Below are 288,358 nucleotides of genomic sequence, written 5' to 3'. Positions count from 1 at the left end.
CAGCCAAGGTTTGAGTCAAACAATAGGTGGTTACGGGTGTCTCTTCAATGGAAGTGTCAAACGCTAATTATGCCACCGTCTTTGAACTAATTGATAAGCGTTTCAATAACAATTTCTTATTTTCCAGGCCCCCATCGCTGACATTCTGGTCTTAAGAAAGGTGGTTAGAGGTGCGACGATAGAACGATGTGAATTTTCGGATAAGGAAAACTGTTATCGACGTATCTATGTGCGCTTAAACCGATGGACAGATCGCCGTTGGACGTTATTGGATTCTATAAGAAGCTTACAGCCCTTACCGAGAAGCTTTGAAAAAACACGCTACACAATGTACGCGCCTAGCTCCCAGGTGGGCCATAAGAACAGTCCTAGCAGAAAATTTGTAGTCACTACAGTAGATCGTGTGCATGTGTATTTTGTGATGTCGCAGGCCATTCTGTTTTCAATTATGCTCTGTGTCTAAGTTGCTTACAGTCTGTGGCTTCAATACTTGCAGACCCGAGCACACACAGCAAATTTCTTCATCGTCCCAAAACATATTAGCGGCAATTTTTCTTCGCCGACCCCCTCCGGCCAGCATCTCAAGCACGATGTTGTCCTACTTGCCACTGCAGTCATCAATGTAAATAACCGCACTGATTGCTTCATGCTCTGCCATGCGCTCCTCGACGCGAAGCAAATTTAAATGAACAACAGTAGTTTCTGTCATTGGTGATGCAGCATTTGAATACGATATTTTTCGGTCAACATTAATGTCCAGTCTCGAGTGTCGGAGTACTCCACATGCATACTCATCATAGAGCATTCCATCATTTATATAAATAGTTAAAAGTGAATTCTTCAAATCATAACCAATCGACATGTTGATTGGAGCTAGTTTGTATTTCAGATTAAACTTTCTGCTGAATTGTCGATGGTGCATAAAACTCGTCTTGCTTTGGTTCCAACTGGGACCAATCATCTCTCGTGAAATTCTCGACCGAAACTAATTTCGTACCAAATAAGGAAGAGTGAAGTAGCAGTGGCGTAGGTTAAGATATTAAGGCTGATCTCGGAATCTTAGTCTGATCCAGACCGCAACTGGAGTCATACGCAGAGGCGTACGAGAGCCGCCCTTGCTACCAAATATAATAATGTTAACAGCCGTTTTAATAAGGGAGAATGTTTGCCTTTGTAAAAAAGATAGACAACACTTACCACCCAGCCGATGGGTGTGCGCAGAAGCCTACAGCAGAATAGCATTATCGAAGTTATAGCCTAAGATCTAATAATGTTTGCGTATATACTGCACTTTCTGCCCACTCTCAATAAGTAAAAAATCTGGTTCCCATAAAGCTATTGCAAATTTTAAATTCTCTAAGCCTTTTCTTACTATACGGTTTTTGATAAAAGACTTGAGTCCACACTGTCTGCTTTCGGACTGGCATATAGTAAGTTTTAGTTCTCGTTCAACTCACCTTGCACTTAAACATTTAAATCCATTTCATCGTTTATTAATTAATTAAATTTGTTTTGCTCCCAAGCATTGGGATTTCCTGCTGTTAGCTTTAGTGTAGTGTATTAATGTATTAATATTACGGTGATAAACTCCTAAAGTCAATGATATGTTCTAATGTTGCTGGTAAAGCTCTATGAACTATTAGCGCATTTCAAGTCGCCAAGGACAATTATTTAAAAGCATTAGACAGCCTAAGGGCAGTATACGACAATGATGTAATACTTAATGCAAATATTTCGGCTCTCTTAAACTTGCCGAAAAAAGACCAACCTTCCGCTGAATCGTTAAGAATAATGATTGGCACTATCTACACCATATATAGCTTGTTCCTGTCAATAGATGATAACCAAACAAACTCAATTCTTATTCAGCTTTTTATGAACAAAGGAAAGGAAAATGGGAGGATTCACGCGATGGCTCCAAATAAGAGTCAAAAGCTGTTTTCAAAAATAATAATCGAGGCTCGTGTACCTGTTTGTGGCTTATTTGAAAATCGATTAGTTGACCCCAAAGTGTTTATATTCCCGAAAACCATTCCTTAGTGTCAAAACGAGAAGACGTGATTTTTTTGTCTAGAGCTTTACTCGATACTTGTTCACAAATTAATGATTTAACAGACGAGCTAGCACAACTATTGCAGCTTTGTAGAGAACAAGCTATTATCAGCTTACTTTGTAAGCATTTAAGTCAGATAATAATCAACTTGATAGATCCTTCGAGGTTGCTAATCGGTGGCTTACGTTGCCTAAACGACGCTTATCTTAAGATCCAGAGCTTAGTCGTATGTGTTTGGAATTCATTGAAGAATATCTTACATTAGGTCACAAGTCTGAAATAGATAATCAGATTCTAAGACAAAAATTCTCCACACTATTTCATTTTGCCTCAGTGTGTCTTAAGGCCACAAAACGTCCTGACGGACTTCGTCTTAAATTGCGTTAAATGACCTTCTTATGTTTGGACCGGCCAACCAAAAAGACTATTCAACTCTGCTTCAATTTAGTATCCATAAAAAGACATACATGCAAAGTCTACGTATATATCGTATATATATATAATCGTATCTTGCCAGCCGTAGACTACTGTTACAGATCATTCACTGCGACGATACGAAGATTGTCGTCGCTAGTTATGGGAGTTGCGAGCTCGAATCAATGAAGAGGTGGACGTAATTTGCGATTTCGTATCAAAAAACGGCAGTCTGTTTGAAGCAGGCGTCTGCAAGGCACCTACGGGCGGTAGACGGCCTGCTGTTAACGACCAAAGAGCTGCACTCGACTCTAGTTGCAGTGAAAGTCGTGTTCAATTCCTGGCCCTTGGTAGCGCTCAGCAAGGACCCAAGCTACGGCAAGGCTCTAGAGGGACGCGATATTAGGGTGGCAGAAGTTAGAACGGCCAATGGACGATAATTAAAAAGAAAGGTCCACAATCTGGCAAGGCTCCCTATTTAATGAAACCCATAGTTGCTTCATGGTGGGTGTTGTTGGCGCAGATCTGAACCTTCATCAATAGAATTTACTTAAATTGCAGCCTAATGTTAGTTGGGCTTAGCGCGGAGCAAATTCGGTCTTAGATTAAGGAAATTTTGAAAGTCCGATGTCGAAATAATACGAAAGTTATAAGCAGGATGCGCATACGAATTGTATTCATAAATAAGTACCTTACAAGCCATAGATTACAGATTATTCTTTTTTTTTGTAGACTCATATAATTATTAAACGATGAAGACGGTGACTGCTATTATAACTTTGTTAATAAAAAATTGATAGAGCTGATCTAAAGTGCTGGGACAGGCGATTAATGGCCTTGCCTAAACGCTCGCGAACAAAACCTAGTCAGAAATGCTAGCTTAAAATATTTTTGGATGAGGTGCATTATTTGATACATAACAATTTTTTTTTAGAGAAGTAAGCCAGTACGATAATGTAATGATTTTCTTAACAATTGTTCAGAATTTCTGTGAAATTTATGAATATCTGGTGACTAATCTCGAACCTTCTTATGTCCTGGGTCCACAACTGCAATATTAAAAGAAAAATAGTGACGGACTGTATGCTGTGAAAATAAAGGTACGCTGTCATTTTATTCTCCGTTATTTATTGTAATTATACAACAGAATTATAGATACATTAAGTTAATAGGGATTATTATTATTATTTGGCGCCTGGTTGGGGAGCTGGTTACTCACAACTCACTTATAACATGTGTTTTAAATACCTTTCTTACATTGACAGAACACACAATGTGCAAATTAAGTAAAGAAACAAGAGAAATTTAGATGGTCTTATTATACCCTGAACCCATCTAAAACGGCCAAAAAGGGTATTATTTGTGCAAATATATGTAACAGGCAGAAGAAAGTATTTCCGACTTAATAAAGTATATATATTCCTGATCAGCATCAAAACCCGAGTCTATCAAGCCATGTCTGTCGGTCTGTCCGTCCGTCTGTTCATATGTATGAACGCAAGAATATCAGAACAAATAAAAGCTGGAGACTTGTAATTTAACTGTAGGTCCTCCTAGTGCCTGCGCAGATCGAGTTTTTCTCCGATAATCGATAACATACTCCGTTTCCAAGTAATCGGTAAAAATCGAATATCGACATCCTGTTTTTTGAGCAACAACATTGTGATTGCGATTGTATTGTTTTCTTTGCGGCTATTTAAATTCGTTTTTTCTCACTGAGACTTAACTATTGGTGGGCCTATTGAGTAGAGGCGGTGGCATATGGTGTTGTCTGTCACGAGATCGGGCCCTGCCGAGAAAGCTATTTTATTTATTTATTTTTTTGCCGGCTGTGGCTGTTGAGTGAAGACGGCGGCAGGTGGTGCGGTTAGGTGCGAGTTCGAACCGATCGTTCCCATTGCAACTATATGATATAGTGGTCCGATCCAGTTGGTTCCGACATATGTATTGCGCGGAACAGAAACTTCTGCACAGTTTTCTAAAGATAGCTTAAAAACTGAGACCTAGTTCGCATAGAAACAAACAGACGGACAGCCGGACCGAAGTACATAAAGATGCCTCCTTCTATGCGTTACACATTTGAAGACAAAATTATAATACCCTCTGCAAGGGTATAATAAATAAGCCAGTTTATACTATCCACCGCTTATATTGGTGGATAGTATAAGCTGGCATAACATCTATGTAATTTACTTTTTGAGAATATACATTATTGTGCTATATAGTGCACAATAAGATCGACTTCGCAATGCTATTGCCTCCTTGCATGCGGACGATAATGCTATGTACTCGGATTCTGTTCTACTGAAAGCAACACTTTTCTGTTCTCCGACTTCCCTCCAGCTAGGAAAAACACATACACAGTCTTCGACCGACGATTCGTCCTGTCCCACCCCAGTCGGCATCGTATCCTGCCTTCAAAGGCGTGGCGGATGATCTGCAGTTTTCCATGCTTTGACGACGCAGCAAATCGCGTATGTATTGCGTCTGACATAAGGTAATTTCACCCAATTCGCCTTCCCGTTGGACCTATATGCTTTTATGCTATACAGATCATCTTTATTTTGACATGCTATGATAAGGTCATCTACGTAAACCAGTATCTTAGCAACACTGTCCTTCTTATTCTGGTACAAGCAAGGTTCATGTTCACAAGGGACAAATCCAATTTGTCGCAATACTCCATCGAGCTTGCTGTTCCACTCCCTTCCCGCTTGATTCAGCCCATAGATGGGTTTCTTCAGCAATAGGACCTTGTTCGGCTGGTCATTAGGTTAGGCTCAATGGTTGTTTCAAGTAAATGGTGTCTGCTAGGTCACTATCACACGTCCATCTGGTGCAAATGCAGCTTTAGCTCAGCAGCCAGAACTAGAATGAAACGTACACTCTCCGGTCTGCATACATGTGAAAATATTTCATTAAAGTTCATATCATATTTCTGTGCATATCCCTTCGCTGCAAGACGTGCCTTGTATCGCTCTACTTGATCATCCGCTCATCCTTTGATGTTGAAAACCATTTGCAGCCAATTGCGCGTTGATCTTTTGGCAATTTCTCAACGTGCCACGTTTTATTCAACATCAGAGAGTCGTACTCTCTGTTCATTGCATCACGCCATAATGCAGCATAGGATGTAGGAATTTTTATGTCGCGGCCTTCCACTGCTCAAAGAATATTATATTGCTTCTTAGGTCTTCTAAGCTTTCCAGTGCAAAAAAATGTTGGTCTACCTGGCCCTAAACGTAGTTCCTCGTCTGCACTGACGAAACTGTCGCTACTACTGTCATTTTTTATGCCAACGTTGACTTCGTCTTCTGAGTCATTTCCATTATTTAAGCCGACGATGGCTTCGTCGTCTGAGCCACTGCCATTATTTAAGCCGACGTTGGCTACGTCGTATGAGCTATCCCTGTCGATGCGCTCGATTGACATTCATTTTTCAGTGCACACGATGGCAAATCAAATGTAACGGCTCCAGTATCGCCCTGCTCACTGCCGCATTGCTCATCGAACAGCATATCTCTCTTCTCGACCACTTGCCCAGTGCTCGGATTATACAACCGATATCCTTTTGAATCTATGGCATATCCGACCCTTGGCACTTAATTTGCTTAGCCGCTTATCCTTTTCCAAAGCCACTGGAATGGAACCAAAAACTTTTAAATGACAAATTGAAGGTTTTTTACCAATCCATGCTTCCATGGGCGTCATATTTGTAAGCGCGCTCGTGGGTAATCGGTTGCGTAAATAAACTGCTGTTATTATTTACCTAATTTTCTTATAAAACAGGATGTCGATATCGCTTTCTATAGATTGCTTGGGAACGGTGTACGTTATCGATATTCTTGCGTTCATACATACGGTGTCGAAAATGCTTCCTTCTGCCTGCTACGTAAAGTTGCTTGTAGCCGTCTGGCTCTCTATTGTTGCCGTTGATCAATAACGACGAACTCTGCGCATTGCCCGCTCGGCTACTTGCTTCTGACATGGAATTCTTCCCTAATTCTTTTATGAGTTTAAACGTTTAACAAGGACCTTTTACATCTCCTCCTTTTTTTTTTTTGTATGGACCGAGATATCTTCCCTTTAACTTCAACCCTGCTCCTTACTTAGTACGCTTAATCGCAACCAATTCGTCTATCTTATATCGCTTTTTTCAAATCAAATGCTCGTTTATTCTTATCTTGCATGCTTGGGACACCTGTGGTGTCCCAGCAAATACTGTATTATATGCTTCTGGCAGTAATCTTTAAAAAGATGCACTGTAAGCGCCGCTCCTTTTTCTGACACAATCCCATATGGGTTACCAGAATTAACAGCCTGTCGCTCTAAACAAGTTATAACCTATTCGGCTCATGTGCTGCTAGTTGGATTGAAACATACAAACTTTCAAAATCAATCAATAATAACTTAAATGTGATCATATCTCTTCTTGGTTATTTCCATCGGCCTCACGTGATCAAGTAAGAGGTTCTACTCGGTAGCTCCCGACTAGGGGATACCCTGAACTCTCTTCTTCTCTTCTTCCAACATCAAATCCATATATATATTTTATTTTAGAAGCTATATGTCCAGTTTGGTGACTCTAGCTCTTATTATTTACCAAAATTGGCCAAAAAACAGGATATCGATATGGATTTTTATCGATTGCTTGGAAACGGAGTAAGTTATCGATTATCGGAAACAAACTCGCTCTGCGCGGGAACTAGGGGCATCTACATCTAAAATTTCTCTGGCTCTTATAGGTTCTGAGATCCTAGCGTTCATACATACGGATGGACGGACGGACAGACAGACGGACATGGCTAGATCGACTCGGCTATTGGTGCTGATCAAGAATATATATACTTTATGAGGTCGGAGATGCTTCCTTCTACCTGTTACATACATTTGGATTTTGCACAAATAGAATATACCCTTATACCCATTTATAATGGGTTCAGGGTATAAAAATCTGAAGTTTGATTAGCAATGTAAAAGTTCTCGTACCCTTTACTTTCTACCAAATCTCTCACTATTTTTGTCCAATCGTCAGCTGATTTTCAAATGTCAACTGCTACACGGTATAACGCGTTTACACAGATTTAAAAATCCCGTCGGAAATGCCAGTTTAAAATATTGTTGGATTTGGGGTATTTTATGCTACTTAGGTATTTTTTTTTTAGATAATGTAATAATTTTATGCTCCTTTGTTTCAAATATCTGTGAAATGTATGAACATTTGTTGTCTAATATCGAACCTTCTTATGAGGTTCTAGTCGGGAGCTCCCGACTAGGGGATACCCTGAACCCTCTTCTTCCAACATCAAATGCATATATATATTCTATTTTAGAAGCTATATGTCAAGTTTGGTGACTCTAGCTCTTATTATTTACCAAAATTGCCCAAAAAACAGGATATCGATATTGATTTTTATCGATTGCTTGGACGGAGTTAGTTATCGGTTATCGGAAACAAACTCGATATGCGCGGGATCTCTAGCTCTTATAGGTTCTGACATCCTTGCGTTCATATATACGGACGGACGGACGGACAGACAGACGGACATGGCTAGATCGACTCAGCTATTGATGTTGATCAAGAATATATATACTTTATGGGGTCGGAGATCCTTCCTTCTGCCTGTTACATACATTTGGATTTTCCACAAATACAATATACCCTTATACCCATTTTGAATAGGTTCAGGTATGGGTTCAAAGTATGTCTTCGGCCGAATATTAATACCATTGTGAAGGTCGTAATTGCGCAGACTTTTAAAAACATCTTGAAGAAAAGAATATTTTGCCATAAAACTCATTTTCTACTAATCGTTCCTAAAGTCCAGAATAATATAGTAGTTTGTAGACTTAGCTCGTGTGTAAGCATCATAGTCCAACCAATGATTTCCGGGCTTAGTTATAATTCTTAGATTTAAAAGAATACATACTTATCGAAGCTGATACAAATTAGAATTTCCATTCATGAAGAATGAATACTGAAACTTATAAATGCCGAGATTGATCAAGATATCTTGAAAAAAAACAAAAATAATTCGTAAAACAAAAACTTTGTTTTCGACAGTTCGTTCCGATCGATCTGACATATGAAGTGCCTGAAACATAAGGACGGACCTTTGCAATAATGATCGAGATGAAAGCTTTAAAAGACTCGCTCGTATAAACAGACAGACGGACGGACAGACAGAATTAACTATGTGTATGGAAAATATCTCCTAACCGTTAACATATCGCAGGTAATGTTTATAATCAGCCTAGTCGATAAAGCAATGTCCGTCGATCTATTAATTTAACAGTAGTCTTGCAGTTCATTACCATTGGTTAGTCTTTTGTTGCGCTATTTTTTAAAGAGTAAACCTATATCTTAACATATAAGTACCATATTATAACTTCTATGGAAATGATCGTCGTCAACAGAAAAGTGTGATAAATGAAAAATGCATTTTATGTCTCATATCTATAAGGCATTTAATCTTCATCGTGCTGCATATATACCTATTTTTCTGTAACTCTTTGAAATTAAAAAAAAAAATCGTTTGATTGAGGTATTTATACAATCTGTAAAGTGTCAATTAACCTTGTAAGCTTAGGAGCCTGTTTGAAACTTCCTACATAAGGAGAAAGTAAGAATATCTTTGTCACGCCGAAGATTTCTATTTGCCTAACAGCTTAGCTGGTATGGGAGCTAAGTAAAGCTTGCAAATGCTGCGTTTGAATAAAATATCTTGAAAAACAAAATATTTTGCAATACAAGAACTCATTTTTTAAGCGATTCCATTTTTAATACAGTAGTCCGAAATTAATAAAACTTTGCTCATACCTAAGCAGCTTAAGAAGTGGGCAAGAATACAAATAAATATCTAGTTTGAATATGATATTATTATTATTTTAAACAAAAAAGTTTTCCATGCAAGAAGCTTCTATTGGAACTATTATTTCTATGGAAGTTTTTTCAATAGTGGTCCGATCCGGCAGGTTCCTACATATTACTGCCTGCAATAGAGTGTGGAACTGTTTCAAGAAAGTGAGAGACTTGGTCGCGTAGAAATATACAGACGGCCGTTGCTAAATCAACTCGACTGTTTATGCTGGTATAGAATATATATAAATTAATATTTAATCAAGGAGTCCTCGCGGATTTTCGTTATAAGACTTTATTTTGATTATTTGATTATTTAAGAAACACAAAATTAATTAATTAATTATGCTTTACTAGGCCGAAACGCCGTGGTGCGTGAGTTAATTTATGCGCGAAGTCGCTGGACCGATGTGCCTCAGTGAAATCCGAATTAAAACTAAGTTTACAAAAGATTGATCAAAATTACCTAAGCTATTGTGTGCTTTACACAACGGCTGCTAGAATGCTTCGCTTGCGCCTCGTGCGCTGCCGTCGTGCATCTGTGGCTGGTGTTATATTGCATTTTGTTGACCCCTGTTAACACGTAAGAACATCACCGACCGATGGGGGTGTTTTATTTGCCAGTCCGACCAGCTGTGCCCCTTTTCACAGCTAATTTTGTCAGTGACGCTATTAGAGCCTACATCTAATCAGAAGGTTCTAAGTAGGAAAAAAGTGTTCTCAAGTAAAATTAAAAATAATCTTAATTTGCTATATTAATAAAGAAAATACAATAAATAGGAAAAAAGAAAGTAAGAAGATTGTTAATAAAGTAAAGCAATGTAAGTTAGATAAAGAGTGTTAAGTAGATAGGACAAAGAGAAAAGTAATGGGAAATCACCGACCCGGTGGGGGAAAATTTTTCAGCCTGTCCGGCAAGCTATGCCCCTGCTCATAGCTGGGAATGGTCAGCGACTTCCCGAAGGTATCCTGAAAGCAACGATTTTATTAGGGGTAGAGACAGTTCGGTAGAGAAAACGTGATGCAAACTATTATAATTTTTACATAGCACGCGAAAAGCATTTTGCAATGCGTAGTCTGTTGTGCACGTAGATAGTATTAAGGGGCGATAATTTCTGGTTGGTCTAGCCGGAACAGAGAATTAAAGACGCCCTAGCAGAAAAGGAGAATCTATGTCGCCAATAATCAACTTATGTAGAAGAACAACACCGAGAATTGTCCTACGGTTGGTTAACGACGGAAGGTTGAGAAGAAGCAGTCTGCTGGAGTAGGACGGCAACCGAATATTAGGGTCCCAATTTAAATCTCGTAAGGCAAAAAGCAGAAATTGCTTCTGAACAGATTCAATACGATCCTGTCTGTTGTTATACTGTGGAGACCAGATGCAAGAGCAGTATTCAAGGATAGGGCGAACCAGAGAGATGACAGAAGTTTTGTTAACAATGGTATCTATATGAAGATTGAAACAGAGTTTAGAATCAAAAATAACGCCTAGATCCTTAACTGTTAGTATACGGTGCAAAGGGATATTGTCGAGTGTATAACTGACAAGATAAGGTGTAGTACGATTAAATGTCATAACCATACACTTTGAAAAATTTAGGTGCAATTGATTAGCCGAACACCAAAGTTGCATAGCGTTCAAATCTTCTTGTAGACGAGAATGATGTAGGGGGTTAGTGTATGATAGAAAAAGTTTGACATCGTCCGCATACATGAGTACACGGGCATGTGATATAACAGAGGGAAGATCATTTATAAAGAGAGTACAGAGTAAAGGTCCAAGACTACCTTGAGGAACACCAGAAGTAACGTGAACCCTTTTAGAGGTAGTCAACCTCAGTATTACTCTTTGGGTCCTACCTTTTAAATAAGAATTAATCCAAAGTAAAGGGACAGAGGGAAACCTATTCGGTCAGGTTTAAAAAGTAAAATGTCATGGTGCACAGAGTCAAACGCTTTACTGAAGTCAGTGTAAATGACATCAGTTTACATTTTCGAAAGGAAAGCATCATTTACCAAGGAAGTAAACTCAAGCATATTGGTCGTAGTTGACCGATTCTTTACGAATCCATGTTGAACAGGGGAAACAACTGATTTGCAGAAATGCTGCAAATTCGAAGTGATTATTTTTTCAAATAATTTAGGAAGAGCGGACAGTTTTGCAATGCCCCTGTAATTTTGTAAATCAGACTTCCCACCTTTCTTGGTAAAAGGAATGATATAAGATTCTTTCCGAACAGATGGAAAAACAGAAGTTTCAAGGGATAGATTAAAAAGCTTTAGCAATGGATAAAAAAGGGAAGAACTACACTCCTTGAGTAGACAACTAGGAATATTGTCCGGCCCAGGAGAGTAAGAAGATTTTAAAGAGTTTATAGCTAATAATGGGGGAGGTATAGAACTAGCGGAAGAAATAGTATAAGGGTAAGAATTGGTATTAGGACAGACTGATTGGAAAAAATTAGCAAAGAGGTTAGCAGAATCAGTGTCATTGCTAGCTTTATCCATCCGAAGAAAAAAAGAAGATGGCAAACTTGACGATTTACGCTTCAAGTTTACAAAATTATAAAACTGTCTTGGATTTCGCGAAAATTGCCTTTTACAACGAATTAGATAATTCTCATAGCATTGAGAATTAAGAAGAAAGAAGTTCGACTTGGCTATGGAATATTTAGCCAAGTCTGTACACGAACCAGACTTTTTAAACTTTTTAAAATATTTTGAGGTTTTATCAAATAACTTTATTTTGTATAGAATAGATCGGCCGACTAGAGGTGGTGGGGTGTTAATTGCTGTTAAAACCACTCTCCAGTCAGAACTTTTCTGTTTAAGTACGCCTACTGATGCTGAGATTGTCTCAGTTAAGGTGTCTTTTCCAATACGGAATATCTATAAAATATGCTCTCATGTCCCTCCTTCTTCTGATATTCAAGTTTATATGAAATATATTACTTGTACTAAGAAAGTTTCTTCACATGTGCGTGAAAATGACCCATTTATGGTGTTGGGTGATTTGAATATGCCGAACATCTTTTTTTCATTATTCACTGCTGAAAATTATCTAGTGCCCTCAGCACAGCACGATTTTATAGACTGCATGCTTGATCTTTCGTTGTTTCAAATCAATTCAATTTCTAATCATATGAATTGAACACTTGACCTTGTATTTGTTATTCCTTATTTCTAATGTGTCTAAGTCCCCTTCTTTATCTCTTCCTGAGGATGTCTATCATCGTACTTTAGAGATTCCAACGCTAAACTGTAATCCTTTCATTTCATGCTCATCAGCCAATAAGCCCCGCTGTTGTTTTCGCAAAGAAAATTATTCTTTGCTGAATCAGCTTATTTATGCAACCGATTGGTTGATATGAATACCGCCATTAATCTCTTTTTAAATCACTCTAAACTCCCTCTCAGATGTGTGTACTCCCAAGTCAATTCCTTCGACTACTTTTACAAAACCACCCTGGTTTACTCCCAGATTATCACATCTAAAAAATGTAAAATATATACCTATACCTCCTCCCAATATTTCACACTCCTCCCTCTTATTAGCTATAAACTCTTCAAAAACCTCTTTGTGTCCTGGGCCGGACAATATTCCTAATTGTCTATTCAAGGAGTGTAGTTCTTCCCTTTTGAATCCATTGCTAAAGCTTTTAAATCTATCCCTTGAAACTTTTGTCTTTCCATCTGCTTGGAAAGAATTTTATATCATTCCTTTTATCAAGAAAGGTGGGAAGTCTGATATAAAAAATTACAGGGGCATTGCAAAACTGTCCGCTATTTCTAAATTTTTTAAAATAATCACTTCGAATTTGCAGCATTTCTGCAAATCAGTTGTTTCCCCTGTTCAACATGGATTCGTAAAGAATCGGTCAACTACGACCAATATGCTTGAGTTTACTTCCTTGGTAAATGATGCTTTCCTTTCGAAAATGTAAACTGATGTCATTTACACTGACTTCAGTAAAGCGTTTGCCTCTGGGCACCATGATGTTTTACTCTTAAAACTTGACCGAATAGGTTTCCCTGCGTCTCTTTTGCATTGGATTAATTCTTATTTAAAAGGTAGGACCTAAAGAGTAATGCTGAGGCTGACTACCGCTAAATGGGCTGACGTTACTTCTGGTGTTCCTTTAGATAGTCATATTGGACCTTTACTCTTTACTCTTTTTATAAATGATCTCCCCTATATCAGATCACATGCCCGTGTACTCATGTATGCGGACGATGTCAAATTTTTTCTATCAAACACTAATCCCTTACATCATTCTCGTCTACAAGACGATTTGAACGCTATGCAATTTTTGTGTTTCGACGATCAATTGCATTTAAATTTTTCAAAAGAGTATGTTTATGACATTTAATCATACTACACCTTATCTTGTCAGTTATACAATCGACAATATCCCTTTGCAACGCATATTAACAGTTAAGAATCTAGGCGTTATTTTTGATTCTAAACTCTGTTTCAATCTTCATATAGATAACATCGTTAATGACGCAAAAGGTGTACTTGGATTCATAAAACGATGGTCTAAAGAGTTTAACGATCATTTTATGAGAAAACTTCTGTACATCTTGTTCGTCCTATCCTTGAATACTGCTCTGTTCTGTTCTAATCTTCGGTTGCCATCCTACTCCAGCAGGCTTCTTCTTCTCAACTTTCCGTCGTTAACCAAGCGTAGGACAATTCTCGGTGTTGTCCTTCTACATAAGTTGATTATTGGCGACATATGTTCTCCTTTTCTGCTAGGGCGTCTTCAATTCTCTGTTCCGGCTAGACCAGAAATAATTTGCATCATGTTTTCTCTACTTTCTCTACCCCTGATAAAATCGTTGCTTTCAGGATACCCTCAGGAAGTCGCTGACCATTCCCAGCTATGAGCCAGGGGGATAGCTTGCTGGACAGGCTGAAAAAATTTTCCGTCACCGGGTTGCTGATTTCCCGTTACTTTTCTCTTTGTCCTATCTACTTAACACTCTTTATCTAACTAACATTTCTTTACTTTATTAACAATCTTCTTTCTTTCTTTTTTCCAATTTATTGTATTTTCTTTATTAATATAGAAAATTAAGATTATTTTTATACCCTGAACCCATTAAAAATGGGTATAAGGGTTCATTGTATTTATGCGAAATCCAAATGTATGTAACAGGCAGAAGGAAGCATCGCCGACCCCATAAAGTATATAGATTCTTGATCAGCATCAATAGACGAGTCGATCTAGCCATTTCCGTCTGTCTGTCCGTCCGTCCGCCCGTCCTTCCGTATGTATGAACGCAAGGATCTCAGTCCCTATAAGAGCTAGAGATTTGAAATTTTAGATGTAGGTGCTCCTAGTTCCCGCGCAGATCGAGTTTATATCCGATAATCGATAACTTACTCCGTTTCCAAGCAATCGATATCGATATCCTGTTTTTTTTTTTGTTAATTTTGGTAAATAATAAGAGCTAGAGTCACCATACTTCATATATAGCTTCTAAAATAAAATATCTATATGCATTTGATGTTGAAGGAAGAGGGTTCAGGGTATCCCCTAGTCGGGAGCTCCCAACTAGAAACTCTTACTTCTCAATTTTACTTAAGAACACTTTTTTCCTACTTACAACCTTCTGCTTAGATGTAGGCTCTAATAGCGTCACTGACAAAATTAGCTGTGAAAAGGGGCACAGCTGGCCGGAATGGCAACATAAGGTCAGCTATTGAAGTACCTGTGGGTTCATCGATCCAAACAGATTTCAAATCTGAGTGATCTCTCCAGCTTGAGGCAACGTGCAAGCTCGGCTAGAGTTGGAGGTGCTATGCAGCGGCGGCGTATTAACAATATGGACTCCGTAGTTGCTTTATCGTTTGACAATTTATCAAAGGCTCGTTGTCGCAATAAATTGTTCTGGCTCGTTAAAGTCCCCGATAATGCGCGAATGAATTGGTCAAACACAGGTCAAAACAAGTAAGAGTTTCTAGTTGGGAGCTCCCGACTAGGGGATACCCTAAACCCTCTTCTTCCAACATCAGATGCATATATATATTCTATTTTAGAAGCTATATGTCAAGTTTGGTGACTCTAGCTCTTATTATTTACCAAAATTGCCAAAAAAAATAACAGGATATCGATATCGATTTTTATCGATTGCTTGTAAACGAATTAAGTTATCGATTATCGGATAAACTCGATTTTCGCGGGAACTAGGAGCACATACATCTAAAATTTCAAGTCTCTAACTCTTATATGTTCTGAGATCCTTGCGTTCATACATACGGACGGATGGACGGACGGACGGACAGACAGACGGACATGGCTAGATCGACTCAGCTATTGATGCTGATCAAGAATATATATACTTTATGGGGTCGGAGATGCTTCGTTCTGCCTGTTACATACATTTGGATTTCGCACAAATACAATATACCCTTATACCCATTTTTAATGGGTTCAGGGTAAAAAAAATGTTTTGCCGTTGAAGAAATATCAATGTGTAGTAATGCCCCAGGAATCGGAGCTCCTCCCAGCTCTTGTCTTTTCGGGTGCCCATCGCATTTAGCTGCTGAGCAGATTCTACAACTTTCCGCAATTTCCTTAGCCAACTTCGCCATTTTAGGGAAATAGTATTCTGATAACAGTTGCTCAACATTTTCTTGAGCTGCTCTGTGTGCTCTTTTATGTTCGGCAACGAGAATTTCTCTCCTCTCATCAATGTTCAAGACATCTGCCAATCGGTTTTTGCAGTGCCAGAATTTTGTGCCTGGAAACATGCGAACGAAGCCCTCCTGCACCTGTGCTAGTGTGTGCTGGTTGCAATAAAGGGCATTAAGTGCATTTGGATTAATCAAGTCAAGGAGTTCATCTAGAAGGGCTGTGCGATCAGTGAACATACTTCATGATGCCTCTTGTCCCCGAAAAGGATGAAGTTTTGTTTGGTGGGGACGCGTGCCTCTTCAATGACAATTTGATTTTGGAAACAATTAAGTGGCTTTTTGGGTGACTCAATTGTATAGGTCGAGGACAGCTCGCTGTGAACTGTGGCCGAAATCAGTACTCAGCGTTGAGCTGTTGTCGCGATAGCGCATTCTCCTTGCCTGGCTTATAAAATATTCACGCATTCGTTTCTTCCTTCTATCTTTTGATTTTGGCGTTCGGGTTTGCATCAGAAACGGCAAACGTGAATGGTTGGTAGTCCGCGAAATTATTAATGTCTTTTACCCCATATAGGTAGTGACGTAGCTTGCTAAGGGCCCAACCTATAGCCAAAGTGTCCCGCTCGTTGGGGGCGTAGTTCACCTCCGGGGATTTGAATGTTCTGGAAATCATTGCGATGGGGCGACCCTCTTGAGAAATCACTGCCCCTATGCCGCTAGCTGAAGCGTCTGTCGTTAGATCAAACGGCTTCTTAAAATCAGGGTATCTGAGCATGACGTTTCCTGATGACAAAATGTTGCGTAGCTTTTGGAATGCGTGACGCTGAAGCTCAGAGAATTCTACCAGGATATTTCGCGATCTATGTTTACTTACAAACCTATTCTCGCCCTTTAGAAGCTTAGAAATGGGTTTTGCTATTGAGGCAAAGTCTTTGATGAAACGCATATAGTAACTGGCTACTCCTAAATATGATCTGATCTCGAATATATTCTTTGGTACTATGAACTCCTGAATCGCTTTGACTTTTTCAGGGTCCGTTGTAGCGCCATTACTGGTTACCACGAAACCAAGAAAACCTACGCTTTTCTTTAAAAAAATGCGATTTTTCCTTGAAGATTCTCATATTTCCCTCGTACAGGCTCTTTAAGACCCACTTTACATGTTGGACATGAGAATTTTCGTCTTTTGAGAAGACAATGACATCGTCAACATAGACATAGCCAGATTTGCCAATCTGATCACGCAATACATCGACAACAGTTCTTTGGAAGATGCTGGCCGCATTCTTCAACCCAAAGCGAGGTCGACAAAATTCGTACTTCCCACCGTTAACTGCAAAGGCTGTTTTTCCACGGTCACGCTCTGCTAGCGTGATCTGGTGATAGCCGGATTTTAGGTCCAATGTCGAAAAGTATTAAGCTTTGCCAAGGTTCCCCAAAATCATTGGAATGTTAGGCATAGGGTATCTGTCTGCGATGTTTTGTTACCAAACTCGTCTGTCCCCTTCTTGCCCACCAACCAAATGGGGTTGTTGTAGGGGGAAACAGATTTTTTGATGATACCGTTCTTCAGAAGGCTTTGAATCTTTTTATTAACGAATTCCGCTGCTCCCATGGGATAAGGGTACAGTCGGACATAAACTGGATGTTCATCAGTGGTCCTGATAGTGGCCACCACTGATGTGTTATAGGGAATAGTTAACATCCGCGCACCTGTGGAATCCGATTTGTTCAGTTTCTGCGCCACATTTGAGTTGGCCAGAAGAAAAACAAAGGGAAACTCCTGCTTGTTTCGAGGCCCACAATTCCATCAAATGTGGACAGGTTTGGGAGTAAGAAAATTTGGCAGTTTTGCCGAACAGAGATATAAGGCACTTATGAGTGATCTTCGTGGTGCCGTGTATAGAATGGGTAGAGAATGGGTAAATTTTTATGTGGCCTGATACAATTCTTGGAAGCGCCCGTGTCGATGAGAAATCTCATCTGGATCCTTGCAACTCTTCTACTGATGTAGGGAAGCAGGGAGCTTCCCCGAAAAAACTAAGTGTCTGAGTCATACCCGCTACCTTCGTCGTCGGCAATTTGCTGTTCTGCTGCTGCTGCAGAGCTAGCATACGAACTTGAATCTTGATCAGGCTCATGAGCTGTGTGATTGACTCCCTGCCTCCTCTGTCTGCTTAAACGCCCAGACGTGGCCGTTCGTTTGTAGGCTTTTGTAACCTCTTGCGCTAGAGCTAGGGCCGACGGTAAGTCCTTAGGCTTTGCCGCGAACAGGACATCCGTCAGGCTACGCTTGAGACTAAAACACGCAACGCATCATCTCTGAACTCAGAGCCCTTGTGCCATGCTTGGTTCCTAGGATATGTTGACCTTATTGGTGAGAAGAGTAAGCTTTTTCTCTACCTCGTCATAGTATTGTAAAATCGTTAATAAGGCCTATCTTAGGGTGTTCATCTTTTGCTCTATGACGTGAATGCGTCTTTTATCCCTGTATGTGAAATCGAAACGGCTTATTAAGGCATCAAAAATGTATTACTGTGCCACCTGGTAGTGGCGTGAGCTACTGTCGTATGGCTTGTAAATTTTATATGTCGCTATCGCAGCTTGTCTCCAAGAGGCGTACGTCTCTGGCACCCCTGTAAATGCTGGTAAGCATTTAACGGCGTCTAATGTTTCATTACATTGGACGTCGTTTCTGATTTCCACCGATTCAAATGCCTGGACCGGCGGCGTTTCTATACTACTGGCAGGTATTCTGCCTGCCAATTCTTGTATCTGAGCGTTTAAGGAAGCCCTCAGTTCTGCATCTCTTTGCTTCAATGCTGCATTCTGTGCTTTTAAGACGGAGACCACTGCGGCATAAGCTGCTCAGGCTCCATTCTTATTTTACACCTGTTGTCAGCGATTTTTTGCGGGACGGCTTCCCTATCTAAGGTTATGGAGTCGTCTGACTCATATCCCCTTGCAGAGCGGTCTCTGTACCTGAGAAACGAGCTGTTCAGGGATCGTCAACAATAATAACACAATTTTAAGGGTAAATCAACAACAGTAAATTAAATGAATGCTGAGAGAGGGGAGCTTATTGAAAATTGCTGATGGATGCAAAATTGTGTTACTCAAAGTAAGTTGGGAACACAATTGCTGCAATTTTAATATTTCTCTCTTATGTATTTTTGGACTTTATTTTAAATAAATCACGCATATTGAAAAATTTAATTTCATTTTATTTGGTCCTAGAAGGGTTGAGTGATATACGTATAAACCTACTGCTTCCCACGCTGCAGTCGCGAATGCTTCTCTATGATCCCTCGCTGAAGTCTATGGGTGTTGGTTTACTTCACTGCCCAAGCACGCTTGCGCGCTGGTTTGGTGACAAGTCGCTGCCCGAAGAGCTCCAGCGAAGTGTCTTGTACTGGTAAACTAGTTCTTTACACTGCACAGCACACAAAATAATAGCACAATATAGTCCGAAAATGTTGGGCGCCAATTAATATTTGAATAAGAAGTCCTCGCGGATTTTCGTTATAAGACTTTATTTTGATTATTTAAGAAACGCAAAATTAATTAATTAGTTATGGATTATAAAACACTAGGCCGATACGCCGTAGTGAGTGAATTAATTTATGCGTGAAATCGATGGGCCGATGTGCCTCAGTGAAATCCGAATTAAAACTAAATTTACAAAAGATTGATCAAAATTACCTAAGCTATTGTGTGCTTGTCACAACGGCCGCTAGAATTGCATTTTGCTGACCCCTGTTAACTCGTAAAAACATCCGGCCCAGTGCTATATCAGCATCTGGAGCTAGTGTCGTTGGCCTCTGTTAACTTATATGGATATACTTTATGGAGTCCAAATGTCTCCATCTATGCGTTACATATTTCATAACATTTTAATTTCCTCTACAAGGGCAAAAAATGATTATAGACGTTCGTAAATTCATATGGCACTGAAGAAATTGTATGAATACCCGGAATGTTTTTGTGCCAGTCAGAATGAAGCTATATATTCTTTATATGACCATGTCCATCCGAATTTGTATATTCTTGCATCTGCAGAAGGCATTGTTCAGTTGTCGTTTTCTTTAAAATTAACTTTTAATGTTGTGAGCTCTGTATGATAGAAGATAAGGAACGTTTGTTTGTCTCTCTTTTCTGTGTCATTACCTTATGGTCGTGGGTTTTACAAAGCCGTGGCACAGTTTTATGCCCTTGTAGAGTTTATGTTACAATTTGGTCACTGGTCAATTGTCTCACGCATCAAAGAATTTATTTTTTACCTATCCTTGATCAGTAACAACAGATGAGTCAGTCTATTTGTTTCTATGTAAATTATTCTTTTAATTATAGGACTTTCGGTGAACATATGTCAGATCTGCCGGGTGTAACCCACATATCATACAGCTGCTTATATATCACGATATGTTAACCAAAATTATGCGTTTTTATATGCAGTATGCAGTAGTATCGGATTAAGGAATAATCGTTCGGTGATTAGCTTGATCAAATCGGCATTTATTAGCTTCTCTATGATCTCTTTATATGGAGCAATTAGATCAGACTTTCATATCACATAGCTTTTAGAAAGAAAAAGATATTTCCAATGAACAAAGCTAGTACAACCTTTCTTATTCCTCGCATATCTCCAAAGGAGTGTCATTATTTTACAAGGGTATTTTATTCTTGATGTCACAAAGATAGAACAACGAATTTCAAAATTTTAATTTGCTTCAAAATATATATAGAATTCCCTTAATTTAAAGCCAGATTTATTAACTAATCAATACTACTACTGTTTACCTCGAGCCCATTTTCTATTGAAGGAGTCATCTCTGACCCTATAACCAGCCAGAAACGTAGCTTATCTTATTCTCTGCGCATTAAAAGTTGTTCTTAATTCATCGATCGTTGTCCATAGCTAGCAAACATAACATGCTAGTGACGTCAATCTTATTTTAGTATATCTCCTAGTCGGGCACTTCCGACTAGAGCATAGTTTCTTACTAGTGTGATTATTAAATCAATAACATTTTTTAAAAATTAGTTACAGACCTAATTGTCATACGACCTCCCACAGTAAAGGAAAAAATTGCAAAAACCTGTGGCTACTGACAAACAAAAATGATTGTGGATTTTATTGCTGGTCTCTTTGGAGGTAATATATATTTTTTTTACATTAACTTAATATTTATAATATGTGCAGTAGTGCAGTCATTTTTTTCTCGACAAAGTGCTTCCATTTTACAACTATTAAAAAGTGTCAAGCCCAAAGAGTGGTAAGTCGGCCAAGGTTTATTTTTGTACATTTTTTTTCCGGAACAATTTTTTTATGTGTAATTGGTTTGAAAGTTAGTACCAGACTTTTTTTATTGACTTTTTAGTAGTTGCAACAGCTGACTAAGTGAGATAACAATTTCAATCGAAAACCTCGTCTATCTTGATTTACAAAGTCTTGTTCATAACCTTACGCCTATTCTCCAATTTGATTGAATGTTATCACATACCAACCAGTTGGCTAGGCTTAATGTTCCCTGTGGGGATCATTTATTTATGAGCCCCAGCGCTAAATCGAATTTATTTTTTGCTTCTTTTAGTGGAAATAATTATAGTGAAAGTAGGAATAAGGTAAAAAGCAAAGTAGTGTTATCACCATCGGCGTAAGTAACGTTGCTTGGGCGCAAATTTCTTAAATAATTTAAAAATGGGTAAAAAGGGTTTTTGTATTTGTGCAAAGTATAAATGTATGTAACAGGCAAAAGGAAGCATCTCCGACCCCATAAAGCTGTAGGTCCTCCTAGTGCCTACGGAGATCGAGTTTGTTTCCGATGTTTGATAACTTACTCCCTATCCAAGCAATCGATAACAATTGATAACGACATCCTGCTTTTTTTTGAAAATTGGGTAAATAAGAAAAACTAATGTCACCATCCTTGAGATGTTGCTTCTAGAATGCATATATCCAGTATATTCCATATCATACCTATGGCCAACTCCTCGCTACCACTGCAGATCCAAAAATCAAGTTGTTAACCAAACCTATATTGCCAACCAATTTAAGCCACAATTTAAATGCACTCGCAAGTTCTATGAATTTTTCCAGTTCCAGCGCTGCCTGTGTTGAATGGGAAACGAGCAGAGTTCAAAAATCAGATTATCGGTCTTGAGTACTCTCTTTCGAACATTGAAAAGTTTAATCATCTGCTGAATTTTTTTAAAGGCCTTACCCAGGAAAATTACCCGAAGGCTCTTGCTCGTTTAAGTGAACTTTATGACAATCCTACAATTACATTTTTAGTCATAATAGCATTGCTCTTCAATTTACAGCCAGTCAACAAACCGGACGGTAATCAACTCCGCAGTCTGCTGGACAATGCGTCAGCCCTGTATTCATCATTATCGTCATTGGGTACCAGATCAGATATTTCCCAAGCTAAGTTGATATTCATCGTCATCGGAAAATGTGACCAGCAGAATCGTGACAAGTGGAACGAATTTCTTGACTTACGTACTAGAGAGCTGGATCACAACATATGTTGAATTGTATGGACTCAAATTAAATTGAATTGAGTGAGTGCGAGGTTAACAATGAATCGAATGAGTACCAATTGAGTACCAATTACGTGTTGTGCCTCATACCTCATAAATAAAGAGTAAAGTGGAATTAAAAATTTGGCACAGCCGAAGAAACTCGAATTACTTGAATGCGTGCTTTCAATTTGTTCGATACAACAGACGCAAGCAGTCAAAAGAAATGGGCAAAGGAAAAAACGGTGACGAGACTGTATGTATTTTGCATGCGCATATAGTTGTTTTTTTTCCCCTTTCTTCTTTTTCATTTTCGTCCTTATCTTTATGCGCGACAAGACAACGACAATTAAAAAGGCGGTTGATCATTCGAATGCATTCGAAACGAAACCTTTTATTCCAACGCACTCCCACTCATTCAATTCGTTTTCTTTCGTTTCAATGTTGGGCGTCCGAGTTCTACGTGACCGCAGGCACTCACTCAAGCATATTCGGCTTTGCATTCAATTTCACTCAACTCGTTTTTGGCATTGTTCATTTGAACGTTGTTTTTTTTTCTAATTCATGCAGCTCCCTATTACGAACATTGCTAAATTGGGCTTACTGCACAATTATTATGGAACGTCATGGTCAGTTTCTGCAATCAAGCGGCATCGCATCAAATCGAATGGCTGATTCTTCGAAACAAAAGCACGTGTACAAGTCCAGCAAGGGATTATCATTTGCTATTACTGATCCAACATGCATTCTTTGCTCTAGCTCCGACCATAAAATTTTACAATGTTATCAGTTTCAAGACGGAGTCGTAAAGTGCTGGACTTTGCATTAATTGCTTTCAATCAGGACATTGGATGGCTCAGTGTCCTTCTAACTATCGTTGTCGAAGCTGCCAGCATTGCCATCACACGCTACTGCATTTTGGCCGCCTACATCAGCATCGTCTACATAGGGCAATTGATAGAGGCAAATTGATATTTGCCTAACAGCTGCATCTACGCAGTGATAAGCATCAGTTCGATATTCGCAGCATAGGGGAGCCCTCGACTAAAATTAACAACTGTACAACTACCGTTGGAGGTTGCCCGCGAATACGCCACTTGCAGACAAAACATTTCACAGGTACGGTCGGATTGATCTTCTTCTTAGTAGAGATGCACTTTTCGAATGCCTGGCTGTTGGATAGATTAAGCTCGAAGACAATTTTCCAGTCCTTCAGATATGTTTTATTCAACGAAGTAACTTGTCGTGTTTGACGCCTCATGCATTCATTGAATGAAAATCTACGAACAAGTTTTAGTCAGCCCAGTAGATCCGAATTTTCAAAATATATCTTGCAGAGCATCAGAATTATTATTCGCCGAGGACACTTCCCAGTGGTTAAGTGCCACTCCAATTATCCCGCCGACATAGACGATGAATCGGTAAAGGATTTAAACTTCGATGAAAACGCAATCACTTCCACAAGCAAAGAGAAATTTCGTAACGTCTCTCGAAGAATAGTCGTCGATTTCAGTACCCCGTTTTTGCTTGCAAGCTGAGCTCACATCATCAATACATCGCATCAATACGTGCTCACGGCTGTTGCGTGTATGTGCGTTCCACGGACTCGTATGGCAATGTCCAGGTTCCAATTCCTATGCAGGACCAAAGGCATTAGTTGGACTGCTAAGGCTTTAATTCTGTGTCGTACACGCAAGAGCCTTAGCGCGCATCATTGTTCATTCTTGCACTGTGTCAAATATCATTCAGTTCTACTTCAAGTCAGGGATTGCCACCTAAGCCATTTCGCCACGGTGGAGTCGACACCTACGCTCCAGTAAATACCTGTCTTCGAATAAGTGGCAAGGGTCCCATAAAATCCAATGTCGCCAATTTGTCTGCATGTCCCTGTTTACATTGAAATTGAAAGGTGTGAACCTTTCAATGTTAAGTTTTTGGAATCATTGAAACGCATGGTTGTCCATCGTGGACCAGTATCACATATCTATTGTGACAACGCATCCAACAAGCTACTCGAGTTGAAGAAGTTCATGTTCAACGCTTGCACTCCAGATGCTATCCTATCATATTGTTCCTCTCAAGAAATAATCTTTCATTACATTCCACCTAGGGCTTCATACTTTGGGAGACTGCTGTCAAGAGCGCAAAGAGACTGCTGCTGCGTAGCCTCGCTCATACCCAGTTTACCTTTGAGGAGCTGAACACAGCAAGTTGAGATAGTGGCAGTACTAATCTCGCCCGCTGTCACCGCTATAATCTGATCCCAATGACTAGCGCTCTCACTGCAGGATACGAGCGTGAGATTATCTCCAACATCTCCAACTTGGATAGTTACAAGCAGATCACATCTGTTAACAGCAATTCTATCTAATTGATCTGCGGAGTATGTAAACGAGCTTTGATCTAAGACAAAGTGGACTTCGGCGTCCCCAAATCTCACGGTTTCCTCTATGGTAATCATACATGTGGACGACACACCGAAATTTCACTGGAAATTAGGGCGTGTTGAGTCTGTTGTGACTGGCAAGAATAACCGGATTCTGTTGCCTGCCAGTTCAAAAGCTGGCTGTTCTACCTGTCACTTGAAAGATCATTCTTTCAAGGCGGCCGGGATGTTCGGTCAAATACCTCATATATGTTAGTAGGTTATCAATAGCAATGTCAATAGAAGATTATGTTAAGATCATGCTACCTCTCTTCTATTTTAATGCCATAAGCACTCATACACTTGAGATTCTTAAGAGATCAAAAAACGCCTCCGATTGAGCAAACATTTTAATTATGATTGTATTGACTTCTGTGCTACTATTTAAATTGGTTTTTTTCACTACGACTTAATTATTGATTTGGATGTTAAGAAGAGGCGGTGGCATGTGGTGTGGTCTGTCGCGAGTTCGATCTCTGCCGAGGAAACTATTTTTATTTTTTATTGGCTGCTGTGGCAAGTAGTACGATTAGTTGCGAGTTCGAACGCCGCCAAGGGAACATTTTTTTAAATTTATCTTTATTTACTACAAATAGGCGCGTACCGCGAGCTGAACTTTTTGTTTGGAATTAGTGAGTTCCCATAGTCGGAGAATCCCGACTAGAATCTCATACTGTTTTAATTTATTTTTATTACTACAAACGAGCGCGTAGCTCGAGATGCATTTGGTGTTGGAATAAGAGGGTTCAGGGTTTCCCTAGTCGGGAGCTCCCGACTAGAACAACCAGAAAACAATCGCAATTGCAATGCCGTTGATAGAATTCGAAGCAGACTAGCCTGCACATGTGTTTGTGTATTTGCATACAGAAATTCTTGAAATTTGCGCTGTTCCATCCAATTGCGCAGTAACTTTTGGGTTCTTCTTAATCGATCTAAATAAAATTTTCTTCAGTATATCTTATTGTACTATAGAATATTTGTGTATTCTCAAAAGTTCGATTGCATTTATATTGTGGCTTAAATTGGTTGGCAATATAAGTTTGGTTAATAACTTTATTTATAGTTTTGCGGTGGAAGCGGGGAGGTGGCGATAGGTATAAAATAAAAGATACTGGATATATGTGTACAATTCTAGATTAAACATATCAAGATTGGTGGCTCTAGCAATTATTATTTACCCAATTTGCTCAAAAAACAGGGTGTCGATATCGATTTTTATCGATTGCTTGGAAACGGGGTAAGTTATCAACTTTCGGAAACAAAGTCGATCTGCGCAGGCACTAGGAGGCCCTACATTTTTCATTTCACCTACATCATCAATTCAATTATCTGAATTCCTTGCGTTCATACATACGGACAGGCGGAAAGGCAGACAGACAGACAGACTGAAGGACCTTCCTAGATCGACTCGGCTATTGGTGCTGATCAAGAATATATTTGCTTTATGGGATCGAAGATGCTTCCTTCTGCCTGTTACATACATTTATACTTTGCACAAATACAATATACCCGTTTTACCCATTTTTAATGGGTTCAGGGTATAAAAAAGTATAGTGCTCTACTCGATAGTGCCCTGAACTTTATTCAACCAGTTAACGACAAATTGGCACAGCATTCAAGGTATCTCCAAAGACAATATTAACGCTAAGATGAATAACACCATACAACTAAATGCTACTATGTAGCTTGATTTTTTGAAAATTGAGAACGAAAACGAAATCTGTATGATTGCGCTCTCACAGCCGAGATAACAGCTAAAAATAGAATGTACTCTTAGCTTCGGTTGTGCAAGCAATTACGTTTGTATGCGTGTAAATATACATACATAACAGCATATTTGAATGTGTTTTTATTCACTTCACTGGAAGTCTCTGGCTGAGAAAAAAAAAGATTTTCTTAGTTTTCTAGCGCTGATCATGACCTATCCCAAACTTCTGTTGACATATGAATGCATATTTTGTACTGAGGTTGGCTCCATGTAAAATATGTATTTTTAAGTCGATGCAAATATTTATGTAATTTTTTAAATTGAAATTATCGGTAAAATTATTATTTTTAAGTAATACAAAATATTTTAGAGTTACATTTTATTAATTTTTTTTTGATCAAATTATTTTTGATTGGAATTTAACAGTACAAGGTCGCCGCTCGAATTAGCTACCGATGCTATATCGGTACCTAGGGAACACGGCGAATTATATTATACTTATAATGGGGTCATAACTTAATATTACCTTCGAGTCGGCTTGAAATGCTTTAATTTAATTAGTTCTGTCTTTTAGATCTGGCATATACCTGCGTATTCGTTTTGTAACATGTTCATGTTCAACCGAAGCAGTGAATAACACACATATACATATATTTATGTATTTATACATGCATAATTTACACATACAAACAGGTGCTTGTACGACATTGGCTGAGACAAGAACTTCTATAACGTACACTGTCCAAAAACAAAAGTGAAATCAATCTATGTGTGCTATTTTCTTAACATAATTATTGCACAAGAACCGCCTTGTATAATAATTATTTAATTCTTTAATTTTACTGTCAAATTTATAGTTAGTATCTAGTGTAATATATCATTGAAATAAAGCATCCATTTCATGGATAAAGCAAAGTTTTAAACTTTTCGCTCAATGTAGTTCGAAAAAAAAGCGACGCAAGCTACCAGTTTTGCTGAAGACAGGCTGGCGAGTAACTTCGTTGCTCGAGTCAGCATCAGCAAGTTGTGACTTCGGCATTGGTTTGTCTGGTTTTTGGACAACTAACAAACACTCTGCTGGCATGTCGTGTGAAAGGCCAGGCTAGAAATTTTGCGTCGCATTCAAATGTATGGGCGTTGCTCATCTTAGTGCTTATATTGTCTTTGGTATGTCAGATATTCTCGACCTAAGACTTAACATTGTAATGGAAAGTGCCACAAAAAGAAGTAATATATTTTCTTAATTTATCCATATCTGATGTAGATCATCTAATGAAACGTCTTTAATTCTCAGTAGGCAATGATTTTTGCCTGCAAATTTATTAACTACACATATAATTAATAATAAATATTTTAGGTGCTGCAGGAGTACTTGTCGGCCACCCTTTCGATACAGTAAAAGTTCATTTGCAAACTGATGACCCTAAGAATCCAAAATATAAAGGAACAATTCACTGTTTAAAAACAATATTATTGTTAGATAATATTCGTGGCTTATATCGGGGAATCAGTAGTCCAATGATGGGAATCGGTTTAGTAAACGCAATAGTGTTCGGAGTTTATGGAAACGTACAGAGATTATCTGATAACCCAAATTCTTTAATGTCGCACTTTTGGGCTGGAGCCACTGCTGGTGTTGCACAGGGCTTCATATGTTCGCCCATGGAGTTAGCGAAAACACGACTGCAATTGTCGAAACAGATCGACAGCCAGCATAAATTTAAAGGACCTATTGATTGTTTGCTTTACATACATCGAACAGAAGGTTTCAAAGGCACATTTAAAGGACTTACAGCAACAATACTTAGGGATATTCCAGGTAAAAGCGAATCTTATATAATTTCCAACCCAGCTATGGAATAATAACTAACTTTTTATTTATTTTTTGTAAGGTTTTGCCAGCTACTTCGTTTCATACGAATATTTAATGCAGCTAAAAGATAAACCCAATGTACCTTATATTCTTATGGCAGGAGGCTGCGCAGGAATGTCCTCATGGTTAGCCTGCTATCCCATCGATGTCGTCAAAACACATTTGCAAGCAGATGCCCTTGGAAAACATGCTCTATATAATGGGTTCGTCGACTGTGCAGTAAAAAATTATGAAAAGGAGGGCATACCGTTTTTTTTTCGCGGACTAAATTCGACATTATTACGAGCGTTTCCAATGAATGCAGCATGCTTTTTTGTGGTTGCATGGATATTAGAATTTTGTAAAAAAAATGGAATCGATATGATTAGACATTCGAAACAATCTCTAAATATTGTTAATTTGGAAAACTGGAGTCAAGCCTCTGTTCAAAATGAACTAGGAACGGATGATGAACTAGTCCGAAAAATAATTTCGGAAAATGAATTAGAGCTTCGTGAATCCACACATGAAATTGTCAATAGAAAACTTTTAGATTATTATCCAAGCGACCAAGTATACGAAAGTAACATCCAAAGCGCGCAATTAAAAGTAAAAAATAGTTCAGATCAATCATAATTTTAATATATTATTAATAAATAAAAATCTGAAAATAAAAGAAATTTTAAGTTTCACATTTAATCACCTTTGAACCACTAATCAACATATGTATATTTTTTGGTTAGTGCCTGAATCCATTGCAAATAAGTGAAAATGGCTTATTGTTTTTCAGAAATTGTATGTTACAAGTAGAAAACAGCGTATTTGCCCCATAAAGTATATATATTCTTGAACAGTATCAATACTTGAGTCGATCTAGCCATGTCCGCTTGGCTGTCCGTCCGACTGTCTCCGCATGTTCGTCCGTATGTAGGAACGCGTCTATCTCAGAACCTTTAAGAGCTGAATATTTGTGCATAAAAATTGTATATTTTTATGTCCTACCACTTCATTTATTTATTTTCGATAAATTTGAATTTGTATTATGGCTGACGAGTATAGATGGTAGTAAATGGTGCAGTCCGTTACAGGTTCGAGCCCATTCATTCATTTTTCATTTTCATTCATTTCTTATTTATGAGCTGGAATCGCTCGCTGCTTTGGTGTTGGTAAGAGGGTCGACGGTATCCCCTAGCCGGCATCTCCTGAGTAGAGATTGCTCATACTACCTTTTTCGCCTACCGGAACCTAGTTTGTCTTACTGCTGGTCTTGCTTACTATTTCCTTTTTAATTTAGATGATAATTTTGAACGTAATGTTTTGTTAACCTTTCCAAATATTTCTTGTCCTGGCGTACAATTGTAATACCTTGCATGTTTTACTACGTTTTGTATGGCTTGTCTTCTGTTTTTGTCTGAGCTAGCCAATGTTGTCTCGCCGAAATTTCTCAAATTTTTTTGAATGTGTTGTAACGTTACTACAAAAAATACTTATAAAAGAAATTAATGGATTTCTTCCTTATAATCATCATAATCATTATTACTGAGGATTGCGTGGAATATCTACCTGACCATTAACGGAGCTTTTGTTAGCGTGAGTCTCCAAAATTGTTGTTCCCAGCTTATATGAAGGTTACTAGTGCAGAATTTAACGATTTTTTGTATTTTTCGACTATTACAATTTTAGAAACGCCATAGTAAAAAGCAATTCGTGTAGAGCATTTTTTATATCTCCTGCCTTATATTTAATAGGTGCTTTCTGTGCCAATTTAAAAAAAACTTGTTTATTGCTCTCGAACCGAAATTTTTGTTGGTTGAATAATATTTATGATCAGGATATGCGGATGTTCGGGAAATAGAGTTTCATTAACTTCTGGATAAGTTGGATGTCTGTCGTATTTTTCTTCCTGGCACGTTTGGCACTGTATTGCCAAGGACAATATAAACACTAAGATGAGTACCGCCATACAACAAAATGCTACTTTGCAGCTTGATTTTTTGAAAATTGAGAACGAAAACGGAATCTGTCGCATTGCGCTCTCACAGCCGAGAGAACGAAAAAACTAAAAATAGAATTTGCTCTCAGCTCGGCTCTATGAGGGCCGTGCAAGCAACTATGTTTGTATGCGTGTGAATATACATGCATAACAGTATATTTGATTTGTTTTTATTCACTGCTCTAGCAAAGGGTCTGGCTGGCAAAGAAATAGATTTTCTTAGTTTTTTAGCGCCAATCACGACCTACCCAAAATTTCTGTTGATATGTGAATGCATTTCGTGTGCTGAGCCTGGCTCCGTCAAAACAATGCATTTTAAGGTCGATGCAAATATTTATATCATTTCTTTATTTTGTATAAAAAAATATGAATTTGGACCCAATATTTTGTAAGCGGCGACTTTGTGCTTTATTATTAAAATAACAAATAATTAAATAAAAACAAGTAAGGGGCTCTAGTCGGGAGCTCCCGACTAGGGAATACCCTAAACCCTCTTATTCCAGCACCAAATGAATTAAAATAAACAAGTAAGAGGTTCTAGTCGGGAGCTCCCGACTAGGGGATACCCTTAACCCTCTTCTTCCAATTTTAGAATCTATATGTCAAGTTTGGTGACTCTAGCTCTTATTATTTACCAAAATTGCCCAAAAAACAGGATATCGATATAGATTTATAGATTATCAATTGCTTGGAAACGGAGTAAGTTATCGATTATTAGAAACAAACTCGATCTTCGCGGCCACTAGGAGCACTTACATCTAAAATCTTTAGCTCCTTTAGGCTCTGAGATCCTTGCGTTCATACATACGTACAGACGGACAGACAGACAGACGGACATGGCTAGATCGACTCGGCTATTGATGCTGATCAAGAATATATATACTTTATGGGGTCGGCGATGCTTCCTTCTGCCTGTTACATACATTTGGATTTTGCACAAATACAATATACTCTTATACCCATTTCTAATGGGTTCAGGGTATAAAAACCTGGTCACGCCGACTAAGAGGAATTAATAAAATAATCGAAAAACGAGTATCAATATATATAGAGCATTACAAATCAGGTGTGGGGTATACACAAATGTTCTCTGATCAATGCCTTACACCGATATCAATACGTTGACAAAATTAGAACTTAAGCAGTTCCTGGCGGAGGAAAATGTCCATGTGTGCAACGAAGCGTCTCTCCACCAGTTCCATGCTCTGGTGAAAGCAATAATGGCCGAGGCTGCTTAGACATTGCGTGTCGCCGAAGAAGAGTCCCGGAGTTCGTTAGGAGCTGTGGATCTGAATGCTGAAAATTTGGAGTCAGGCCAACTTTTGAAACAGCCATCTAAAAATGAGCAGTATGCTGTGTTGATTGAGGATGAACCTAGCCATGTGTCCTCTGCTGACTGGTGCGAATGTTGCCAATTCAGAAGCGAATGGTTCAGATAAGTTAGCGTCCGTGATAAATGAGATCTCCCTATACACTGCTCGAAAAAATCTTGCAAAGCTGAAGGCACGTGTTTTCGAACTTGAAAGTGGAGTTGAGGTACCAGATCGACGTCCCCGTGTAGATGTCAACGATGTCGAGGCCACCGTGCCATTCTTTTCCGGAGTGACCATTTATCAGTTCACATTTGGATTCAAGAGCTGGAAAAAGCAGCCAATATATAAACTAGACGATGGTCTACGCTGGTCACTTGCCAACCGGTTACAATGCGGTTCAGCCAAGGAGTATATGATGTACGAAAAGACGAAAACCTGGATGGAGCTAAGTGATTCTCTAGTCAATGTATTCGGCCTTGCGATGTTCAATCATGAGGCTGTAAAACGATTGCAAAGCCTCTCGATTGGAAAAGGAGAATCACTTTTGAGCTATATCATTGCCATGCGAAACATATCTCAGCAAGGAAAATTGGAGGAAGCAGACGTAGTCAAGTATATAGAAATAGAATATAGAAAAATATTATGAAATTAAAGTTTTTGTTATTCACGATTTTATTTTATCAACGCCATTGCTGCTCGGCAGAGATGTACTCAACATATTTAAACTTAAACTTGTAATACACAAGAATGTTGAAGAAAGTAAAAATACAATTTCAGTTAATGACCCTGTAGCATTAGTATACAAATCGTTTGGTGCACCACGGTTTGCTAAGGCTCTAGAATGTAGTAATAGTGATCCGAAAGATTTAAGGGTTAGTTTCTATAACTCTTTTGTAAACACGAATGCATCCCCGACTGAGGGCAGGCCGTTTAGAGATTGGTTGTGCGAATTAAATGCCGTTGGCGATATAGGTAGGGAATTTGGTCTTGGTCATTATACCGATAAGTTCTCGGATAGTTGCGGGCCAGCAAAGTGTACAATTAACATTCGACTGACAGACACGACCCCATTTCATAGCCCCCCTCGCAGACAATCATATTACGAAAGAAGGATTGTTACCGACACCGTAAACGAGCTGCTGGCAAGTAAAGTAATCCGGCCTAGTAGTTCACCGTATGCGTCTATTGTTGCGCTAGTAAAAAACAAGTAAGAGTTTCTAGTCGGGAGCTCCCGACTAGGGGATACCCTGAACCCTCTTCCTTCAACATCAAATGCATATGTATATTTTATTTTAGAAGCTATATGCCAAGTTTGGTGACTCTAGCTCTTATTATTTACCAAAATTGCCAAAAAAAACAGGATATCGATATCGATTTTTATCGATTGCTTGGAAATAGAGTAAGTTATCGATCGTCGGAAATAAACTTGATCTGCGCGGGAACTAGGAGTACCTACATCTAAAATTTCATACGGACGGACGGACGGGCGGACATACAGACGGACATGGCTAGATCGACTCGTCTGTTGATGCTGATCAAGAATATATATAATTTATGGGGTCGAAGATGCTTCCTTCTGCCTGTTACATACATTTGGATTTCGCACAAAAACAATATACCCTTATACCCATTTTTTATGGGTTTAGGGTGTAAAAAAATGATTAAAATTTATCTTGAAAACAACAAATTTACACTTTTATTTCTTAATTTAATTTTAAACCCAAAATTTATTATTATTTAATCGATTAATTAATTTAAAGAAGTTATATAAATATTTGCATCGACTTAACAATACATATTTTTTATGGAGCCAACCTCAGTACAAAAATGCATTCATAAGTGAATTCAAATTTGGTGATCAGTGCTAGAAAACTAACAAATTTAATTTCTTGACAGCTAAAGCCAGAGGTGTGAATAACAACACATATTTTGATGTGCTTATGCATGCATAATTCACGCAACCAAAGGTGCTTGCAGGCCATTAGCTGAGACAAGAACTTTTCTAGAGGCAACGATCATCGACTAATAGCCTCTGTCCACTGGCTTAAGAAATGCCACATTTTCCAATTTCACATATTGGTGTTCCACTGGTTTCGGTAAAATGTGAGTGGCGAAAGTACCGCTTCTTTAAAATAAACAGCTGATCGAGTTTCCTAAATTTACATAATCGCCGTAAAGTTTTTCTTCCAAAGCTAAAATCTGGGGGATTACTCTTATTTTAAATTTCTTATTTAAAGATGCCGCTTGCCATCTTTTATATATCAAGGCAAAGTTAGAATGTTAACTAGTTGAAGGCTGCGCGCATTCCTGCTATCTGCGCTCCACAGCCAGTGACATGCATTCCACTCGCCTCCATCCAGATATCTGCAGCCAGCATCAGTGGAGACTTTCAGAGTTGAATATTGGTAAACACGATTTGCAATGCTCAATTGCGGGAAGTGATCCAAGTTACTCCAGACGAGGGCAGCGCAGCCACCACTAGCTGAGCGATTTTGAGTCCAGAGTACAAGGTACGCCTCGGTTCTAGTTTCTGACTGCAGGATTATTCCGATAGCGTGTTTGTGTACTAGAGCCTCCAGCTCTCTCTTGGCATTCTAGATTAACACCTTCAGTGGTGTGTTCATTTGGATAGAAACACGGTCAAAATGTTAGGGATTAGCTGTTAGATATCCAAAGCCGGCTGTTTCATTACTGCCATCCCCTCGATAGCTCGGATAGCAGAGGAAAGTCCGTCCCCGTTTCCAGATGGCTGCTGTTGCTGTTTTTGCGCAGTCAGCAACTCCTGTTACTATTCCCTCAGCAATCCATGTAGTCTAGCTTGCGCTGGTCTTTCTCGCAGGCTTGCGCTGGGTACATTGTTCAGTCTGCTGAATGCAGCTTGTCCTCTTCTGGTGGCAGCGGGGTATAAATGCCTACTTGTTCACAAGGTGCTGTACGGGGGAAGTCAAGAGGTGCAGGTCCATGAACTTCATTGCTACGGCTTCGGTTCGCTTGAGTCGGTGGAAGATTTTTTATTTTGGCGGGCTTTGAGGCTCCCGCACATTTGTATATTCGGTGAACCACTCACAGCCTTTATATTTGGCAGGATGGTTACCACAGTGTAGTAGTATAGCCCTGGCTCTGCAGGTCGTCGATGTGCTCTCGGTTGAGTGTGGAGTGTTGAAGGTCTTTGATGACTATGCGGTAAGGTTTCTCCTCCTGCAGCTGATATAAATAGAGTTGGATTTTTTGTTCTTGGAGTTCCTTTATGATGGTTAGGCTGTCCAGGTCCACAGATAGCATAAGCCACATGTCGTTGATGTCATCAATATTATTTAGGACGAAGGTGGTTGGCTTCTTTTTTCAAGATGGGACATTGTTGTTGGCCCTTTCTTTGGGCACAGAGGAGCTGATACTCGCATGGGCGACGACGTTGGGCTGGCTGCCGCCCTTAGCCTGAGGAGTCGCTGAGGCAAGCAAGCTCTCTTCTTGGGCTGAGCTTATTGCTCGGCCTTAGATTTATCATTCTCCATGTCTTCGTCGTTTTCGGGTGGCGCCAAGAAAGCATATCTATTGGATGTATGTACTTGAAGTAAACTAGTGTCAGTCTTGATGTACATTCGCCGCGCGGCAGGTAAGGACCTGCTGTATAAGACTTCGCGCTTATCGTTTTTTTTTGCCTGTGATTAAATCATGCGAGCCGCAGCCTGAGCGGGTGAATTGGTTTGATGTTATCTATTATATGCAACGGTGTCAACGGGGTCTCCATTCACTCTAGCACCAGCATGCAAACTGCCGCCGGGGTCGTTGGAGACCATTGAAGGGTAGGAAGGTAAAACTGGAGTACTTCTTGCAGATATCAGCACGGGGAATTCATTGGCAGCTGTTGCTAAGCGGCTGTTAAACATTGAGGTGCTTGGCGGTGTCGCAACATCAGCATATATTTGCGTTGCTGATCTCAGCACTCTCTCGTATGGTGGCTCTAGGATTCATAAGCAAGTAGTTTTGTTTTAATTTTTAACGGATTGTTTTATTCTGTTTGCTATTGGGTCACAATAATTGATGTGTTGCAATCTTTATGCGGGATTGCAAAAGCCGCGTTTGGCCGTTTGGGCGAGCACTCGAATTTCGATTTTTGATTTTATTTCGCTAGTGAATTTGATATCGATTGCTTTTGATAACTTAGAAACGGGGCAAGAAATCGATTGTCGGAATCAAAATCGTACTTGGCCCTTTGAGGACACTCGTACAAGGTATAGCTCTTATGAGTTCTGAGATCCTTGCGTTCATACATACAGGTGGACGGACAGGCAAAGGGACTTGGCTAGATCGACTTGGCTTTTAATGATCATCATGACATCATGGCGTCGGAGATACTTCCTTTTGTGTGTTACACACATTTTCACAAATACAATATACCTCTTTTACCGGTTTTAAATGGGTTCAGGGTATTAACATGATATATTGTTATTTCTTAATGGTCGACAAAACCGAATGTCTTCCCTATTATTTAATACATAAAATTATGACATTTAAAAAATAATAGAATCAACTCTTTTGCAGAAATACTGCAAATTCAAAGTGATGATTTTTTAATTAATTTACCGATCGTGAACACCTGTGCAATGGAGGCGAACACTCGTGAGTATTATCGGAATCCCAGACGATCCAAATCCGGGTTGGATTCCGGCCCACGCAATAGGCAGTGGGAACAGGACGATCCGCTAAACTGCTTGGAGACCCTTGAGGATCAGGATATTTCGTATGACATCAACGTGGATAGGCTACCGAGGCTATTATGACGTGTCTTGGGCCACCTTTAAAGAGGGGATTTTGGATCTAATCTTTCCGCCACGGCATTTTGAGCGGCTAGATGGTGAGATCCGGCCCGCCGTCAACAAGACGGTGTCATGGGCTCAAGCGCTACGTGGTGGACCTGAGAGCATTAATGCCCCATGCTGGCGGCAGCCCTGAAAGGAATTTGAGTAGGATTTATGTAAATCCATCTTATGTGCTTTATATAAAAAACTTTTATCACTTGTGCTATGTGATACTTATTGTGCAGCAAAAGATTAATAGCTATTTTTTGAGCGTTTGCTTTCTCTATTTTGTTCACAGAATGTATAATGGGCTATATAGCTCTTGCGTAACTTTGACTAGATTTTCGAGTTTATTTGCAAATATGTATTCGAATCTCCACTCAATCACCGGTTAGAGTCACAATATTTGCATTTGCCCTCTACATCTGTCCAAACACCTACGGCTCTTTTGTTTGTGCCTAGCATCATCTCTAAGCGATTTTCCGAATATTACCCCTGGAGTTGTCCCAGTAGACCCTGTATTTAAATCTGTTTCAGTCAGCGAAACTGCTACACACCCGTCAGTATCTGGCCGCAAATGTAGACCTGGGCACAATTTAGCCTGGATTGTTAAAAGCAATTACGATGTCTGTTTGATCCCACCAACTCCTGTATTATCTTCAACCCAATTAGTTTCTATTTTAATTTCTGTTGCCCCACATAAAAAAGATTTTGTGTTCCGGCTTTCGACTCACACCACTTGGAATTCATTGGCAGCTAAATACCTAATTTGAATGTCTCCACACCCCGTGAAATTATTTTTTCACATGAATCGTTTCCAATCATTTATGATCCTAAATTTTGAACTCCTCACATGATTATCCACGAGTTTAAGCAAAACGGAGAAACCATCCTTACCCTGTCACCCTTCCGGTCTCCTCGATATAAGGTCCGACCGTTACTGACACAAACAAATAGCTTCGCCAACCGACCTGGTTTCTATTCCCTATCAAAATCTGAAATCCAAATATCTTAGCCCAAAAATCTTCTTATGGCTAGAAATTTCTTCGATTCGGATATAATCACAATTTTATAAGCAAGGTAAAATTCATACATATCTGACTGAGAAGTTTTTCGAACAATTTTATTACGCATACAATTGATCGTTCGACTCAAGGTTGTAGGGTATTAATTTCCACAAAAGCCACTATCCAGCCAATAACATTATGTTTTAAGGAAACTTTTCCATTAAGAAATATTTATATCACACTTTTATTAAACAAGTTACTACATATGTGCGAGATAATAACCTATTTATAGTGTTGGGAGATTTTAATTTATCAAACATTTTTTTGGTCAATATTCACCGCCGAAAATTTTTAAGTACCCTTAGCGCAACATGACTTTATAGCATGCTAGATCTTTCGTTGTTTCAAATCAATTCAATTTCTTATCATTTGAATTTAACCATTCATCTTGTATTTGTCTCTTTTATGTCTTCCTGAGGATGTATATCTTCCTACTTTAGAGGCTGGAATGCTCAATTGCAATCCTCTTATCTCTGATTTTCCAGCTACCAATAAGTCCGATCGTTGCTTTCGCAAAAGAAACTATTCGGTTGATATGATGACAGTATTCACAACTCAATTCCTTTAATTGATTTTTCAAAGCCACCAAGGCTTACACCCAAACTATCAAACCAAAGAAGTCTACATATTTGAAAAATTTTTATATAGGGAAGTCGAACTTTTTTTCTGAATTCTCAGTGCTATGAGAATTATCTTACTCGTTGTAAAAGGCAATTTGACCAAAGTCTGAGACAGTTTTAGAATTTTATAATCTTGAAGCTACTTAGCAATGAAACTGATTTTAGTTCTAACGTCTTTGCTAATTTTGTATTTGTGCAAAATCCAAATGTATGTAACAGGCAGAAGGAAGCATTTCCGACCCCATAAAGTATATATATTCTTGATCAGCACCAATAGCCGAGTCGATCTAATCATGTCCGTCTGTCTGCCTGTCCGTCTGTACGTATGTATGAACGCAAGGATCTCAGAACCTTTAAGAGCTAGAGACTTGAAATTTTAGATGAAGGTGCTCCTAGTGCCAGCGCAGATCGAGTTTGTTTCCGATAATCGATAAATTACTCAGATTAAAAACAATCGATAAAAATCGATATCGCTATTCTGTTTATTGGGCAATTTTGGTAAATAATAAGAGCTAGAGTCACTAAACTTGACATTTAGCTTCTAAAATAGGATATATATATGCATTTGATGTTGGAAGAAGAGGGTTCAGGGTATCCCCTAGTCGGGAGTTCCCGACTAGAACCTCTTACTTGTTTTTTAATGAACTTACTCCTCAGTCTGTCCTACCAACATTTCACATCCTTTATAAGACGCATCGACATCATCCAACGAGGGATGAAACGCCAACACAGCGCACTGTTTGGAGCCATTGAAATGCAAATAGGAAGAGACGCGCAGAGGGTCACGCAGCTATCCGCTGCCAACACCTTGACAGATTTGAGGTCGGCTCATCTCAGAGTTCAAAACGTAGACGCCATGCGAAGAGCTCCTAAGAAGACTTTAGAATAACCCATTTACCGGAAGTATTCGTAAGTTTTTAGAAGAACTAGAATATAAGTCATTTGTCATATCCAATAAGTTAATACTAGAAGAAAATCAGATGAATACCATCTTGTATACTAATGCATTAAAGAACATAGTTAAAGATGGCACAAAACCCTCTTAACTACCAAAATCACCAAAAACATTTATCCGCCCCCAATCCGCCAACGAAAAGGCAACACAAAGCACTAGTGGTCACATGAAAATGGACACGAACGAAAATTTTCTTCAAACTGCTTCGGAACCCGAAGAATAACTAGACCGTTTATCAAACTAACCATGAACAATAAAATCCTAAAATGTGTAATAGACACGGGGTCGTCTATTAACTACATGAAAGAAAATTTCGTCAACTTCCCTATCAAACAATTAATGGTACAATAGTATTAAATAAAAATATTTCGCTGAAACCCAACAAACTTTGCCCCACTCATCAGAAATTTTATTTACATAATTATTCAGAAAACTATGACGTATTATTAGGTCGAGACTTTTAAGAGAGTACTTAAGCCCTAATAAATTACAAAGATAAAACCATACGGATAAATGAAAACAATTCGGAAAACGAAATGCCAGAGAATGAGTCAAAAATTGAATATCTCATACCGCCCCCATCTGATGTCGAACAATTTGTGTTCGTCATCAACAACGAACTCTCAGAGTTCAACGAATTTCGCCTGGATCATCTCAACAACGCAAATAAACAAAAATCTTACATGAATTTGCTGATATCCAATACCGAGAAGGTGAAAATTTGACCAAGACGGAACAGAGAAATACTAAATTCAGAAACGTTCAACCCCCTAGAGAAATACGCCATAGATTTGTATATTGACAATTGACATTGACAATAAACAGTTAGTACTTATCTTGTATAGACATTTACTCGAAATACGCAGAAAACGAGCAATCCTCCAAATATTTAACCTATTGGGTTAACCAATAGAAATCAAAGCAGATAAAGATTCAGCATTCATGTGCGCACCACTCCAATTCTGGTTACAGTGCGAAAAGGTCCAAACAACTATAACCACTAGCAAAAATGGAATCTCTGATATTGAGAGATTTTACAAAGCAGTTAATGAAAAGCTAAGAATAATTAACAGCGTGTCCGATCCGGAAAATAAATTAATAAAATTTGAAACTATACTTTACACTTATAATCATAAGACAAAACATAATACAACTGGTAGAACACCAGCCGATATTTTCATATATGCCGGAACCCCGCATAACACACTCAAGTAAATAAACTTAATAAAATAACAAACTAAGAAACAAACAAACAAACAAACGAGAAACGCCAAGAGTTTGAAATTGCCACTAGATTTAAAGACTCACCCCTAGTAAGATCTAAAACTCTAACCCCATTTAAGAAAACAGTAAACCTCAAAGAAATAGACGATAAACATTACGAAGAAACTAATAGAGGTAAAAAAAAAGAAGAGGTTCTAGTCGGGATTCCCCGACTAAGGAATACCCTGAACCCTCTTATTCCGAAACCAAATAAATTAAAAAAAAAAGGCTCCCTTTGCAGGGTTCGAACTCGCAACTGACCGCATTACTTGCTGTCGACTCTACTCAACAGCTACACCAGCAAAAAAATACTTATCCCGGTAGGACTCGAACACGCGACAGACCACACCACTTGCTATGCCTCTACTCAGCAGCCACACTAATAATTAAGTACTTATGATAAAATGGAAATGAATGATTGAAAAATGAAATTAGCATAACAGAAAAATCGCAATTACCATGCCGTAAGAATGCGAAGTAGATGCGCATGAATGTGTGTGTGTACATGTGTACAGAAATTTTTAATGCTGCTGCCGCATTCAATTGCGCAGTTGCATATAACTTTGGTTTTTTTTTTAACCGATCTTTATGAAATTATGAAATTATCTACAGTATATCTAATTCTACCATAGAATATTAGTGTATTCTGAAAAAGTCAATTTCATTTAAATTGTGGTTTAAATTGGTTGGCAATAATAGTTGGGTTATTACCTTGTTTTATAGATGCGTGGTGCTAGCGGGGAGGTGGCGATATATGGCGTCGCGACATATAAATAGTTCTAGAAGCAACATATCATATTTACCCAATTTGCTCAAAAAACAGAATATCGATATCGATGTTTATCGATTGCTTGGAAACGGAGTAAGTTATCGATTATCGGAAACAAACTCGATCTGCGCAGGCACTAGGAACACCTACATTTAAAACATCATCAAGTCTCTAGCTCTTATAGGTTCGAGATCCTTGCGTTCATACATACGGACGGACGGACGGACAGACAGACGGACACGGCTAGATCGACTCGGCTATTGATGCTGATCAAGAATATATAAACTTTATGGGGTCGGAGATACTTCCTTCTGCCTGTTACATACATTTGGATTTTGCACAAATACAATATACCCTTATACCCGTTTTAAATGGGTTCAGGGTATAAGAATCGCACATTACAAATTTTAATTTAAGAAGAGAAAGAAAATTAGTCTAAGCAAATACGATAATTCCAGATCAAATGGCCAAGACCGCCCAACTTATACAACTGATAAACTGACATATTTACTGTTTTTCCTAATAAGCAACTTCATACGAGAAGTCCAACTCCAAAGCATAGAAATCAACCCAACCCAAACTAAAAATGGTTTCTTACTCTTTCAGACAGGAGTAATACACTTACCCGTAAGCTACGAATACCACAATCTGTTAATGTGTGTTAATATAACTAAAACAGAACAAACTTCTAACAAAATAATTGAGCAACCTGAAGAATTCGAAACATATCCACAGATAAAATACTTAAAAGAAAAATTAGAAAATAAAAATAAAAAATTGCTAACTTTATGGGCACAATTTATAAATATCTGTTCGGCACATTATTTTATTTATTTTATTAATGGTCAACAAAACGAGTGTCTTCGTTATTATTTAATAGATTATATAATAGATAATGAAATAATATGCTAAAAGCCTAGTTAAAGAACATAATTTTCTAAATAGCATCACCGACCGATGGAGATGTTTTATTTGCCATTCCGGCCAGCTGTGCGTCTTTTCACAGCTAATTTTGTCAGTGACGCTATTAGAGCCTACATCTAAGCAGAAGGTTGTAAGTAGGAAAAAAAAGTGTTGTTAAGTAAAATTAAAAATAATCAAAATTTGCTACATTTATTAAGAAAATACAATAAATAGGAAAAAAGATGGTAAGAAGATTGTTAATAAAGTAAAGAAATGTAGGTTAGATATAAAAAGTGTTAAGTAGATAGGACAAAGAAAAAAGTAATAGGAAGTCAGTGACGCGGTAGGGGAAAATGTACAGCTTGTTCGGCAAGCTACGCCCCTGCTCATAGTTGGGAATGGTCAGCGACTTTCCGAAGGTATCCTGAAAGCAACGAACGCACGCGAAAAGAATTGTGTATAGTGTAGTCTGTTGTGCACGTAGATAGTAATAAGGGGCGATAATTTCTGGTTGGTCTAGGCGGAACAGAGAATTGAAGACGCCCTAGCAGAAAATGAGAATCTTTATCGCCTATAATCAACTTATGAAGAATGACAACACCGAGAATTGTCCTACGGTTGGTTAACGTCAAGAAGAAGCAATCTGCTGGAGTAGGATGGTAACCGAAGATTAACGTCTCAATTAAAACCACGTAAGGCAAAAAGCAGAAATTGCTTCTGAACAGATTCAAAACGATCCTGGCTGTTGTTATACTGTGGAGACCAGATGCAAGAGCAGTATTCAAGGATAGGGCAAACAACAGAGATGTACAGAAGTTTTGTTATAAAAGGATCGTTAAACTCTTTGGACCATCGTTTAATGAAACCAAGTATACCTTTTGCCTCATTAACGATGGTATCTATGTGAAGATTGAAACAGAGTTTAGAATCAAAAAGAACCCCCAGATCCTTAACTGTTAGTATACGTTGCAAAGGGGTATTGTCGATCGTATAACTGACAAGATAAGGTGTAGTACGATTAAATGTCATAAACATACACTTTGAACAATTTGATTGGCCGAACACCAAAGTTGCATAGCGTTTAAATCGTCTCGTAGACGAGAATGATGTAGGGGATTAGTGTATGATAGAAAAAGTTTGACATCTTCCGCATACATGAGTACACGGGCATGCGATATAACAGTAAAGGTCCAAGTTGACTACCTTTGAGAAACAACGTAACGTAAGCCTCTTTTGAGGTAGTCAGCCTCAGCATTTCTCTTTGGGTCCTATCTTTTAAATAAGAATTAATCCAATGCAAAAAGACGCAGAGAAACCTATTCGGTCAAGTTTTAAGAGTAAAACATCATGGTGCCCAGAGACAAACGCTTTACTGAAGTCAGTGTAAATGATATCAGTTTGAATTTTCGAAAGGAAAACATCATTTACCTAGGAAGTAAACTCAAGCAGATTGGTCGTTGTTGGCCGATTCTTTACGAATCCATGTTGAACAGGGAAAATTTGCAGAAATGCTACAAATTCGAAGTGATTATTTTTTCAAATAGTTTAGGAACAGCGGGCAGTTTTGCAATGCCCCTGTGATTTGGTATATCAGACTTCCCACCTTTCTTGTGAAGAGGAATGATATAAGATTCTTTCAAAAAGGAACGGAAGAAATAGTATAAGGGTAAGAATTAGTATTAGGAAAGACTGAAGAGTAAGTTGATTGGAAAAAATTAGCAAAGTGGCTAGCAGAATCAGAGTCATTGCTAGCTTTATCCATCCCAAGAACAAAAGAAGATGGCAAACTTGAAGATTTACGCTTCAAGTTTACAAAATTATAAAACTGTCTCGGATTTTGAGCAAATTGCCTTTTACAACGAGTGAGATAATTCTCATAGCATTGAGAGTTATGAAGAAGGAAGTTCGACTTGGCTATGGAATATTTAGCCAAGTCTGTACACAAACCAGACTTTTTAAACTTTTTAAATTATTTAGATTTTACATTTTTTAGATGTAATAGGTGGTTTTGAAAAATTAGTCGAAGGAATTGACTTGGTAATACACACATCTAAGAGGGAGTTTAGGGTGATATAAAAAAATTAATGGCTGTATTAATATCAACCGAGTCATATAAGAAAGACCAATCGGGTTCATAAATAAGGTGATTCAGCAAAGAATAATTTTCTTTTCGAAAGCAATTGCTGACGAGCACGAAATGAATGGAAGATGATATACATCCTCAGGAAGAGATAAAAGAGGGGACCCAGACACATCAAAAATAAGTTAGTCGTTAACAAATACAAGGTCAAGTGTTCTATTCAAATGATTAGAAAATGAATTGATTTGAAACAACGAAAGATCAAGCATGCAGTCTATGAAATCGTGCTGTGCTGAGGGCACTAGATAATTTACGGGAGTGAATAATGACCAACATGTGTTCGGCAAATGAAAATCACCCAACACCATAAATAGGTCATAATCACGCACGTGTGAAGAAACTTCTTTAATACAAGTAATATGTTTCATATAAACTTGAATATCAGAAGAAGGAGGAACATAAGAGCATGTAATAGATTGATAGATATTCCGTGTAGGAAAAGACACCTTAACTGAGACAATCTCAGCGTCAGTAGGAGTACTAAAACAGAAAAGTTCTGTCTGGAGAGTGGCTTTAACGGCAGTTTAAACCCCACTACCTCGAGTCGGCCGATCATTTCTATGCAAAATAAAGTTATTCGAAAAAACCCTAAACATCAGATATGGTTGTATTTGACCATGTTTCTGAAAATGCAATTATATCTGAATCGAAGGAAGTGCTGGCCATGAAAAAATTTTTAAGCTTTGAAATGAGGACTCTAACAATCAAACATTTGGTCACAAGATAAAGTTAGTTATTTGGGGCAGAAATGGTACCCTGTATTAAAGAGACTGGAAGGGTGGCAGGCTGGTTACGGTTTTTTGGAGGCCAAAATTTGGGTTCACAAATGATTGGAAACATATCATACGAAACATTTATTTTGAATGATGATATTTCACAAGGGGTGGAAGAATTAAATTTGGTTATTGACACGATAGCAGAAGATTTGCGAGCAATATAGGCTGCCAATGACTCAGAAGTGGTTTCCGACGAAAGTCGAAACACAAAAACTTGCCTACGAGGGTCAACAACCGTTAAAATAGGCGCTGATGGAGCTGCAGGTAATACAGGAGTTGGAGGAGCTACTGAGGCACCCTGATTCTTTTTAACAATCTGGGCAAGATTGCGCGTAGGTCTACCTTTGCGGCCAGGAGCTGACGGGGCTAAGGCAGCTAAAATAACTGGGACAGGATCAGGTACAGCCGTTCCTACTGGAACGGTACAAGCAACTTAAAACTCGAGTCAAAATTATTCGAGAGCTGCTTAGCCACATTATTTAATTTTACGAATTGATTTCTCGCAGAATTATGCATTCTGGAGAAATCAATTTGCTTGTCGATGCATTCTGGGCACGACGCAAGCTGCCGAAGCCCTTCTTGGCAATTGCAGCGATCTTTTCGCAATCACGCCCAGTGTGACCTGCACATTTAGCATGCATCATATTCTCACACAACCAGCAATTAACAAATTGCGGCAGTGCAGAATCATCAGCCTAAACGTGCACGGTTTCTTACAAAATTATCAGTTGCTAATAGGTTTCAGAGTCGAGCTAGAAATCAGTTGAATAGGTCTAATTCTGATTATTCTGATGAGCAATAGAGGATAAACAATATAGAGTCCAATGTAGAACGTAGGGAAAGTGAAGGCTTAAGCCAACACAACACAACAGAGAGAAATAGTAATAGACAAACCAAGCTCGCAGACAAGTCCCGGTGTTTAGGGCAAAATACTGAAGACCACTCCACTCGACGTGCTAATTTTCCAGTAAGGCAACAGGAGCAATTGGCTCATACTTCCTGTCGATCGAGAGTAGACAAGAACCAAGCTATCGGGCAAACGAACACACATAATATACTGAAGACCACTCGAGTCGACGAGCTAAGCGTGGCATAGAATATAGCCATAATTTCATGACTGAAACCATTAGGCCTTCTAAAGTTGCTGATGCAAACAAAATTTTAGCCAATACCGAGCTTTACAGAAATTATCAAATTACAGTTAACGAACAGTGGTTGTCGACCTTCCGTTTGTTATATAGGGTTTTGTTTAAAAATATTCGCACTCATGGCGATGATCCGTCCCTGTTACTGGCCATAATTATTTTGATTTTTGTTATAGGCAGGTTTTCAAAATAATGAAATAGGACGGCGTTACCAAACTCACAATCACGGGCACTCATGTAGGCGAGAAGTTAGGGCACAAAATATATGTAGATTTGGTATTCCATACCCTCGGCAATGTAACTTTAATGCAAAGATTACATATAGGACATAAGTTTATTTCGAGTACGGAAATACCCCCCAGGAAGCCGTTTATTGCTGTTTGGGTATGCTTTGTCCGAAAGCAGTGGATTTTATTAATACCTCATTACTAGAGCATCGGGTTCGGTTAAGGAAGTTTAGGGAACAGTTGTAAAGCGTACCCCATAACTCAGAAGCAATATTGGAAAGAGGACTTATGGACCATTATGTTCAGCGTCCGGACGTTTTAGGTAGTTTATGCCTACCTGATTTTGCTACTTTTTCAGTTTTAGAAAACGGCATAGTGATACTCGATAATATATAGATGATGCTGATGACATCGAAACACCCAGAGCATCCCAGCAATTAGTTTGGCTTCATAAAGGAGAGGAGATTCAATATTAGTACTGAGAGGAGAAATTATTTTCGAGAATTAGTTATGTTGTATGTCCCATGGTGGGATGAAAATGTAGAAATAGTAGTAAGAGACTGCGAATCGTTTTATATTGAGGATCAGGAGTTAATCGAACAATCGCAGGAAATATAATAGCTTAGATGACAGTGAGCCTCAGCATGCTGTTTAAAATGCATTGCAGACAGAAAATGTTGAAAATCAAGAAGTAGTAGATAATAGATATCGCGTATATGGATGCCCAGAAATATATCCTCATTTAACTGGCTTAAACATTAATGGAAATGCCAAGAATCTAGATTCTCGAATGCCCTTTTTCAATCTTTGTCCGTCATTTACAATAGTAGTAATTGTGTGCTCCAACAGGTAAAGCTGCTTTCGGAATCAGTGGCTCAACATTGCATTTCATGTTTTCTTTACCAATCTGGTTCCGATTTAAAAGCGTAAGGTAATGATTTAGTAATTCTTTGAATTCGGGGTTAATAGAGCTTAAACTTATTATTACAGATGAAATATGTATGGAAGGCTCAAAAATGTTTTCGCAGTTGGACTCCCGTTTAAAACAAATTTTTATAAATACTTCTCCATTCGGTGAAATTTCTCTTATAGTTTTCGGGGAGCTACGGCAGTGACCGCACTTGCGCACTTGTGTGCATATCTTTCTCTCTACTTCCAACAAAACCCCGAGATCTGTAAATATTCATATGTTTGATTACCACGGCGTTGGTCTACAAACATTCATATGTTGGGGTTGTGTGGATGTGCGCACAAGTAGATCACGGCGATTGTCGCGAGCCAAAGGTTTTTTCTTCAATTGTGGGCCTTTTGTGATTGTGGTAGCAAAAGGCATTCAAATTCAAATGCTTTATCGTGTATTTCTTCGTGCAGTCAGGCATAATGATAAGAATCTGATATATTTTTATTCAATAAAAACTTAAATGACTATAATGAAATAGTTGTAGCTTAATGAAATTATTGAAGGGTTTGGCCTGTTCATGTGCAAAATGCTATTTTCCATGCTTTTCGTAAAGGAAAAGCACTACCCTTACCCTGAACGTTGGCATGTTAACTTTTTGGGCCGGCCAACCACGCACACTTACTTACCTACTTTTGCTTGTTGTGCAAGTTGGTTGAATGCCTGCCCGATTGTGCACCAGCAAGTGCACAGCTTTTTTGCTGCACCAGCAAGTCGCAAAAATTGAACATTGTCAATTTTTGGTCTTTTCGCAAAACATTTAGACAAGCCGACGATGAATTGCCCTTGCAGAAATGCTACTTCGTTTTTTTTATTTAAAGCAAAAAGTAAGCATGCCAAGTAAGAGGTACTAGTAGAGAGCTCCCGACTAGGGAACCCTCTTATTCTAATAATAATATAAATAACAAAGATAAAATAAGAAAAAAAAGTTCTCCTGACAGAGTGTGAACTCGCAACTAACCGCATTACTTGCTGACGTATCTACTCAACAGTCACACCAGCCAAAACAAAACAAGTAAGAGGTTCTAGTGGGGAGCTCCCGACTAGGGGATACCCTGAACCCTCTTATTCCAACACCAAATAAATTAATAAAAAAAAGTTCCCTTGGCAGGGCTCGAATTTGCAACTGACCGCATTACTTACTGTCGACTCTACTCAACAGCCACACCAGCAAAAAAAAAAAAATAATAATACTTTCCCCGGTAGGGCTCGAACTCGCGACAGACCGCACCACTTGCTATGCCTCTACTCAGCAGCCACACCAACAATTAAGTACTTATGATAAAAAAGGAATCACCATGCTATTAGAATGCGAAGAAGACGCGCATGAATGTGTGTGTGTACATGTATACAGAAATTCTTAATGCTGCTGCCGCATTCAATTGCGCAGTTGCATATAACTTTGATTTTTCTTAACCGATCTTTATGAAATTTCCTACAGTATATCTATTTTGTACCATAGAATATTAGTGTATTCTGAAAAAATCAATTGCATTTACATTGTGGTTTAAATTGGTTGGCAATAATAGTTGGGTTATTACCTTGTTTTATAGATGCGTGGTGCTAGCGGGGAGGTGGCGATAGGTATGAAATGAAAGATACTTGAAATATCTATAATATTCTAGAAGCAACATATCATGTTTGGTGGCTCTAGCACTTATTATTTACCCAATTTGCTAAAAAAAACAGGATGTCGATATCGATTTTTATCGATTGCTTGGAAACGGAGTAAGTTATCGATTATCGGAAACAAACTCGATCTGCGCGGGAACTAGGAGCATCTACAACTAATTTCAAGTCTCTAGCTCTTATAGGTTCTAAGACCTTTGGCTCATACATACGGACGGACGGACGGACGGACGGACAGACAGACGGACATGGCTAGATCGACTCGGCTATTGATGCTGATCAAGAATATATATACTTTATGGGGTCGGAGATGCTTCCTTCTGCCTGTTACATACATTCGGATTTTGCATAAATACAATATACCCTTATACCCATTTTTAATGGGTTCAGGGTATAAAAACAAGTAAGAGGTTCCAATCAGGAGCTCCCGACTAGGGAATACCCTGAACCAACGACAATATCAACACTTAGATGAGTGACGCCCATACATTTGAATGCGTCGCAAAATTTCTAGCCTGGCCTTTCATCTGGCCTTTGAGGTTCCGTACGCCATGCCTGCCGACTGGTTGTTCGTTCTCCAAAGACCAGACGAACGAATGCCGAAGTCGCAGCTTGCTGATGCTGACACAAGCTACGAGGTTAGTCGCAAGCCTGCCTTCAGCAAAGCTGGTCGATGCTGCTTTGCGTCGCTTCGTTTTCGAAGTACATTGCGAAAAAGTTTAGAACTTACGATCGACGCAAAGTGCTTGTGCTTTATCCATGAAATGCATGCTTTATTTAAATGATATATTACCCTAGATATTAACAAATAATTTTACAGGAAATTTTAAGAACTTTTATAATTTTTACACAAGGCGCTTCTTACGCAATAACTATGTTAAGAAAATAGCACACACAGATTGATTTCACTTTTCTTTTTGGACAGTGTATGCCCGAGAAAAGTTCTTGTTTCAGCCAATAGCGAGTGTGCACCTTTGGTTGTATGCGTGAATTATACATGCATAAGAACTTTAAAGTATGTATGTATGTGTTGTTATTCACTGCACTGGCTTTAGCTGGCAAAAAAATAATTTTGTTAGTTTTCTAGCGCAGATCATGACCTATCCAAATTTTTGTTTATATATGAATGCATTTTGTGTACTGAGGTTGGCTCCGCAGAAAATATGTATTTCTAAGTCGATGCATATAAGTATTTACATAATTTCTTCAAATTAAAGTAATATTACTTTTATTCTCCAATTAAGAAAATACAATTACATTTCAAGTTAACTCGGTCATATTTAGTTATGACCCCATTATAATTATAATGGCCTCCTCGGGGTGTTCTTTGTGGGTACTTTGTTCTTTATTATTCAAACAAAAAATAATAATATTTTATTAAAAAAAAATAATTAAATAAATGTATCTTTAAAAAACAACAAATTTTCACTTTTATTTCCTTCATTTAATTTGTATTACTTAAAAATAATAATAATTTAATTACATAAATATTTGCATCGACTTAAAAATACATTTTTTTTGTACGGACCGAACCTCAGTACACAAAATGCATTCATATATCAACAGAAATTTTAAGTAAGTCGTAATCTGCGCTAAAAAACTAAGAAAATTGTTTCTTTGCAGCCAAAAACTTTGCCAGAGCAGTGGATAACAACACATTCAAATATGCTGTTATGTATGTGTATTCACACGCATACAAACATAATTGCTTGCACGGCCCTCATAGAGCCGAAGCTGAGAGCAAATTCTATTTTAAGCTTTTTCGTTCTCTCGGCTGTGAGAGCGCAATGCTACAGATTTCGTTTTCGTTCTTAATTTTCAAAAAATCAAGCTGCATAGTACCATTTTGTTGTATGGCGTTATTCATCTTAGCGTTTATATTGTCTTTGCCTGAACCCTTTTATTCCAACACCAAATTCAGCTCGCGCTATGTGCTCTTTTGCTTAAGTTGTAACAAAGATAAATAAAACAAAATAAAATTCCCTTGGCAGGGTTCGAAATCCCAACTAACTGCTCTACTTTCCGCCGTCACTACTCAACAGCCACACCAGCCACAAAAAAAAAATTTCTTCGGTAGGTCTCGATCTCGCGACGGATAACACCACTTGCCAGAACACAATCGCAATTATAATGCTGTTGATGAATACGAAGCAGATGCGCATGAATGTGTGTGTGTACATGTATACACAAGTTCTTGGAATTGGCGCTTGCTGACAATGATAGGAGGCAAGTCAAAGCACGTTTGGGTATCTTAAATTTCTACAGTACATCTTATTGTTCCAAAGAATATTTGGGTATTCTTAAAGAGTCAATTGGATTACGATTGTGGCTTAAATTGGTGAGCAGTACAAGTTGGGTTATTAACTTGATTTATAGCTCTGCGATGGTAACGAGGAGGTGGCGATATTTATCAAAAGGAAAGTTACTTAACATATATAATATTATATTTACCTAATTTGTTCAAAAAACAGGATGTCCATATCGATTTTTATCGATAGCTTGGAAAGGGAGTAAGTTGTCGGTTATCGAAAACAATCTCGATCTGCGCAGGTACCAGGAGGGCGTGCATCTAAAATTTCAAGTCTCTAGCTCTTAAAGGTTCTGATAGCCTTGCTTTCATACATACGGACACACGGAGGGACAGACAGACGGGGTAGATTGACTTGGCTATTGATGCTGATCAAGAATATATATACTTTATGGAGTCGGAGATGCTTCTTTCTGCGTGTTACATACGTTTGCACAAATACATAATACCCTTGTAACCCATTTTCAATGGGTTCCAGTGGCCTTATAATTAATTATAAACTTGGCATTATAAACTTGGCTGGAGACTTTTTTAATCTCTTCCATGGTTGTAAGTATATGGCAAGTAAGTATACAATATACAGATGGGGCAGCTGGAAAAAAATTGGAAAGCACTTACAGCGTCACTTCGTAATTTGCTCGGGTCCAGAAGCATTGAGAGCAGTGAGAGTCAGCTAAAGCAGTATCCTTTAGTGTGAGCAAAACAAACACAAGTAATGCCGTTCTACACAACTGCTCCCTGAGCAAGTGGGCGAGCTACCGACCCTAGCAAAGACGAGGTCGATGTGGGACAAATTAATGGCTACTTTTTTTTGCCATCTATATATTTTTTGTATTGCATATTATGTTGTAGCCGACTGCAATATTGTTATTTGGATGTTTCTTTATAATACAACTTCTATTTTAATATTTGTTGGGTTTTATTTAATTCTTCATACATAAAAGATATAATTGAATAAGCTTAATTTTTTCATGGAGAGCGTAGGACTAAGGCGTTCTTCTGATGAGGGGCATATCACCGTTACCACCGCCAAGTTTTTTCATCGATATACTTTGAGCTACACATGTTGATTGTGTTAAAGAGGTTGCATTTCCACTTCTTCTTAGCTCGCTCATTGGCCGAAAACCTAAAAAATATAAAAATTGATCAGTTGACAATAGGCTCTTCTTAGCCACACATAAAGTCGTAAATAGACACCGAATAATATAAATGCAGCAATTAAGTTTCTATACAGGGGTATTTTTAAGTATTATACTACACTATACTATAATATAATTTATATATCATAACAGTAATAAAAATGTACGAATAAAATAAAACTTTCGAAAATAAAATAAAATGAATTGATTTAATTGTGTACTTTTTCGTTATTCAACTTTTGCACCTTTTGTTGCACAATATCAGCAAATTTTGTATACAAAAGAAAAAAAGGAAAATTCTCAACAGAAGAAATATGTATACTGAATTTCTTTGACTGTTACGAAAATTAGCAGAAAGAGATGTTGGAAGGATTTATTTACCAGACAATATAATCTCCAATTCTTAATTTTTTACAATAAATACATTCTCATTCACATAAAATTGGTTTTGAATGCCTTGTATTATTTTTAATGTCTGCCTGAATGAAAGGCTGCCGTGGTTTTGAATAAATTGCATTACATTTGAAAAAATAAACTCCAATATGCTGTAGCAATTGAAAATCTAATGATATTTTCATGTAGTTAAAATGAAAACCGTTCTTATCCCCTCCTTTCTGCTATAAATTATTTAAAAACTTCTTACACCTGGGCCTGACAATATTCCTTGTCTATTCAAGGAGTGTAGTTCTTCCCTCCTTCGTCCATTGCTTAAATTATATCCCTTCTTTCCTTCTTTCCACCTCTTTGGAAATAATATTATTAAAATTAATCACTTCGAATTTACAGCTTTTCTGCAAATCAATTGTCTGTCCTGTTCAACATGGATTCGTAAAGAATCGATTAATTACGACCAATCTGCTTGAATATACATCCTTGGTAAATAATCATTTCCTTTCTAAAATGCAAACTGATGTCATTTACACCATGATCTTTTACTCCTTAAACTTGACCGTTTGGGATTTCCTCTGCCTCTTAAGCATTGAATTTCGTCTTATTTAAAAGATAGGACCCAAAGAGTAATGCTCAGGCTGACTACCTCAAAACAGGTTCACGTTACTACTGTGTTCCTCAGGGTTCTTCACTCTTTTTATAAATTATCTCCCCTCGGTTTTATCACATGCCCGTATACTTATGTGTGCGGACGATATGAAACTTTTTCTGTCATACACTTAACGAATTAGGAGCCCTATCTTCGGTTGCTATCCTTCTTTTACCGTAGGACAATCCTCGGTGTTCTCTTCCTAGATATGTTGATTGTTGGCGTCATAGATTCCTCTTTTCTGTTGGGGCGACTTCCATTCTCTGTTTCGTCTAGACGTTTACAAAAGATTACCCTATTCACACTTTTTAGCATGTACTATATACAAATTCTAAAAGTTGTTTCACGCTTCCTCCACCGAACTTTCTCTACGCCTAATAAAACTGTTGCTTTCAGAATATCTTTGGGAACTTACTGCGCATTCCCAGCTATGAGTAGGGCTATAACTTTCCGGACAGGCTATAAATTTCCCAATCGAGTCGGTGATTTCCCATCACTGTCATTTTATCCTAACTACTAATCCTAACACTCTATATTACTAGTATTAATTTTCCTTTGTTAATAGTTTAAATTTAAAAATATTGCAGACGAAAATGGATGAGTTCAAAAGTTTAGCGACGTATTTACAAATACCTTCAGATGTAATCAAAATTTTGTTACGATTGGAACTTCTATGCCAATATTTTCGATTACTTTTGTTAGCTTTTGTTACTGACACTTGTGACACTTTGCCATCATTAAGCGTACTTAAAGTAAAATCGTTTTCTAGCCGTGTGGCCGTCTCTGGCATATTTCTACAAATTGTAGAGCAAAGAAAAACACTAAATAGAAGGAGAATGCAGTCGTAGTTTTTACCTACGGATTAATGTTTGTATTGTGAGAAATCGTGATTAATAGAAATCAAGGCTGCACTGTTCGCAACGACGACTCGTTGACAAGTTTTGTAGTTTTCTAATCTTTGAACCTAAATTTTGGATCAAACCTTGGTTGGAAACTTTTTTATATTAATTAATACAGTGCCAAATTGTGCTCAAAGTATAAACATCCTACCCGTCAAAATTACTATTAAAAATCGATATTTTCTGTTTTCCACCTTGACAATAAGTGTATGCAAAATATTTTATGCAATGTCTGTATGTATCAGCTTCCAAGATTCAAGAACAGCAGTAGGGTTGTAGCTAAAGAATTAGAACAGAATTTACAAAATTAATACGCTTTTTCAAACCGTTGTTTTCTTAACAATTTTGTGTGCCTTTTTATGTGATTTATTTACTTTTTAAATGCTCATAGTTATTTTGTTATCTAAACATATTGCTATTCTTACATTTGAATTGCTTAGGACCCTCAATTAACTTAGACCGCTACTTTATCAGTAGCTTCATATTTATATCTTTCAACTGGCTGTTAAAAAGGAATACATAATGAGCGACCACAAAGACTATCCGGTAGGAAATACAGCCACGAATTGACAATCCTTAATGAAATTTGCGTGGCGCAGAATAGAAGCTTTCCAAACGACAATGTCAGTATTCATGCTAAGAAAGCTATTAGAGATTCCTGGCAAACCTATTTAAACATATGGTTTAAAATTATGGGGAATTGAAGCAGAAGCGAAATAGAAATCATCAAGCATGCACAAGTAACATACATTAAAAATATCACCAGGGCACTAAGGCTTATTCAAACTAATGTCCTTATTAGGTAAGGGCTATAAATGAAAAATTGTTATTTTACCTTAAAGACAATTTCTAGTAAAGATTAATTAGTAACTTAACAAGTAAGAAGGTCTTGTCGGGAGCTCCCAACTAGGGAATACCCTGATCCCTCTTATTCCAACACCAAATATATTTAAAAAAGTGTTCCGTTGGCATGGTTCAAACTCGCATCTGACCGCATTACTTGCAGTCGACTCTTCTCAACAGCCACACCAGCAAAAAAAAAAGAAGACCTCACCACTTGCTATGCCTCTACTCAGCAGCCACACCAATAATTAAGTACTTATGATAAAAAAGGAAGTAAAATAGCAGAACAGAAAAACGTGCATCAGACGCGTGCCAATAATGTATTTTCTTTTGCGCCCATGATCAGCCCATTCACAGACATTTGTATGTGTGTGTCTGTGTGTAGGGGTCCAAAATCAGAAATCCTAAAATCTTGTTAAATTTGCATCGGGGACAGGCAGGCAGGCAAGCAACAGGCACACAAGCGCATAAATGCTTCTATTCATACACAAAATATGCAAGTATGCGTGTATAGCGAGTCCAAAATATTCTAAATGCACACATGGCAACGCTTGGGTACCCTTACCAACGATAGCGAGCTAAAATGCAAGAATTTCGCATCGACGTGGCAAACCCTTTCTCTATTTCATATTAGCCGTGCCTTCAAAAGGGTAGAAATGCGTCAGCTTTTGGGAAAAATTGAATTTGTGCGCAGTTTTGCTTGTCGGACAAATACACACACACACACATTGAAACGATCCCTTAACATAGAGAGAGCATTGAGAGCTGAGAGTAAGTGCGAGCGAGATAAAAGTTAACAGCGTTGCCGTTCTATCGCACAAATCATATGGAAGAGAGTGCGCCAAGCACTTTCCTGTAGAGTAAGCGGTTCAAAAATACATCATATGTATATCTTACTTCCTCACTCGCGAGTTTGGACCAGATGCCACCGATACATTTTGTGTCTACTTCTAGTACTCATGTCTAGTCTATATGTTGTTTGGTTAGTGGCACTAGGCACTAGGAGGACCCACATTTCAAAATTTCAAGTCTCTATCCTTATAGGTTCTGAGATCCTAGCGGTTATACATACGGACGGACATGGCTAGATTGACTCGGCTATAGATGCTCATCAAGAATGTGGGGTCGGAGATGCTCCCTTCTGCCTGTTAAATACATTTGCATTTTGCACAAATACAATATACCCTTTTTACCCATTTTCAATGGGTTCAGGGTATACAAATATTTCAGTACATCCACGAACGGGATCGGAATCGCAGCGATTTAATTGAAGTTTTAAATATATCTAAGGTCATTGTGCGTAATACGAGTAAAGCATAATGCACTTACCTAGTTTTACCATGATTTCCTTCCATACACGTTTTTTAAAAACGAATATAATGAAAACAAACACACCCAGCAAGACGTTGAATGAATCACTAATTGACCAAAAAAAATTCTTTTTGTGATCATAAAACAAAATGCTGGCAATTTCCAAAAGCCATGTAATTCCCATTACAAAGCAAAGTTTTGTATTCATAATAAATCTTGTTTTATCCATAAAAAAACGACTCCTTAAGGTATGTTTTTCAGTGTTTGAACTTTGCATTCTAAATATTTCTCGCTTTACTTTGTTGCAGTATTTTAACGTTAACAAAAACAATACGAGATTAACGATAAAAAGTATTCCGAGAGGTCCCGAGAAAAACAACAAGCTAGCAAATCCAATTGTATCATCTGAAAATAGAGATTTAATTCTTTACTACAATTTAAAAAAATATATATTGATCAGAAACATACAGGTAAACCAACATCGGCCGTGTCCAAACATGGGTCGGATAGTTTCATTTAACACATCGGATTTACTTAATGAAGCAGTTATTATTGTTAAAACTGTGGGCATTCCCCAACCATAAAAAGAGTACCATAAAAAAAGGGTTCGTTGCTCGCTTATTTGTAAATTTGTTGATTTGGTTGATCTGTAAAAAAATTAAGTGAATTAGCAACTAGAAGACTTCTGTTTTCAACGGATAGTAAAATTGGTAAAAACATTGATTCAAAAATAGTTTGAACCCAATATATTGTTTTGAGTTTAGCAACACGCTTTAAATTCTATAAACCATAATAAATAACCCAATAAGTATTCAAAACACTTATGCAGGTGTTAAATTTCTTAAAATTCATTTCCTCAAATTGCTTTTCGTTCCATCGTCTTTGCTCTTATCCAATTATTATAATAATAACTGTTTTTGTAATAGTTTAAAGAAATTAAAAACTCTCCAAACACTATTTTCCACAGTGTTAATTGACAATTATTGAAAAAGTAAAAAATATAAATTCAAACGCCAACAGACCCTCTGAACCACGATTATCAGAGCGCCTTACGAATTCAGGCTGCTACAACAAATAACAAGTTCTAGCCGGGAGGTCCCGACTAGGGGATATTCTTAACCCTCTTACTCCAAAACCAAATTCAGCTGGCGCAGCGAGCTCTTTTGCTTAAGTAGTAATAACAAAAATAAATTTAAAAAAATAATAATGAAATGAATGTTCCAATCAAACCGTACCTCGCGCTATAGCCGTAACACCTATTCTACCGAGCCGCATCCTCGTACCCGCTACTCTACCGGGTCGTATCCTTGCACTATCTACACTATCGGGCCATGGCCTCGTACCACCTACTCTACCGGGCCGAAGGCTCGCACCGTCTACACTAGCGGGCCGTGGCCACGCACCAACTACACCATCGGGTCGTAGCCTTGCACCTAATGCACGATTGGGCGTAGCACGTACCAACTATGCAATGCCGTATTCTTGTAGGGGCTGTCAAGCTTGGATGCCAACTTCGCAGCGAAGCCTTCAGCGGCGTTGGATAGCCGGTGCTGCCTTAACAGGACCATCAAGTCCAAAGATGACCGCCACTCTCGCCTCTGTAGGTTGTAGTGTCTGCCCTGATTCTTTGATACGCGCTAGGGATTGCTGTGGGCGATATAAAAGATTTGCCTCAATCTATCCGCTTTCGTCATAGAATCGAACGCACTACTTGCGGACCCCGGAGCCATCTGATGTACAGAGCGGCGGGCAACCGTGGCTTCCTACCCTGCATCAGGAAAGCAGGACTGAATCTTGTCGAGTCCACCACACTTATGTTGACCGCATGCAATATCTCCAGCAAGCGCTCGTTCCACGAACTCTAATGGCCCTCGATAAATTGCGCTATTATGGGCTTCAGAGTCCGGAATGCGCTCTGTAGGTGTGCCACCGTGGCCCTCCTGAGAGGGACCTATTCCACCCACTTCGAAAAGGCGTCGTGGAACATCAGTAGTATTGTGTAGCCATGTTTTGACAGTGGAAGGGGTCTGACGAAATCGGCGCAGAGTACTACCATCGGCTATGCTACCTGTCTCGTAAGGTGGTTTGAGTTGCTCGCTTCTTGAGCTTCTGGCAACCTTGACACGGTTTTCTTCACGTCCTAAGTTCCGTATACCGATCCGAAGGCCACTCCGCCTCTGCCCGGCACTACTCTGACTCCAAATAGAGCTCCGCGATCGCCCGACTCTGCTGTCACTCCCGATCCCCTTTGTCCCTGTGGCTTTCAGCCATTGTTCCTAATCCCTCCGTTCTCTGGCACATTTCTGCCATGCCGCCTCCGTGTGGCGACAACAATCCTGGCTGCTTCTGCTGCGGTTCCTATATACCCACAAGAACAAGACGGGACATTGCCTGCCAAAGTGTTCCTCCTGTTCGCACCAACGACATGCCCGCCGCGGATCATACCCGGTTCCGGCCTCTTGGTTCATGGCGGGCAACTTCCTCAGGGGCCGTTACTGACGAGGCGGGGATCCTTCTGTTCACAATGGTCGCTCCGGATCTGATGGGTGTAGATCGGAATAGGTTGAGGTGTCCCCCAGTGGGCTGTTATGTCCTTCCCTTCATCTCCATTGGTGGCTATAAGAAAAAGATTGCCGACTGACTTTATCTAGACTTAGTAAGGCTTCCGATTCCGTTAATCAGTTCGTACTGCCTTCCAAACTTAGAATTCTTAGCTTCCCAGCAAATCCTTTCAGAAGAATCTCAGAGTGTTTGATATTATTCTTAATATAATAAGGTTATTATAGGATTCCCAATGACATTCCCTCAATATTGTCTCACTCTCGAGTAATGCTTGCTGATGATGATACAAGCCGATATTGATGGCTTTAAATTGTTGTTGCAAACAGTTTAATGGTTTAAGCCATAATCAAAAACTTTCTGCTCAACAGTACCAGCAATGTAGTTACTCACATTAAGACCGCGGTAAGTAAGGCCAGAATTGTTTTGATGAAACCCATCCAGCGAAGGCTTAAACATACAAAAATAATTCATGCTGAGATTACGAGACTTGGTTTTAGCTCAGAAACAATATGGGCTAGATTCCATTTGGTATGTAGGCTCTCGTATAGTAAATGCAGAATAAAAATATTTCATTTTTTATATGATCCAAAGGCCTTGTATGTATAAACACACATATGAATGCTATATATATGGCAGAAGATCGGACATCTAACTTTTCGGTCCTTCATTGCCAATTGTGTGGCCTTGACAGCGCATTATTCACGCAGGTGAACACACATGAGTTACTGTTTTGTGCATAACTGTTTCTTTAAGCATTAGATATTCGACAATATTATTATATTATATTTATTGCATGATTTGAATTAAAATCATGGTGCTTAAAACAAAAATTGTATCGACTGAACGCAAAGTGAATTTAGTAGTCAGAACACTCGATTACAACGTATTTGTGTTCTTTTTTTAATGTTGTTTAGTAGTTATATTATTTTAAATATATAACTACTAAAAAATATTAAAAAAACAAGTAAGAGGTTCTAGTCGGGAGCTCCCGACTAGGGGATACCCTGAACCCTCTTCTTCCAACCTTAAATGCATATATATATTCTATTTTAGAAGCTATATGTCAAGTTTGATGACTCTAGCTCTTATTATTTACCAAAATTGCCCAAAACACAGGATATATATTTATCGATCGTTGCGTTCCCATTCAAAATGGGTAAAAGGGGTACATTGTATTTGTGCAAAATTCACATGTATGTAACAGGCAGAAGGAATTATCTCCGACCCCATAAAGTATATATATTCTTGATCAACACCTGTAGCCGAGTCGATCTAGCCATGTCCGTCTGCTTGTCCGTCCGTCCGTCCGTCCGTCCGTATGTATGAACACAAGGATTTCAGAACCTATAAGAGCCAGAGACTTCAAATGCAGTTGCTCCTAGGGCCTGCGCAGATCGAGTTTTCGATAATCTCTAACTTACTCCGTTTCCAAGGAGTCGATAAGAATCGATATCGCCATCCTGTTTTTTTAGCAAATTGGGTTAATAATAAAAGGTAAAGTCACCAAACATGATATGTTGCTTCTAGAATATTATATATTTGTCAAGTATCTTTCATTTTATATCTATCGCCACCACCTCGCTCCCCACATCAGAGCTATAAATCAAGTTAATAATCCAACATTTATTACCAACCAATTTAAGCCTCAATTCAAATGCAATTGTTCAGTATACACAAATATTGTATGGTACAATTCTTATTGTATATCTTTATACTGTAGAAAATTTCATTAAGAAAAAACCAAAATTATATGCAACTGCGCATTTGAATAGAGCAGCATCTTTAAAAATTTCTGTATGCACACACATTCAAGCGCGTCTGCTTTGCAAAAGTACTTAATAATTGGTGTGGCTGCTGAGTAGAGGCATAGCAAGTGGTACGGTCTGTCTCGAGTTCGAGCCCTAGGGGGAAAGTATTTTTATACCCTGAACCCATTAAAAATGGGTATAAGGGTATATTGTATTTGTGCGAAATGCAAATGTATGTAACAGGCAGAAGGAAGCATCGCCGACCCCATAAAGTATATATATTCTTGATCAGCATCAATAGCCGAGTCGATCTAGCCATGTCCGTCTGTCTGTCCGTCCGTCGGTCCGTCCGTATGTATGAACGCAAGGATCTCAGAACCTATAAGAGCTAGAGACTTGAAATTTGTAGGTGTAGATGTAGATGTAGGTGCTCCTAGTTCCCGCGCAGATCGAGTTTATTTCCGATAATCGATAACTTACTCAGTTTTCAAGCAATCGATAAAAATCGATATCGATATCCTGTTTTTTGGGCAATTTTGGTAAATAATAAGAGCTAGAGTCACCAAACTTGACATATAGCTTCTAAAATAAAATATGTATATGTATTTGATGTTGAAGGAAGAAGGTTCAGGGTATCCCCTAGTCGGGAGCTCCCGACTAGAAACACTTGCTTGTTTTTTTTTCTGGTGTGGCTGTTGAGTAGTGTCGACAGCAAGTATTGCGGTCAGTTGCGAGTTCGAACCCTGCCAGGGAACTTTTTTTTTTAATTTATTTGGTGTTGGAATAAGAGGGTTCAGGGTATTACCTAGTCGGGAACTCCCGAATAGAACGACTTACTTGTGGTTTTAAGCACCATGATTTCAATTCAAATCATGCAATATATATAATATAATACATTTATTATTAATTATCGAATACCTTATGCTTAAAGAAGCATTAATGCACAAAACAGTAACACATGTGTGTTCACCTGCGTGAATAATGCGCTGTCTTTTCTGCCAAGGTAATAGGCAATAGGCACAATAGGCAATGAAGGACCGAAAAGTTAGATGTCCGATCTTCTCCTATAAATATAGCATTCATATGTGTGTTTATACATACAAGGCCTTTGGATCATACAAGAAATGAAATATTTTTAACCTGTGTGTACTAAACGAGAACCTACATAGCAAATATTGTTTCTGAGCTAAAGCCAAGTCTCGTAATCTCAGCATGAATTATTTTTTCTGGCCTTACTTACCGCTGTTTTAATGTGAGTCGAGAATACAAGTTTATGATCAATGACGTAGATTAGTAACTACATTGCTGGTACTATTGATACCTTTGAGCAGAAAGCTTTCGATGATGATATAACCCATTAAATGGTTTGCAACTACAATTTAAAGGCATCAATGTCAGATTGTGTCATCATTAGCAGTCATTACTTCTCGAGAGTGAGACAATATTGAGGGAATGTCATTATGAATCCTATGATTACGTAAATAAGTATATTAAGAATAATATCAAACACTCTGAGATTCTTCCGAAAAGATTGGCTAGGAAGCCAAGAATTATAAGTTTGTAAGGTAGTACAGACTGATTAACGGAATCGGAAGCCTTACTAAGTCTAAATAAAGTCAGTCGGCAATCTTTTTCTTACAGCCATCAATGGAGATGATATATATCAAGAACCCATGCTGGGGGAGTTAAATAATAGAGCTGCATAAATTTTCCAGTTGAGTTGTTACGATAATTTCAAAGGTTTTAGCAATAGTGAATAATATGGAAATATCTCTATAGTTTTCAACGTCACATTTACTCTCTCAGGGAGAATAACTATATACGATAGCTTTAGTATGGTCGGAAACAAGCTCTGTTTGCAGATAATGCTAAAAGTTTAAAAATATAAAATATAACGAGAAAGAAGGGCTATCTTCGGCACGCCAAAGATCTAATACCCTTACAGACCCAACCTTTTCATAATGCTCATAGTGCTTTGCCCCTATCTAAGAAGTACCGGGAAAATAGTAAATGCCGAGTTTGGTCAAGATATCTTGAAAAAGAAAATGTTTTTTCATCCAAAAACTTAATTTTCGACCGATCATTCTTATGGCAGCTATATGATATAGCGGTCCGATATTAATAGGATTTTGCACATATATGAAGAGTAAAGTAAAACTAATAAATGCCGAGTTTGGTCAATATATCTTGAAAAACAAAATGTTTTTTCATACAAAAATTTAATTTTCGACCGTTCGATCCTATGGCAGCTATATGATATAGTGGTCCGATTTTAATAGGATTTTGCATATATATGAGGAGTAGAGAAAAATAATAAGTGCCGACTTTGGTCAAGATATCTTGAAAAACAAAATGTTTTTTCATACAAAAATTTAATTTTCGACCGATCGATCCTATGGCAGCTATATGATATAGCTGTCCGATATTAATAGGATTTTGCACATATATAAAGAGTAAAGTAAAACTAATAAATGCCGAGTTTGGTCAAGATATCTTGAAAAACAAAGGTTTTTTCATACAAAAACTTAATTTTCGACCGATCGTTCCTATGGCAGCTATATGATATAGTGGTCCGATCTTAATAGGATTTTGCATATATATGAGGAGTAAAGTAAAACTAATAAATGCCGAGTTTGGTCAAGATATCTTGATAAACAAAATGTTTTTTCATACAAAAACTTAATTTTCACCGATCGTTCCTATGGCAGCTATATGATATAGTGGTCCGATCCAGCTGGTTTTCACATATGTGCTGCGTGCAACAGAAAGAGGGAGTTCTGCAAAGTTTCATTAAGATAGCTTTAAAACTGAGGGACTAGTTCGCATAGTCACGTCGCCTGCGTGAGCAATCCCGGCTGTATGTGTGCGTCGAGACTTAGCTCGTCGCTCGTGTGAGCAATCCTGGGAGTGTGTGTACTTCATGCCTGTAAAAAATCCTCCCCCTCTAAACCCACTATCCTAGCGAACTGATAAATGACTTGTAACATTCTGGCCCTGGTGAGACTGAAATTTGTACCCCGCGCAAGTAGCTCCTATACAACATGAAAGTCGATGATATTAGTTTTGTCCAATCCCGGATTTGTCAGCACTTGTCAGTAATTTAGCCATCTACTTAGTACACCTTTGGGGACACATAATTATAGCACGATAAAGCTAAACTTAATTCCGAATTATCAATTTATTTCTAGTGCTTATGATAAAACAACACATTTAACTGTAGCTTGTAGACAGAGAATTTTACAAACCGTTAGCTTTAGGTCTCCCGAAACACAGGGATTATGTGTGTCTCTTCTACTAAATACCACTGCAAAGTATATGATTACGGTTGCTGTAGATGCTTGCCATGGATTAGTTAATGGAGCAACAGTCATGCTGATCTTAATAGATTTTGATGCAGCCAGCACTTAAATCGCTTTATAGATGAAATTCTCAAAGTGTACAAAGTGTATGCCATTATTTGTTAAAAGTCTGTAGTGTTATTAGTTGCTTACAAAATTCCTTCATAACCGCTAGGATTCTTCAAAAGAGAAAATGAGGATTTATTTAAGCAACATTCATTTTAAAGGGACGGTTGCATTATGAGATACCAATTTATGTTTGAGCAAGTTTGATGGATATAGGGACCTTTACAACGGCTGGCTCATTTTCTGGATTTAAAGACACTCACTACAAATTGTGACTTGCACATTGATTAGGCATTTTCGAAACTCTCGAGTGAGAAAATTTGCGCTAGCACACTCGAAACAGTGTATAGTTACCACAGTGTATCTCTGTCAGTGTTCAGGATAGCGCAAATTAGGATTCTATGTATAAGTCCATATAAATTAAATATGTTTATTCCAAGGAATTAGTAATGTACTCTCAACTAGAGCACTCTTACTTGTTATACCCTAACACTAAAATAAAGGGGTTAAAGGATTATAATGTATTTGTGTAAATGCCTGTAACAGTCAGAAGGAAGTATATCAGACCCCATAAAATATATATAATCTTGATAAACATCAATAGCTAATTTGATATAGCCATGTCCTTCTGTCTGTATGAACGCAAGAATCGCAGAACAGATACTTGAAATTTGGTACGTAGGTCCTCTTAGTGCCCGCGCAGTAAGTACTCGTTGAAAAAACGATATTGAATTCGTACTTTTTGAGCCAATCTCGTAAGTTATTAAAGCTTGAGATAAATATAAAGATTCTAAAATAGTACATTGTATATATCCAGTACCTTTCATTTTGTAGCTATGACCACATTCCGGCCACCACCACATAGCTATGTATATATAAAGTAAATAAACCAATTTAAGCCCCAATTTTTATGCAATTCTATATTCTATAGTACAATAAATTATACTGTTAAAAATGTCATCAAGACCGGTAAAGTAACACAAAAGCTATTAAATACGTGCCACGTGTCAGCGGCAGCTATTACAAAGCGCAAGAGTTTCTGTAAATATGTGTATACACACATTCACAAGCGTCTGCATTAAATTCTTTTAACAGCATTGCAATTGCGATTACATTGTTTTCTCTGCAGTGTATATGTCCTGTTTTTTTAATTGGTTTTATTCTTCCCTATACCCATTGAATATGGATAAAATATGTATTATGTATTTGTGCAAATGTATGTAACAGGCACAAGGAAGCATCCACCTCCCACCCCATAAAGTGTATATATTCTTAGTCAGCATCAATAGCCATGTCGATCTAGCCATGCCCGTTTGTCTGTCCGTCCGTCCGTATGTATGAACGCAAGAATCTCTGAACCTATAAGAGCTAGAGACTTGAAATTTTAAATGTAAGTGCTCCCAGTGCCCGCGCAGATCGAGGTTCCGCAAAGTGAATTTAGTAGTCAGAACACTCGATTACAACGTATTTGTGTTCTTTTTTTAATGTTGTTTAGTAGTTATATTATTTTAAATATATAACTACTAAAAAATATTAAAAAAACAAGTAAGAGGTTCTAGTCGGGAGCTCCCGACTAGGGGATACCCTGAACCCTCTTCTTCCAACCTTAAATGCATATATATATTCTATTTTAGAAGCTATATGTCAAGTTTGATGACTCTAGCTCTTATTATTTACCAAAATTGCCCAAAACACAGGATATATATTTATCGATCGTTGCGTTCCCATTCAAAATGGGTAAAAGGGGTACATTGTATTTGTGCAAAATTCACATGTATGTAACAGGCAGAAGGAATTATCTCCGACCCCATAAAGTATATATATTCTTGATCAACACCTGTAGCCGAGTCGATCTAGCCATGTCCGTCTGCTTGTCCGTCCGTCCGTCCGTCCGTCCGTATGTATGAACACAAGGATTTCAGAACCTATAAGAGCCAGAGACTTCAAATGCAGTTGCTCCTAGGGCCTGCGCAGATCGAGTTTTCGATAATCTCTAACTTACTCCGTTTCCAAGGAGTCGATAAGAATCGATATCGCCATCCTGTTTTTTTAGCAAATTGGGTTAATAATAAAAGGTAAAGTCACCAAACATGATATGTTGCTTCTAGAATATTATATATTTGTCAAGTATCTTTCATTTTATATCTATCGCCACCACCTCGCTCCCCACATCAGAGCTATAAATCAAGTTAATAATCCAACATTTATTACCAACCAATTTAAGCCTCAATTCAAATGCAATTGTTCAGTATACACAAATATTGTATGGTACAATTCTTATTGTATATCTTTATACTGTAGAAAATTTCATTAAGAAAAAACCAAAATTATATGCAACTGCGCATTTGAATAGAGCAGCATCTTTAAAAATTTCTGTATGCACACACATTCAAGCGCGTCTGCTTTGCAAAAGTACTTAATAATTGGTGTGGCTGCTGAGTAGAGGCATAGCAAGTGGTACGGTCTGTCTCGAGTTCGAGCCCTAGGGGGAAAGTATTTTTATACCCTGAACCCATTAAAAATGGGTATAAGGGTATATTGTATTTGTGCGAAATGCAAATGTATGTAACAGGCAGAAGGAAGCATCGCCGACCCCATAAAGTATATATATTCTTGATCAGCATCAATAGCCGAGTCGATCTAGCCATGTCCGTCTGTCTGTCCGTCCGTCGGTCCGTCCGTATGTATGAACGCAAGGATCTCAGAACCTATAAGAGCTAGAGACTTGAAATTTGTAGGTGTAGATGTAGATGTAGGTGCTCCTAGTTCCCGCGCAGATCGAGTTTATTTCCGATAATCGATAACTTACTCAGTTTTCAAGCAATCGATAAAAATCGATATCGATATCCTGTTTTTTGGGCAATTTTGGTAAATAATAAGAGCTAGAGTCACCAAACTTGACATATAGCTTCTAAAATAAAATATGTATATGTATTTGATGTTGAAGGAAGAAGGTTCAGGGTATCCCCTAGTCGGGAGCTCCCGACTAGAAACACTTGCTTGTTTTTTTTTCTGGTGTGGCTGTTGAGTAGTGTCGACAGCAAGTATTGCGGTCAGTTGCGAGTTCGAACCCTGCCAGGGAACTTTTTTTTTTAATTTATTTGGTGTTGGAATAAGAGGGTTCAGGGTATTACCTAGTCGGGAACTCCCGAATAGAACGACTTACTTGTGGTTTTAAGCACCATGATTTCAATTCAAATCATGCAATATATATAATATAATACATTTATTATTAATTATCGAATACCTTATGCTTAAAGAAGCATTAATGCACAAAACAGTAACACATGTGTGTTCACCTGCGTGAATAATGCGCTGTCTTTTCTGCCAAGGTAATAGGCAATAGGCACAATAGGCAATGAAGGACCGAAAAGTTAGATGTCCGATCTTCTCCTATAAATATAGCATTCATATGTGTGTTTATACATACAAGGCCTTTGGATCATACAAGAAATGAAATATTTTTAACCTGTGTGTACTAAACGAGAACCTACATAGCAAATATTGTTTCTGAGCTAAAGCCAAGTCTCGTAATCTCAGCATGAATTATTTTTTCTGGCCTTACTTACCGCTGTTTTAATGTGAGTCGAGAATACAAGTTTATGATCAATGACGTAGATTAGTAACTACATTGCTGGTACTATTGATACCTTTGAGCAGAAAGCTTTCGATGATGATATAACCCATTAAATGGTTTGCAACTACAATTTAAAGGCATCAATGTCAGATTGTGTCATCATTAGCAGTCATTACTTCTCGAGAGTGAGACAATATTGAGGGAATGTCATTATGAATCCTATGATTACGTAAATAAGTATATTAAGAATAATATCAAACACTCTGAGATTCTTCCGAAAAGATTGGCTAGGAAGCCAAGAATTATAAGTTTGTAAGGTAGTACAGACTGATTAACGGAATCGGAAGCCTTACTAAGTCTAAATAAAGTCAGTCGGCAATCTTTTTCTTACAGCCATCAATGGAGATGATATATATCAAGAACCCATGCTGGGGGAGTTAAATAATAGAGCTGCATAAATTTTCCAGTTGAGTTGTTACGATAATTTCAAAGGTTTTAGCAATAGTGAATAATATGGAAATATCTCTATAGTTTTCAACGTCACATTTACTCTCTCAGGGAGAATAACTATATACGATAGCTTTAGTATGGTCGGAAACAAGCTCTGTTTGCAGATAATGCTAAAAGTTTAAAAATATAAAATATAACGAGAAAGAAGGGCTATCTTCGGCACGCCAAAGATCTAATACCCTTACAGACCCAACCTTTTCATAATGCTCATAGTGCTTTGCCCCTATCTAAGAAGTACCGGGAAAATAGTAAATGCCGAGTTTGGTCAAGATATCTTGAAAAAGAAAATGTTTTTTCATCCAAAAACTTAATTTTCGACCGATCATTCTTATGGCAGCTATATGATATAGCGGTCCGATATTAATAGGATTTTGCACATATATGAAGAGTAAAGTAAAACTAATAAATGCCGAGTTTGGTCAATATATCTTGAAAAACAAAATGTTTTTTCATACAAAAATTTAATTTTCGACCGTTCGATCCTATGGCAGCTATATGATATAGTGGTCCGATTTTAATAGGATTTTGCATATATATGAGGAGTAGAGAAAAATAATAAGTGCCGACTTTGGTCAAGATATCTTGAAAAACAAAATGTTTTTTCATACAAAAATTTAATTTTCGACCGATCGATCCTATGGCAGCTATATGATATAGCTGTCCGATATTAATAGGATTTTGCACATATATAAAGAGTAAAGTAAAACTAATAAATGCCGAGTTTGGTCAAGATATCTTGAAAAACAAAGGTTTTTTCATACAAAAACTTAATTTTCGACCGATCGTTCCTATGGCAGCTATATGATATAGTGGTCCGATCTTAATAGGATTTTGCATATATATGAGGAGTAAAGTAAAACTAATAAATGCCGAGTTTGGTCAAGATATCTTGATAAACAAAATGTTTTTTCATACAAAAACTTAATTTTCACCGATCGTTCCTATGGCAGCTATATGATATAGTGGTCCGATCCAGCTGGTTTTCACATATGTGCTGCGTGCAACAGAAAGAGGGAGTTCTGCAAAGTTTCATTAAGATAGCTTTAAAACTGAGGGACTAGTTCGCATAGTCACGTCGCCTGCGTGAGCAATCCCGGCTGTATGTGTGCGTCGAGACTTAGCTCGTCGCTCGTGTGAGCAATCCTGGGAGTGTGTGTACTTCATGCCTGTAAAAAATCCTCCCCCTCTAAACCCACTATCCTAGCGAACTGATAAATGACTTGTAACATTCTGGCCCTGGTGAGACTGAAATTTGTACCCCGCGCAAGTAGCTCCTATACAACATGAAAGTCGATGATATTAGTTTTGTCCAATCCCGGATTTGTCAGCACTTGTCAGTAATTTAGCCATCTACTTAGTACACCTTTGGGGACACATAATTATAGCACGATAAAGCTAAACTTAATTCCGAATTATCAATTTATTTCTAGTGCTTATGATAAAACAACACATTTAACTGTAGCTTGTAGACAGAGAATTTTACAAACCGTTAGCTTTAGGTCTCCCGAAACACAGGGATTATGTGTGTCTCTTCTACTAAATACCACTGCAAAGTATATGATTACGGTTGCTGTAGATGCTTGCCATGGATTAGTTAATGGAGCAACAGTCATGCTGATCTTAATAGATTTTGATGCAGCCAGCACTTAAATCGCTTTATAGATGAAATTCTCAAAGTGTACAAAGTGTATGCCATTATTTGTTAAAAGTCTGTAGTGTTATTAGTTGCTTACAAAATTCCTTCATAACCGCTAGGATTCTTCAAAAGAGAAAATGAGGATTTATTTAAGCAACATTCATTTTAAAGGGACGGTTGCATTATGAGATACCAATTTATGTTTGAGCAAGTTTGATGGATATAGGGACCTTTACAACGGCTGGCTCATTTTCTGGATTTAAAGACACTCACTACAAATTGTGACTTGCACATTGATTAGGCATTTTCGAAACTCTCGAGTGAGAAAATTTGCGCTAGCACACTCGAAACAGTGTATAGTTACCACAGTGTATCTCTGTCAGTGTTCAGGATAGCGCAAATTAGGATTCTATGTATAAGTCCATATAAATTAAATATGTTTATTCCAAGGAATTAGTAATGTACTCTCAACTAGAGCACTCTTACTTGTTATACCCTAACACTAAAATAAAGGGGTTAAAGGATTATAATGTATTTGTGTAAATGCCTGTAACAGTCAGAAGGAAGTATATCAGACCCCATAAAATATATATAATCTTGATAAACATCAATAGCTAATTTGATATAGCCATGTCCTTCTGTCTGTATGAACGCAAGAATCGCAGAACAGATACTTGAAATTTGGTACGTAGGTCCTCTTAGTGCCCGCGCAGTAAGTACTCGTTGAAAAAACGATATTGAATTCGTACTTTTTGAGCCAATCTCGTAAGTTATTAAAGCTTGAGATAAATATAAAGATTCTAAAATAGTACATTGTATATATCCAGTACCTTTCATTTTGTAGCTATGACCACATTCCGGCCACCACCACATAGCTATGTATATATAAAGTAAATAAACCAATTTAAGCCCCAATTTTTATGCAATTCTATATTCTATAGTACAATAAATTATACTGTTAAAAATGTCATCAAGACCGGTAAAGTAACACAAAAGCTATTAAATACGTGCCACGTGTCAGCGGCAGCTATTACAAAGCGCAAGAGTTTCTGTAAATATGTGTATACACACATTCACAAGCGTCTGCATTAAATTCTTTTAACAGCATTGCAATTGCGATTACATTGTTTTCTCTGCAGTGTATATGTCCTGTTTTTTTAATTGGTTTTATTCTTCCCTATACCCATTGAATATGGATAAAATATGTATTATGTATTTGTGCAAATGTATGTAACAGGCACAAGGAAGCATCCACCTCCCACCCCATAAAGTGTATATATTCTTAGTCAGCATCAATAGCCATGTCGATCTAGCCATGCCCGTTTGTCTGTCCGTCCGTCCGTATGTATGAACGCAAGAATCTCTGAACCTATAAGAGCTAGAGACTTGAAATTTTAAATGTAAGTGCTCCCAGTGCCCGCGCAGATCGAGGTTCCGATAATCGATAACTTACTCCGTTTCCAAGCAATCGATAAAAATCGATATCGATATCCTGTTTTTTTAGGCAATTTTTGGTAAATAATAAGAGCTAGAGTCACTAAACTAGACAAATAGCTTCTAAAATATAATATATATATATATGCATGTGATGTTGGAAGAAGAGGGTTCAGGGTATCCCCTAGTCGGGAGCTCCCGACTAGAACCTTGTTTAAACTAAAATTACTGTGCATATTCATTTGCATGTGTGCCCTCTCATACATAACATTATCTCTATAAATAAAACAGTTTGTCCTGACTGACTGACTAACCGATTGGAGATCAAGGCACAGCCCAAACTTTATGGGCTACGAAGCTGAAAGTGTAGTTACCTTTTGTGATGTAGGTGCACGTTACGGGGTGTCGGGAAATTCCACCCGCTTGTGTGGAAAAATCGTGAAAGCTGTTTGTATGAAACTTTTTTGTTTACCATCCCCAAACTCATTTTCAAAGAAATTTGTTCCAATTCGCTTGAACAGTGCTTTGTTCTTTTTGGTAAATCCGTCCCTTGGTGGAAATGGGGGTCGCCCTCATATTTACTTCCAAGGATATAAATAAAAAATCATTTGAGACTTGTTTCATATATTTCGTAAAATCTAAACTCCTTTGGAAGAAAGTGCATTTTAAAGAATTTTTGTGTGAATTTTAAGCTGTGTCCGATTTGCATCAAACGTATTTTATAAGTTCTACATAAGAATATATTGAACACATCTTTCAGCGACTTGGGAAATTCTACTCGCAACAGTGATAAAATAGTGGAAAACCAAACTCTCAAAGTACCAGGACTACGAGCAAATCAAGAAAGCATAGGTATTTCTTGGGTCTCAATAATTCACGAACAATAACTGTTAAATATTGTAAGAATGCATCATCCGCATGCCTCATCAATTAGGAATTAATGAAAATTATAAGCAAAATAAATATAAAGGAATGTGCTAATAAATAATGATTAACAATATTCGGAGACATTTTTTGGACGGGTATAATCAAATTTTTGTTCACATCTCACCCAATTATGTATTGGTAGTGATTAAAAAATCCAAAAACGACTCAGAGATTCAAAGCAACCTCTAACTTCGCAAAGAGTGGTCCTTGGAAAACTCAAGGCCGAGGGTACCACCAGATTTGTCCGAAAACCTGTAGGGTATTTTTAGCAAACAATACTATCACAAGAAACGTGTCCCTGCTCACTCTCAAAGTCAGGCGAGATCAAATAAGGACATTGTGGTAGAACACTAATACGAGATATTTAACAAAGCTGTCGGCCAAGACAACATCAATCAGTGGTCTTGTGGCCACGCAAGCCAAGTACGATTGCTTGTAATCCGTTTATGACCAATTTGCGGCACACTTAAGCGAAACTATAGAGAGAACTGTCTAAATTAGACAATTCACAATCAAGGGGAATGCGGTAGCCATGGGAGGGAGGCTTACTTTAATCGCGCGTTGCTCTTACTTGGGTTCGGTTGGCGTGGGCCATTGATTGTGATGCAGATATCATAATTCTGGCCCATACCACCACTCGCATTAGTAAACAACGAGCTGTGGTGGTACCGACCAGAACATTCGAAAAAAGAGAGAAGATATACCAAAAAGTCAAGATCTTTAACCTAAATTCGTTTTTAATAACTAAATGATTTTTCCACATGGGGTATGAGCGACATTCGATAATAAGTCATACACATGCATATATCAGCTGTATCAGCTGACGATGCGTATAATACGATCACAGTATGAAATCCAAAAGCATGCAAAATCTGCCTAATCCAGCGAAGAAATTTACAAACGCAGCACATGATTTGTGACTTATCTGTTGAATCTGTCGCGGTCAAGCCAAAATTACACTGGTCGGGCTTGAGTTATTAGCAAGGGATATACGGTGCTATGGTAGACTACAAAATGTTTAGTCAGTTGTAAGCTGGTATGTATTCTTAAAAACCATTTCAAACTGTAGATATGGGGATTTATTACTATATGGGATAACAAACATGTCAACGCAAATAGATTTATATGCATCAGCACTTCAAAAACTTTATTGATGTAATTTTTCGAGGCAACCTTGGGAGTATATCCTTGCTTAAAGGGTACACATTGAACAGAAGCTATATAGACGCAAATTATGATATATGAGATAAGACTAGACGGAAGCAGTTTCTAGTTGTACCCTCTAGCCGAGTGGTGGTTCACGCTTGATATCGTATGCAATATGCTGCTATAAATAGTTCCATGACTCCCTCTTGATAGAGGAATTTCGTCGAAGAGCAGTTCCAAATAAATTGCGATTGTTGATGTTTGTAAATGAATTAAAGTGGGGAAATTATTTAAAATAAATTTCCTTACCCAAAAGTCTTCCATATGTCGAAACATGTAATATTCATCCAAGAAAAAGCGGCCATCAGAAAGAAATATACAAGAAAACCTTTAAAGAAAACAATGTTGGGTAAATAAGAGTTAATTACAGTTATTTTTTATAAAATTTATAAAAAAGAGTTCGAAAATATTACTGTAAAATAATGCTCGGAAATATTAATATATCAAAATCATAATTATAGTAGATAAGCTTAGTTGTATTAATTATAATTAAAGTAAAAGCAAGGAAACATTTGAATTTATTAAAGCTAGGGGCAATGAGCCAAATTATATGAATTATACGTTGTAAGGTTAGTTTTAAATGTAACAGCCACCGGTCGTTGCAACCAAGGATCGCTAATCAGCTGCAAATCACCTTTCTGGAAGAACACCGCCTCTACTTGGAGGCAAAGAGCGAAACCTGTGGAAGTTGAACGATTGACGCGAACACACAGCACGTAGCCGTGTGTTGAGTGAGTAATTAATAAAGGGTTCGTCACAACATCCGTGAGAGCAATCTCGGCATTTAATATTACTGTTCAGCTTGCTCTAAGGCATTTGTGGTTACGATAACCCTAGTGCACTGAAGGCAATATCGAACTGCTCTACGATATACAGTACGCTTTGCCTGGTGTGTGTACACATGTGGATTTGCGGCAGCCTGCAGATGAACCTAGGGTATTAAACAGTCGGAAGCACTCTTGACAAACATACCATAGTAAAATAATGATATATAGTAGAGAGCTGCATGAATGGCAAAAAAACACTATGTTTGTGTCGAATATGTATGTGTGAGTGAGTGCGGACACGTAGAACTCGGACGCACAGTATTGCAACGGAAGAAAGCGAATTAAATGAGTGAAAATGCGATGGAAAAAGAGGTTCCATTTCACTTTTTTAATTGTTATTGCCTTGTCGCACATAAAGAAAAAGATGAAAATAAGAAAGAAGAAAGGGGAAAAAAAAAAACAAAACAAAAACAACTAAATGCGCATGCAAAATACATATCTCTCTCGTCTCGTCACCGTTTTTTTCTTCGCCCATTTCTTTTAACTGCTTGCATCTGTTGTATCGAACAAAATGAAGGCACACACGCAGTGGGATTAAATATGGATAGCACAGGTGGAGTAGCAAGGGCAGATCTCAGTGTCACAAGCTCGTTCTGTGATATCGGAAAACGGCCACTTCTCTTTAATAACTCAGTAAGGGGTTTCGCTAAACGCGAAAAGTTCGGAACAAACTTTCGAAAATAGGAAAATAAACCTAAGCACTAACATTATATCCCAAATAATTAATTCGTTTCTGTAGAAATCTGCTTTTTTTGTTTGCGCCCATGATCAGCCCATTCACAAACATTTGTATGTGTGCGTCTGTGTGTAGAGGTCCAAAATCAGAAATCCTAAAATCCTGTTAAATTTGCATCGGGGACAGGCAGGCAGGCAAGCAACAGGCACACAAGCGCATAAATGCTTCTATTCATACACAAAATATGCAAGTATGCGTGTATAGCGAGTCCAAAATATTCTAAATGCGCACATGGCAACGCTTGGGTACCCTTACCAACGATAGCGAGCTAAAATGCAAGAATTTCGCATCGACGTGGCAAACCCTTTCTCTATTTCATATTAGCCGTGCCTTCGAAAGGGTAGAAAAGCCTCAGCTTTTGGGAAAAATTGAATTTGTGCGCAGTTTTGCTTGTCGGACAAATACACACACACACACATTGAAACGATCCCTTAACATAGAGAGAGCATTGAGAGCTGAGAGTAAGTGCGAGCGAGATAAAAGTTAACAGCGTTGTCGTTCTATCGCACAAATCATATGGACGAGAGTGCGCCAAGCACTTTCCTGTAGAGTAAGCGGTTCAAAAATACATCATATGTATATCTTACTTCCTTACTCGCGAGTTTGGACCAGATGCCACCGATACATTTTGTGTCTACTTCTAGTACTCATGTCTAGTCTATATGTTGTTTGGTTAGTGGTTATACCCTACCTGGCGGTCTGACAGTTCGGTTAAAATTATTTGGTGTTCCTAAATGGTGTGAGTGACAAAATAATATAATCCATATACACAACGATTTGTCTGGCCCTTGCCATATCCTTTAACGCATCGGAAATGAATCCTTGAAATACAGCTGACCCATTTTTAACGCCAAACGGCATCCCATGATATTCAAATTGACCATCAGGAGTAACAAAAGAAGTGTACTTAATCGATTCCCCGTCCATCCCTACATGGTAAAACCCACTTTTTAAATCTATCGCAGAGCACACTGTCTTTCCTTTCAAGTACTCTAAACAATACTCTAGTAGAGGCAACGGGAAATTGTCTCGAACGGTTTTTTTATTTAGCCCACGGTAGTCAACACACTTCCTTATTTTTCCATCCTTTTTATACCCAGAACCCATGAAAAATGGGTATAAGGGTATATTATATTTGTGCAATATCCAAATGTATGTAACAGGCAGAAAGAAGCATCTCCGACCTCATAAAGTATATATATTCTTGATCAGCACCAATAGACGAGTCGATCTAGCCATGTCCGTCTGTCTGTCTGGCTGTCTGTCCGTATGTATGAACGCAAGGATCTCAGAGCCTAAAGGAGCTAAAGACTTGAAATTTTAGATGTAGATGCTCATAGTGCTCGCGCAGATTTGTTTCAGATAATCGATAACTTACTCCGTTTCCAAGCAATCGATAAAAATCTGTATCGATATTCTGCTTTTTGGGCAATTTTGGTAAATAATAAGAAATAAAAAATAGAATATATATATGCATTTGATGTTGGAAGAAGAGGGTTCAGGGTATCCCCTAGTCGGGAGCTCCCGACTAGAACTCCTTTCTTGTTTATTTTAATTTATTTGGGGCTGGAATAAGAGGGTTCAGGGTATTCCCTAGTCGGGAGCTCCCGACTAGAACCGCTTACTTGTTCTAAATTAAATTGTGCAAAATGTCCGCGCTTTTTGATGGAAATACTAAAGAAGCTAAAATGTAGTTCGAAATTAATAGTGACTTTGCAAAAGCATGATAAAGTTCTAGGAAATATTAAGCGGTTAAGGACCGCGTTTGAAGAAAAAGTAACTTCATTTCATCAAATACAAGAAATCAAATACAACAATGTGGACTGAAGACTAAAGAATGTAGAAAGTCCCAGTCATCACGATTTATCAGCGTCATTCAGTCAACATCATATGTCACAGTTACCCAAAGTGCTGTTGCCAAAGTATGGTGGAAACCATTCAGAATTCAAAAACCTTACTTGTCGTTTTGAAAGTCTGGTGCACAATGATTCCACACTGCCCAAAGTCGAGAAATTTAACCATTTAATTTCTTGCTTGTCTGATGAGGCCTTAGGAACAGTAAAGGCAAATCAAATCATAGATTGCCATTGGCAATGTCAAAGGTAGACCAGGTAACAAAATCTCGACTGAAGAACAGCTTGATAGTTTGCCATCTTGGTCAGATTGCGCTGCTAAATGGAATCGGCACTATCAACATTTAGCCGCCGAAGAGTCAACTATGGGCAAAACGAAACCAAGACAAGAGGTTAATAAGGGACACATCAAGTCATCGTTTTCGTGCTCTAAGGGTACAGGTTCCAAATGCAGCTATTGTTCAGTCGCTTATAGTCTCGCAAACTGTCAATCGTTTACCGCTCTACCTATTACTCAACGCTTTGGATGTTGTAAAGCAACACAACTGCATCAACTGTTTAAAACAGGTGCAAACTGAAAAAAAATATGTAGAGGATCGAAATGTCGAGTGTGTTCAAAGCCACACCACACTGTACTTCACGGGTATTAGAGCGAGAATTCGCAAATGCAAGCATCTACTTCCGCCACAGCTTCTCAACAGCAACAGGCTTATGTAAGTCACGTTCTTAGTGCAAGTACAGGTAATCCTAGCCACAGCTGTAGTAAAGTTAAAAGATAAATTTGGACATTTCCAGCCCGCGAGAGCGCTTTTAGATTCCTGATCGCAAGTAAATTGTATGTCAGGGGACTAAGCATAACTCTTACGACTACGTCGTGAAGATGCAGACTTGAAAATTGTCACAGTGGGAGCCACTGCTTCGAGCATCAAACACAAAGTCCATACATCGGTTCAATCGCGTTTGAATTCTGATTTTTGGATTCTGAGTTCTATCTCTATATACCAACCTGATCAGAAGATTCACTCCTCACAGTGGAATATACCTCCAAATATTGAACTGGCCGACCCCCCGATTCCACAAAAAACGAAAAGTTTTTCGACCACCTGTGTGTTGGTCAAATAAAGCTGTTTCCTGAACATCCAAGGATTCAGATTGTGTCAGGAAAATATTCGCAAAGCACATCATTGCAAGCACAAGATAACTCTGTCGCAACTGATAGTGACACAAGTTCTCTCGACACACTAATACAACGATTTTGGGAATTAAAACAGATCCCAGAGAAGTGAACGAAATTTTAAAGATGATGTGCGTAGGTTGGAATATGGCAGATTTGAGGTCAAATTGCATTTAAAACGAGTCCAAAAGTATTGAAATTATCCTTTGAGACAGCTTAGCGTCGGTTTTTGGCTTTAGAGCGCGGACACGAAAAGGATGACGTACTGCGAAATATGTATAACGATTTTATGGAAAAATATCGTGACCTTGGACATATGTCACCGCTTACGTCAACTTCTCCAGGACTACATTATTACATTCCCCATTAATGCGTCATGCGTACTGATAGTAGAACCACCAAATTGCGCTTCGTCAACGTTAATCTCACTAAAAGAGACTTTGATGGTAGGTCCAAATATTCAGAGGGGGTTATATTTAACCATTGCCCGGTTTCGGTTGCATAAGTATGTTTTAACAGCTGACATTTCAAAAATGTATCGTCAGGTAGACATCTAAGACATCATCGCTAAGGATGTCAGTTAGTTCTATGGAGGCAATATAAATCAGAAAGTTTACAGACGTTTTAACTCAACACTGTGACTCATGGCACTGCCTCCGCTCTCTTTTTGGCCATACATTGCTTATTTGAACTAGCAGAACTCTACGCAGAATCTCACTGAATTGCTTCTCCCTTCATCAAAAACAATTTTTATGTGGATGATATGCTAACAGCTGGAAATTATTAAAACATGGAGGTTTCAAGTAAGCCAAACGGGCCACAAACTACAAACGTTTGTGGAAGTAGTGAAGAAAAGTCGCCAGAACTTGATCCGCTGCCATCTGTTAAAACTCTTGGAATGAGGTGGAATCCCAAAACTGATGCGCTCAATTACTCTCCCCAGAACTTGTTTAATTCATTCAAGCCAACTAAGCGCAATATTCTCTTAGTTGCATCTCGATTGTTTTATCCGTTAGGATTATTGTCCTTTGATAGCTAGAGCAAAAATTTTGCTCAATACTTGTGGCGGATTGGAGTTGGATTGGGACGAGGCTAATTCCATAAGTCTACACCCAACCTGGGAAAAATTTGAACAATCCTTATTAGAATTACATAAAATTTCCATTCCTCGATATTTTTTCCAATCGAGATACCAGAATGGAGAGCGTTAATTTTTGGTTAGACTCTCAAGTCACCCTTTACTAGCTTTAAAGAGACCCCAGCTCATTAGCAAGTTTTGTAGCCAAGAGAGTAGCAGACATACAAGAACTTTCTGTTGGTGTTCACTGGCGCCATGTGCCGTCAGAAGCGAATCCAGCTGATCTTGATTCTAGGTGCACAGATGTAGACGATTTGGTTTGTCCGCTCTGGTTTAAAGGTCCTTAGGAAAAGTCTCAAGTGAATGGCCACAACTTCATCAATTTGAAATATCACTAGAAATGCAATCATCTGAGAACAAGAAGATAGTGACAGTACATTCCGCAGCATTGCAGAAATCTAATGAAATCTTGACTCTGATCGAACGGTACTCGTCGTTCACTAAATTGGTGCGTATTATGGCATACATCAACCGTTTTCGTCAAGCGAAAAACGTAGTCGCGAATCAGTTTTATTACCACAGGAGCTGCGACTCGCCTTTTTGAAATTGGTACAACAAGTGGTGCAAATTGCTGAGCTTGGTCACGAACTGGTTCAACTAGAAAAATCAAAACCTTAGCACCTCATCTTCAATGTTTGAAACTATTCGTAAATGAAATTGGGGAAAATGAATCAAAGTTCAAAATCATTCAAGTTGGTGGAAGATTTCTAAAGGCACCCATTCCATATGATGCTTAATTTCCCATACTGCTGTCTCGAAAATCTCATTTCGTCGAATTGTTTCTTCGAAACTTATGGAACTAAAATAATTACCATGACGGCGTTAAAGTTATGGTTTCAATTCTACGACAGCAAATCTGGCTTATAATTACTTGCAACAAAATTGTTCAGGGATGCGTGCACTGCTACCGATACAAGCCAAAACTGCAAGGCCAAATTATGGGCAATTTACCAGGTGAACGACTGCGTGAAGTTTGCCCATTCTTAATTTCTGGTGAAGAATTCTGTGGCTCATTTTATGTGAGCCTTAAGACTCGAGGGAGAGCCCCAATCAAAACTTATGAAGCCACCTTTGCTTGTTTCGCGTCTAAGGCGGTTCACCTGGAACTTGTTGCTGATCTTTCCACTGACTGTTTTCTATCCATATATAAAAGGCTCACCGGCAGACGAGGTCTCCCTCAGAAAGCCTACAGCGACAACGCCACCAACTTCGTCGGAGTAGCGAAAGTCCTGAAGGATGCAGAAATACGCAGCGGAGCAAGGCAAAGGTAAAATCTCAAAATATTAAAAAATATTGTGAGGGTGCGTATTGTTTAAATATAAAATTAAAATTAATGAATGCGCGCTATACGCACTATTCCCGCCACGACTGTAATTAGAATCCACACAAGCTTTCATGCTGAGCAATCAACAACATACGATATGATAAGATTGTGCATTAGAAAACTTTTTTGCTGATATGCATTGAACAGCTTTTATGCATGTGTCATTAAGCCACTCGTGCGCATTACATTTTGGGATGCCTGCGTCTATTCCATATCTAGTGTGCCCCAATTTAATTTATCTATGTCTCGGGCGCTCGTATATATATTTTCGTCACAAAAGTGGAAAAATGTATTCTTAGCGGACATAATCTTAATATAAGGTATTTAAAAGTATATCGTCGAAACTCTGTCTTAAGGTGACTTTTTTCGCAGTGGCCTCTCGTGTACCCTTAAGACCGTTGCAATTTTGGCATCATCGGAAAATCCGTGACATATTTTCGGAGTGCTGCTGGTCTGAAGATAGATATTGCCAACACTATCGTACCTAAGGCCAGTCATGAGTCACTAAGATTCATAATATCGTCATGGAGGCTTAGGCCTTGACAAAACCTAGAAAAGGAAAAAAAACAATGTGCTCATTCATAACTTTATGCACAGTTAGCAATTCACCATATACGTCAACAGGCCTGCTGACATCGATGCATAAATGCATATATAACGTTAAATATGTAAGCGCACCCCCCAAATTGTATTATCAGCCGAAAATCATACATACAACATTTTCTGACCCGAGAGCTTTTTGCTTTTTAATGATCATTAGCGAACACACAAAGAATTGATCAAGTTTAACAATTTTTTTTTTTTTTGCCTTGTTTTGCTCATTCTATTTGCAAACAATTGATTGTAGCCTGGCTTAAGAAATGTTACATTTTCAAATTTCACATGTTGATGTCCCACCGGTTGTCGGATCGCTTCTTTAAATTAACAGCTGATGTAGTTTTTTAATTTACATAAGCGCCGCAAAGTTTGTCTTCCAAAACTCAAATAAAGCGGTCTCGAAGTAAGGGCTCCATTATTGGTACTCTTTTCCACATATCGCCATGTTTAAATTCTAAAAACTGTGAAATTATTAAAATTTTTAATTTCTTATTTAAAGTTGCCGCTTGCTTTCGTTGACATATCAGCTGTTAATGGTTATGATACTTCCACATTTTTCACAAAATCAACGGAAATCTCGATTAATCGTCGCAAAAAAACTAAATGTTCGGGTCGAATTTAAATATGTGACAAATTTTTGAAAAGTGTGTGAAGTGTTTTTATTTTATGGGAAAACGCACAAGCGCATTTTACACATTTTGTAAAAATGTGGCACTTTCAAAGATGTGTATGAAACGTGATGAAGTTGACCGGTAAGACGGGGTTTCGGGAAACACCACCCGCAAGTATGGAAAAATACCGACCTTGGTATGAGACTTTTTTATTAACCTTCGGATCGGCCACAAACTCATTTTCAAAGATACTTGCTCAAATTCATTAGAGTGGTGTTTCTTACTTTTTGAAAAATCCATAATTTCTCGGTGGAAATGGGTGTAAAAGAAATGGTGGAAGACGCTTTTCGCTGCACGATGCACGACTTTCAATGTGAAGTCCTTCATATACAGGATCCACTGGAAAAATTCTCTCGGTAAGTATGATTTTTTTAATTGTTGTCAGCTTAAACGCTACACATTCAGTGGAAAGATTAAATTGGATCCCCAAGAAAGCGTCGAAACTTCTAAAGTTCGAGGTGTGTTGCTTTGACCTCTAAGTAGTAACTGTGACGCTTAGACTTTGATTCTGTAGTTTTTCTGCTCCAATAATAGTCCCGGTGGAAACTTCAATCAAACTGCTTTAGTATCACAGCTCCGAATCCCTCCTTGGACTCATCCGTGTATAGTTCCGTTGACGCAACACATGAATAAATATCTAATACATGCTCGATTACAAGTAATTTTTTTAAGCTTTGCACCGACTGTTGCTCTGCCTCGCCAAAGTTGAACCCCACTTCTTTCCTAGGTAGATTCGTGACCACTTGTGCAAGTCCTGGAATGAATTTTCTGAAAAAGCCGGTGATCCCCAAAAGAGCTTGTACTGATTTAATGTCCTTAGGCGCAGCAAAAAACTGACCGCTGCCGGCTTCTCTTTTAAAATCGAAATGCGCTTTATTAAACTCTTGCCTTGCTTATTTTGCAATGTGCTCATGGAAAGCCCCATTTTCAAGGTTCATTATGGTGAACCACTGAGCCCGCTGCAGCTTCTTCAATATCTCATCCATGTTCGGCACAGGGAAATAATCCACCAAAACCATGTTGTTTAACTACAAAAGCTGACTATTTGGTGACATTATAGATGTGAGCAGAGTCATCTATCCGCATCGGATCAGCGTCTGGCTCTAATAATGTATATCATTGCATAACGGCGAACAAACGAATCTTTTTGATCAAGTAATGCCCCAACAGAGTATCGTAATCGATCTGAGCACTGGGGACGACTAAAAACTTCTGGTTCGCTTGCAACTTGTCAACAAGAACTTTTGTATTACAGCATCCCATGGGCTTAGTTGTAATATGGCCAAGACCGCGCAGCATAGATGTGCTTTTAAAAAGTTCCACTTTTCTAATGCTTTTCACATCTGATCCTGTATCATCGAGATAGTCAACTTCAATGTCATTTATCCGTATTTTTTTTTATTTCAGCCGTACAATTTCGCGCTAGTGTTCGCCTGAGCCTCAGTTAAAGTAATATTATTTTTTACCGCCTAGCGCACTTTACTGTCATTTGTCCTTTGCTGTTGTTCTTTTAAGGCTCTGAAGGATTTACATAGATACATTGCATATTTTTACTCGTTTCTTGTCAAGACCGTTTTTAGTATGACTTTTGACAGCCGCGTCTCCGACATAGCATTGTTAAATTCTTGAATCAACACTGTTTTTTTCACTGTTCTTCTTAGCATTTGTAATCTCATTTTCTCCTGTATATGACATTTCAGGTCCGACATCTACCATCTTGTTTCCATTCGGATATAACTTTACTCTTCTGTCTCTTTGTTTTGTATTTTCAATTTTCATACTCTGCTTTTTTAGTGGCGTTTTCTCAATTTTGCGCCTTTTTTGTATATACCACACAAGTAACTACAAATGGCGACGTTGGGGCGCGACTTCGAGTTGCTGGTATGCTCGTGTTTGCTGATATGCTCACAGAAGTCGGATTATTCAACTTAATGCTTATAGCCACTTATAACAACTCTACAACTTTTAAGCAGCATATAACAACTTTTACAACTTTTCCAATATCCTGCTCTTGTGTCAGTCAGCTCTTTAAACGAATACACCATCAACTCTGTATTTGACACTTTATTGTATTGTTTATTTAATTAATTATGGTCGAAGCACAAATTAGAAAGTATTTCTTAATAAGAGTCTTAGTGAGTCAACTTCACGCTGCTTCACATCAAACCCGATTAGCTCACAACAGACGATCGAATGAAATCGAATGATCGGGGTATGTTAATTAACGAGATAGATAACTCCTGCCAACTGATAAGACATTGGTGCTATAACAGGTAATGACTTTTAAAATCTTATATCGCCTAAATAAAATCGAAACTGTGAATGTTGGATTAATTCGACAGGCGTTAAGACCCGAATAGCTTATTGATTATTTATTGTAGTTTCAGTTTAGTATCTTTAAAACATGCTTTTCATTTGTGGTATGCTAAAAGGATAAGACCCGTATTAATGATAATTTTTGTAACTGGCATATTAATTACCGAATAAATTCCGTTAGCTAGTTCATATATAAGAATATGTTTAAAATACCAAAAATGTTCTGTAAAATGTCATTTAGGCGTAGCGTTGAAGACGTAGTCGCCATACCGACCAAAGATACGGTGCGGTGCTCTATATGTACTGATACGTGTACTGAAATGGAGTTTAAAGAACCTAAGTGCAAGCACAAATTGCATAGGTCTTGTCTTTTAACTTCGATTGATGTTAATGTGAGCAAGTTTGTTGTCGTTCTCAAGTGTTTTGTTTTTTTTTTTAACATTACCAATTTTTTATTTATTTAAAATCTGCCCCTTTTTGGGCAATAATTAAATGTTTTCTCCGGACGTTAGAAGTTATGTATTGCGTGTATCTATGTGTCTGTTTAGTGTAGGGGAGCAGTGGAATGTGTGGAGTTAGACTCTTTGAGGGAGGTCAAGTGGGTGTCTTCTATTGATCTGTCTTGTTGTTGAGCTGGTGCTTAATAGACCAATGGCAAGATTATTTGGGTGGTTGCCTAGTCTGGCGATGTAGCGATTACTCAGCTTGGTAATAACATCTTTAACTCAAGGAATTTTTTGCTGGCTGTGGATTACCTTATTTTCATGGTAAATATGCGCGTTTGATAAAATCCGCAGAGTTTATTTTAAATCCGCTAAATAATGCTGAGGTTGCTTTTGCTGGCGGTAAGTCCATGTTGGCTTCATAATAGATTTGTGGATTAAAATCTTGACGCGAAGTTTCAATTTGGACTACCTGCCGATCAGCCAATAATATTTTTTTCAGCTTGTTTTCTGTCTGCTTTCTTTTGCGCACAGCATGTTCGCGCCATATCAGCCGTTTGTCGAGTGTGATGATAATTGGGCGTTGTGCTCTCCGGAATCTGTATTCCATCTAGGATAACTAGAGGACAGTCCCCTTTACGCAAGGTGAAGGTTGTATGTGTGGACTTCTCTTGGTTGATCGCGATGTTCCACCTTTTCAGCCAGCTGTCCAGGGAGTCCTATTGACACTACATAATGGAGGACGCATACTGTGGTGTGTTGGCTGTTGTTAGAAAAACAGTATTATTCCCGTACGTGAAGACCGAGAGGCTCTGATCCGGGTAGACAGGCATGTCGGCTGTGTTCACCGTGCATAACCGAGGTCCCAGAACGCTTCCTTGTGGGACACCGGCTCTGATGTTCTTTATAGATTTACTAGCATCACCACACATAGTGTAAAACTGTCTGCAGAAATTGTAGCATTTAAGGAATTGGAAGTAGGATGATCGTAAGTTTGCCATAAGCTTATGCAGTAGACGGGGGTGCCAGACTCTATCAAAGGCTTACTTCACGTCGAGCATGACCGCAGAGCAGTACTTTTTTTCTACGAATGCCTGCATTTTTCGCTCTACTATCCTATGGCTCTACTATCCTATATCCAGGCGCCGTTTTTGCGTTGAGTAGAGCAACCTCATACTCAATCTCGTCCAGGGATGCTGATGCGATCCGTATGTTACCCACACTTAGTAGCTCTAAGAAGCGGATAGTGTCCGCTTTGTCCGTCAATGAGCAGCGATCAAACGGCGTGAATGAGTCATGAAGGTGCTCTGCAAAGGCATCTGCTCCTTCTTGGTCTGATCGGCAGCAGTACCCATTTGCTTTTCGAACCACAGCTGCCCTTCTAATAGGCCGTTTAATATGGCGTGTGACATGCCATAAGCGATTTAATGGTTCTCCCGGTTCGAGATCCTCGAGGAACCTATCAAAGGCGCACTTCCATAAGCTTTGTAGTAGCTCCTTTAGACGTTTTGTAGCTCTGCTGAGGAGGTTTTTATCCCATGGGCTGCGGGTAGAAAACCAAGAACGCCTGAGTCGCCTAATTTCCGCAACGAGAGCAGCTACCTCAGGAGTCCAAAGATAAAGGTCTCTGTTTCTCGGGGTAGATATCTCTGCAGCATTGTGAATTTCCTGGGTTAGGGTTGCTACTTGCGCCGCTTTTGTCTCGACAGTATTGATATGTAGTGTTACAGCGGTGTGATCGGAGAATAAGTTCTATAAGTTGACACTGCACTCTATTTTATTGGAAGCTATACCTTTGGAGAGACCAATGTGCAGTATGTCAGGAACCTTGCGCAGATCCATGAGCCAGTATGTGGGCTCATTAGGTGTGTGACAGCAAAGTGCTTTTTTCTGAATGCAACCGTAAAGAGCTTGGCCTTTGGGGTTGTTGGTACGCGAGCCCCACCAGGAATGTTTGGCATTGAAATCGCCACCAATTATAAACCTGGGGCCAAGGCTTTCCGAAAGATGACTAAGCTCGTTATCCGTTACGTTATATCTGGGTGGGAGATACACAGCCGCAATTGTAAGGTCGCCAAACGGGCTGGGCACACTGCACCCAATCTTGTTCAATATATTGTATTCCTTGTTTGATGAGCACTGCAGCTCCACCACGGGCTCTACCGTTTGGGTGGTTGGTGTAAATAGTATCAAAGCCTTTGATGGAGAAGTACGATCTTTGGGAGAAGTGAGTTTCTGATATTAGGAGTATATCTGTGTTGGTGGTCTTCACAAGACATTCCAGATGGTGAGGTTAAGCCTTACTTGGATTGTTTACCAACAGTAGTGGCTTGCACTTGCGTTATTTTTGCTAAATAATTTCTTCACCATTTTTGCCATCATCAACTCCAATCGAGTAACTATTGTTTCCATAGCTCCTGCTGCTGACTGCTCAGATTGGCGGGGTTGGCTTTGTGAATTATTATTTCCTCCTCTAAGTGCTTCCGAGAAGCTGACTTGTGGGTCGATTTTAGCAGATGGAGCTCCTAAAGTACGCCTGGCTGTGACATTTGGGTGACGAAAAGCATTAGGAAACGCCTGCGCCTTGACCGTTTTATAAACGGCGCAGCCTTTATATGAAGCAGCATGGTCGCCTCCACAGTGTACACACTACGCTGGTTCCTCTTTACTTTTAGTGCAGTCTGCTATGCTGTGCTTATCGCCACACTTGACGCATCTATATTCAAGACGGCAATATCTTTGGGTATGCCCAAACCCTTGACAGCGGTAGCATTGAGTCAAATCACTGAATTTTAAAGGAGGCTCGATTGTTACCACCAAACTGTATAAACGTTTTATTCTGAATGCCTCATTGTTGTTGCTAGTTGGCTCCAGGCTAACGAGAAAGACAGATGTTGGCATTTTCGTATTGCGGCTAATGGCGTGGTGGAGGTCTCTCACGTTGTGACCTTGTTCAGCCAATGCTTTCTAAATCTCGTCCTTATCCGTCGAATGATGAAGTCCTTTAATAACTAAACTATATGCTCGGTCATCGCGGGGTTGAAATGTATGATATCTCATGTTGTGCTGGTCGAGATGCGCTTTTAGTGCCGAATAACTTGTTTTGTCGAGCAACATGACCCGGACATTGCTGTCTCTTCCTATGAGAAAACTTTATCTTTGCCTACAAGCTGGGTAATCGATTCTAGGAGAGCCTTTATGTTGTTTACGTCAGCTTGGATCCACTGATCTTCCTTGCGTCACCATATCAAGCGAAGTTAGCTAGTCCATCGTGTTGGAAAAATAAAAGGGGAGGGGGGGGGGGGGGGGGGGGGGGTGCTCTTGTGTGAGCGTTACGCAGGCGTGGGTGTAGGAGTTGGTGACATTGACACTCAAAACTCCGAATCGTTCTCAAGTGTGAAGAGAGAATCTTCGGTTATGGATCCAAGAACTTTGATTACTAGACCACATTAAGGTAAACCTAATTCGACAGCAAATACTCGAAATAACCCACAAGTTTATAATGTACGCTCAAACCAAAAAACTCAACTTTCATATAAAAGTTCCCGTCAAAAGAGAAAATTCAGGAGGTTATTTTAATATCCTTGGAAGGGTATAAGGCTACTATGATTGCAAACGTGACAGAGCAAATCAGCCAGATTCCAGGAAATTCGAATTTATCCTCTTCCGATGTCCGGGAAGATTCTCAACTTGAACGAGGCACTGAGATTCCCACGCGTGCTCGTTCAAATAATGTTCGCGTTAGCTTTCCTAGAATTACACACACTTTTGATCAAGCCAAAGGCAAAGGATATTAACATTGAAGATTTTATTTATAGGGTAAATTGTTTAACTTCGCATTGCCTTAACGGAAACTTTGAGCTGTTCTATCAATTCACAAATCTACTGTTTATGGGTTCTGCTTTAACCCTCTACTGGCGAGTCCATCGGGCCTCAGAAAATATGAGTTGGTTTAGCTCATGAAAAAGATATCAAGATCAGGGTTCTAATCGAGATATCAAGAATGCTATGCGGCAGCGTAAGCAGGGACAATATATCCTTTGACAAATTTTCTAGACGCAATGCTAGTCATAGATGATGCTTTAAGAGAGCCTATGTCTGAGAGCGATATGATATAAGATAGACACAATTTAACGTCAAAATTACAACATGAGCTGTTACGTGTAGATACTCCAACCTGGTCATTCTGAGAAGAGAATGTCACAAGCATGATGAATTTATAAGTGGTCGCCGATCGAAACAATTTACTCGCTTAAACATGTTAAAGATAAAGAGTCTTGCGACTTAGAGCCTTAGGATGTCGAAGAGATCTGTGCAATACGCTCTATAGATAAACGAAAATGCTGAAATTGCGACCAGCTAGGTCATAGATATCACGAAAATGTGCGTCAAGTGTTCTGTTATGGGTGCTGTGCACCAAACACATACAAGCCCAAGTGAGTAAAAATGCACGCCAGCTTCGGAAAACTCAGCATCGGATCTTCGTCGGCCTCCGAAGGGATGCTCATCATTAATCTCGGAATAAAAAATTATGCCGCGCTATTTCTAATAATATCACCGCACTTACAACGCACCACAAAGTGAACTCCCTTTAGACCACTGCATATACGTTTAGAAGAATATTATTTGGATAATTCAAAAATTAATCACTCTAAGAAGTGTGTATATCCTAGGAAAACATCCACAACTACGTGGGTTGAATAGTTTCACGAAAGTATCCATTTTTTGAAACCGATTTTATCCTCTATCTCTAGCTAAAGAAAAAGTTTTATGAGTGGAGATTGATCGCATGATAGTGTTAAATGTTATTGAAAGGGCCCCATCGTCGCCCTGGTCATATCCGGTTTCACTGATAATTAAACCTGGCATGGTTATATTTTGCTTAGATGCGCGTAAATTAAATGCCGTCACCATAAAAGATTCATATTCAATGGCAATTTGGATGGATTGCTTTGTCGACTACCACATGTTTATTGCATCTCGAAAATAATATTTACATTTACAGTTCCAAATTGTCCCGTATATCAATTTAAGAGAATGGCATTTGGATTAACAAACGCCCCCCGAAGGATGTGTCAACTTATGGTCCAAGTCACATCATATCAGTTAAAGTCACGCGTCTTAGTATATATAGACGATCTGTTGGCATTATCAAATACTTTTGAGAAACATTGGTTGCACCTTGCTGAGGTTGCCACTCAACTGCATAAAACAGAACGGACTATTAACATTAAGAAAAGTCAAATTTGCCTTAAAACGTAGACTTCTTTGGATACGTAGTGGGCGAGGGTACTTTGCGAATTACTCCCGAAAAAATTTGAGCAGTCTCGAAATTTCCGCATCAAACTCAGATCCAGCTAAGAAGATTTTTGGGGTTAATTGGATGGTACCAAAGATTTATTTTCATCAGTATTCAACCTCCATCTTTCATCTCACAGAACTGCTTGGCAGTAAACCCTAAAAGTTGAATACAAATGACTAAATTTCATTTGAGGAAATAAAACTCTGCTCTTACTTCTTAATAAATCCTTATTTTGAACAACCCTTTATCGTACAATGTGACGCATCTCTGTATGGCGTAGTTGCGGTATTAGAGCAATGGATGTGAAGGACCAAAAAACTAAGCGAAATTATATAGGGAAATGCGAATTATGTCATACTTTTAAACATCCCACGTGTATTCTTAAACCTCCTATGGGTAGTCAAGTTACAAGTGGAAGGCCATTCCAAAGATCATTTAGTGATTTTATAGGACCCTTCCTACGCACGAAAAAAGGATATATTGATATATATATTGTTATAGACCGCTTTTCTAAATGTTTCTTTCTCAATTCAGTAAAGAATTTTAGCTTGGGTGTAGCGCTTATATACTTGGAAGAATGGAAAAAAGTTTAAAAGCCGTGAACTCACTGCCTTTATTTCCAATATGGCGTGGACCATAGGCTTACTGCTGAAAAATTTACATTTACTTCGTGAGGGTGCCGTATCATTACCAAGAACCGATGAATACTCAAGGATTCTTTCTGACATTGAAACGAATTTTTGAGCCAGACCTTGTGCATTTGAAATACCGCAAATTGTAATCAAAGGAAATTTCGAATTGCAAAATACAAATAAGGCCCTCGTAAAACAAAAACAGTCTGTACATCTGCTCGAAGATATGAGTTGAAAGTGGTTAGGACTAAATCCACACAAAAGACATTTGGGAAGCATAGAATATTTTCCACCCTTATTCCAGCCTTTATAAATTGTATACCCTTGCAGATGGTAATATAATATTGTCATGAAATGTGTAACGCATAAAAGGAGGCATCTCCGTTCCCATAAAGAATATATATATATGCTTCATCAGTGTCACCAGCCGAGTCGATACAGCCATGTCCGTCTGTCAGTTTCTACGCAAACTATTCTCTCAGTTTTAAAGCTATCTTTATGAAACCCTGCACGCAGTACATTTGTCAAAACCAGCAGGATCGGACAACTGTATCATACAGCTGCCATTGTAACGATCGGTCGAAAATTAAGTTATTGTAACAAGTAAGAGGTTCTAGTCGGGAGCTCCCGACTAGGGGATACCCTGAACCCTCTTATTCCAACATCAAATGCATATATATATTCTATTTTAGAAGCTATATGTCAAGTTTGGTGACTATAGCTCTTATTATTTACCAAAATTGCTCAAAAAACAGGATATCGAAATTTTATATCGATATCGATTTTTATCGATTGCTTGAAAACGGAGTAAGTTATCGATTATCGGAAACAAACTCGATCTGCGCGGGAGCTAGGAGCACCTACATCTAAAATTTCAAGTCTCTAGCTCTTAAAGGTTCTGAGATCCTTGCGTTCATACATACGGACGGACGGACAGACGGACATGGCTATATCGACTCGGCTATTGATGCTGATCAAGAATATATATACTTTATGGGGTCGGAGATGCTTCCTTCTGCCTGATACATACATATGGATATTGCACATATTCAATATACCCTTATAACCATTTTTAATGGGTTCAGGGTATAAAAAACATTTTTGTTTATAAAAAGCAAACCTTGACCAAACTCGGCATTTATTAGTTTAACTGTGCTCCTCATATGTATATATGCTCCTCCCCATGCAGCTTGGCAGTCCTTAATTCAGCAAGCACTTTACGTTTCGAAAGGGCAAGTCTAGTTGCGAAGCATAATAACTTGCTCCAACTAAGAGCACGGTCACCATATGTCTTGCTACGGGATACGATGCGGAAAAATTTTTAGTAATGATTAAAATTATTATTTTTGTATATACTAAATTAAACTTATTTTTAATTTCGATCTACTTTATTTCTTGCGCCGCTTACAACATTTAACCTGAAAACAATCTGCCCATTCATAACTTCATGTACATTAAGCAAATCATCATATACGTCAACAGGCCTGTTAACATCGATGGACTCGAGTTGTCAGTAAGGCACAACCGGCGTAAGCACCTTCGTTGTACGCTTAGCTGATAAACATACATACAACTTTTTTGACATGTTTAGCAACCAGCGACACATGTATGTATAGGGTACAGTTAGAGTTCTACATGGCAGAGCTGGTACAGAAAGAAGGACTTTAATATCTTGGCTCTTCTTCAATCACTGCATCACATTTATTCAATTCTATTGTATGCATCTTCCTTCCTTTCTGTCCTGTCAGAACAAGGACCCCTTTGTAGACAGTTCGTTACAATATGTACTTGTGTATTAACACAAAAGCCAAGTATATACTAATAACCACCTAATCACTTAATAATGACGGAAAAAACAATCAAATACGTAAATGCAGGCAAGGCATCAGTCTTGTACATGCGGTCAGAAATGTCAGAACCTGAGTAACCTAAGCCTCCCGACAACCCAAAATACGTGGAGTTGTGTATCATTCTAAACATGCATTTTACTCCTTCGAAGATACTACTCAACGATCGTTGATGTCAAACTTCTAAACGTCCTACATGTATTCTTAAACCTCCTATGGGTAGTCAAGTTACAAGTGAGAGGCCATTCCAAAGATTATTTAGTGATTTTATTGGGCCCTTCCCCCTCATGAAGAAAGGATATATTGATATATTTATTGTTCTAGACCGCTTCTCTAAATTAACCTTTTTCAAGTCAGTAAAAAAGTTTAATTTGGGTGCAGCGATTGAATACTTGGGAGAAATATTTTCATTTCGGTGTTCCTGAAATAATTGTAAGTGACAATGGAATTCAGTTTTATAGCCGTGAAAACCATTCAATTAATGCTGCATTACCGGAATACGTGCGATTAGACCAACGAGATTGGGTCAAAAATTTTGATTGGATTGACTCCATATTTTGCAATCTTTAGTCAACATATGATCACCCACGGCCATGACTATAATACAAAAGCCAATTATATATAGTAACAACCAATCATCATTTAATTATGTCGGAAAAAACGGTCAGAAATGTCAGAACCTGAGTAATTCAAGCCTCCCGACAACCCAAAATACGAGGAGCTGTGTATCATTCTAAACATTTTACTCCTTCGAAGATAATACGTAACAATCGCTCTTGTTATTTACCGAAATTGCCCAAAAATAAGGATATCGATATCGATTTTTATGGATTGCTTGTCGGAAACAAACTCGATCTGCGCGGGCACTAGGAGCACCTACATCTAAAATTTCAAGTCTAGCTCTTATACGTTCTGACATCCTTGCGTTCATACATATGGGTAGACGGACAGACAGACGGACATGGCTAGATCGACTCGGCTATTGGTGCTGATCAAGAATATATATACTTTATGGGGTCGGAGATGCTTCCTTCTGCCTGTTACATACATTTGGACAAATACAATATATCCTTATACACATTTTAAATGGGTTCAGGGTATAAAAAAAGGGACATTAATCAACTATATCTAAAAACAAGCAGAAAAAAAAAACCAAAAAAAAAAAATAATTAATAATACTGTTAATCCAAATTCACAAAACAAAGAGTTTCTATCGAGTATATTTTCAACATAGGTGTTGCCTGTAACGAAATTTTTACACAACAGTATACACTGCTAATGAACATACAAAGCATCAACGTAGACATTGCATGTGACCCAGGGGCAGTACCTTATACAAGCGAATGCAAGCGCCACACATTTGCAATGTAACATTAAATCATTTAAACTAAGTATAACCGTGATCATATAAATGTTTTGGATGGGTTAATTTAACGCAATAATTGCGTTTCACAGCATTTTCCATACAATTTGTGTTGTCGTGGCCAACTGCTACGAGAGTTACATTTTAAAATATGTCAAGAGAATTGTGTAAATAACAATATTGCCACAGCCACAAATGTGCTTCCAATCACGCAGTCAAGTAAGAATTTTTAGAAATAAGCCAAAGAGCTAGGAGCATATACGAGCGAGAAAATATCTTTAAAATTTGTCGTAGACGCCAAACCACTGTTTCACAAACCAAGATCTTTCCCAACAATGTGGAAAAATACGGTTGAGCCTGAGCTGCTCAAATTGCTGTATGTTGTTACTCATCTAAGTGTTTATATTGTCTTTGGCATCACTACACAAACGGCCAAACGGAAGTGGTCATTAAAAATGTAAGAAATCTATCTACAATCTCTGTCCAAATAAAGAACGGTAATCAATAAATTTCTGGTACAGTACAGAAACAGGCGCAGTGTCAAACCCCAACTCTTTTAAAACACCCAAAATGTAGGGATCCAATACTAGGAGCACTGAAAAAAGAGCACAATGTACTACAAGGGCAACAGAAAGGTAGATTTTGACAAGGGCAGGAAGTAGGCATGCTAGATTAAAAAGACCCAAACAAGTCTACGTAAAATTCCATTCGACGCCAACTTCGCTTAAGTTTGCAAATGGGAGGTCAAATTCTGATTCAGCCATTGCCGATCTGATCACAAACTTTTTTGAAACAACCTCATCATCCTCTAGGTGTAGTTAAAATCTGTCTTATCCTTATCAGCTACAGAGGTAAAAGTGCGTACCAGAACACAAAAGGTTCTTTCAAGAAATTTGTTTTCCTGCCATCTTGGTCCGCTATGCTTTCTTCTTTTGATCAATTACCTTCCCTCTAAACTGTCTAACTCACGAGCATTTATGTAATCTGATGTAAAATTATGCATCGCATTTAAAGATATTGCATCATGTTATTTTTTACAAGCCATGATTAATGCTATTCAGTTCTAGTGCCAAGTCATCCTGTCAAATTTAAACTATTCTATATGTAAGGTAATGACTTTCTGTAAGCCCTCCTCAATTGGTTTCATTGGTCATTCTTGATCATAAACTCAAATTCAACTTTCCAGTTACGAGCGTGGTCAATAATGCCATTTCAATAATGGTCAATAATGGATTTCCTCAAACGATGATCAAAGATATTTGACGATCCGTACACGACAAAGAACCTATATATATATTTGGTACTACCTATACTTGAGTATGCCTTATGCATCTGGTCACCATAATAATATATTCAACAAGATAGAATTGAGTCTGTACTGAAGCAATTCTTGTTGTGTGCCCTTCGTGGTTTAAATTCGGATCCTCAAGTGCAGTTTCCGTCATACTCCAGTATACTTCTGATTAGTAATCTTAGTTCCTTAATTATTCACAGAATCATGCCTGTTGTAATATGTATTTATAAGCTAACAAATAAGAGGTTCTCGTCGGGAGTTCCCGACTAGGGAATACCCTGAACCCTCTTATTCCAACACCAAATAAATTAAAAAAAAAATTCCCTTGGCAGGAAATTACTTGCATCGACTCTACTCAGCAGCCACACCGTTACCGCCGTTACCCGTTACCACTTACGTACCACTTACTATGCCTCTACTTAGCAGCCACACCAATAATTAACTACTTATGACAAAAAAACGAACTAAAATATAATTACAGAAAAAAGTCGCAGTTAGTATGCTGTTACAATGCGAAGCAGACGCGCATATACACTCATGCACTTAGATGTATACAGAAATTCTTAAAGATGCTGGCCTATTCAATTGCGCAGTGCATATAACTGTAGTTTTTAGTCTACAATATTTTTTGTTGTACCATAGAATATTTGTGTTTACTGAAAAACCTATTCGTTTAAATTGTGGCTTAAATTGGGTGGCAATAAAAGTTGGGTTATTACCTTGTTTTATAGCTGCGTGGTGGTAGCGGGAAGGTGGCGATAGGTTTAAAATATATATATATATATACTATTCTAGAAGCACTATATAAGGTTTGGTGACTCTAGCTCTAATTATTTACCCAATTTGTTCAAAAAATAGGATGTCGATTTCGATTTTTATCGATTGCTTAGAAAAGGAGTAAGTTATCGATTATTGGACAAACTCGATCTGCGCAGGCACTAGGGTACCTTAGGGAAGTCGCTGACCATTCCCAGCTATGAGCAGGGGCGTAGCTAGCCGGACAGGCTGAAAAATTTTCCCCCACCGGGTCGATGATTTCCCATTACTTTTCTCTTTGTCCTATCTACTTAACACTCTTTATCTAACTTAAATTGCTTTATTTTATTAACAATTTTCTTACTTTCTTTTTTCCTATTTATTGTATTTTCTTTATTAATATAGCAAAATAAGATTATTTTTAATTTCACTTGAGATCACTTTTTTCCTACTTACAACCTTCTGCTTAGATGTAGGCTCTAATAGCGTCACTGACTAAATATAGGTTCTGAGATCCTTGCGTTCATACATATGGACGGACAGGCGGACATGGCTAGATCGACTCGGCTATTGATGATTGATTAAGAAAATAAGTATATTCTTTGTGGGGTCAGAGATGCTTCTTTCTGCCTGTTACATATATTGGATTTTGCATAAATACAATATACCCTTTTGAACCCATTTTCAATGGGTTCAGGGTATAAAAACGGATGCACCCTTATCGCTTCAATTTTTCAGTTAACTATGCCTTGCAATAACCGTTCAGAGTTTGTCTGTTTTGATTTTATCCTATCTTCTAAACTATTTAGCGAGTATATAGTCTACGCGATTTAATTTGACAATTATTTACGAATCATGGTGAATTAAATTGATGTTTAGTGCTGGTAAGGATCCACTCAAACCTTTCGCCTGCACTATACAAGCTTGCTTAAAGGAACACAACTGCAGTGAGGCACTCGAGCGAATGCGTTTGTGCTGTGTAAAGTGGCATAAGGAGTCAATTAGTTGTAACGGTTTTGATGTGGAAAAATCATATTTACCAAAGCCGAAAACAGAAAGTAATCCAAAGTGATCATCAGTAACAAATAATTCCAACACCTACCACAGCGCCTTCATATAAGCCAGCTAAAGATATTCAGGAGTTGTTAGATAAAAAACAAGAAACGTATTTGAGAAGGCGAACAGCTGTGCTACCAAAGCGCTCATGGATAAAGCGTAATCCGCAATTATTTCAAATAACATTTATTACCACGTCACTGCTAATATTCTTCTCAAAGCCGCTTTACGACGCATTCATAGCAGATCCTTTACCGTTGAAGGGTGCGTCTATATCACCCCATAAGCGTTAAGAAATGAAATCTGTGCGCAAAGCCAACGTAACTATCCGATTTTGCTTACAAAGTGTGCTGAACAGGCATCACTGTATGTGGCGTGCGTATCTCGGGAAATCAACGTTCAGCCAAAAATTTGGGAGAACGAGGTCAAAGAATTTTTGAACTATATGCGTATAACCGCCAAAGAACTATAAACAAAGTTGTAAACGTACGCTTTTAAATTCCATTTCAAATATGTCGGAGACAATGGGCAAATTCCCGAGGTTACCCGTAAAAACCACTTGGCTACAAAATAAAAGCCAGTACATATTGCATCTCAGTTTTCAATCACATCTATAAGTAGCCCCTATACTCCGACTTGCGCTTATTTTTTATGCCAACGTACATGACACCAGATCGGCAGTGCCATACACAGATATAGACTATAATGTTGTAACGGACGGCGCTTGGCTAGCTTTAATCGGAAATACACCCTTTGCGCTGCACACCTATCGTTACAGTCCTATTATGGCATATATTCAAATACCAAATGTTATTTTGCATCCTGCATGTGGATTATTATTTAACGCGCTGTTTTATTTACTTCTGGGAATACTTATTTAAGCCTTAGTACGATTTGAGTTACAGCTGCAATATCAGAAAGAACAGAAATATTTACAAATGAAATATGATAAATCAATGCTAATAAAATCACCGAACTCGGACAAAGAATGTAAACTGAAAAAATAGCACGCATCTCGGCCTGCTTTTGCCTCTACAATCCGCTGACGGCAGTAATATCAACTCGTGGTAACGGCGATTGAGTAACCAGCTTCTTTGTGCTGTTAAGCATATATCTACTGATTAAAATGGAATAAATAAGTAAAATAATAATAATAAATAAAATAAAATCCAAATCCTTGATTGATTTCTGTGCCGGTTTGGGCCACGGATTTGTGATACACTTACGCCTTTACCCAATAGTTTTTAGTTTAACATACTATTTGAGCTTGTTGGCTGCCGCTTCACGGAAATCTCGTGGACTCCTCCAAATTGTTTGGCCTAATAAGCAGCAGATTTACCTTGTGCTCGGAACATTATTAGGATTAGCATGGAAGTATATTTACGAAGCCTATTTTTATCACCTTATACGAAAAGACGTACGCCACAATTTTTCGCTGCATTTCTTGCTGCAATACCTAAGCAATGCGGAGGGAGTTAATGAATCCAATCTTATATTAAAAATGCTTGTGGTAGTGCCGCAGCTAATACTTATACTATACTTAAGTCTAAGTTTTGGCCGATTTCAGCAGACATTACCATTTTGTGCGTTTAGTTTGGCCTTTGTCATCGTGACTTATAATTCAGTAGTTACTTCACAGTACTTTATTTGGTATTTGGCTCTGCTGCCGGTATGCATAAAAAATTTTCAGCGTCTGTCTTTGGCAAGATGTGCGTCCCTTCTTGTTCTTTGGTTATGCGGTCAAGCTCTGTGGCTTCTGTCCGCATATTTATAAGTGTTTAAAACATGGCATTCTTTTATTGGATTGGTATACAGAGTTCCGTATTTTTTTAATTAACAGCTATATTTTTATATAGTTTAGTATTTATTCGATTTGTATTTTGCGTGTCGTGTCGTACGTTACAAGACTGCGCCCCTCGGTAGCTTGGGTCGGAGGTTCGAGTATTGACTTGGATATTCCATAGCCAAGTCGAACTTTTTTTTCTGAATTCTCAGTGCTGTGAGAATTATATTTCTAGTTACAAAAGGCAATTTGCCCAAAATTCGGCCAGTTTTGTGAACTTAAAGCGCTAACCTTTAACTTTGACATTTTCCTTTTCTTTCGGGATTGATAATGCTGGTAACTTCTTTGCTAATTTTATTTTAATCGCCTTACTCTGTCTGTTTTGATTATAATTTTATACGTGATCCTATTATTTCCAATTCCTCTCTTCATGCTGCTATAAATTCTTTAAAATCTTCTGACTCTCCTGTGCCTGACAATATTCTTTGTCTACTCAAGACGTGCAGTACTTACTTTCTTCGACCATTGCTTAATCTGTTTAATCTTTCCCACGAATCTTCTGTCCTTCCATCATTATAAAACCAATCCTTTATCATTCCTATCTCCAAAAAAGGTGGAATGATCGATATATAGAATTACAGGGGCTTTAAAAGCCTAGCGGACAGTTAAATTATTTAAACAAGTAAGAGGTTCTAGTCGGGAGCTCCCGACTAGGGGATACCCTGAACCCTCTTCTTCCAACAACAAATGCATATATATATTTTATTTTAAAAGCTATATGTCAAGTTTGGTGACTCTAGCTCTTATTATTTACCGAAATTGCCCAAAAAACAGGATATCGATATCGATTTTTATCGATTGCTTGGAAACGGAGTAAGTTATTGATTATCGGAGTCAAGTCTCTAGCTCTTATAGGTTCTGAGATCCTTGCGTTCATACATACGGACGGACGGACGGACAGACAGACGGACATGGCTAGATCGACTTGGCTATTGGTGCTGAACAAGAATATATATACTTTATGGGGTCGGAGATGCTTCCTTCTGCCTGTTACATACATTTGGATTTTGCGCAAATACAATATACCCTTATACCCATTTTTAATGGGTTCTGGGTATAAAAAGTAATTACTTCGAATTTGCAGCATTTCTGAAAATCACAATGGATTCGTAATGAATCGATCAACTACGACCAAAATGCTTAAGGTTTGTACCTTGGTAAATTATGCTTTTCTTTCTAAAATGTGTACTTATGTCAATAACACTGACTTCAGTAAGGCGTTTGAGTCCGTACACCACGAACTTTAACTTCTTAAACTTGACTGTTTTGGTTTTCCTCCGTCTCTTTTGCATTAGATTTCATCGTATTGCAAAGGTTATTCATAGAGTCATCATCTAGTGTACGGCGTATAACAATAGCCAAGATCGTATTGGCTCAGCTCAGAAGCAATTTCTGCTTTTTGTATTACGAGGGTTAAAAAGGGACCTTTGCAATTTGTGCTTGCTGCTCCAAACTAGTGCCCCCCCAAAACACGTTTTCTTTGAGAACTTATGTGTTTTTTAACCAATATTGATAACATTTTCGACATTAGATCTCTTTCTGATAAAGAATATTTGTATATTCTCAAAAGTCAATTGCATGAAAATTATGGCTTACATGGAAATATAAATTTGTTTAATTATTTGATTTATAGCTATGTTGTGGTAACGGGTAGGTGGCGATAGCTATAAAATGCTAGCTCTTAAACCTTTTGAGATTTGCTTAAATCACAATAATTTCGATATCGATGAATTACTTGCAAACGGGGCAAGCTATCGATTATCGGAAAAAAGCTTGTACTACGCGGGCGCTATGAGGAACTACATCAGAAATGCTTTCGTTCATACATAAGGACACGCAGACGGACAGACTGACGTACATGGCTAGATCGATTTGGATATTTATGCTGACCAAGAATATATATATACTTTACCATTTTAAATGGGTTCAAGGTAAAATTAATTATAATAAGCTCTTAATTCGCTTAGTGTAATTAAGCTTCCGTTGCTTATTTGCCGTAGTATACATTTTTTGACTTACCTGACAGGAAGCACATATCATCGTTTTTTGTTGGGAATAATTGACCTAGTGCGATTCCAAGGTATGCGAATAGAAGACTGCTTACCAAGCAAATCAAAATTTTTCCCGGAAGGTTACGCAGTTTTTCGATTGACGTATAGACCAAAAGGGTTATTGCATAAAAACAGCAGGATATCAGAAGTCCAACTGGATACATCTTAAATCGTATGCGATCATTGTTCAGTACTTTAGAATCAAAACACAGAAATGTGTACAGCTGTTCTGAAAAAAAATATTTAGGTTTAGGGCGGCGTCAGAGCTCAATTAAGTTTTATCACTCGCTCTGGGAGCAAATTCGCCTCACTTCGCCGCCTTAGCGTTACGTAGGCTTAAGTCAGCTGTCAAATTAAATCAAATCAATTAAATAACTATAAAAAATAACAAAATTTTTCATGGCGCCCCCGGGTGGACACTTTTAAAAGATAATTGTTCATATATAAACGAACTCAAGTTTTTTAAGTGCAAAGCTGTGACTTGCACAAATGTGCACAAATGTGCAGAAGTTGAGCATAATTAAAATTTGCATGCACTTACTAACCGCTTTAGATATACATATATATTTATCATACATATAATTTAGCGAAAGATAATTAGTTCGCTTAGTCATCGTCCTTCTCCTCTTCTTGCCATCACTCGCAACGACTGTAAATTATACAGTTGTCCAGTTGTACAGCTGCAGCCCTTTTATTTCGTTGTGCTAAGTCGGTTGCTGTGCAATTGTTTTTGTACGCATTTATCGTTGGCGCGTTTTAGTCAAGAGAAGCTCGCTCCCCTACGTTTTATTTACCAAGCATATCCGATTTTTGAATTCGCTTGCAAAATTAGATTTTAAATTAAATGAACAATTATAAAATCGAATTTAGAATCAAATATGGATTCTAAAGAAAGTGTTGATGGTTCAAAAAAGAAACGCAATATATTCGTTAAGAGTATAATGCGTTTAAATAATCAAATAATAAATGGTAAATTAAACCGAGAGTTTAGAGCATTAGAATGTATATATAGACACAGCGTTAAAATATATCAGACTCGAGTAGAAACTTTTGACCCAGATGATGAGTATCGAGCCGAGTTCAAAGAACTTTGTAAAACGACAAAGGCCCGTTTAAGGTCCGTTATCAAGACATTAAGTCCTGAAACGCCTACAGGCATGCATCTGGCACTTCCCAAGTTTTAAAACTAGAGCATTAAAAAATTCCAACATCTGAGCTAATATCTCTCTGGTTAAGCTATAGGCACTGTTAGAGCGTTTCATGTTACCAAGGACAATTTTTTAAAAGTATTGGACAGCCTAAAGAGAGTATACGACAATGAATGTCTAATTGTTAATAAATAAATATTTCGGTTCTCTTCAGCCTGCCAAAAATAAAGCAACCTTCTGCGCTATCATTGAGATCAATGATTGACATGTCTGCGCCATCTATGGCCCGCTCCTGTCAATAGTTGATGGAAAAAAGATTTCTAAGGCGATTCTCATTCACCTCGTTTTGAACAAAGTTGACCCAATGACCAGACGCAAATGGGAGGGTTATTACTTTGGTTATGCAATCATTCTACTATTGAGTGATTGTAAAACAGCCTTGAATCGTAGACATCGGCCGATGGCCCGAGGCCAGAGTCAGAGGTTCTTTCCAAAATCAATAAGCGAGGTTCGTTTTCGGTTTTGTGGTTAATGTAAGAAACGTTCAAGTGACCCCAAAATGTTTATATTGCAGTTCCGAAGGTCATTCGATATTAAATTGCTCAGCATATGCCGCATTATCAGTACAGCAGCGGCTTGAGTGCGCTAAGGCGGCTCCTTTATGCATCAATTGCCTTCAAAAGGACACACTGTTGCCAAATGTAAGGCAAACAGTTGTAGAGTATGCAGTCGTTCTCATAAGACATTGTTGCATAGATACTCTGCCGTTTCTAACACTCGACCGTTACCACCACCCCTTTACTCCGCACAGGATCAACTATCGACTTCACATACTATGCATGCGAATGCGTCAGTCTTATTGGATGGATTGTATCAGGGCGTTACACGCCGTCAAGACCGTAGAAGACTCATACTCTTAATCTGAGTTGCCAAGAAGACTCTTATACCTCGCTAGATAAAACATTGCAGAAATTAGGTTGTTGGAAGAGTTGCCTTCAGACTTAAAGGTCCGAACAGTTGAACAGCAGGTTTGTAAGAGCGACTTTCAAGATCATTTGGAAATATTACCGTCAGGTCGATTTAAAGTAAGACTGCCATTTAAATCAGATCCCAGCTTAGTACTCCTTCGAGGTTGCTAAGCGTCGTTTTATGTCGCTTGAAAGACGCTTCTGCCGAGATCCCCAGCTTAAGCGCATGTACTTGGAGTTCATGGAGGAATATTTAACTTTAGGTACCATGTTTGAAAGAGATGATCAGATTCCAAGTATTTCACACTACTTCATTCCGCACCAGTGTGTTTTAAGACCACAAAGCACATCGACAAAGTTACGCGTTGTTTTTGACGCGTCCTGTCGGACATCGTCTCAAATTGCGTTGAATGACCTTCTAATGGTTGGACCGACTATTCAAGAGGAGCTATGCTCGACTCTGCTTCTAATTCGACTCCACAAATATGCGATAACAGCTGACATCAAAAAGATGTATAGACAGGTCATGGTGCATGAAACAGATCGAGAGTTCCAGCTCGTAGTGTGGAGAAATAACCCATCTGACACTTTGAGGTCCTTCAGGTTCAATACCGTAACTTACTGCACTGTGCCTGCCCCGTTATTGGCAATACGATGTTAAGCAAAGCTGCTGACGATATGGGGTACAACTTTTATGTCGATGATTTACTGCCTGGTGTATAGAGAAACTTTAGACAATTGAGTCTGAAGAGTCGCAAATACTCCAAAGCGCATGTTTCGAACTGAAATGCTTTTATAGTTCAGCCTTACTCTTCTCTGAACCTTAGAGAGTAAAAAAAGTTAACGTGCCCTGAAAAGTAAATTAATAAAATCGACTTATGAAATCGACTAAACCAAACAAAGTGTTTTATTTAATTCTGTACATTTCAATACCTTTCAATTCAAGCTAGACGATTTTTCATGGATCTGAGAGTGAGAAAGCGGAACATTCTCTTGGTGACTTCGCGGCTATTTGACCCGATTGGCCTGTTAAGCCCTTTAATATTCAAAGCAAAAATCCTACTCCAAAAGCTATGGCTTTAGAAGGGATGAATCTGTCCCTCAGCGTTCGGATAACACGTGGCATCTACTGAAATCTACTCTGACTCAGTTGCAAAGAATAAAGATACCAAGATATCTATCGAAATACATGTCTTCGCCAACGCTTGAATAAGAGCGTTTGGCGCATGCGTATATATCGTAGCCATTCTTCATTCTTTGGTTTGATTCTGAAGTCATGCTTCATTGGACTTCGTCTTTCGTCTTTGGCAACATTTGAGTCAAATTAAGTGGCTGAAATCCGATAATGGACAGAGAAAGCTGAATGGCGCCATGTACCTACAAAGCAAAACCTAGCAGATTATTTTAAGAGGCTCTGATGTTGATCAATTAGTTGCGTCGATGAGGTTCGATTTCATTTTGAAGGAACCAAAAGAATCCTGGACGGTTAACCAGCATCTGATGACAGATGAGATTGAACTCTAGAAGAACGCAAACAGCTGTTCGATTAGTAGCTATGGTAAGCAGACAAGATATCTTGGAAATTATCGATAGTTTCTCATCGCATGCCAGCCTGCTGAATGTTTGCTTATGTGTTTCGCTTTTTTTAAAAAGTAAAAATCGAGAAGAACAATTTGAGAGTATCCCTTCGGCGCTCGAAAGGAAAGAAGCTTTCGAGAAAATAGTTGAAGTCACCCAACGAGTTGAAGATGACATAGATTGAGTTCGAAAGCGCAAACGCGTGGGTCATAGCCTGCAGTGTCTCAATCCATTTATACATGAGTATAATGGCTCTTGACGTTCCTTTTCGTTGTTGTAAGTAGGGGGACGACTTGCAAATGCTGCTCCTCTACTTTAAAAACTAGCTTACAATTCGCTAGAAATTTAATTAGATACCTGCATTTGACGAATTTTCACGCTGGCCCGTGGGTTTCTTCGCGAGCGACTTTGGTTAATCAACACTCAAGAGGTCTGTCGTCAGTCAGTGAGATTATGTATCCGATGCTTTAAATGCAATCCCCGATTCGTGTGGCCCATTTACCACGACCTTTCGAATGCGAATACATGGCACTGTTTGTTTGCTTCGCCTTCAAAGCGGTACACTAAGAACTTATGTCTAACTCATCCACTAATACATTTTCAATGGCTTTTTAAAGGTTCGTCTGCCGTCGAGGAGACCTACATATCGTCCATTGCGACAACGCGACGAATTGCGTAGGAGTAAGTCGCCAGTTTGTAGAGTTGCGAGATCGAATCGAAGAAGAAGCGGACGCAAGTCGCGAATTCTCAAGAATTCGTCAAGAGCTCCTCATTTCGGGATCTGTGATTTATAGCAGTTGGGCGGTAGCGGGGAGGTGGCGATAGGTATAAAATGAAAGATACTTGACAGATATTTAGTATTATAAAAGCAACAAATCATGTTTGGTGGCTCTAGTTCGTATTATTTACTCAATTTGTTCAAAAAACAGGAAGTCGATATCTATTTTTATTGCTTGGAAACGGAGTAAGCTATCGACTATCGGAAACAACCTCGATCTGCGCAGGCACTAGGAGCACTTGCATCTAAAATTTCAAGTCTCTAGCTATTTTAGGTTCTGAGATCTTTGCGTTCATAAATACGGACGGACGGACGGACGGACAGACAGACGGACAGACAGACAGAGATGGCTAGATCGACTCGGCTTTTGATGATGATCAAGAATATACTTTATGGTGTCGGAGATGCTTCCTTCTGCCTGTTACATACATTTGGATTTTGCACTAATACAATATACCCTTATACCCATTTTTAATGGGTTCAGGGTATAACAAATAACAGTAGATCTAGTAAATCTCGAGAGTAGAAGCTGTAGCAAACAAAATTTTCATATTTGGACTGACCCCGACTGACCACGGAATATTTCTACGAAAATCGTCACAGTTTTAAGATGTTCAATGACTAACATCACTTTGATTTCAAATGATTAAAAGACTTCGAATCATATCTCATATATTAAGGTTTAGTAATTTATTTTCCATTGAAAGTGCCAATAATCAAATTATTTGTTTTATTACATTAAAGTGAAGGTGATGTAACAGAGCTTCAGAAATTCATGTCGATAGGAGATGCTAAGTATCAGATCAGATCTGTTAGGTCTACTATCTTAAGAAAAAATTTGTTGGATAAATGTATTCTTAGTCGTGCTTGCTTTAAGATAGTTTTTTAAGTCGGGGTACAGATCTAACTCTGGCCCGTTTACACTTTCAAGAATATTTAATTTACCAAAACGCAAAACTAGAAACTACAGCGCTGGAACCGTGTTTATCTCCAAACGAGATTGTGGCTGCTCCTCGGCAAGTGACATTTATCAATAGATTTCGGTTTTACCTAGAAGAATTTACATCTACTTAGGGCTACAAAATCTGGGAAAATCTACGAATTTGGGTCTGCTTTCGCGGCTAGAAATCATTCCTCAGGTAATGAACGTTAGGGTAAATGAGGCACGATGTGCGCTGGGGTTAGTAAGGAATACCGATTGGGTGACACTTAGCGAAAGCATGAACAAAATTTTAATAATTTAAGGTTAAAATTAACTTTAACTCGGCTGCTTGTCAGCTTGAAATGATCTTAGCTATTTAACCGTCAGTAGCTTGACTGTGTAACTTTTGGAGCAGAGTTGACAATCGACAAATGTGTGTGAATGTGCTCTGGTACAAAGTTTTGAAAACAATAAAGATAAAATAAACGATTCTTACTATTTATAATAGGCTTTGGTCTTAACTTGACATTTCTAGTGCACAAACCTTGGCGCCGCTTAACGATTAATCGAACTATTGATCCGCCTACTTATTTAAAACATCTTAGTAAAATGGGTACAAAAAGGTTCAACTGGTCTCGGCAACGAATGTAACAAGCAAAAGAAAGCATCTCCTTTTCCTTGGATAGGACGGCTATCTAAGAATGTATATATTTCTCTGTATGTAAACTATGATTTTATTATTTATTCCGTGTGCCATATGGATCGGTCCCTTTCTTCGTAAAAACTGATTTGACAATAGTTACGTTCAAAATTTTAAATCCGCGGAACCTCGGTAGTGGCATTTGTATTTCGTATGACCGTTGGTCCAGTGGCATACATTGTCATACTGTCATCCCCCATATTCAGGGTTCAGAAGCACAGTTGTTGGGGACGGGTCGAAGTTCGTAGTCTTCTGTAGTACGTCGTATTCACCAACACTTCGATACCATCATCTTATCAGGTTTATTTTGGCTAGTGGCTTAGCAGAATTTTAATTTTTGAATATTTCTAATAATTATTCTGTTTATTTGCCAAAAGGCTCTTAGCTCGTGTTCTGTGTTGGACCCGTCAAAAAAGTTTTTGTTTTGTTCTTTCTTAAGTCTTTCCTTGGGCTCTTGGTTGATTTTTACTAAAGCTAAGTAAACTACTCCGATTGGTTTCTAATTTTGATTGAGTGGACAGTCCTATTTTTATATACAATTCACTAATATATCTTTGATTTTTGTAGAATCTCTCCTGCGTATATTTTTTTATACCCTGAACCTACCAAAATGGGTTACCCATTTATTCACAACCCTCTGCAATTTTGGTTTCGCAGGGGTAATCTAATTCTTTCATTATCATTTGATTTTTTAATCAAATTACCGTTTTGTCTGTGTTCTCAAACATATACATATGTATGTTCGTTGCTGTGATTGTATCACGGTCTCAACTTTATCAAGTAAGATGTTCTAGTTGGGAGCTCCCGAATAATATCCGAATACCCTAAAACGTCTGTTTTCAAATTTATGGCTCAATCTCGCGATAGACCGCAAACTTGCTATGCCTCTACTCAACCAATAATAAATGTTATTGAGTATATGTGTGTGTACATGTATACACAAAATCTTGATTTTTTCACTAGCTGTGCCATCCAATTGCATAGATACATATAACTTTGGTTTTCTCTTAACCGATCTTAATGCAATTTTCTACAGTATATATTTATTGTACCATAGAATATTTGTGTATTTTCAAAAAGTCAATTGCATGTAAATTGTGACTTAAATTGGTTGGAAATAAAATTGGGGTTATTAACATGCTTTATAGCTCTGTGGTGGTAGCGGGGAGGTGACTAGGTATAAAATGAAAGATTTTTGACATATATATATATATATATTCTAGAAGAAATATTACAAGTTTGGTGACTATAGCTTAATATTTACCAAAATTGATATAAAAAAAAACAGGATGCCGATATCGATTTTTATCGATTGCTTGGAAACGGAGTAAGTTATCGATGATCGGAAGCAAACTCGATCTGGGCGAGCACTTAGAAGACCTACAGCAAGCCTCTACCTCTTATAGGTTCTGATATCCTTAGGTTCATACACACGGACAGACGGACGGACACACAGACGGACACAAAGACGGACAGGGCTAGATCGACTCTGCTATTGATGCTGATCAAAAAATATATATACTTTATGGTGTCGGAAATGCTTCCTTCTGCCTGTAAATACGTTTGCATTTTGAACGAATACAATATACCCTTTAGAATTTAGGTCTTATACGTTTTGACGTGACCAAATATTTTTTGAATGTCTTGTTATCATTATACTCGCCAATAAAAGCTTTCAAGAACTTAATCTTGCCAATTTGTGTTGCATTAACATTTTTATTGTCATTCTTTCCGTTACTCTGTAAAAGATCATGCTATAGCGGCGTTGCTTCTTTTGAAACACCTATAACAGCTTGACAGCTTAAAAAATGATCTAAGATCGGACAACTGTGGCATTAAGGTTTTTATTGCCCGTGCCCTTTCAGAAAAAGTACCCAGTACTCATCGCCTTTTTTGAAAAATTTAGATTTTTCTTGAGCTACTGTCAATGAGCTTGGCATGGTCTATAATTTTTTGTAAGATATTATTACGTCATCAACATTGATATCACATGTTTTTCCAATTTATTCTCTGAATACAAAGAAATTAGCGTTAACTTGCATCCCAAGCACGAGACTTACTATACCGTCAAGTTCACTTAAACGTGGCAAAATGAAAAAGAAAGAATTTACCCAATTTTTGTAACCCCATCAATAGATTTGTGTTCAAATTAGTTTATTTGAAGGTAGTAGATGTTCTAATTCAGACAACGCTACTGTGCAAGTCATCAGGACTTATCCTTTCAAGGTTACAAGAAGTAATTGACGGATAACTTATCTTTAAATGCTGCAGCAGTCTCTTTTGTGACAAAATGATAATCTTGATCATCGTTAGGCTGCTCTTTGGTATACAAATTATTTCTTCGTCGGCTTTGTGAGAAAGAAACTTAAGTCCTTCCATCGGCTCAAAAAATGTGTTCCGATGCTCATTAATTCAAAGTCAGCAGTGCAGAGTCAACGTCCACGCCTCCGGTTGCCTAGTCGGATTGGATGGTGATTACTTATTTTAAAATATATACATATATAATATATATATAAAAATATTCAAATATATCATGCATATGCCATATCACTGACACGATCGGTCTCTTGTAGGCCATTGGGAAAAGGCTCTTGAAAATTCCCTCGACTTTCTAATGTCCTCATAATTTGATAACTGCTGGTATATATATATATATATTTGTTAACGTTGCTTACATCGTTGCTCAGCCCAAAGAATGTGCAATCGCTTGCCGCCTTTTCAAAGCAATGGAACATTTTATATTTATTTGATAGATGTAGCCATTTATATATTTTTTAAGAAATGTTAGCTGAAGGCTTGTTAACAGCTTTCCAAATTTTGGACATTATGTGAGGAAATATCACCCCCAATCCCCAACGATCCAGAGATATGGCGAGTGTCTGCGCTTCAGGCGTCTTCGCCGTGTAAGCATGGCACCAAGCGATTAGAATGCGCACCTGTTTACGGGATCCTTCCACAATAGCCATCCAAAATGTCAGAACTATGGTTTTATTTGCTTATTTTGTCACGGGAATGCAAAATGAAAATATTTGACTAGTCGACAGTGTTAGGGACTCTCCCAAGGACAGTGCATTTTCTTATGTACTTAACGAGCTCCCTTCCAGGAACGATGCTGGCACCCACCAGAACCGACGTGCAGGGCGCAATTTTAAAAGCCTGTCGAACGTCTAGAAAAAGCAGCGTCGCTGTACTTCTTACATAACGATTGATTGCCTTAAGAAGATTATAGTGTGTGTATGTACTATTATAATAAGAAGCAGCCACAGCCACAAGAAGGGATAGCATAGTTTTTTAAGTACGCTACTGTAGCAGTTTGGCCAGTGTGGACCCAAAGGTCACAATCCATGGCCTGAAAGGGGTTTTTTAAGCAGACGTGATTCAGTGAGTTATGGACGAGCAGGTGCAAAGAGATCCGAAGGCTGTACCCAGTACTCAGGATAAATTATATATACTCTCGTTATGTTTCCACGTTGGATCAGAAGCACGGGTACTGGCTGATACTGATTGAGCAATTATTATGCCGAACACAGCGGGTGAACGCGTTATCCAGCCGGAAACTGTTGAAGGCTGAGATTAGCTCTTTGACCACAAACACCCCCAACCTACCTTGAGGCCGTACCTAACCAAGCCAGATCTGCCACCGCCCGAGGTCCATCATCAATAAAAGTGACGTAGCTGACTCCATGCCTTCGACTGCATGTCTAGTGACTTCGCACAGTCGGTGGTTCCCATAAACGTAAAGGACACCGCTTCTCGAAGTCATAAGCCTGTAGTATAAGATCAGACACCGAAATTAGTATGTTTGAGCATACGCTTAAGATTTAGTACAGGAGGAGCCGCATGAGTGCTTACATAGTCAGGCCACTTTTAGTGAAGCACCTCTCGAGCAGCTAGTTTAGGTAAACCGAGTGGCCTAACTTAGCATATGATGGTCACCTTTAAATGCTAAATCCAAACCAACAAAGCAACCGGCCGATAATGGGTGTTCAGCATTATCTGAGTTCTATGAAGCAGTGCAATCGCATTGCAAATAAGTATTTATATGGTAATGTTAACGTCTTTGAAATAAAGGATTCGAATGTAGACTTTTAATTATTCGCTAACTGTCTTTCGTCTTATGCAAATCATGATTTTCATATGTGGCGTCCTGAAAACTTCTCCCTGCCGCTTTCAACCACAAGCAAGTGACACCCGAGCGTTTTCTGTTCTCAGCCTGCACGCTTTGCGGGGTTTTTGGTCTCCTTCTTGAACCCGACAAGCTAGCTGTGTTCCGCGCAGCAGCAGCCACGATAGAGTGGCAACGGTGGGTAGAAAGTTAATAGCTTCAAGAGTGAGTGAGGAATAGAAAAAAGGGAAAGAGGAAAAAGGAATGGATACGCGAAAAACAAACTTACATCTGAGTTTAAATCTTTAGCGAGGAAAACCGTCGACAGGATTAGGAAACACAAGACCAAAACTGAAACACCTAATAAATTCTGTATAATTTGGCTAGTACGAACAGAAGCGAACAGACGTGTTTTTTTTTTTTTTTTGGCTCGCCGTTTTGTTTTTTTGTTTTAATAAAACATTGGCATTTTAATATCTCTATTGAAATTAATATTTTATTATTTTGTTTGCCTTTTCTGTCCATTTCTTTCTTTTATCGCGAGTGCTTGCTTATAGCCTGTGCATTTTAAACATATTACTATTGATACTTTTAATTGTGTGTTCTTGTGTAGTTTTGTTTGTGCGCTTGTGCTATAAGCTCTGTGGGTAAGCTGCTAGTTGTTGTATATGTTTAACTTAACATCGCCTTCTTGGCGTGCAATATCTCGTGAGCAAGCAAGCAATCAATAAATAGATTGCACTCTCTTATGTGTCTCATACAAGAATCTGAATTAAACATCGTAAGCTGAAAAAGTCAATTCTTTGCCAATACTTTCAGACTAAAATAATAATTAATAGGTTAAGGAATTAGAAATCAGAACCTATAGGGGAACTCCGTTCTACAACGCTAAATACAGCCCATGCTACAAGCTCGTATGCCTTAGCAGTACTCAGTACTCAGACTCAGTACCGATTCCGCACTACTTGCCACCGCCTCTACTCAACAGTCACACCAACAACTTACTTTACAGACCAGAATACAATACTATCGCAATTGTAAAGCTGTTTAAAAAATTTAATAACAACGGTTAAGAATTTGTGGAAGTACATAAAGACAGAAATTCTTGCATATTGTCCTAACTGCCGACAAACCCGTATTCCATAAATGCTGTCTATTATAACGTCTGTATTTCTTAACTGATCTAGATAATATTTTCAGCATAAGATTGTGCACAGAATTAAAGACATTCAAGTTTTGGCTTAATGGGTGATTCCAATTGTTTTACTTATTTGATTGATAGTTATGAAGTGGTGACGGGGGATGGCGACAGGAATATAATGAAAGATACTTGATATATATACTATTCTAATAGCTGCACGTCACGTTTGGTGACTTTAACTCTTAAAACATAAAGGGATATGCTCAAAAGTCAGAATTTCGATATGGCTTTTAATCGATTCTAGTTTAAGTTTTTATTAGCTGAATAAAATGTGTTGGATAGTAATCCAACCGGAACCCACATTTTCTTTTCGATTTGAAAAAAAAACTTATTTTCAAGAAAGATGTACCTTTTTAAAACAAATGAGGTTATGGCGTAACTACTGTAGAATACATAATACAAAAAAAAACAAGTAAGAGGTTCTAGTCGGGAGTTCCCGACTAGGGGATACCCTGAACACTCTTATTCCAACACCAAATAAATTAATAAAAAAAAATCCCTTGGCAGGGCTCGAATTTGCAACTGATCGCATTATTAATTATCGACTCTACTCAACAGCCACACCACCAAAAAAAAAAATATTAATACTTTCCCCGGTAGGGCTCGCACTCGCGGCAGACCGCACCACTTGCTATGCCTCTACTCAGCAGCCACACCAACAATTAATTACTTATGATAAAAAAAGGAACTAAAATAACATAACAGAAAAAAAAAATGCAATTACCATGCTATTAGAATGCGAAGCAGATGCGCATGTGTGTGTACATGTATACAGAATTTCTTAATGATGCTGCCCCATTCAATTGCGTAGTTGCATATAACTTTGGTTTTTTTTAACCGATCTTTATGAAAATTTCTACAGTATATCTTATTGTACCATAGAATATTTGTGTATTCTGAAAAAAACAATTGCACTTAAATTGTGGTTTAAATTGGTTGGCAATAAAAGTTGGGTTATTAACTTGATTTATAGCTCTAGGGTGGTAGCGGGGAGGCGATAGGTATGCAATGAAAGATACTTGAAAAATCTATAATATTCTAGAAGCAACATATCATGTTTGGTCGCTCTAGCTCTTATTATTTACCCAATTTGCTAAAAAAACAGGATGTCGATATCGATTTTTATCGATTGCTTGGAAACTGAGTGCGTTATCGATTATCGGAAACAAACTCGATCTGCGCGGGTACTAGGAGCATCTACATCTAAATACCCATTTTTAATGGGTTCAGGGTATAAAAAAGTAAGAGGTTCTAGTCGGGAGCTCCCGACTAGGGGATACCCTGAACCCTCTTCTTCCAACATCAAATGCATATGAATATTCTATTTTAGAAGCTGTGTGTCAAGCTTGCGATCCTTGCGTTCATATATACGGGCAGACGGACGGACGGACGGACACACAGACGGGCACACAGACGGACAGGGCTAGATCGACTCGGCTATTGATGCTGATCAAGAATATATATACTCTATGGGGTCGGATATACTAGATAATATGAGCTATAATCAAAATCATATTAAATGTGGGGTGAGAAAAAAAGCAGTAGTTTTTGCTTCGGATTTGTTGCTTTTTTGCATTTGTTTGAGGCAAGACAAGAGGCGTAGAACAAGTGTACATTCTTTGCAGACGGCTCAGTAAAAAAATTGAGCCTAGTAGGGCCTTCACTTTAGTGTCGGCAATTACTTTCCCTTTTCTGGGTGTCACAAAGCTGTTTACAACTGTGCCAGTTTTCCGTCTTTTTACCGTAGTAGGGACAAAATTAAGATCTTAGCTGGGTCTTCAGCGGTTCTCGGGCAAATATTGGAGGTTGAATCAGGGGAAAGTGACAGATCTGTGTAAGATGATATGATATCATATCGGTCGGTAATGATAATCTAATTGGAACCATAGCCTTACGAATAAATTAAGCCTAAATTGGCGAATAAATTAGGACAAACTCTCTCAGCTCAGGCTCTCTTTTAAATGATGCATACCCTGCTTCTGTTCCTTGCCACATGAATATTTATTGCCTTTCTTTAGAAACCCTTGTTACTAAAAACAGTATTCCGACAACTTAGGACACGGATCACCTCTATCTACTCCAAATCGTTCCCACTACCCTTACCACTGACAACACACTAAAACTAACCAACCTCATATTACATAGGCTATACATTTTGCTGATTTGTTTTAAGCTAGTATTCCTCCCCAGCTTTACCATTTTATCGTGTAGGTAGCCACGTAGATACGTAGGTAGCTACATGACATCGTATAGGTCCCCAAAACACAGAGGCCTAGCCCCAAAACTAGATGGGAGCTCTACATCTGAATACCTCCACCCGCCCGGAACTATAACATAGCTTTTGGAGACCAGCAAACAATGGATGATCTCCTATAACATTGAGTAGGATTAACTGCCCAGGGCGATGATTTTATGATTGTTGCGATAGTTAATGTCAAGTATTTTGCGAATCGTTGCAAAGGTTTTCTCGAGTTATTTCTGCTGACACGGTATTTTAATAGATATGTGTAGATATGTGGGGGATCGACAGGAGACATAACCAGCCACGGAGAATTGCCTGCTATTGGTTCAGGTCAGCGGTATCAGGTGAACGTCCAAGAAAAAGACGTTCTAACCGTAGAATTCCATGATGTAGCTAGTAATTAACAAGAAAGTGAAAAGACTCATTAATATATTGGAATGCCACGCCCTTTATATTCTAACGCTTGAGCTGAATCATGAACACGGGTAGATACGCAAACAGGAATTAAGCAAACGAAACATGGTTTTTTGGGTACATAGCAGGGGATTGAAACAGTGGCGAATGGTGCCCTATGACCTTAATTCTGCCTGTGCCACTTTACAAAGGGCCTTCGATACCGATATTCCCCACGCATTGGTATACTTGGACGATATTATCGTCATTGACAGAGGCCAACCTAATGCCGAATCGAGTGAAATATAGGTTATTTTGACGAATATTGGAATATCTAAGACATATGGTGTGCGACGATGGAAACAGGGTAGACCCCACAGCAATCAATTGTCGTATTGTGTTATTCCATTGCGCAGTAAATGCAACTATTAGCAGGTTGGTGTAGTCCTGACCGAATATGGAAGAAGGACAGCTGATCGCAGATTCGAGCCTAAAAGTGTTGGATTCTGGAGTCGCATCGGATAAGCAATTACATTAACCAACATTAAACTTTAAACATTTGGAGATTCTAAAATTTAATTTACATTTTTCTTTAATTATTAGAATTTGTTTTCGAAACAGTTGCTCTAAAACATTGGCATCTCAACACTAAGACAACCCGTCGAAATATTTAAAATCATTATTGCAGTGTATACAAGCAAATTGAATCAGGAATTACTTATTAGGCTATGACAAAACGCCTATGTGCACTGAAACTTTACAGCTCCCAATATTCGCATGTGTATACATAGACGCCGCTAGTTGCCTTGCTTCGAGCGAGCCAACTGTATTGAAATGGATTTATCTATGGAATAAATTAATACCTATTGCGTCGTCGACTTAGAACTGCCTAATGACTAAGTGAGCAAATTAAGTCTGTCTTTAATGCTGGGCATAGCTCGGTTGAAGAGTTGAACTATGATAAGATCGGCAGCACGTTAAGCGATGATTTCAACGATAATTTCAATGTTGAAGCTTACGTTCGCGTATATATTCAGCGATATCAAAATGGGAATACAAAGACAAAGGTCAAGTCAAGAATGAAGTAATACTATTATAAGAGGAGAGAGATATTCCCCTGCTAATGCTGAAATGGAAGACACACAACCGCCAATGAATTCGATGAATGAATGGATAAACGTTACGAAGAAATTATGTTGAAAATTTGTGTAGGTCCATGTTGAGAGTATCCCCCTCATACATACTTGCACGACTGATTTAATGAAAATGTGGACTTCTTATTTTAAGAGAGATTACACGATTAATTATATAACGATGAAAAATGGATACAACACCACGTTTTGATGATGATAAAAAACTAATAAGAAGAGAAACAAGAGTATGTATAGCGAATTTTGACGATTACTACTACTACGATGAACAATTACCCCATGTGTTACTGCAACTTACGATGAAGAAAAATCTATACGATGACGGTTAGGTGTTTCAAGCTAATCGCAACTATAACAAGAAAAAATCGACCTAATGCGCCGTCCCCTTCCACTTTTACTCGTTATGAGGACTCTTTAAGCAAAACCCTGATCGTAGCGAATAGAACACGCTACCCGAGCTCAAACTGTCTTCTTTTTCGGCTATTCCTTTACCTTTATATTTAACTCCAAACAAACAACTTTTTTTCCACATCAATGAAATTCTTGGATTCAAGAGGGTAGACTCGGAGTCGGCTTTCTCACATGGGTAAATGCAATCATTATACTAACCCTAACAAAAGGGTGCTTTTATCCGATACTAACCAAAATGGCTGTGGTGTTTGTGATGCATCTTTACTGAAGGATCAGCTTCAAGGATTTATATTAAATCACAAGCTTTAGATTATTCAGCCACCTTTGATACTCATGTGGCTCAAAAAATGGCCTATAGTCAATCTAGCTTCGTTATCAATACATCGATTTCGGAAATGCCTAAAAAATAAGGTTGGCCGATCCTGCGTTCAGCAAACAGCAATGGGGGGATCCTTTAATTGGAGCGAACCTCTTCTATATACTTTTGACTGGTGGCTTTGAGAGACTGCACACGTTTGTAGATGCTTACTCCTAATAGTGATGCCCGTTAGTTGGACATTCGCTTGAATGATTTGGTTCGGCGGTTTTGGATGTGAATGTTTGGTTATTCCAAATTGTAACTACCAGCAAGGAATAAATGCAATGTGGGCAGCACTTTGCCAATAACCTCTTCCGCCTATCTTCCGACGAATTTTCAATGTGATTGCCTTTGAAGCGGAGTACAGAGCTGCCAAAATTTTTAAATTGGATACAGTTACATAGGGTTCAGCGTCATTTTAGTCCGTGCGCGCAATTAACCAGTTGGGCATTAATGTGCGTTGTGATGGGCATTTTTAATTGGATCGGATGCCATCCGGAGTTTAACGCGCGCGATTTAGTATCTGAAGCCAATTCAGCTCGTGAAACTGAAAGATAAATTCGTCGCACATCCGGTATATTATCTCGAGTCGATTTCATGTTTCGAAAGTGGTTTTCCAATCACCAAGAAGGCCTCGATTGAGTAGCTGATGAAGAAAAGAAACAATACGCGAAGTGCGATGATAAAAGCGATGTCACCAAGGACCTTGGTCTTTCCTGGATTAGAGATGAGCCCGTGAAACAATATTTTTATATAAGAACTGACAGCCAATATAAAGTAGAGATATCCTAGTTTTTTATGAGCTTTCGTTTCATGGTCCATCATATTTATTAGATGGTTGCCACAATTGGCTGGCATCTTGACTTCCTGTTATTTCTACAATTGAATGGATGCAAGCATACAATCTCGTTTGGCTCCTTTCAGCGTATATTCGCCATAAAGTATAAATCATTAAGCGGGAACTGGCTGTTGCAGATATTTATCACCACACTCGTTTTCCTCTTCAGCTTGTACTTAGAGCGAACTTGTGGGATGACATCTGTTGGGCATCTGGGCATCTCTTGCACCATTTCTGAATGAAGGTGGTGTGGGTGTCGGCTTGGATATTCGTCATTTGCCTCGGCGTCATACAACCACTTAATCTTTCCTTACTTAGTTTCATAAAAGGAGATAAGATGCTTTAGAGCGATCCCGATTTTCGCCGAACTTTTAATGTCAGAATTACGTACGAGGCCGCCCATCATGTGCACTTATAGCTAGTCAAGGACTTATCGGCTACTATGTATTTGAAGTCCTAAACTAGTGTCAAACTCAAGATTTTGTCCGTCTATGCAAGAATTCTCACATAGAAACGGCTCAGCAGTGTTGTCTCGCAGACGACATAGAGTGGAAATTCATTCCCCTACGTGCTTTGCACTTTGGTGGACTATAGGAGGCAGGAGTGCTGGCAAAGCACCACATCTATCTTCACTTTTTTTTTGTCAAAACATATTTTAAATTCACACCCATTTTTTTAGCTTTTAGAGAACCCAGGCGAAGAGTGATGGTCCTCCAATACCCATCATCGAGCAAGATTTATCAAAACTGAAGTACAAAAGCTTGTGCTACAACAGGTTTTGTGGGCTCGGTCGCGAGAGAAGTACTTCGACTTGCTCTAGACAGGGCATCTCCCATTCGTTGTTTTCTTTGCATGTTACATACTTTATTTGATTTTCATTACCTTATGTTACTTGCTTCTATTGTTAAAGAGAATACTTTTACGAGCTTTCTTTATTTGCTTTCTCTCTCTCTCTCTCAACCTCTTTCTCTATCTCTCTCTCTCTCTCGCGACCGTGGCTTACTCCACAACCCCTGCCTGCAGGCACTACTTTAAGGAAAATAAATAAATAAATCCCTACCTACTGACGACTCTGACTGCGCCTTCATGATTAACAAGATGCCATCTATTATATCTGCCGTCGTGACTTGGACACAGAGCGTCCTATATACTGATCGACTTGCCCAAACCTTGGATAACTTTTCCACAGGCTTCCGAAGGGCCGCTGGTAAGACACTTCTGCGAATACACGTGTAGACATTGCACATCGAGTGCCAACACCAACAACCAAAAAAATGTCTGCGCGATGATCGGCACCGCCCCCGCCTAAGCCCATAGCCCCAGGACATCAGCAGCGGAGAATCAACAAGCGTGAGGGGCACACTGCCCCTTGCGTCATCGAGGGAGCATCAGCGTGTCACATCCGGCGACACACAGCTGATGCAGATGATGAGCAGCAAATGCAGTACGTCTTTCAATACATATACTATATATATAAATAAATCTTGTTAAATGGAGCGGAATCAATTCTGTCCGATTAGAAGTTTAGCCTGTAAAGCTATACAAAAACGTAGGTAAGCAAGTGTAATGTAATACAAAAAAATTAATAAAAGACAAAATTAAAAAAATATCAAAAATTAATATTAAAGAAAATATATATATTTGGTAATTAATCAAAAGAACACATTGTTAAAAAAAAATTAAAATCACAATTAAAGAGAATATATAGTGAAAGCTACTTTTAATATTAATAATTTCAATTCCCTTACTCACGATTTTGGACCAGATGCCTCCGATACATTTTGTGCCTACTTTCCGGTACTCATGTCTAGTCTATATGTTGTTTGGTTAGTGACTAAATACAGTTGTAACAATCAAAACAACTGAACAGCCTGAAGTTAAAGAAAATGAACAAATGGAATCTGACACAGACGTTGAGACAGAACAAAAAGTAAAAGACATATATAATCTTACAATTCCACGTTAATTACATTACCTGAATAAAATACAAAAAAGTTGCTTCAACTCTTTTTAAAATATAAGATGAATCCAAAATAGACGCTGTTACATCTAAATTGCAGACTACGATTGTCGGCGAAACATCCGATGTAGTAAAGGCAAAAATGGCTAATGTCTACCAAAGAGTTTTACCTCTCATGTCATGATAAAAAATTGTGAGCATGGAAAACTAAAAACAATACTTAAGGCATTATCTATTGTATAATCTATTGAATAATGAGGACCATTATTAAATAAATAAAATAAATAAATAAATAAAAAATATTACCATCGCAGTACAGAAATTACCGGCAATGCAAGCCCGGTATTGAATTCTCAGAGAGGACACAGCTACCGAGGTAATAACTATCGTGGTAATTACCTAGGCAGAGGAAACTCTCGTGGTTATTATAACAATTATAACAATAATTACAATACCAGAGGTCGTGGAAACTATAGAGGTAGCAACCGCCAAAACGGAGGTTACAATAATTAAAGCAACGCCTAAATAATAATAACAACAACAACAGACACAACGGTACTCTCCCTCATGCCCAAGGTACTGCGGAAAACTACCACGTCCTCTTGAGTACTCAAAACTACTAAACAAAAAAGTTCACATAAGAAATCTACCTAGCTTGCGTAGTGTAGTGGGCTACAAGTCAGCACCCTGGGCAGAAGGTCCGGGATTCAATCCCCAGTGAAGTCAAAAAACAAGTAAGAGGTTCTAGTCGGAAGCTCCCGACTAGGGGATACCCTAAACCCTCTTCTTCCAACATCAAATGCATATATATATTCTATTTTAGAAGCTATATGTCAAATTTGGTGATTCGAGCTTTCATTATTTACCAAAATTCCCAAAAAACAGGATATCGATTTCTATTGCTTGGAAACGGAGTAAGTTATCGATTATCGGAAACAAACACGATCTGCGCAGGCACTAGGAGCACCTAGCTCTTATAGGTTCTTAGATCCTTGCGTTCATACATACGGACAGACAGACGGACGGACATAGCTAGACCGACTCGGCTATTGGTGCTGATCAAGAATATATATACTTTATAGGGTCGGAAATGCTTCCTTCTGCCTGTTACATATATTTGGATTTTGCACAAATACAATATACGCATTTTTAATAAGTTCAGGGTAAAAAAAAAAGAAAATGTAATTTTTCCAAAACACACAAAAGGCCCATGTAATTATCAACACCACATAATTTACTCATTATCCATTAAATAGATCGTGAAAAAAAAGAACTGAAAAACAAACAAAAAAACACGAGATAGAAAGGCTATCTTCGGCACGCCTAATACCCTTGCAGACCCAACCCAACAAGTGATCCGATCCAGCTGGTTTCGACTTATGTGCTGCGTGCAAGAAAAAGGGGGACTTCTGCAAAGTTTCATTAATATAGCTTTAAAACTGAAAGACTAGTTCGCATGGAAACAGACAGTGTCCGTCTGACGTTACACATTTCACGACAAAAATATAATACCCTCTGCAAGGGTATAAAAACACACAACAAATCTCAATTTAAACATATTCGTCAGTATAAAAAACGAACACAGCTAGAATATTCACATTGTTAATTGATACAGGATATTCAGTCATTAAAGAAAGCTCAGATGATTTCAATGAAATAGACCATAGTAACATAACACAGATAACAGGAATAGACAAAGGATCAAGAACCTCGATCGGCCTAGCATTTCTCGAACTTTCACATAGTACCAAACAATTTTCCGATCTCTGGCGATAGCATAGTCGGATTCATTGTCAATTAGATTTCTCAACTGAATCCGACTCATTCATATTAATACCAAATAATATTAGACATTTAATATATATTCCAATCTTTCATAGCATTAAACCCTAAAAATAAGTTTTCCCTTCTCGTTGTGAAGTAATTCGACAAATTAAAGTAAACACTAAGGGTGTTCAATTTTAATACCCCATCAAGAATAGCAAATGGTATGTATGTTGGAAATTCAATAACCAACAATACGAAAATTTGAAATATTAAAAAGATTCAGTTTAAAACACTTAAATATTATAAAATAGCTGATTCAAGCGATTTTCAAAGAGCAGAATTAGTACTTGCAAGGTTAATGAAAAATTGTCCACATTTATTCAACATTCAACATTCAAAGGTAAAAACAGAATTATGTTTGATATTTACTGTTATTTTTGGATTAGATAAAGAACCAATTTCGACGAATAAACCGTCAAATCAATAACAAATATTTGCAGACAAATTTCCTCTTCTAAGAATAGATAATATTCTTAACCAATAAGGCAAAGCAAAATATTTCTCATTCCTAGATTTAATGTCTGGCTTTTACCAAATAGAGCTTGAAGGTTATTCAAGAGATATAACGTATTTTTCTACGGGTAATGGCTCTTATCATTTCACACGATTACCCTATGAATTAAAAATAGCGCCTAATTTTTTTCAATGAATGATAATAATAGCTTTTACTTTTCTTGAACCATAGCAAGCATTCCTATACATGAATGATTTAATTGTCATCGGATGTTCTAAGAAACATATGACTCAACTAAAAACCTAGCAAACGTTTTTGATCTTTGTAGAAAGAACAACCTAAAGTTGCATCCAGATAAGTGCTCATTTTTCATGAGTGAAGTAACCTTTCCTGGACATAAACGCATTTATAAAGGAATATAACCCGATGAGAGAAAATATGATTCTATTAGAAAATATCCAGTCCCTACGGATCAGATAGCACTAGAAACTTGCAATTACTATAGACGTTTCAAAAAATAATTTTACCAAATATTCCTGTCACATAACCAGATTATAACAAGATACCGATTGCCAGCATGCCTTCAATCATATTAACAAATAAGAGGTTCTAGTCGGGAGCTCCCGACTAAGGAATACCGTGAACCAAAGACAATATAAACACTAAGATCAACGCCATACAACAAAATGTTACTATGCAGCTTGATTTTTTGATAATTGAGAACGAAGACGAAATCTGTAGTATTGCGCTCTCACAGCCGAGAGAACGAAAAAGCTAAAAATAGAATTTGCTCTCAGCTTCGGCTCTGTGAGGGCCGTGCAAGCAATTATGTTTGTATGCGCGTAAATATACATACATAATAGCACATTTGACTGTGTTGTTATCCACTGCTCTGCCAAAGTCTCTGGCTGGCAAAGAAACAATTTTCTTAGTTTTCTAGCGCGGATCACGACCTACCCGAAATTTCTGTTGATATGTGAATGCATTTCGTGTACTGAGGTTCTTAAATTTTCCTGTAAAATTACTTGTTAATAAATAGGGTAATATATCATTTAAATAAAGCATGCATTTCATGGATAAAGCACAAGCACTTTGCGTCGATCATAAGTTCTAAACTTATTCGCGCAATGTACTTCGAAAACGAAGCGACGCAAAGCAGCATCGACCAGCTTTGCTGAAGGCAGTCTGGCGACGAACTTCGTAGCTCGTGTCATCATCAGCAAGCCGCGACTTCGGCATTCGTTCGTCTGGTCTTTGGAGAACGAACAACCAGTCAGGCAGGCATGCCGTACGAAGCCTCAAAGGCCAGATGTAAGGCCAGGCTAGAAATTTTGCGTCGCATTCAAATGTATGGGCGTTACTTCATATTGTCTTTGCCTGAACCCTCTTATTCCAACACCAAATAAATTAATAACGAGAAAGAAGATATCTTGAAAAACACAATGTTTTTTAATACAAAAACTTAATTTTCGACCGATCGTTCCTATTGCAGCTTTATGATATAGTATTCCGATCTTTATAGGATTTTGCATATATATGAGGAGTAAAGTAAAACTAATAAATGCCGAGTTTGGTCAAGATATCTTGATAAACAAAATATTTTTTCATACAAAAACTTAATTTTCGACCGATCGTTCTTATGGCAGCTATATGATATAGTGGTCCGATCCAGCTGGTTTTCACATATGTGCTGCGTGCAATAGAAAGAGGGAGTTCTGCAAAAATTCATAAGGATAGCTTTAAAACTGAGGGACTAGTTCGCATAGAAACAGACAGACGGACAGACGGACATGGCTATATCGACTCGGCTGTTGATGGTGATTAAGAATATATATACTTTATGGGGTCGGACATGTCTCCTTCTATGCGTTACACATTTCACGACAAAATTATAATACCCTCTGCAAGGGTATAAAAACAAGTAAGAGGTTTTAGTCGGGAGCTCCCGGCTAGGGGATACCCTGAACCCTCTTCCTCCAACATAAAATGCATATATATATTCTATTTTAGAAGCTATATGTCAAATTTGGTGACTCTAGCTCTTATTATTTACCAACATTGCCCAAAAAAACAGGATATCGATATCGATTTTTATCGATTGCTTGGAAACTCGATCTGCGCGGGCACTAGGAGCACCTACTTCTAAAATTTATCTAGTTCTTATAAGTTCTGAGATCCTTGCGTTCATACATACGGACAGACGGTCAGACAGACAGACGGACATGGCTAGATCGACTCGGCTATTGGTGCTGATCAAGAATATATATACTTAATGGGGTCGGAGATGCTTCTATCTGCATTTGAATTTTGCACGGATCAATATACCCTTATACCCATTTTTAATGGTTTCAGGGTATAAAAAGTTCCCTTGGCAGGGTTCGAGCTCGTACTAACCGCCACACCAGCAAAAAAAAAAAATTACGTTCCCCGTTAGGGCTCGAATTCGCGACAGACCGCACCACTTGCTATGCCTTTACTCAGCAGACACACCATTAATTAAGTGCTTATGAAAAAAAAATGAACTAAAATAGCATTACAGAAAAAATGTCGCAATAACCATGCTGTTAGAATGCGAAGCAGACGCGCATGAATGTGTGTGTGTAAGTTAACACATAACACTTAATATAGGATATTTCATAAGTTATGATCAACCCTCGCTATCGCGTGCTTCATAAGTTAAGGAACAGCCCCGCAATTGCACCACTGCATACTTTGTATCAGCGCGCAATAGCTGCAATGGTCAGCGGCGGTAACCGGACACTTTTGTTTGCTGCAAGAGTTTCCGTTATTGCCTAAGATTTTGCTGAGTCGGCTTGCCGACCATGACATTGTGGCGTGATGCGAGTTTTGGCTTAGCTTAAGTAAAATTTTCTGTGCATTAAGTTTTTCAGTTTTGTATTTGACGTTTAAGAATAAACTTGCACTACTCCGGCACGCTGCCGTAAATATTATTTGTTATATATTACAAAAACATTGCTGAGCCACAAGGCCAGTAATTAGCAAAGAGAGTGAAGTCAAACTCTCCACCATAATCGTCCTAAATATCACTGGACTAGACATCGCTGGACGAGAGACAGATCAACCATCGCCTCATTGGATCAGCAGATCGACTTAATTGGCGCCCAACTAGTGGTCGGACTCCACAACCAAAACAAGTAAAACAGCAGCACAGGAGCTGCAACAATCAATAACAATTAAGACAGCAGCGCGGGAGCTGCGAGTGATCAATTTTATAAAGAAAATTTTTTTTGTGTTAATTGAATCATGTAAGTGGATACTCTAGCCAAAATTTTTCTTCAAACACAAAATTTTTTTTTTTTATTTTATAAAAAATTAGTTAGTACTAGTGAGTATTTTATATTGCAACAATTCATATAAAATTTTTTTTTTTTTTAAATAATAATAATCAGAACCAAGTTTCTGAAACACGTGAGAGTGACTGCTTTGAGAATTTTAGTTGAAACAATTTATCATCCAGATCGTTAATAAAATTACTTTGTGTTACTTTCTATGTGTCTAAAATTGTGCTATAACAATACATACAGTTCCCATGGTTCAGAGCTGCGACGTAATTCGACCCATCTTTTGACGGCCCGTTTGTCACTGGCCTGCGTATGTCACGGTTCAGCCAATATAGAAACCCTCGCAAGCAGTCTAGCGACTCAGATTCCGACTGTGACATTCGCATCAGAGTCCCGGCTACAAGACTTCTCCCTGCAGTTCCCCCACCATCAGGTAAAATGGATCCAGATCAGCTTAGGGAAGTAGTAAGGACGGCTATCAGCAATGCTTTAGCCGAACAGGCCGCTGCAAACCAGCAGAGGGAGCAAGCGTTGACTCAAAGAATTAATGAGTTAGCTGAAAAAATAGCAGCAGCAAACGTTGCCGCCCCACAAGTAGTAGAATATGCTGCTATAGGAATTAGAAACGACATTCGCTGTGACGAGCCACTAGATGCCGTCAAGTGCTTACCTGAGTTTGCAGAAGTACAGGAATCTTATGTATCTTGGAGGCAGGCTGCATTAGCCGCTTACGAGATCTTCAGACCACATAATGGCAGTTCTCGTCATTATCAGGCTGTTATCATCATAAGAAGCAAGATTAGGGGCCCCGCAGACGCGGTGCTGGCCTCATTTGGTACTGTATTGAATTTCGATGCGATAATAAATCGCCTAGATTTCACATACAGTGACAAGAGACCAATTCATGTCATTGAACAGGAATTAGGTACCTTGAGGCAAGGTGGCCTGTCCCTGCTTCAATATTACGATGAGGTAGAGAAGAAACTCACTCTTCTCACTAACAAAGTTAACATGTCATATGAGGCTTTAGCAAAGGGCCTATGTGAAAAATTCCGCGACGATGCGTTGCGTGTGTTCATATCGGGTCTCAAGCGCAGTCTTACAGATGTGCTCTTTGCAGCAAAGCCCAGAGATTTGCCTTCAGCGCTAGCTCTCGCGCAAGAAGTCGAGTCAAATCATGAAAGGTACGCATTCGCGGCTAATTTCGCAAGAAGTCTAGAGGGCAAAGAGCGCAAGCCGCAAGCAAAAGCGCAGGGTCACCAACAGGAGAGGCATTCGCAACAAGCCGAAGCACAAGCTAGCGGTACAAAGAATCCGCACTTTAGCAAGCAAAGCAACGCCCCAGTGCAGACTGACCAACGAAGCAGCAGGCAGCACAATAATAATGGCGCACCGGTGCCCATGGAGGTCGATCCTTCCTTCTTAAGGGTCTTGCAGCCCACTCAGGCCCCTGCTTACGCGAATAGGAAGCACCCCGCATCGGACCGCACAGGCGGTCAGAGAAATCAGCAGAGGTTGGATCACGTCACGCAAGACGCGGGACAGGGGGCAGAGACGTATGCTGATGCCGCTTCCAGCGCAGCGGCACAAATCAATGACGATGCTAGTTATGACTCTGATGCCCTCAATTTTTTAGGAGCAAATCCCTGCTACCCGTCATCAGACGAAGAGTAGTAGGGACTCACATGCGATTCCTCATAGACACGGGCGCGGCCAAGAATTTCATTCGGCCACATGAAGGGTTGACCGTCCGCTCGGTAGAGTCCCCCTTCAAAATTCATTCCATTCACGGCGAGACACAAATTACACACAAATGCTTTGTTTCAATGTTTGGGTTAAAGGTAACCTTTTTTATTCTGCCGGACTTGTCACCTTTTGATGGGATTGTAGGCCTTGACCTGCTAAAGCAGGCAGCTGCTTCGCTTTGTCTAGCTTCAGGACAACTTAAGTGGGGTACGGAGGTCGAACAAATCACCTTCCAGACGTGCAAAAATGTAAATTTCACAAAAGTAGACTGTGCAGAGGCATCCCCATTAGCTAGAAGTTCTTTTTTGAAAATGCTAAAGTCCAGACAAAAGGCCTTTGCAGACCCAGACGAGGCGTTGCCGTATAACACATCAGTCGTGGCTACCATTAGGACCACAGATGAGCAAACGATCTATGCCAAGCTTTACCCATATCCAATGGGAGCAGCTGATTTCGTTAATAAAAAAATCAAGGATCTGCTAAAAAATGATATAATTCAAAAGTCCGTCTCTCCCTACAATAACCCAATATGTGTAGTCGACAAGAAGGGCACTGATGAAGCAGGCAATAGGAAAATGAGGTTGGTAATGGACTTTCGTAAACTTAACGAAAGATCCGTGCCTGACAAATACCCTATGCCAAATATATCAAAGATATTGGGGAATTTGGGGAGAGCCAAATTCTTTTCAACATTAGACCTCAAGTCTGGTTATCACCAGATCATACTCGCTGAACGCGACCGTGAAAAAACCTTTTTCTCTGTGAACGGGGGGAAATACGAGTTCAAAAGACTCCCCTTTGGATTAAAGAATGCAGCAAGCATCTTCCAAAGAACCATCGACGACATACTGCGAGAGCAGATTGGCAAATCTTGCTATGTTTATGTCGATGACGTAATCATCTTTTCAGAAGATGAGGAATCCCACATTAAACACGTGGATTGGGTCCTAAAAAGCTTACACGAAGCAAACATGAGGGTCTCCGTCGAAAAGTCACGTTTTTTTAAGAAAAGCGTGAACTTTCTTGGTTTCATAGTCACCAGCACTGGCGCCACGACGGATCCTGAAAAGGTTAGGGCAATACAGGAGTATCCAGAACCTAAAACACTGTTCGAGGTCAGATCATTTCTAGGCCTCGCAAGTTATTACAGATGTTTCATTAGGGACTTCGCCGCAATAGCAAGACCCATCTCGAATATTTTAAAGGGTGAAAATGGAACAGTCAGTAAGCATAGGTCAAGAAATATAAAGGTTCAATTCTGTGAAGTGCAGCAAAGGGCATTTCAGAAGTTGCGCGATATTTTGTCATCCGAGAATGTAATGCACAGGTACCCCGATTTTAAGAAGCCATTCGATCTAACGACCGATGCTTTGGCTCACGGCATAGGTGCAGTTTTGTCTCAAGAGGGTCGTCCTATAACAATGATTTCAAGAACATTGAAGGACAGCGAGGTTAACTATGCAACAAATGAGAGAGAGTTATTGGCCATCGTATGGTCACTTGCCAAGTTAAGGCACTATTTGTATGGGGTGAAAGACATTAATATCTTCACTGACCATCAACCCTTGACCTTCGCAGTTTCGGAATCCAATCCAAATGCAAAGATTAAAAGGTGGAAAGCGCGCATTGACGAGTCTAATGCACGTATCTTCTATAAACCTGGCAAGAACAATCTGGTTGCGGATGCCTTGTCAAGACAGCAGCTCAACGCTGTAAAAGAAGAAGAAGTTGCGCAGCAACGATCCACAGTGAGGTATCTCTCACCAACACCATTGAGACAACAGACAAACCCTTGAATAGTTTTCAAAACCAAATAGTGCTTTAAGAGGCGCGTTTCCCCTTAAAACGAAGTTTTATTCTTTTTGGAAATAAGAAACGCTACTTGATCAGCTATACTTGCATCGAATCGCTGCTAGACGAGCTCGAAGATGTAGTTTCACCCAAATGCGTAAATGCTCTCCACTGTAATTTACACACGCTTGCAATGATACAAGATGCATTGGTTCGAAGATACCCGGCCACAAAATTCTGGCACTGCAAAAATCGCGTAGTGGACGTATTTGCGGTTGGAGAAAGAAGGGAAATCCTCACAGCCGAGCATAATAGGGCCCATAGGTCTGCACAGGAAAATATTAAGCAGGTACTCTCGGAGTACTACTTTCCAAAGATGGCAAAAATAGCCAATGAAATAGTACTAAATTGCAAAACATGTGCTAGGGCTAAATATGATAGACACCCCAAAAAACAAGAGCTTGGGGAGACACCGATCCCCTCACATGTAGGAGAGATGTTACACATAGACATTTTCTCTACTGACAGGAAATACTTTCTCACTTGCATCGACAAGTTCTCTAAGTTTGCTATTGTCCAACCGGTCCCTTCAAGAACCATTGTGGATCTGAAGCCAGCTTTAATGCAACTAATGTATTTTTTTCCAACCAGAGCCAGATCCATTTACTGTGACAATGAACCGTCATTGAATTCAGAGACCATCGTGACTTTGCTCGCAAACAATTATGGGGTCAGCATTTCAAATGCACCACCATTGCATAGCATCTCGAATGGACAGGTTGAGCGCTTTCACAACACTTTGTTAGAACTAGCCAGATGCCTAAAGATCGATAAAGGCATAAGTGACACCGTAGAAGTCATTTTACTGGCTACATCCGAATACAATAAGTCGATCCATTCGGTCATCGACCAGAGACCAGTCGATGTGGTTCAGGCGCACCCAAATGAGCCACAAGAAAAGATACGAGAAAAGATCAGAAACGCTTAGACGACGCTCAGAGCTAGGGAGAACGCAAATCGGCAGAATAGGGTCTTCGACGTTGGTGACAAAGTTTTGGTCAAGTCCAACCGACGGCTTGGAAACAAACTCACACCTTTATGTGATGAGAAGGCCGTGGAAGCAGACCTGGGGACCGAGGTCCTCATTAGAGGGAGGGTGGTCCACAAGGACAACCTAAGGTGATTCACTTGTTTTTTCACACCTTTTTTTTTAGCCACTTGGCATAGTTTTTATAAAACATTTTTGGTGGTGGGCAAACCTCTTTAAAAAAAGAAAAACAAAAAAGTTGCAAAATTTAATGCTTGCTATTACTCTTGCGAAGGCTAACATTGTTAGCCCAAACATTTTGGACCACTCAGATTTGAAATCAATTTGGCTAGAGGAACCCACCAACACTCCCATAGGGGATCTTATGTCCGTTGCGTCCGTAAAAGTTCTTCAATCCATTAACACTATACATTTTATAATTAAATTCCCAAAGATTAAAAAAGCTTGCAGAAAAATTACGATTTATCCTGTCGTCCACAAGAACTTCATATTGCGATTGTTTGACAACGTCATAGCCGAATGCGATGGAGAAACCCACACACTGCAGAGTTGCGCCGCTTCACCTGGAGCCACATTTTGTCGTCTTGCATTAGAGAGTTCATGTGCCAAAGAGCTCCATGCAGGTGGCACGGCACACTGCGAAATCCAGCCGAGCAACCTGGAAATAATCACCTATGTAGATGACGGAATCATCATCCTCAACGACGGGTCCGCAAGGATTCAGGTGGACAACGGCACTGAGATCCAGGTACAAGGCACGCATCTCATCACGTTCGGAGACCGAGTCGCAATTAACGGGACTCTGTTTTACAATCACAACAACGTACGCAATAGAGTCCCGGGTATTGCCAATTCTCCCTTGCTGAACATCACTGCCAGCCAAGATGTCCTCAGCCTCCCTTACCTTCATCGTTTGAGTGAACGTAATTTGGAGGTGATACAGCAATTCAAGAAAGACGCCGGAACTGATCAAGCTTATCGTGTGGCATTCATCATTGGAGCCATATGCTGTGCTTTAATCTGCATTGGCCTCACTCTTTGGCGGATCATCGACGCAAAGAAGTCTGCGAAGCAGTTACGAGAAGTCGTCGCCGGGATTGGGTCGGCCGAGGACGGCCTTATAATTGAAGGGGGAGTAGTTAACACATAACACTTAATATAGGATATTTCATAAGTTATGATCAGATAATCGACAACTATCCCCGTTTCCATGTTATCAACAAAAATGTTTATTTTTCATTTTATAGCTGTCGACATTCCCCGCTTCATTCCTGTTGCTTTAAGTATCTAGTAACTATCCACCAACTGTATTTTTAAGAATATATGAATATTCCATGACACAATAAGATCTGCTATGGAACAGTTCATCATGATCGGTGAAAAACACAGAAGCACTTATAGGGAAAATGTGGTTATATATATTATTAGGCCTCGGATTTGTTGCAGCTAGCCCAAAATGCAATGATTTCTGTTTAAACAGCATTGCAGTTGCGATGATATAGTATTTTTTGCTTTGCTTATGTACCGATTATGTACGATCATGTACCCGATTTTTTAACCAAAAAATAGATTGTGGGTATCACTATCGAGTGGAAACAGTGTTTACGAGTTCAAGTTCAATTGGGGATATTTCAAATTTATTTTTAAATATATAGCTTGAAATTTTAGTTGTAGGTCCTTCTGGTCCATGCGTAGATTGAGTTTGTTTCACATAATCGATAATTTACTCCGTTTCCAAGCAATCGATAAGAATCGATATCGACATCCTGTATTTTGAGCAAATTTTGTAAATATTAAGAGCTAGAGTCACCAACATTTCAAGTCTATAGCTCATATAGGTTCTGAGATCCTTGCGTTCATACATACGGACAGACGGACAGACAGACAGACGGACATGGCTAGATCAACTCGGCTATTGGGGCTAATCAAGAATATATATACTTTATGGGGTCGGAGATGCTTCCCTTTGCCTGCTACATACATTTGGATTTTGAACAAATACAATATACCCTTATACCCATTTTTAATGGGTTCAGGGTATAAAAGAGAAGAGCAATGAATCACTGCACGAATATATGCTATATATAAATAAAATTGCATCAGCTGACTATGTCGCAGACGCGGCTGTCATAAGCCATATTGTAAACGGTCTTCACATAAGAAACGAGTACAAATATGCAATGTATCGATTTAAATCCCTCAGAGGCTTGACAGAAGAGTTTGATATATATGAACGTTTGACCATTTCCGAGAAGAAGAACAACAAAGAACACCCAAGAGCAAGTGTCAAACAGCGAAGTGCAGTAGACGGTAAAAAATAACTTTGCTTTAACTGTGCTTTAGGCAAACACAAGCCGAAAGATTGTACGGCTCAAATGAAATGTTTTAAGTGTAATCAAAGCGGCCACATTTGTCCTGCCAACTGTCCGGATAAAGTCGATAAAGTTGCAAAGTTCGCATTATTGCTGATCGCAATAGCCTTAAAAAAATTCGGATATATTACATTGAAGTTGACTGTCTCGTTGATACAGATATGACCATAATCAAAGAGAGTGTTGTGAAAAGCATAAGAAAGGTGGAACTTTTTAAAAGCACATCTACGCTGCGCGGTCTTGGCCGAATTACAACTAAACCCATTGGATGCTTCAATGCAAAGGTTGTGGTTAGTCGTCCCCAGTGCTCCGAACGATTACGATGCTCTGTTGGGGCATGATTTTATCAAAAAGTTTCGTTTGTTCGCCGATATGCAAGGCTACACATTTTCAGAGCTGATCCGATGCCGAGAGATGACTCTGTTCTCATCATAATTTCACCGAAGAGTCAGCTTATGTAGATCCGACGCAATATTTCAAGGATGTTGAAGAAATTATAGATAGCAGTTACAAGACGCCCACAGAAGCAAAGCAGTGCCCAATTCGGTTGAAGATAAACCCTAATGGAGTGATCAAGCCATTTCATAATTCACCGAGTCGACTAGCGGCAGACGAATCCAACGCTGTAAAGAACCAGGTCAAGGAATGGGTCAAGCAAGAAATCGTGCGCAAGTCGTCTTCAAATGTAGTGAGTAGAGTTGTCTTCGTAAAAAGAAAGGTGCTATACTACGAGTTTGCATAGACTATAAAAAGTTAAACAGCATGGTTTTAGTGGATTGTTTCCCTGTGCCGAACATGGATGTGATATTGGAGAACCTGCAACGGGCTACGTGGCTCACCATAATGGACCTTGAAAATGGGTTTTTCCATGTGACCATAGAAGAGCAGAGCAAGGCACGTACAGCCTTCGTTACAAAGCATGTTTTTTTTTAAATTTAATAAAGCGCTTTTCGGCTTTAAAAACTGGCCAGGAGCGTTCATTCGGTTCGTTAACTATATATATTAGGAACTGATCAACGCTGATGCTTTGCAGCTTTATATGGACGACATAATTGTTAACAGAACACAATGTTCGTTCTGGAGACAGCTGCGCAATTTGCTCTAAAGATTAAATGGAAGAAATGTAGCTTCATGCAACCACGCATAAGCTTTCTTGGCCAAATTATCGAGGATGGGCAAATCTGGCATGGCAAAGGAAAGACAAGAGCGGTTAGACATTTTGCTACGCCTAAGGACATTAAGGCAGTACAAGCTTTTCTGGGGATCACCGGCTTTTTCAGAAAATTCATTCCAGGGTACGCACAAGTTGCACGGCCAGTCACGAATTAACATTGGCGAGGCAGAGCAACAGTCGCTGCAAAGCTTGAAGAAATTATTTGTAATCGAACATGTATTACTTATTCATTCACGTGAAGCGTCATCAGAGCTCCACATGGATGCGTCTAAGGAAGGATTCGGAGCGGTGTTACTACAGCAGTTTGATGGAAGTTTACACCCGGTCTATTACTAGAGCAGAAGAACTACACAAGCTGAGTCCGAAACAATCTGTTTGGGATCCGAGAGAAGTTTAGCAGTGGATCCTGTATATGAAGGACTTCACATTCAAAATCGTTCATCGTCAAGGTGATAAAATGAGACACGTGGTCTGTCTAAGCCATTTTCCAAAAACGTGCATGTTCGTGACGACAGAGTTAACAGCTCGAATAAGGAGGGCGCAACAAGATGACGACTTCATCATAGACGTTGTAGAGATCTTGAAGCAACGCCCATACCAAAACTATAAGCTTAAATGTCTTCTGATCAAAGTCATCGATGGCAATGAGTTGCTTGCTGTTCCGAAAGTAAAAGATCGAGAAGTGATTCGAAGGTCGCAGGAAGATGGTAATTTTTCAACGGCCAAAACAATGCACTCGATCCAGCTGCAATACTGGATTCCACACCTTGAAAGCAAGGTATTAATGTTGATTGCTAATTTTATCAATTGTACTATTTTCAATAAAAAGTTGGGCAAACAAGAGGGCTATCTTCAATGAATAGACAAGGGTGAGACGCCACTACACACGCTGCACGTCGATCATTTGGGACCCATGGACCCAACAGCTAAGCAATATAAATACATTTTTGCTATGGTGGATGCGTTTTCCAAATTTGTATGGCTGTTCCCAACAAAATCAAGGTGCTAAGCGACTGGTCGTTTGTGTTCGGTTTAGCCAAGCGCATAATAAGCGACAAAGGAGCAGCGTTTCTATCTAACGTTTTTACAGAGTTTCTCAACGAGAACAAGGATGAGCATGTGTGGACCACGACTGGTGTTGCGAGAGGCGATGGCCAGATTCAGCGAGTAAGCCGTTCAATTTTGAGTATTATTATATATATGAAAAAAACGTCGAGCTAAGCACGGATACAGAGTGGGAGATCTGGTAGCGATCAAGAGGGCGCTGTTCGTCGCAGGACGAAAGTTGGCCAGCGAATATCTAGCGCCATATGAAGTTACTGAAGTCAAACGTAATGGCCGCTACGATGTCGAGGGATCAAATATTACAGCAACAAGCAGTGATAACATGAAGCTGTGGCGTTTTCTAGCCGAGAACGATGAAATATTGTCATCTGGGACAGATGAGCACGATCAGGAGGGCCGAATGTAAAGGCAGGAGTTAACAAAATCCTGTTAACTAACATACCCCGATTTGATAAGCTAGCGATATACGCGCATCGTCGGTCGTCAAGGGAATCGAGTTTGGTCTGCGGCAGCGTGAAGTAGAAGAATATAATTATTAAGAAACACTTTTTACTAGGTACTATGACTATTATTAATTAAACACACAATACAGTAAAATAAATCTTACATGTACCACCGGAGTGCTATAAATCAAGTTAATAAGATAATAACTTGTATTGCCCAGCAATTCTTGCCACAATTTAAATATAACTGACTTTTGATAATACACAAAAATTTTATGGTACAGTGAAATATACTATAGAAAATTTAATTAAGATCGGTTAAGAATCACACAAAAGTTATGTGCTTTGCCGCAGGTAGCGCAAATTTCAAGAATTTCTGCTTACATGTACACACGTATCAACAGAATTGCAATTGAGATTGTTTTGTTTTCGATTTTTTAAGACTCAATTATTGGTGTGGCTGTTGAGTAGAGTCGGCTGCAAGTAATGCGGTCAGCTGTGAGTTCGAGCCCTGCCAAGGGAACTGTTTGATTTATTTGTCTTTATAACTACATTTGGTGTTTGAATAAGAGGGTTCAGGATATTTCCTAGTCGGGAGCTCCCGACTAGAACTTCTTACTTGATATTTAAAAATAAGTGTAGAGAGTTTATAGCTTGTTTCCGATGTGTGTTCCAGTAATTACGTGTTGTAACATCCTACCACGACGTATCCTACCAGCTGCTACAATTAAATATCCCGCGACTTTTTACTTTCCAAAAAACTAAATTCTTTATTTTCCCGATAGAGATATTTGTTGTAAATTATTCATTGCGAGAAATTTGACGGAGAACCACCAGATTTGCAATCCATACTATATGCAATCCAGACTGGAGCCACATCTTCATAAGTATATTCAGTACTCCTTGCTAAATCGCATTGCTGATCATTCGCTACAGGCGCAGGACATTATAATTAAAATGGAAAGCTGTATGCCCAATTTGGAGGTGATACCACTGACTGATACTGTGAAGTGGATTAATCGAGTCACATAAAAATTACTATGATGCGCAGCATTGATGACATATTTCCGCTGTTATGCGCCTATCTGCCCTGCTGGTGGTCTCAGGGTCCCGACAACGTGAGTTCAGCTAGTAGCATGTGACCATGGTTACAGCGGATCACATGAATTCGCTGTTGCGCAATGTGCTCAAAATGATCCAGAAAAATACTGGCAACGATAATGCACCCTGTATTTCGCGCATTGCGGCCTACACGTAGCAGATAATCATCAATACATTTGAGGAACTATTGAAAGATTCTTTCCTGCCGCTGGCCAAGCGCGTCAATAAGCGTACTGAAAATATGCTTCATACGAAAAAAAAGCATGGGGGGATTTATCAAGTCAGATACTTCGCAAGTTGAGACCACTAGCCATACAATGTATAGATACGTCAAACTGCAGGATAATCGAATCACGATAAATCGCAACGAGTGAGCCCCATGGGTGCCGAGCGTCAGCCTTGAAGGCCGGAAGTTCAGCATGAAGTCGCAACTCGCTCAGCGCACAACTCCCCTGCGGCTAATGCTTTTTGTATCCGGAACCCCTAAAAATGGGTAAAAATTGTATACTGTATTTGTGCAAATGTATGTAACAGGCAGAAGGAAGCATTACCGACCCCATAAATATATATTCTTGATCAGCATCAATAGCCCAGTCGATCTATGTCCGTCTGTCTGTCTATCCGTATGTACATCGCAGGGACTTGAAATTTTAGCTTTAGGTCTTCCTAGTGTCTGCGCAGATCGAATTTGTTTCTGATAATCGATAATCTACTCCGTTTCTTAGCAATCGGTAAAATCGATATCGACATCCTATTTTTTGAGCAAATTTTGTAAATATTAAGATATGTTGCTTGTAGAATATTATATATATATCAAGTATTTTTCATTTTATACGTATCGCCGCAGATCCCCACTACCCCGCTACCACCGCAGGGCTATAGTCCAAGTTAATAACCCAACTTGTATGGTCCACCTATTAAAGCCGCAATTTTAGTGCAATTTACTTTTTGAGAATACACAATTATTCTATGGTACAATAAGATATACTGTAGAAAATTTCATTACGATCGGCTAAGAAATACACAAAAATTATGTGGTTTCACTGCCCACGTGTTTGCGGCAGATAGCGCAAATTCTGTATACATGTAGACGCACAGGTTTGCAATTGCGATTGTTTTCTGTGCTTATATTTTAATTCGGTTATTATTTGATTGGTGTGGCTGTTGAGTAAAGTCAGTGCCAAGTGGTGTGGTCTGTCACGAGTTGGAGCCCTATCGGGAACAATTTTATTTTGTTTTGGCTGGTGTGACTGTTGAGTAGAGTGGGCAGCAAGTAATGCGGTCAGTTGCAAGTTCAGACCCTGCCAGAGGAACTTTTATTTAAAATTACTTTTTATTTATTACTTCAAAAAATAGCGTGTAGCTCGAGCTGCATTTCGTGTTGAAATAGGAGGGTGCAGGGTGTTCCCGAGTCGAGAGCACCCTACACGAACCCTACTCTTACTTTTTCTGTACATCACATTGCAGAAATATTAAATATCTGGTAGAAGAGCCTATACTTTTTGAAAGAGGAACGGAACTTTTTATCAGCTTATGAAAATAATAACATGGCCATACTTATACCGCCAATTCGGAGGCCGTACCAGCAGTGGTCGGTAGGGTGAAAAAGAAGAAAAAGAACAGGGATAAGAAACTCGACAAGGACAAAGATTACGTAAGACATATTCTACCATTTTCTAGCTTCCGCTACTTAGTCCACACCCGCATTATTTTACCGAACCTACAATCTTCCGCCAATTACATTAACACACGAAAGTAAACGCTAAATTAAGGGATCCAATAGAAAAACCCGTAACGATAAGTAGTGGCGCAGTGATCGAAGAATGAGCCTCTCTTATCAGAATCTGAAGAAGGTATGTAATGTACCAACATAAGAATCTGATATTACCCAAACCTACACGTTTAGGTGCCAGTCTGCATATTTTTTATGAAACAAACAAATAAGAAACTTAAATTTGATCTGAATTTTACCGTTTGAAATGTTTAAGCTATTCATTACACTTTCAGCCAAGCACATGTGTCAAAACAAAATAAAATAAGATCCACAGTAAATAAGTAGTATGAAATTAATTCATCTTAAAAAAAACAATTTCAGTAATTTTTGGATATTCCTTCCAACTGTTACTGTTGTTAAGTTTCGCATTTGGAAAAATGTTAAATATATTTGCAATTAATGACTCATTACACACATTACACATAATGAATTTTTTTGCGCCCATGATCTGCCCATTCACACATATTTGGATGTGTGTGTATGTGTTTTTAGCGCCCGAAATACAGAAATCACAAAAACCTCAAATCTTGGTAAACTTGCGAAGGACAGGCAGGCAGGTCATCTACAGGCACACAGGCGCACAAATTCCTCTATTCATAAGCAAAATATGCAAGTATGCGTGAATAGCGAGTCCAAAATATTTTAAATGCACACATGGCAACACTTGGGTACCCTTAGCAACGATAAAGAGCTAAAATGCAAGAACTTTGTATCGACGTGACAAACCCTTTCTCTATTTCATCTTATTCGTACCTTCAAAAGGGTAGAAATGCTTCAACATTTGAGAAAAATTGAATTTATGCGCAGTTTTGCTTGTCGGACACATACACACACACACATTTAAACGATCCCTAAACATAAAGACAGACCATTGTGAGCTGAGAGTAAGTGCGAGAGAGATAAATATTGACAAAGTTGCCGTTCTATCGCACAAATTATTTGGAAGAGAGTGCACCAACCACTTTCCTGTCTTACTCCCTTACTCGCGATTTTGGACCAGATGCCTCCGATACTTTTTGTGCCAACGTTTCTAATATATGATGTCCAGTCTATATGTTGTTTGGTTAGTGGTGACACCAACCAAAACGTTTCGAGCTTTAAAATGTGTTGGTTTCTTTCTATCGGTTCAAATGACTTATTAAATAACCGAATCAAACATGTTTTTTCGGGTTTTTGAGGAAATTAAAAAAAATAATTTACTTTTGGTGTCGTAAAAAATACCTCACCAATTAAAAAATGTTCTTAATTGAAAATAATATAATTGGAAAACTTTGGGTCTAAATATTAAACTGTATATGAATGATTAATTTATAAATGCTGTTCAGAAAGTATAAAGTGTAACTTATTAAACAAAACAAAAAGGGAACAAGATTTAAAGCATTTAAATAAATAAGAGTGAGTTATGTATGCTGCTGGCACACGAGAATCCAATAGAAACCAAACACACCGCAACTGTATTAAAATCGCCCACCCCTCTATAGTGTTGTTATGCGCCCATGCAAACGTACTTATATACAAACATAGATACCGGGTTTGTTTTAAATTTCCAAACATATGCAGAAAGAATGAAGTTTAAATAGCTACTCTATGCGTTAAATAGCCATGCCCATGCATATTTATATCAAATGTAAAACTGTTTTTCCTTGCTGACTTATTGAATGATTGTTGATTAACGAAAAACCAAATTGTAAGAGCTGAACATGGAGCGTTAAATATAGTAGAAACCATCTCCGAGCTAATTAGGCTGACACAACGGTCACCCAGGAAAAGCCCACGCTTAAACGATGGCCAGGAGATAGCTACCACGGTAGTGCACGAGTTACTGATTCCGTTAAGTTGAGTTATGCTGGCGTGAGTGGTACAGCTAACCTGCCGCCATCTTTGAGCTGAGAGCCATCGTCGAGTGGAAGTTTGAGTGAAACTGCAACTATGAGTGTAGTCCCAAATTCAAGAGTGAGTTTGAGTGAAACTACAATTTTGAGTGGAACCGCCATTTTGAGCTGATCGCCATCTTTGAGTGAGGCACTACCTACGTCATTGAGTGGAAATTTGGGAACACAGTTGAAAATGGTAGAACGTCAAGCCGCTCGAAGCCATATTGCTCTGCAGGCATTGCACAGCCAACGCTCAGCTACACTCCGGCATAGGAGAACCAACAAGCGATAATTTTGGAGCCAACGCAGGCAACTGGGAACTTCGCATGAAAGACTCCCAGGGACGATGTATGCCTGCCACGCAAATTACCAGATCTACCCGAGTTTGGAGGCCAACCTAAGGATTGGCCTATATTCTTCTGCGCGTTTACGGAAATAACTTTGGCGTACAACTGTACGAATTTGGAGAATAACCAGCGATTGTTGCAGACACTCAAAGGCGAAGCACGTGACATTGTGAAATCGTTGCTCATACATCCCAGGAATATGAACAACGTAATGGAACAATTACGTTTTAGATACGGCCGCCCAGAACAGCTAATACACAGCCAGCTAGTTAGTATTCGAGAGGTGCAGCCAATTCATGAGCACAGCATACAATCGGCTAACTGGGAACAGTATTTAGCGAATCCTACACTGATGGAGGATTTGGTCGCTAAACTACCACAAAGCAAGAGGGTGGAATGGGCCACACATGCAGCTACGATTTTCCGACAGTCGTACATTTTAGCGCGTGGTTAACGGACTACGCCAATGTGGTATGTAGAATTGTGGACGTCGATAGTAAGGAGCAAAGGCGTAGAGTGCTTCATGCCAGCATTGACCAGAATAATGAAGGGCGTCTCCGAGGTCACACAACACAGTGTTCAATCTGTAAGGGACAGCGCAGTCAGGGATTGCAACGAGTTTAACTTAGCATCTCCGCTAAAGAGGTGGACAGTCGTAAAAAGATACCGACTTTGTTTTTCGTGCTTACGAGTTGGCCACATGGCAAGAGTCTGCAATAGGGCCAACGAATGCCAAGTTAATGGATGCCGGAAGAGACATCATCGACTCTTACATGATCATGATGCCATGAGTCACAATGCACCGCAGCTAGCAGGTGATAGAGTGATGAATACTGGACGGATGCCGCAGCCAGCGGATCCTCACACAAGGGCACCGCAGCCAGTAGATGCTCAATTGACGCAACAAAGGAACTTAAGTTGTGTCGATTCGGATGGATAATGTCTACTATTCCGCATATTGCCAGCGACATTGCACGGGGCCAATAAGCGGATCGATAAGACGCGCTCGAGGGCTCGTCTGTAACGATGATGGACGACGAGCTACTGAGCGATCTAGATATCAAAGGGGAACGCAAGCAACTAAATATACAGTGGTTTGATGGAAGAGCAACCAGAGAGCCGACTACAGTGGTAAGTATGAAAGTTAGTGGAGCGGACAAGCGCAAACGTTATGTGTTGCGAAATGTGTACAACGTGTCCAACCTGAGCTTACCAATGCAAAGCCTGCATCAACGTGACGTCAAAATGTGGGGCAACGGTGAACGTCTTCCAATGAAACCGTATCGCGGGGCGGTACCAAAACTTCTTATTAGACTTGACCATGCGCATCTTGGACTGTCAATGCAAACAAAAAGATTTGCACCACAGGGACCATATGCCGCAGCCACCGAACTTGGATGGGTGGTTTTTGGGCCGGTAAGAGATAAACCGATGGCAACGTCATCAAAGTCATGCCTCCTAGCAGTGTCGCAGGAGGATTCAATCCAAAAGATGGTAAACGACTATTTTGATATTGAAAACATCGGTGTGAAGCTTACGCCACCAGTCGCTGCCAGCGACTCGAATACTCAGGATACTCGAAGACACCACGGTGAAAATAAGAGAACGTTACCGGACGGGTTTATTATGGAACCGTGATAACGTTGAGTTGCCGCGAAGCTATGATATGGCATACAAAAAATTGGTCAAAATTGAGAGAAAGATGAAGCGTAACGATCAGTTTAAACAAGCCTATATGAAAATTATGGACGATTATGTTCATAAAGGATATGCTCGACGATTGGAGCAGCATGAGGTCGCTTTAGCCAACAGCATCGGAGCATCAGATGGGGCGAAGCTGAAGAAAAGATTCTAGGCATGTGTTGGCAACCAGCCACGGACGATTTTAAATTCAACATGAAGTACCACAAAGTACCCCGATGTGTGCTAAATTTGGAGCGAAATCCTACGAAGAGGGAGTTCTTGAGCTTGATCATGTCAACATTCGATCCTCTGGGATTCCTTAGCTGCCTCATGATAACTGGAAAGTTACTAATGCGTGAGATTTGGCGACGCAATGTGCAATGGGATGAACCCTTACCAGATGAGATCGCCCCGGTCTTTAGCAAATGGCTTCAGGATATGAACAACGTGGAAGGATTTCGGAGCTCGCGCCATTACTTCGCCCCAACACCTGTGCGGGCAATACAGCTGCACGTTTTTGTCGATGCTAGCCAGCCAGCATTCGCAGCCGTGACTTACTTGAGGGTCACCTACGACAACAACGACGTGCGAGTATGCTTCGTATGTGTCAAGACGAAGTGTGCCCCAATGAAGACGATGTCAATTCCACGACTGGAATGGCAAGCAGCCGAGTCAGGAACAAGGCTGATGAAAACTGTCAAAAAGGAGCACAGTATAGCGATCAGCAACGCTATACCAGAGACTGACTCTAAAACTGTGCGGCGTTGGATAGGCAGCACCCACAGTCGATATAAGCAGTTCGTCGGAAATCGAGTGGGAGAAATTTTGGAGTCAACAAAGGTTTCCCAATGGAGATGGGTACCTACTGCTGAAAATGCAGCAGACGACGCAACGAGGCCGCATTGCCAATAGACCAAAGGTCACGATGGTAAGACGGGCCAACATTTTTGCGGCAGCCGGAAAACAGTCCGCAGTCCGAACCGGGTACGGAACACTCACCCTACGAAGATGAAGAAGAGATGTCGAGTGGATTTGCCTTATTTGCAGCAAATAACTTTTTCATTTCATTTCAGAGATTCTCTAGCTACAGTCGGCTGGTGAGGACGACGGCTTGGGTTTTAAGGTTCACGCTCTGGAGCCGTGGACAGAGGACTGAGCTTGAGAGATTCCGCCTTACCGCGACAGAGTGTGAGAACGCTGAGAACTTGCTGATACGGCGAGCGCAATGCAAAACGTTCCCTGACGAGGTTCCAGCCTCATACAATGAAGAATATGTCGGTCATCGAAGCGACATAAGAGGGCTGGCGCCGTACTTGGATGACAATGGAGTCTTGCATGCGTATGGCAGGATCGATTCCACACTGTGTATACCGCATAGTGCGAGAAGGCCAATAATCTTGTCACACCGGCACGCACTGACGGAACTGATGGTGTATCACTACCATGTGAAAATGAAGCATCAAAACGTGGATGCAACGATAGGCGACATCAGGACCAGATTTTCCTTGTGACGATCGGACGTCGAAAGGAAAAGAGATGGGTCGCCTTGCTTACGTGTCTGCCAACAAGGGCCATACATTTGGAGCTGGCACATGACCTGTCAACTCATTCCTGCATGATCGTAATCAGGAACTTTCTTTGCCGTCGCAGTCCCATACTGAGGTTACGCAGTGAGAACAGAAAGAACTTTGTTGGGACCAACAGAGCAGCTGTAGATGTATTCAAGCAGGAGAAGATTCAGGGTGAGCTATCTTCTAGAGGCATTGAATGAATCTTCAACCTCCCAGCGAACCCAGCTGAAGGGGGAGCCTGGGAAAGTATGGTGCAATGTGTCAAGAGAGTGCTACGCCACACAGTAAAGGAAGTGGCACCAAAGCTACACGTACTGGAGAGTTTCCTGATTGAGTCCGAGAACGTTGTGAATTCTCGCTCGCTTACCCACTTGCCGGTGTCTGTGGACCAAGAAGCCCCTCTAACACCAAACGATCTTATCAAAGGAGTGGCCAATCTGCCTGACACGCCTGCTATCCACGAGCAGCCGAACGAGAGATGCGTCCCGAGGAAGCAGTGGCGCATGGCGCGGCTATTACGAGACCGTTTTTGGAAGCGGTGGGTCTTAGAGTACCTGCCTACACTTGTGCGACGCGTGAAATGGTGTGCGCGCGTTTAGCCGATACGCCATGGTGATATGGTGCTTATATGCGACCCGGCCGTGCTACGCAGAGAATGGCGAAGGGGCACAGTGGAGGAGCTCTACCCTGGACCAGATGGAGTGCCTCGACGCGCCAGCGTCCGCGTGGCGGACAACAATCGGGTGCGACTGATGACTCTTCCCGTGGCTAAACTAGTGCCTTCACGGGGGCGGGGATGTTGCGGGACGAATTAAGTTATTGATTGTTTGGTATTAAGTATATTCTGAAAGTATGTGCGAGAGAGATAAATATTGACAAAGTTGCCGTTCTATCGCACAAATTATTTGGAAGAGAGTGCACCAACCACTTTCCTGTCTTACTCCCTTACTCGCGATTTTGGACCAGATGCCTCCGATACTTTTTGTGCCAACGTTTCTAATATATGATGTCCAGTCTATATGTTGTTTGGTTAGTGGTGACACCAACCAAAACGTTTCGAGCTTTAAAATGTGTTGGTTTCTTTCTATCGGTTCAAATGACTTATTAAATAACCGAATCAAACATGTTTTTTCGGGTTTTTGAGGAAATTAAAAAAAATAATTTACTTTTGGTGTCGTAAAAAATACCTCACCAATTAAAAAATGTTCTTAATTGAAAATAATATAATTGGAAAACTTTGGGTCTAAATATTAAACTGTATATGAATGATTAATTTATAAATGCTGTTCAGAAAGTATAAAGTGTAACTTATTAAACAAAACAAAAAGGGAACAAGATTTAAAGCATTTAAATAAATAAGAGTGAGTTATGTATGCTGCTGGCACACGAGAATCCAATAGAAACCAAACACACCGCAACTGTATTAAAATCGCCCACCCCTCTATAGTGTTGTTATGCGCCCATGCAAACGTACTTATATACAAACATAGATACCGGGTTTGTTTTAAATTTCCAAACATATGCAGAAGGAATGAAGTTTAAATAGCTACTCTATGCGTTAAATAGCCATGCCCATGCATATTTATATCAAATGTAAAACTGTTTTTCCTTGCTGACTTATTGAATGATTGTTGATTAACGAAAAACCAAATTGTAAGAGCTGAACATGGAGCGTTAAATATAGTAGAAACCATCTCCGAGCTAATTAGGCTGACACAACGGTCACCCAGGAAAAGCCCACGCTTAAACGATGGCCAGGAGATAGCTACCACGGTAGTGCACGAGTTACTGATCCCGTTAAGTTGAGTTATGCTGGCGTGAGTGGTACAGCTAACCTGCCGCCATCTTTGAGCTGAGAGCCATCGTCGAGTGGAAGTTTGAGTGAAACTGCAACTATGAGTGTAGTCCCAAATTCAAGAGTGAGTTTGAGTGAAACTACAATTTTGAGTGGAACCGCCATTTTGAGCTGATCGCCATCTTTGAGTGAGGCACTACCTACGTCATTGAGTGGAAATTTGGGAACACAGTTGAAAATGGTAGAACGTCAAGCCGCTCGAAGCCATATTGCTCTGCAGGCATTGCACAGCCAACGCTCAGCTACACTCCGGCATAGGAGAACCAACAAGCGATAATTTTGGAGCCAACGCAGGCAACTGGGAACTTCGCATGAAAGACTCCCAGGGACGATGTATGCCTGCCACGCAAATTACCAGATCTACCCGAGTTTGGAGGCCAACCTAAGGATTGGCCTATATTCTTCTGCGCGTTTACGGAAATAACTTTGGCGTACAACTGTACGAATTTGGAGAATAACCAGCGATTGTTGCAGACACTCAAAGGCGAAGCACGTGACATTGTGAAGTCGTTGCTCATACATCCCAGGAATATGAACAACGTAATGGAACAATTACGTTTTAGATACGGCCGCCCAGAACAGCTAATACACAGCCAGCTAGTTAGTATTCGAGAGGTGCAGCCAATTCATGAGCACAGCATACAATCGGCTAACTGGGAACAGTATTTAGCGAATCCTACACTGATGGAGGATTTGGTCGCTAAACTACCACAAAGCAAGAGGGTGGAATGGGCCACACATGCAGCTACGATTTTCCGACAGTCGTACATTTTAGCGCGTGGTTAACGGACTACGCCAATGTGGTATGTAGAATTGTGGACGTCGATAGTAAGGAGCAAAGGCGTAGAGTGCTTCATGCCAGCATTGACCAGAATAATGAAGGGCGTCTCCGAGGTCACACAACACAGTGTCCAATCTGTAAGGGACAGCGCAGTCAGGGATTGCAACGAGTTTAACTTAGCATCTCCGCTAAAGAGGTGGACAGTCGTAAAAAGATACCGACTTTGTTTTTCGTGTTTACGAGTTGGCCACATGGCAAGAGTCTGCAATAGGGCCAACGAATGCCAAGTTAATGGATGCCGGAAGAGACATCATCGACTCTTACATGATCATGATGCCATGAGTCACAATGCACCGCAGCCAGCAGGTGATAGAGTGATGAATACTGGACGGATGCCGCAGCCAGCGGATCCTCACACAAGGGCACCGCAGCCAGTAGATGCTCAATTGACGCAACAAAGGAACTTAAGTTGTGTCGATTCGGATGGATAATGTCTACTATTCCGCATATTGCCAGCGACATTGCACGGGGCCAATAAGCGGATCGATAAGACGCGCTCGAGGGCTCGTCTGTAACGATGATGGACGACGAGCTACTGAGCGATCTAGGTATCAAAGGGGAACGCAAGCAACTAAATATACAGTGGTTTGATGGAAGAGCAACCAGAGAGCCGACTACAGTGGTTAGTATGAAAGTTAGTGGAGCGGACAAGCGCAAACGTTATGTGTTGCGAAATGTGTACAACGTGTCCAACCTGAGCTTACCAATGCAAAGCCTGCATCAACGTGACGTCAAAATGTGGGGCAACGGTGAACGTCTTCCAATGAAACCGTATCGCGGGGCGGTACCAAAACTTCTTATTGGACTTGACCATGCGCATCTTGGACTGTCAATGCAAACAAAAAGATTTGCATCACAGGGACCATATGCCGCAGCCACCGAACTTGGATGGGTGGTTTTTGGGCCGGTAAGAGATAAACCGATGGCAACGTCATCAAAGTCATGCCTCCTAACAGTGTCGCAGGAGGATTCAATCCAAAAGATGGTAAACGACTATTTTGATATTGAAAACATCGGTGTGAAGCTTACGCCACCAGTCGCTGCCAGCGACTCGAATACTCAGGATACTCGAAGACACCACGGTGAAAATAAGAGAACGTTACCGGACGGGTTTATTATGGAACCGTGATAACGTTGAGTTGCCGCGAAGCTATGATATGGCATACAAAAAATTGGTCAAAATTGAGAGAAAGATGAAGCGTAACGATCAGTTTAAACAAGCCTATATGAAAATTATGGACGATTATGTTCATAAAGGATATGCTCGACGATTGGAGCAGCATGAGGTCGTTGGCTTTAGCCAACAGCATCGGAGCATCAGATGGGGCGAAGCTGAAGAAAAGATTCTAGGAATGTGTTGGCAACCAGCCACGGACGATTTTAAATTCAACATGAAGTACCACAAAGTACCCCGATGTGTGCTAAATTTGGAGCGAAATCCTACGAAGAGGGAGTTCTTGAGCTTGATCATGTCAACATTGGATCCTCTGGGATTCCTTAGCTGCCTCATGATAACTGGAAAGTTACTAATGCGTGAGATTTGGCGACGAAATGTGCAATGGGATGAACCCTTACCAGATGAGATCGCCCCGGTCTTTAGCAAATGGCTTCAGGATATGAACAACGTGGAAGGATTTCTGAGCTCGCGCCATTACTTCGGCCCAACACCTGTGCGGGCAATACAGCTGCACGTTTTTGTCGACGCTAGCCAGCCAGCATTCGCAGCCGTGACTTACTTGAGGGTCACCTACGACAACAACGACGTGCGAGTATGCTTCGTATGTGTCAAGACGAAGTGTGCCCCAATGAAGACGATGTCAATTCCACGACTGGAATGGCAAGCAGCCGAGTCAGGAACAAGGCTGATGAAAACTGCTAAAAAGGAGCACAGTATAGCGATCAGCAACGCTATACCAGAGACTGACTCTAAAACTGTGCGGCGTTGGATAGGCAGCACCCACAGTCGATATAAGCAGTTCGTCGGAAATCGAGTGGGAGAAATTTTGGAGTCAACAAAGGTTTCCCAATGGAGATGGGTACCTACTGCTGAAAATGCAGCAGACGACGCAACGAGGCCGCATTGCCAATAGACCAAAGGTCACGATGGTAAGACGGGCCAACATTTTTGCGGCAGCCGGAAAACAGTCCGCAGTCCGAACCGGGTACGGAACACTCACCCTACGAAGATGAAGAAGAGATGTCGAGTGGATTTGCCTTATTTGCAGCAAATAACTTTTTCATTTCATTTCAGAGATTCTCTAGCTACAGTCGGCTGGTGAGGACGACGGCTTGGGTTTTAAGGTTCACGCGCTGGAGCCGTGGACAGAGGACTGAGCTTGAGAGATTCCGCCTTACCGCGACAGAGTGTGAGAACGCTGAGAACTTGCTGATACGGCGAGCGCACTGGAAAACGTTCCCTGACGAGGTTCCAGCCTCATACAATGAAGAATATGTCGGTCATCGAAGCGACATAAGAGGGCTGGCGCCGTACTTGGATGACAATGGAGTCTTGCATGCGTATGGCAGGATCGATTCCACACTGTGTATACCGCATAGTGCGAGAAGGCCAATAATCTTGTCACACCGGCACGCACTGACGGAACTGATGGTGTATCACTACCATGTGAAAATGAAGCATCAAAACGTGGATGCAACGATAGGCGACATCAAGACCAGATTTTCCTTGTGACGATCGGACGTCGAAAGGAAAAGAGATGGGTCGCCTTGCTTACGTGTCTGCCAACAAGGGCCATACATTTGGAGCTGGCACATGACCTGTCAACTCATTCCTGCATGATCGTAATCAGGAACTTTCTTTGCCGTCGCAGTCCCATACTGAGGTTACGCAGTGAGAACAGAAAGAACTTTGTTGGGACCAACAGAGCAGCTGTAGATGTATTCAAGCCGGAGAAGATTCAGGGTGAGCTATCTTCTAGAGGCATTGAATGAATCTTCAACCTCCCAGCGAACCCAGCTGAAGGGGGAGCCTGGGAAAGTATGGTGCAATGTGTCAAGAGAGTGCTACGCCACACAGTAAAGGAAGTGGCACCAAAGCTACACGTACTGGAGAGTTTCCTGATTGAGTCCGAGAACGTTGTGAATTCTCGCTCGCTTACCCACTTGCCGGTGTCTGTGGACCAAGAAGCCCCTCTAACACCAAACGATCTTATCAAAGGAGTGGCCAATCTGCCTGACACGCCTGCTATCCACGAGCAGCCGAACGAGAGATGCGTCCCGAGGAAGCAGTGGCGCATGGCGCGGCTATTACGAGACCGTTTTTGGAAGCGGTGGGTCTTAGAGTACCTGCCTACACTTGTGCGACGCGTGAAATGGTGTGCGCGCGTTTAGCCGATACGCCATGGTGATATGGTGCTTATATGCGACCCGGCCGTGCTACGCAGAGAATGGCGAAGGGGCACAGTGGAGGAGCTCTACCCTGGACCAGATGGAGTGCCTCGACGCGCCAGCGTCCGCGTGGCGGACAACAATCGGGTGCGACTGATGACTCTTCCCGTGGCTAAACTAGTGCCTTCACGGGGGCGGGGATGTTGCGGGACGAATTAAGTTATTGATTGTTTGGTATTAAGTATATTCTGAAAGTATGTATTTTTGCCCTTTAAATGTGCAGGCACACTGTATTTAGCCTGTTGCCGCCATTACTTAAATGTTAAGCTCATTATTGTCGTGAGTTCGAAAGCCGTAGGAGGACAGACTGCGGTAAAATTCGGAGGGAATATATATCTAAGTTCTAACCTATGTAATTCGTTTAGAATAAAACACCTGCAGTGTTCAAATTGCAACACCACCTTCGTTTGGCATGCGACAAGTATAATGAAAATGCTTTTATCCTATTTTTATTAGCAGTAGTAAAAGTACTAGTGGTAGCAATATCCAGCAACCTACATAATCATAATTCGCCGCGATTTATACCATATAAATTGATTATTTTATCTTTCCCCTTGAAAAGAGACAACAAATTTGATACGAAATAAAAATAGAGATATTTCCAGATTGTCTGATATTCAAAAAGTTTTTGGATTGAATTGAATTGAATCGTCCTAGCGTCAGACTTTAATCAGCTGGTAAGCGTAACCAAATACTTTTTAATTGATGGTTTTAAGAAAAGATTGCAGACTAACACCAAAGACAATATAAACACTAAGAACAGTAACGCCAAACAACAAAATACTACTATACAGCTTAATTTTTTGAAAATTTCTCTCTCACAGCCGAGAGAACAAAAAAGCTAAAAATAGAATGTGCTCTCAGCTTCGGCTTCATGAGTGCCGTGCAAGCAGGGTTGGTTCCGTACAAAATATGTATTTTTATGTCGATGTAAATATTTATGTAATTTTATATATTTGAAATTATTAATTATATCATTATTATTTTTAAGTAATACAAAAAAATTAAGGAAATAAAGGTTTGGCACAAAAAAAAACAGATGTGTTCACTAAAGTAGTATTTTTCAAGGTTACACTTGCTGCTACTATCTGATCTCTCCTTTTTTCAGCTATTACAAAAATAACAAACACAATATTTATGCAAAAAAAATTATAAAATTATAATCAAAATTATTTGTTTTAATATATACAATATATATTACAGTATATCATATATACTGATATACATATTTAATTTACATATGTCATATAATTTAAATAATTGACAATATAAATAATATATATAAAATATATAAATAATTCAGTAAAGCCTTAAAAAGGCTATTATTTATTATGAGCAGCAGCAACGGCTAAAAGTGGCAAGCAGAATTCCCTTGAAAGAACGCGACACACCGGTACCCGAAATTAGCGCCAAAAGTATTTCTGCTTTGGAATTTTAATTTTTGCAGCTTTGGCATTAAAAACTTTATTTTAATTGCACACTCATTTTCCGTTAAGTCACTAACACGAATGTCAACTTTTAAATATTCAAAATACGATAAAATAATAATTTTTTCGCAAAATGGAAAAAGTCGGCAGTCGGCGATGAAATCATAAGCTATCGATTACATTTTGTGCTCTAAGTTCTCAAAGCTTTGCGCCCTTTTTGGCATAGAGTTGCAAGCGCAAGTCATATTTATTTATACAAATAAATATATAATTGTATTTTTAGCACTCTTTTATTTCTTAATTGGAGGATAAATATAAAATTAATTAAATTTAAAGAAATTATGTAGATATTTGCATCGACTTCGAAATACATATTTTCTACGGAGCCAACCTCAGTACACAAAATGCATTCATATATCAACACAAATTTGGGATAGGTCATGATCTGCGCTATTTTCTTATCGTAGTTATTGCACAAGATGCGCCTTGTGTAAAAATTATTTAATGCTTAAATTTTCCTGTAAAATTAATCGTTAGTATCTAGGGTAATATATAATTTAAATAAAGCATGCATTTCATAGATAAAGCACAAGCACTTTGTGTCGATCGTAAGTTCTGAACTTTTTCGCTCAATGTACTTCGAAAACGAAGCGGCGCAAAGCAGCATTGACCAGCTGTGCTACAGGCAGGCGACTAACTTCGTTGCTCGTGCCAGCATCAGCAAGCCGCTACTTTGGCATTCGTTCTTCTGGTCTTTGGAGAACGAACAACCAGTCGGCAGGCATGCCGTACGAAGCCTCAAAGGCCAGATGAAAGGCCAGGCTAGAAATTCTGTGTCGCATTCAAATGTGTGGGCGTTACTCATCTTAGTGTTTATATTGTCTTTGCTAACACCATCTACATTGATTTAAATAAGGCTTTCGATATTTCACAAGTGATACCCTCTCACATTTCAAAATTAATCCTCTCAATTGAATTTCAGGGTATTCAAAAACAGAATCCAAAACTTCTTCTCTCAATGTCGATGTTCTGAAGTGTTGTTTTGCATGGCATTCTGTCCTGTTGTGAAACTTTTGTATAAAATATTATATATGAAAAGAAAGGTAATGACTTTTTGGAGCTATATTTATCATATCATCCATACCACAATATTAAATTTATCAATTAAATTTAAATTATCGTAAAATAAAGCTTGCTGCAATATCTTTTCATATTAACCTTCTTTATGCGTTTATTTATTAAATGTTGTTCATTTTACTTTGACTTATATGAGCCGTTTCGGTTTCCCTGTAATGAGTTCGATAAGCATTATAAAGAATATTCTAAATCTTGTCTTCCTTTTATGTCATCTTTAAAAATTAATCGATAAAAATTGATATCGATATCCTGTTTTTTGTGCAATTTTGGTAAATAATAAGAGCTAGAGTCACGAAACATGATATGTTGCTTCTAAAAAATTATATATATGTGTCAAGTATCTTTCATTTTATAGCTATCGCCACCTCTCCACTACCACCCCCGAGCTATAAATCAAGTTAATAACCCAAATCGGTGCGAAATCGACACTTTTTCGATGATTATACCCTGAACCCATTAAAAATGGGTATAAGGGTATATTGTATTTGTGCAAAATCCAAATGTATGTAACAGGCAGAAGGAAGCACTTCCGACCCCATAAAATATATATATTCTTGATCAGCACCAATAGCCGAGTCGATCTAGCCATGTCCGTCTGTCTGTCCGTCCGTATGTATGAACGCAAGGATCTCAGAACATATAAGAGCTATAGACTAAAAAGTTTAGATATACGTGCTCCTAGTGCCTGCGCAGATCGAGTTGGTAAATAATAAGAGCTAGATTCACGAAACATGATATGTTGCTTCTAAAATAGAAAATATATATGCATTTGATGTTGGAAGAAGAGGGTCACCCCGCTGAAGCACCGCTCGCTTCCAGACCCAGAGGTTTCAGTCAGGCAGGGAGATATCCTTAGAACCTTCCTAACCCTTAATTTAAACCGTAGCTTCAGCCCGACTTTCGCACTAAATTTTGGAATCGTCGCCCATGCACCACCTAAAGCTGATTGGATCATTGGAGTGTTCTGAGCCGGCAGCAGATAAAACGACATAATGTAATTTTCCTCCTTCAGCAGTTGTTCAGGGGTAACTTGAGATGTTCATAAGATTCCTTTAGTAAAGTACGGTGATTTGGATGATCCCAATCAAGAGCTAAAACTCTTGCCAGACAGCAGGATCTTCACCACTAACTATGATTGGAGGATTTTACCTTCCTTGTCCCGTCTGGTGGAGGCGCTACTTGGGGTAAAAATACTCCACCATTAGAAAAATCAGAGCCCCGCGTGTTTAAATTTAATGGAGGGTAATACTTTGTGCAGCGTCAGGAAAGGTTAGACTGAAAGGAGCTCTGCCTTTTAAAAACTCTCTACAACCGCTTTTATTTTGATATTATAAGCGGCTTTATAATAACTAAATGATTAAGAATTATTTAATAATTCTTAATTAAGGCCATACAGAAGCGTGCTGTCGATCGGCAGTCTAACAGACGATTTTATATAAGATTGCCGGTGCTAACGTGCGGTCGACACGTCTATAGATGCCTATAGAAGCCTGGGCATGGGACACTCAGCTTTTTTTTGTAGATCGTTTTTTTTTTCGCTAAGCCCTGCTTATGTAGAATTCAGAAAACACCTTGTTCTTTATAAAAAACTGTTCTTGTTTAAACGATCATTATCATCATTATTTTTTGTATCAGTTGTTGATTTTCTTTTACATAATTTCAAAATCTGAATTATTTTTGTTTTCATCCATATTTTACTCCCTATATACCATTTAAAGGAATGCAATTCTTTTATATTCCGATTTCATATATATTCAAACTTTCGCATCTATTATATTTTGAATTGGTCAACATGTTTAATTGCTCACTTATGTTACATGCTTCGATAGATAAAAACCAACTATAATGAATTGGTACAGATAATAAACATATATTCATTATATTTTTTTACTGATGATAGAAAATCCACCAAACTTGAGTGGTTGTATAAAAGGTTATTGTAAATAAAATAAATAAAAAAATAGTAAAAGTTTTTAAATAAATACCTTTTGATCAGCATATGATGAGTTCTTTATTTTTTCGATGCAATATTGACTGTTTGAGTAAATTTTGCTTGTGCTGGATATCAGCAATGATCCTGTGGTTGAACTAATTACATGGCTTTCATCAGCAAAGGATTCCGGGTCCAAGCGAAATTTTGAGCATTCCAATCCGGTCAAAACTCCAAATTCTGCAATGTTAAATAATTATATATATTATATCTCTTATAATAGATCATATTAATATACCAATACAAATTGCAATAACCGCAAAATCATGTAATAGAGGCCTATTCGGGAGTGCCCGAGTGGGAGATTTCCTTAACCTTGCGCGGAGTTGCGGTGTACAGACACAAAGACAAAATCAGAAAATCAGTATACCCAGCCGTTGCACTGCCTCTTCCCCTTGACAAGAAATGGTACAGGTATTTTGTTGAAAAACCTGTAGCTTGCACCTGTAATTGCCAATGCATTCCAATCGGCTCCCACCAAATAGCTATTTACTCTACACCTCAATCTTACTGGCGGTAATGCATCAGTATACATCAACAAGCAAATGGATACTTTCAATACTTATAATTCTGTGAGAAGTCAATATTTTAAATTTAACAATGTGGCTAAGCAGCTGTAGAGTAACTTTGACACGAGCTTTGATTTGCTACGCAACCAACTACTAAATCGCCGGTTAGGGTCTTAATTATTTAAATTACCCTCTACATCTGCCCAAACACCTTCACCACTTTTCCTGTTCCTTGAACCTGGTCTGGTCAGCAAAATTGCAGTAGCAGTTAGTTTTTGGCTGCAAGAGTAGACTAACGCGCAATCTTACCCAGAATGTTATTAGCAATGACGGTACAAAAATGTTCCATTATTTCGGGCCACCTCAGTTGAGGGTATAAAAACCGAAACCAAAAATCGTGTCACCCTTTAGTTACCTTCAATACAAGGTCCTGCCACAAAAAACTTAATTTGTCGTCAGGACTAGTCTCTATTTGGTATCAGAACGTTAGACGCCTCATTTCTATGCCTAAAAGTATTTTCACGCTCACACTTCCTTGATTCTGATCAGATACATTGCTGATTCATCCATATCCGATGGTGAACACTGGATCTAGTACTTGTCAACGATGCAAATGTGTCCAGATCACTTCCTCTGTTTTCCTGAAAATGCATATCATTTTACTTTGGAGGTTCCCATGGTTAATTTTTGGACAACAATGGGTGCACAAAAGAAACTATTTATTTATATTCAATTTGTTTTGATCATACACTTTATTGCCTTTGAAATGAGTGCATTCCTGGCTCGATCCAATCGTCTGCTTCTTTTAAGCCACCCAATTTTTCTCCCGGACTACCAAACCAAAAAAAATATTAAGTGTATATATTTAAATAAAAACAAGTTTGGGTAGTTTTGTATGACTATTCCAAATACTCAAGAGCCAAGTCAAACTTATTTTTTATAAATTTTTAAGCCTATGAGAATTACTGTTTACCTCTTTACAGATTTTTTTTAGTCAACTTTCTCCTCGTTTTGCCTTAATAACATATCATACCCTTTGTTTGTGGGGGAGCCGTCAGATAAGTTATTGTTCAGGCTAAAGTGCTGAATATATATACTTTATTGGGTCGGATATGCTTCCTTCTGCCTGTTACATACATTTACATTTTGCACAAATACAATATACCCTTTTTACCTATTTTCAATGGTTCAGGGTATAAAAACTAACTGTCGACTATCCCTAAATTGTTAAAAACAATAATTACTATGATTTTGCAGCTTGTTTTCAAAGCTGATGTCTCCAATGCATTTCTTTCTATAATGCAAACTGATTATATTCACATCGACTGCTGAGGCAGACTGATTTGAAACTGGTTCACATTACTTAAGAGGTACCCCAAGGTAGTCATCTTGAACCTTTACTCTTTACTGCAGTATTTACATTTCTACAGATTGAAAAGTCAACTCATCTGAATTTTTTAATGTTCATGACCCTTACTTATCGTGTTATTGTTAACAATAATTCTTTGCAAATTGTGCTAATAATCTCACTTTGGTGGGTTTTTTGAGAGCGCACCTGCTGGTCAAGTGCGCAAACAGCATGGTTCAATTGCGAGAATCTCTTTACAGCAGGACGTTGTTCGTCCAGTGCATTTGACGAAGCACTCAACCTATCGATGACCAACCATTGAATGAGGATTCTTACAACACACAATATTTTTTGACGCCGCTGAAAAACTGATGCGGAAACGCTCAAAATGGAGAACGACTGCGGGTAACATATAGATCGGGAATCTAGTTCTGATCGCCGAAGACAACGCACTCTCTGGAAAATGATTAATAGGAGGACGGTCAGACCTGACTCTCATGACCAATAACTGTCGATATTGTCGATCGATGTATTGTACATTGAACTGTAATCAGTATTCTGTCGCGGAACTGATGTGCCACACTTCTGGGAAGAATGATTTTCCGAATAATTAATAATTTTAACCCTCGTGAAGGACTGTGGCTCGAACAGTAGCTTTTATTTATTTTATCATAATAATCCATAATATGACTTTGCTTGCTATAATATAAACTATGTATATGGTTCTGCAGGATGCACGCACATTTAAGATTTCAACAAACTTTTACAACATGTATTTGCATGAATATACTGCGAGACAGATCTGCTACTATCCTCATCATCGGGATATCGAATTAGGGTTCATATATTACCAATGAAGCCTTGAATGGACTGCCAAAGAGCTGTGCCAGCGATTCAGAACTCTCGATTTAAAGTTCTGTATAGGCGGTGGCTGAAAAACAATTTTATGAATGATTAGCCACGGGAGGATCCCCAAGGTGACCTCAGGCCCCAAGCGCCATGAATGGTGCCACTTGCAGCCCAAGTGCACAGTTAGAATCAACTAATATATGCAAGCACAACATGTGCCAGTGTTCCTGTTTGAACTACTAAAAAATTACACAAGCTTAGCTCTAAGGGCTCTTATATCCGGGTACTTGTTAACTTTCGAGCTTTTAAAGAGAGCTTTTACTCTACCCACTTATACAAACAGATCAATGACCAATAAACAAATCAATGTCCTATGTGCGACGCCATCGCAAAACAGACGGGTCCTCGAGGAGTTTAATATTGACAGGGTGCATCTGTACACCACCGAAGCGTTAAGATATTCGCACCAGCTACTACTCTCTCATTTGGTAAAAAAAACGAAGGCGGCGGACGACTCCTCGACAGCTGGCAAAAAATTTCACCAACAACTCGCCAGTCGCATCTTTTTATATGTAGACCTTATGCAGGCTCCCAATAATAGGGAAGCGCTTCGGATCCATGTCGAGCTCCCGGGAAAGAAGAACTGCTTTAGGCCCCAGAAGAAACTACTATCTCAAAACAATAGAAGTTCTGCGATTTTCAAACTGAAAGAGGAACCCTGCTGCTTTCTATAAAGGATGTATAGCATACCAGCAACGCTTGAATACGAGACAGACAGACATCAATGTTGCACCTCCGGTACGTCACAACCAACAGCAGCCTGAACAGCGCATGAAATCGTAGTTCGTACCCCCTAAATTGTGTATTAATTGTGTGCTGTGGACAGGCCGCTAAATTCACTAGCACTTGCACAAGTGTAGCCCCAGTATCCCCTGCAAGGATCTGAGGGGCAGAATGCATTCTCCGGAAGCAACCTCCAAGGACTCCAGTAGTCGATCGCAGCCCTTAATAACGCAGTCTTTACTAACCAGGTCAGTACCGAGCTGAATTCGCCAGGTCGATATGCTACTCTTTGCAACAGTCTCTACGCCTGTTGCGTGAACTAAATGGCATGATGGATGTAAGCATTCAGATCATGATAGCCGTGGATGCCGACGTTGAAGTGCAAACCCTGGTGGACCAAGTACATGTCGCAGCTGCTGACGCTTTGACAGCATTTGTGCTCAACTTCCACAAGAAAACACACAAGGACGCATGCCCCCATCGTTGAAGGCCTTATTTCCTTGAAAAACCACCTGACGAGGGAGTTCGTGCGTACCAAGAACCAGGATCGACTGTATCTATCACCATCAGGGTCAGAAAGGAGTTGACTATCCTAAAAAGAAAGAAGAACAAGTAAGAATTTCTAGTCGGGAGCTCCCGACTAGGGGATACCCTGAACCCTCTTATTCCAACACCAAATAAATTAATAAAAAAAAGTTCCCTAGGCAGGGCTCGAACTCGTAACTAACCGCATTACTTGCTGTCGACTCTACTCAACAGCCACACCAGCAAAAAAAAAAAAAATAATACTTTCCCCGGTAGGGCTCGAACTCGCGACAGACCGCACCACCTGCTATGCCTCTACTCAGCAGCCACACCAACAATTAAGTACTTATGATAAAAAAGGAACTAAAATAACATTACAGAAAAAAAAATGCAATTACCATGCTGTTAGAATGCGAAGCAGACGCGCATGAATGTGTGGTGTACATGTATACAGAAATTCTTAAAGCTGCTGCCCCATTCAATTACGCAGTTGCATATAACTACATATATAGAATCTTATTGTATATTGTATATATATATCTTATTGTACCATAGAATATTTGTGTATTCTGAAAAAGTCAATTGCATTTAAATTGTGGTTAAAATTGGTTGGCAATAAAAGTTGGGTTATTCATTTTATTTATAGCTCTAGGGTGGTAGCGGGGAGGTGGCGATAGGTATGAAATGAAAGATACTTGAAATATCTATAATATTCTAGAAGCAACATATCATGCTTGGTGGCTCTACCTCTTATTATTTACCCAATTTTCTAAAAAAAAACAGGATGTCGACATCGATTTTTATCGATTGCTTGGAAACGGAGTAGGTTATCGATTATCGGAAACAAACTCGATCTGCGCGGGAACTAGGAGCACCTACATCTAATTTCAAGTCTCTAGCTCTTATAGGTTCTGAGATCCTTGCGTTCATACATACGGACGGACGGACGGACGGACAGACAGACGGACATGGCTAGATCGACTCGGCTATTGGTGCTTATCAATAATATATATACTTTATGGGGTCGGAGATGCTTCCTTCTGCCTGTTACATACATTGCGATTTTGCACAAATACAATATACCCTTATACCCATTTTTAATGGGTTCAGGGTATAAAAAGAAGCAACGGCAGGTGAGAACTCCAATGCAACATCCCGACATCCCCTTTGCGACATCCCGATTGAACTGGGGCTAGAATTCCAATGCACAGAGCTGAAGCCTTCACCTGCAACCTGGAGGAGCCGTTTGTCGTTTGCCGTTTGAGATCGCATGACAAGACAGGACACAGCAAGTCGTGCAAATTCTCAAGGTGCCTCTCAAAGTGTCCCTCCTTGCACCACCAATCCCTCAAGAAGTGAAGCAATCAATTAATAGCATAAAAAAAAGCCCAAAACCCCTCGGCCACAAAACTCGCCGCTTCTTCAATTTACATTCCAGTGGACTGGAAGAAGGCACAAATCATTAATCCTATCGTCCATCAGCCTCCTGCCTGCCTTCTGAAAGATTCTGGAAAGATGCATTCTTAAGAGAATCCAGGATACCACGGATATAAAATGCTCAATACCGATGTTACAGCTTGGGTTCCGACTCAAGTATGGTACCCCGGAGCCGCTTCATCAGGTCACAAACTTCATCTTGGACGGCTTCCACAGGAAGGTGTATTTGGTGGCAGCACATTGACCTCTAACAGGCCTTCCTTTCTTCTAACAGTCCCCCTCCAAGATAAGGACAATCCGCAGCTTTTTGGCATTATTCGAAGTTTTACAAGGCAGCATTTTGGGTCCCACACTATACAGCCTCTTTACTCACGATATGCCCATGGCAAACAAAATCGGTCGGATCAGTCGGCAGGACCTTCTTGTGGCCACGTTTGCTGATAATACGGAAATCTTTGGCAAAACCAATGCGTGTATGAAGCGACGGAAATCCTGCAGGAGTACCTCAAGCTCTTCAAAAACTGAAGTGCTTCGCTGCCCCTTTGTTTGAGGAGTAATTTAAGGCATTAAACATCGTCATCGCTGTATCAGCAACCGAGCTGGAAGGGAAAAGAATCCTACCGGCAAGCCGAAGAACGACCCCAAATCATATGAGCCTATCCAATGTCTGGAAAAGACTTGTCGTAGGAAGACTCACGGACATTGCCAAGCCCTGGCTCTTAATTCTGCCAATTCATCGAGATATCCTAGAAGCGTTCGATAAAACAATCGTTCTGTGTGGCGGTCATTGTCACCTAGATCTGGTTGCAAAACGCGGACTTCTTTTAAATGCCATATGCGGCACTGGTCTACCTGTGCCTTCTCAGCAACTTTCGAACTGCTGGCTCGTCAAACGAAGCCAGACATTACGCTACAGTATGTTTTAAAATAAAAGAGGACTGCCACAAGGGCTTAAATTAAACGGGCTAACGCTTAGCCATGGCCGCGAAACAAATTAACTGAACCCTGACACTTGACAATCGCCTTGGCTAGCCACATTAAAAAAACTAACAACAAGGTTAATCATACATACATATTTGAACAATTCATTGTAATATTGAACAATTTCATTGTAAATGGAAATTATCGGCCGACTCTAGGTTTTGGGCAATTAATTGCCGTTAAGGCCACTTTCCAGTCACAATCCTTCTGTTTTAATAAACCTTCTGATGCTGAGATTTTTTTCAGTCAAGGTAAATTTTCCACCACGCGATATTTATATCAGATGCTCCTATATTCCCCTTCTTCGGCTATTGAAGTTTATATGAAACATATTACTTGTATCTAAGAAGTTTCTACACATTTACGTAATAATAACCTATTTTTAATGTTGAGTGATTTTAGTTTACCGATCATCTCCTGTTCATTATACACCGCAAAAAATTATGTTGTACAATCAGCACAGACGACTTTATAGATTACATGCTAGACCTTTCGTTATTTCAAATCTGATCATGTAAATAACGATTAACTTATTGCCAATAGGTCCAGGTCCTTTCCTCTATATGGTTTGATTATGCATATATATTCATTCTTCTTTAGAGGCTGCAATGCACCAGCTACCCACAAGCCCCACCGTTGCTCTCGCAAAGGAAACTATTCCTTTCTTAACCAACGTATTCATGCAAACGATTGGTCTTTTTTTTGTGACTCGGTTGATGTGAATATTGCTATTCATTTATTTTACAACACCCTGAACTCCCTCTTAGATGCTGATCAAAACAAAAAAATATTAAGTCCAAATATTTTAAAACGTTTGATAAGTCTGGTTCGAGTCTTGACTTGTCTAATTGCCTTTGTCTAATTTCTCAAAATCCGAGACAGTTTTATAATTTAGTAAGCTTGAAGCTTGCAATGATTCTGATTCTGTTACTTTTATTTCCCATTCCTTTTTTCTTCCTGCAATAAATAAATAAAATAAATTTAAAATCTTACTCGTCTGGGCCTGACAATATTTCCAGTTGTCTAAATTTTATTTCTCCACACCTCGTGAAATGGCTTCATTCAAAATTAATGTTTCACATGATTCGTTTCAAATCATTTATGATTCTAAATTTTGGCTTCCTCACATGATTGTCCACGAGTTTAAGCAAAATAATTAGGAGGTCGGGAGTTTCCGACCAAAAAATAGTTTCCTCAGTTAGATTCGAGCTCGCAATATACCACCCTATGTCGCCGCCTCTACTCAAAAGACACACCAATAAAGAAAAAATACAAATTAAAATAGCAGCAAAAAAAAAATACAATCGCAATTGCAATGCTGTTGATAGAATTCAAAGAAGACGCACATGAATGTGTGTGTGTACATGTACACAGAAATTCTTTCAATTTACGTTTGCTGCCAAGGCACGTTTTTTCTATTAATTTCTGTGTGTGTCTCTTAGACGATATTGATGAAATTTTCCACAGAAGATATTATTGGGCTATGTATTAGCGGGTATTATTAAGAAGTTGTCGAATATCGGAAACAAACTCGATCTGCGCGGGCATAAGGAGGAGCTACATCTACGATTTCAAGTCATTAGCTCTTATAAGTTCGATATCCTTGCGCTCATACATATAGACGGACAGACGGATTTATAGACTTGACTATTGATGTTGATCAAGAATACATATACTCTATGGGTTATATGTTATATACATTTTCCCAATAGATTAATGGGTTCAGGGTATAAAAGGGAAAGCAGCCTTACCCTGTCACTCTTCCAGTCCCCTTGACACAAGGTCCGACCGATACTGCCATAAAAAGCCAACTTCGTCTTCCGAACTAGTTTCTGTTCTTTATCAGAATGCCAGAGGTGTCATTTATAAGCTTAAAACTCGTCTTATGACTAGTACTTCCTCCGATTCGGATATAAATGCATTTTTAGTAACATGGCTTAACTCAACCATATGTGATTTTGAAGACTATTCAAAAAATTTAATTGTGCATAGAAATGATTGGTCGACTCAAGGTGGTGGGCTATTAACTGCCGTTACAACCACATTCCAGTCAGAACCTTTCTCTTTTACTACGCCTACTGCCGCTGAGATTGTATTTTAAAGCGTATTTTCCATCACGCGCTATCTAAATTACATTCTTCTATGTGGCTCGTTTTCATGACATTCAAGCTTATATAAAACATATGACTTGTATTAAAGAAGTTTCTACACATGATAATGACCTATTTATGGTGTTGGGTGATTTAAATTAACCAAACATTTCTTGGTCAATGTGCACTGCCGAAAATTTTCAAGTACCCTCAGCGAAGCATGACCTTATAGCATTCCAGACCTTTCGTTGTTTCAAATAAATTCAATTTCAAGTTATTTGTATAGAAAACACAATCTTGTATTTGTCAACGATTATCTTATGGCTAATGTGTCCAGGGCCCCACTAAAATATGTCTTCATGAGGATGTATATCATCAAATTTTAGAGGCTGCAATGTTTATTTGGAATCCTCTTATTGCTCATTTACCAACAACTACCAACAGCTCTCAACAGGCCGCACCGTTGTTTTACCAAAGGAAACTATTCCTGCATTATTAACGAATTCATGCAACCGATTGGTGATTTTTAAATGACTCGGTTAATAATATATATATGAACCCCCTCTTAGATGTTTGCTTTTTCAAAGCACCATGACTTTCTCCCAGACTATTAAGTCAGAAAAATATTAAGTCTAACTATTTTATAGCCAAGTCGAACTTATTAATTTCGCGTTCTCAGTGGTATACAAATTATTTTAACGGTTGAAAAAGGCAATGTGCCCAAAATCCGAGACAATTTTATAATTTTGAAAGCTTGAAAATCTACAAAATTACCATCCACTGAACCCATTGAAAATAGGTAAAAAGGGTATATTGTATTTGTGCAAAATCCATATGTATGTAACAGGCAGAAGGAAGTATCTCCGACCCCATAATGTATATATATTCTTGATCAGCATCAATAGCCGAATTGATCTAGCCATGTCCGTCTGTCTGTCCGCCCGTCCGTATGTATGAACGCAAGGTTTTCAGAACCTATAAGAGCTAGAGACTTGAAATTAGATGTAGGTGCTCCTAGTGCCCGCGCAGATCGAGTTTGTTTATGATAATCGATAACTTACTCCGTTTCCAAGCAATCGATAAGAATCGATATCTACATCCTGTTTTTTTAGCAAATTGGGTAAATAATAAGAGCTAAAGTCACCAACCACGATATGTTGCTTATAGAATATTATATATTAGAATTATTATATTAAGAATTTCTGTATACATCTACACAAACGCATTCATGCGCGTCTGCTTCGCATTCTAACGCATTCTAATTTACCATGCCAAATGCGACTATTTTCTGTAATGCTATTTTACTTCCTTTTTTATCATAAGTACTTAATAATTGGCGTGTCTGCTGAGGAACAGCATTGCACGTGGTGCGGTCTGTCGCGATCTCGAGCCCTAACGGGGAGAGTACTTTTTGCATTCCCTTGCAGAGAGTATTATAATTTTGTCGTGAAATGTGTAACCCATAGAAGGAGACATCTCCGACCCCATAAAGTATATGTATTCTAGATCAGTATCAACAGCCAGTCGATATTGCGAACTAGTCTCTTAGTTTCATAGCTATTTTAATGAAACTTTGCAGAAGTCCCTCTTTCTGTTGCACCCAGCACATATGTGAAAACCAGCTGGATCGGACCACTATATCATATAGCTGCCATAGGAACGATCGGTCGAAAATTAAGTTTTTGTATGAAACAACATTGTGTTTTTCAAGATGTCTTGACCAAACTGGTCATTTATTAGTTTTACTTTACTCCTCATACATATGCAAAATCGTATTAAGATCGGACCACTATATCATATAGGTTCGATCGGTCGAAAATTAAGTTTTTGTATAAAAAAACATTTTGTTTTTCAAGATATCTTGACCAAACTCGGCACTTATTAGTTTTACTATGCTCCTCATATATATGCGAAATCCTATTAAGATCGGACCACTATATCATATAGCTGCCATAGGAACGATCGGTCGAAAATTATGTTGTATGAAAAAACATTTTGTTTATCAAGATATCTTGCCCGAACTCGGCATTAACTATTTTCCCTGTGCTTCTTAGATACGGGCAAAGCACTATAAGCATTATGAAAAGGTTGGGTCTGCAAGGGTATTAGATCTTCGGCGTGCCGAAGATAGCCTTTCTTTCTCGTTTTTTTTTTGCTGATGTGGCTGTTGAGTAGAGTCGACAACAAGTAATGCGGCCAGTTGCGAGTTCGAGCCCTGCCAAGGGAACTTTTTTTATACCCTGAACCCATTGAAAATGGATACAAAGGGTAAATTGTATTTGTGCAAAATGCAAATGTATGTAACAGGCAGAAGGAAGCATCTCCGACCCCATAAAGTATATATATTCTTGATCACCAACAATACGTCGTTATTGGATTAAACGCCTACCTCCTGCAGCTCGCGCCGTCATTGCAGGCATTCTTGAGACTTCCCCAAATACAACATTAACGCAACTTGCAACAGCCGCTGACGCTGTAATGGATACACTCAGTTATACTGCATGTGATAACGACGCAGTGCTTTCACGTAACAACACAGCAACTGAGCATCTAATTGACACCCACATCACTAAGATAGAAAAACGTCTGGATGCCCAGGACATAATGTTTTAAAAGATCAATGCAAAACTTGGTCAGCCGCTGAGCAGCAATAACAACAACGGAAATTGACGCACTCGCAGTCGCAATCGATCAAAGCAACCGCAGTAATACACCGATCGTACAGGCCGATTCAAATCAAAATTGCTGGTATCATAACAAGTATAGCTGCAGTGGCTAACACTGCATTGCACCATGCTCCTTCAATCAAACCAACAATCCAAAAAACTAGCAAACACCGTCGAAGAAAATTAAATTGGCAACTTCGACGAACAATCTGTTCATGCCATAAAAAATTGTTTCAAGCTTAGTATAAACGTTCACAGTATAATAACCTCTAATCGACTTTTTATTCCAGATACAAAGTCTGGTAAAAATTTCCTTACGACACTGGCGCAGTTTTGTCAGTCATACCTTCTGCACCATAAACCGACGTTTTTAAGCCAGCGGCTAAAATCCCCTTTTTCTGCTAACGGCACTACCATTAAAACATATGGTTCAACTCGCCTTACTCTAGATCTTGGGTTGCGTCGTCCATACAGATGGAATTTTATCATTGCTGACACAAAATTTCCAATCATTGGATCAGATTTTCTACAGCACTATAACCTTCTTGTCAAAATCGAAGATGGTAAATTAATCGATCAAGCTTTGATATTCTGAATTCGCCCGACTGCTGGAGGAATTCAAGGACATCACACAACTCAATGCCTTAGCACCGAAGCACACAACATCTAGTGTAGGCCCACCAACATTCGCAAGACCTCGTCGACTCACGCCAGTCAAATTCAAGGCTGCCAATATGGAATTCGAGTTCTTGCTTAAAATAGGTGCGTGCCGACCATCAAAAAGTGCATACGCGTCGCCGTTACCCATGGTCCGCAAGCCAACAGGTGAATGGCGACCATGTGGTGATTACCGCGCCCTTAACGCACAAACTGTTCCGTATCGGTATCCATTTCCACATATACAACACTGTATGCACATTTTTTATTGCAAGAAAATATTCTCAAAAATTGATCTTAACCGTGCATATCACCAGATCAGAACCTATAAGAGCTAGAGACTTGAAATTAGATGTAGGTGCTCCTAGTGCCTGCGCCGACCGAGTTTGTTTATGATAATCGATAACTTACTCCGTTTCCAAGCAATCGATAAAAATCGATATCGACATCCTGTTTTGTGAGCAAATTGGGTAAATAATAATAAGAGCTAATAAGAGATAAACTCAACAACCATGATATGTTGCTTATAGATAGTCAAGTATCTTTCGTTTGATACCTATCCCCACCTCCCCACTACCACCCCTAAGCTATAAATCAAGTTAATAACCAAACTTTTATTGTCAACCAATTAAGGCCACAATTTAAATGCAATTGACTTTTTCAGTATAGACAAACATTCTATGGTACAATAAGATATACTGTAGAAAATTTCATAAAGATCGGTTAAGAAAAAACCAAAGTTATATGCAACTGCGTAATTGCATAGAGCAGCATATTTAAGAATTTCTGTATACATCTACACTTCATGCGCGTCTGCTTCGCATTCTAACAGCATGGTAATTGCGACTATTTTCTGTAATGCTATTTTACTTCCTTTTTTATCATAAGTACTTAATAATTGGCGTGTCTGCTGAGTAAGAGCATAGCACGTGGTGCGGTCTGTCGCGATCTCGAGCCCTAACGGGGAGAGTACTTTTTTTATTCCCTTGCAGAAAGTATTATAATTTTGCGTGAAATGTGTAACGCATAGAAGGAGACATCTCCGACCCCATAAAGTATATATATTCTTGATCAGCATCAACAGCCAAGTGTTTAGAGCCATGTCCGTCTGTCTGTTTCTATGCGAACTAGTCTCTCAGTTTTAAAGCTAACTTAATGAAATTTTGCAGAACTCCCTCTTTCTGTTGCACGCAGCACATATGTGAAAACCAACTGGGTCGGACCACTATATCATATAGCTGCCATAGGAACGATCGGTCGAAAATTAAGTTTTTGTATAAAAAAACATTTTGTTTTTCAAGATATCTTGACCAAACTCGGCATTTATTAGTTTTACTATGCTCCTCATATATATGCGAAATCCTATTAAGATCGGACCACTATATCATATAGCTGCCATAGGAACGATCGGTCGAAAATTATGTTGTATGAAAAAACATTTTGTTTATCAAGATATCTTGCCCGAACTCGGCATTAACTATTTTCCCTGTGCTTCTTAGATACGGGCAAAGCACTATAAGCATTATGAAAAGGTTGGGTCTGCAAGGGTATTAGATCTTCGGCGTGCCGAAGATAGCCTTTCTTTCTCGTTTTTTTTTGCTGATGTGGCTGTTGAGTAGAGTCGACAACAAGTAATGCGGCCAGTTGCGAGTTCGAGCCCTGCCAAGGGAACTTTTTTTATACCCTGAACCCATTGAAAATGGATACAAAGGGTAAATTGTATTTGTGCAAAATGCAAATGTATGTAACAGGCAGAAGGAAGCATCTCCGACCCCATAAAGTATATATATTCTTGATCACCAACAATACGTCGTTATTGGATTAAACGCCTACCTCCTGCAGCTCGCGCCGTCATTGCAGGCATTCTTGAGACTTCCCCAAATACAACATTAACGCAACTTGCAACAGCCGCTGACGCTGTAATGGATACACTCAGTTATACTGCATGTGATAACGACGCAGTGCTTTCACGTAACAACACAGCAACTGAGCATCTAATTGACACCCACATCAGTAAGATAGAAAAACGTCTGGATGCCCAGGACATAATGTTTTAAAAGATCAATGCAAAACTTGGTCAGCCGCTGAGCAGCAATAACAACAACGGAAATTGACGCACTCGCAGTCGCAATCGATCAAAGCAACCGCAGCAATACACCGATCGTACAGGCCGATTCAAATCAAAATTGCTGGTATCATAACAAGTATAGCTGCAGTGGCTAACACTGCATTGCACCATGCTCCTTCAATCAAACCAACAATCCAAAAAACTAGCAAACACCGTCGAAGAAAATTAAATTGGCAACTTCGACGAACAATCTGTTCATGCCATAAAAAATTGTTTCAAGCTTAGTATAAACGTTCACAGTATAATAACCTCTAATCGACTTTTTATTCCAGATACAAAGTCTGGTAAAAATTTCCTTACGACACTGGCGCAGTTTTGTCAGTCATACCTTCTGCACCATAAACCGACGTTTTTAAGCCAGCGGCTAAAATCCCCTTTTTCTGCTAACGGCACTACCATTAAAACATATGGTTCAACTCGCCTTACTCTAGATCTTGGGTTGCGTCGTCCATACAGATGGAATTTTATCATTGCTGACACAAAATTTCCAATCATTGGATCAGATTTTCTACAGCACTATAACCTTCTTGTCAAAATCAAAGATGGTAAATTAATCGCTCAAGCTTTGATATTCTGAATTCGCCCGACTGCTGGAGGAATTCAAGGACATCACACAACTCAATGCCTTAGCACCGAAGCACACAACATCTAGTGTAGGCCCACCAACATTCGCAAGACCTCGTCGACTCACGCCAGTCAAATTCAAGGCTGGCAATATGGAATTCGAGTTCTTGCTTAAAATAGGTGCGTGCCGACCATCAAAAAGTGCATACGCGTCGCCGTTACCCATGGTCCGCAAGCCAACAGGTGAATGGCGACCATGTGGTGATTACCGCGCCCTTAACGCACAAACTGTTCCGTATCGGTATCCATTTCCACATATACAACACTGTATGCACATTTTTTATTGCAAGAAAATATTCTCAAAAATTGATCTTAACCGTGCATATCACCAGATCAGAACCTATAAGAGCTAGAGACTTGAAATTAGATGTAGGTGCTCCTAGTGCCTGCGCCGACCGAGTTTGTTTATGATAATCGATAACTTACTCCGTTTCCAAGCAATCGATAAAAATCGATATCGACATCCTGTTTTGTGAGCAAATTGGGTAAATAATAATAAGAGCTAATAAGAGATAAGCTCAACAACCATGATATGTTGCTTATAGATAGTCAAGTATCTTTCGTTTGATACCTATCCCCACCTCCCCACTACCACCCCTAAGCTATAAATCAAGTTAATAACCAAACTTTTATTGTCAACCAATTAAGGCCACAATTTAAATGCAATTGACTTTTTCAGTATAGACAAACATTCTATGGTACAATAAGATATACTGTAGAAAATTTCATAAAGATCGGTTAAGAAAAAACCAAAGTTATATGCAACTGCGTAATTGCATAGAGCAGCATATTTAAGAATTTCTGTATACATCTACACTTCATGCGCGTCTGCTTCGCATTCTAACAGCATGGTAATTGCGACTATTTTCTGTAATGCTATTTTACTTCCTTTTTTATCATAAGTACTTAATAATTGGCGTGTCTGCTGAGTAAGAGCATAGCACGTGGTGCGGTCTGTCGCGATCTCGAGCCCTAACGGGGAGAGTACTTTTTTTATTCCCTTGCAGAAAGTATTATAATTTTGCGTGAAATGTGTAACGCATAGAAGGAGACATCTCCGACCCCATAAAGTATATATATTCTTGATCAGCATCAACAGCCAAGTGTTTAGAGCCATGTCCGTCTGTCTGTTTCTATGCGAACTAGTCTCTCAGTTTTAAAGCTAACTTAATGAAATTTTGCAGAACTCCCTCTTTCTATTGCACGCAGCACATATGTGAAAACCAACTGGGTCGGACCACTATATCATATAGCTGCCATAGGAACGATCGGTCGAAAATTAAGTTTTTGTATGAAAAAACATTGTGTTTTTCAAGATATCTTGACCAAATTCGACATTTATTAGTTTTACTTTACTCCTCATACATATGCAAAATCGTATTAAGATCGGACCACTATATCATATAGGTTCTATCGGTCGAAAATTAAGTTTTTGTATGAAAAAACATTGTGTTTTTCAAGATATCTTGACCAAACTAGGCATTTATTAGTTTTACTCTACTCCTCATACATATGCAAAATCGTATTAAGATCGGACCACTATATCATATAGCTGCCATAGGAACGATCGGTCGAAAATTATGTTGTATGAAAAAACATTTTGTTTTTCAAGATATCTTGACTAAACTCGGCATTTATTAGTTTTACTATGCTCCTCATATATATGCGAAATCCTATTAAGATCGGACCACTATATCATATAGCTACCATAGGAACGATCGGTCGAAAATTATGTTGTATGAAAAAACATTTTGTTTGTCAAGATATCTTGCCCAAACTCGGCATTAACTATTTTCCCTGTGCTTCTTAGATACGGGCAAAGCACTATAAGCATTATGAAAAGGTTGGGTCTGCAAGGGTATTAGATCTTCGGCGTGCCGAAGATAGCCTTTCTTTCTCGTTTTTTTTGCTGGTGTGGCTGTTGAGTAGAGTCGACAGCAAGTAATGCGACCAGATGCGAGTTCGAGCCCTGCCAAGGGAACTTTTTTTATACCCTGAACCCATTGAAAATGGATACAAAGGGTAAATTGTATTTGTGCAAAATGCATATGTATGTAACAGGCAGAAGGAAGCATCTCCGACCCTATAAAGTATATATATTCTTGATCACCAACAATACGTCGTTATTGGATTAAACGCCTACCTCCTGCAGCTCGCGCCGTCATTGCAGGCATTCTTGAGACTTCCCCAAATACAACATTAACGCAACTTGCAACAGCCGCTGACGCTGTAATGGATACACTCAGTTATACTGCATGTGATAACGTCGCAGTGCTTTCACGTAACAACACAGCAACTGAGCATCTAATTGACACCCACATCACTAAGATAGAAAAACGTCTGGATGCCCAAGATCAATGCAAAGCTTGGTCAGCCGCTGAGCAGCAATAACAACAACGGAAATTGACGCACTCGCAGTCGCAATCGATCAAAGCAACCGCAGCAATACACCGATCGTACAGGCCGATTCAAATCAAAATTGCTGGTATCATAACAAGTATAGCTGCAGTGGCCAACAATGCATTGCACCATGTTCCTTCAATCAAACCAACAATCCAAAAAACTAGCAAACACCGTCGAAGAAAATTAAATTGGCAACATCAACGAACAATCTGTTCATGCCATAAAAAATTGTTTCAAGCTTAGTATAAACGTTCACAGTATAATAACCTCTAATCGACTTTTTATTCCAGATACAAAGTTTGGTAAAAATTTCCTTACCGACACTGGCGCAGTTTTGTCAGTCATGCCTTCTGCACCATAAACCGACGTTTTTAAGCCAGCGGCTAAAATCCCCTTTTTCTGCTAACGGCACTACCATTAAAACATATGGTTCAACTCGCCTTACTCTAGATCTTGGGTTGCGTCGTCCATACAGATGGAATTTTATCATTGCTGACACAAAATTTCCAATCATTGGATCAGATTTTCTACAGCACTATAACCTTCTTGTCAAAATCAAAGATGGTAAATTAATCGCTCAAGCTTTGATATTCTGAATTCGCCCGACTGCTGGAGGAATTCAAGGACATCACACAACTCAATGCCTTAGCACCGAAGCACACAACATCTAGTGTAGGCCCACCAACATTCGCAAGACCTCGTCGACTCACGCCAGTCAAATTCAAGGCTGCCAATATGGAATTCGAGTTCTTGCTTAAAATAGGTGCGTGCCGACCATTAAAAAGTGCATACGCGTCGCCGTTACACATGGTCCGCAAGCCAACAGGTTAATGGCGACCATGTGGTGATTACCGCGCCCTTAACGCACAAACTGTTCCGTATCGGTATCCATTTCCACATATACAAGACTGTACGCACATTTTTTAATGCAAGAAAATATTCTCAAAAATTGATCTTAACCATGCATATTACCAGATCCCCGTCGAAGCAGACGACTTCCGAAAGACTAACCACACCATTTGGATTATTTGAGTTTATACACAAAGCATTTGGATTATGCAACGCTGCACAAACCTTCCAAAGGTACATGCATTCCGCACTGAGGGATTTCGATTTTGTTTTCATCTATATTAACGATATCTCCGATGCATCAGACAATTTGAATCAACACCAAATCCACCTTCGGCAAGTGCTTGAACGATTTCGACGTTTTCATCTCAAAATCAACGCTTGCAAATGTTGTTTCGGACAAACATCAATCGAGTTTCTTGGTCAGTTGATCGATCATAGTGGCATCAAACCATTACCAGACAAAGTCAAGACCATCATCGAGTTTCCCTTGCCCAAGGTCCCAAAAGAAGTGAAACTTTTTTTTTTGGTGATTTATGATTAACTTTTATCGAAAATTTCTGCCAAAAGCAATCATTCATCAAACACCACTAGTAAAATTAATACCGGGTAACAAAAAAAACGAGTCAACTCCAATAACTTGGACAGATGACACGCTAAAACATTTTGAGGAATGCAAGCGTTCCCTAGCTGCAGCAACACTTTCGGTTCATCCTGCTCCAGATGCCCAGTTATCACTCAGCACGGACGCAAGCGATACAGCCGTTGGCGTTGTATTGCACCAGATCGTTAACAACGAACTTCAGGCAGTGAGATTTTTTAGCGATAAACTTACTGATGAACAACGCAAGTACAGTACTTACGATCGGGAGCTTCTTGCAATGTACCTGAGTATCAAGCATTTCCATTATATGCTCGAAGGTAACATTTTTGATGTCCACGCTGACCATAAACCATTGGTATACGCTGTTACTCAAAAATCAGAAAAAGCTTCTCCACGTCAGCTTTGACAGCTACATTTTATCGGGCAATTCACGACATCTATTCTGCACATAGCAGGTGTCGATAACATTACTGCTGATACACTATCTCGCATCGAAACTATTGAAGCTAACATCATCGACTACAATAAGATTGCTGCTTCACAAGCAAGTTGTCCAGAGCTAAAAAAGCTACCTAATGACAACACAACTTCACTTCAAATCAAATCTATCAACTTACCGCAATCAAGTACTCCAATCTTATGCGATTTTTCTTCTTCCGCAGTGCGGCTATTCATACCCGTACCACATCGAAAAAATATTATCAGCAAGATACATGGCATTGCCCATGGAGGAGTTGGATCAACAATTAAACTCATCAAATAGCGCTTCGTGTGGCCTTGTATGCATAAGACTATAGCTCACTTCGTCAAACACTGCTTCCCTTGCCAAAAATCTAAGGTCACGCGCCACGTTCATTCACCACTCCAACAATACACTCTGCCTTCACGCAGATTTGAACATATCAATCTAGACCTCATTGGACCATTGCCTCAATCTGGTCATTTTAGATATTGTCTCACGATAATTGATCGCTACACAAGACGGCCAGATGCAATCCCCATCGAGGATATCCAAGCTGAAACAGTAGCCACCGCACTCATCAATACATGGATTTCTCGCTTTGGAGTTACCACGGACCAAGGCAGACAATTTGAATCCAGGTTATTTAGAGAGCTATCGCGCCTCCTCGGCATTGACCATTTACGAACAACCGCCTACCATCCACAGGCAAAAGAAATCATCGAACATTGGCACCGCACGATTAAGGCGGCTATAATGTAACACAACAGGATCGGCTGGCCATCCAAATTGCCAATGATTCTCCTCGGCCTACGCTCAGCATGTAAGCCCGACATCCAAACAACAGCAGCACAGCTTGTTTACTACACAACTCTTCGTCTTCTTGGAGAATTTTTCAACAACTCCAGTCAATTTCAACCACAAACTGATTTCGCCAAGGATCTAACAGAGATGATGCGTGAAGTCCGACTAATTCAAACATCCAACCACGACTCATCAAAGCCTTTCATCTTCAAGCAATTAGCTGATTCAACTCATGTTGTTCTGCGTAACGACACGGTACGTGGATCGCTTCAGATGCCCTACGACGGCCCATTTGAAGTAAAATCAAAACAAACCAAATCTTTCAACATACTTATCAATGGTCACTATACCAAAGTATCAATTGATCGTCTCAGGCCTTTCATGGAAACACAACAACAATCAATGACAACCAATTTAGAAGCAACATCGCCATTAGGTCAACAACCAGACGCATCCAAGGATACTCCCAACACACCTATACTGCTTCAACAATCCGCAAGGCACTCCATCTGGTCCAGGGTAGAGCTCCTCCACTATGCCCCTCTCTGCGTAGCACGGCCGGGTCGCATATAAACACCATATCACCATGGCGTATCGGCTCAACGCGCGCACACCATTTCACGCGTCGCACAAGTGTAGCCAGGTACTCTAAGACCCACCGCTTCCACAAGACGCATCTCTCGTTCGGCTGCTCGTGGATAGCGGGCGTGTCAGGCAGATTGGCCACTCCTTTGATTAGATCGTTCAGTGTAAGAGGGGCTTCCTGGTCCACAGACACCGGCAAGTGGGTAAGCGAGCGAGAATTCACAACGTTCTCGGCCTCAATCAGGTAACACTCCAGTACGTGTAGCCTTGGTGCCACTTCCTTTACTGTGTGGCGTACCACTCTCTTGACACACTGCACCTTCTTTTCCCAGGCTCTCCCTTCAGCTGGGTTCGCTGGGAGGTTAAAGATTCATTCAATGCCTCTAGAAGATAGCTCACCGAGAATCTTCTCCGGCTCGAATACATCTATTAGCCTTTTGGCTTCTCTGTTGGCCCCAACAAAGTTCTTCCTGTTCTCACTGCATAACCTCAGTACGGGTCCGCGACGCAAAGAAAGTTCCCGATTACGATTATGCAGGAATCAGATGACAGGTCATGTGCCAGCTCCAAATGTATGGCCCTTGTTGGCAGACACGTAAACAAGGCGACCCATCTCTTTTCCTTTCGACGTCCGATCGTCACAAGGAGTTGTCCAAAATAGTCCAGACCCGTAAACTTAAATGGCCATCCATTGGCCTCCAGTTTGTCCTCTGGCAAAGGACCCATTATAGGTGGCGCTGGCTGGCTCTATGTAGCGTGCATACACTTCATCCCAATATTACTATACGCAACACTCGACGCAGCTTTGTTATCCAAATTCTGGTCCTGATGTCGCCCATCGTTGCATCCACGTTTTGATGCTTCATTTTCACATGGTAGTGTTACACAATCAGTTCCGTCAGTGCGAGCCAGTGTGACAAGATTATTGGCCTTCTCGCACTATGCGGTATACACAGTGTGGAATCGATCCTGCCATACGCATGCAAGACTCCATTGTCATCCGAGTACGGCGCCAGCCCTCTTATGTCGCTTCAATGACCGACTGATTCTACATTGAATAAGGCTCGAACCTCGCTTCGTATTGCGCTCACCGTATCAGCAAGTTCTCAGCGTTCTCACACTTCGTCGCGGTGAGGCCGAATCTCTCAAGCTCAGTCCCCTGTCCACGGCTCCAGCGTGTGAACCTTAAAACCCAAGCCGTCGTCCTCACCAGCCGACTGTAGTTAGAGAATCTCTGAAATGAAATGAAAACATTTTTTGCTGCAACTAAGGCAAATGCACTCGGCATCTCTTCTTCATCTTCCTAGGGTGAGTGTTCCGTGCCCGGTTCGGACTGCGGCCAGCTGCTTTCCGGCTGCCGCAAAAATGTTGGCCCGTCTAACCATCGTGACCGTTGGCTGGGGTCTACGTGGCAATGCGGACTCGTTGCGTCGTCTGCTGCATTTTCAGCAGTAGGTACACATCTCCATTGGGAAACATTTGTTGACTCTAAAATTTCTCCCACTCGATTTCCGACGAACTTCTTATATCGCAGGGGTTCCGCCTATCCAACGCAGCACAGTTTTAGAGTCAATCTCTGGTATAGCGTTGGTGATCGCTATACTGTGCTCCTTTTTGACAGTGTCCATCAGCCTCGTTCCTAACACGGCTGCTTGCAATTCCAGTCGTGGAATTGACATCGTCTTCATTCACTTCGTCTTGGCACATACGAAGCATACTCGCACGTCGTTGTTGTCGTAGGTGACCCTCAAGTAAGTCACGGCTGCGAATGCTGGCTGGCTAGCATCGACAAAAACGTGCAGCTGTATTGCCCGCACAGGTGTTGGGCCGAAGTAATGGCGCGAGCTCCGAAATCCTTCCACGTTGTTCATATCCTGAAGCCATAAAGACCGGGGCGATCTCATCTGGTAAGGGTTCATCCCATTGCACATTTCGTCGTCTCATAAGCATCAGGCTCTCGGCGATCATCGCCGTTTCGCCACAGGAATCGCTGGGCGCATCTATCTATCCGGTCGAATCAACACTTGATGGAACATCTCTCGGATGTCTCCACAAACGCCAACGGCACCTTCCCGAAAATGGAAGAGAACAGCCGGCAGCGACTTATAGTGCTCCAGCTCCCTTGGATAATGCCGAATTCAATGAAATATCACCAACTTTTGCTGCCGCGTCGAACACCAGTCTTATCTTTTCAACTCCAAAGTGCGGAAGATGTCAAAGTTTGTCGCTGTTGGCTAAAGCAACCTAATGCTGCTTCAATCGTCGAGCATATCCTCTATGAACATAATCGTCCATAATTTTCATATAGGCTTGTTTAAACTGATCGTTACGGTTCATCTTTCTCTCAATGTTGACCAATCTTTTGTATGCCATATCATAGCTTCGTGGCAACTCAACATTATCACGGTTCCATAATAAACCCGTCTGGCACTGCTAGGATGCATAACTTTGATGACGTTGCCGTCGGTTCATCTCTTACCGGGCCAAAAACCCATCCAAGTTCGGTGGCTGCGGCTTACCACTGTAGTCAGCTCTCTGGTTGCTCTTCCATCAGACCACTGTATATTTAGTTGCTTGCGTTCCCCTTTGATATCTAGATCGCGCAGTAGCTCGTCGTCGATCATCGTTACATACGAGCCCTCGTCGAGGAGCACGTACGTATCGATCCGCTTATTGGCCCCGTGCAATGTCACTGGCAATATGCGGAATGGTAGACATTATCCATCCGAATCGACACAACTTAAGTTCTTTTGTTGCGTCAATTGAGCATCCACTGGCTGAGGTGCCCTTGTGTGAGGATCCGCTGGCTGCGGCATCCGTCCAGTATTCTCTTTCGGCATCCATTAACTTGGCATTCGTTGGCCCAATTGCAGACTCTTGCCATGTGGCCAACTCGTAAACACGAAAAACAAAGTCGGTATCTTTTTACGACTGTCCACCTCTTTAGTGGAGATGCTAAGTTAAGCTCGTTGCAGTCCCTGACTGCGTTGTCCATTACACATTGGACACTGTGTTGTGCGACCCCGGCGACGCCCTTCATTATTCTGGTCAATGCTGGCATGCAGCACTCTACGCCTTTGCTCCTTACTATCGACGTCCACAATCGTACATACCACATTGGCGTTGTCCACGCGCTAAAATGTACGACTGTCGGGAAAGGCCTAACCGTAGCTGCGTGTCTGGCCCATTCCACACTCTTGCTTGGTGGTAGTTTAGCGACCAAATCCTCCATCAGTGTAGGGTTAGCTAAATACTGTTCCCCGTTAGCCGATTGTAGAAAGGCGGCAAGCTTACTTACGCGTGTAGTATATGGCACGATTTTATCTATGCTGTGCTCATGAATTGGCTGCACCTCTCGAATACGAACTAGCTAGCTGTGTATTAGCTGTTCTGGGCGGCCGTATCTAAAACGTAATAGTTCCCTTACGTTGTTCACATTCCTGGGATGCATGGGCAACGACTTCACAGTGTCACGTGCTTCGCCCTTGAGTGCCTTCAACAATCGCTGGTTATTCTCCAGATTTCCGTAAACGCGCAGAAGAATATAGGCCAATCCTCAGGTTGGCCTCCAAACTCGGGTAGATCTGGTAATTTGCGTGGCAGGCACGTTCCTGGGAGTTGTCCATGCGAAGTTCCCAGTTGCCTGCGTTGGCTCCAAAATTATCGCTTGTTGGTTCTCCTGTGCCGGAGTGTAGCTGAGCATTGGCTGTACAATGCCTGCAAAGCAATATGTTGTAGAGCAGTTATCCATAACTGTAGCCCGTTCCACCATTTGCAACTGTGTTCCCAAATTTCCACTCAATGACGTAGGCAGTTCCTTACTCAAAATGGTAGTTCCACTTAAAATTTGCAGTTCCACTGAAACTTACTCTTGAATTTGGGACTACACTTATAGTTGCAGTTTCACTCAAACTTCCACTCGACGATGGCTCTCCGCTCAAAGATGGCGGCAGGTTAGCTGTGCCCACATCCACGGTGCTGGGTCTTTATGGTGCGCTAACAGCGGGAACTTGCATTTGTGATACAGTCCGTAACTGTGTCTGTTACACCACGTCTTGTCTTCAGCGCAAGTCGCCCTTGCAGTTTCTTACAATAAGAACTGCGAATAAAAGATCATGTCGCGTGCCAAACGAAGGTGGAGTTGCAATTTGAACACTGCAAGGTTTACGCCTGGCCCCCGGCCTTGTTACTCCGATGTTACTAGAGACACCGTAATGCAAAACGTGCAAGCGCAAGTGTTTTATATATTAAATAAGTTAGAACTTAGATATATATTCCTTCAGAATCTTACCGCAGTCTTTCCTCCTACGGCCTTCGAACTCACGACAATAATGAGCTTAACATTTAGGTAATGGCGGCAACAAGCCAAATACAGTGTGCCCGTACATTCGAGGGCAAAAATATATACTTTCAGAATATACTTAATACTAACGCCAAAGTTATATGCAACTGCGCAATTGAATGGGGCAGCAGCTTTAAGAATTTCTGTATACATGTACACACACACATTCACGTGCGTCTGCTTGCATTCTAACAGCATGGTAATTGCGACATTTTTCTGTTATGTTATTTTAGTTCCTTTTCTTATCATAAGTTCTTAATTACTGGTGTGGCTGCTGAGTAGGGGCATAGCAAGTGGTGCGGTCTGTCGCGAGTTCGAGCCCCACCGGGGAAAGAATTTTTTGTTTTTTCCTAGTGTAACTGTTGAATAGAGTCGACAGCAAGAACTGCCGTCAGTTGCAAGCAACGTCTGGTTCTGCAAGGCATCTGTTCTCTTCCACTAACAACAGAAATATATTAATTTCTTGGAGGTCATTGTTCCTATTTGATCGTTCATTGAAATAATCGTATCTTTTTTTAATTGTTTCGATTATTTAAAATACATTGTATGTCTTCATTATCTATGATTATAAAATCCACTCGCTCATTTTTGAAAAAGAGCATCACGAGCTCTTAATTATAAATGCTGCCACCTTAGCTGCATCGATGGGTTTCATTTAACTACCCTTCATATTCCGCGTTATTTACCTAAGGTGCCAAACAAAACAAAAATGTTGATATAATTGTATCATACAGTTGTATTTAAAGAACACATAAATCCATGATCGAACTTCATAAAACACGGCGGACAACGGTTTGATATAAGACCAAAAACATACATGCGGGAGGTTACACGTCAAAACAAATATACATTCAAATTACAGCTGGTCTGAACGAATCAGAAAAAAAAGAAATAGAATTACGAATAATTGCGATTCAAGGCTATTATCGCCTCTGTCCACTGAACTCATTTCTTACACATTTCTGAAAATTTTTTTGAAAAACGTGTGAAATGTTTTCTAATGAGGAAACGCACAGGGCGCATTTCACACATTTTTCAAAAAAGGCACATTTTTGAAAAATTTGTGAATTCGCCCCGAAATTTCGTGTTTTTTGCGATGAATAAACAGCTGATGTATCAACGAAGACATAAAGCGGCAACTTTAAATAAGAAACTTAAAATTAGAATTTATAAATGGCGAAAGCTCGAAAAGAGTATCTAAGATGGTTCCCTAGCTTCGAAAGCGCAATTTTTGAGGTTTGGAAGAAGAACTTTACGGCGCCTTTGTAAATTAAAGAAACTCGATCAGCTGTTTATTTAAAGAAGCGGTACTTTTGCCACTCACATCTTACCGCCAACCGGTGGAACTGCAATATGTGGAATTTGAAAATTTGACATTTCTTAAACCTGTGGACAGAGGCTATAATATATAATTTACACAAAATGTACACACTTGATTATATTCGTTATGTTGGTTTTTTACATTTTAGTTTATTCACACAGTACGATCAAAAATAATATAAACACTAAGATGAGTAACGCCATACTACAAAATGCTACTATGCAGCTTGATTTTTTGAAAATTGAGAACGAAGACGAAATCTGTAGCATTGCGCTCTCACAGCTGAGAGAACGAAAAAGCTAAAAATAGAATTTGCTCTCAGATTCGGTTCTATGAGGGCCGTGCAAGCAATTATGTTTGTATGCGTGTGAATATACATACCTAACAGCATATTTGAATGTGTTGTTATCCAATGCTCTGGCAAAGTCTCTAGCTGGCAAAGAAACAATTTTCTTAGTTTTTTAGCGCAGATCACGACCTACCCGAAATTTCTGTTAATAAATGAATGCATTTTGTGTACTGAGGTTGGCTCCGTACAAAATATGTATTTTTAAATCAATGCACATATTTATGTAATTTTTTATATTTGAAATTATTAATTAAATTATTATTATTTTTAAGTAATACAAAATAAATTAAGGAAATAAAAGTGCAAATTTGTAGTTTTTAAAAATACATTTCAATGATTTTTATTTTTTTTTATTTTATAATTTTTTGTTCGAATTATAAAGAACAGAGTACGCAGGGAACACCGCGAGGAGGCCATTATAATTATAATGGGGTCATAACTGAATATGACCTTCGAGTCGACTTGAAATGTAATTGTATTTTCAGCACTCTTTTATTTCTTAATTGGAGAATAAAAATAATATTAATTTAATTTAAAGCAATTATGTAAATATTTGCATCCACCTAGAAATACATATTTTCTGCGGAGCCAACCTCAGTACACAAAATGCATTCATATATCAACACAAATTTGGGACAGGTCATGATCTGCGCTAAAAACTAACAAAATTAATATCTTGCCAGCTAAAGCCAGAGCAGTGAATATCAGCACATGCATACATACTTTAAAGTTCTTATGCATGTATAATTCACGCATACAACCGAAGGTGCACGCACGCTATTGGCTGAGACAAGAAATTTTCTCGAGTATACACTGTCCAAAGAGAAAAGTGAAATCAATCTATGTGTGCTATTTTCTTAACATAGTTATTGCGCAAGAAGCGCATTGTGTAAAAATTATATAAGTTCTTAAATTTTCCTGTAAAATTAATCGTTAATATCTAGGGTAATATATCATTTAAATAAAGCATACGTTTCATGGATAAAGCACAAACACTTTGCGTCGATCGTAAGGTCTAAACTTCTTCGCTCAATGTATTTCGAAAACGAAGCGACGCAAAGCAGCATCGACCAGCTTTGCTGAAGGCAGGCTGGCGACTAACTTCATAGCTCGTGTAAGCATCAGCAAGCCGCTACTTCGGCATTCGTTCGTCTGGTCTTTGGAGAACGAACAACCAGTCGGCAGGCAATCCGTACGAAGTCAAAAGGCAAGATGAAAGGCCAGGCTAGAAATTTTGCGACGCATTCAAATGTATGGGCGTTACTCGTCTTAGTGTTTATATTGTCTTTGGTACGATGATGTAATGTGGAATCTTATGTAAATTTATGTGAATGTAAATATAGAAATATATTATTTACATAGAGTAGGCAGTGGCATATACACGCTAAGGCAGGACCGAAAAACAATGTCGGTAATATAAAACAAAAAAAAAAGACAATTCACATATGCCTTTGCCCTTCAAATACTCCTACGGTCAGAATGCCGCTTAAAATTTACATTTATAAATAACGTATAATAAAATAAATAAAGCTCCTGTTCCAAAATGAATTAACAAACAGATTTCTCAATTTTATTTCATCATACAAGTGTCCATGCAATTAGACGCTTCAAGAGACAACAAGTTATAGGTTCTAGTCGGTAGCTCCCGACTTGGGAATACCCTGAACCCTTTTCTTCCAACATCAAATGCATATATATATTCTATTTTAGAAGCTATATGTCAAGTTTGGTGACTCTAGCTCTTATTATTTACCAAAATTGCCCAAAAAACAGGATATCGATATCGATTTTGCACAAATACAATATACCCTTATACCCATTTTTAATGGCTTCAAGGTATAAAAAATACAGGGCGTTATTGCCTTTAGGAAACTCAACAAAGTAACATTCGCTAATAAATATACAATGTTTGAAATAAATGAAATGCTTGCATAATCAGGCAACAACAAGCTTTTCTATGTACTCGACCTCAAGGATACCACCAAATTAAATTATAAGGGCCCGACATATTCCCTTCACACGATTCTGTTTGTCTGAAAAACACCCGTTTCATATTCCAACGTGTCTTAGATGACATTCTCACACATAGATCGCATATAGACGATGTTGTTAAGTACATCAGCAACCAAGGTTGAAAATCGAAATTTAATAATAATAATAATCCAAAGACAAACCGCCAACCCGCCAGTTTAAAACAACGATCGTTCACCAAAAAACAAAAAAAAATTTAAACCGGGGCAGCGCGAGTTACTGAATATACCATATAGGGTATAAATGATTCGGTACACCCCGCCAAGAAACGGCGGCGGCAGCACAGCATTGTGACACTATGGTGCAATGCTGTTCTAGCACTTTATGTTGGTTGCGACAGTTCTCATGCAAGACACTTGAACTGCTGCAACGGCAATTTGTAAGATACATGTTGCTAGCTTTTAAGAAAACAAGTCGATCGAACCCATCGACATGTTAGAGGCAACACGAACTGGTTCGAACAAGTCATTAAAGCGTTCGGTAATACCCAAAGCGGCGTTCCGACGCTTGCATCTGCAAATCGTCTGAAAATGTACGTGGCCCAGCCACGCCATACGACGTGTGATACAACAGAACAGAGTGGACATAAAATCAACAAGACCAATAAACATATTCACACAAAAAGACAGCCAATAAAGGCAAGGAAATCTTATAAATTTTAAATAAATAAAAATTTAAAAATAAAAAATTAAAAACAAAAAAGAAAATAAAGGAAAATATATAAAATAATTGACATGTGTGAGTTGCATCGAAACGCTGGACGCGGAGAAGTAAAATTTGAATAGGTAACTGAAGCATGTCGATCATATGCATCGACACGCTGGACGCAACTTGAGCTGCTCCGAATAGGATACTGAAGCGTACGGCTAAGCTCACAGCCACGTCACACAATCAATACTGCCAATTTTAATTAGACAAATAAATAAATAAAAAAAAACAAATTCTCGCCAACAAATGATATAAATTAATATAACAAACAAACAAATAATGCCAATACATATGCACCTTTTCCATTTTTGATATACAAGCGGTGCTATTTAATATTGTACAACAGCCGAAACAGAACTTATAAGTATTGTTACAAAATACAAAAGAAAAATTAATACTGTCACAAATAATTACAGATATTAATACAGAATTACACGACTCCAATGAAAAGAAACGTTCACAGCTACATAACTCGACACACACACATTTATATAAATAAACTTTACAACATACACTTACCACATTACACACACAACTATATATAAGTAGCGTTAAGTCGAGTTAAGTTAAATAACATAAGCTCTGTCTGGCTACGCAACCAAAACAACTGGAGCGACCTCGCAACTGATAAAAGCAGCATCTTAATTTATCTTATAATACTCGCTCTGCAAAGCAATTGCCTAAATTTCGCTCTTAAGAATATATTTACATAGAACTGCCGCTCTTCGCTGTAACGATCGTTTTATTGCCCTAGCTTTAGTTATGTTAAGCTTTTAGTTAAGTTCGTTCGCTTCATGCATTTAGTACACATCGGCCACTTGCATTACTCAAAATTATAACCAATAATTGTCGCTTCGCTAAAATTGGCATGTACTAATATAGAAACAAATTAGAACACAAGAAATAAAAAAAGCTAAATTATTTCTATTTGTGAAAGCTATTGAAAAAGCTCATAAGCTCAACAAGTTCTTTTAACAACACAAAATTCAATTAGTTAACGTCAGACAGCTAAAACCAACTCAACCAACTCAAAGTTAAACACTCATACCCATCAAAGTTAGATGTCTACTATTGGGAAAGTTAAGAAACTTATGCCAAACACCAGAGCGATTCAGGATTAGCACTAATTTATCGGACATTAGAGAAGATCCCAACAAACAACTACAAACTGTAACAGAATACCCTCACCACCGTCAATGACGTCGACTTCAAGCTCGTCTCCACCCAACCAGGATGCTATAAGAGCAAACCATATGGACTAAGTCGCATCCCTTAGAATCCCAGACGTGATCTGCTGCCTACCTCCTTATGACGGTAATCCTAAAACACTAACCGATTTTATTAATAATGTAGAGGAATTCCTTCTTCTAATTAGAGGAATAAGACCCCATATGGACAATACTCCTAAGAGCAATTAGGCAGAAAATCGAAGGCAAGACTGATGATGCGGTCCACACATCTGGAGCCGGCCTTAAAAGCAATTAGGCAGAAAATCGAAGGCAAGACTGATGATGCGGTCCAACAATTTTGGAGCCGGCCTTAATTGGGATGAGATAAAATATGCTTTAATGCTCGAATTACATAACCTCGCTTTTGCCCAATACCCAATAAAAGTTTTATTTGAAGGAATTTGCGATATCAGAACAGCCCTTTTCAAAAAGAATACGAACCAATATTTATCAAAACAAAGAAAGAATTGTTTTCAAACACCTGTTTAAATACGTTCTTAACAGGGCTCAGAGGTCCACTAGGATTAGTAGAAAGATCGATGAGGCCCACTAACCTTCAGGAAGCCTTCGAATGGGCTGTTAAAGCAAGGGACACTTACTTCCAAGAAAATAGTTTGAAACAAGAAACTAGAAACAGAAAAGAGAATAGCCAATCTGACTGAAAGCATATGGGATATCAGGGCAAGCAAAGTAACGGCTACGAACCAAGAGAGAACGGAAAGAAGACGGACTATCGACAGTACGCCCCGAATGGAAAGGACAATTACCAAAATAAGAAAAATAACGTACCGGCAATAACGGCAAAAGACCACCAGAACGAACAGAGAAAACATGAAAACTCAAACTCGAACGGAACCAGAGGTTTCGTACATAACATGGAACAGCCTTCTGCGGATAATGCGCATAGCTCTCAACTACACAATATAGATGAGGACTCAAATTTGTGAAACCTTGTCATTCATAAGCACAAAAATTGTCACTGATTCACACCTAATCACCCCAACAAACCCAATTTCAATCAAATCAGTACTCAACGTGCATACCCTTCATCAAAAAACAATGCTACACCTGTTTAAGGAATTTTTTGAGATAATACCCATTATCAAGTAATTTTATTTCAATTCCACCCATACTTCGACGGATTAATTGGAATTGATATTTTACAACAGTTAAAAGCGGTAGTCAATATCTCCAAATAAACACTAGAGACTCAACGTTTCAATATAAAGATTCACATAGACAACAATACAACTTCAGAACTTCACATTTTGGACGAATCGTCCAAGAACATAGTAAAACTACCCGTCAGCATCGCTAACGGCGCACAAAGATCTCTGAAGATGTTTTCATATCTGGAGGACTGTACCAAGCCAAAAACAATTTCAGTCTAATGGAAGTAATCAATTACTCACAAGACCTCGACCTGCCTGACTCAGAATTGGAAGTCAATAAATACATCGAGAACAATTTCATTGAGATAAATGCTATCTCCGAAAATAATAATAATAAACCAAAGGACGGTATCAACATACTTACCCAACTGCGGACAGACCATCTAAACGCTGAAAAGTTAACAGCGCTAAAAGAACTTTGCAAAAATGCCCTAAACTTTTTCATTGAGAGGGAGACAACCTCACCTTCACTAGCTTGGTCAAACATAGAATACAGACTACAGACGAAATTCCATTGCATACAAAACCATTCCGATACAGCCTTATAGAAATACAAGAAATGCAGAGACAAATAACAAAACTCTTAGAAGAAGAAATAATCAGACACAGTCATTCCCCATGGAGCGCACCAATTTTCCTAGTTTCAAAAAAACCCGACGATTCATATAATAAGAAATAGAGTCTAGTGATCGACTATAGGAAACTAAAGAAAAAAACCGTGAAAGATAAGTACCTCATGCCAAACATCAACGATGTTCTTGACAGGATAAGTAGAGCCAAATACTTTACGGCTTTAGATCTAGCTAGTGGATACCACCAAGTTGAGATGGAGGATATTTTAAATTTGTACGAATGCCCTTCGGGCTTTCCAACGCCGCAGCCACCTTCCAGAGGGTGATGGACAACATCTTAGCAGACCTTAACGGCAATTGTTGTTTAATCTATCTTGACGACAATATAGTCTATTCATCTTCACTCCAAGAAAAAGTCAATGACCTAAAGTTAATATTTGACAGGTTAAATAGAGCAAATTTTAAGCTCCAACCAGAAAAATCTGAATTTTTCAAAAAATAAATCGAATACCTTGGATACGTAGTAACCGATTATGGTATAAAACCTAACCCCAACAAGTTAATTGCCATTAAAGCATTTCCTATGCCAAAAACCAAAAAAGTTCATAAAAAATTTCGCAGCAATCACTAAGCCCTTGACCCAACCACTTAAAGGCAAAGTCACAGTAAAAATAAGTGAGGAATATACTAAAGCATATGAAACTTACTAAAGTCTGCTACGAACCGACCCGATCCTTCAATACCTATATATTCAAAAACCTTTTCTACTTACTACGGACGCTAGTAATTTCGCTATTGGGGATGTTTTGTCCCAAGGCAACCTTCACCATGATAAACTGGTGTCTTTTGCTAGCAGAACCTTATCAGACACAGAAATAAATTATTCAACTGTAAAAAAAGAAATGTTAGCTATAATCTGGGCTACAAAACATTTTCGCCCATATTTATACATATATTTATATATATTTATACAGACAGAAATTCAAAATAGTTACGGATCATAGGTAATAGGTAATAACCAAATTCGAAAGTGGTTCGATGGAAACTACATCTACTCGAATACGACAACGCGATAATATACAAGAAAGTAGGTTCCTTTCGTAGTAGCCGACGCCCTTAGCCGCATCACTGGCGACATAAATATTAACTACTTTGTTTTCCCCATAAACAAGAATAATAATAATAATTAATATGATTCCTATTTCCGACAAACCTTTAAACGAATTCAATCTACAGACAGTATTCAAAGTTGCAACACACGCTGAAATCTTGACTTCCGTACCTTTCGAAAACAAAATCAGAATAAAGATATTAGAAACACAGTACTATAAAAAAATACGACTAATATTTTGAATAAGATCCTTAAACTTAACAAAATAAGCGCTATTTTCGCCCCTGACATCTTAGTTATATAAGGTCATTAGATGTGTCACTACTAAGAGACATAACCGACCCAAACAAACAAGAACTAGAAATACGCCAATATCACGTGGCAAACAACCACAGGGGAATAGATGAGACAGTAGCTCACCTCAGAAGATCCATATATTTCCCATTATTAAATACCATAACTTCGCATATTATAAATGACTGCGATAAATGCCAACTACTCAAGTACGACAGGCAACCACAGAAACAAGAATATTCTGAAACAGCAACCCCGTCATGCTCTATGCAGATAATACACACTTATACAATTAACGAAAAACCATTTTGACTATCATTGACAAATTCTTAAAATTTGCTTCAGGCTATACAATTCCAACCAGAGATAGTTCAAACATAGTTAAATCTATGAGGAATTTCCTCTCTACATTCGGAATCCCCCAAAAACTTATTTGCGATCAAGGTTCCGAATTTACTTACAAACATTTAAAGATTTTTGCGCACAATATAACATATTAGTGCATTTTACTTCATTTCAATAATTTTCGAGTAATTCCCCAGTGGAAAGACTCCATGCGTCTCTAACAGACATATACAAACAAAAGAAAAACAGAAAAAGTCAACTGCGACCATAAAGACATTTTCTTCGAGACTCTGACAACATACAATAACTCTATCCATTCAACAACAAAATATACACCCTACGAGATCTTTCACGGAAAACCGCACATACTAACACAAAACGCTTCCCCACATAACGAATCCAATTATCTCCAAAAACTTAACGAATTCCGAAATTCATCTACCCCGAGATAAAGGAGAACATAGAGAACAAAATGAAAAATACAATAACAAAAATGAATGAAAACAGATATTTCCCAGAAACCATCAACGAAGGCGACACAGTTTTTAGAAAAGAAATTAGGAAAAATAAAATAACGCATAGATTCACAATATATAAAGTCAACCAGGACAAAGGTCCAACCTTTATATCACCCAAAAATCAAAAGATACACAAATCAAAAATAAAACAAGTAAGAAGCTTTAGTCGGGAGCTCCCGGCTAGGGGATACCCTGAACCCTCTTCTTCCAACATGAGATGCATATATATATATTCTATTGTTGAAGCTATATGTCAAGTTTGGTGACTTAATAAGAGATTACTTACCAAAATTGCCCAAAAAACAGGATATCGATATCGATTTTTTTCGATTGGTTGGAAACGGAGTGAGTTATCGATTATCGGAAACAAACTCAATCTGCGCAGGCACTAGGAGCCCCTTCTGAGATCCTTGCGTTCATACATACGGACGACCGGATGGACAGACAGACGGACATGGCTAGATCGACTCGGGTATTGAAGCTGATCAAGAATATGTATACTTTATGGGGTCGGAGATCCTTCCTTCTGCCTGTTACATAGATTTGGATTTTGCACAAATACAATATACCCTTATACCCATTTTTAATTGGTTCAGGGTATAAAAAAGGACAATATAGACAAACAGTCATATTTTACAACAGCTGAAGGAGCACGACAGACTCGCAAAAATAAACCTGGGGAACGCAAGAATTATAACAGGATATAAACACCTCTTACACAAAATCAACACACAAAACTTGTTAGAAAACACAGAAAAATTCGAAACAGTATTAAATGACCTAAGACAAGTAAAGTTTTCAGGAGCAATTAAAGACAGTCTAAAAGCAAAAATAGACCAGATAAGAATCAAAATAAACGCATTAATATCCAAAAAAAGGAAAAGAGATGTTTAATAATTGGTATTTAAAGTTCTTAGTAATAGGAAATATGGAACCAAAAGACGCCCAATCAATTGCTGATAATTCAATGTTATTAAAGAAAACGAAAACCAAATTACTGAGAATGTCAACAAACAAATAATATTTAATCAAGAAACTATTTTAAGGTTTCAAAACAATACCGAACATATTAACCAAGAACAGAGTATAATTAATAATTTCATTAAAATTTATAGAAATAACATTTACAAAACATTAGACGTAGAACATAATGAAATTCACCTACTTCAGTATATAACAAGAATACATTTTAATATAGATATATTATACAACCACATAAATAATATAGCAGAAAGTATTTTACTAACCGAATTGAATATAATACCCGATTTCATACTATCTGATAATGAAATTAGATTTATAAACAAATTCATTTCAAGCCAAAATGTCTTAGTAGAATCCGAGGAACACCTATATAGATTGCTCCTGTACCTTTAGACCACACTAAATTCCTGATAGTACTAAACTACATGTTGTACGACCAAAAAGGTAAAATCTTGTACCTTGAAAACAAATGTCCCAAAGTCCATCAGACATTTATATGGGAAAACGCACCAACACAAACGAACTTAACTTAACTGTTTGACCCAACGGCAACAAGCGACATCAATGATGTCGGCTGTCAAGAGGTCATCAGTGAAGTGGAACGACGACATATCTTCGTCTTTAGCACTATAAACACCAATGTCACGTCTTCATGTCACAGACCCTTACCATACGATAATACTGTAATGGAGTCTAAACAAAGGGCAGAACTGTCCATAGAATCGTTCAAGCAAATGAACATAAACAACACATTCGAAGATTTAAATCTGCAAAATCTCCATCTACAGACATTATCAAGCCGAAACGACCTAATTGCCATGAAGACGACAGCCACCAACCACCTTTTCACACTTTATATACTGCTAACCATACGGACAATCTACAATATGCGTCGGGACACTCAAAAGAAGAAACATCATCTTTACCCCGGCGGAGCCTCCACCGACGTGCGTTCCGGCCATTTCACCATATCGCATATACCATACAGGGTATATATGATTCGGTCCCAACCGCCAAGACGCCGAAAAACGGCGGCGACAGCACAGTATTGTGACACTATGTTGCAATGCTGATCCAGCATTTCAACAGGGTGTTGGTTGCGACAGTTCTCGTGCAAGACACTTGAACTGCTGCAACGGCAATTTATATTAAGTAATAATATATAATATATTTAGTATAATAGATATTTAGTTCAGTTTGGAACATTCAAAGAAAACGTTGCAGTGTTTATTAAATTCTTATTTTATTCTACATCAATCAATATACATAAATATAACACCTAATCGCATTGACGATACTGGTAACTTGTGCCTACGCAAGAAGATTACAAGACTCAGGCTACAGCAGTTAAAGATGACTTATCCGACACAGAAAAATGTATTTTATTAGGGGAAAATTAACTGCTTTCGTACATCTCAGAATGTTAAATTCATCAGAGCAAATTAGTGCAAGGCACCAAATAATGAAAAGTAATATGAATGGAGGGGTGAAGTAATCCCCATACTGGGCCAAGTTCATGAAAACGCATTTAATTCTATTCTACGTTGAACCACCTAATGTGTTGACCAGTCAAGTACTATTAAAACGTAATTCATTCAAAATTATGAAGAGAAATGTATTTTGTTAAAATGCCCCACTTAAAATAAGCAGGAATTGTACGAAGGAAACCAATCAAGAATCTTTGTTCACCAATAATTATACAAATATTAATATAAGCGAAATAATTAGAAATTCATCAGCACCTAACGCATATTTATACGCTGTCGCAAGAATTCAGCAATGTTACTAAACCTTGCAATCTATACAATGAATCTACTGAGTTTTGCGTGGGGATAGAAATTGACATTGATTTAAGTAGATTTTGACAGAGAGGCGGATGACCAATGTCTTCTGTTAGTAAACTTTACATACTCATGTGAAGAACAAGATTATTTTACGAAGTCAAAAAATTCCCATAAGCCTAACCGATACAACCTCCTTTCATTGGACTTAAGGATGATTCTCATCTTATGAGAGGGGAATTATTGAAGATTTACTAAATAAAACAATTAAGAGGTTCTAGTCCGGAGATCCCGACTAGGGATCCTGAACTCTATTATTCCAACACCAAATGCAGCTCGCGCTCAGTAGGGCTCGAACTCGCGACAGACCATACCCCTTGTAACTTAAACTGATAGGCAATACAAGTTGGGCTATTAACTTGATTTATAGCTATGAGGTAGTAGCGGGGCAATGGGTATAAAATGAAAGATACTTGGTATATACATATATACTATTCTAGAATAAACATATCTCTTTTGATGAGTCTAGATCTAATCATAAAGCTAATTTGTTCAAAAAACAGGATTTCGATATCCATTTTTATCGATTGACTAAGCAATTGACTATAGGAAACAAACTCGATCTGCACAGGCACTAGGAGGACCTACAGGCAGGCGGACATGGCCAGATCGACTCGGCTGTTGATGCTGATCAAGAATATACATTCTTTATGGGGTCGGAGTTGCTTTCTTCTGCCTGTTACTTACATTTGCACAAATACATTTTACCATTTTTAACCATTTTTAATGCAATTCATATTTTTAAAGAATGAATGTGGATTGGGTTAATACTGCATACCCAAATCCCACTGTGCACCTCAAACAGCGCAAGAATCCCTAGACAACGAACACGCTTAGAGATGATCGACGAATACACGATAATGACAACGAGCAAAGAGAACAGCGAACTCGCAGACGGCGAGTAACCTAAAAAATGACCATCAACGAAGGCACTACAAAGCCACGAGGGCTATAGGCTGTACGACAGACAGAAGACATTTGCTCGTTAAGACGGAAAGTTCAACCCTGGACCTGTGTGGTATGAAGGCTGAGAACGAACGATAAGTAAATTTCAATCGAATGCTAATAATCATAAACATTTCTAGTTTATTGTAATAAATTATTAATATAAAACCATGAATATGAGTTCTTAGGGTATAGAGTCAATAACTTCCATTTGAAGGTTCTCCAAGCGTATCGACTGCCCCAAAATCCTTAAAGTCTTGACTCAAGTTTGAAAGTATAGCCTGACCTTTGACTAAGGTGTGAAGGCAAGTGGGTCCATTTCCACATAACAAAAATCAATAAAATACTAAAAATATTTTAAAGACAGCTCCTTGGGTAGGCAGACAGCGAATACTGATAGCTGGATGAATAGATGAACCCTAGCGATATCCCTTGTGAGAGCCATAGCTATAATCTTAAAGTAAGCCACAAGTCGTAGGAAAAAGAGAAGATGTAGAATTGGTTAGGAATTTAGTATATGGATGAATATTTATTGCAATTTTTACCCATAGTGGTATGTGCGACGCGAAAAAGTTTAAGTTGTGAATGGCCTTTTTAACATTCATGATAATATTTGTATTTATTTTAAAGTAAAACTTTACCAAACAAGTAAGAGTTTCTAGTCGGGAGCTCCCGATTGGGGGATGCCCTGAACCCTATTCTTCCAACATCAAATGCATATATATATTTTATTTTAGAAGCTATATGTCAAGTTTGGTGACTCTAGCTCTTATTATTTACCAATATTGCCCAAAAAACAGGATATCGATATCGATTGCTTGAAAACGGAGTAAGTTATCGATTATCGGAAACAAACTCGATCTGCGCGGGAACTAGGAGCACCTACATCTAATTTTAAGTCTCTAACTCTTAAAGGTTATGAGATCCTTGTGTTCATACATACGGACGGACGGACGGTGGGACAGACGGACATGGTTAGATCGACTCGGCTATTGATGCTGATCAAGAATATATATACTTTATGGGGTCGGAGATGCTTCCTTCTGCCTGTTACATACATTTGGATTTTGCACAAATACAATATACCCTTATACCCATTTTTAATGGGTTCAGGGTATAAAAACGTAATGAAAATTTGGTCATCAAGATAGGTTTTCTAGCTAGCTTTTCAAAATCTATGATGAACGACAGTGGTTGTTATTACTTATATTTTATTTTCAAGCATTTTTAAACTTATAGTAATGTGTTGTCCCGCCTTTGTTGTCAATCACTTCGTAAATTCGATTTGTAATTGAGAACAGAGAATTGCTCAATATACTGTAAGGATATGGTGGACCAATGGTGTTTGATGCCTTGGATTAACACAGATTTTGTTTTATATTGTGTTCCGGACTCGTACAATTTTCAAGGCAGACATCCCCAACGACATTTACGTCAGGCGAGTATGGTGGCCACTCAAGGACTTCAACTTTTTGGCTCTAAGTCCAAGTTTTAACGGAACGGGTAGTATGAATTGGGGCATTATCATGCTGGAAATGCCATTTCAGATCCCGAAATACATTTTGGAAGTGGGGAAAATCAGTTTTTAAAACGCCGTAGTTATCTGCATTCATACGCGAAGCTAAAAACTGCAATTCGCAGGTGCGATAGTATGATAAAGATCCCCACACCATCACACCACCCTCTCGGCTGTGGAGGCGGTCCGAATGATGATTATACGTAGATCATGGAAAAAAAATTATAGCCAATGGGCTCTTCCAAATTAAATGTTTTCATCTGAAACGACAACGTAGTGCCACTCAGAAGACCACGACATATTTGGTGACCGGGACTGCCAAAATAAGAACGACAACTCAAACGTTTCCTGAAACGGACACACAGGTTTGATGCCGTCGTCCTCTTGGCCACTCCGCAGACCACTCTGGTTCGATTGCTTAGAGGACCAGCCTAGCGTTCTCGACGTTAATATCTTTGGTGCCGGAACCAATTATTGCAGTTTATCCCTTATTTTGTGGCGTTTTCTTTAGTTGTTGTTTTAAGCCTTTATGATTTGATTGAGTACTGATCATTTTTGTAAATTTTATGTGGTAAAATAAATTTCACGAACTTATACATATTTGCTCGCCCCTTTTTATACCTTTTTTTATAGTTATCACCACCTCCCTACTCCTACCTCGCTACTACCTCATACGTACAAATCAAGTAAATAAACCAATTTATACTGCTCACCAAATTAAGCCATAATTTTAGTGCAATTGGCTTTTAGAGATCTACTGTTGAAACTTTCATCAAGATCGTTTAAGAAACACAAGTTTTCAAAGAAAATGAGTTTTGGCTGACCTCGTGCTTACGGCAGCTAGCACAAATAATTTCTATATACATGTATACACACATTCATTTCTTATTTATTTATTATTCGGACTCAATTATTGCTGTGGTTGTTGAGTAGAGGCGGCGGCAAGTAGTGTGTTTTGTTGCGAGTTCGAAGCCTACCGAGGGAACAAACGAACGCGTAGTGCGTGCTGCAGTTGAAAAAAGTTGCAGTAGTCGGAAATTTCCGCTTGAGGCTTTTTACTTGTTATATATGTATGAATATAACCAACTGCGCTTGCGCGCAGTACTCCGCCACTCAAAACGGATTCCCCTTTGCCATAAGCAGCAAAGATGTTTGAAGGTCTGCTTACGCATACACGTACATTTTCGCCTGTTTGCTGACCATAAGCACAACTGCATATTTCGGTATACGACCATGGAAGGCCAAGGACATCCCGAAAGACTAGGGATTTCGCTCATTTCCCTCCGAGCGAATAGCTGTGCAATCGTTAACGCTCTCCTTTTTTCACTCAACGCCGTGGATACTAGGATCGGCGTTGGCATCCCTGCATAATTTGAACACCCTAAGCTAAATTGTAGTCCTAGCCCGAACCGGACTATCGATTTCTTTGAGACCCCATGCATCGCCATGCTGCCGGAAGCATTGGAAGCAATGGGATACTAGCTTTTCTCTGCCCCTGCCGGCACTCCACAGCCTTCCTCTACGCACTTATATCCTATAGCATTTCGTATGGACACTAATATTTCTGGAAGGTGTAGGTCCCACCTGATGATTTATCTCCAGATACGCCCTGATTATCAACAACACGGTGCAGTTTTCTCGCTCTGCCGCAATACTTTGTGGCGCGAAGACTACGGTGCGCATATGCGCACATACTTTTGAAAGTATTTGATGTGAATTGGCGACCGTTATCAGAGTGAATAATCTGGGGTACTCCAGACTTGAAAAAGACTTGGTTGACCAAATTCATTACGATAGAGGTCGTAGCATCCCGCATCCCTATTTATGAAGTTTTGAAGCTTTGAAGCAAAATTTAGTACCTTAGATGTGTTCGGAAATCTCTGGCAATTATCAGCAGGTGGTCAAGATAAACGAAAACGAATAGGACCGCATCTCAGTCCAATTTGCCTTGTCTATCTAGCTCCACTTGTCGTCTACGCGAACTTCAAGTCTGCACTGGAGATTTAATGCGTCTAGTCTACCCTGGATAGGATGTCTTCGATACACGGTAGCAGATGCGCGTCTTTTCTATAGATGTAGGTGCTCCTAGTGCCTGCGCAGATCGAGTTTGTTTCCGATAATCGATACCTTACTCCGTTTCCAAGCAATCGATAAACATCGGTATCGGTATTTTGGGCAATTTTCGTAAATAATAAGAGCTAGAGTCCCCAAACGTTATGTTGCTTCTAAAATAGAATATATATACACATTGATGTTGGAAGAAGAGGATTCAGCGTATCCCTTAGTCGGGAGCTCCCGAGTAGAACCTCTTACTTGTTAAATATTATAATATTGGAAATTCATCAATATTTATACAAAACACTACTCGTGACAAACAAGGTTTCTCAATATTGTCTAAAGCCACACTTAACATTTTGTTTTGCATTCAAATGTAGGTTACCTGATAACCCTCAAACTATTTCCAATAAATACAAATAAAAATGTTAAGTGGCAATTTTGTAGATTGAGAGGGAGAAGGATAAGAGATAGTACTTGGAACCCATAAAATTAATATTAAATCTTACATACCTGAGGGTTTCGTGAAAACTCCACTGAGATTCATAGTTGCTAGACTCTGAAATTTAGAATTGTTTTCATCGCCTATACAAGAAGTCGTCATATTCCCTTTGTAATATATTTCACCGTCGGCACAACACTTACGAATACATGGTACCGAATCGCAAATTTGAAGTTGTTGACAAGTGCGAACTAAAAATTGCTCATTATTTTTGTAGAGTTGAGGGTTTCTATTTTCAATTAACACTTCAATAGCTTCAATGCAAAATTCATTTCTTTTAAACGATCTGCCATAGTCTTTAAGTAAAATTTGTCGTTTTTTTAAGTGTATTGTTTTCGCCTCAACCACATATTCAACTAAAACATTATTTTTAGGACATACGAATGAATTATCGACAAATATCATTGGCTTGTCGAAAATGGAAGAGTATACATTGAAGTCGGGTTCGCGTAAATAGCATTTATTTAATTCAGAGACATATGTGTAACCATGGGGACAGCATTTGTTAACAAAACCAATACTTTGAAGCTCATCACCAATGCTGGATTTACATGTTACAACAATAAGACTGTTGTTTACAATTAGAAGGCATGATTCCGGTGATACGTTGACTGATATTTCTGTAAACAGTGATATATTCAAAATGCTGGTATGTGCACATTGTAGCAACTTCATATGTCTGCTAATTTCTTTAAGAATTTCCAAGCCATATCCTTGTGGACTTTCTGTTTTGCCGAGCATGTCCATACTTGTAGGATTAACTGTTTCATTTAGACCATCCATAGCATGAATACATTTTAAATAAGTAGAGTTATTTGATCCTTGACTCTTGTATAATATTGATTGTGGTGTACAGCATATTTGTATTGAGTTGTTATTTGTTACTAAATAACTGAAAATTAAATACATAAGAACTAGCTTGACACACATCTGAAAAAATTACAATTTGTATTTTATAATCAAATATTACTCGGGCACAACTATGTATATGTCCATGCCTCTGTATGTATATGTATATGTATATATGTATGTATGTTTGTAACTATAAGAAGATATCTTATCTCTGATTGACACCGCACAATTAAAGAAAAAAAAACGTTGCAATGACGCACTTGAGTCTTACTGACAGCATGTGCTCCTAACGACTGAGAAAGTGGATATCAATATAAATAAATATCTTTACATACATACGTACAGAAACTCACACATATGTATGTACATTGAATGTTTATTCTCATATTTATCTGTAAACATACATACTACAAATGTATAGATATGTATATATGTATACGTGTATGTATTTGTATGTAAATAATTGTTGGCGTACGCACGGCAATATTTCTGAAATTATTCCCTCCCGTACTATATGTACATATATGTGTTGTTCATACACACATGCAGACATATTTTATATTTCGGTTGGCTTATACCTTGCGTATACATACTAGTAAATTCATATACATATATGTACAGACATAAGTATTCATATTCATATATATATATATATATATATATGTATTTATATATACATATATATTTATATACATACATATGTATATATAACTACTACAATAAGTCAATATGTTTTCATATTGATGTGCAACGAGGGCAGTTCAGGATGTACCAGGTACTGGACGCGCCAATTTTGACAATTCTTCCACATTCAATAACACTTTTTCCTATCGATATTTTCTTGGGTATATGTACATATGTATGTGTGATTGTATGCTTGTGTGTAGTCAACCATATCTTCGTGCAAAACAGAATTTCTTCTGTTCTCCGGAGAACGGTCCCCTTCCTGTCTGACATTTTGCCATCCCACAAGCACAGCCCCAAAACATCTCTGTGAATCAGATAATTGCTTGCATCTCGAACGCGCATTCCAATCGTAAAATCACATTAAAGCAAAACCTCAGCAGTTTAAGATAAAACAAATAAGAGGCTCTAGTTGGGAGCTCCCGACTAAGGGTTACCCCTTGTTTGCTTTACCACTCATAAAAATAAAAATATAAAAATCAAAGAAGTTTCCTCGATAGGATTTGAGCTCGTAACAGAGCACACTGCTTTCCGCCGCCTCTACTCAACATCCAAACAGACAACTAATCGGTACTAAAAAAAACAATTATAATATCTGCACAGAGAAAAATATAATCGCAATTGGGATGCTGTTGATAGAATTCTATAAGGACGCGTTTAAATGATTATGTGTACATGTACAAGCGCAATGCTGGCGAGTGAAAACTTCATGTCAGCATTCCCGCTGCAGCCCGCAACGGCGGTAATCGGATATCTTGCAGACCACGCCTTAGCTGCATGTTATTAAAATAGCAAATTAACATATTTTCATATTTTGTATTTAGCCCCTAACAATTTTAATAATGTAAAATCAATTCTGAAATAAACGTTGTTAGCTCCAGCGCCAAGCCGTCACTGTAACACATAACTGCCAAACGGGCTACAAATAAATGTCACTTAATCAATACACCCAAAAGCCTCAAAGCCTAAACATAAGCCTGCTTAAATAATGCAATGTAAAGTAAGCTTTGATTCTACAAATTCGCGACAAGCCACCATTGTGAAAAGTGAATTTTTATACAAAACAAGTAAGAGGTTCTAGCCGGGTGCTCCCTACTAGGGGATACCCTGAACCCTCTTCTTCCAATATCAAATGCATATATATATTCTATTTTAGAAGCTATCTGTCAAGTTTGGTGACTCTATTTATCAAAGTTGCCCAAAAAAACGGATATTGATATCGATTTGTATCGATTTCTTGAAACTGAGTTAGTTATTGATTATCGGAAACAAACTCGATCTGCGCAGGCACTAGGAGCACCTACATCTAAAATTTCAAGTCTCTATCTCTTATAGGTTCTGAGATCCTTGCGTTCATACATACGGACGGACGGACGGACGGACAGACAGACGGACATGGCTAGATCGACCCGGCTATTGATGCTGATCGAGAATATATATACTTTATGGGGTCGGAGATACTTCTTTCTGCCTGTTACATACATTTGGATCTTGCACAAATACAATATACCTTCATACCCATTTTTAATGTGTTTAGGGTATAAAAACAGAACAGGACAATTTCCTTCTGACAAAGTGTTCATACCCGGCATCAAAATGCTCAGTGTGTTTTCGCTCTCTTGACCTACGTCAATTTAGTCAGAACAATATTTAATTATTTGTTTACCAAGGCCGCAGGAGCTCATCGGTCAGCGGTGTGTCACCAGAATAGCGCTCAATCTAAATTGGGAAGCGATTTGAAATTCGATCTTGAAATTCGATCTTCGAGGGAGCAGCAGTGTCAACGAATAGATCATAGAACGATAAGGTACGTCCCCATTGAATACAATGTATGTGAGTTGCTTAACAAAAATCATATCCTAAGATTGCGTTAGCCTTTTAACGTAATAAAAATAAATCTGAATATAATAATATTGTGAACTGTATGCCATTTTGCTTTGCTAACATTTTGAAAATATTGTTGATTTTCCGGTTGATTGGTGGTTTGATTTTGTTACACAGCGATCCATGAATAGGATCCAAGAATATAGGTACTCCAAACCAGGAAATTCAGATTCAGAGGGTTCAGATAACGACCTGGGTAGAATCCCAGTTTTGATAAGCAAACCAAACATGGATCCCAACTAGTTACAACTTTAGTAGAGTCGGCGGTCTCAACTGTATTGCAAGCGCAGGCAGACGCTTTCAATGCAAGGGACGTGGCCTGAAGGGAAAGCTTAGAGAAATTGCAAATTGCTGAATTAAAAAAAAAGCTGCAAATACGAAAATTACTGCCTCTCCAATAGAAGCTTTCGAAGAAATACAAATCACAGACTATGTTCGTTGCGATGAGTCGCTGAGCTGCAGTCAAACGTCTGCCTGAATTAACAGGGCCGCAAGAAGCCTATGTTTCTTGGCTACAAGCTGCGATGGCAACATATTATTATCAGGCAGTGATCATTATAAGGAGCAAGATGCTTTGTTGGCTTCATTTTGCACAGTATCAAAATTTGATGCGATAATAAATCGCCTCGACTGCCCGTATAGCGACAAATGGCCAATACGAGTCATCGAGCAAGAGTTAACGAGGTCGAAAAGAAGCAGATATTATTAACTAATAAATTCAGCATGTTGTAATCTTATAAGAGTAATAATGAACTTTTTTATTTGAACAATTATAAGAGCTTAGCCTAATACATAAGTGCCGTATACTTATGTATGGCTGTCTCAGCAGAGCTTTCTTATGTATGAGGGTAGGAGCGTGTGCATGTGCCTGAATTGGTGAGCATATATATAGTGCCCACGTTATGCGCTCCAGACGTAGAGTGGAATATGCAGGGTATGCATAAGTGGTCAGCGGAGGGCTGGTGGGTCGCGCTACTTAACATGAGCCGGAGCAAATATATACAAGTGGGTCTTGGCTGTTATAGTTGGATACAGGGTATCCATTTAGGGCATATACACACTACACCTCCCCTTTTTAGAGAAATAACGTAACATAACGTAATTAACGTAACTTAATTATAACATTTTTTTTTTTGTTTTATTTTCATATTAAATTGTAAAACTTTTTGTTCTTTACCTTTTGTATCTTTTATTATATCATTGTCTTTTTCTTTTATGCTTACTACCGTATATGATCCTAGGTATTTATTATCTAATATATATACTCAAATTTAAGTCTAATTTTTTCCTATCAAACAATTCCTTATTTTTATACCCTGAACCTATTAAAAATGGGTACAAGGGTATATTGTATTTGTGCAAAATCCAAATGTATGTAACAGGCAGAAGGAAGCATCTCCGACCCCATAAAGTATATATGTTCTTGATCAGCATCAATAGCCGAGTCGATCTAGCCATGACCGTCTGTCTGTCTGTCAGTCCGTCCGTCCGTTCGTATGTATGAACGCAAGGATCTCAGAACCTATAAGAACTAGAGACTTTAAATTTTAGATGTAGGTGCTCCTAGTTCCCGCGCAGATCAAGTTTGTTTCCGATAATCGATAACTTACTCCGTTTCCAAGCAATCGATAAAAATCGATATCGATATCTTGTTTTTTGGGCAATTTTGGTAAATAATAAGAGCTAGAGTCACCGAACTTGACATATAGCTTCTAAGATAGGATATACATATGCAATTGATGTTGGAAGAAGAGGGTTCATGGTATCCCCTAGTCGGGAGCTCTCGACTAGAAACTCTTACTTGTTCTGCTTATGTATATCTATCATTATTTATGCTCTTCCATAAGCTGTTTCTAATCTAAATTTAAAAATTTAAATTTCCTTGGCATCGTTTTCCATATTGTATCAAAAACTTATATTACTTACTGAATTAAAATACGATGGCAAATTACATTGTTTACCAGAAACTAATTCATAAGGACAATAGTTATGTGCCATAGAGGGAGTCGTGTTGAAACAGTAAACAAAATATTGTAGCCATAAATATCTATCATCTGATATATAAGAACGTATGCATTCATTGAAAGTTCTAAGTTCTTTCTACTGTCTGTCCAACTTTCTGGTGGTTGTGTACTGTAGAGTTAAATTGTCTATCTTTAAGTACTTGCAAAAGTCAGTAAAAACAGAATTTTTATATTCAGTTCCCATGTCCGAAATGAACGTCTTCATTGGGCCGAACTTCAGTATAAAAGATTAAAATATTGCTTTTGCAACGGTATTAGCCGATTTATTTGGTACTGTAACAGCTACAAGATATTTTGTTAAAGCTCATATCAATGCGATTGCATATTCGTTACCATTTTCAGATTTTAGTAGCGGAACTATAGTATCCACATTATTCAGTCGAACGCACTTTAAGGCGTTTCTGTAAATGTCAGAGGTGTTTTTGACTAATGGCATTTAGGCCATCTAAGTTGTTCTCTTTCATTTGACACATCAAATTTATCCAATAGTAATTGTTGGATATCGGCCGCGCCAGGTGCGGAGCCCCAAACTGCCCGTAGATATGATGCGGCGTGGTTACCAACCGAGACGGCTTTGAAGGTTTTGCACGATTGGTGGGTATGATAAGGTTAGCAAAAGAATCCCAGTTCACGAGCGGGGTTTTTCATTTTAAACTTCAACCTTTATTGAACTTAACCTAAAAAACTATAATTATTAATTTGACCTACACAGAGCATATGTCCGTTAACTTGGATCTGTGATCTATTGAGTAATAAGACATTACTTAAATTCTGCTGATCTAAGCGCAGGTGCACTTTCGTTAATCGTTTTTCATGCGCTCTCTTATAATATCCGCTCTTAGGCTGGCGCGATTGCTCTTGCTGATAGGTTGTAGCCCAAACAGTAGTGCCTTTTGATTATCACTAGCGTCTTAATCATATCTGTATGACCTCCTTGAATTGGATCGTAGCGCTACTAAGAGTTTTTTAAGATATTTATTGCCCATTCGTTTAAAACTTTCAATTGAAATAAATTCAAGGATCTTTCCACTCGGTGCCAATTTGAGTTGGCTGATTCCTAATATACCGGCTTCTTTTTCAAGCCTTTGGAAAGATTGATTAAGTCTAATGTTCCATTGGTATAAAGGTCGCTAATCTCAATTCTTGCAACAATCTTTTTGCCATGCCTGAAAAGACATTACATATTCGTTATGTGCAAGGTGACTAGTTTTCGTACATCGTCATTTTTGATGACGTTATATACGTTGGGCTGAGAAGCTTTATTAAAATTTTGCCTTCTTGTCTTCCTGTCTATTTTGTTGCATTTAAGTGACTTTCAAGACATTTGTTTGACTTTTTAAGCCTTTGTTGGTTAATCTAAATAACCCAAGTTATATTTTTCCTTTAGATATACTACAGTAAACTCATACTGTTTTAAGTCTAGCCTCAATCTAAGTAGTTAGTTTTGGACTTCGATTTACCATTGAGAATAAATATGTTAGCAGTCTATGGTCTGTTTTGAAAGTGAAATGTTGGCCTTATATGTATGTATGGTCGAAAATAGGTAATTGCCCAATGAATTGCTGCTAACTCTTGTTCTTTTGTATTTTTATTGGATTCACCTTTTGTGAATGACCGTGAAAGTTTGTGTTAAAACTGCTCCGCAAGCTTGTTTACTTGCATGCGTTATTATGCTAAAATCCTTGCTAAAATCGGGATACTTTAGTAAAATTACCTTCGTTTGAGCTTACTTTAAATATTCAAGTGCTACTTGACATTCATTAGTCCATTCAAATTTTACATTGTTTTTGCATTATCTTGATATGTGACATGAAATGCAATATGGACAGTTTTCTCTATGTAATTTAAGGTCAAAAACATTTGTTAAATTTTTGATCATATGGTTTTCGGAACTCCCAATGACTATTAAGTCATCTATATACAAGAATACTTATGAAAGATCTAATCCACAGAAAGCGACTGTCATCATTAATTGAAAAGAATTTGGCGCTCTTGGTAAACCGTAAGGTAATCGTGTAAGACGATATGAGCCATTGCTCGTCGAAATCTGGAATCTTATTTTAATTTTATTTGGTGAAAACCGGACATTAAATCTAAGCATGAGAAGTATTCTGGTCTGCCTAGAAAAATAGCATCTATTCTCGGAAGTTGAAATTTATCTGACAAGAGTTTTTGATAGTATGTCTGTGTACTTGGTACATAGTTCTCTCAACTTTGATTTAAATAGTATTGGGAAGTTCTTGGTTAGCTTTATCATTACTAAATTGTATTGTTCTTCGTTAATTTCGTTAAGAATTTGATAGTTATTTAAAGTTTCATACTTTATTTGGTAAAGGTTAATAATTTAAATTGAATTTGTTGCATTACGTTTTTGGACAAATGTTTCTTTTGGATCGAAAATTGTAATTCCTATAAAAATTCCTTTCTCAATATCTTTTTGGTTATATGAATGGAGCTTAAAATTCATTAACCCAAGAAATAATAATGTTTCGATTTAAGAAATAATATCTTCATTTATAAGACACCAAAATAGTGAATGTTTATATGCGTAGATGTTGAAGGTTAGAGAGCTCGAGCTAGAAGAAAAATATACATGTTGTTCGTAATATGGTGAAATAACAAGAAAGGGCAACCAAACTTAACAAAGACAAAAAACTTAAAATGTATCAATTCCGTGCTAGCAGATCGCCAACGTGCGGTGTCAACGTTCGGTGATTCCGTTTGCCTGTGGGATGGTAGGCGGTTTTTCGTAAATGGTCAATGCCGAGGAGGCGCGATAGCTCGCTAAATAACCTGTATTCAAATTGTCTGCCTTTGTGGTAAAGCGTGCTGGAGCTCCAAAGCAAGAAGTCCATGTGTTGATGAGTGCTGTATCTACTGTTTTAGTTTGAATATCCTCGACGGCGATTGCACTTGGCCATCTTGTGTAGCGATCTATGATCGTGAGACAATATTTAAATTGACTAGATTAAGGCAATGGCCCAATAAGGTCTACATTGATGGGTTTAAATCTGCGTGAAATTAGACTGTGTTATTAGGGTGGTGAATGAACGTGGCGCGTAACCTTAAATTTTTGGCAAAGGATGCAGTGTTTAACAAAATAAGCTATATCCTTATGCATATAAGGCAAAACTTAGCGCTGTTTCATTAGTTTAATTGTTGAACCAATTCTCCATGGGCAATGCCATGTATCTTGCTGATAATATTTTTTCGATGTGGCTGCGTATGCATGTGTTTGTGCAGTGTATGTATGTGCAGAAAAGATGTCGTAAACTGTCCGATAAAATCTAGCTGTGGAGAAGTCTTTTCAGATTTTTGAGTATTAGCGTATAGCAATGGTTTATGGTCAGTGTGAATATTTAAAAAATTTTTCCTTCAAGCATGTAAGGGAAATGCTTGATACTAATGTAAATTGCATGAAATTTACCTTAGTATCAAGCATTTCCGTTACATGCTTGAAGGAAAAAGCGCTCGATCGTAAGTACTGTATTTGCGTTGTGCGTCAGTAGGGTTAACGCTAAAAAATACCATTGGCTGAAGTCCATTGTTGACAATCTGGTGCAGTACAGCGCCATCGGCTGTATCGCTTGTGTCCGTGCTGAGTGATAACTGAACATCTGGAGCAGGATGTACCAAAAGTGTTGCTGCAGCTAGGGAGCGCTTGCATTCCTCAAAATGTATAACGTGTCACCTGTCCAAGTTATTGGAGTTGAGTCCTTTTTTTGTTAGCTGGTATTAATTGTACCAGTAGAGCTCGATGAGTGATTGCTTTTGGGTGGAATCTTCGATAAAAGTTATCCGTTGCCAAAAAACATTTCAGTTCTTTTGCGACTTTGGTGATGATGTTGATGGTTTTGACTTTGTCCGGTTTGATACCAATATGACCGATCAGATGACCAAGAAAATTATATTGAGTCATTGATATTTTTCACAAATATACTCCATTCCAAACCTTTTTAATTGTATTTGTGCAGTCCCAACATCAGAATTGTTGCTGGTCCCAAAATTAAGTGTTCTTCAGTAATTCATTTTACTGAGACATATGACAATGTACTTAGTATGATTCCCTTTTCGATTTTTGAACAATGTATCATTGGACCCATATGAGCATTGAACATGTCCGTGTATTCGAAATCACACATTTGTATGAAATCTTTATATAATGCAGCAGATTTAGTTTAAGTTTCTTTAGTTTCTTTGTATGCATTGCAAAAACCTTTAATGCTAATGATATAAGAGTTACAACACTGATTATCATTAACAAAGTTGTTATATCCTCTAAATTTTCTCTGTGATTGATTACTATTACGCTATTTATAACATTTGCGGTTCATTTTTCAACCTTTGAACCGTTTGAGGCCATTTAATTAAAATTTTGAACTTATTTTTATACCCTGAACCCATTAAAAACGGCTGTAAGGGTATATTGTATTTGTGCAAAATCCAAATATATGTAACAGGCAGAAGGAAGGATCTCCGACCCCATAAAGTATACATATTCTTGATCAGCATCAATAGCCGAGTCGATCTAACCATGTCCGTCTGTCTGTTTGTCCGTCTGTCCGTATGTATGAACGCAAAGATCTCAGAACCTATAGGAGCTAGAGACTTGAAATTTAGACGTAGGTGTTCCTAGTGCCTGCGCAGATCGAGTTTGTTTCCGATAATCGATAACTTACTCCGTTTCCAAGCAATCGATAAAAATCGATATCGATATTCTGTTTTTTGGGCAATTTTGGTAAGTAATTAGAGCTAGAGTCACCAAACTTGACATAAAGCTTCTAAAATAGAATATATATGCATTTGATGTTGGAAGAAGAGAGTTCAGGGTATCCCCTAGTCGGGAGCTCCCAACTTTAACCTCGTACTTGTTTTTTTTTCAAATTGTTAGTGAATTTTATATTTTCATTAAGTGTTTTATATCTGTTAAAGGTTTTTTTTTTTAATTCAATTTTTGTGTTTCTTTTTGTTTAGGAAGGAGGCCATTGGATATTTGCCGTATATAAGTATATTACCCTACTTCGATCAACGCAGTGATCTCCTCTCTAATGTGTCGTACAACTTCTTAGGTTGTATTCTGCTAATCGCACACAACGTAGTGGGCGTCATTACATATGTACAATGCATATAAGACTATTTTAAATAATGCTGCTTCTTTTACTGCTGCTGCTGGTGTCGTGTCGTTCCTCTTTAACTTATTTTGCTGACTTGGAGCGGTCAGCGTTGCCGGTGCAGGTCATCGCACAGGCCAGGTGTACAGTGGTCCAGCGCAGTCGTCAGGGCATCTCTTGGATGGTTTGGGCAGTTTCTTTGTTTCTGTTCTTGAAGTATTTATATATTTTTAGCCAATTTCTTTATTTTTTGATTGGAAGATATTTTTGCTTGTGATTTATGAATTTTGGATTGGGCATCAAGAAAGCCTACGTCATTGGCTAGCTTTTACGCACCTTTCGCATCTTACTCATTCAGAACATTGGCTTTAATCCCTCGCTGTTGAAGATTGTTTTTTTCTATCCTATTGTTGTAGTTTCTATTCGTTTTTTTGCATTTATTGCAAAACCTTTTCCGACATTGCGTGACACTTGTCACGGTCGCCATGTAATGTCTGATATTCATTTTATGTTAAGAATAATAATCAGACTCGTCAGTGCTCTTAAACTTTAGTTTTTCAAATGTTCTTTTATTTGAATAATCATAAGAGCTTAGCCTAATATATAAGTCGCGTAAACTTATGTTTAGCTCTGTAGCAGCTGAGCGTTCTCATGTATGAGAATATGAGCGTGTGCATGTGCTTATATTGGTGACCATATATATTGTCCACGTTATGGGCTCCAGACAGAGAATATGCAGCACACGCATAAGCGGTCATCGGAAGGCTGGCGGGTCGCGCTGCGTTGTGAGTATTCATTTCAGGCTAAGGCACGGTCTAACAAATGTACTTTTGGTGGCAAGACCCAAAAACTTGCCTTCGGCTCTGGCTCTTGCCCAAAAGGTCTAGTCGAACCATGAAAGATATGCTTTCGCTGTCAATTTTGTGCGAAGCCAGGAAGAAACAGAGGGCAGACCAAACTGCGCAGCGAACAGATCAACCAATAAGCAGTGCAAAAAACCTGCATTTCAATAAACAGCACAAGCCACAGGGTCAGCTCAGTCAACGGGCTATTTTGGTACAACCTAAATATAACACAAATGCTAATATTAATATTTGGTCAGCAAGCATCGTTCTTCCTCCTCCCAGATCTTTTAACATTCGACGGGATCATATGCCTCGATCTGTTAACACTAATCGGAGCGCAACTTTGTCTAAGCACTAGCTAACTCAAGTTCGGTAAGCAATCAAAGCCGATGCTATACCATAAGTGCATAACCGTCAACTTCACTAACGTAGATTGCACTGACGCACATCCTTCAATAAGAGACAAATTCAATAAAATGTTATAGCGTAGAAAAAAGACCTTTGCAGACGCTTAGCCCTGCCCTACAACATTTCTTCTTCCACACCATAGGGAATATAAATGACGAACCTATGCATGCCAATTTATCTATCTATGCCCGTATGCCATGGGTGCAGCTGAATTTTTTAACAAAGATTTAAAATCTTTCTTTTAAAAAGTGGTATATATCAGAAATCCGTTTCTCCCTTTATCAACCCCATTGGGTGGCCAAGTACCAGCCAAGTACATTTCGGCCTTAGATCTCGAATCTAGCTACCATCAGATCACGCTTTCAGGACGTGACTGATTTCCAACGCAGCATATTTCAAAAACGGCGAGCCATACTGGCGTCTGAGGATGTCATCCTCCGATATCCCGATTTCAAGAAGCCATTTGATCTAACGACAGACGCTTCGGGGTATGGTAAAGGAGAAGTTCTCTACAAAAAAAGAAGTCCCATCACATCACCACAAATGAAGGAGAGCCAATGGCTATCGTGTTGGCCCTTGGCAAATTGCGCCATTATTCGTACGGGGTGAACGATATTAACATTTTCACAGACCATCAGCCTCTAGCCTTCGCCGTGTCTGACTCCAAAGAAATGTTAAAGAAGTCCTGGAGTATTATTCCTAAAAGTGATTAAGATTGCCAAGGAAATCGCGCAGAACACGCAGGGAAAATGTTACATGTGGACAATTTCTTGACAGGCAAACATTTTTTTTAACATGCACTGACACATTTTTCAAATTCGCCATAGTCCATCCAATTCAATCACGAACCATAGAAAATTTAAAATTACCCATATTACAGCTCATGAATTTCTAACCGGTAGCCAAAGCAATCTACTGTGACAATGAGCCATCCTTAATCTTTCAGACGATCAGCTCGCTTCTAATGAACAATTATGTCAACACTTTAAATGCACCACCTCTACAAAGTATTTCTAACGGGCAGGTCGAGCGTTTTCATAGCATTCTGGTTGAGCTTGCTCGCAAAAAACAAATACGACACTATTTAGGTCATTTTGTTGAGAAAAAAATTGCCTGTTGGTTGCCTGCCTGTGATTTACTCGTGTGCCAATTATTAAATTTTCCTTTGCGCCCATGATCTGCCAAGTTATTCAATTTGTGTTTGTACATCTCAATTCTTGCAACAATCTTTTTGCCATGCCTGAAAAGACATTACATATTCGTTATGTGCAAGGTGACTAGTTTTCGTACATCGTCATTTTTGATGACGTTATATACGTTGGGCTGAGAAGCTTTATTAAAATTTTGCCTTCTTGTCTTCCTGTCTATTTTGTTGCATTTAAGTGACTTTCAAGACATTTGTTTGACTTTTTAAGCCTTTGTTGGTTAATCTAAATAACCCAAGTTATATTTTTCCTTTAGATATACTACAGTAAACTCATACTGTTTTAAGTCTAGCCTCAATCTAAGTAGTTAGTTTTGGACTTCGATTTACCATTGAGAATAAATATGTTAGCAGTCTATGGTCTGTTTTGAAAGTGAAATGTTGGCCTTATATGTATGTATGGTCGAAAATAGGTAATTGCCCAATGAATTGCTGCTAACTCTTGTTCTTTTGTATTTTTATTGGATTCACCTTTTGTGAATGACCGTGAAAGTTTGTGTTAAAACTGCTCCGCAAGCTTGTTTACTTGCATGCGTTATTATGCTAAAATCCTTGCTAAAATCGGGATACTTTAGTAAAATTACCTTCGTTTGAGCTTACTTTAAATATTCAAGTGCTACTTGACATTCATTAGTCCATTCAAATTTTACATTGTTTTTGCATTATCTTGATATGTGACATGAAATGCAATATGGACAGTTTTCTCTATGTAATTTAAGGTCAAAAACATTTGTTAAATTTTTGATCATATGGTTTTCGGAACTCCCAATGACTATTAAGTCATCTATATACAAGAATACTTATGAAAGATCTAATCCACAGAAAGCGACTGTCATCATTAATTGAAAAGAATTTGGCGCTCTTGGTAAACCGTAAGGTAATCGTGTAAGACGATATGAGCCATTGCTCGTCGAAATCTGGAATCTTATTTTAATTTTATTTGGTGAAAACCGGACATTAAATCTAAGCATGAGAAGTATTCTGGTCTGCCTAGAAAAATAGCATCTATTCTCGGAAGTTGAAATTTATCTGACAAGAGTTTTTGATAGTATGTCTGTGTACTTGGTACATAGTTCTCTCAACTTTGATTTAAATAGTATTGGGAAGTTCTTGGTTAGCTTTATCATTACTAAATTGTATTGTTCTTCGTTAATTTCGTTAAGAATTTGATAGTTATTTAAAGTTTCATACTTTATTTGGTAAAGGTTAATAATTTAAATTGAATTTGTTGCATTACGTTTTTGGACAAATGTTTCTTTTGGATCGAAAATTGTAATTCCTATAAAAATTCCTTTCTCAATATCTTTTTGGTTATATGAATGGAGCTTAAAATTCATTAACCCAAGAAATAATAATGTTTCGATTTAAGAAATAATATCTTCATTTATAAGACACCAAAATAGTGAATGTTTATATGCGTAGATGTTGAAGGTTAGAGAGCTCGAGCTAGAAGAAAAATATACATGTTGTTCGTAATATGGTGAAATAACAAGAAAGGGCAACCAAACTTAACAAAGACAAAAAACTTAAAATGTATCAATTCCGTGCTAGCAGATCGCCAACGTGCGGTGTCAACGTTCGGTGATTCCGTTTGCCTGTGGGATGGTAGGCGGTTTTTCGTAAATGGTCAATGCCGAGGAGGCGCGATAGCTCGCTAAATAACCTGTATTCAAATTGTCTGCCTTTGTGGTAAAGCGTGCTGGAGCTCCAAAGCAAGAAGTCCATGTGTTGATGAGTGCTGTATCTACTGTTTTAGTTTGAATATCCTCGACGGCGATTGCACTTGGCCATCTTGTGTAGCGATCTATGATCGTGAGACAATATTTAAATTGACTAGATTAAGGCAATGGCCCAATAAGGTCTACATTGATGGGTTTAAATCTGCGTGAAATTAGACTGTGTTATTAGGGTGGTGAATGAACGTGGCGCGTAACCTTAAATTTTTGGCAAAGGATGCAGTGTTTAACAAAATAAGCTATATCCTTATGCATATAAGGCAAAACTTAGCGCTGTTTCATTAGTTTAATTGTTGAACCAATTCTCCATGGGCAATGCCATGTATCTTGCTGATAATATTTTTTCGATGTGGCTGCGTATGCATGTGTTTGTGCAGTGTATGTATGTGCAGAAAAGATGTCGTAAACTGTCCGATAAAATCTAGCTGTGGAGAAGTCTTTTCAGATTTTTGAGTATTAGCGTATAGCAATGGTTTATGGTCAGTGTGAATATTTAAAAAATTTTTCCTTCAAGCATGTAAGGGAAATGCTTGATACTAATGTAAATTGCATGAAATTTACCTTAGTATCAAGCATTTCCGTTACATGCTTGAAGGAAAAAGCGCTCGATCGTAAGTACTGTATTTGCGTTGTGCGTCAGTAGGGTTAACGCTAAAAAATACCATTGGCTGAAGTCCATTGTTGACAATCTGGTGCAGTACAGCGCCATCGGCTGTATCGCTTGTGTCCGTGCTGAGTGATAACTGAACATCTGGAGCAGGATGTACCAAAAGTGTTGCTGCAGCTAGGGAGCGCTTGCATTCCTCAAAATGTATAACGTGTCACCTGTCCAAGTTATTGGAGTTGAGTCCTTTTTTTGTTAGCTGGTATTAATTGTACCAGTAGAGCTCGATGAGTGATTGCTTTTGGGTGGAATCTTCGATAAAAGTTATCCGTTGCCAAAAAACATTTCAGTTCTTTTGCGACTTTGGTGATGATGTTGATGGTTTTGACTTTGTCCGGTTTGATACCAATATGACCGATCAGATGACCAAGAAAATTATATTGAGTCATTGATATTTTTCACAAATATACTCCATTCCAAACCTTTTTAATTGTATTTGTGCAGTCCCAACATCAGAATTGTTGCCTAAATATAACACAAATGCTAATATTAATATTTGGTCAGCAAGCATCGTTCTTCCTCCTCCCAGATCTTTTAACATTCGACGGGATCATATGCCTCGATCTGTTAACACTAATCGGAGCGCAACTTTGTCTAAGCACTAGCTAACTCAAGTTCGGTAAGCAATCAAAGCCGATGCTATACCATAAGTGCATAACCGTCAACTTCACTAACGTAGATTGCACTGACGCACATCCTTCAATAAGAGACAAATTCAATAAAATGTTATAGCGTAGAAAAAAGACCTTTGCAGACGCTTAGCCCTGCCCTACAACATTTCTTCTTCCACACCATAGGGAATATAAATGACGAACCTATGCATGCCAATTTATCTATCTATGCCCGTATGCCATGGGTGCAGCTGAATTTTTTAACAAAGATTTAAAATCTTTCTTTTAAAAAGTGGTATATATCAGAAATCCGTTTCTCCCTTTATCAACCCCATTGGGTGGCCAAGTACCAGCCAAGTACATTTCGGCCTTAGATCTCGAATCTAGCTACCATCAGATCACGCTTTCAGGACGTGACTGATTTCCAACGCAGCATATTTCAAAAACGGCGAGCCATACTGGCGTCTGAGGATGTCATCCTCCGATATCCCGATTTCAAGAAGCCATTTGATCTAACGACAGACGCTTCGGGGTATGGTAAAGGAGAAGTTCTCTACAAAAAAAGAAGTCCCATCACATCACCACAAATGAAGGAGAGCCAATGGCTATCGTGTTGGCCCTTGGCAAATTGCGCCATTATTCGTACGGGGTGAACGATATTAACATTTTCACAGACCATCAGCCTCTAGCCTTCGCCGTGTCTGACTCCAAAGAAATGTTAAAGAAGTCCTGGAGTATTATTCCTAAAAGTGATTAAGATTGCCAAGGAAATCGCGCAGAACACGCAGGGAAAATGTTACATGTGGACAATTTCTTGACAGGCAAACATTTTTTTTAACATGCACTGACACATTTTTCAAATTCGCCATAGTCCATCCAATTCAATCACGAACCATAGAAAATTTAAAATTACCCATATTACAGCTCATGAATTTCTAACCGGTAGCCAAAGCAATCTACTGTGACAATGAGCCATCCTTAATCTTTCAGACGATCAGCTCGCTTCTAATGAACAATTATGTCAACACTTTAAATGCACCACCTCTACAAAGTATTTCTAACGGGCAGGTCGAGCGTTTTCATAGCATTCTGGTTGAGCTTGCTCGCAAAAAACAAATACGACACTATTTAGGTCATTTTGTTGAGAAAAAAATTGCCTGTTGGTTGCCTGCCTGTGATTTACTCGTGTGCCAATTATTAAATTTTCCTTTGCGCCCATGATCTGCCAAGTTATTCAATTTGTGTTTGTACATTTGTGTAGAGATAAAATCAAAAATCCAAAAACTTGTCAAGCTTGCATCGGACAGGCAACAGGTAACCAACAGGCACACAAGCGCATAAATGCAAGTGTGCGTGAATATAACAAGTCCAAAGAATCCTTAATGCACATATGGCAACGATTAAGTACCCTTACCAACGATAACTAGCTAGAATGCAAGAATATCGCATCAACGTGGCAAACTCTCATTTCATATAACTCGTGCTACAAAAGCGTGGAAATCCCAACGACTTTTGAAAACATTGAATTTCTGCGCATTTTTGCTTGCGATCACATACACACACGCACTTAAACGACCCCTAAACATAAGGATAGATCATTGAGAGCACTGAGAATTAGTGGAAGAGAGTAAGCCAAAGCAGTTTTCTGTAGTGTAAACGAATAAAATGACATCAAATGTATATCTGACTCTCTGGCTCTTGCGTTTTGGATCCAGTCTATTGTTGTTTGTTTAGTGATATTAGTTAATTAAGTTGGGTGGCGGTCGTTTTATGTTTTTTCGGCTAAGAAAAAATATTGCAATTTTCAATCCACAGATTTGGACTTGTGGTATTGGTTGCCGTCAAGATGACCTCGGCGCTTGATACTGACAACTTTCATGCTAAGTACATTCCGATGGAAGATGGTCAAGACCTCGTATGGGAAAAAGTTGCCTACGTTAGCCACTCGGTAAACGTATTGGCGAATGGTCGATGAAACATCAATGCTTTGCTAGATGTTTCCACAGTCCCACATGAAAAAGTTTCTTAACGTTGGTGCAGAACATTCCAGACATGATTGAAGCTGATTTTGTAGGTTCTGTCGTGGAGGTAGTGGCAGGTACGCCAGACGCTAAGGATCTGGAGAACATTAGCATCACTGAACCTCACTTTGTAAGCTCGAACAATTGGCAGGACGTAAAAAATTCTAGAGTGCAGGATCAAATAAACCAATTAACTTCTACCGTCAACCAAATTTTGAAAACCTCAAAAAATAATCAAGTTGATTCCCGGGTACTTGCATAAAACACATTGCAAAACACAGTGCTCGCCATAACCCTTGCAAACATTGTCAGTCCAAATATTTTAGTCCACGCAAACTAAAAATCCGTTTGGCTTGAGGAATGCACAAATACCAACATTGCTGATCTACTGTCTGTGTCACCCATGAAAGTCCTGCAGTCCACAAACATGATTTATTTTCTAATTACGTTTCCTAAAGTCTAGCATATTGTGAGGCAGCCACTAAGGTAGCCACCCCACAGTTCATAATTATAATTATAGGGTATAAGCATTGTATAGTAATAAGAGTAGTTATGCCAAGGTGCTGATGTATTGAAGCTAGTTAAGGGCAAGGAGCCCAGTTTGGATTAAGTTTGAATTTAACCGCCGTCCGTCGCAGCAACCGTGCGTTGCTGATCTGTTGCTCAACACCGCCTTCGAGAGCGCAACTTACATTCGGTGGCGAAGAGCGAAAGCTTCGAGGCGAAGTTGCGAAAGCTCGCGGCGAAGTTGAGCGGCCGAGGCGAACGCATGGCTCGCTAGCGAGCGTGCCGGCACTTTTTGAAAGACTATCAGGGTGAGTAGCCGTACAGCAAAGAGAAGTGTGAGTGACGAAATGCAAAGAGTGCAGCGGGGCGCTAGGGCTCCAAGACAGTGCGGCAGGGCCTTAGTTTAGGAAACACAGTAGGGCCGCAGTTATTGAACAAGCGAATAAAGTGAATATAAGGAAATCAATGAATGAAATTGCTGGTCTTTCTATTCTCAGGTGGTCATATTTGTGCTAACATCGGGCATAGCCGATATTCAGCCTAACCTAGAGTGGCAGCATGTGGTGCGACGCCACGGCCCGATAGCGCGAGTGGTGCGAGGCTACAACCTGGCAGTGAGTTTGGTGCGTGGCCACGGCCCGGTAGTGCAGTTGGTGCGAGGTTACGCCCCGATAGTGTAGTTGGAACGTGGCTAGGTCCCGGTAGAGTAGGTACCAGGCTATGGCCCGGTGCAGTAGGTAGTACTAGGCTGCGGCTCAGTAGAGTAGTTGTTGTGAACATAGAGAGAGGGGTATAGTTTGGTCAATATATTCACTCTCCCCCTCCCTTAAGCCTTCAATCCTAGTGGACTTATGAATATCTTATATCTCGCTGGACCTGGTTGAGCATACCCAAGAGAATTCGTTTCATACCCTGTGCTAAGCAAAAATGAATACCTGCACAATCTAGACGACCAAAAATGTGTGCATAATCGAGAACACAGAGTGAATGTCGGAAAAATAACGGCGATGGCCTTGCAACCATGCCCAACGTAGGTGTGGGGCGGAATCCGATCGAGCCTGTTAACGTCCACTACGCTCCCCAACCATATTCTCGGTCGGAGGTCAGGCATTCCGCAAACGCTCCAAAACAAGTTCGAAATTGGGACATAAGATACGATGGCCGCTCCGACCCCCTTCGGTTCTTGGAAGACTAAGAGGAGCGCGTCAGAAAGTAGGATATCGCCCTCGATCGATTGCATCGGGCAATGAGTGAAGTGTACTGCGACAGGGCCGCCCGGTGGTTCTTTAGCAGTGGGCTTTAAGATGTGCCATGGTCGGTGTTCATGAGGGGTTTCTTTAAGTTCTTCCTGATCCATGCTATTTAAATGGCTTGAGGGCAAAATCCGGTCCCGCAGGCAACGCGTGGGGGTGGAATTCAAGGAGTATCTGCTAGAGCTGAGAGCTCTGATTTATCAGGTCAGATACGAAACGGCACAGGACTTTCACCGGATCTACGAAAACGCTGCTCCCGAATACAAACTCTACGTGCGTCGGCAAGATTTCTCCACGCTGTCACAGCTGACCCAGCTGGCGGTGGAGTACGAGATAGTGATGAGACAGGGAGCGGAATGCTCGGGTAGCAGCTCGGGGAGTCAGGTGGTCATGAGCGCGAATGAAGCAGAGTGGTTAAGGACAGTATAGCTCCCGGGGGAGTACCCCAACCCATTTCAGTCTACTCCCATTGGATTCGGAGCTACCGTTATGGACAAGAGGGTACCCGTCCTACCAGCAACGGCCTCGCGGAAGTGGCCCACCAAATGATGAGCCAAGAGACCGGAGCCGGGTATGACCCGCGACTTCTCTAGGGAATGTCCTAACACACCTGTCGTGTTCTGCTGGGTGTGTGGGAGCAGGGGTGGGAGTAGCCAGTATTGTTGTCGCCGCACGGAGGCGGGAAACAGGCAACGGCACCGGTCATGTCGAGATCGGGTCGGAGCGAACACACACACGACACGAAAGTAGAACACACACTGAAAGTGGACGGTGGCCGAATCGTCGGTACGGTGGAGATTGGCGGGCGAACGATGCCTGCTACCATCGGTACCGGGGCCACTCGCAGCTTCATGAGCGAAGATTGCCTACGCAAGGGCGATTCGGGGAAGAGCGAAAGACGTACAGCCGCGCATTACGCTGGCCGATGGGCCCACCCTCGAAGTCCGGAATCAGAGAAGAGCTGAAGTCGTTCTTACGCGTCGAGAAGCGGCAGCGCCTGCTCGGCAGTCGATGGAAGAGGATACGAGCGAGGAGTCGAACGAAGGCCTCCCAAAAATGGACCTGCTCGGCAACAGAGAAAGGATACCAGGAAGGAACCGAAGGAAGGCCCCGCAGGTCATGAAAGGGGAGCACCTGCTCGGCAACAGAAAAAAGATACAAAGATGGAACTGAAGGAAGGCCTCCCAGGTCATGAAAGGGGATCACCTGCTCGGCAAGAGAGAGACGATACCAAGAGGGACCCGGACGAAGGCCTCCCAGTCCAGGAAGAGGGAGCACCTGCCCGGCAATCGATAGAAAGAGGAACGAGGAAGGAAGCGTCGAGGGGAGGATACACACGGACGCAGGTGATCAGAAGCGACTGCCAGATTGGAGCGATCATGGAGCTCCATCTGAGGTCGGAGTAGTGCCGCTGGAGGGGGCGAGACGCGGAGCGAGCCTAGCATCAGAGAGGCAGAGTGGACAGCGGATCTGGATCCGAAACTTAGGGAGTTCCTGGAGTCAAAACTGGCAGTTTTTCGAGGGGCTGGAGGAAGTCTCGTACATCGCGGAGCACAGGATCCGGCTGTAAGATGACAAGCCGTTGAAGCAGAAATACTATCCGAAGAATCCGGCCATGCAGAGGGTGATCGACGAACAGGTAGATCAGTTGATCCAGGCAGGTGCCATCGAGCCGCAGCGTAGCCCGCACAGCGCCCCAATCGTCTCAGTCAAAAAGAAGACTGGCGAGTGGCGCATGTGCATCGACTACCGGCAGCTCAATGCGCATTCCGTTCCGAATGCTTATTCCGTCCCCCAAATCAACCACATCCTTGAGCGGTTGCGTCACGCCCGGTTCATTTCCACTCTGGATTTAGAAGGGTCGGAACTAGGCATGGGAACAAGAACAAGAGGAGGCATTGCGTCAATTGAAGAATAGCTTGACAACTGCCCCTGTGTTGGCTTGTCCGGACATTTCCGCCAAATTCGTCTTGCTGACTGACGTGAGTGAGTATGGCCTCAGCGCAGTGCTGACGCAGACGATTAAGGAACAGGAGCGAATGATAGCGTACGCGAGCCGGAAGTTACTGAAAACGGAAATGAACTATTCCGCCACCGAGAAGGAGTGCTTAGCAATCGTTTGGTCGGAAGCTGCGTTGCTACCGTTTCGACGTAATAACGGATCATCTGGCACTTAAGCGGGTCAACTCGATACGGAGCCCTTCAGGAAGGATGGCGCGATGGGCACTGGAGCTACAACAGTTTCAATTCGACGTCCACTAGAGTCGAGGGAAGCTCAACTTCGTGGCCGGCGCACTAAGACATCCTTTAGAGATCTGTCAACAAGCAGTGGTAGCTGAGTCACCATACAAGTGGGTCGCGAGTATGCGTGCTAGAATCGCCAAGGAGCCGGCCAAGTTCTCGGACTACAAAGAAGAGAACGAGCAATTGTATAGCTGTTGGCGCCGAGACTCGCGCCGGGGCGCGTATTTGGCAGAGATTTTTAGCGTCGAAAGGAAGCAACATTAGATTCAATACGCTACATACGATTGCTGAAATCTTCACTATCTTTCATTATTTAATGATCTACATATATTTAACAAACTTATGAGACTTACATTCGTGCTCCGCACACCCTTACACTTCTGCTCAGCTGCAAGCACAAAACGTAAGTGAACCTCGACGAAAAGGCAAATTGTGCAGCCGCGTGGTATCGACTTCTGTATGTATAAACTAATTCTAACGGTGCGCTTCCAGTGTATTACTTTTCTCTTTGTCCTATCTACTTAACACTCTTTATCTAACTTACATTGCTTTACTTTATTAACAATCTTCTTACTTTTTTTTTTTCCTATTTATTGTATTTTCTTTATTAATATAGCAAATTAAGATTATTTTTAATTTTACTTGGGAACACTTTTTTCCTACTTACAATCTTCTGCTTAGATGTAGGCTCTAATAGCGTCACTGACAAAATTAGCTGTGAACGAATTACATTCCTTGAAAGCTATGCGTGTCTAGTGATCAGTGACAAAGGGTATTGCATGAATGTCACAACGCTCCCACGGCTGGATATCAAGGCGTAAGGAAACCCGTGTCGAGATTGGCCCAGAGTTACTACTGGCCAGGTATGTTCCGCGACGCCGCCAAGTACGTGAAGTGCTGCGAAATTCAAGAGCGAGCAACGCAAGCCGACTGGACGTATGCTGACGAGGCAGGTGGCAAAGCCAATGACAGTAATCTGCGCCGACTTCGTCGGGCCCCTTCCACGCTCGAAACGTGGAAACACAATGCTATTGGTGTTCCATGATGCCTTTTCAAAGTGGGTGGAATTGGAGCCTCTCAGAACGGGCCACGGCGACACGATTCTGAGTAGGTTCAGCGTACCCAGGAAGTTCGTGTGTGATAACAGAGTGCAATTTACAAGCCGTAGTTTCAAGGCTTTTCTGGAGTCCTTGAATGTAGAGGTCCAGTACACCGCCCCGTACTGTCCGCAATAAAATCCTACCGAGAGAACCAATAGGACCGTGAAGACCATGATAGGGCAATTTATCGAGGGCCACCAGAGCTCGTGAGATAAGCTTTTGCCCGAGTTATCGCTGGCGGTCAATACAAGTGTGGCGGATTCGACCGGATTCAGTCCCGCTTTCCTTATGCAGAGTAGGGAGCCGCGGTTGCCCGCCGCTTTCGACCAGGTTACTTTGGGGTCCGCAACTAGTGCGTTCGACCCTAGGACAACGACGGATAGGTTAAAAGAAATCTTTTATATCGTCCACAGCAATCTCCAGCGCGCATCGAAGGACCAGGCAGACACTTCAATCTGCAAAGACGATTGTGGCGGCCTTCGTTGGACGTCATATCCCCTAATAATATATATCCCCTAATATTGTGCGCCTAGTGAGGCCAGGCGAACGAAAGAAGAGGGTGACCAATATCTCACAGTTATCAAGAGATGTCCGAAGGCGGAGTCGCACCGGACCCAATGGATGTGGAAGAAGAGCGTACAGCAGACTTTTCTGAATAACCGTAGAATAAGTTAGGAATAGATAGAGTAGGTTCCATATATTGTGAGCTGCACTGTTAGGGCAGGGTTAGTTGAAGACCCGTCCAGGATGCGACGGTATCGTCGTCGAAGTAAGGGGGGGTGGGGGGGGAGGGGTGGGGGGACCCCGCTTAGGTTATTTCCTGCTGACCAATGTCTAATTGCACGAAAAATACAACAAGCTTCTTCGCTATGATCTTTATTGCTACTGATTACTGCCAGAGTTCGAGAGCAATTTAAACTTAAAATGATAATAGGCGATCTTTAATCAAATTAAGATATGCTTAGATATTTAATTTATTTTTTAACTTATTTATAATTTAAACTGTTCCAACATTCCGGACCCGTTGAAGGCCTAAGGGCTTAAACTATTGTTGACGATTGCGGTCGGCGTGCGAATCTCCGCCACGAGCTCTTTAACGTCTTTGCCGACTATAGTTGCCATCACGCACCTCATGTACTAGAGCGAGGCATCCTGTTTCCACATTGGGCACGCCCTTCGACCACTACGCACTTTACTGTAATGTGGCCCGGAAGTTGCTGCACCCAGGCCGCATCGGCAACCGCTTCAAAGGGCGAGTTGAGTACCGTTTTGACTTTCCGCAGATGTTTAATCGTCTAGTCTTTTGCTTATCTTGCACACAGTCTTCCGAAATGAACGCCCGTGTTCGATGGTTCTGACCGTTGAATGCTTCCTGGAGATGAATCTTTTGAATACAGATAAAAAAAACATTCAGCGGAAAGATTTGCGACAAATTTCAGGTGAATAAACTATAAGTTGAAATACATAAGTTTTAATTGAGGCTCTACCTCAGGTAAATTTGGCCTAGCGATTATGGTTTGTACCGGTAGCAGGGCACGCATACCTTCAGAACTTAACTGCTTTCTTCTTGAGCATTAATAGGCCAGATTTGCTGTCGTAAAATAGAGACCATAACTTTGACGTTACCTGGTTGGTTATCTGTGGAGATAAAACTAACTCGCAACTTCGTTTTTTTGCTTTGAGAATACAATTGATGTTTGCCATAATACGCACGAACTTAGTGTAAGAGGAGCCCCTTCGATTAGCGTCAAGGTTTTATTAGACTTCGCTTATGCAGAAGATCTAACAGAGAATATTGCGCTGGGTTGACTTGAAAGAATTATATGAATCATCCAGAGAATAATTGACTGCGTAAGTTTTAGGATTTCACTTCATTCCAATAGTTATAACAGATACCGAAATATCAATCTCTAACAACTTTTAATCTCTGTTTCCTTTTAACAAACTTTTGGGGTTTGTGGCTTATTTGGCTAACACGTCCAACAAGCTTGCGAATCATAAACATTAAAACCGCTTTTAATAAAATGAGGAGCAATTGGATGCGATTCTGCGTAAAGCTTTGCTAATCCACACAATGAACAGAAATTTCAGATCCTGTTTAACGTCGTCTACCTGTCGATATCGGCTGTAAAAATATACTTATGCCACCGAAATAATGCAAGGGATAAATGTAGCTCTTTCTGAATAGTTGTACCTACCATCAAAGTCTCGTTTAGTGAGATTGACGTTGTCGTCTTACTTGACGAATTGAAAGCTACGCGCAATTTGGTGGTCATACTTTCGAAACACAGGACATATGTCCTAAGTCAGGATATTTTTTCTTTAACTCATAAGTATTTCGCAGTAGGCATCCCTTTCCAATCTGAAAACCGACGTTTTGCAGTCTTAAAGGATAAGCCCAATACCTAAGAACTCGTTATAAATGGCAAATTGACTTTAAATCTGCCAGAAGGCTCCATAGGCACATTCTGTTTGAAATTTCGCTCACATTAAATATATTCAGTTGTATATGCAGTTTTCGATTTCCTTCCTAATTCCCAAAATCGTTGTACCAGAGCTTCGAGAGAACGATTGTCACTATCAATTGCGACAGTACTAACTAATGTTGCATATTCCACTGTGACGAGTGAAGCTCTGATCAGGTATGTAGAGAAACAACTCAATATCCAAAAATTGGCCACAAATTCAATTACCATTGAAATTGCCAAGTGAATCATTGCAATATCCTTTCCTATATGGTAAAAATGAGGCTTCTAAAAATTGAGGCTGAAAGTTTTGTTATGTCAAGAATTTCGAAGATTTGAGAAATTGTGACTAAAAATTTTAGGCATTTGCAACTTGATAAGGCATTTTAGTAATTGCAGTTTATGATTTGAAATGCCTTTACCGTTCCTAGTGCATCATCAAACAAGCAAGAAATTAAATGAATTAATTTCTCGAAATTTGACAGTGTGGACCAGACACGTTGTGCACCAGACTTTCAAAAAGACAAATAAAGTTTTTAAATTCCGAATCCTTACTGAGCTTGCGCAACCACATTTTGGGTAACTGTCAGATATGATGTTTTTAAATGTCAATGATAACTGAGATAGGGCCGCTTAATAAATGTCCGACCAATATAAAACTTTTGTAGAAATACACTCATTGATGTAGAGTCGTTGCTAGGATTCAATATATCGACGTCAGCTTGAATACCCATTATCTTCTCAGAATACTCGTCAATAAACTCCAGTCAAAATTGTAGTATTATCTGGGGATTTTCCAGACAAAAAGTTCATTTTATTTCTCCCGGTCCCAATCAGTAAAACACGGAAGCATAATAATGCCTTAAAGGCAATGGCAATCACCTGTGCTCCACCTTTGCTTAGTAACAGGAGCTGCAAAAAAATCAGCGACAGTGCTCACAATAAAACTTTTAACGGCGTATGCAACTTCCGCTGCCCAATACAACAAGCATAGTGGTACCTTGCAGTAATGAATTTGGTTCTTGAACAATTAAACCACTAATGTTACGCCTAATTGTGCACAAACACACTTAATCATTTTAAAGATAATCTAACTGCGGTTTTTATAAATTAATAATACGATCCAAAAATTTGTTTTTCTTTTCCAGGTCACACAAACAAATTTACACACACAAATTGTAGATATTATTATTAATTTTTGGCACGAAAAACCTGAATTTTCATTACTACATTTTTGAAATTTCCCTTGATATCCGAAATCCATGTGATGAACAGATCAACTTTCAATACAATGCAATACAACACAGACATGCAGCCAACAGATCGAAATTTCTGCAACTTTGAGCTTGTGCCGAGTACAATATACTTTTTGCCAAGTGCTCCAATTCCCAAAATTCCTAAACGAAGTCCCTTGCTCGGGTCTCAGTGAAATATCCGTAAGGTTTTTCACGGAAAAATATTATCCAATTTCCACATTGTTAAATAATTAAATGTAGCAGCCATCTTAGGTTATTTCTTGCTGACCGATGTTTAATTGCAACGAAAAAACAAAAATCTTCTTCGCTATGATCCTTATTGCTTCTTATCTAGAGCTAGAGCTAGAGCCACGGTGAGTGAGTCACCAGCTGCAAATATCTGACCCTCCAGGAAGGTGCCTAGGAAATCGAAGGCTGCCCGATATTCTTGAAGGCTTCAGGATCGTCAGACACCTTGGAAAACACACGGGGATAGTATAAGTTGGAAAAGCTCTTTTAAAAAGTACCTATGTCGAGGTGAAGTCTGTGGTTGATGACGGCGCTGTCGGTGAGTATGGGTGAAAAAAGCGGTCTCGCAGGGGTCAACTCCCGTCATTAAAACTTCTTGGGTGCTGATGTTGTTCTTTGGTCTCGATGGTGTTCCTTGGTCTTCTCTCGTTAAAATTTTTCTAGATACCCTTGGTGTTGTAGACGTTGTTTAATTATATAACTGTCGCTCACAGGAGGCGAATGTACTTATGTTAAATATTTATTTGTCACTCACAGGCGGCTTAAGTTCTTATGTATATCATGTTGCAGCGTAGAAAACTTATGCTTTTATATGATATGTGTTCTTCGGCGACTTGTGTACTTATATACTTATATATAATGTCGCGTAGGCGGCTTCCAACATGTAAAAATTGTGTTTCTTTCAAGTGGTTTTAAGATCTTGCTGGCCGATCAGTTTTAGGTACTAGCTTTGTACGGGCCGGATGCTCGTGTCGGGTAAGGGGCTCTTCTCTTATTACTTTTATAGCTCGAGTATATGGATACATTCTGAGTGGTTTTGGTGGTCGCTAATGTGGTAACTCCTTCCGCCTGGTGTGAAGTGATGGCCAAAGTGATGGGATCATAGGAGAAGAAAATTGTGAACCCTATTGTTAATTCCAATGCTACTAGTAAAAGAAAAGTGCCTAAAAAATGCGGCACAGTTGCTATTTTAAATTATACCATTTCCCTTTGACTTTTGATGGTAGCAAACTAGCTAGCAGTGTTTGAATTCAGTGATATTGTTAATTTAAATGTCCGAAATCCTTATGAATGTAATGCTGAGGTGGTCTGTTGTTGTAATGTTCTTATCATATAATGTATTGTTTCCTACGTTAATTGTGCAATTTACGAATTTGATAATTGCTGTGGGTTATATTCCACAATTTGACTCTATTGTTCTTGTTTTGGACGTAAAATGAATATGAGTCCCTTTTCAGATTCAAAAATCCTCTTGTTGTTCTATTTTGTTGCAAATAGGTTTGATTTCTTCTCAAAGTGGCTGCAGACACTTGTCGTTAACAAGATTTGCTCTGTGGCAGTAATATGTTTCTCTTATTTTTGAGAATTTTGCGTTGTGCCTATAGATTGTGTTTCTTCTGTACCTAATTAATGCTGGTATAATTATAAATTGATTATCATACCCTGAACCTAATAAAAATGGGTAAAAGGGCTATAATGTTTTTTTTGCAAATGTAAATGTATGTAACAGACAGAAGGAAGCATCTACGACCCAATAAAGCACATCAATTCTTGATCAGCATCAATAGTCGATCTAGCCATCCCCGTCTGTCTGTCTGTTCGTGTGTCCGTCTGTCGGTCGCTCCGTCTGACAGTATGTATGAACACAAGGATATCAGAATCTAATTGGTAACAAGCAATTGGTAACAAGCAATCGATAAGAATCGATATCGACATCCTGTTTTTTTTCTTAGCAATTTTGGTAATTATTAATAGCTAGAGTCATCAAACTTGATATGTTGCTTCTAGAATATTATATATATCAATAATCTTTTATTTTTTACCTACCGCCACCTCCCCGCTAAGACCGCAGAGCTTTTAATCAAGTTAATAACCCAACTTATATTGCCAACCAATCTCAGCCACAATTTTATTGCAATTGAATTTTTGAGAGTACCCAAATTTTCTATGGTACAATAAGATATACTGTAGAAAATTTCATTAAGATCGGTTAAGAGAAACCCAACGTAATATGTAACTGTGCAATTGGATACATGTACACATTCACACATTCATTCATGCCCGTCTGCTTCGCATTCTATCGCATTCTAAAAGCATTGTAATTGCAACTTTTTTCTGTTATGCTTTTTTTTCTCTCAAATATACTTAATTATTGTTGTGGCTATTGAGTAGAGGCATAACAAGTGTTGTGGTCTGTTGCGAGTTCGAGCCCTACCTAGGAATCATTTTTATTTTTTTTGCTCGTTTTTCTGTTGAGTAGAGTCGTCAGCAAATAATACGGTCAGTTGCAACTTCGAAGCCTGCCAAGAGAACTTTTTTTTTTTTATTTATCCCTACTACTTCAAACGAGCACGTTGCGCGAGCTGAATTTGGTGTTCGAATAAGAGGATTCAGGGTATCCCCTAGTTGGGAGCTCCCGACTAGAACATCTTACTTGTTTGGTTTAGTTTTCTGAAATCTACCTCTTATCTCCATTTCTGTTTTCCTGTAGTGTGTGTTTTTTTTTTTTTTGGTACTAGCCACACTGAGCCACTCCATGGTGAGCGACTATGTTGGATACTGCCATGATCTAGCATTTCTTCTATCTGTCTAATAACTTCTGCTCTTTCTGTTTGTGCGTATCTACAAGGTCTAATATAGATTGGTTCTTCGTCTGTTAACCTTCTGTTGTGTTTAAGTTTACTTGTGAAGGTTAACTGTTGTCCTTCTTTGTAAAATATGTCTTTTTATTATCTACATATCTTTATATGTTCTTGTTTTTCTTCTTTATATAGGTGCTCCATGTTTATCTCTACCGCTCCCCTTCATTTTTTATTCTTCATCTGTGTATTTGAACGTACTCGTTGTGGTTATTTTCCTGTACCGTTAGGGGTTTTTCTATGCATATCTTGTGGTCTTTGCGAGCTTTCGTGTCTTATTTCGACCTGAGCTGCGTAATTTTGTGCTTTGTATAGTCCTTCTGAAATAATTTTTTCTGAGGTAATATATGTCACAAAGTGGAATATATCTCCGTTTTCTATGCAAACGGGTATTTAAGCTAAAATCTTGGTATTGATATTAAGTTTGAAACTCTTTTTGACTGCTAACTATGTACTATTATTTTTGCAGGTAGTCTGTTTAGAATGTCCAGCCCTAGTAGTCCGTCAAAAAACGGGTGAAAACTGAATATTAAATATTAGATTTCTCCATTTTCGTTGAACTCTTGGAAAATGTTGTATCTAGCTTTGCCGATTTTTCTATGTGTGTTGTTTTGTTGTTTTGATACCCTGAAAAATGGGTATAAGGGTATACTGTATATGTGCGAAATCCAAATGTATGTAACAGGCAGAAGGAAGCATCTCCGACCCCATAAAGTATATATATTCTTGATCAGCATCAATAGCCGAGTCGATCTAGCCATGTCCGTCTGTCTGTCCTTCCGTCCATCCGTCCGTCCGTATGTATGAGCCAAAGGATCTCAGAACCTATAAGAGCAAGAGAAATTTTAGATGTAGGTGCTCCTAGTGCCTGCGCAGATCGAGTTTGTTTCCGATAATCGATAACTTACTCCGTTTCCAAGCAATCGATAAAATAGATATCGGTATCCTATTTTTTGGGCGTTTTGAATTTTGTTATGTTTGTGCCTTATATCTATGAAGAATACTTAGAGTGATTATTATATGCAAAAAAAAAACAAGTAAGAGGTTCTAGTCGGGAGCTCTCGACTAGGGCATACCCTGAACCCTCTTATTCCAACACCAAATAAATTAATAAAAAAAAGTTCCCTTGGCAGGGTTCGAACTCGCAACCGACCGCATTACTTGCTGTCGACTCTACCCAACAGCCACACCAGCAAAAAAAAAAAATAATACTTTCCCCGGTAGGGCTCGAGCTCGCGGCAGATCGCACCACTTGCTATGCCTCTACTCAGCAGCCACACCAACAATTAATTACTTATGATAAAAAAAGGAACTTAAATAACATAACAGAAAAAAAAAATGCAATTACCATGCTGTTAGAATGCGAAGCAGACGCGCATGAATGTGTGTGTGTACATGTATACAGAAATTCTTAAAGCTGCTGCCCCATTCAATTGGTTTTTCTTAACCAATCTTTATGAAATTTTCTTTTTCTATTGTACCATAGAATATTTGTATATTATGAAAAAGTCAATTGCATTTAAATTGTGGCTTAAGTTGGTTGGCAATAAAAGTTGGGTTATTAACTTGATTTATAGCTCTAGGGTGGTAGCGGGGAGGCGATAGGTATGAAATGAAATATACTTGAAATATCTATAATATTCTAGAAGCAACATATCATGTTTGGTCGCTCTAGCTCTTATTATTTACCCAATTTGCTAAAAGAAAACAGGATGTCGATATCGTTTTTTATCGATTGCTTGGAAACTGTGTAAGTTATCGATTATCGGAAACAAACTAGATCGGGAACTGGGAGCATCTACATCTAAAATTTCAAGTGTCTAGCTCTTATAGGTTCTGAGATCCTTTGGCTCATACATACGGACGGACGGACAGACGGACGGGCGGAAGGACAGACAGACGGACATGGCTAGATCGACTCGGCTATTGATGCTGATCAAGAATATATATACTTTATGGGGTCGGAGATGCTTCCTTCTGCCTGTTACATACATTTGGATTTTGCACAAATACAATATACCTCTATACTCATTTTTAATGGGTTCAGGGTATAAAAATTAAGTAGAAATAGTTTAAATTATTGTATTGTTTAATAGAATGAACTGTTCTTATGGAACCCATGTATGCAGCTGTCCTTCACAATCGATGTATGTAACTATGTTATATATGTGTCTCTTACAGGCGGCTTATTATTTTAAGTATACTATTATGCTTATGTGTAATGTGTTCTTCGGCGACTTGTGTAATTATATATATATAATGTCGCGAAGGTGACGTTTGTTGCAACTTGAATTCATTGTGTTTCTTTCAAGTGGTGTTAAACGGGCCGAATGCTCGTGTCGGTGTAGAAGAATTGCTTTAATTATATATATGGCTCGAGTATATGGATGCATACTGAGTGTTTTTGCTGTTGGGGTCGCTAATGTGGTAACCCGCGCGTCTCCCATAGTGCAAAACCATTTTTTACCAGAGTGGGAATAGTGCGCTGGGGATTGATCTTCAAACGCTCGGGCTTCAGCCTTGGTCACCATGATGACGGAGCAAAAGGGTGAAAAGCCGGGAAAATAATAGAAGTCTACCATTCTTATACCCTAAACCCTGAACTCTCAATAGCACCAAAATCTTTTGGAGTTAAACAGTCCAGTTTATCTATAGAATGTCTATCTTGCGCAACTAATCTTCCACCCACCATGGATTACCGTCCAACACTTTCTTGTGCAGGGCGCTAAGCAGCCCACCACATCATACTTCAACTACTTGCTCCCTAGGAACGACTACGGTAATGTCTTCCGACGCACATGGCATTACCTGCCAGGTTCCCGATGTCTCGCCTCTCATCTCATTTCGACCGCCGCTTTAACCCGGAATCAAGGCTCTTATCAGCAAACATCTACCCAAGCTAACTAGCGTTTCTCGATTCTCTGAGATACAAAGGATTGCCAAATAGACTCGGAGGAAGCGCCAACTTCCAACAGAGTCTATAAATAGATAGACGATGAAACATCTACATTGCACGCAGCACTCACAAGGGCAGACAGGCAACAAACAGCAAAGCAGCCACCTGTTATCCACCCAGCGTCCTTTCCCCAAAATGCCCAGGAAAGCTGTCCCAAGCATCGCCAGCCTCGCAATGTTTTGCAAGGAACTGGACAACAAGAGTACGGGCACACAAAGTCCTATTGCTCGAGACAGTATGTGTGTAAGAAGTGAGGCGACAACCATCCAACGAGTACGTGCATGCCTGCCAAGTATGACGCTAGGTGTTGTTAAGGGGTATAGGTATGCCTTCCCACAGAAAAACTAGGATAGGGCAAATGGCTTAGAAGTAAGCGATTCCAGAGATTGATGCCCCCATGCAGCGCCTGCTGCTCTCAGCTTCTCTACCGGTTAGCAATATTTTTCCAGTTTCCTGCGCGGTAATCAGCCCACCGAGCACAAAACACGCTCCTCGGAGAAGGAACACAGGCGATCCCACTCTTTTGCTGACAACAGTCGCAGCTTAGCCGTAGAGTTGGAGCTGTTCACCAGTTCAGAAAGAATCATGTCACTCGTAGATACTTTTATGCAGACGTATATAAAGACGAGCAATAGTGAATAATACGACTTCTTTTTGGGAAGAAGTTTAGAACGCTAGCAAAGTTTTCTCGAATGTAAATCGAATATAAATTCCGCCTCCATAAAACTCCACAATATAGACGTGTTCCTTTTCCTCAGAGTAACAAGCCACACTATTCACAATGCTAGCCACTCCAACAACAGATAATATAGCAGAAGCAGCAATCTGAATTTGGTTGACCTATATGCACTATCTACTGGCGTCGAGCTGTCACTGGCATATGTGTGCCACCATCATCCTGTTCGGATAGGGCAGAGACGACTTGAACCTCGTATCAGTGTACTGCGCACCAGCTTCTTCTCTGTTATCAAAATTCATTAATTGGCCATAAAGAGCTACTGTAACTCCAGGTGGGCTTGAATTCAGGCAAGAACAGCTAAGGATACTTCCTGGACCTGACTTCGGATCACCTCCTTAATGAGTTGCCGCGCTTCAACCTGGACGTATATCCGACCTTAGAAGTTAACGTCGCAATGAATACGGCAAGCGATCTGAAGAGCGAGCCTTGCGAACAAAATGCTTCCGAGTCAGCTCTAAATTAACAACTTTCGCGTTACTAATTAACGACTGAAATTCTAGACTTGAGGATTCATAATAGATTTAATTCAATCTTAACCCCTTAAAACTAAAGTTAAACTAATCCAAGGCTCTCAAAATACGGCAGCGCTACCGTCAGAATGCTGCCCCAGCGCCTAATAACTACTTCTTGATGGTAACTCAGCGCGCATCTGATTCACCGGATTTCATTGTTGCCGTTGACTAGTAGCAATGCAAAGTCAGCGAATATCAGCGGATAATACAGCTTCTTTGTAGCGACGGCATCTGATCGCTCGGTGGGATCGGCACATGTCGATTTATTGGTGTTCGCGTCTCCCTTGGTTAAGCGAAGGCCCTCCTCGGCCTTCCTAATTCCTGGTTCCAACGTGACGCACCTGGCCAAGACAAGTCTTTCGGCTATATCAGCCATTAATTTATCGATGTACTCGAGGCTAGTTATACTCAGTTCGTGGAGTGGCGGAAAACTCCGCCGCTCCTGATGTTGGCGTAATGTTTATTACTGAAAAACGTCCAACGCTTTATTTTGGCATGTTGCTTCTTTTCAGAAACCGCAAATAATAAATCTGCTAAGACCATCTTGAGATAACGCAGCTCATAAGAAGTGTCAAATATTTTTTTGACGTCGGATATGTTAATATCATGTCGTCTGAGGCCAGTATATTCTTGTACTTCTTTAAGCATCGAGCTGGTTTGGAGTAAACAAGAATAACTTTCCTTGAATAATTGGTGCCAACTTTTCCGTTTTCACCTTTTTAAACCTCCAGCCATTCGGTGTTGACTTGCGTCGTTTAGTTTTCGAACTACATTGAGCGAAAAAGTTTCGTACTAACGATCGAGGCGTAGTACTTTTGCTTAATTCATGATATGAATGCTTTTTATAAATGATATATTACCATTGATACTATTGATAAATTTTAAAGGCAAATTTAAAAGTAAAATAATTTAATATATTGCGCACCTTATGCAATCCTCCTTCAGAAAATAGCCCATAAATCGACTTTTCTTTTGTTTTTGCACAGTGTACGCTGGAGGAAGGTTCTTTTCACAACCAATCTATCTAAAATTTGTTTCACATATGAATATAAGTTGTATCTGAGATGCTTAGATTTGTCATTTCTAAGCCTTTTATTTAAAACTAGAAAACAATAATAATGCGACTAAGCAAAAACAAATAGAGTGTGTAGTTACAAGCCTTTTTGCAACTAATTAATTAGCACTGCTTTGTGTGCAACGAAATTCGAAAGTTTATATTTTGTTTCGAATGTATTTATTTACTGCACAGGGCACTTATTATAATTTACGAAATGTTATAATATTGCTCGGCAGTCAACTCGAAATAGTTGTGCCTTGCTAGCGATCAAACGAAAAACTAAACTATATGCAAAACGAACGAAATTGAGCTCTGCTCAGAACGATGGGCAGCGGGCGTCAATGCAGGAGGCAAAGGGCCGATGAAGAGAGTAGGCAGCAACTTACAAAGAGCAATCATCATTTGCTCTTAAGCTGTAATTATATTTATTCTCTTCTGCTGTTATTGCACCCAGCCGTCGCTGTTATCTCTACCGGTCACTTATTTATTAATTTATTTATTTATTTATTAATGGTCGACAAAACGAGTGTCTTCCTCATTATTCAAAAGATTGTACTATAGAATTATATGTTAAAAGCCTAGTTAAAGGATACAATTTTCTAAATAGCATCACCGACCGATGGAGGTGTTTTAATTGCCAGTCCGGCCAGCTGTGCCCCTTTTCACAGCTAATTTTGTCAGTGACGCTATTAGAGCCTACATCTAAGCAGAAGGTTGTAAGTAGGAAAAAAGTGATCTCAAGTAAAATTAAAAATAATCTTAATTTGCTATATTAATAAAGACAAGAAAGTAAGAAGATTGTTAATAAAGTAAAGCAATGTAAGTTAGACAAAGAGTGTTAAGTAGATAGGACAAAGAAAAAAGTAATGGGAAATCACCGACCCGGTGGGGGAAAATTTTTCAGCCTGTCCGGCAAGCTATGCCCCTGCTCATAGCTGGGAATGGTCAGCGACTTGCCGAAGGTATCCTGAAAGCAACGATTTTATTAAAGACAGAGTAGAGACAGTTCGGTAGAGAAAACGTGAAGCAAACTATTATAATTTTTACATAGCACGCGAAAGAATTGTGCATAGCATAATCTGTTGTGCACGTAGATAGTAATAAGGGGCGATAATTTCTGGTTGGTCTAGCCGGAACAGAGAATTGAAGACGCCCTAGCAGAAATGGAGAATCTATGTCGCCAATAATCAACTTATGTAGAACGACAACACCGAGAATTGTTCTACGGTTGGTTAACGACGCAAAGTTGAGAAGAAGCAATCTGCTGGAGTAGGACGGCAACCGAAGATTAGGGTCCCAATTTAAACCTCGTAAGGCAAAAAGCAGAAATTGCTTCTGAACAGATTCAATACGATCCTGGCTGTTGTTATACTGTGGAGACCAGATGCAAGAGCAGTATTCAAGGATAGGGCGAACAAGAGAGATGTACAGAAGTTTTGTTATAAAAGGATCGTTAAACTCTTTAGACCATCGTTTAATGAATCCAAGTACACCTTTTGCCTCATTAACAATGGTATCTATGTGAAGATTGAAACAGAGTTTAGAATCAAAAATAACGCCTAGATCCTTAACTGTTAGTATACGTTGCAAAGGGATATTGTCGATTGTATAACTGACAAGATAAGGTGTAGTACGATTAAAAGTCATAAACATACACTTTGAACAATTTAGATGCAATTGATTGGCCGAGCACCAAAGTTGCATAGCGTTCAAATCGTCTTGTAGACGAGAATGATGTAGGGGGCTAGTGTATGATAGAAAAAGTTTGACATCGTCCGCATACATGAGTACACGGGCATGTGATAAAACAGAGGGAAGATCATTTATAAAAAGAGTAAGGAGTAAAGGTCCAAGATGACTACCTTGAGGAACACCAGAAGTAACGTGAACCCTTTAAGAGGTAGTCAACCTCAGTATTACTCTTAGGGTCCTACCTTTTAAATAAGAATTAATCCAAAGTAAAAGGGACAGAGGGAAACCTAGTCGGTCAAGTTTAAAAAGTAAAATGTCATGGTGCACAGAGTCAAACGCCTTACTGAAGTCAGTGTAAATGACATCAGTTTGCATTTTCGAAAGGAAAGCATCATTTACCAAGGAAGTAAACTCAAGCAGATTGGTCGTAGTTGACCGATTCTTAACGAATCCATGTTGAACAGGGGAAACAACTGATTTGCAGAAATGCTGCAAATTCGAAGTGATTATTTTTTCAAATAATTTAGGAATAGCGGACAGTTTTGCAATGCCCCTGTAATTTTGTATATCAGACTGCCCACCTTTCTTGGTAAAAGGAATGATATAAGATTCTTTCCAAAGACATGGAAAGACAGAAGTTTCAAGGGAGAGATTAAAAAGCTTTAGCAATGGATAAAAAAGGGAAGAACTACACTCCTTGAGTAGACAACTAGGAATATTGTCCGGCCCAGGAGAGTAAGAGGATATTAAAGAGTTTATAGCTAATAGGAGAGAGGAGTGTGAAATAATGGGGGGAGGCATAGAACTAGGGGAATTAATAGTATAAGGGTAAGAATTAGTATTAGGACAGACTGAAGAGTAAGTCGATTGGAAAAACTTTGCAAAGAGGTTAGCAGAATCAGTGTCATTGCTAACTTTATTCATCCCAAGAAAAAAAGAAGATGGCAAACTTGACGATTTACGCTTCAAGTTTACAATATTATAAAACTGTCTCGGATTTCGGGCCAATTGCCTTTTACAACGAATTAGATAATTCTCATAGCATTGAGAATTAAGAAGAAAGAAGTTCGACTTGGCTATGGAATATTTAGCCAAGTCTGTACACGAACCAGACTTTTTAAACTTTTTAAAATATTTCGATTTTACATTTTTTAGATTTGATAATCTGGGAGTAAGCCAGGGTGGTTTTGAAAAAGTAGTCGAAGATTTGACTTAGGAATACACACATCTAAGAGGGAGTTTAGGGTGATATAAAAAAATTAATGGCTGTATTCATATCAACTGAGTCATATAAGAAAGACCAATCGGTTGAATAAATAAGCTGATTCAGCAAAGAATAATTTCCTTTGCTAAAGCAATAGCGGGGCTTATTGGCTGATGAGCACGAAATGAAAGGATTACAATTTAGCATTGTAATCTCTAAAGTTGGATGATAGGCATGCTCAGGAAGAGATAAAGGAGGGGACCTAGACACATTCGAAATAAGGTAGTCGTTAACAAATACAAGGTCAAGTGTTCTATTCATATTATTAGAAATTGAATTGATTTGAAACAACGAAAGATCAAGCATGCAGTCTATAAAATCGTGCTGTGCTGGGGGCACTACATAATTTTCAGCAGTGAATAATGACCAAGAGATGCACAATGATTGTTTTTAACAATCTGGGCAAGATTGCGCGCAGGTCTACCTTTGCGGCCAGGAGCTGACGGGGCTGAGGCAGTTTGATTAATTGGGACGGGATCAGGTACGGGCTCTACTGGGACTAGTACAGGGGTTGAAACAGGGGTAATTGGACAGTCGCTTGGAGAAGGCGATATAGACAACATTGGAGATACCTCCAAGTTGCTAGGAAGGGACAAGAAAGTCGTAGGTGTCTGAACAGACGTAGAGGGCAATTGCAAAAGTTGAGGCTCCAACCGGCGATTGGTTGGGGACTCAAATTTATATTTGCCAAGCAATTCGAAACTGGGGTCAAAATTACTCGAGAGCTGCTTAGCCACATTATTTAATTTTAAGAATTGACTTCTCACAGAATTATACATTCTGGAGAAATCAATTTGCTTGTCGATGCATTCTGGGCAAGTCCAACGCAAGCCACCGCAGCCCTTCTTGGCAATAGCAGCGATCTTGTCGCAATCACGCCCAGTGAGACCTGCACATTTAGCATGCATCATATTCTTACACAGCCAGCAATTGACAAATTGCGGCAGTGCAGAATCGTCAGCCTGCTTGAACGTGCACGGTTTCTTACAGCACGACATAATTATTAAATGCGTAAGCAAGTTGCGAGAGCGTAGAGCAAAACGAAAACGGTGCATAAGATAGAGGAAGTAAACACTCAAAAAACAATTATTCGTACACAAACAAATTGTTTGGTGCGAAAAGCAATAGAAAAAAATTTGCGAGAGCGCGATGCACAAGCAGAAAGTATGCAGCGAACACACACAAGGCAAAAGAATCAAAACAGGCAATAACAACAAACACGGAACTGACGCCGCGTTTTATAAAATGCAATAATTAACAGACTTACGCTGCACAACAGATAACACTTTGCACAGTTTATAAAAGCTTTTTAAATAAAGCACCGAAAAATGCAAAATTTTGAAATAAAAAGCAAGATAAAAGCGCAAAATATATAAAAATCTTGGAGCACAAGTAAAACACGTCAATCACTCTCAACTGAGAACTCTCTCTGAAATGAAATGATATCGCAAACCAGTAAAATGCGAGACTTTACCCGACAAGACTCTTGCAAGTTTGTGGCAGTCAAAGTTTGATGCAATATTTTTCTAACGAGTCTAATAAAATATTTTCTGTGATACGTTTTTAATACAAAATATTTTTTACAAAAATATTTGTTTTAAGCCGGTAGCAATATGCTGCGCATCGAGTTAGCTAAGTGGGTATGAGAACCCACCAATTCGGGTCTGCTGCTTTTCTGAAGTTATAATAAATATACAAAAAAAATGGAACACAAGAAATAAAATATGGTTCATTATTTATATTTGTGAAAGCTATTGAAAAAGCTCAATAGAAAATTTTGGTGATATTTGTTGTTGAACGTTATTCGCTTTACATTAAAGCAATAATCTTAAAATATCGCCACCTGTCATCTCGTTTTGGGCAGTTTATATACATATAAGCGATCGCCTTCGCCTTGCCTACTCTCTCGGTCCCTTAAGATTTTTTGCTCATTAGTGCGTTACCTATGTACAAGCTATTGCTGTTGCTCCGTTAAAGAGCTTGACATTTGCGTTCGCCGAAGCTATTGTTTTTTGAATGGTCTGCATGTACTAGTGATCACTCTTGTTAGTTACCCAGCTAGTTTCGCACAAGCTTTCTATCAACGATTCTAATTCATTGTGCAGATTAAGTGGACCCAACATCACAAGCTAATTGGGCAGAACGGCTAGAGGATTCGTCGATCGTCAACTTATTACCAGCCGTAAATTTTGCTATGGAAAGCTATGCCCCTAGCCATCAGGTGCCAAAAACCAAAGCAATTAACACAAGTAGATCGTCATTTCTCGCCACTAACCACGACTCCCCCGTCTGCGTTTTTTGTGACAGCCCTGGTCATGGTGTATGTAATTGTTCCCTATTTGGAAATTAGACCTCTGCATTACTGCTTAGGGAGGCAAAATAACTTGCATTGTGCTTGAATTGCCTAAAGAAAGGTCATCAATTGCAATTATGCAGCTCTGGATGCACTACATAATTTTCAGCAGTGAATAATGACCAAGAGATGCACAATGATTGTTTTTAACAATCTGGGCAAGATTGCGCGCAGGTCTACCTTTGCGGCCAGGAGCTGACGGGGCTGAGGCAGTTTGATTAATTGGGACGGGATCAGGTACGGGCTCTACTGGGACTAGTACAGGGGTTGAAACAGGGGTAATTGGACAGTCGCTTGGAGAAGGCGATATAGACAACATTGGAGATACCTCCAAGTTGCTAGGAAGGGACAAGAAAGTCGTAGGTGTCTGAACAGACGTAGAGGGCAATTGCAAAAGTTGAGGCTCCAACCGGCGATTGGTTGGGGACTCAAATTTATATTTGCCAAGCAATTCGAAACTGGGGTCAAAATTACTCGAGAGCTGCTTAGCCACATTATTTAATTTTAAGAATTGACTTCTCACAGAATTATACATTCTGGAGAAATCAATTTGCTTGTCGATGCATTCTGGGCAAGTCCAACGCAAGCCACCGCAGCCCTTCTTGGCAATAGCAGCGATCTTGTCGCAATCACGCCCAGTGAGACCTGCACATTTAGCATGCATCATATTCTTACACAGCCAGCAATTGACAAATTGCGGCAGTGCAGAATCGTCAGCCTGCTTGAACGTGCACGGTTTCTTACAGCACGACATAATTATTAAATGCGTAAGCAAGTTGCGAGAGCGTAGAGCAAAACGAAAACGGTGCATAAGATAGAGGAAGTAAACACTCAAAAAACAATTATTCGTACACAAACAAATTGTTTGGTGCGAAAAGCAATAGAAAAAAATTTGCGAGAGCGCGATGCACAAGCAGAAAGTATGCAGCGAACACACACAAGGCAAAAGAATCAAAACAGGCAATAACAACAAACACGGAACTGACGCCGCGTTTTATAAAATGCAATAATTAACAGACTTACGCTGCACAACAGATAACACTTTGCACAGTTTATAAAAGCTTTTTAAATAAAGCACCGAAAAATGCAAAATTTTGAAATAAAAAGCAAGATAAAAGCGCAAAGATATATAAAAATCTTGGAGCACAAGTAAAACACGTCAATCACTCTCAACTGAGAACTCTCTCTGAAATGAAATGATATCGCAAACCAGTAAAATGCGAGACTTTACCCGACAAGACTCTTGCAAGTTTGTGGCAGTCAAAGTTTGATGTAATATTTTTCTAACGAGTCTAATAAAATATTTTCTGTGATACGTTTTTAATACAAAATATTTTTTACAAAAATATTTGTTTTAAGCCGGTAGCAATATGCTGCGCATCGAGTTAGCTAAGTGGGTATGAGAACCCACCAATTCGGGTCTGCTGCTTTTCTGAAGTTATAATAAATATACAAAAAAAATGGAACACAAGAAATAAAATATGGTTCATTATTTATATTTGTGAAAGCTATTGAAAAAGCTCAATAGAAAATTTTGGTGATCTTTGTTGTTGAACGTTATTCGCTTTACATTAAAGCAATAATCTTAAAATATCGCCACCTGTCATCTCGTTTTGGGCAGTTTATATACATATAAGCGATCGCCTTCGCCTTGCCTACTCTCTCGGTCCCTTAAGATTTTTTGCTCATTAGTGCGTTACCTATGTACAAGCTATTGCTGTTGCTCCGTTAAAGAGCTTGACATTTGCGTTCGCCGAAGCTATTGTTTTTTGAATGGTCTGCATGTACTAGTGATCACTCTTGTTAGTTACCCAGCTAGTTTCGCACAAGCTTTCTATCAACGATTCTAATTCATTGTGCAGATTAAGTGGACCCAACATCACAAGCTAATTGGGCAGAACGGCTAGAGGATTCGTCGATCGTCAACTTATTACCAGCCGTAAATTTTGCTATGGAAAGCTATGCCCCTAGCCATCAGGTGCCAAAAACCAAATCAATTAACACAAGTAGATCGTCATTTCTCGCCACTAACCACGACTCCCCCGTCTGCGTTTTTTGTGACAGCCCTGGTCATGGTGTATGTAATTGTTCCCTATTTGGAAATTAGACCTCTGCATTACTGCTTAGGGAGGCAAAATAACTTGCATTGTGCTTGAATTGCCTAAAGAAAGGTCATCAATTGCAATTATGCAGCTCTGGATGTTGTCAGACCTGCGGGGCGAAACATCATTCCCTGCTGCATTTAAATAATAATAATTCTGTTATCCCGTCCGGTCAGTTGACTGCGCCTGCTGATTCATTGTCGGTAGCCCATAACTCTTTCGCTAAGTCGCTGCCATCTACCCCCACTCTTGTTACTCGGTACTTCAGTAGTGATGTTGTTCTCCTGGCTACTGCTATGGTCTTCTTTAAAAATCGCTCCGGCACCTTGACAACTTGTCTTATCCTTAAGGATTCCGGTTCTCAGATTTTACTTATAACGTCGCGCCTTGCTCAACAGCTTCAGCTAAAGAAGCACAAGTCCTCAGCCATTGTCTCTAGTCTCTAGTCACTATCACAATACAGTCTCAAGTCTCTGAATACTGAACATGCTTCACAGGTCTGGTAGCACCTAACATAACTGATTGTCAACCCAGTTTTACTATTAACCCGATGAATTGTAACATTCCCGATAACATAAAACTTGCATATTCGTCTTTCTTTAAACGTCAACACGTGACTTGCCGCTTGGCGCTAGCCTGCTTTACGATCTTCACAACGTCGCCCAGATAAGGGTTTTCTCAGAGCTACCGTGTCTTCAACAAACACGGCTTGGGTTGTTTCTGCAAGCGGCTCCATTTTGATGGCAAAGCATACTGCGGGTAAGCACGAGTCAAGTTCTGAAGAACGTGCTGATGAATTGGTGCGACGATTTTGGGAGATAGAATCGTGCTTGGAAATTACACATACCACTTCAAAGGAAAAAAATAATTGTGAAGAATATTTCGTAAGGACTCATATCAAAATGGCTAGTGGCCAATATTCAGTTCGGTTACCCTTCAGGCGAAGTTTTGAATGGACGTCTGGGGACGTCATACCAATAAGCTTTTCGTCGGTTCCTGACCTTGAAACGCAAACTTCAAAATCCTCCAGGCCTGAAGATTCAATATTCAGTTTTTTAAAGGACTTGTATTCAAAGCTCCCTGTTTCATATCTAACAAGCGATATTCGAAAAATGTATCGATGCGTTCGCGTTTCAGCACAGGACAATGTTCTCCAATGCTTTCTATAGCGAGACTCGCCAAAACAGGATGTTAAGATTTTTAAGCTGGATAAAGTTACATACGGAACAAAGCCAGCTTAATTCCTCTCTGTCCGTGTTATGCATCAGCTGCCTATGGATGAGGAAACTAATTTTCCAATTGGATCTCGGATCCAATCTCGGCGAGACTTCTACGTTGACGACCTCATTTCAGGGGGTGATTCAATTCAAGAAGCAAAGGAAATTCTTAATCAGACCGCTTGAATATTGGCAAGTGGGGGCTTCAAGTTGCGAAAGTGGTGCTAAACCAATGCTGCTGTACTAGAAGGGTTACCCGAAGAATACAGAGAATCTTCTCTTAAGTTTGACGATGGTAGCGACATCACCAAAACTCTTAGACTCTTAGGACTCAGCGTTGGATCGGTCGCTGTTTTCTTTTCCGTCCATTCAGCAGAGATCCAAACCATCCAAAAAATCAATACTGCCGACTATAGCTCGTTTGTAGGACTTTTAGGGCCGGTAATCGCCAAGGCTAAAATCTTTTTGCAGCAGCTTGGCATAAGCTTTGCTGCAGCTTTGAGAAGGCACAGTTTCAGCAAAGTAAAAAGTTCACGGTTTCTGCGACGCAAGCATCGAAGCATATGGGGGCTGTGTCTACGTCCTTTCTCGACGACCATCATCCAGTTTTAGCTGTTGTGCCTCAAATCACGTGTAACACCTCTGAAAACAATCACAGTTCCAAAGCTAGAGCTCTGTGGTGCCGTGTTATTATCTTAACACATGATGGAGATATCTAAAATAAATCTCTTCGATGGAAAATTCTACTCTTGGTCGGATTCTTCTGTATGCCTTTCCTGGATAAGGACCGAGCCCTGCAAGCTCAATGTATTTTTGTAGCTAATCGCGTCACAGCAGTTCAAAAGCTAACCGATTGCATGGAATGGCGCTACGACCCTACATCACTCAATCCGAAAGATATACTCTAGAGAGGATCTACGCCCAGTAAATAAGATCAATCGACACTGTGGTTCAACGGCCCATAATTCCTAGTCGGAAAAAAATTGGATTGGCCTGCATCTTGCTTGTCAGAAAAGACAGAACTTAAACTCAGAAAAAATGTCCTTATTGCTGCCACTTGTAAATACGTCAACCTATATTCGGATATGTTTATAAATTCATACACAGAAGCAGGCATCCTTGACTAACAGTGTGTGATATGCAACATGGGACCCAACTCTTACTGAGGCTCGTCCAAGGAGCACACCTGTGAGAAGAGTTGAAATCATTGCGATCAAGAAGAGTTGTTAAACCGTCCAGTTGTATCGCATCACTAAACCCTTTTTTGGATGATTCCGGCATTCTTAGAATTGATGGTTGCTTCAAAAACTCTTCGCTGCAGTATGACCCGATTGGTGGAAGGAAGACCGTATCCAAGGTTGTTGGAAAATGTGTTAGATGCTTTCGTGATAAGCCTCGATTTGTAGAGCGTATAATTGCTGATCTTTCCAAAGAACAATTGAATGCTTGTCGAGCCTTTGAATTCTCCGGTGTTGACTATTGTGAACCATAAAGCCAGACGTACGAAATAAAGCTCCAGTCAAATGTTATATGGCAGTCTTCGTCTGCTTCGCGACTAAAGTGGTTCACCTGGAGCTGGTCAAGGATCTGTCGACGGCTTCATTTTTGAATGACCTTAAGAGGCTTATATCGACTCGAGGCAGGCCATATGGTCGGATAACGCAAACTTTGTCGGCGCCAAGAACGAGGTTCTGGAGCTAAAGCGTCTATTCATCAGTCGCAATCATACTCAGTACACAAGTTTTGCTTGGCTGACTCCATTTACTGGAAATTTATACCCCCTCGCAGCAGTGAAGACAGCGAAGCATCATTTGTATCGTGCTGTTGGCTCTTGTGCTCTCACCTTCGAAGAGCTTCGCACTCTAATGTGCCACATAGTATCGATAATGAACTCCAGGCCATTGTTTGCTCTTTCAGAAGATTCAGCAGATCTAAATGTGCTCACTCCAGCTCATTTCTTGTTTGGTGGTCCCAGCTCATCGTTCGTTGAGCCTGATGTGACGCACCTTCAATGCAATCGTCTGGATAGCTGGCAACGCGAAATAACTGTGAAAAATACTTAACGCTGTTTCAATACTGCTCAAATGCCGTACTCCGAAACCAGGCCTATGCGTCAATGACATAGTCCTCGTGAAGGATGAAAATCTGCCGCCTATGGTGGCCACGGGCGAGAATCACGGAGTTAATCGTGGAAAAGGAAAAACGAGGAGAGCTGCGAACAAGCTGTGTCTGTTGTCCATCAGGTAATCTGTTGAGCGCCCATGCCTTCCAACGGAGGAGAATGTCTGGCTAAAAAGCCAAAACAGCTGGAGCGACCTCGCAACTGATAAGAGCAGCATCTCAATATTATCTTAAAGCACATGCTCTGAATTTCGCAATTACATGAATTTCGCTCTTCAAATTACAATTATATTAAGCTGGCGCTCTTCGCTATAACGATTAATTTATTGCAATAGAATTCATTACTTATGCGAAGGCCCCGATGATGTGCGTAGAGTTAGTTGATTTTGTTGTTTCGTGCATTTGCAACACATTGGCCACTTGCATTACTTAAAATTATAAAAAATCAATTGTCGCTTGCTGTAATCGGCACGTACCACGAACCCGAGTAACGCGATCGAAATCGCAGTTTTTTATCGCAAGCTTCTGTTTAAATGCATCTGTAGATAATTAAAAAATAATATTTATTTGCAAATATACAGTTTATAAATGTAATGCCTACTACGTATTGCCAATTTGGTTAGAAGGCCTCTAACACACTTTTTATCCTTTGTCTTGCAAAATCATTCGTTACTATTTGGCGCTAGGAGCTCCTAATGAAAGTATCGTAAGATTTATAAGTGTGGAGTTAAATTATTTAATTTATAGTTTCCTTTTCAAGTTTGGAAGGGCTTCTCCTCCTTGAGAAATTCTTCAAACGCGCTAAAATCCCCAAGTGTTGCCTTTGGCGCACTTGGCAGCGTCGCCTTGTGCGCCTCTCCGCAAACTCGTATATAATATTCAAAAATATACTGAAAGGGAAGAGTCAAGTTATTAATAAGCACTTGTTAATTACTTACCTCTACAGAAATCGAATTCTCACTGTTTACTTAAAAAATAAGAACAAATGAATTTTTGAACTCCTAAGAAACACATATTTTACGGGCTGAGTAGGAAACAACAACAAAAACAGCACATCATTCTCTCTACTGTTCACGCATTTTATTCGCAAGGATCTCTCTGCAACGGTCATGTGCGAGTATTTTGCGTTAAAAATATATCGAAATCGTTTTCTGCTCACATACGATCTTATTTTTGAGTATTTAGCGAGACTCTTGAGTCTAACACCGTGCGTTGTGTGCTTGAATTTTTAAAACTGGCCTTAATACTTTTTTATACATTGATGCTTTGTGATATACGCAATGTAGCTAAATATACAATTTACCGTACAACAAGGCATTAAAGGCAGTTTTATATATTAAAATTTATTGCATGCCTGTTATTTTATATCTATTAACCAAGATGGTATTTTTCTGTTAGCTCTACTTTGAATTTTTGAATGTAAGACAGTGTTTTAATTTTGGTCTAGACGACGGCACGCCCTCTGTTGACCGCTGACAATGTCGAACTCCTCTTATCACATTTAGGCAGCCACATCATCGGTGCCAAAATTTCGGCACACGCATACCATGCCCATATACACAGCTGCATGTTTTGGTCAACGCCCCAGATGAAGGCCAAGGTCATTACCAAGGGCATCCGATCCGCTCTTAAATTTTCACTCTCGGGACAGTGGATCGTAAGACTGGCGTTGCCACAATAAATAATCCGATAATATCGAACACAACTAAGACATAATGGAATATTGACGTTGCCGATAAAGGCAAATGCAATATCACCACGACGTGAACACGACCGTTACAATTCATCAGCGCGCGCAGTTTCTAAATTGGTCCACTTAGCCGGCCAATTGGAAACGCCCAACATAGGTAACAACCACGATCCTGATATGTAAGCACATCTATTCGGAAACCGAAGTCCTTCACAGGATTCATGGCGTACTTGCCATCAAACCCACTGTCCCACTGTTTGCGCGTGAAGTCACCCGTTCTTCGGTCCTTTACCCGGAAATTTCGGTTGTTGGTACTGTGCCAATTCCTAGTCTAAAGACTCCTGACGAACCTTGCTCTTGGGGGTGGAAGCACCTTCCTATGCGCGCCTTGCATTTGTGGTTTCGGCGATACCGGACAAATCCTACCACAGGCCAACAGTGGACAACATTTAAGCATTCGTCAAAAACTCAGCTTGTCAGTTCGACTGACGAACGGCAAACAAGAAGCGCTATTCTGAAGGCTATTGGGCTTCTGTCGCACTTGTGGGCACTATTGGGGCATGCAGTATGACAGGTCTGGCGCTACTGCGGACGTGCTAATTTCCCTTTGGTCCGCGCGGGCTGGCTCACGTTTCTAAGGACCGATCCTATCCCTAGAACAACATGAACAGCTAAGTCTCAAAAATAAATAACAAAATAGATGAAATGCCAACAAAAAGGGTCAATATAGATTCACCTTATTTTCCAAATAGGATCCTGATTGAGGATCCAGGACAGCCTTAGACGAGCTCCTTAGCAATATCTCCGCCTTGTATGCCACCTAATGGGCCTGAATCAACCTCCGTCGCCTTTACTTACTTTACCAGAGAGCACGGTAGTCAGACTCGGGTAGCTTTCCATTTCGCCATAACAATGGGCCATCTAAAAGACAAATTTTCGAAGGGTCTGGATCATTTCATCAATAAAATTTGTAACAAAGAATTTTTAAATGATGAAAGAACTAAAAGAAAAATATGAAGAATAAATAAGCGATACGTACCGAACATGGCTGCCATGAAGATATGTGGTTAAAGTTTTGCAGGGTTGTGAATCTTATAATTGCTAGCTTTGGTTAAGATATCTCAATATCTTTATATAGAGCTACATGATAAAATAGTCTGTTGTTGTAACTGTAAGGTGCATGTTAGAAGTCGTATATTTAAGTTGTGTTAAAATATCTTTAAGACAACGACGTTTTTCAAACAACAACTAGATTTTTAATGTATATAATTTTACCGTAAATAAGCTGTGATTCTATGAAAAACAATCGGCTTTATTGCTTTTGTGAAGGCCAAACTAAACTGATATTCATATAGTTGACCATATCGATGATATATTTTTAATTTTTGGTTTGGTTTTGGGTGCATCTTGAATCGAATTACGGCATGAATAGTTCAAAAAGGACGATTTGTCATCGAAAGTCTACTAGAGTATGATGGTCGTCGCCTACAATGGTCCCGAGCAAACAACAGGAATTGTTTTCCTACAGATTCAATGAGTTCTTGGTAAATGGAATATTATGACCAGCAGACATATGAAGCACAGCCAAGAGATATATAAAAAGCGTCTTTGTCGTGTGCGGATCCATAAACTTCCAGGGCTATCGCTGGATAAATCACAAACAATTTTCGGCTTTGCTGATTGACTGGACGAGGAACAGAAACTAAAGGTCGCGTATTTTTTCAACCGTTGAGCATTGAAGAACTCAGGTTTCTATTAAATTTAAATTCAATGTTATTCATTGTGAACGGTATGCACTGCGCACAAACGTACAGTCACGGACAAAAGTATTGACAATTTAATATCATATCACTTTATTGAGTGCCGTATTGGGTTTTCTCCATACTTTATATCGGTCGTCTGAGCGAAAAATTTTAACCTGGCTTTCGTCGGAGAATAGGACATCGTTCTTGTTAATACTCGAAATGAGGGGTTTGCGTCTTGCGATTCTCGCATTGTGCCCAGCCTTGTGTAGTACCCTCTCCAAAGTTTTGGAGCGAATTCCTATAACAGTTTATCTCTGATACTATTTGGGATGATAAGATTTTTGGGTTTTTCTTGATCTTACGTATTACTTTGGCGCAAAGATGTCCCATAACCTTTCGTGGGAATCCGGTGCGTTTTCTACCGTAAGGTCGTCCGAAAATCTACGGATTATGCTCCAAATAGTTAATTCACTTCAGTCCTATAGCCGCCAAGCTGTTAATAATATCTGCCGCGTTTGCGTAAAATTATTTTATTATATTATATGGCACGGTCTTTGTTTTTTGGCCTGCCTGCGGTGGGCTTGAATGAAACAGGTGAATCGCACTTGTCGCTCGTTTGCACTTTGATATAGAACAAATGCAAGTAATCTTTTATTGGCATTATTATAATCTTAGGTTAAAGGGTTTTATGACAGGCAATTAACGATCAAAATGTATAGCATGCGTCAGGATGCATACTATTTTCATTGCCTTTTTATACATTTGTGATTTTGCGGCTGCAAGCCCACCGCAGGCATGCCAAAAAAACAAAGACCGTGACAGTCGCCCAAATTTACGCACCCATTGATAAAAATATCTCTGCCTCACGACAAATCGTTGATCAGCTCATGCGCACACACTCGTGTGCGTGTGTATATGTGTGTGTGTAGAGTTCAAAATTTACAAATACCCTTTAATAATTTCACACAACTGCTTACTTGAAAGAGTGTGCGTCAATTTTTGGTCTTTTCTTAAATTCTTTGACAAGCCGACGATGAATCACCCGTGCAGAAATACGACTTAGATATTTTTGTATTTTAAGCAAAATAGGTCCCTACAGTAACCAGAAAATAAACATAAATATTTTATTTAGGTCAATTAATTGTGTATTAAACAAAATTTGATCAAATTCTTTTCATCATGCCTGACTGGACGAAGAAATACATGATAGAGCATTTATATGTGAAGGTCTATTGCTACCACAGGCACAAAAGGCACACAATTGAAGAAATACCCTCTGGCTCGCGACAAACGCCGCGATCTACTTGTGCACACATCCACACGCACCCATTGATAAAAATATCTCTGCCTCACGACAAATCGTTGATCAGCTCATGCGCACACATTCGTGTGCGTGTGTATATGTGTGTGTGTAGAGTTCGAAATTCACAAATGCCCTTTAATAATTTCACACAACTGCTTACTTGAAAGAGTGTGCGTCAATTTTTGGTCTTTTCTTAAATTCTTTGACAAGCCGACGATGAATCACCCGTGCAGAAATACGACTTAGATATTTTTGTATTTTAAGCAAAATAGGTCCCTACAGTAAACAGAAAATAAACATAAATATTTTATTTAGGTCAATTAATTGTGTATTAAACAAAATTTGATCAAATTCTTTTCATCATGCCTGACTGGACGAAGAAATACATGATAGAGCATTTATATGTGAAGGCCTATTGCTACCACAGGCACAAAAGGCACACAATTGAAGAAATACCCTCTGGCTCGCGACAAACGCCGCGATCTACTTGTGCACACATCCACACGCACCCATTGATAAAAATATCTCTGCCTCACGACAAATCGTTGATCAGCTCATGCGCACACATTCGTGTGCGTGTGTATATGTGTGTGTGTAGAGTTCGAAATTCACAAATGCCCTTTAATAATTTCACACAACTGCTTACTTGAAAGAGTGTGCGTCAATTTTTGGTCTTTTCTTAAATTCTTTGACAAGCCGACGATGAATCACCCGTGCAGAAATACGACTTAGATATTTTTGTATTTTAAGCAAAATAGGTCCCTACAGTAAACAGAAAATAAACATAAATATTTTATTTAGGTCAATTAATTGTGTATTAAACAAAATTTGATCAAATTCTTTTCATCATGCCTGACTGGACGAAGAAATACATGATAGAGCATTTATATGTGAAGGCCTATTGCTACCACAGGCACAAAAGGCACACAATTGAAGAAATACCCTCTGGCTCGCGACAAACGCCGCGATCTACTTGTGCACACATCCACACAACACAAAAGTATGAATGTTTTTAGATCTCAGGGTTTTGTGGGAAGCTATGCAGAGAGAAAGGGATGCAAGTGCGCGATGCAAGTGAGTGAGAGCGAGGCACATGCATACACATATATGTTTTTGGGCTGTAAGGATTTAAAAATGGCATACATACATATATTAAGAAAACGCATCAGCCGTGACGTTGTGCGCTTAGCGAGATGCGGCTTCATACTGAACGTTCGGCTTTTGAGGCCGGCGTTCGGCTGCCACCCTCAGCAGTCTTACTCTGTCTGGGCACACTAAAATGGTCGCAGGTACCATTGGGGTCGCCTCGTTTCGATTTTTCTTGTTTCGATTAAAATTCCCATTTGGTATGTCTATACATTGTATGGTTAGTGGTAATAGTGTATGTTTATTTTCAGTGTTTCAATATCGGTGCTTATAAATATATCGATTGAAATTTTCATAAATATATTTAATAAGCTACCGTGGTATTCTAAAAACTGTGGCAACCTTAAAAAAAAAACCGGCATTTTTTCTGAAACTACCCGGGAGTAAAATGGAAGACTTCGAAAAAATTGAAAAGATTGGAGAAGGTACTTATGGCGTTGTTTATAAGGGCCGCAACCGTTTAACTGGTCAAATTGTCGCCATGAAAAAAATTCGATTGGAGTCTGATGACGAGGGTGTGCCATCTACTGCGATAAGGTACGTAAATAAATGTTTATAGATCGCTCGAATTATTTTCGACTAAATACAAGGACCTCCACATTTTCTTATAGAGAAATTTCATTATTGAAAGAATTAAAGCATCCAAATATTGTATGCTTAGAAGATGTGTTAATGGAGGAAAACCGTATATACCTAATATTTGAATTTTTATCTATGGACCTTAAAAAGTATATGGATTCCTTACCACCGGAAAAGCATCTGGATAGCCAACTAGTTAGGAGCTACTTGTATCAAATAACAAATGCTATTTTATTTTGTCATCGACGCCGGGTCCTTCACCGTGATTTAAAACCGCAAAATCTTCTTATTGATAAAAATGGTATTATTAAAGTTGCAGATTTTGGACTCGGCAGGTCTTTTGGTATACCAGTACGCATTTATACTCATGAAATAGTTACTCTGTGGTATCGGGCTCCAGAAGTATTATTGGGCTCTCCAAGATACTCTTGCCCAGTTGACATCTGGTCCATTGGGTGCATTTTTGCAGAAATGGCTACACGGAAACCATTATTTCAAGGTGATTCGGAAATTGATCAATTATTCCGAATGTTCAGGTAAGTGAAATTTTTTTAAAATATTTAATATATAATAACGATGTGTGCAAAAATTCTTGTAATGATCTTGTTTTAGTTGATTGAAACTTTTTCTTTGTAAAAATATGTATTGAAGATGTAGTTTCGCTTACATGCTTATACTCAAAATTCTTTAACCTTGCCACTGACAAATAGAAAACCTAGTTGTCTATCCGCAATTGTGCTACGGCTGTACTAAGCCTGTGAGTTGAAGTCACAAGCTCGTGTCTTTTTTCCAGATCTCAGTTTCAACGCAATCAGTTCTTTTACCACAGATTATAACCAGCGAGCACTTTAATTTGCACATACAATCTTGAAGTCAGCGTCTTGTTATATTTTACATGATTTAAGAAAGTTTAAAGTCCATTAAGATTAAGAACCAAAAATGAAAACAGGCATTAGCTCGGATAAAAACAGATAGACGGATATTTCAACTCGGCAGTTTATGCTTTGTTATAATATATACACTTTATGAGGTTGGAGGTTATAATACCCTCCACAACAGCATACATTTTCGTTCGATGTTCATAGGAACCTAGTGATACTAGGTACCAGATATCTATATAAATAATAGTTTCTTTCAATAACTTGGCATTGATATAAAAGCATTAATAATTTTTTGAAAGTATAAGTATATAACTAAACCAGCAGGTGGTAAAAATTTAACATATTACTCTACACGCAGTTCCCGCTCGTGGAGAATTAAAATCTACCCGTACCATATTAATCTAAACTTCTAGTTCAAAATAGGCTTAAGGTCCATCGAATAAAGAACCAAATGTTGAAATAAGCGGCTTTCACCTTCTTATGATAATAATATTTCTCTAATTAAGTCCATGACCTCAAATTAAATCTATAATCCAATGGTAAATAAAAAATTTAAAAATGCCCCCCAATTGTCTTCAGTTTTAATGGGAACTTCCAAAATCGATGAAATATTAATTAAGTTTTTATGTAGAGCCTTGAAAATAAGTTTGAAGTCAATCGAGCACATCTTAAAACATCGTCCTTACAACATTTGACTTGCATTTCCCATTGAAGCGTTCTGCATTCTATAAAAGTGTGAATTACATTTTTTAAAGAACTTCGCAAATGATTTTACACTCGAAACTCCACTGATTGGTGATTAACGCCCAGCCCATACCGTAATAACTAGTAACCTGAAATTTTCTCTGTTGTTACCTTATGTCATGAAGGTGCACGTTAAGACGGGGTTTCAGGAAATTCCGCCCGCAAGTAAGGAAAAATCACGAAAAACGTCTGTATGAAACTTTTTTGTTTACCGTCCGATCGGCAGCAAACTAAATTTCAAAGTTTTTTGTTCAAATTCATTTGAAGGGTGTTTCACAATTTTTCAAAAATGTATTAATCCTTGGTCGAAATGGGGGTCAAGAATTTGGTTGATGATCTATATCTATATAAAAAATCTTTTGAGACATGTTTCACATTTTTCACAAAATAAAAGCATCCTCTGTAGAAATGCGATTCTAAGATTATTTTTGTTATAGTTTAATGTTTTGTCCGATTAACCTGAAACTCATTTTCAGAGCTCTACATAAGAACTTAATGAATACGTGTTTCAGCGATTTGGGAATTTACACCCACAACAGTGGTTATTTAGCGAAAAACGTTGGTTTGAAACTTTTTTGTTATCCATCGGAACGGCCTCGTACTCGTTTTCGATCTTTGCTCAAATTCATTTGAGTGGTTTTACGCACTTTTTGGAAAATTCATCCTTTCTTGGTGGAAGTGGGTGTTTTAAATTTGCTCGAATTGCTTTAAAATTATATTTAAATTTATACCAAAAAAATTATTGAATAAGTGTTTTAACGATTCAATAATCGATTCAAACATCCGCAACAGTGGTAAATGCGCGGAAAAGTTTTGTGTAGAAGTTGTTTATTTAGTTTTTTGACAACATTTATGAATTATAAGTTTCTAAAGTGAACAATATTAAAACACCTTTTAATTTTATTTGTAGAATACTCAAAACACCCACAGAAGACATTTGGCCGGGCGTAACTTCACTTCCCGATTACAAAAATACATTTCCTTGTTGGTCGACAAATCAGTTAACCAACCAGCTGAAAAATCTTGATGCAAACGGTGTCGACCTTATTCAAAGAATGCTTATTTATGACCCAGTACATAGAATTTCAGCCAAGGATATATTGGAGCATCCGTATTTTAATGGCTTTAAAATTGATTTGGCTATTTTAGAGTAAGATTTTCAGAATGCTACATTTTATACGTAAATCTAAAATAAACTTTTACCCATGAAGTAAAGCGCTATCATTAAAATAAAATATCATCTTTGTTTGTAATACTCTTTCCATCATATTTCTCAAGATTCCCGCGAAATGAAAAAAGTTTTTTGGAAAACTTGTGCTGCAAGTTGGTACTTTTCAGTGTTTGACTTTCATTTGTCAAAATAGCAAACGGAACATTTCTTGTTTCCTTTCTCCACCACTATTGCTGTCGCAGATAAATCATAAGTGGAAATAGTGTATATTAACAGGTAATTGTAAAGATATAGCATTGAAACTTGAAACGTTGGTCCGCCTATTGCTGGCACAGATCATATTGTTAAGTTTCCGCATTTCATGTAGTCGATAAAAAACGATATAAAAATAGCGCTTATCTCGGTTAATGGATTTAGAGTCACCAAATTTTGCTTTTCGCATAGTATATACAAGTCAAGCAACTTTAACTACAGTCGCATTTGCGAATTTACATGTATATGTTAGAATATTTCATTAAGATCTCTTTAGGAACACACCCTGTGGTTCGGATCCACCGGTGTATCGTTAACGAGTTTGATGCCTCTTTAGGATACTGGTCCCAAACCGTGGCCAATTCGTTAGACTAACGAATTTAACATGGGGATGTCATTGCCGCTAACCGAGCGGTACGACGCTGTTTAACGTAGACCTAGCGATTTGCCTGGTGCAAGAGGGTTGATTTCCAGTCCAATTAACTTAGCGATTGTGGTTGAGCAAAGATGTAAGCAATTAATCTGATATAAAATGGTTTGCTCTTTTGCCAGCACTTTTTACTTAGCGATGCTGGTGCAAAGGCGCTAGCGATGAAGCTGGTGCAAAAGGGTTTTCTCTTTCGTCAGTGTAAAGAACACTCATACTTATCCACAACAAATTATAATTTTATTTTAAAAAATACCTTACTAGGCATTAAATTATAAACTAATAACCGTAAAATTAGAAGCTGCAATGATTTTTAAAGCTGGTCTTCTGGATATCGATATGGCAGCATACAGCCTTTGATATGGACTGTAAAATGAAAACTCAATGACCTTGTTGCCTGTACAGTTTTGTACTGCAAAATTGGTAAATTTTTGGACGAATCATAGAACCGCTTTGTTCTGCATTCGTAGCATGGTCATACGCTAGCGAATTTCCTAACGACTAGTAATGCATTGTTAGTAGTTATCTTTTTCATCTGGGGGTCTTCGCATGACTTTCCGTTGACCAATTACCTAACGAATGGTGATCCATCAGACGCCATCAAAACTACAGGGCAGATCTTGAAAAAATTTGCACACGATTTTTTTATATTTATGCGGACACATACAGATACATACTCATGTATTCATACAGTAAGCAATTGACGATTCGATTCGATTTATTATTGTTATACCAAAGACAATATAAACACTAAGATGAGTAACGCCATACAACAAAATGCTACTATGCAGCTTGATTTTTTGAAAATTTAGAACGAAAACGAAATCAATAGCATTGCGCTCTCACAGCCGAGAGAACGAAAAAGCTAAAAATAGAATTTGCTTTCAGCTTCGGCTCTATGAGGGCCGTGCAAGCAATTATATTTGTATGCGTGTGAATATACATACATAACAGCATATTTGGATGTGTTGTTATCCACTGCTCTGACAAAGTCTCTGGCTGGCAAAGAAACAATTTTCTTAGTTTTTTAGAGCAGATCACGACCTACCCAAAATTTCTGTTGATATATGAATGCATTTTGTGTACTCCGTACAAAAAAACTTGTATTTTTAAGTCGATGCAAATATTTATGTAATTTTTATACCCTGAACCCATTAAAAATGGGTATAAGGGTATATTGTATTTGTGCAAAATCCAAATGTATGTAACAGGCAACAGGAAGTATCTCCGACCCCATAAAGTATATATTTTCTTGATCAGCAATAATAGCCGAGTCAATCTAGCCATGTCCGTCTGTCTGTCCGTCCGTCCGTCCGTATGTATGAACGCAAGGATCTCAGAACCTATAAGAGCTGGAGACTTAAAATTATAGATTTAGATGCTCCTAGTTCCCGCGCAGATCGAGTTTGTTTCCGATAATCGATAACTTACTCCGTTTCCAAGCAATCGATAAAAATCGATATCGATATCTTGTTTTTTGGGCAATTTTGGTAAATAATAAGAGCTAGAGTCACCAAACTTGACATATAGCTTCTAAAATAGAATATATATATGCATTTGATGTTGGAAGAAGAGGGTTCAGGGTATAATCGGGAGCTTCCGACTAGAACAAGTAAGAGTACTTGTTTATATTTGAAATTATTAATTAAATTATTATTTTTTCAAAGATACATTACATTATTTTTTTTTTATTTTATTATTTTTGTTGTTCGAATTATAAAGAACAAATTACGCAGGGAACACCGCGAGGAGACCATTATAATTAAAATGGGGTCATTACTAAATATGACCTTCGGGTATTTTCTGCGGAGCCAACCTCAGTACACAAAATGCATTCATATTTCAACACAAATTTGGGATAGCTCATGATCTGCGCTAGAAAACTAACAAAATTAATTTCTTGCCAGCTAAAGCCAAAGCAGTGAATAACAACACATACATACATACTTTAAAGTTCTTATGCATGTATAATTCACGCATACAACGAAAGGTGCACGCATGCTATTGGCTGAGACAAGAACTTTTCTCAAGCATACACTGTCCAAAAAGAAAAGTGAAATCAATCTATGTGTGCTATTTTCTTAACATAGTTATTGCGCAAGAAGCGCCTTGTGTAAAAATTATATAAGTTCTTAAACTTTCCTGTAAAATTATTGGTTAATATCTAGGGTAATATATAATTTAAATAAAGCATGCATTTCATGGATAAAGCACAAGCACTTTGCGTCGATCGTAAGTTCTAAACCTTTTCGCTCAGCTTTGCTGAAGGCAGGCTGGCGACTAACTTCGTAGCTCATGTCAGCATCAGCAAGCCACGACTTCGGCATTCGTTCGTCTGGTCTTTGGAGAACGAACAACCAGTCGGCAGGCATGCCGTACGAAGCCTCAAAGGCCAGATGAAAGGCCAGGCCAGAAATTTTGCGTCGCATTCAAATGTATGGACATTACTCATCTTAGTGTTTATATTGTCTTTGGTTATACCCTGAACCCATTGAAAAAGGGTAAAAGGGTATAATGATTTAAGCAAATGTATTTAACAGGCAGAAGGAACTATCGACATATACATACAGTCATATTCATGCGCGTCTTTATTGAATTCCATTAACAGCATTGTAATTGCGATTGTATTATTTTCGGTGCTGCTTTTTAAGTTCCTTTTTACCCTTGCAGAAGGTTTTTGGTGTGAAATGTGTAACCCATAGAAGGAGACATCTCCGAACCCATAACGTATCTTGATCAGCATCAACAGCCGAGTTGATATAGTCATGTCCGTCTATCTGCTTCTAGGCGAACTGGTCTCTTAGTTTTAAAGCTATCTTACTGAAACTTTGCAGAAGTCCCTTTTTCTGTTGCACGCAGCACACATGTCAAACCAATGGACCTGACCAATATATCAAAGCTGCCATAGGAACGATCGGTCGAAAATTAAGTTGATGTATAAAAAACATTTTGCTTGTCAAGATTTCTAACCATACTCGGCATTTATAAGTTTTACTCCCCATATATGTATATGCAAAATCCTATTAAGATCGGACCTCTATATCATATATCTGTCATGGAACGATCGGTCGAAAATTAAGTTGTATGAAAAGAAATGTTGTTTATCACGATATCTTGACCAAACCCGACATTTATTAGTTTTACTTTGTTTATCTTATATATGCAAAAAAATATTTAGATCGGATCACTATATCATGTAGCTGCCATAGGAACGATCGATCGAAAATTAAGTTGTATGAAAAATATTTTTTTTTAGCAAGATATCTTGACCAAAATCGGCGCTTATTAATTTTACTATGCTCCTCATAAAAATGCGAAATCCTATTATGATCGGTACACTATATCACATAGCTGCTATATGAACGATCGGTCGTAAATTAAGATGTATGTCATTCTAGATATTTTGATTAAGCACGGCATTTAAGGATTTCACTATGCACCCTTCATTTTTGCAAAATTTTATTTACATCGGACTACTATATCATATATCTGCCATAGGAATGATCGGTCGAAAATTAAGTTGTTGTATAAAAAACATTTTGCTTATCTTAGATACGGCCAATGCACTATAAGCATTATAAAAAGGTTGGGTCTGCAGGGGTATAAGATCTTCGGCGTGCCGATAATAGCCTTTCTTTCTCGTTTATTGAGACTCAATTATTGGTGTGACTGTTGACTCGCCACCGCCTCCGGCAAGTAGTGTGGTTTGTTGCGATCTCGAACCATACCGAAGGAACTATTTCTTTAAAAATATATGATTATTGCTGCTAAAGCAAATTAGCGCGTAGCCCGAGCTGCATTTGGTTAGTCGGGAACTCCCGACTAGAGCCCCTTGTTTTTATTTAAAATTTTAAAATTCCTCCAAATCTTGGGTAATATATTATACAATAACTATCGCGTGCCTAACGAAGGTGGAGTTGTATTTTATACAATGAAAGGTTTACGCCTTGTTACTCCGATGTTAATAGAGATAGCGTAATGCAAAACGTACTAGTACAAGTGTTTTATTCTGAACGGATTACATAGGTTAGAACTTTTATATATATATTCTCTCAGAATCTTGCTGCAATCTTTCCTCCTACGGCCTTCGAACTCACGACAATAATGAGCTTAACATTTAAGTAATGGCGGCAACAAGCCAAATACAATGTGCCGGTACTTTCAGAATATACTATATACTAAACAGTCTATTACTTAATTCGACCCGTAACAATAACATAATAGTACTTTATATTACCAGTTTTTCCTGACGTGACTTTGTCGCGCGCTGTAATCATTAAACCCATACAAAAATCCTATTTTGATTTTATATACAGGCTTATAGAAAAATTAATAGCGACAAATAAATAATGCTGGAGATGTAACTAATATTGAAAATGTTAGTGTAATTCTCAACAACTTCAATTCCACTCTAATGGCCACCGCGAGATCTTACATTCACCATACCCACATGTAATCTACTTATTTCCAATTCATTGGAAATTCAATTGTAAACACCAAGATTGTCATGTCCATTAGAATTTTGCCCGAGAGAACCGCCGGCTAATCAATATAATTTTTCTGTTCTTTTTGATGTTTTTTATAACCGTTCTCAAACAGATGTTTTGTTAAACATTTTTAAGCCGTGTCAGAACAAGTTTTTTACTAGCGGGTATTATCCGGCCTTGCCAATGCAAGTTTCGTAGTTAAATAATTCTACCTATACGGTCTTGAACTTCACTTCAACTTGAAAATATGTTTAAAGTCCACTTTATATTAAACTATAAGATCTAATCAAAGTTTTCTGCCTATGTTACCCTTCTTTAATCCGAAAACGGCGATAACGGTAATATCATACGAAATAAAATATAACAAGACACTTTACAAATAATTTTGAGGGTGTTGGAATAATGAGTGTTTAAATACACACAAACACTCATTCATACAAAAGGTACAATGACCAAGTAGGCTTTTGTTATTTTCAGTTTTGGTGAATGCTTTTATAGTTTAGACTCACTCTTCTCTGAACCTTAGAGAGCGAAACAAGTTAACGTGCCCAGAAAAGTAAATTAATAAATATTGAAATCAACTAAACCAAACAAAGTGTTTTATTTAATTGTGTACATTTCAATAGAGGGCGAACGGAGAGTAAACTAAAAACTTTTTTACAACCGTAATCCGTTAATTTACCACAGTTTTAAAGGGAATTTTTAAAACCACACATTAGTTTGAACAGAGATCTTTAAAAATTAGATAGAGGCTGGTAAGCAAAAAATGTACATACAAACGCTATTCACGATTCTTCAATAATGGTGGGTGTAATAATAACTACAGTAAAATACTACAGTGAACATTTCTTCCCAGCTTGTACGGGTTGGGATGTAAATTGCTCAACAATCAGTCAGTCGGGACAAAAGGTTTTATATAAAGATCGATTCTGTTGAACTAACAAGCCCTTTAATAGCACTTAATAGCGAGAAGCTTAGGGTGTTTTAAAAATACGGCTTTTTCTTATAAATTCATGCAAAAGTTTGATTTACTTATATGCTTATAGCGAGCGTATTGAAATTATGCGATATGTTAACTTTTTAACGAAGCGATCTATAAGGAATCCGATATAACGAACGTACTTGACATGGATGAATTGCGGCGTTGCTAGCATTGATGCGCTAGCCGCTTAAGAGAAAAGTGCAAAAGGTAGAAACTACGATAAATGTAAAGCGAGAAGCGCTAGATAGTTAACAGCTAATAATATTGAGCTATTTTATGATATGCGAGATGCGTCATACAAACAATATAGTGACATTGCTTGCCTCGCAGAGCAAGACGTAACTGAATTGTTATGCAAACATAATACTTCTTTAATTTTGAGCTGCTGAACCGAACATAGTTCCCCCTTTGATCATCAACAGGATCGTTAAGGGAAAGCAGACACAGCTTATTATTTGCTCACTTTATGATTCATTCATTCATTTATTTATAAACCAATGCTGGTAGCTTTCAGGTTATCTTAACTTAAAAATATTAAACTAAATGATTAACTAACTAAACACAAAATATGAACTCAAAGAAAGTGTAAAATAATTAGTTTTAAAAAAGAATTATTTAAGTTAATGCTTAATATGAGCACTATTGGCAGAAAAATCGAAGTGCATATCATTTGTAAGACTGTTATAAAGCTTTAATGATCTGTTGATTAGCTTATTACTTGCATAACCACACAGAAAACGGCAAATAGTATCGCAAAGATCTGCTCGGCACATTAAATTTAACGCGTGCTAGAAGGGAAGGGTAGTCAATAATTCGTTCAATTCAATTGCTTAGAAAAAGCAACGCTGATATTACTCCTTTATCTTCCAGAGATGTCAAATGTAGTAATCGAAACCTAGCTCTGTGTAGCGGTAAGGGGTCAGCAAAGTTAAGGCAATGGAGACTAAATTTTAATAACTGTTTTTGCAGCCTTTCAATCCTATTTGTGTGCATAATTACTTGACCGCACAAAGGCCGAATATAAAGATATATATATATAAAGATAAAGATGCGCCTAACGAACCCAAACATCGCATACGCCTTAAGCATAATAGAGTTTATATGCTGAATGAATGAGAACTTAAAGTCGAAAATTACTCCTAAGTCCAAAGCTTCTGACTTACGAGTAAGTTTTTGCCCATTGATGGAATAGGAAGACAGAATGCACATTTGCTTAATGTGATGTGATAGCATTTAGCCAAGTTCAGTGCTAACTGGTTATGTCTACACCATTCAGACAAGTTGCGTAGGTCCTTCTGCAAAACCAGTACATCTTGCTGAGACGAAATGCATTTGAAAATCTTAAGGTCATCGGCAAATAATACATATACGGAGGAACGGAAGCAACTCTATATCAATAATAAATAAGTTAAATAGAAGCGGACCAAGACGACTCCTCTGAAGTACCCCCGAAGATGCAACATAAGGTGCGGATAAAGTAAAGTTGATGCGTACGCTATAATAATGATCAGCCAGATTAGATTTTAACCAGCTTAATAAAGAAGATTGAAATCCAAGCCTAGACAGTTTCTTTACAAGAACGACGTGACTGACCTAATCGAAGGCTTTAGAAAAGACAGTATACACTGCATCAACCTCACAACGACGTTCAAAGCTCTGGATGCAAAAATGGTAAAAAATCGCTAAATTTAGAGAAAATACTTACTTTTGCAATACCCCTATAATTACGAATATCGCATTTTCTACCATCTTTAAAAATTGGCATGATTGTAGCATTTTTTCGCTTTCTTAAAAATACTCCTGCAGTGAGGGATTCGGCGAAAAGTATTTGTAAAGGCTGATAGAGAGATGTATTACACGATTCTAGTAAAAGTGCTGATATACCATCACAGTCAGATTGTGAAGAGTTATTAAGGCTTCTAACGGCTGTATAGAAATCTTCACTTGAAAATATAATATTTTCCAAAGTTAAAATGTTAGAGCTAAGGGAAGAGCCATCGTCGCAATTATAACATTGTTGAAAGTTCGAGGTAAACATCTGGCAATGAGAACTCCTATACCTGAATCCGAATTAGCTGATATCGTCTCAAGTGTCATAGTTGACGGAATCGATGAGGTTGTTCTTTTCGAATTACAAACGACCAGAACTTTTTTGGGCAAGTCTTAATCCCATCCTCAATATTGAGTATATATTGCTTATAGAGAAATTTATTTAAAAATGGAAAAGCTCGCTTATGTAGAGAATATCTTTCCCAATCACAGGGTCTGCTATATTTACAGAATTCCTTAAAAAATTTTTTTTTGTGTAGGTTTTTCAGTGTTTTTAGACCCGTTGTGTACCAAAGCAAACCAAGTAAACGCTGCCTTTTCCGTGGGACATGATCATGCAGACATTATGAAGAGCTGAAATGAAGTTATCAAAGAAGTAATTTAAATTGCTATGCGATAAGATTCTTTGCAAATGGAGAGTAGAAATACAGTTATTGATAATATTAAAGTTGCAGTAAGTAAGATTATAGTCATATATGTTATATGACTGTGTAAGAGGCAAGCATGTACAAAAATTGACTAACAATAAGATAGGAACATGAGGCATGTCACTATTAGTTAAAGGGTTTAAACACTTACTTAATTAAAAATTAACTTCTAAATTCAGAAAAATTAGAACTAATACTTTATGCAATTGGTTGAAAATTATATTCATTTGGGATAAGCCCTACTTCATAATTCATCAATTACAACAATTTCATGTGGGTGATGAACATTTTAAGGCAGCTAACAGGCAGCTCACATAACACATAGCGAACATTTGGCGTCCAGACTTAGGTGAATGCTGCGAATATTGTCCACATGCGATTTGTATAGGTCGAAAGGGCTATTAGGCGGTATATATGAGACACATATACAAATAACACCACCCCCACTCGAGCGCTGTAATTTTACAGCGTCTCTGTCTTCACGAAAGACACGTAATGTTCTGGTATCAAAAAGTCAGCGTCATAGAAATCCGAGTAGAGACTAGTAATATGGCATCAAAATCACATTGGGATATTGCCATGTGAAGCATTTGAGATTTAGTTCGCACTCCAAAAACGTTCTGATAATAAAACCTGAGACTAGCAGTAGATTTATCAATATACAGCATTAAAGCAGACACGATTGAATGGTGTGATGGCTATGAGGGCTAACGCAGGGGAGGTAATGGCCTTATAAGATGATCGTAGAGCCTCTTACCGAATGTCAAAACGCAGTCCGGTGAAGAGAGGGCAACTTGAAAATAAGGGCACGCTGATAAAGAGCGTGAGTGAAGAGTACCTGTAGTACGCAACAGGTTAATCGTCCATTCGGCGCAGCAATTATCGAAGGGAGCCGAGTGCAGCGAAATTAGACAAATAAGTTATTGAAATGACGAAGCAGTGTAAAGCGTACGGTGGATTCACAAGAAAGCAATTCTAGATTAGCAGCTACGACAAAAGCATTAGTAACGCCACTGGCGTCAATCACTGGGGGTTTTTTGTGATAGGCGAAATGTTAGCAAAAATTGGCTCGATCGGCGAAGAGGTGCGTGGGCGAATGGATGCTTCCAATTTTATTGCAGTATCATCGTTCGCAGAATTAGGCCTGTGCACAAATCTAGATAAAGGCCTAGCACAAATCTAAACGAAGTGTTATAGACTTTAGTAAATAAAGGTTCAGGAACCCGCTGCTTAAAGTTGACAAATCGCATTGATGATAAATCAGCATTTAATTTAACCAGCTTGAAACATGTAAGCGCATCAATATTTACTTTCAGATTTTTAGCAACATATCTCAACACCGCCTCTGTATGCGTTATGATTGAGTTTCTACCTACATGTAAGTATGTATTTTAAGCTATGCTTAACTTTAAGCTCTGAGCAATTCGGCGCTTCGCAACCACAAGTTTGTTGTTGTTTGCCCGTTTCCTCTTTTGCTTTTTTCGAATTGTTACGGAATATTCGCTCTCAAACTTTGCATGCGTTTCGGATGCATAGACGGGTAAATGACCGAGGTCGGTGTCCCTTGCAGACAGATTGCTGATCAATTTCGACAATGCGCTGATGAGTCATTCTATTAATTATATGCTTAGGAGCAAGTTTATGAACTGTTTTGACAAGACAATTCTGCTCTATTATTGCTTTTAGAACGCCATAAAGTTTTTCAAGATTTAGCACCTTAGCACTAATATCATCAATTTTTGAGTGAGAATCATAAGACACGACACACTACCATAATAGATTTGTATTGCAGTATTGCACTCAACAAAAATGCGAAACGGCATAACGGATTAGAAAATCACGACTGAACGCAGCGAAGGCTGATGTTCGAATGATGATACATTAGCAGTCTTGAGAACTTCAACGAGTGTGATGCCATCAGTTCCCTTAACCAATTGAAGTTCTCTAGCTAGCGGCCATTTCAAAAGACGTAGGTTCTCGTCATTAAGAGCTACACCAGGACTGGGAGTCTGTCATTTCAAACGCTGTTGAAGAAGATTTAAATATTCTTCTCGCCAGCGAGACCAAAAGACTTATTTTATGTAGCTATCCAGACGATAGTTGGAGGCTTTGTCAAACCAAATCTGACGCGGCTTGCCACGAGCGCATATAAAGCGCTTTGTAGCATTGAGAAATTTACACGTAGATAGATCCTTGACGAACTCCAAATGAATGAATGGCTTTCGTGGCGAAGCAAATAAATAAGCTGCTGTAGCATTTTTGTTTCGAGTTTCAGACTTGTATGGAATGGTCCGCAGAAGTCCACTCCAGTTATATTATACACGCGAATCTCAACAATTCGCTTCTTCTAAAAGAATTACGTGCTTCATCGAGCGGGGCTTGCTCCGGAATCTTCGAATGCATTTGTTTACTATGCTGTAAGCTGTAAACCTTTTGAGCGTCTCGTATGTCGGATAAACTTGTACATATAAGCAATGACTCGCTGAATGGCAGAAAAAGAAGCGCCTTAATATTTTACCATTTGCAGGATCTTTGATGAGCAGCACTCTTTTGCGTTTTGGTTTTTCAAGACGCATTGAAAGTTTGGCAAAGTTCCAGCCAGGCAGTATTTAGAGAGGTTTAAAGACTCTCATCCCACGCCAATTAATTTATTTATCATTTGAAGGATCCCAAGCAAGCCCCAAAGTTTTGGCTAAGACGCTTCCATCACTACGTTTTAAGAACGAGTCCTTATCCTTGTTAGAAACTCCATTTACTACTGCAGAGTGACTCGAGAACCATTTTCTGATTTCAAAGCAACCTTTAGAGATGATGCCCTTTGATTGATTTAATCGATCGCCGCTTGGGCCGAGGCACCGCCAGATATAAAGTCATCTACATAGAAATGTCGTCGAAAAATTTTGACACCAGTTGGTAATGAATGCTGCTCGTCGACTGCCAATTGCTGCATTGCTCGAACTGCAAGAAAGGAGGCTGGTTTCGTGCCATACTTAGCTGTGTCCAGCTTGAAGACACTTTTTTCAGAATCAGTAGAATTTCGCCACAAGACACAGAGTACCTCTGACATAGCGATATATCTTGCCAGTGTCTCCAGAAAGGGCAACAGAAAACGTACGAAATCACATTAAAATTTTAAACAACATCGGTTGTATGACTGGCCCAGCCATCAACACTTCCTTCAGCCATCAGACTCACTTCGGGCATCATACTATCATACCCCACCAAAATAGGGGTACCGCCTTGCTGGGAACCGCCAGCTGCAGCTATCCATTCAAGGAGTTTCTTCTGCAGAAGAGGCGATCCCAGTTTTATTTGCCCGACACACATTAGCTCGTAGAAAAGACCAGCTCCGACTAATAGGTCAACTCTCTGCAGCTTGTAAAAGCAAGAAGCAGCAAAATAAATATATCCGGTCATATTACAGTTTGTTGTATTAAGGGCGATTCTTGGCTGGCGATCTGCTATAGTGGAAGCTACGAGAAAGCTGACGTTTGAGATTGTAGATTGTTACAGTGCATCCGTCAGTAACGAAAGGAACGTTTCCCGGGCCAGCAACTGCAGCTGAAGATGGACTGTTCTTCAACTGAAGCTGTTGAGCGAATCGGGACGTAATTAAATGCAGTTGTGACACACTCTCTAGGGTTCAGCAGCGTTGCTACAAAAATGTGGAAATTTCTGCCCATGACGGAATTGAATTTGCAAAGGCCGGATCCTTCAGGATCCCTTCCCAGTTCGCCGGCGTAACAGGATCCAGTTTTTGCAGTAGCACCAGTACAATGATGCAACCAGCAATTTACTCCTTGCTACCCAAACTGGTGAGAGCGCGGGCATGGCAGCGGAGCCATTCTCTACCTTCTTGAGCCCCATCAGCTCAACAATTTTTGCCTGAAATACTAATTTACGGTTATCAAATCGTTTGTGTAATAAATGTTATGTAATTGAATAATTAGCCTCTGATATTTCCAATGATCGAATGGCATCCAGCGCAGATTCCATCAAGCAGAGCCGCAAATGCTGAATTTTTTCAATGTTTGTAAGTTCGGGATGATTTTCAATTATAATTGTGAACATTGAAAAGAAATCTACCCACTACGTATAAGCTCCAGACAACGTTGGCAATTTGATGGGCTGTAAGGTCGGCAACGCCGACTAGTCATTTACGCAGCAGCAATAGGCTCATTTACAAATCTGGACCTGGACGGCAATACTCAACTGAGCTTAGCGATTTCAAACGCATCGAAGTCTCCAAAGTTACTGCAAGCTCACCAAAAACCTCGGGTAACTCACTGCCGACATCATCAAAGTCTAGATCTACCAGTTTGCTTTGAGTGTCTTCAAGTGCATTTTTTCAATATTTTTGAATAGGACCGACAATGCAATTTTATCAGTGTTGGCAAGTGGCGTTTGGTTGTGGTTAGATTGTAGTTCATATAGTTCAATGACATGCTGTTTGTAGGCTGGGTCAGCGATTCAGCAAAGGAAAATAATTTTATGCAACAATACAATGTTAAAAATCCGACGTGGTCACCAAAAAATTGGGATTACAAGCCTTTTTATTAGAATAGCGAGAAGTTTAGGCTTTTTCTTATAAATTCATGCAACAGCTTGATTTATTTATATGCTTATGGCGAGCGTATTAAAATTATGCGAATGTAAAATTTTTAGCGAGGCGATCTATAAGAAATCCACAATAACGAACGCACGAGTCAAAAATGAATTGCATGGGTGCTATAGCCGCTAAAGACAAAAGTGCAAAAGGTAAAAGCGCGCGATAACAGAAACGACAAGAAGCGCTAGATAGTTAACAGTTAATAATATTGAACTATTTTATAATATGCGAGAAGCAAACAACATAGTTACATTGCTTGCCTCGTAGTGCAAGATGTAACTGATATGTTATTAAAAAAATACATGTTCTAGGCATAAAAGCAATAGTACACTGCATAATACATTTTTAGGGTTATCTTATATGTTAAGATAGGCCATTTAGTCATTGGGTTATCTTTACACTCAAGTTCTTCCACGTAAATTGTGTTTCTCGTAGACACTATTTAAACTGCACCACACATAAGTTTTCAAATCTGACCGAAAAATCGCATTCACAGTATTTCACAGACTTTCGTTAGAATCGAGTTGGAGTAGTCCTCATAGGCTTAAGAAGTTCGACAATTTCGCGTTCGACCCAAAGATTCTGCATCACACAACGCCAGCGGCCAGATCGTCCATATCTTGATATCACTCGAACTTGTCCAAAACGCACCTCAGTACACAAAATGCATTCATATATCAACACAAATTTGGGATAGGCCATGATCTGCGCTAGAAAACTAACAAAATTAATTTCTTGCCAGCTAAAGCCAGAGCAATGAATAACAACACATACATACATACATACTTTATAGTTCTTATGCATGTATAATTCACGCATGCAACGAAAGGTGCACGCATGCTATTGGCTGAGACAAGAACTTTTCTCGAGCATACACTGTCCAAAAAGAAAAGTCAAATCAATCTATGTGTGCTATTTTCTTAACATAGTTATTGCGCAAGAAGCGCCTTGTGTAAAAATTATATAAGTTCTTAAACTTTCCTGTAAAATTATTGGTTAATATCTAGGGTAATATATCATTTAAATAAAGCATGCATTTCATGGATAAGGCACAAGCACTTTGCGTCGATCGTAAGTTCTAAACTTTTTCGCTCAATGTACTTCGAGAACGAAGCGACGCAAAGCAGCATCGACCAGCTTTGCTAAAAGCAGGCTGGCGACTAACTTCGTAGCTCATGTCAGCATCAGCAAGCTGCGACTTCGGCATTCGTTCGTCTGGCCTTTGGAGAACGAACAACCAGTCGGCAGGCATGCCGTACGAAGCCTCAAAGGCCAGGCTAGAAATTTTGCGTCGTATTCAAATGTGTTTATATTGTCTTTGGCTAGATCGACTCGGCTGTTGATGCTGATCAAGAATATAAGTATGTACTTTATGGGGTTGGAGATGCTTCATTCTGCCTGTTAGATACATTTGCTCAAATACACTATACCAATTTTACCCATAAGAAATACATATGACTTATGTGATCGAACGGCATAGCTGCTCATTTAATTCAGTTACACTACAGGTAACTTCTTTGGCTTACTCAATTCCATATGACTTGTGTGATAGACCGGCCTCGCTGCCCTTCGTTTTCGCTCTCACTACATGAAAGTGCCTCGGCTTACTCTCAGTGCTTTTTTAATTTGTCTTCTCACCGATTTACTGTCTGTGTGTATGTGCCCGCACAAGCAAAAATGACGAGAGGAAAATAATAAAGATTTTTTATATATATATTTTTATTTATATATTGAAATATGATGCAAAGCACAAACAGACACAACTACGCTTTAAATAAATTATAATTTGTTACTAAATATTTGTATATCTGTTTAGGAAACTTCGATGTTTTATTCTTTTTAAAGTGGTCGCGGTCAAAATTTTCGTTCCTTCTTTTTCAACTTTGTAGTGAGTTGGATGAACTCTAAATTATCAAGTTAAATAAAAGACTATTGTACGTTTAATAAGCTGCACTGTTTTATTTCGACAGAATTGAAAAACTACAAGAATGGCGACTGGACAATTTTTTAAGCTACATTATTTAAAAGTTTCGTAGCAGCCACATAACTGCAGGGTAGCGATCGTCTGGAAATGCAGCATATTTTGCGGCATGAACATTCCGCACCCTTTCAAATCCTATTGCAAATAGAGGTCCTTGGCAAGGAGAGGGTTAAGGTTTCATGTCGGGAGTCACTGGATCTTTTTCGGAGATGAACCAAACCGAAGATAGTGTTCTGTGCTACCGGCAGACCGTCTTGGCTGGTTGCCAGACACAGGCAGATTATTTGCGGATAAAGAAATCGGCATCCGCCAAGATATTCTCCAGTTTTTTCTAATGGACTCGTCCATTGGTTTTATAGCGGTCAGAATCTGGATTTGATTCTTCGTCTGGAAAATAGCTTATATTTTCGAGCCTTCAGTCCCCTTAGCGCTGATGAAAGCAGTACAAACACCTTCTGTACCGATGCGAGTGACGGAAAGCCCAAGTGTCGCTGCCAAGGATGCATCGATGCGACTCGATGGACTGCACTGACTATGTGAGATTTTCGAGGCGTAGCTCTTCATTAGCTTCATGGACTGATCAATAAGAATTTGCCATTGGGATTGGGCCGATTGTAGCCATTCTGGTCCATGCCACCACAGATCATTGGCCACGAGGTCGCATGATGGAACACCTCAGCTAGCCAAATCAGCGGGGTTGCATTCGGAACGAACGTGAGACCATTTGCTGGAGTTGCTGGATTGTACAATCTAGGTGACTATTAGCCATAAAATTTGTCCATTTGGCAGCTTTGCCTTAGGGGAAGATTGAACCCATCCGGGTATGCGTATCTTATTGAGTGTTGCATAACTCTCGAGGAATGCTCGCCATCTTTGTAGAAATTGGCTTGGCAATGATTCGTCACAATCCAGATCATGAACAGACATCATCTCGCAAATTTATTTTAACTAAATTTCTGATGACTTAACTGGCTAGTTTGAGGAATCGTTGCTACATTTAAGGCTGCACTTTTATAAAATTTAGAGTAAACTTAAACAATAAACAGCACATAGTACGCACTGATTAAGACCTTTCTCAGCGGAATGATTTACTCATTGGATCAGTTTAGTTTAATCAGTTCTCTTATGATCAGTTTACCTTTGCTAAATATTTGGCATGGCTACAAAATACTCTGTAGGTTGTATAGCATCGGATTAGTTATGGCTGATTGTAAGGCAATGGGCCTGAAGTGCATATATCCCTGCACCTACCTTGTGTTTGACTCAAACCAAGCCACTTCAGACCGTTGCCGGCATCGGCACTGTTCAGTGCGACCCATTCCAAGACAAGACTATCGTGCGCAAAAACATTGCTTTCCATCTAAGCCTGTTTGGATAGGACCCTCAAAAGATGTTAAGTAACCCATGGGCATAATAGATGGATCTGATATGGATAATGATACGAACTTTCACGTTCCAAAACCATGTAGATGGAACATATTCTAATAAGAACCGTAGAGGATCTTGAGAAATTGCAAGCATATTCTGTATTTCCTGTATTTCTCCTCATTTCACCATTTTCCACTCAATGACACGATCATTGCGCTCATTACTCACACAGTCAATGGGTTTGGCTATTCTAAAAGCAGATCATTTAGATCACTTCCAACTCCGCATAAACTGTAGTTGTAATAACACTATGCAACAGCCAAGGCGCGTTAAGGTTGTAACCTTTCTGGTTCATTAGGAATACTAAATAATGGCAATATATTTAGTAAATCTTAACTGAATTTAATGATCGATATGTTTAAGAACACCTTATTAATCCGTATATATTTTTTCTAGTTTCCATTAAATTTATACATAATTAATTTACTTATTCACATAATATAATTTTTACTGGTCCATTGGTAATTTATTTTCGTTTTAAGGCGGTCGGTGATGTTCTAATAGAACGTCCAATAAAACTGTTTGTACTTGTCGATATTAGGACATAAAATCTGGGGAAAAACTGAATTACAAAATACACAGCCGAGAGGTAACTTGATATAGCAATAGTTAGAAAAAGATCAAATATAGCTGGCTTAACGCGATAAATACTAAGTTTTGCATCAATGCTGTTATAAAACATGAAGTCAGGCTCACGTTCATCTGGCTTGTCATAAAATATTTTAACATTTTTTAGGTACTTTTCAAACCCATCCCTGATGTCGTTATTTTGCAAAATCGATTTTAATCCAAGGTATGGTCGAATATTATCTTCAGTAATTACCTGTAATTAAGCCGAATTCAATCAGAATCATATAAACAGATAACATTTAATTAAACTTACAGCATGTCCCTTAAAAATATCAGAGAATGGATCTATTTTATACATATAGCAAGCAAGCGACTCGGCAAGGATCTTCACGGAAGTAATTAGTTTCTCCACTATATACGATTCATTGTTTTTAAACATTGTCGTTCGAAATGGACTTCCTGGTGATTTCGCCGAAGATAATGTAAACGCTGGATATCGCTTCATACAGAAACGCTCATGCTCCCATGATAATTTCGAATCGGCCAGGTTTATTTTTTTATGAACTCCCTCAACGGTTAGGTTGTCAGAGTAATGACCAGCGACTGACTTAAGAAGCTTAAAGTAATTGCTTATAGAAGTTTTTTCTTTTGGCGGTTTTGAAACATGCATGTATAACACATTCGGTTGATTGTTTATTAAGCTTTGAGTTATAGTATCCAGACATAAAACAAACTCAACATTCTGAAAAAGGTAAATGAAAAATTTAATGATATTTATTTATTTTCACATTATGATTTAAATATTTATTTAGTACTTCAATGCATATAAGGATTGTTCGTTGTGTGTAAAACGGAATCTGTATTACAGAAGCTCGAAGTTTATAAGTTTATGCCCATAATTTTAAATAATCATGTTTTAATATCCTAAGCCCATAGAAAATCAGTAAAACGAGTATAATGGTATTGTGGAAATGTATGTAACAGGCAGAAGGAGTATTAAGTATTAAGGACGCCGTAATGTAGATATAAACCGGATCAGCATCAACAGTGATATGCTTAGATCGATCTGGTTTAATGCTTTTTCTTAAAAAATTGGGTCCCTAAATAAAAATAATTTTTTTAAAGCATCCTTTTTAAAATATTTTAAAGAAGTTTACGGTTCTGCCTTGTAGCCATAGCTTTCGCCTATGCTAATCATACGATACGATACGTTTAAGCAGATTAAATTCAAAACAAAGTAATTAAATTTGTCATTTTAATTTTTTTATTATTAGGTCAAAAAGCTAAATAAACTTCAGCATAGATTTTCTGCCAACTCTCCATAACCCATTTTCGGAGGGAATACATATGGAATATAGAAAATAATATTCGGAAATTAAACTTTTGTATGAAAACCGACATTACTAGTTTTTAATGTTATACACAAACGAGAAAATTGGCTATCTTCGGCACGTGCCGTGTTTAATCAAAATATCATGAATGACAAAAAAATTTCGCATACAACGACTTAATTTTCGACCGATCGTCCCTATGGCAGCTATATGATATAATGTACCAATCTTAATAGGATTTCACATTTACATGGAGAGCATAGTAAAACTAATAAATGCCGATTTTGGTCAAGATATCTTTAAAAACAAAATGTTTATTCATTCAACTTAACTTTCGACCGATATCAAGCAGCTTTACGATACAGTTTTCCGATCTTAATAGGATTTTGCAAATATATGTGAGGAGGAGTTCCTATGGCATCTATTTGATATACTAGCCCGATCTAGCTGGTTTTGGCATATGTACTGAGTGCAACAGAAAGAGGGACTTCTGCAAAGGTTTATTAAAATAGCTATGAAATTGTAAGACTAGTTCGCATAGAAACAGACAGACAGGCATGGCTATATCGACTCGGCTGTTGAAGAATATATATACTTTGTCGGGTCGGAGATGTCTCCTTCTATGCGTTACATATTTCAAAAAAAATTATAATACCCTCTGCAAGGATACCCTTGCAAGAGGGCGAATAGATTCGCTTAATGTTGTTTATGACACATAATAAACAATAATTACCTGTAAAGCTATATTGTCATCCATTTCTAGCCATTTTTTCGATCCCTGAAAATTGAGTAACAATCCAGAATCTGAAAGCAAGAATCCCAAGCGGTATTTTGGTATCGTACCCATAGTGGTATGTAGCTTGCTAAACATTTCTATAAGTGCCATTAACACCGCGGAATCAGCATTTAAGGGATAATCCTGAAAAAAAAAATATAATAATAACATGATTTTATTGATTATAATATGGTATTTATAAAAAATAATTTAAGACAGAGCCAACAACTTAGGTTTCCGTGTTTGTGAATTTCTTAATTAATTGCTTAATATATTTATTCTGAAACAAGTATATCGTATTGAGAATGAATAAAAGAAAGAGGCTCTAGTCGGGAGCTCCCGACTAGGGGATACCCTGAACCATCTTATTCCAACATCAAATGCATATATATATTCTATTTAAGCTATATGTCAAGGTTGGTGACTCTAGCTCTTATTATTTTCCAAAAATGCCCAAAAAAACAGGATATCGGTATCGATTTGTATCGATTGCTTGGAAACAGAGTAAGTTATCGATTATCGGAAACAAACTATCTGCTCAGGCGCACCTTGGAGCACCTACATCTAAAATTTCAAGTCTCTAGCTCTTATAGGTTCTGAGATCCTTGCGTTCAGTTTATACATACGGACAGACAGACAGACGGACATGGCTAGATCGACTTGGTGCTGATCAAGAATATATATATACTTTATGGAGTCGGAGATGCTTCCTTCTCCCTGTTACATACATTTGGGTTTGCACAAATACAATATACCCCTATACCCATTCAGGGTATAAAAATGACCTCATCCCAAATAAATTAATTTTAATTCAAATGTAATATAATATTTTAATATCTTCTTAACGAATAGTCAGCATTCCATCATTCTGTAGCACAAATAAAGAAAACTTGTCCATATTTTAATAGGTTAAGGACATAGCAAAATAAATTTTGCCTAATCGCAAATTGCACTCCCACAACTTTAGGATCATGAGATAAACAAAAGTACCCAAAATATTCAACATCGTGTCAAAACAAGTAAAAATCCTCTTTAACCCAACACCAAATGCAGCTCTCGCAACCACCTCGTTTGCTTTAGGAATAATACAAAATAATTAAAATAAAGAAAGTTTCCTCAACTGGTCTTGAACCCCTAACCTACTAAACAATGCAAACAATTGATTTTCAATTGAAAAAAAAAACAAACGCAAACACGTGTTAATTTGAAATGTTTTCTTTTATATCTTTTGTTTCTTAACCGATCACTAGTAAACGATTGGGAGTAGATCTTATTGTGCGACGGAATATTATCAATTTGGTTTATTGATTAATTTGGTTTATATATAGCTACGGGAAGGAACCGAGAAGGAGCGTGACAATAGGTATAAAGAAATACTTGAGGTGTATACTAGTCTAGAAGCTACACGTCCAGTTTGGTATTACTAACATCTAAAACCTAAGAGATTTGATAAAAAAACAGAATTTCGATATCGATCTTTATCTATTGCTTGACCACAGGAAAGTATCGATTATCGAAAACAAACTTGTATTGTGCAGCCACTAGAAATTACGAATTTCTCTAGTTCAATTGCTGCGCAATGCCTGTGACAAACGCAGGACAAATGGGCTTACCATTTTTAACATTTTAACGGGTTTTTCCAAATTAATTTTTCTAATTTCAGGTAAACAGTCGTGTCTTACCGTAACTTAAACATAATATTTTTCTTTTCTTAATTTACCAATGATCAAGTAGTTCATGGAATTTAGGTTTCTTTCTGTCTCAGTATACGTCATCTTGCACGACGGACACCATTTTTTTTTCAACTCGAACAGGACAAATAATGTTTAAATATGTAGGATCGAACGGCAACCCATTTAGGGAACAGATGCTAGAGGCAGGCCTGGTATGAATGTGTGATAAACAGATGTCAAACACCAATTAAAAAAAATAATAAACTGGTAACATTGAAGGCACTTCGAAAAGATTTTACCGACCGTGTTGCTTGTTGCACCCGGCAGATCCATAGATTCAGTAAAAAGGGGGCTTCTGGACCCACATACGGCACACCAAGGGAGAATCAAACAGACCCAAAAACACAGACAAGAACCCTGCAACGTCGGACAACTAGTAACACCCCAAGGGACGAAACTGTCACTTGCACTTGGGTTACTTCTATGTAGAGATCAGGAAGGACTGCACGACGTAAGCTCTACTGCCAAGAGTTTGGGGAGTGCCCTGACGATCGTAACAAAATGAGAGAGCGACTGGAGACGAACATTTCGAACATCTCCCCAGTCCAATGGGCAAAAGTTCGTACCTGTCATGGAGATTGTTCTGTACCATGTGCTAAATAACTAGCTGATTGATGTATAAGTCGAACAGTAACTTTGTGATTTTGTGCTAAATTAGGGTTTTGGATAATTACAAAAGCATAAAAAATCGCAAAAGGTGGCTGCATCTAAGGTGATTAGAAAATGTATCGTGCTAAGTCGCGATTATTTAAGCAGATTATGCCTGATCTTCCCAAAAACCGTTTGACTGGCTGTTAAGAATTTGTAGTTGTGGGCCATTTTTCTAAGCCAGACGTAAAAAATAAAGCTTCTGTCGTTCTAGGTTCACCTTTAATGTGCTTTTGGCTATTGTTCCATCTACTTCGAAGAGCCACCTCACCCTGCCTAGTAACGCAGCCAAAGCAGCTATAACTTCTTTAAATTTATATAAATATATTATTATTAGATTAGTATTATTATTTCCTCATAGATTAAATTACAATGACTTAAATTAATATTAAAAAAAAAAAAACAAAGACTTGAATTTATATTTATATTTAAATAAAGAGGTTTTTTAGCATTTTCTGATGCCAGCCGTTGATCTTACTACATAAAACAAAATAAAATATATATTTTTGACAAATTAATCCGACCTTTAATAGGGATAACCGATCATCCTAATCCATAATGCAGTGCCGCTCAACTGAATAGGTTTGAAAAATATTTTTTCTATTTTTTCTTCTCTCTTTGTTCCTATGGCATTTTTCCTTCTTTCTTTTTTGTTTTGAACATTCATTTGTTTACTCATAATATGACAAAAAATATGTAACGGGTTCTATGCAACGGTAAATCAGAATATTTCTTTCATCGTGAAATTAGCTAAATGTGTGGTCTATTTTTGCTCATCTGATTAGGTTTGACAACTTTGACTTCACTTTTTGATCGACTGCGTGATTGAAAACATATAATTTCTTTGGTTTACTTAAATTTAAAGTAATTGCAACCATTTTTTTATACCCTGAACCCATTAACAATGTGTATAAGGGTATGTTGTATTTGTGCAAAACCCAAATGTATGTAACAGGCAGAAGGAAGCATCTCCGACCCCATAAAGTGTATCTATTCTTGATCAGCATCAATAGCCGAGTCGATCTAGCCATGTCCGTCTGTCTGTCCATCCGTCCGTATGTATGAACGCAAGGATCTCAGAACCTATAAAAGCTAGAAACTTGAAACTAGAATTGAATTAGATGTAGATGCTCCTAGTTCCCGCGCAGATCAAATTTGTTTCCGATAATCGATAACTTACTCCGTTTCCAAGCAATCGATAAAAATCGATATCGATATCCTGTTTTTTGGGCAATTTTGGTAAATTATAATAGCTAGTCACCAAACTTGACATATAGCTTCTAAAATAAAATATATATATGCATTTGATGTTGGAAGAAGAGGGTTTAGGGTATTCCCTAGTCGGGAGCTCCCGACTAGAATCTCTTACTTGTTTTTAATATGGGTCGGGGAAAATCTTTAACCGATTTTGAAAAAGGTAAAATTAAAGGCTATATATAAATATGGCCTAAAAAATAATGATATAGCAAAGAAGATTGGTCGAAGCCAAAACGTGCTAAGTAAATTTCTTCGTAATGAAACCGATTACGGGAAAAAAATGAGAGGAGGAAAAAAATCTGCTACAACGGCATCAGAGAGGCAACTAATCCGTCGAACTGCTTCGAATTCCCACCTCTCTGCCAGTAAAAACTGGGATATATGCGGTGTAAATGCTAGTTTGGCAACGGTAAAACGAGTTATTTGGAGTAAAGAGATTAAAAATAAAAAAAAAACCTCCTCTCAATTATGCACGGAAGGAAGCGCGACTGCGATTTGCGCGGGATCACATGACATGCAGCAAGGAGTGGAAGGCTGTGGTCTTCTCCGACGAAAACAAGTTCAATCTCGACGGACCGGATGGCTACAACTATTATTTTCACGATATGCGAAAAGAGGAATGCTTTTTGAGTCGTCATCAATCCTGTACAGGAGGCGTATGGTTTGGGGAGCCATATCGTTTTATGCAACTTGCGGGCTGCAGTTTGTTTCCTCAAAGATGAATGCAAATGTCTACAAGACTGCTCCAAAAGGCTTTTCCCCAGTTTTCCGAAATTTTTGGACCTATTAAGGATTAAGGATCAGAATGTCAACTTGCTCGAGTGGCCGCCATACTTCCCAGACACAAATATCATCGAGAACATTTGGGGACTTTTATCCAGGAGAGTGTATGAAGGGGGAAGACAATTTCAGGACTCGGCGACCCTGGTTGATGCGATTAAAAAAGCCTGGTCACTGAGTGAAATTGAAATGTATTACGATTCCATATCAACTCGAATGTTTGAAATAATTAAGAATAAGTGTGGTCATACCAAATATTAAATAATGCAGAAATAGTGTCTTTTATTATTTAAGTTACCAAGTACCATGAAATATTGGTGTGAATAATTTTTTTTATAGTTTTGTTAGTCAAACCTATTCACTTGAGCCAAAAATTATGTAGATTTTCAGCTATGTTTTTGAAAATCTAATAATAAAAATATGAAACCAAACAAAACAAAAAAAAAAAAAACGTATTTTATAAATATTTGATAGTTTTACTTAACAAAATTTATTTGGTTTAAGTCCGAGTGCTCGTAATGAAGACATTATGTTCTAAGTCTAAAAAAGAAGTCAGACCTATTCAGTTAAGCGGCACTGTATTTTTCAAAGCATGGTCTTAATACCTAAGATTTTGTAACAAATGATTTATTAAAGAAACTTACTGGACCAGCGGTATCAATAAAATAAGGAAGGTTTCCTCAGGATTCCTCTGGGATGTTTAGATATCCAATGTTGTTATCCTTGTTACCCCAAAGATATTCTCGGGCTGGGTTTTCACCACATTCATCGCGAGCAACAGCTACTAGTGGCACGTTAAGAAACTGGTCATAAATGAGGAGCTGTCCACGCAATTCATTCAACCATGTTCAATTCCTCATAGATGCAGCAGCCCCTGTCCTGTCTTACAGTAGACAATGAACTGAAAGACGTCATTCATGACCAACTCAGCTTGCATAGCAACGGTGCACATCGCAACGAAATACTGAAGAGTGCTTTCTCCTTTTGCTATCTTGTCTAAAGGTATTATTTAACTTCTCTTTAATGTCCTTTCAATTAATATTCCAGTATTGTTCACGTATTATTGCAGAAACGGTTAGCATATGTTTGGTATAAACAAATCGACTTTACTTTGTAAAGTATAGTTTCCTCGAAATTACGTGCTTACAATACAACACAGAACGCACCAAAGCTTCAACAATTTTGATGTTCAAAGCATCTTTTTGTACTGGCTCAGTGAGAGCTTCGGCGATCTCCATTTTCTAGCAGCTACAAGTTTTACCAAACAAAATTGGTCTGCAATTGCTTCGATCAAGTTTGGAACTGCACTAACCGGTTGCCATCTTTCCTCCCAGAATTTACTAACTAACTAACTTCCCAATCTGACGCTTGTCTTATAATCTGATCTTGAGGTTCTATACTAGTTGGTTTGAAGCCTCTTCATCGATCAAGATGTCAAACTAACAATTTAATTTACGATCGCATGTAATTGGTGGATTTGCCGTCAAAGCTTTCATTACAGTGCTTAGCTCTGATTTGCTTTTACGAACGATTTCGCCCACACCTGATATAATGAGTCTGCAGTCGTTTTTTTTCAATATCTTTATTACACAACATTCACAGTTACCTGTAAAGATTCTTCTGTAAAGATTCTTCCGCCCCTCAAACATAAGCCAGTTTCAAAATTCTTTCTTAGGTCGTGTCCAAGTGTCCAATTCAAATGAATACATATTTGTATTGTACTTTCTTGATTATATTATTTATTTATTACAAATAATAACTAATTCTTTAATTTTAAAATCATTTCTAGGAACTTTTTTGGTATGTTTTCTTCGTTCCATTATTAATTTCGTTTTCACCTAATTTAAAGAAGTTTTCCTATCCTTCCAAAGAAAATTAAGTAATTTAAGCAACGTCAGTATATTTATAGCCGCGACTGTCAAACTGACTCAGTTCGAAGCAAAAATCACATCTCCGAGTATTGTATAGTCGCTCTACACGCTTGAAGTCCGCTCAAATTGAAGGCAATATGGCCAAGTCCCCTCCCACAAATAGTTATCTTGCATCTGGAGTGATTTGCTAATAGATTTAAAAATACAAGGCTGTTAGTCAACAAGTAACTTCAAGTCCTTTTTAATCTTCAGTCAGCCTCAGGAATCTGACGCTCTTAACAAAGATCTTCTAGTTTACGTATAGACCTCTGAGCTACCCAAGGATGGCGATCACTGTGGGAAGTCATTACACAACAAGGTCAATATCCCGATGTGGAACGATCATAGGGTTACTGGAAAGCTACTTCACTCCAAAGGCGTGAAGCCTGGGACAAGAGTGCATGTTCAATCCAAGTTCGAACAAAAGGAGCCCCCTCCCAAAAAGGTTAATTCCTTTGAACGCAGAATGGAGTGGGACGCTTATACTTACAGAAATTATTATCTAAAAAGAATAATTAGTCAAGACCCGCAATGTCGAGAAAGGCCAGAACATAGACAACAGCAAAGAGAATAGACCAGTGGACATTTGTAACTATCCAAATCCAAAAAGGTAAACCATTTTATTTACCTATACTTTGAATGATTTGTACAGACGACGTCCCTGAATTAACCATTAAAAATATTGCAACAATCCCGGTTGCAACGATCTTCGTAACATTATGGCCTTTTACATTATAAAACACTTTAGACTTAAGTTTAATATTTAATCTTGTGTTTGGCGACTTTTCCATTTTATAATTTGCTTAAGGTAAATATATAAAATATCCCCCCTCTACAACAAATTTATTTTTAAAAGATATAATTTCATGTTATGATACTTACATTAATTACTCCAAAGGTTTTTAAATTTGCTGTTATTAAAATAAGCGGTAAGCCATTTCCTTCTCCAGTACTGTCAATGTGTTGCAGAACAAACTGATTTGGGAAAGATTCGCCTTGAATAACTGGCAATTTACTGTTTTTATTTGCCAAATTATTTTGACCATCTACAGTAACATGGTAGCCATTTGCATTGACTGATAATAGCAGTTGTACAAGGGCAGTTTTGTTTCTGATCTCATTATCAATAGCTGTTGATGTGATATCATTTATAATAAGGTCTAACTCTCTGTTGAAAGGTGCAAAATGTACTGGAATGGGAATGGATTGTGTAAGCATATGCTGTTCCATCATTAAAACTTGATCCTTCAGTTCATTGCTCAAAGATTGGACATCTTGTGGCAACATAATAATAAGACCCCCAGCCTTCTGCCGGATTTTGTTTAAATCGTTTATGGAAATATCGAGTAACCTAAAATATATTAATTATAATAAATATAGATTTTACATTTAATTTCGTTTACAAATAGTTGGTTTAAAACCCAACAACGCTTGAAAGCTAATATTTAATATTTAAATCTCTTTTTCTCTAAGTGATTTAACAATAAAAAGCTATTTTATTTAAGTTTCTTTTTATAAATAAACAACAAAATTATTATACAGAAAGGGCCCGAGCATACATATATGTAAAACAAGTAAGAGTTTCTAGTCGGGAGCTCCCGACTAGGGGATACCCTGAACCCTCTTCTTCCAACATCAAATGCATATATATATTCTATTTTAGAAGCTATATGTCAAGAAGCTATATGTCAAGTTCGGTGACTCTAGTTCTTATTAATTACAAAAATTGCCCAAAAAACAGGATATCGATATCGGTTTTTATCGATTGCTTGGAAACGGAGTAAGTTATCGATTATCGGAAACAAACTCGATCTGCGCGGGAACTTGGAGCATCTACATCTAAAATTTTAAGTTTCTAGCTCTAATAGGTTCTGAGATCCTTGCGTTCATACATACGAACGGACAGACAGACGGACATGGCTAGATCGACTCGGCTATTGGTGGTGATCAAGAATATATATACTTTATGGGGTCGGAGATGCTTTCTTCTGCCTATTACAGACATTTGGATTTTGCACAAATACAATATACCCTTATACCCATTTTTAATGGGTTCGGGGTATAAACACTGCCGTTTCCTTTGTTCAAACTCACACAAAGTGGAAATTACTTCTTAAACAACTTCGGTATTGCTTGATTGAGTGCAATTATTTGTTTTTTTTTTTTAATTGGCATGCGGATGGCATATTTTATGTAAATTCACAATTCACGAAAAAATTTATTTGGACAAAAATACTAATCTTCTTATTCACATTTCCACAAACAAACTTATATATCTAAACTATTATAGAAGCTATGAACACAGTTTGGCGAAAAAAAAAAATTGGTACCATTGCTTGGAAAGGGAGAGGTTATCGATTAACAAACATGTACTGCGCGGGCACTATACACTTTATTTTCAGTCTCTAGCCTCTTATAGGCTCTCAGATCCTTGCATTCATACATGCGGACGGACGACTAGGGGATACTCTAAACCCTCTTCTACCAACATCAAATGCAGCTCGCGCGACGATCTTTTTTACTTAAAAGCAGTAATAAAAAACAAAATTTCTCAATTGAAGAGGACCCGTAAAAAACTGCACTACGTGCCACCGACTCTACTCAACAGGCACACCAATCATAAAGTCATGCGGAGGAAAAAAACGAATTAATATAACAGCACAGAGAACAATACAATAACAATACAATACAGTTGCAATTCCAATACTGTGTTTAGAATTCGAAGCAAACACGCATGAAAGTGTACATGTATACAGGAGTTCTTGGAATTTGCGCTAGCTGCGGCAAATACGTGTTTCTAAGCCGATCTTAATTAAATTTTCTACAGTATATCTTATTGTACCATAGAATATTTGTGTACTCTCAAAAAACTTAATTGCATTAAAATTTCATTAAAAAAAAACTTGCATATAAAATATTCTAGAAAGCAACATATCAAGTTGGTATCTGTAGCGCTAAATATTTACCCAAACGGAGTAAGTTATCAATTATCGAAAACAAACGATCTGCGAAGGCACTAAAATTTCAAGTCTCAATCTCTTATAGGTTCTGATATCCTTGCGTTATACATACGGACAAACGGACGGACAGACAGACGAACATGGCTAGATCGACTCGGCTTTTGGTGCTGATCAAGAATATATATACTTTATGGGGTCGGAGATGCTTCCTTCTGCCTGTTACATTCATTGGCACTAATACATAATACTCTTTTGACCCATTTTCAATTGGTTCAGGGTATAAAATGGTATAAAATATTTCAATTAAATTGCAATTCTGTTAATAGAATTTAAAAAATGTGTCTCCAATTCTGACAAGTAGTTTCTACAATAATACATACACATCATGTATTCTTCATTTTATGTCCATTGTCACCTTGCAAAACTTTAAGTTAAATAAATAAAACAATTGAAACTAACTTCCCCCCTATTCAAGCCACATTTTTTAAGTTGTCATTTTGAGAATATACAAAATTTTTACTGCTGTAAATTTTATCAAGATCGGGTAAAAAACAAAAAAGAATTAAGTATTAGCAGGTTTACGACAGCTAGGACAAATTACAAAAATTTGAGAAGGAACTAACTTCATAATTTTAAGTCTGCAATTCTTTTAGATTCTGGGATCATTACGTTCATACATCATGCGGGCAGTTAGTCAGTCATGGCGATTCAAGAAAATATACTTTATGGGCCGCCTTCCGCTTGTTACATACATTTGCCAAAGCCATAACACCCGTTTTACCAATTTTTAATGAATGTAGGCAAGGACACCAAAGTGAAGTTGAGTGGGACGCAAATATTTCTTGTAACTTTTTGTTATCCAAAAGCCACACAATCGAATGCCTAAATTCGAGGCTTGTTGATGCTGACCTGAGCAACTTAATCAGTCAAAGAATTGCTTTTAGCAAAGCTATTTGACGATGTTCTGCGTCGTTTCGTTTTCACGGAACATTGAGTGAAAAAATTGTACAATGCTGACCGACGTTTAGTTCATTGACCTAGTGTAAGAAATAGCGCACATTGTGCATAAACACTCTTAATAAAATAACCCACACAAGAAGAAGCCAACGGCGAATCATCTATGTTTGTATTTGTGAATTATGCATTGATGAGTATAAAAAAAATGTATATGTTTAGTTATTTACTGCAGTGGCTTTTGCTGATTGTTAGTTTTCTAGAGGTGGCTTATCGCTTTCACATATTCACATATGCATGTTGTGTACTGAGGTTGGCTCTGTAGAAAATCAGTATGAATACTGCTTGACTGACGATCGAGCTTTTGAACTCGAATTTTGATTTTTGTTGCCATTTTTTTAAAACCAAAAAACATTTTGCTCTATGAAGCAAATAGACGTGTTTTTTGTGAGCTCTGTTTTCATTTGGATTTAATAAAACAGCAGTGTTTAATATATCTATTTGAAAATAAATATTTATTGAATCTGTTTCCTCTGTAGGTTTATTTTACTTTTATGGCAAGTGCATGCTTTTGGCCTGTGTATTGACACATATAAATTTTGTCAATTCGTAGCTTTGTGTTTTGTGAATTGTTTTTGTGCGCTAGCACTATTAGATCTTTCGGGCTGATTGTAAATGCTTATGTTGTACTCGCTTCTCATAAATAAAGCGAAAACCTTTTGATGATGACTCCTAGACCTTTTTTCAAACTATGCATTGATCTACCCTTATATGCAGCCGTGTTGGTGTTAAGTACGCTTTTAGTAATTTCTAACATTATTCTTTTACATTTGGTTGCATTTACTCAATAGAAAACTCATACTATGCTTGCTTAAGTCAATTACAGCAAGTCATTCAAGCTACCTTGTTGACGATGTGATAACGTAGCGCATTCTAACTGCGCAAATGCTATATGTGACAGCGGTACGAACTTTTTTATCCGAGTTGTCCGCTGTCGTAGTAGTCCCTACAGAGCGACGTAGCAATCAAATTTACAGAAGGGTCGTCGTTCGGATTACACTCTTCCACTCTCATACATGTGTTGCATAACGTATATTTTTTATTTCCAGCCTTGTCCCTCATTTCTTATTGGATTAGGTAAAAGCCTTTATACGGGAATGTTTAAGTTTTCCTATGAGAGGGAAATAAATAAATAAATCCTTTCAAATAATGTTCCACCTGTTACATTTAGAACCAATTGTTAAGAGTTTTAGGCACATTTAATAGTTAAAGAATACAAAGTCAAAAAGAAAATTCTGACTTCGATTTTATTACCACCTCCATTCAATGGTGCCTCAACTTTAGTTACTTCCCAGCCATTTGGTATTTTTAATTTCATATTTCTGTATTCCCTCACAATTTAACATGTCTATTTACTTAAGCCATTTTAAAGCACAGTGACTTTAATCTCCCAGATTCTGATTGGTCATCGCCAAAGGATTCACCTTTTTTGTTAGGTCTACATTGAAAGTCCTTACTGCAGGTGCGAAACACAAACAGATCTTTGATCCCTTTCATTCAACTTTGGATTTGGGCATTGATCTACCTGCCTGTGTACCTTCCTTTCAAGGAATCGAAATAAGCTGATTGTATCCGGTTATTTTTGTAAGGATTTACATAAGCTAAATTATTTCAATTATGCAGACATTGATGTTGTCATTCAACTATTTTATAAGCGCCCCTTTTGAATACCCAGCGAGGTCTAATAGTATGTCTGAGATTATGAAATGTGTAGTCGTGGTGCATAAAAAATTTACGAAATTAGAAATTCACTCCAATTAATAATGTTATGCAGCTGACTGATCAAACTTGTATACACAAAAATTCATATGTTATAAGGATAACCTTCAACCATGTTAACTCCAATCGTAATACTTCTATTTTGCCATCTCCGGCTAAGTTAGCAGATAAGAGAGTGATTTTCGACCAAGGTATTGCCGACCAAGGTTTACCGTTTGCACACTTTTTTCAAACTTCTCTAGGTATAATAAAAATCAGTCTTACGCTTATCAGTTACAGAGCTCAAACTGCGTCTTAAATTGTATTATTACTGAAAGTTTCCTATTCAGCGACCCCAACAGAATCAAGCCGGTATTCTCACCGGTCCCAGAAGGTGTTCCCGCATGTGACCTCAGTTACTGTTCTCCAGCACTATGTAAACCTACTCTAAAACATTAGGTATTATCTATAACCATTTCATTTACACAGGCTATTAGAAAAGAATAGTTATATTATTCTTCTAAATAGAAACGGAAATAAAATTCGAAGTCGAAAAGAGGTTTTCTAAATTATCTATCCCTAAAGCTTAGTAGAGTATCATGGGTTCGTGAAGCGTAGATATGCCACTTCTAATCTAATCCCTAGTATTTGGTGGTTTGAAAAAAATGCAGATTTATTTTAGTAGGGCTTTCGATTCCATTAATCACTTCTTTCTGGTTTACAAAGTATGCCCTTTCGGCTCACAGTCTAGCTTCTGAACTTGATATCAAGAAAGAACCCAAATGGTTATTTCCAAAAATTCGAATTCCGGTGACTTTGGGTGTGCCTCAAAATAATCACAGTAAACCGCTACTATTTACTCTATTCAATGACCTTTCCTCTAATGTATATAAAGTTGTGCCTTGCAAACAATCTTTTACAAGCCGGCATTGGTGCCTTTCTATCTAAACTGTTCAAAATGCAACGTAATGAGTTCCTATCGATGCCCTCCTCAAATGGTTTCTTACATCTTGATAGCTTACCGATTAAGTGTGTCAACATTCTTAATCATAAGCCTTAAAAAAAACAAGTTTGACGATCTGTACGAGACAAAGACCATATTAATATGGTATTTACAGTACACCAAAATATTATATTCGCCAAGACAGAATTAAATCTGTACTGAAACATTTCTTGTTGTTTGCCCTAAGTGCTTTAAACAGGGATCCTCCTTTGTGGCTCCTATCATACTCCTATTGACTTCAGATGTAATTTTTATTCGGAAGTTAATTACGGGTAAAATCGATTCGCCTGGGCTGACTAGCCAACTAAACTGCTCTATCCCTACTAGACCAACATATAATTATACACCCTTATAGTTTTAAATTTCTTCAACTATGTATGCCTTGCATAAGTTATTTAAGTTCATCTGGGATGATTATAACAAGCATTATAGAGCATTCTATTAAGTCTCCTCTTTCTCTTATATTGTTATATATTATAAGCTATTTGCTAAGTAGATTGTCTAAGTTTGTTTTTAACACGACCACGCCCATCAGTCGGTTTGGCGGGAGTTAGGATGCAGCATATTGCACCGGGATCGCACAAAAAACCAGTCGTACTCATAAAAGCTCCAGTCAACACTAGATGGCTGTTTTCGCCTGTTTCGCGACTAAAGCAATTCATTTTAATCTGGTCAAAAACGTTTATTTCAACTCGAGAAAACTCATCTCAAATATGGTAGGCAAAATATGCCAAATATGACATCTTAATTGAAAGCCCTTGCCTTGAGTGAGAATATCTGAGAATATCTGGTTAATGTGAAAAAACAGCTTGTGAAGGATTGGCAGATAAGAACCTGCTCGGAAACTACACCTACAACATCAAAAAAGGTAAATGATTTTGAAGAGCATTTCATTAGGTAATGCAACGGATTGCCTAGTGATGGTGTAGTTTCCACAAAGCCACAGCAAGAATTAAATTTTCAGCAGCTGGTGTCCCTACTGTTTTGTCTATTAAAATGTTGCGGTTCTTAGTTCTAAGTTGTTTAGCATTTATGTAGATTTGTTTGCTTTCAATTTCGATATTATCGCTTTTACTCAGACTTGGTTACAACCAGGCTTCTCTGATTCCTTAATATTTCTTTTCAATGCAACACTTATAAATGTGATCAAACTTCCCGTATCGGAGGATACATATAGCTGTTGAAACTGCTCCTTCGTAAGAACTCAGAGTTTTCCGAAACACAGTCTAAACCTGTAGCTTCATCACATAACGTAAATACAGTGAGCATTTCTGCTTCCTAGCTCTTACGGTACAGTCAGTCAATCAGGACAAACAGTTTTATATTTATAGATATATATTTAGTTTTCTCTGAATTTTGAAGCACATAAATTGTATCAAAAAAAGGTATTTCCCTGTAATTATAAATTAATTAATTATAAAAAATATATTTTAAGCTTTTCGAGTAACGACCAAAAATCCACACCTCTGAAGAAAAGTATTAAAAAAATACTACTTTTTAAATTACAAACTTCCAATATAGAAAAATGTCATATTTTGTCGCCTTATTTTAACAGATACAATCGACTTTTACTTTATAAATATAAACCAGATTAAGGATAGGAACTATTTTGGCTGATTTCCAGATTTCAAAAAGGTTTGATGATGAAAGGGAGTTTCTAATTGTTCGGCTTAGTAAGGAAAGATTTTGAGAAGTATGATTTTAAGAAATTTTTTAAGAATAGACTTGAGCACATCACAAATCAACACAAACAAATGTAAAATCAATTTTACAGTCGTTAAGCGGTGTACGGTTATGGGACATATCTGTGAATTACTTTCGGAGTCATATAGTTTTTAATTTTATTATTAAATTAATTTATATCAACTTCACCTTTTATCTTTTCCCACGCCTGTTTGTGCGATATTCCATTATTTATTTTATCAGAAATTATTTAGTTAAATACGACTCTTCTTTGGGTTTGAAATAGCCTATGACTTGGATTGTTTCCATTTTCTATGTTGCGTTTTCCTGTAAAACTTTTAACACATCGGCTTAACACGGAGAGATTAAAATTGTTTGACTGATTAACAGGTTGTGTCAGTGCAAATAAACGCAATTTTCTGTGTCTGATTTTTAGTTTAGTTTTGTATTATATATACGATTTGTAATGTATTTTGTCTGTGTAGTATGATTTTTCTGTAGGATTGTTGTCGCATTAAAATTTGGTATGCGATTGTTTTTCATACAGAGGGTCATTTGTGGTGTTTATTGTAGATTATTTTGATGTCTTAATTTAATGTCCGATTTTATATATCCATATCAATCGCCGAGTCGATGTAGCCATGTCCATTTAAGCTATCGTTGTTAAACTTTGCAGAAATGCCTCTTTCTGTAGCTACCAGTACATATATGGGCTGATCATGGGCGCAAAAGAAAATACATTATTGGCACGCGTCTGACGCGCGCCCTTCTTTTTTATGATTATTAATAAAATTTGAGTAAAAATAAAAATCTTTAAAATATACCAAATTAAAAAAAATAGGAGCGATTATATATTTATAGTTTTCATAATTTTGGTGATCAGTCACTTGACCTCCATATGCAGGTGCTTGCCAAAAGTTGACCCATTCGACCCTACGAACTGCTGCAGGTAATAAGGGGTCAACATTCATTCATCAAAATCTCAAAAAATAAGGCGCGCGTCAGACGCGTGCCAATAATGTATTTTCTTTTGCGCCCATGATCAGCCCATTCACAGACATTTGTATGTGTGTGTCTGTGTGTAAAGGTGCAAAATCAGAAATCCTAAAATCTTGTTAAATTTGCATCGGGGACAGGCAGGCAGGCAAGCAACAGGCACACAAGCGCATAAATGCTTCTATTCATACACAAAATATGCAAGTATGCGTGTATAGCGAGTCCAAAATATTCTAAATGCACACATGGCAACGCTTGGGTACCCTTACCAACGATAGCGAGCTAAAATGCAAGAGTTTCGCATCGACGTGGCAAACCCTTTCTCTATTTCATATTACTCGTGCCTTCAAAAGGGTAGAAATGCCTCAGCATTTGGGAAAAATTGAATTTGTGCGCAGTTTTGCTGGTCGGACAAATACACACACACACACATTGAAACGATCCCTAAACATAGAGAGAGCATTGAGAGCTGAGAGTAAGTGCGAGCGAGATAAAAGTTAACAGCGTTGCCGTTCTATCGTACAAATCATATGGAAGAGTGTGCGCCCAGCACTTTCCTGTAGAGTTTGGACCAGATGTCACCGATACATTTTGTGTCTACTTCTGCTACTCATGTCTAGTCTATATGTTGTTTGGTTAGTGCTCTAGCTCTTATTATTTACCAAAATTGCCCAAAAAACAGGATATCGATATCGATTGCTTGGAAACGGAGTAAGTTATTGATTGTCGAAAACAAACTCGATCTGTGCAGGCACTAGGAGCACCTACATCTAATATATCAAGTCTCTAGATCTTATAGGTTCTGGGATACTTGCGTTCGTATACATACGGACAGACAAACAGACCAATAATATCAGATCAATAATATATATGCTTTATGGGGTCGGAGATGCTTCCTTCTGCCTGTTACATACTTTTGGATTTTGCACAAATACAATATACCCATATACCCATTTTTTTAACAGGATCAGCATCAACAGTCGAGCTAAGATTGCCATGTCCGTCTGTCAGTTGCTAAGCGAACCATTTTCATCATATTACTTCCTTAGGAACGATCGGTCGAAAAGTAGGTTCCTGTATGATAAAACTTTGTTTAGTTAGATATATCCTCTGTGCACAAAACTTCAAATCTTGGAAAATTTGATTCGGCAAGCAACCAACACGCACAGAAACGCATAAATTCTTGTAGATAGGGCTAAGGCCCTTACCAATAACAAGCTAAGACGCAACAGATTCTCATTGACGTGGCAACGCCTTTCATTTTATACTACTTAATTTTTGAGCTTTGTTGCGTGTACAGTCACAAACACACATATATACATATGTATATATTTAAATGTATATATTCATTAAAATAACTGAGAGCTAAAGCAGCTCACTGTAGTAGAAGCACCAAAAAAAATGTGGATGGCTTTCTATCACAGAAAGAATGTTGCTCTTATTTAAACGTTGTCAAAATGCGAATTAGAGTTTTGTTTTGCTTCTGAATTTGTCATATGCTGGTAAGCGAACAATTTATTATTGCAGTCAAAACAGAAATAACAAAATAATTTTTTCACTTTGTGCAGAGATATCCTTTAAATATACTTATGCGCACTATATTTTCTTCTATATGAAAATAAATAAATATGTACATATATGGAGTTGGGCTTTCGTAAAAGCAGCCCGGCGCTAGCTATTAAACTAATTGTTTTAATTACTTAACATAGTTTATGAATGATCTAATTAGATTTCATTGTTCATAAAAAGATTAATATACATATGGGTTAACCAAAGTTATTGTTGTCCCACCTGAGCAACAAAAATCTTTAGAATTTTTTAATTCTTACCTTGCTAGAACACAATGTCGACCTGTACTCCAAGTATACAACGATTTAGCTTCTAGGGATATAGCTGAAGATCGAGAACCTATAAAATGTTGCACACAATTATGAAAATATTTGTAGTTTTTATTTAAAAACGTATTTACCAAGATATTCGCCATTTACATCAAATTTTATCATTGACATAACTTGAAATTCACTAGCATGACCTGGCGAGCAAATTATTAATATCGGCAAAGTTAGAAGAAGACAATAGGGCAAGCCACCGCGAAAGATGTCAGCCAAGTTGACAGCTTCATTAAACATTTTATATTTATTATTAATATATTTTAATTACAAATAACGTGCCACTACTATGTAACCCTATTTCTATTTGGTAGATCAAAAACTACTCGTGATTGACAAGAAAGTGCATTTTCGAAACATGCATAGTCGTCGTTAATTTTGGAATATGGAAAAGAGACATCCTGAACTGGTTTCTCAACTCTTTAAAAATTATCGATTAAGCTAACATGTTCTCAATTGATTGCATTCGCGTATAGCATTTACGGAGGAATACAATTTGCCATCAAAGAATTTTATATTAAAGAATTCAAAATTTTTA

At 38.8% G+C, this 288,358-nt stretch overlaps 5 protein-coding genes, 1 long non-coding RNA gene and 2 pseudogenes across 15 annotated transcripts in view; 5 read left to right on the top strand and 3 right to left on the bottom strand.

The window, feature by feature from the left end:
- Window positions 1–29,142, top strand: part of LOC6636634 (mitochondrial basic amino acids transporter) — a 32,418-nt gene extending 3,276 nt beyond the window's left edge. Inside the window, exons 2-6 of one of the 5 annotated variants that reach the window (XM_070210928.1) lie at window positions 128–330; window positions 3,451–3,567; window positions 21,017–21,127; window positions 27,988–28,449; window positions 28,523–29,142. In XM_070210928.1, coding sequence (XP_070067029.1) covers window positions 21,094–21,127; window positions 27,988–28,449; window positions 28,523–29,118 — 1,092 coding nt within the window. In that variant the 5' untranslated portion in view covers window positions 128–330; window positions 3,451–3,567; window positions 21,017–21,093 and the 3' untranslated portion in view covers window positions 29,119–29,142. Of the gene's footprint in view, window positions 9–127; window positions 350–3,450; window positions 3,568–21,016; window positions 21,128–27,987; window positions 28,450–28,522 lie in introns of those variants that run through there. The other 4 variants (XM_032433289.2, XM_070210930.1, XM_032433290.2 and 1 more) reach the window with 4 other exon arrangements.
- A 23,098-nt stretch (window positions 29,143–52,240) lies between these two features.
- Window positions 52,241–197,074, bottom strand: mthl15 (methuselah-like 15). Of its 4 annotated transcripts, XM_015168321.3 has the most exons (7): window positions 195,934–197,071; window positions 153,781–153,965; window positions 100,774–101,029; window positions 73,832–73,910; window positions 57,047–57,225; window positions 56,597–56,983; window positions 52,242–52,473 (listed from the first exon to the last, which is right to left on the bottom strand). In XM_015168321.3, the coding sequence occupies exons 1-7, from the start codon at window positions 196,850–196,852 to the stop codon at window positions 52,334–52,336; spliced, it is 2,145 nt and encodes a 714-aa protein (XP_015023807.1). In that variant the 5' UTR covers window positions 196,853–197,071; the 3' UTR covers window positions 52,242–52,333. The 4 variants fall into 4 exon arrangements, 3 of the variants coding, with proteins under 3 accessions (XP_032289179.1, XP_015023807.1, XP_015023806.1); XM_032433288.2 differs by lacking the exons at window positions 56,597–56,983; window positions 57,047–57,225 and having other exon boundaries at window positions 52,241–52,473; window positions 195,934–197,073; XR_001449655.3 differs by lacking the exons at window positions 52,242–52,473; window positions 56,597–56,983; window positions 100,774–101,029 and having other exon boundaries at window positions 57,088–57,225; window positions 195,934–197,074.
- Window positions 94,417–97,225, top strand: LOC116649980 (uncharacterized). Its single transcript, XM_070210924.1, has 2 exons — window positions 94,417–94,463; window positions 96,937–97,225. Exons 1-2 carry the CDS (start codon window positions 94,417–94,419, stop codon window positions 97,202–97,204), a joined length of 315 nt encoding a protein of 104 aa, XP_070067025.1. The 3' UTR covers window positions 97,205–97,225.
- LOC26531186 (uncharacterized) lies at window positions 97,208–97,395 on the top strand (annotated as a pseudogene).
- LOC26530550 (GPI mannosyltransferase 1-like) lies at window positions 97,424–98,744 on the top strand (annotated as a pseudogene).
- A 45,187-nt stretch (window positions 197,075–242,261) lies between the features above and the next one.
- On the bottom strand, window positions 242,262–252,433 carry LOC116649974 (uncharacterized). Of its 3 annotated transcripts, none has more exons than XR_004302948.2 (4): window positions 252,287–252,425; window positions 252,182–252,228; window positions 244,098–244,282; window positions 242,262–244,014 (listed from the first exon to the last, which is right to left on the bottom strand). It is a non-coding gene; the product is annotated as an uncharacterized lncRNA (long non-coding RNA). The 3 variants fall into 3 exon arrangements; XR_004302950.2 differs by having other exon boundaries at window positions 242,262–242,561; XR_004302947.2 differs by having other exon boundaries at window positions 242,262–244,282; window positions 252,287–252,433.
- Window positions 247,901–250,994, top strand: Cdk1 (Cyclin-dependent kinase 1). Its single transcript, XM_002060060.4, has 3 exons — window positions 247,901–248,092; window positions 248,167–248,670; window positions 250,670–250,994. The coding sequence occupies exons 1-3, from the start codon at window positions 247,944–247,946 to the stop codon at window positions 250,911–250,913; spliced, it is 897 nt and encodes a 298-aa protein (XP_002060096.1). The 5' UTR covers window positions 247,901–247,943; the 3' UTR covers window positions 250,914–250,994.
- A 15,497-nt stretch (window positions 252,434–267,930) lies between the features above and the next one.
- Window positions 267,931–288,141, bottom strand: LOC6636644 (BOS complex subunit ncln). The gene is made up of 6 exons (XM_002060057.4): window positions 287,901–288,141; window positions 287,761–287,839; window positions 277,460–277,928; window positions 270,208–270,393; window positions 268,457–268,885; window positions 267,931–268,396 (listed from the first exon to the last, which is right to left on the bottom strand). Exons 1-6 carry the CDS (start codon window positions 288,058–288,060, stop codon window positions 268,040–268,042), a joined length of 1,680 nt encoding a protein of 559 aa, XP_002060093.1. The 5' UTR covers window positions 288,061–288,141; the 3' UTR covers window positions 267,931–268,039.
- Between the last annotated feature and the right edge of the window lie 217 nt (window positions 288,142–288,358).

This window comes from Drosophila virilis, unplaced genomic scaffold (assembly GCF_030788295.1).
Source record: "Drosophila virilis strain 15010-1051.87 unplaced genomic scaffold, Dvir_AGI_RSII-ME tig00001590, whole genome shotgun sequence".
In the NCBI taxonomy this organism is placed as follows: Eukaryota; Metazoa; Arthropoda; class Insecta; order Diptera; family Drosophilidae; genus Drosophila; species Drosophila virilis.
This window is presented reverse-complemented; position numbering and strand designations above follow the sequence as displayed.

What these genes read in the sequence shown, in the direction of transcription:
- LOC116649980 (XM_070210924.1), top strand. Translation starts at nt 94,417, where the DNA reads ATGTACTACAAGGGCAACAGAAAGGTAGATTTTGACAAGGGCAGGAA. An exon ending in GATTTTGACAAGGGCAGGAA is followed by an intron (nt 94,464 to 96,936) that starts GTAGGCATGCTA and finishes TGATCATCAGTA; the next exon opens with ACAAATAATTCCAACACCTA.
- mthl15 (XM_015168321.3), bottom strand. Translation starts at nt 196,852, where the DNA reads ATGTGTGTCAAGCTAGTTCTTATGTATTTAATTTTCAGTTATTTAGTA. An exon ending in TGATATGTGCTTCCTGTCAG is followed by an intron (nt 73,911 to 100,773) that starts GTAAGTCAAAAA and finishes TTTTCTTTAAAG; the next exon opens with GTTTTCTTGTATATTTCTTT. An exon ending in GGAAATCATGGTAAAACTAG is followed by an intron (nt 52,474 to 56,596) that starts GTAAGTGCATTA and finishes TATATTTTTTAG; the next exon opens with GTTTTCGGCCAATGAGCGAG.
- Cdk1 (XM_002060060.4), top strand. Translation starts at nt 247,944, where the DNA reads ATGGAAGACTTCGAAAAAATTGAAAAGATTGGAGAAGGTACTTATGGC. An exon ending in GTGCCATCTACTGCGATAAG is followed by an intron (nt 248,093 to 248,166) that starts GTACGTAAATAA and finishes ATTTTCTTATAG; the next exon opens with AGAAATTTCATTATTGAAAG. An exon ending in CAATTATTCCGAATGTTCAG is followed by an intron (nt 248,671 to 250,669) that starts GTAAGTGAAATT and finishes TTTTATTTGTAG; the next exon opens with AATACTCAAAACACCCACAG.
- LOC6636644 (XM_002060057.4), bottom strand. Translation starts at nt 288,060, where the DNA reads ATGTTTAATGAAGCTGTCAACTTGGCTGACATCTTTCGCGGTGGCTTG. An exon ending in CGACATTGTGTTCTAGCAAG is followed by an intron (nt 277,929 to 287,760) that starts GTAAGAATTAAA and finishes AATATATTTTAG; the next exon opens with GTTACTCGATATTTCCATAA. An exon ending in AAACCTTTGGAGTAATTAAT is followed by an intron (nt 270,394 to 277,459) that starts GTAAGTATCATA and finishes TTTTTTTTTCAG; the next exon opens with GATTATCCCTTAAATGCTGA.